Source organism: Heptranchias perlo, chromosome 19 (assembly GCF_035084215.1).
Source record: "Heptranchias perlo isolate sHepPer1 chromosome 19, sHepPer1.hap1, whole genome shotgun sequence".
Classification (NCBI taxonomy): domain Eukaryota; kingdom Metazoa; phylum Chordata; class Chondrichthyes; order Hexanchiformes; family Hexanchidae; genus Heptranchias; species Heptranchias perlo.
The window spans coordinates 32611957-32878019 of NC_090343.1; the positions used below are offsets into that span (position 1 = coordinate 32611957).

At 41.6% G+C, this 266063-nt stretch overlaps 1 protein-coding gene and 1 long non-coding RNA gene across 4 annotated transcripts; both read right to left on the reverse strand.

Annotated features, from left to right (window-relative positions):
* Positions 1–58379: 58379 nt before the first annotated feature.
* nfatc2a (nuclear factor of activated T cells 2a) lies at positions 58380–230516 on the reverse strand. Of its 3 annotated transcripts, none has more exons than XM_068000600.1 (11): positions 230352–230516; positions 194688–195717; positions 188965–189127; positions 175307–175509; positions 156977–157149; positions 148669–148809; positions 115861–115916; positions 113300–113429; positions 110795–111643; positions 90080–90123; positions 58380–63427 (listed from the first exon to the last, which is right to left on the reverse strand). In XM_068000600.1, the coding sequence occupies exons 1-11, from the start codon at positions 230410–230412 to the stop codon at positions 63413–63415; spliced, it is 2865 nt and encodes a 954-aa protein (XP_067856701.1). In that variant the 5' UTR covers positions 230413–230516; the 3' UTR covers positions 58380–63412. The 3 variants fall into 3 exon arrangements, with proteins under 3 accessions (XP_067856701.1, XP_067856698.1, XP_067856700.1); XM_068000597.1 differs by lacking the exon at positions 230352–230516 and adding an exon at positions 208617–208972; XM_068000599.1 differs by lacking the exons at positions 90080–90123; positions 230352–230516 and adding an exon at positions 208617–208972.
* Positions 230517–241038: 10522 nt separating this feature from the next.
* LOC137335476 (uncharacterized) lies at positions 241039–245822 on the reverse strand. The gene is made up of 3 exons (XR_010966429.1): positions 245692–245822; positions 243602–243764; positions 241039–241549 (listed from the first exon to the last, which is right to left on the reverse strand). It is a non-coding gene; the product is annotated as an uncharacterized lncRNA (long non-coding RNA).
* Positions 245823–266063: the final 20241 nt, after the last annotated feature.

The following is a 266063-nucleotide window of genomic DNA, read 5'->3' on the forward strand; positions in this document are numbered from 1 at the left end:
TGGTTGTTTGTATATTCGGTGGTACTGTAGGTAACACCTCTCTGTCTGAACACTTTGATTGCCTTGGCAACGGGCAGTTGGAAAGATTATCTGTAATCACCAGGTATTATTCTGTGATTTATAAATGCGAAAGGATCGAGGATTTCTTGACATTCACCTGAGGAAGGAGGAAGCCTCCGAAAGCTTGTGATTTTCAAATAAAATTGTTGGACTATTCCTTTTTATAAGCTGTTCATCTACGATATCGTCATGTGCTGATGAAGGGCTCTGCCTGAAACACTGATATTTTCCTTTCTGTACAGATGCTGCCAGACTTGTTGAGTGTTTACAATGCTTTCTGCTTTTGTTTGAGATTTCCAGCATTTGCAGTATTTTGTTTTTTTAAATTTCTTTATAATTTCAGTTGACTGAAGGAAACATGGAATAAAAATCAGGCACATTTAAAGTAAAAATATCAATAGGATTTAGTTAAGGTTCACTCTCACCCACAGCTCGGAACGAATGCAACTCCCTTTTAAACTAAAAGCTTTGGAAAACACATCACGCAACAAAAAATACAGCAGAATCCGCTGGCAGTGTTCACCACTTGTAGCAAAGAAGTGAGTGTGTTGCTCAATTTTGAAATGTAAAAGCTGTGTTTGATTCAGTGCTGTATTTATACATCTATTGCACTACTCACTACACGTCAATTGTACAAAACTCAGCAGGGAAAACATTTCCAGCGTTATTATTGGGCGGATTCTGAGAAGAAGTTTCTTTTTTTAAATCCTGGCAATCATATTGTCGGGAAAGTTACATTTTTAATGGGGACCTGGTTTGATTGAAGTGCACTCTGCTCCCACAGCCATCAGCTCTGAAAGCAGACAGAGCAAGCAGTGAAAAAAAAAATGAGAAGCTTTGGATCACGAGCTTTTCAGAGGATGCGAGCTGCCTTTGCCTCCACTGTGAAGGTCAAGTTGTGCTCACATGGTGGATTGTTGGAGATAGCAATTTTCAGGAGCCACTTTATGCCGTTAATGCTTTTATGCACAGCAGAATATTAACAATTGGCCAAGTGATGAGTGTGGAGTGGCTTAACTTTATGTCACATTAACAGTCTAGATGTTAAACTTCACCACCTGTCTCTTTTATTTTTAGTAATCAGATGCAGAAATCCATTCCGGAGCACTTTTTTTCACTTCATGGTTTATTTTAAAATGGCAGTTATTTTACTGCTTCTAAACTACCTGTGTACAAAGGTCACAAGTTTGAGGAGCCGCTGTTCACTCGGGCACTCATTTAGTGAACCAATCACCATAGTCACAGACTTCAGCCCAGTGGCTGGTATCAATATTAAAATTAATCAGTTTTAATGTATTCCAGGAAGAAAATGAACAACGGTACCTCAAGTAATATAAATAGATATATGTATACTTTCACATTTAAACTTCAATCATAATGTACAAAAACTGAAATTGATGATTCAACATAAATTGGTCACACTGTTTCAATTACATTTTTGCTCAGTTTTAAACTTGCGCATTAATAACTAAACCAGCTCAAATTCTTTTACTTTACAGGAATGTGTAGTTTGTGCAATGCTTGCTAATTGTCATGATAGCAACATGATATCAAGATAACCGTAACTCAGTCAATTTGATCGTACAAACTCATCTCTTATAGTGCCGTTGTAAATATATTGTGTAAATCAGAGTTGAACATTTTCCAACTTTTCGGGAGGGAGAGGGTAAAAGAGTAAAGATGAATCTGCTCGGTACCCTAAACTATTCACTTAAAAATGAACATGAACGGCAGACCCTACATAATGTAAAGGATAATCCTGAACCCACACAGAATTTTCCCAGCACAATCATTTCGCTCACCAGTTGCAGGCTGCACTTTTGAACACAATTGAAAGTCCTCCAAGTATAGATGTGGAATCTCCTCGTAGCTGGTCCTGCTCAGTCCACCACAGTAACTTCGCCTGACGTGATCCAGAGCTGCATCCTGACAAAGTCATGGTGGACAGGGTGGGACAGGCTACAAGGAAATTCCAGGCTGCTTCATGAAAGAGGGAGGGAGGGAATGGCTGGGAGCCTGTCAACAGAAGACAGACAGCTGTGTGTGCGGAGCCTTGAGCTCCAGGGAGGTAAGTATGATGGTGGAAGTGCCAACTGCTGTCCAGAGAGGAGTAAATAGGCACGCAGAATCGAACCATGAATGCAAAGTAATTTTGTCCCTGGATGCTCGCAGCAATGTGTGGGAGACCAATCTTCCACCCAGGAGACTCACAGCTAATCCAAGAGGGTTGGCAACCCCATCTATTCATGCTCTACTGGCCCCATCACAGCTCGCTGACTTATGTTGGAAGAAACATGTCTTTTGCTGTCTCATCTTCACAGGACAGGCAGCCTCAGGTGCGCCACCTACTGCACGATCTGGATAAGGCTGGCTCTCTTTGTACACAGGTCTTTGAGAGAACAGGACTGCTCTTTGCATCCATGCCTGCTGACACCTAACAGCAGAGGAATGGCTCAGCCTGGACATCTTGCATCCTCCATAAACTTGAGCTCATCAAAATTCTGCTGCCTGTATCCTATTAAAATCGGGAATGTGCAAGAGGCCAAAATTGGAGGAGAGCAGAGATCTCGTAGGATTGTAGGGCTGAAGGAGGTTACAGAGATAGTGAGGGGCAAGGCCATGGAGGGATTTGAAAACATGCTTGAGAATTTTAAAATCGAGGCGTTGCCGGACCAGAAGCCAATGTAGGTCAGCGAGCACAGGGGTGATAGGTGAACGGGGCTTAGTGCGAGTTAGGATATGGGCAGCAGAGTTTTGAATGAACTCAAGTTTATGGAGAGTGGAATATCGGAGGCTGGCCACGAGAGCATTGAAGTAGTCAATGTCTAAAGACAACAAAGGCATGGATGAGGGTTTCAGCAGCAGATGAGCTGAGGCAGGGGAGGAGTCGGGAGATGTTACAGAGGTGGAAGTCGGCAGTCTTGGTGATGGAGCAGATATGGGGTCGGGAGCTGATGCCATGGATGCGAATGTTCTGGTTCAGCCTCAGACAATGGCCATGGAGAGGGATGGAGTCGGTGGCTAGGGAATGGAGTTTGTGGTAGGGACTGAAGGCAAAGGAGGAAATTTCTGCTCATCCAGTACTGGATGTTGGACAAGCAGCTTGACCAATCTGAGGCAGTGGAGGGGTCAAAAGAGGCGGTGGTGAGGTAGAGTTGGGTAGACTAACTTGCTGGCTCTAATGTGGTCCCTGCTGGGCTTAACTTTTAAACAGAATTCTATAGAAAACAGGAGAATAAAATCCCATGGTTTTAATTTTTCTTTCTTATGTGAAACCTGCAAAATTCTCTTGTGAAGTACACAAATCCCTCCATTGATGAGACATCAAAAGTGAGGCAGTTTACCTTTTATCTCTTGTTACATTTTTTTCTGTTGGGCTCTGCAAAATCCAAGATATAAAGGTGGAAGGCAACAGAATGAGAAATTGAATTGGTTAGTAAAACTGTACCTAGAATTAAATGGAGGAGGGGTTGATTCACAAATTGCTGAGGTCAAGGCTACTGGATTCATTTGATTAACCCACTGCCCAATACAATACTAAACAGAAGCAAAATACTGCGGATGCTGGAAATCTGAAATAAAAACAGAACATGCTGGAGATACTCAGCAAGTCAGGCAGCATCTGTGGAGAAAGAAATAGAGTTAACATTTCAGGTTGATGGCCTTTTCTCAGAACTGGAAGAAGTTAAAGATTTAACAGTTTTTAAGCAAGTGTGCAGCCAGGCAAAGGGGAGGGCAGGAAAGAACAAAAGGAAAGGTCTGTGATAGGATGGAGGGCAGGAGTGATTAAATGACAAAAGGGATGATGGTGCAAGGCAAGGAGGGTGGTAATGGGACAAGTAAAGAAACGAAAGATGGATCTAGAGGAACTGTAAATGGCAACATCAGAGCCATTACCAGCACCTGCTGTCTGAAAAAATGGGAGCAGTGGTTATGATCTGAAGTTATTGAAATCAATATTAAACAGGGTGTTAATAGGCACACTACAGGTTTGTAATGTGATACCTCTCTAGACAGATTCACCACTTAGTTTCACAATGTCACATGGGTTGCAGATGATCATTGTCCAGTTTAGAGGAACACTTGGAGGTCTGTTGCATATCACTGATGAGTTTAATTAATTACAGGATTCTAGAAGAAAGCTCACTTTTTGTTAGAGAGCATTTTTATTTAAACAACAAGAACTGTTGAGATCATCAGATGAACTAACTGGGAGGAACTGGTGAAGCCAACTGTGGAGGAAGCTGAACAGCAACTCGAGAACACCCAAAACTATTGTTGCATTTCGAGATTCAGCTCCCTCCCATTGTGCAGCTGAAAAGAATAAGGCACTTTTATACTGATCTTCCTTTAACATGGATTCCAGGATCCTGGCACCCATTTCGACTATCCAAGCCTGCTGTCAGTATATGAAAACTGGATTTAACAGCATTAACAGCAGGAGCTGAGTATGGATTCCAGAGTCCTAGAATCTAACTTAAAACACTAATATAAAAGGCCCTGTATTTTAATTCATCAATTTTCCAAAAGGGAAGAGTTTGGAATTTTAAAATGCTTTTATATTGTGCTCGTGTCACCGGGTTCCTGAAGGTTCTACAAATCTAGCTAAAAGGTAAATGAAACTGCCCGACCTGCGAAAACTGGCAACTTGGAAGACTTGCTCAAAATGGGTCTTCCACTCAGTGAGTCATAGGAATTATCAATGGTTTGATGTTTGATTCACAGCCGGCTGCACAAGACCCACACTTAGGTTGTCAACTCTGGTTGGACGTATTCCTGGAGGTGTCATCATATTACCTCCTGCCGCCAACTGCTCCGCCCCACACTCCCACCATTGGTCACCCAACATGTCCATCCTCACTAAACACCGCCTTCCTACACCAATGAACAGACTCTTCATTACCCGATTGGATGATTCTTGACTGTCAGACATACAGCCTTTTTCCCATGCCCAATATTTTTATATCTAGTAAACAAAAGTGTTCAAAGAAAATGTAAAAAAAAACACAATTTTTTTTAATGTCATGATTTTTCTCCTGGACTGCTTACAGTAGTGTCCTGGAGATTAATCTTTAATTCCTGGAGATTCCAGGGCAATCCTGGAGGGTTGGAAAACTTACCCACACTTCTGGAACTCAGAGACATTAGCATTGGCACAGAATATAAGAATGCCTTTAAATACATTTCCGAAGGTAGGCAGCTCAGCATGAATGAATACATCATGAATTCTGTTGTCGTCTGCAGGTCAGGGCTGACACTGAGTGTGGGAAATTCACCCCCTGGTGCAGGCTGAGTGCCAGCAAGCGTTCATAACGTCACACTGAATTGATTCTGCATTGTTGCCTGAGTGTAGTGAAGCAGACAAAGTCCAACATTTATAATTCTCATATGAGACAGAATTTATTTTATGGAGACTCTGATGAAGAAAGTGTAGATCGCAATATTTCTAAATTTTTCATCACTTGAGTGCTTCTATAATATTATGAATCTCTAGACTGCATGAAAATCAAACCGGGCCAAATGGTGAGTTGACACCATGTGCAGGGCCTTGGAGTGAGTGCAGAGGAGATTTACCAGAATACCATTCAAGGTATCATCCTCTGCCATCTCCAGCATGATGCAACCACCAACATATCTTCCCCTCCCCTCTCAGCATTCCAAAGGGACCGCTCCCTCTGCAACATCTTGGTCCACTCTTCCATCACCCGCTCTCCTCCCCATGACACCTTCCCGTGTGAGTACAGGAGATGCAACTCTCATCGCCTCCCTTCCCACCGTCCAGGGCCCCAAACACTCCTTCCGGGTGAAACAGCGATTCACTTGTACTGCTTTCAAGTTAGTATACTGTATTCGCTGCTCATAATGCTGTCTTCTCTACATTGGGGAGACCAAACGCAGACTGGGTGATCGCTTTGCTGAGCACCTCTGCTCTGTCTGCAAGCATGACCCTGACCTGTCGGTTGCTTGCCATTTTAATTCCCCGTCCCACTCCTACTCTGACCTCTCTGTCCTTGGCCTCTTACACTGTTCCAATGAAGCTCAACGGAAGCTCGAGGAACAGCACCTCACCTTTCAATTGGGCACTTGACAACCTTCTAGGCTCAACATTGATTTCAACGACTTCAGATCATAACCACTGCTCCCATTTTTTCGGACAGCAAGTGCTGGTAATGGTTCTGATGTCGCCATTTACAGCTCCTCTAGACCCATCTTTTGTTTCTTTACTTGTCCCATTACCACCCTCCTTCCCTTGCACCCTCATCTCTTTTGTCATTTAATCATTCCTTTCAGACTTTCCATAAAACCCACCTTTTAAGTCACCCTTTCTAATCATTCTCTCTTTGGCTCGGTCTGTTTTTCCTTACGCCACTGTGAAGTGCTTTGGGACATTTTCCTATGTTAATGTCACTATAGAAATGCAAGTTGTTGCTGCTGCTTGCATCCTAAGATGTAGCACTCATTTTATCCAACTCAGAAAGATGAATGGTTAAGTGAATCCTTTTTTTTATTAATTCATGGGATGTGGGCGGCACTGGCAAGGGCAGTATTTATTGCCCATCCCTAATTACCCTTGAGAAGGCAGTGGTGAGCCGCCTTCTTGAACTGCAGCAGTCCGTGTAGTGAAGGTTCTCCCACAGTGCTGTTAGGTAGGGAGTTCCAGGATTTTATCCCAGCGACGATGAAGGAACGGCGATTTATTTCCAAGTCAGGATGGTGTGTGACTTGGAGGGGAACGTGCAGGTGATGGTGTTCCCATGTGCCTGCTGCCCTGCAATTTGAACCCAGAGCCAACTTGACTAAAGTCTGACATCTAACTATGCTAGAATAATGTGATATTCTGAATTTAGTCAGTAAACTGCAATTTAAAAAAATAAGTGGCTCATCAATTGTTTCAGTGGGTAACTGTGGTATGTTTTGTGGCTCTGAGCCAGATAAACCACGAAAGTCCCAGGTTCAATCTCTGATCTGTGGAGTTAGAGGAAAAAAATAATTGACCACGGTTCCACTCCTGATCACTATTTAGTGATTCCTGTTGAAAGTGTGCATACTGGCTGAACACAAGTTCAGGGTCAACTGTGGTGTTTCCCAAGTTCAAACATCTTGACCATACTCATTGTTGAGGCTCATAAATGAAGATTGTTCACTTGGGTGAGAGATATGTGGAACCAGCATGAGTGACTGCTAATAGGAAAGGAGAGATACAGAAGGAACAAATTGTAGAGAGAAAATATGATTGCATGTCCATCAGATCAGACAACACAAGTAAATGGAATAGTTTAGTGAATCATTTTGAATTATTTGATTGCCAGGGTAGGTGACATTCACACCTTTATGCTAATCAAACTAATGAAAAGGAAGGAAAAAATGATAAGAAATAAACTCAATGGAGTAAAATTTATTTTATAGCTGTGGTATATTCCAAAAAAAAGGCCCACACAAAGAAGAAAAATGCAGTACTACAACTAAATAAAATAGTCTGTTGTGCAGTGCCACCACTAGAGGTTGCCATTTTGCTAAGATACAAATGACAACTGGCTCATAGTGGTGTAGTTTAGGTCCATTCTATGGGAGACTCTTTGGGAAAAAAAGTTTAGCTCCATGGACTTGAAACTGTACACTGTAAAAGCTCACACAATACACTGTGATTGTAATGCTTTGACTCTGGGAGTTATTTTCATTATTACCCTGAGTAAGAAGGGAATCAAAGTAAAATAAAATCGTATATAATGTACAATCATCAGAAAAAGAGTGGAACATTTAACTGTTTCCAGTAGTTGAGGGGCAAGAACAAGGGACCATAGATACAAGATTATATGTAAGAAATTTAGAACAGAAGGCAGGAGAAACATCTTTACACAGAGTTATGGCATTTACTTCCAGTGTTAGTGGTTGAGGCAGAAACTGTCAACATTCATAATTCGATTGGACCATGGATGAAGGAAATGGGAACAGGGTGGGTAAATGTGATTAGAACTATTTGCTTGTGTGGAGGGTAAACACCACTGGAACGGTTGGGTTGAATGGCCTGTTTCCATCTTGTAACTTCTATGTATTTCTATCTCTATGTGCTGCTCAAGTTTGACGAGAGTTAAACTGTACATCTATTACAGCCTGCAGCAGGAGGGAGAGAACATTTACTTACTCAAATGCAATGTAACTTGTTAGTTCAGGTGGTAGTCATGCTGAGAATTGCAGCATTATGTGAGGTGCCATGGAGTGGTGAGATAGGAACAGGAGTAGGCCATTCAGCCCCTCGAGCCTGTTTCACCTTCCAATTAGATCATGGCTGATCTGTACCTCAACCGCATTTGTCCACCTTTGCTTCATATCTTTGATGCCCTTTCCTAACAAAGTTTCAACTGACCCAGCATCAACAGCCTTTTGGGGGAGAGAGTTCCAGATTTCCACTACCCTTTGCGTGAAGAAGTGCTTCCTTGTTTCACTCCTGAATGGACCGGCACTAATTTTAAGTTCATGCCCCCTTGTTCTGGATTCCCCCACCAGAGGAAATAATTTATCTTTATCTACCCTATCGAATCCTTTTATCATGTTAAACACCTCAATTAGGTCACCCTCCAATCTTCTATACTCAAGGGAATACAAGCCAAGTTTATTCAACCTGTCTTCATAATTTAACCCTTTAAGCTTCAGTATCATTCTGGTGAATCTGTGCTGCAATCCTTCCAAAGCCAATATATGCTTCCTGAGATGGGATGCCCAGAACTGAATGCAGTACTCCAAGGCTCTATACAACTGAAGCATAACTTCCTCCCCTAAGTATTCTAGCTCCCTTGAGAGGAATTCTGGTTAGATTCCCTGAGACAGCTGAGTTCCCAGTGTCAGCCGTATGTTTTCGTGGGGAGGTGCTGAGTAGAGACCAAGCACTTTCCAACCGACAGAGAGGAAAAAAAACAAGAGAGTTTTCTTGCATACTAACCATCCTATAAAAAATGATGGCCCCAAATTTCCTTGTGCACAATGCTGGATTCTCAGTGAAACCCTGGCAGGAGGATTTGGTTATGCTGGGTCTCTGTCAACCGGGAGATCCAGTTTGGTCTTGTGGTTGGAAACTTTTCCTGCCCCTTACAAGGCCAATGACAGCAAGGGACTTCAGACACTGGGGGCATGAGTTTAGTTGGGAGCCGGGAACCCAGCCTTTATCTTTAGATATTTGCGTGGGGAACCCGGAAGCCAAATGAGTACGTCGCAATCTGCGATCGCAACTCAATTGAAGGGAAGTATTTGTGCTTCCGGGTTTTCCACGTACCAGGAAGCCAGATTGGCTGGCTGCCTGTCGGGACGGTAAGGAGCCGCAAATCGGAGTGTGGGGGAGGAAGAGAGAGAGAGATCGTGGAGCCTGGAAGAAATCAGAGGGTTGGGAGGAGGTAGGGGGACGTGGACGACATCGGGTGGGCCTTGGATAAGATCGGGGGGTGTCCAGCATCGGGGGTGGGGTGGGGCGGGGGAAATCCTCCGATTGCGGGGTCCTGTCGCACCAGGTGAGTTTGTTGGGCCTGGAAGAAACACTCCTGCTCCGCCTGGCCCACAAGCAGTGCAATAAAGGCACCTCATGGATTTGGCCCTTCCCTCCTGTCTTCAACTGACGTGAATCGGAAGCGATGGGAAACCAAAACAGGTAAGTTATTAAAGTTGTTTTGCTTTTGTAATACACAAAAAATTAACTACCTCAACTATCGCAATGAGGTACATTGCCCCTTTAAGTATCGGCCTGCTGGCTTTAAGTGGAGGCAGGACTTCCAGGTGTCTGTTCCGAACGCATATCCAAACGTGCCTGGGTCAAACCTGGAAGTGGGCGCATTGGAGCCGGGATGCTCCAAAAATCCACTATTTTTACTGCCCATCTGCCTCCAACCCACTAGTTCTTGGGAATTAAAATTATCCTCAGGAGTCCCTGCTTCCTCGACCCAGAAGACACCTGGCATGAGACTGGAGGCCGATAGGCAGAGAGAGATAACATGTACTGGCCTCCAGAAGGGCAAAAGTGGGCCGCACGCATAACAGGGGAAGGGGGAAAGTGGGTACCAGGCCAGGTGGCAGATTTTCTGGCAGCATGGGGCAGGTGAGCACTGGAGTCACACTGTTGGGTGCAGGTGCCCACTGGTTCCATGCTAATTAAGTGCCCTCCCACTGATCCTGCAAAATCTGCCAGTGGCAGTCGGGGGACACCAGAAATAGGGATGGGGAGGGAGGTGCGGGGGGAGAACCCTCAGTGCTTCCTGTTAAAGCTAGGTAGGTTTATGATTTTGGACAGCTATGTCTCCGGTCATTCAGGAGAATAGTATCAGGAGGTTGAAAACAGAGCTTCTGGATATCTGTCACAACTCCCCGCCTATAACAAAGGACAGATGGAAATATAAGCCCTCCAACATAAAGATTTGGTGGCATTAACTCAGATACCGACTAATTGTACAGTTGATTTTTGAAATTTTCTGCAGTGGCAAACGTTCTTCGAATAAAACAACAGAAAACTTTGTGAATGTAGCCTGTAAACTGTTACTTTGAAATACATTTCTTCCATCTTATTGATCTGGACTTGGGTATAGGGGACATAATTTCAAAGTTTGCAGATGATACAAAACTTGGAAATGTAGTATACAGTGAAGAGGATAGTAGCAGTTTTCAGGAGGACATAGACAGACTGGTGAAATAGGCAGACAAATGGCAGATGAAATTTAATGCAGAGAAGTGTGAAGTGATGCATTTTGGAAGGAAGAATAAGGAGCAGAAATATAAACTAAATGATACAATTTTAAAGGGGGTTCAGGAACAGAGAGACCTGGGGGTGTATGTACACAAATCTTTGAAGGTGGCAGGACAAGTCGATGAGGCTATTAAAAAAGCATATGGGATTCTTGGCTTTATAGATAGAGGCATAGAGTACAAAAGCAAGTTACGCTGAACCATTATAAATTACTGGTTAGGCCTCAGCTGGAGTATTGTGTCCAATTCTGGGCGCCACACTTCAGGAAGGATGTCAAGGCCTTGGAGAGGGTGCAGAGGAGATTTACTAGAATGGTACCAGGGATGATGGACTTTAGTTGTTTAGTTATATGAAGAGACTAAAGAAGCTGGCATTGTTCTCCTTAGAGCAGAGAAGGTTAAGGGGAGATTTAATAAAGGTGTTCAAAATCATATGGGGTTTTGATAGAGTAGATAGGGGGAAACTGTTTCTACTAACAGGAGAGTTGGTAACCAGAGGATACAGACTTAAGATAATTGGCAAAAGAACCAAGGTGTGGAGTGCTCGGGTGACATTCTGGACTGTCTTGTGAGTGCGGCTGATGAATCTGGCATTGACGCATTTCCTGACAGCTTGAGCATACATGTCAAGCTTAGGGCAGCGACCCTCCGGAGGAGGGTCTGCACAGGACATCTAACCAACGCTATACACCAGATACATCGACGACATTTTCTTTCTATGGACCCACGGCGAAGAATCACTAAAGAGACTACACGAATACATCAACAAGTTCCATCCCAACATCAAGCTCACCATGGACTACTCCTCAGAATCGGTTTCTTTCTTGGACACACGAATCTCCATCAAAGACGGGCACCTCAGCACCTCACTCTACCGCAAGCCCACGGACAACCTCACGATGCTCCACTTTTCCAGCTTCCACCCTAACCACGTCAAAGAGGCCATCCCCTATGGACAGGCCCTGCGAATACACAGGATCTGTTCAGACGAGGAGGAACGCGATGGACACCTACAGACGCTGAAAGACGCTCTAGTAAGAACGGGATATGACGCTCGACTCATCGATCGACAGTTCTGACGGGCCACAGCGAAAAATCGCATAGACCTCCTCAGAAGACTAACACGGGACGCAACCAACAGAGTACCCTTCGTCGTCCAGGACTTCCCCGGAGCGGAGAAACTATGCCATGTTCTCCGCAGCCTTCAACATGTCATCGATGACGGCGAACACCTCGCTAAGGCCATCCCCACACCTCCACTACTCGCCTTCAAACAGCCACCCAACCTCAAACTGACCATCGTTCGCAGCAAATTACCCAGCTTTCAGGAGAACAGCATCCACGACACCACACAACCCTGCCACGGCAACCTCTGCAAGACATGCCAGATCATCGACACAGATACCACCATCACACGAGAGGACACCACCCACCAGGTACATGGTTCATACTCCTGTGACTCGGCCAACGTTGTCTACCTCATACGTTGCAGGAAAGGATGCCCCAGAGCATGGCACATCGGCAAGACCATGCAGACACTGCGACAACGGATGAACGGACACCGCGCAACAATCGCCAGACAGGAGGGTTCCCTCCCAGTCGGGGAACACTTCAGCAGTCAAGGACATTCAGCCACCGATCTTCGGGTAAGCGTTCTCCAAGGCGGCCTTCGAGACACACGACAACGCAAAATCGTCGAGCAGAAATTGATAGTCAAGTTCCGCACCCATGAGGACGGCCTCAACCGGGATCTTGGGTTCATGTCACGCTACACGTAACCCCACCAGCGAATAAAAGTTATCTGTTTTTAATACAACGGGTCATTCTTTGTCTTTCTCTTCCTTTCGGATGTTTCTCCCTCTCTCTCCCTGTCTTGTGTTCTGGCCGTTTATATATTCGGTGGTCCTGTAGGTAACACCTCTCTGTCTGAACACTTTGATTGCCTTGACAACGGGCAGTTGGAAAGATTATCTGTAATCACCAGGTATTGTTCTCTGAATATAAATGCGAAACGTTCAAGAATTCCCACATTCACCTGAGGAAGGAGGAAGCCTCCGAAAGCTTGTGATTTTCAAATAAAATTGTTGGACTATAACCTGGTGTTGTAAGATTCTTTACAATTATGAACAAACCAGAGCAAGGGAGTGGGACTAATTGGACAGCTCTTTCAAAGAGCTGGCAGAGGCACGATGAGCCGAACGGCCGCCTTCTGTGCTGTATGATTCAATGATCAGGAATTTATTTCTACGAGGTTTGTACTTAAGTGGATTTGACTGTAATATTTAAAAATAAATTGCTTTAAAATGAACACTCACTTTCTCCTTTACTCATTCACTGCACAAATCATCTTTGTTTTAAATAATGTTTTTTGGGTGAATAAATGTGGTCTTAGTAAGAGGCTGAAAACTCACTATCCCATTGACAATTTTATGGTAAACCATGAGATTGTGTCATATATGTCTGAGAACGAGGGCACAGTACAAAAAGCATTCAGGAATGATGAAAGTGTGTGTGGGCTGTGGGGAAGGGTTTTATGGCATCAAAGACAATGACTAATTATTGCCATCTGACACTTATGCATATTCTAGATTCGCAAGCAAGCAAGAGCTGAAAAGACGATCAGAAGGATCCATGGCCAACATGTAATTCTCTAATACTGACTGAAGTTTTCAAACTTGTTATGAGTGTGTATGTGCGCTAGTGATCAATAACTATTTCATTGAACATTTCTGATATTTATCATAGTCGTTTGGTAGGGCCATCACAATTAAGAAGCTAATAAAAAAATAATTACTGACACACTTAACTAGTTAAGGGTGTAGACATGGGCATGACTGAACAGTCAACAGGGAATTAAGGAATGTGGAGGAATATACCACTGCCTAATTTCATAAGACTGAATTCAGTTAAACCATGTTGCTGATGTTTCTATTACTTATTAAACGTGAGAACAAAAGTATCAGCTAGTGGGGTATTTCCACAATTGAAACTGCAACTTTTTTTTAAAAGCTGAAATGTATCAAGGTGTTTGCTTAATTCTACAAGCACAGGGGTCTCACAATCAGATCAAGAAATCACTGCCCCCAACATGTTTCACTAAAAAGGTAATTTCTTATGACTAACCACTTTATAAAACTGTAAAAGGAATAAAGACAAATCTCATGTGTAATTGAGGGTGATAAACATTATATTGAAAGCATAGCAAAAATATTACGTTGTAGCAGAAAGTAGGTGTGACGATTTCATTCTTGCAATCTCCTGGAGAAATGAACCAGCTGAGACCCGTCAGTAGGTGGCTGCATAGAGTCGAGCGCATATTTTTTTTCCAGGATGCCAATCAGGGATCATCCAAACTGGAGAATAGGGTACCAAGTGGATACATTTTTCAGGCTTAGTCATGATATTCCAGCCATCATGGTGTGGGGCAGGCTTGATGGAACAGCTGGTCTTTTCCTGCCCATCAATTTCATATGTTCGTGTGTCAGTGTAAAGCACCCTTTGATATATTACTTCTTCATAAAAAGAGTGTCTCACAGATGCCCCCCCACCTTGAACCCCATGACGCTACTCACCAACACAGGGTCTGCAGTAAGTCACAAATCCATAATGGCATTTCTCCAAGAGAGGATGTAAGAATAAAGTTAACACAATGTCTCCTACAATGCAGTAGATTTGTATATCCTTTTTATTTTGTCTTTTTCTTCTTCCCTGTCAGTATCATCTCTTTCAGGTTTTTCCTCCCAAAATTGAGCCAGTATATTCCTCATTCCCTTGGTTCTTACTTCACCAGCTCCTTGCTGAAAGAATCTGTCAGAGTTTGAATCATGCAGAACTCAAGGAGTTGCCCTAAATATTCATTATCCAAATGTTTAACTGCAAAGGTTCATTAATTTATCAGATCATGTTTCAATTCTTTGTTAACACAACCATTACTCCTCATCACCTGCCTGGAGCGTGTACTGAAAGACAAGTCAAGCATAAAAAAAAGTAAGAAAAGATTGCCTTTTTAAAATAAACAATCCTTCCTGACTGCTAAAAACACACAAGCAAAATAAATGTCACTCTGTGCATTTCCACCTATTAGGTTCCATAAAGGGCACCAAATGACGATCTGTATTAACTTTATTTAAAATAAACATAAAAATCCACTCCAATTTAAGAATCTGTAATACTGGGAGCCTTTTGCCACCTGAGACAAATGTGACCAGTTCCTGGTGTAGCAGACTTTATGCTGGTCCTTTAAGTTGGATAGATCACATTCAGTCCTACATGTACGTTAACAGTATCCTAAGTGCATTTTGCTACTTATATCTCTGTCTGTGGCAGTCACTGGATTAAATTTTTGTGCTAGAATTTTAGCGTGTGGCTTTAGTGCATTAGTGTGCTGCATGTTATGTTGCTGAGTGCTAAAACTTGGGTTCTTTCCCCCCTCCCCCATTGAATGTCTAATTTTAAGTGGAGCCATCTGTGAGACACTCCTTATGAAGAAGTAATGTATCAAAGGGTGCTTCACATTTGGCATTTGTTTAATTCAGATCACTGAAGAACGGTGTCTGTGTGCTGGCTTCTTATGTTTACATTGCTAAAGCTGGTTCCCATATCTCAATGTCAGTCCTGATAGATCTATGCCATCTCACTGACCCACCCTTTCAGATTGGAAAAGGGATCTGGCAGCCTGAAGTACAGAAAAAATAGGTGAAATATAAAAATTAAAACAGAACATGACAACATGCACATCCACAGTTTGGTAGAATAGTTAATGTACAGGGTCCATGCTTATATCTAAATGTTTCAAAAGTATTAACATTTCTGCTTAATTTTAATCTGTGTCATATAGTACTTACACTAGTGAAACACATTCTCCCACAATGGTGGTTCTAAAGCTGTCTAAAGGAAAGATGTTATATGGACAAATGGAAATTTTTCCCCCTTTCATATTTTCGATATAACATTTGAATTGATGCTTTCTTCTAACTGCTAAAACTTTTTTCAACCAATTGTTGCAGCTCTGGAGCAGAGGTTTTCAACCTGCTGTCTCCGGATACTATGAGATGGAGATGCCAAAGGGGTCCCAAAAGGTGATCAGGTTTTTGACTGACTGCCACCAGCTTTTTGTGCCTTTCTGTATATGTTGACTTGTTAGCACTTTACCTCTGTTATATGTCAATAAGAAAGGTTTTCTGCAATGATAGCGCTGTTTCCCTTTTGGTAGCTACCACTGTTTTCAGCTGTTGGGAAAGGGGGTCACTGTGAGTGACAGTATTTATAGGGGGACCCACACAGAACATTTCAAAAGCAGTGCCTAGAGACAGTTCTGGCTGAAGAAAGGTTGATGTTAGCTATGGGGACCTAAGGACTGAGTCTCCCTCGAGTATTGGATGAATAGTAGCTCTCAGGAATGAATAAAGATATTGGGCCAGAATTTGCTATCAAAATAATGGCAAGGCTAATGCTGTTATTTATGGGTAAATGGTACAGCAACTTCAGGCAAGGAGCAGATGCGCAGTTAAATGTGAATATCCAAAAATTGATGTCTGAGTTGCGCCCCTTTGCTGTTAGCTTTGCGAAAACGGCATCTCGCCCTTAGATTCCCTGTTTTTTTTTTAAGAACTTGCTGTATTTGCCCATTAAACTCACCACAGAAAGTTAAGTCTTGTCATTACAAGTGCAAGTACCCTTTTAACGACGTGCTAAGCGTTAATGGCTGCCAATCAACCTCTCTGACCCAGAAACTGAAAACTTAAAATTGTCATTCCTTTAGGCTGTGAATTATTGTTGGAAATTTTAAAATGTCAAATTTTAAATTTTACATTTTTTTTTAGTTTTCCTTCCTGTCTCTTTTTTCTTTCTCTCTTACTCCAATCTTTTTTTCCCTCTCTTTATTTCTCTTTCTGTATCTGATTTAACATTGAATTCACCCACTCTAATTCACCCTCCCTCTCAATCCTTCCTCTATTTAGTTCTCAATCCTTTAATCTCATTGATTAAGGAGATATACTGTTTATCCTGTTGTTCACCAAGGTCCCAGATGCCCTGCTTTCCTCGCTGCACCGTTATCAGCTCACACATCCAGCAACTTTGTGGGCAAAAATTTTTAAAACCTAAACGTTCACAAACAAGTCTAACTAACAGGGCATGCCACGAGACGCCCCGCTCCAGCAAAATCTGGGCCAATATCTAAGCACCAGTTCCCCGCACTTACACTGCAAAAACTGGCTCCCTTATCCACACAGCAAGTTCGTAGACACACTGAAAACTAGGGTGCTTCAATTGCCGGGAAGACCTTGGAAGGGGCGGGATCTGGGGAGGGGCAGAACTTGCGCCCATACACTGCCAACATCCTTGACCCTGTTGGAACTCCCCAAAGTAATTTCACGGTGGCGCCTTGCGGCAGCATTAGCAACCTATGGGGCACTGGGGGCAAAGGGAACGTTTTTACAAATGGCTCATTTCTTCCTTCTGCCGGTTTCAGCAATTCAACCGATGTCTTTGAGATTGATTCCATTGCCAGAATTGGCTTTTGAATTTTTGAACTCTCCCCATGACCCTAACAATGCTGGACGCCAGAGACTCATAGGGGCTCACTGTCACTAGGCATAAAGGAGAAAAATATGTTGTGTGATGTGTTCCCTATATTGTACTATAACATGCTCAACCATTTAGGGCTGAAAATCAGGATTCTGGATCTAGCAGGGTTCTGCCCTCAATTCCAGCCCCCTGCTGTTGGTGCTCCATGAAATAGCCCTCCCTAAGCCTAGGAATTCCAGAGTCAAGGTTTACAATCCTACTACAAGTTTTAGCAATGGAAATGTGGGAATCCAACACATGTATAGCACTCTCCTGCAATCCAAACTAGATAAGCACATGAGGGAGAAAGGAATGCTGATAGGATTAGATGAAAAGGGGTAGGAGGTGGCTCATGTGGAGCAGAAATCTGGCATCGACCAGTTGGGCCGAATGGCCTGTTTCTGTGCTGTAGACTGTATGTAATTCCAGAGAGAGTGAAACTATAATTTGCCTCAGTGTTTTAGTATCTCCAGAATGGGGGAGGAAGAAGAAAATCATCCCCTTTCGACTCTTTATATAGAGCGCTCTGCTCTAAAACGCACTTGTATGGACATTAGGTAAGGGCAAGAATGGGCTGGGCTACGATGCCATCCATAGTTGAACAATCTGCTACTGCTCTCCATCCAAGCACATATATGTTAGGGCTGTCATCTCTGGTTAGACATATTTCTTGAGGTTTTATCACATGACTTCCTACCTCCAACTGGTCCACAAGGTCAAACAGCCATTTTTCCCCATCTCCAATAATTTTTTATAACTAATAAACAAAAGTATTCAAAGGATATGAAAAGAAAACACAATTCTTTAAACCCCCTTATGATTTTTTTCCCCACGTGTTGCTTGCATCAATGTCCAAGATTCCTTAATCTTTAACTCCTGGAGATTCCAGGACAATCCTGGAATTGGCAACCCAAATATATATGGGGGCAATTTTACGCGTCCACACTCCAGGTGGTGAGCCTTGCCCGCTAGAAGTGCACATCAAAAGTTGGGCGCGTACCATCCTGGTGAGAAAAAGGTGGGCAGTGTTGACCCAGTTTCCGATATGGGCTCTCCAACAGGAGAGCTGACACATAAAATTACCTCCATTAAATACGTATTATGGCCACTTTAATAAAGTACCAGAGAGCTGCTGGTGCCTGTGAATCCATAATGTAGCATGAGTCCGTGCTTTCTGAAGAGGAGGGAGAAAATCACACTGCGCTGGACTGTTTCTAATTTAATTTATAGGTTCCATAATGAGTTAAATGTCTGTCATTTTGCAGTTTTGAGGTAAAGAAGTTACCTATCCACAGACCACAGCTTCATAGAACTGAAAACTAACCAGCTCCCATATTACACAAAGCAAATGCAATTCAGTTTGGATATGGACTAAGCATGATAGATCATCTAGAATTCAATGGGGGTTAAATTCAATAATCCCCGAATCCGGGCACGGGGGTCGAGGTGCGCGATTCACCCTCGCTCGGTCGTTTCGATGAAGGACAACATCCAGGCTTCGGATGATAAGTGGCAAGTAACATTCGCGCCAGACAAGTGCCAGGCAATGGCCATCTCCAACAAGAGAGAGTCTAACCATCTCCCCTTGACATTCAACGGCATTACCATCGCCGAATCCCCCACCATCAACATCCTGGGAGTCACCATTGACCAGAAACTTAACTGGACCAGTCATATAAATACTGTGGCTACAAGAGCAGGTCACAGAGGCTGGGTATTCTGCGGCGAATGACTCACCTCCTGACTCCTCAAAGCCTTTCCACCATCTACAAGGCACAAGTCAGGAGTGTGATGGAATACTCTCCACTTGCCTGGATGAGTGCAGCTCCAACAACACTCAAGACACTCAACACCATCCAGGACAAAGCAGCCTGCTTGATTGGCACCCCATCCACCACCCTAAACAGTCACTCCCTTCACCACCGGCGCACAGTGGCTGCAGTGTGTACCATCCACAGGATGCACTGTAGCAACTCGCCAAGGCTTCTTCGACAGCACCTCCCAAACCCGCGACCTCTACCACCTAGAAGGACAGGGGCAGCAGGCACATGGGAACAACACCACCTGCACATTCCCCTCGAAATCACACCATCCCAACTTGGAAATATATCGCCGTTCCTTCATCGTCGCTGGGTCAAAATCCTGGAACTCCCTTCCTAACAGCACTGTGGGAGAACCTTCACCATACGGACTGCAGCAGTTCAAGAAGGCGGCTCACCACCACCTTCTCGAGGGCAATTAGGGATGGGCAATAAATGCTGACCTCGCCAGCGATGCCCACATCCCATGAACGAATAAAAAAAAAGGCAGCATGTGAGATTCGTGCTGCCTGGTCATTTACCTGATTCCAGCGCTAGCAGCCAGTCCTAGCTATGCTGTTGAATGACTTCTCACCAGCAGGGGTGCCCGATATCGCGTGAGTGCAGTCCTAGTATTCAAGTATAGGAGACCTCCATCAACAGGTACAAATGCATCAGCAGCCAAAAGCAATAATCCAGCAACTAACCTGTAAATCCGCATGATCCTCCAGGCCTTCTATGACATGTTCAGCTGTTCGTGGTTAAGACAGTGCATTGGCTGGAGTGTTGAGTGCCAAAATGGTAACTATCCCTTTAAATCAGCATTACACACTGATCTAATGCATATTCTCCTTATTTTACAAGGTACCGACGTCGTTATCTGCATGTGCGCAAATGCCTTTACCAAGATGGTGTCCGGCGCACGCCACGCTAGAAGCATGCGCGCACATTCCAGACACCATTTTGGAACCTTAGGAGGCCATATGGTGCCTAAAAAACGGGCTACACATCCCAATTTATAGCCCAATAACTCTTAAATATGACTGAAATCTTAATAGGGACTGGTGTAGACTCGCTAATATAAGTAATACCTGCTACAATAAGACTGTTAACCTGCATGTTGTAATGTTACTGAAAGCTTCTTACATATTGTGCTTTTTTTTCCCCACTTACTTTAATCCTACCTTTATAGTAATAACCACAACTACATCTTTTATAGCATTAAAGCTCGATGACTATATCATGACTATAAATTAACCTCGTATTAGGGGTAAACCTGAGTAAACCGAAACAAATTAATATTTTCAACATTGAATTCCATCATGTTCCATGAGCATGAGAAATGACAACTGAGATATTTTTAATGGTGTGCTTACATTGCACAACCACTATAGGAAGCTGTTCTCCAATACCAGCTCATATGCTGCTTTGAGGCAGACTCCACAGCAGCCTGGCCAACATAAAAATGTTGTCCCTGTTCGAACATTCTGTTTTATATGCTGTGAACTGAGGAGCATGCTTTAGAATTTATTACACCTAAACATATGCTTGGAGACAGTCACTAGAAGTAGTCATGACCCCAATGTCATAACCTTCCAGTTCCCTCCAAGCTCTACCATGGAAAATGTTCTGACACGCTCCTTAACAGGTATCACGCAACGCTTATAATTCAGAATTGTTTTTAAAGTAATTCTGCAATGTTACCTCAGGATCCCAGTGCTGTGTAAAGCTACTCTGTTTATATTGTGGGGCAGATTCCACAACAGCCAGAACACAAAAATAACTGTCACAATTAAATCCAGTGATCAGCTGAGTTTTATAGACCAGGAGGGTTACAGATTTGATTCCCTGTCTGTGCTGAGTTAGCTGATATTAGCTGATAAATGTAAGGAATCTTACAACACCAGGTTATAGTCCAACTGTTTTATTTGAAAATCACAAGCTTTCGGAGGCTTTCTAAAGCCTCCGAAAGCTTGTGATTTTCAAATAAAACAGTTGGACTATAACCTGGTGTTGTAAGATTCCTTACATTTGTCAACCCCAGTCCATCACCGGCATCTCCACATCTTCGATATTAGCTGGGACAGCAGTAAAGAAAGATAAAAACAAACTTGCATTGATATAGTGCCTTTCACAACCTAAGGACGTCCCAAAGCGCTTCACAGGCAATTAAGTACTTTTGAAGTGTAATCACTGTTGTCATGTAGGGAAACACAGCAATCAATTTGCACACAGGAAGGTCTCACAAACAGCAATGAGATAAATGGCCAATTGTGCTGTTTTAGTGATGTTGATTAAGGGGTAAATATTGTGGTAACCACAGTTGGTGCCAAATCAGCCATTATTACCACATGTAGGTGGACTCAGCCCAAAATTATTTAACATATATAGGTGTTAGTAGTCTTTTAAGTTTTCTAACAAGAATTATGCATGACTTTTAATTTAAATACAATTTAGATTTTATGACATCATAAAAAGATAAGAATATCAGACATAATTTCTTTAATCTAGTTAACACAGATTATGTACATTTAAAAGATGTGGGATTGTACGAATGCAGTATTCCCTATTCCTACCAACACATTCTAAAATGCTTCCATCATTTGTAATGAAATGTCTGTGGTTCTATGCATCAATCCATAAGTTCTCCACATGAAGGGTTGAAATAATCATTAGGTTGGGAATTATGATACCAAACCCACAGCCGTTACATCGCCAATCTAGGAGCCTGTTAACATTTCAGTGCTGCAAGAGATTTAATGATCTGCCAGGGATGGGCAAGGTAAGTCACAACATAATGCTTCCACCAGGACACATCTGGGCACCAAACGATATAATATAGCTGCTACATTAGCATAGAGCAACTGAAAACTGTAAATGAGCCTTTACTGTTCCCACACAAATTTGACAACTTCCCTTCGAACAGGGACAAGCGTATCATTAATATCACTGGACTCTCCGGGTATAGGTGCTATTGGTTACTGATTGAAACACCCAACTGATTCTTGTTAGCACATTATCAGCACTGTCAAAACCTGCTGCACTGTACAGTTGTTTCACCTCTAGGAATACTTGCATTAGCTCCATAGGAGCAGAGTGGTCATTGTGCATAGGAACAGAAGGCTATGGGGGGAGGGACAGGCTTTCATTAGACTCTTGATCCCCTCCCCACCCCCCATGAAGAGGAATCAACTAAGTTCCCGGGGAGAGCTGTCACAGAGGGCTGTGGTGACAGAGAAGTGGGAGGATCCATGACAGCAGAGTGTTAGTAGTCCTATTCCGAGTGAACAGACTTAGTCACCAGAAAGTAAAATAACTAAAGAACCTTCATTGGAACTCTGAAAACTAATCATCAACTGGGTGTTTATATTTCTTGTGGCCATGCAGGACAGAAATATCAATCTCTTATGGCAATCCCATAGATCCCTCTACCTCTCAAGAAAATGGAGATGATGAGGCAGAAGATGAGGATGAGGAAGAATAACAAGTTGATCCCTCAAATACAAAAACATCTACCAAGCCCTTGACACTTCTTCAGACACATTTATTGTGACAGGCACCAGCAACAGAGCTCAAGTTAAGGGATTTCAACTAGGTGATTCACAAAGCATTGAATGTCAAGATAAGGGAGTTCTGGATGAGGATGAGACAATGGCTGAGGATCAGTGCTCAGCAATGGTTGAGGATTCAGTGGGCTTTTATTTCATTGGTCCTGCTTTTAAAAAGAGGCTGTTAGCTGAGGATTAATAACATAAGGAAGCTGTGCAGGCAGTCATCCATAATGTACAAGAATTGTTAGGGCAGATGGAGCAGTCCTTTACTATGTGCTCAAGTCTCTGGAGTGGGACTGTGTAACCCACAACCTTCTAACTCAGATGCGAGAGTGCTGGCACTGAGCCACAGCTGACACTGATGTTTGCTTTACTATTAGGGAGGGTTTCCAGTCACTGCAGGCCACCTTATGAGGAGTGACAGTCTCAAGTCGGCCTGTGGGGGATGCCCCGATACAGAGGTTGCTGAGGCCGGCAGTTGCATGAATCTCATGCCTCCACGCTGACAACTGTAGCTGAGCAGTTGGAAATTGCAATCTCTAGGGATTTTGATCGATTTGAGATTGTACTAGGCTATGGTTTGACTAACATCTGCTGGACCATTATTACTGTCAATCAACAATCCATTGGTTCTTTGGATGCAGTGCCAAGAACCAGAGAGTAGGGTCGGAGGCCCCGGGCGATACAGGTGACCCTTGGGATAGTGGGACACCTGCAATCTTTTTCATATCCATGCAGAGTTTTCATGAAGAAAGTATCTCAGGACCCAGCAACAACTGCGGAACAGCAGCTGTGGGCTGGTTGTCAGCAGGACCCGATCTCAGTGAGAAGCTTACCACCAACGCTCTCTGAGAACTCACTTGGACAGCAGCATACCAGTTCTCTCACACTGACATTAGGGCGCAGCAAGAAGGAGCACAAGATTAGGAACTCTAAATAGATCCATGAGAGGCACGGGGGGGGGGGGGGGGGGGAAGTAGCACGGTAGTTATTAGTAGTGGGGCTGTAATGGTGCAATGATTGAATTGTCAGCACTAATAAATGGTGCAGTATTCTTGAACCTTTCTGAGTTTTTGGATAGTAATCTCTATGTGAAATGACATAGCCATGGGTCTCACAGGCTCAGGGATGTAATCAATTTTATATTTTGCAGAGGATCTTTTTGTGCAGTTATCGGTGGACTTTATTACATGTAATGCCTGAAGCTCAGCTGAAATGGCTCTTGATTTTGGATGTTTCTGTTGGCTGCAGGGGTTGTTCATCTACCATCTATAACAACTTTGTCTACTACCTGGGCTCTGTCATCTGGCCTTTCTTCTTGGGCTCCTGGATGTCTAGTCCTCTTGCCAGAACCAGGCTATGGAGCATACAGCGCACCACAATTATTCTAAAGACCTTTGAAATGGTGTACTATAATGCTCCTCCTGACTGGTCCAGGTACCTGAAGCATGATTTGAGAATCCCTATATGCTCAATTATGATTCTTGTAGAAGAGTTAGCCACATTACAGCTCTCTTCATTGTTGTGCCTTGGAAAGTGTACAGGGGTCATCAGCCATAGCTGAAGAGACGGTATCTCTGGTTCTCCAACATCCACCCAGAGGCAGGACTCTGAAATATGGCTGGCATACCGGACTGCCTTGGAATGAAAGCATTGAGGGAGCTGCCAGAGAAACACGCATTAACGTGCATGCTGTGGTGCAGATGGTGTCAGACAAGTTGAATGTTGATCAAATGGAACCCCTTTCTACTCATATATGATGTCGATTCAATGAAAAGAACACTTATAGCAAAGTGGGTTCTGTTGTTGATACCTTATACCCTGGAAAAGTCACCAGCCCTCTTATGCTGTGAATCCAAATTCATTGGCATCTTGAAATATTCTGATGGCTTTTCAATCAATGCATCTGTCATACTTCATGCACATCTTTGTGCAGCAGGTCTGATGTCAGCTTTCACAGCCTGAAAGGATCGTGCTACATTGAAGTTTCGAGCAATTGTATTCTTCATTTCAACAAGGTGTGAGGTCCACATTGAGCATTCTACATCTCTCCTTAATGGTTTCCTTCGGGAACCTCAGTCTTTTCCACATTGCTTGTCTGTGAAGCTTTTAAAACTACTTCTGTCGATGTACCTCCAGAGCGGAGGTTAAAGGCTAATGGTGCAAATACCTCCAGTGCAATCACACCCTTACCCTTACTCTCTCCCTCTCATCCTCCATGGCAACCAGGAATAAAAGGATTTCCAGAGGGAGAATCATAGTGGCAAAGTCATAGTTGACTGGCTTTCAGGTAGTTTCATTGGATTGGGTGGGAAAGAAAAAGGGTTGGGGAGGGTGAGAAGATCACTGATCCTTCACCGTCTCTATGCTAACACTGGATCCTGCATGTAACGGAGGTGGCCTCAGTAAAATTAAGATGAAGTAGCAACAACAGCTACTCACAACAGCACAGTTTCTAGCTCCAGTATAAATATTCACCATTCACAGCATAAATAAAGGCCTGATTTATGCAGGCAAACACATCGTTTGACACATAAATGATGAGGTTGGTGGGGGGACGGGACCGTGAATTGCATCATTAGGACGCAGGGACATCGTTTACATCCTTGAATCCTTGAGTAGGCAGACTCTGTCAAGGCGGTATGGAGAGTGGAAAACTCTGGCGGTGGATTCTGGGGTGCTTTTCCAGCACTGTGTGATCTCATGCTGATTTGCATACTTTGCTGCCCCACTTCCACTTTTTCTCCAGTCCGAGAAGAGTGGAAAGCCCAGACCAGTATGCCTCTTGTATTCCAGCGCACAAATTTAATAAGTACCACATTCCATGTCTATACAATGTTCTTCCACTTCTGTGAGTGCCACCAACTCTCAGATTAAATGTTATCAGAAATGTTAAGGAATATATTAAGGGAGTAATTTAAGATTCTCCATTTGTAACCCTGCACTTCAATCCAACAGATTTTCTTCAATTCTTGGCTGGGCATATGGATAGAACACAAAGCAATAGTAAAGCTTTTAGCTAATATATATTGTCCTAACCACAGAAAGAAAGAATACCCTTTGCTGACAGAGGATGCTGCTGTACTAATTGCTGCAACCTCTGTCTGAATACGTCTTTAGTTTATTCATATAAAGGAATGTCATGCTTTTATGCATAATTTTGTTTCTAAAAAAATTTCAAGGAATCTCTTGATGGATCAGCAAGTTAATCCAATGCGTGGCTGACCCATAAGAACCAGGAAAGCCCCAGTTTTATGCCCCTGTCTATGCTAAGTTCCAGGAAAGCCCCAGTTTTATGCCCCTGTCTATGCTAAGTTAACTGATCTCAGTTTGGCCAACAGTAGGCATGCTGAAACTGCCCTCAGCACTACCTGGGTTGGGAAGAGGAAAATCAATCAGGGCTCCTGCTCCTGACCGCTATCCATCGATCCTCATTGGAAGTGCTCGTGATTGACTGTGGGCAAGGTTAGAATTGTGCTCAGCTATGATGCCGCTGCCCCCCCACTCCCACTTCATGGGTTGAATCATCTATCCACACTCACTATCAAGGCTCATACATGAACCGTGGTCATTTGGACAAGGTACCAGAGGGCACCTGGTGCCAATGGAACTGCATCCCCACCAAGGACCCCATGGCTTTGGAGGAAGGGAGCAGAGAACATTAGCTGAAAGTTGCACAGATTGGTGGGTTATGTTCTGAAATAAAACTGGTTTGACAAATTCAGTTGAAAAGCCAAATAGAATACCACATCAGAAGAATTTGTTAACCCAAAGAGTTTGGTCATCTATAACTATTTGTCGATGTCAGCCCCACTTACAAGTTTCTAAACCCTTTTGCTTTTTGACAGTACTAGCAGTGATTTCAGAGATCTAGATCATTCACCATGGATTACATCTGAAACGCTGTCATTTTACTGCCATTGTGTCTCTCAAGTATCTTGTTCCCATTTATTCAAATAAAAAAGGGCCTCCTCTCATTTATTCCCCAGGTATGACATGCTACCAATCATCATACTTGTTTTATTGTTGCTTAGAATTTTGAATGTCTGCACAATAACAAAATAAACCTGCTCATTGTTAATAAAGGTGTGAAAAGCTCAGTTGTTATGAATGGAAGTCAATAGTACATTGATGTTATATCTAAAGGAATGCATTTGTTTGGTTTTGTGCATCGACGGGGCTAGTTACTTATCTGAGGACCATCCTTAATTAGTTAAGGAGACTAGAGAAATTCAGAACGGGACTGATTATAGTTTTGAGAAAGCAGCCTAGAGTAATTTATTTTGAAGCTGTAGATTGCAACATGCCACGATTAAAACTTCCAAAAAAAACTGTAACTTCTGATGATCCTAATTTACTATTTTTGTACCATGGCAACAGCAGATGTAAGAACTCAGAAAGTTGAAGTCATGTTGTGAAAGAAGTCTATGTTGGAAGGTCGCCATATACACAGCCCCTGAAGTGAATAAAACAAATCTTTGATATCTGCTAATCTAATTTTTTTACAACTGTAAGCTGTGTCTAGAGACAGACAAGCTGTGTTATTTCTAAGTGTGATGTAATACCCTCAAGATGTCTGGCAGGAGTGTGAGTTGGTTCAATTGGTGGTGGGCCCAGAATGCTCTTAGCAACAGTGTGACTCATCAATAAAACGTCTCCTAGCAATTATCATAGCAAAAGCTATGCAGAAAGCCCACATTTCATGAAAAAAAAATCATAGCCTATCTGTAGAAACTGGGGAGTTACTATGGTTGTATTTCTTTCTCTGGGTGGATATAATTTTCATTTAAATTACTTGAAGGATTACTTATAGCTGTAAAAAAATAATGCTGATAATACTGGTAACTTAGTGAAATTTAAATCAAACAGCAAATTGTCAGCAATTTCAGTGTGCCAGCCAAATATTTTTGAGCATAAAAACTGGACTGCACCAAGATGGTGACAGAAATAAGAATAGCCATCATTTTTATTTTATGTATGCATTAGACTGCTGGAAGTGTGCATTGGCTGATGGCAGGAATATACTTGGCTGTGATGTCCCTCACCAATGAATAGCCTACTGACACTCACTCTCTAGACTCACACATGACAAATTGCTACTTAGGTAAAATACAAGGAGGGCAATGATGCTCCTGAAACCATGTCATAGGAAGGATCAGCATCTTCAGGAGGGAAGAGGATTATAGAATGTGAGTCTTGACTTGCGGTGCCAAATGTTGATGTGTTCTGACATGAAGAAAATATGGGAACTGTCAGAATCATTATTTTGTCAAGGCCCAGCCTAACTTATTTATAACCATTGACTTTTGATTGACTAAGTGGAAATTTTGAAGTATCAGTACCTACATTTGCAAATATCAATTCAATCCAAGATCTAATAGCATTCAACCTGGCACAGAAATGCCCTGAGGCAAGATTACTGTATATATATATATCTTTGGGACAAGGTGGCTGCAGTTTTGAAGAATCTCTAGTGATGTAAAGATATGGAAGACTATTTAAAATTTGAGCTGAAGATTTCTCTACCAGTAGGAACACATATCCTCAGAGTGACTATAAACCAGGATTCTGAGTTCTAAATAGTTGGAGATCTGAAATTCGGAAAGACCAGGGCAGTTATTGGACATAAGCATTTGTTGTTCCTTCTCCTATGATTGAAGAGACATTTCCGTGATAAAAAGGAACTGGAGGAAAATCAGGAAATGCTATCATGAAAAACTCAAGATTGCTCCCATTATTGCTTGAGATCGTGGTTATGTGCTGGTAATAGATCTTAGAAGCTATAAAAAGACTGAAGAAGAAACAAAATAACAGGAAAGGCTGCTTGCACATCAAGCTGGTTGTTCCACAGAACTGATTGAGAATAAGGGCACTAACATTCCGAGCTAGCAGATGTATGTAGTAAAGCAAAAAAAAATGTTTACCAGAATTTGTTGTTCATTCTCTAATAGAGGGAGAAGATTTATAGTTCTGCAGGTTGATTTGGAATGGAAAGCTCGGATGTGATAGAACTGTTCCAGCACATTTAACCCCAGAGAAAAGCCAAAGGAAAGGAATCCTCACTTGAGCATGGTGTCTATCTGGAGACTGAATATGCTCAGTCACATTTTTGACCAGTGTAGCTAAAACTGACTCTGATTTGGGGCTTGCTTGTGATATGGAGCATTGGATTCCGATTGAAAAGATTTGCTATCACAGAGATCGGAGATAAAGTATGCTAAAGCTTAAATTGGAAATTTGAAGCAGCTCCAAATCCCCTTAGTCCACTGTGTCTGACCCACCTAGCTGTATAAAACACTGGTTAGGCCACAGCTGGAGTACTGTGTGCAGTTCTGGTCGCCACACTACAGGAAGGATGTGATCGCTTTGGAGAGGGTGCAGAGGAGATTCACCAGGATGTTACCAGGGCTGGAGCGCTTCAGCTATGAAGAGAGACTGGGAAGATTGGGTTTGTTTTCCTTGGAGCAGAGGAGGCTGAGGGGGGACATGATTGAGGTGTACAAAATTATGAGGGGCACAGATAGGATGGATACTAAGGAGCTTTTTCCCTTCGTTGAGGGTTCTATAACAAGGGGACATAGATTCAAGGTAAAAGGCGGGAGGTTTAGAGGGGATTTGAGAAAGAACTTTTTCACCCAGAGGGTGGTTGGAGTCTGGAACTCACTGCCTGAAAGGGTTGTGGAGGCAGGAACCCTCACAACATTCAAGAAGCATTTGGATGAGCACTTGAAATGCCATAGCATACAAGGCTACGGACCAAATGCTGGAATATGGGATTAGAGTAGACAGGGCTGATGGCCGGCGCGGACACGATGGGCCGAAGGGCCTCTATCCGTGCTGTATAACTCTATGACTCTATGACTAATACCCCATCCCACCACTACCAGAGAAATCATAGCGCACAGAAAGAGGCCGTTCTTCCCATCGTGCCTGTGCCAGCTTTTTGAAAGAGCTATCCAATTAGTCCCACTCCCCTGATCTTTCCCCATAGCTCTGCAATTTTTTTTCTTTTCAAGTATTTATCCAATTCCTTTTTGAAAGTTACTATTAAATCTGCTTCCACCACCATTTCAGGCAGTGCATTCCAGATCATTACAACTCGCTGCAGAAAAAAAATTCACTTCATCTCCCTTCTGATTCTTTTGCCAATTACCTTAAAATCTGTGTCCTCTGGTTACTGCTCTTCCTGCCAGTGGAAACAATTTCTCCCTATGTACTCTATCAAAACCGCTCATAGAAATATTGTACATCTGGCCATTTTTGCTGTCAAATAATTTTCACTATACTTAACACATTTAAATTTAGCACAAATTTACACTTAATTGCATTTACATCAAATGTCTCTCAGCAAAATTAATTTTATGTGAAAGTGCTGGCTGCTTCATGCTGCACAAAATATTGTTTGCACCAATATTTCTTGATATACAATATTGTTTTGCATGATGACACGCAAGACACCTTGCATACATTCCTCTTGCTCATGTGACTATATTAGAAAATGAGGACTTTCCATGACACTGGGGAAGCTGAATAAGCTTTATCTCTCATAGCATCATCCGACCTTGCACGGGAAAAGGGAATGGGAGCAAAGGGGTATGAACAGAATCTGTGGGCCGAATAAGTAGAGTAATCAGAGGTTATGGATACGAGCAGGGAGTGAACAAAAAGAGGTGGAAAATACGGAGAGGTAATCCAGCATCTGTGAAGAAATACTTCATTTTTAAAACAGATGGTGAGACTCGACTCCAAGGCATTCCAACATAATTTTAAACCACTTGACTTTTCTAATCCTCCAGTATCTTTAATCATAAAGGCACCCAACAATTTAAATATTATTATTCAAGGGTAGAATGTAAAGCAAAGATAAAGGGAGTACCAAGGACATAGCTGAAAATGCCCTGATGCCCGGGTAAAATATAGGGGTCGATTTTAGGATGTCTGAGTGGGTGCGTTCGTGGCAGGGGGGCTCCACGAACGCACCCACTCAGGATTCCCGGCGCGGGTCCAGAGCCCGGCTCCAACCCGCCCACTTCCGGGTTCCCCAATGACGCGCTTAGATGCGCGCGCAGCCCCCGCATGTGGGACTCCTACCGGCAATTAAAGCCGGCGGGATCCCAATTAAACCAATTATTTTGATACTTCAGGTTGTTAGCAGACCTGATTGGGAGGATATCTTAGGAGGGGTGGGATTTTCATCCAAACTGAGCGTGTTTCCTGTACTGGGGGAAACACTCCAAGTTGAAATAGACATGTTGCAGCCACCAGCCTGTGGGAGCTGCAAAGGTCCATTTGATAGGTGGGGTGGGGGGGGGAGGGGAGACCCTCACTCATTGCAGGAGGCCACTCTGTCACTTTGGACAAAGTTTGGCCTCCACCACCCTCCTCCTAAGACAAAAATTCACCAACTTGCACACTTACCCCGGTGTCCAGACACATTTACCTACCTTGCGGACCCCCTCAAATGTACATCTTCCGGATGGGGGCCGCCGTAGCTGCAGTCATGACCTCCTCGGAGGACGAACAGCATCACCAGCCTCGCCATCCACCTCTGACACGTGGAGCTCCACAACACAGTGCTGTGACACATCCACCTGCACAGCAGGAGGGAGGGCAACCGCAGAGAGAGATGCGTTGCAGAGGGCACTACCGTCGCCACAGGGTCTACAGACCGAGGCTCAGCTTCCTGGACCTCTCTGAGGAGCAGTGTACACGGAGGCTCAGAGTCACTCGACATATGGTTGTGGACATCTGCAGCCTCCTTGATGCCAAGCTGCTCCCAGCTGGCCCGAGCACCATCTTCTTACCTGTCGCTGTCAAATTCAACACTGCCCTCAACAACTTCTCCTCTGCATCCTTCAGGATGCCACCGGGGACATCGCTGGCGTCTCTCAGTCGTCTGCACAAAAGAGTCCTGCAAATACACCTACACCCACTCTGCAGTGGCACAATGAGTGGCATAAGGGCGTGGGTCTTCATGGTGATCCTCAGGAAAGGGCATTATTGCACAAGCCAGTCAAGAATGGCCAAGACGTGGCAGTAGTGGTGACAATATAATATGTAATATGAGTTGATCAGAAATCAAATATAAGTAAAAACCACGACAAACCCTCAAACACCCTTGTGCATCCCCTTCATGCTCACGACAAGTTTGCCTTACGCTTCCTACTGCACATATGTGATGCATGCCCTGTGGCTGCAGCACAGGTAGTGGCAGGTTGGGTGAGGCTGTCCATGAAAGAGATGCACGAGAGGGTGAGTATGAGACAGAGCCATGAGATTGTATGAGGATTGGATTGAGTAGTAGTGGTGGGATGAGTACTGGGGAGGTGAGTAAGTGCAGGTAAAATGAGGATGAGCTTTGAGTGGGTGTGATGTAATAGAGTAGTGTTGGCATTGCAGAAGGAGATGTGGGGTGGGGGCGGTGATGTGGCAGACGGAGTAGGGGAATGAGTAAGTGTACTCACTTTGGCTGACCTACTTAGGTCATTGAAGCTCCTCCTGCACTGTATGCAGGTCCGTGATATGTTGGTGGTGCTGGTGACCTCCTCTGCCACCTCGAGCCAGGCCACATCGTCCCGTCCGCTGGGTGGAAGATCTCCCTCCTCCCCCTCCTCCTCACCCCATCCAGTAGGACCTGAAATTAAACCTGGGAACAGCCTTTCCCCAGGGCTGCTCCATGCTGTAATTTTGGCTCCTTTCTGCAGCATTAAATCGGGCTCCTCCAGCTGACAGCCTATGATGCGGGTGCACAGTCTGCCCGCTGCGCAGCTCTCCAGCGCGAAAGCTGGAAGCCAAGGTAAGTGGCTTCAATTTACTTGCGATCCGCCGATTTTACTGGGCGGGTTACCCACGCGCCCAGTCGACCCCCCGCTGCCAACCCGCCTCCATCCTAATATCGGGCCTATAGATTCTGATATGTGGCTTGTGCAGGATCAATTTTGATGGGATTATTCTGCGTGGTTTTGTCACAGTTGAAGATATATGCATGTAATACTCAAATATGAACATGTTAAAGGTAATTTTTCACTACAATATAAATTAAGGTTAAATAGCAGCCATTATTGACATGGCAGCAGAAAGGCTCTCATACCTCTCTAGGATGTAACAGAAATATCTGTATGAGTGCTAATTATTCCCAAACAGCTGCATTGCACCACAAGGAATATTCTTATATCATATTTGCATATAGATATATTTGACTGCAACAATAGTCTTTGGAAGATAATTAGAGTACTTCATAAAGATTTTTCTAGAGTTTTCAAGAGCCGGAAAAGGGGTCTGTATCTTTAACTTAATCTCCGAAAAGAAATGACGGAATGCTTCAAATCGTTGGATATTTGCCAATAGGATCAATACATTATCCACACATTAACAAGCAATCTTTTAAATCTCTTGCTTAACCTCGACATAATTATAATATTGTGCAGATGACCTCTTTTAGGTCACACTTCATTTTGAATTCTATTTTACCACACAGCAACTTAGGTAAACAAATAGCTGCTAGGCAACAATGTAATATCACTGTCATTATTCCACACTCGTCCCAAGATGCCTGAAGAAAATCACAGCCTCCGCTTTTGGTGGAGATGAAAGTTCTTGTGGTTAATGCTACATTTTTCTTCTGTGAAAAACTTCAGTTGAAGAACTCCCCCAGACTTTGGCCAGTTGGGTGAGCTGTGACTCAGTCCTTCATGTCAGAATGAAGCCAGTTACTGAGCAAAATATAAACAGCATGCCAAACTGTGAGAGCCCTTTAACCCTTAGAACCAGCAGTCTCCCTTATGGCCTTTAAAACTGATGTAATACAGTCTTACTCAGAGCATATTTCTCACAATAGTAAAGAAACAGTGTCCCATTTGTCTTTTTCTGATGGCCAGAATTTAAACCTATGAATGCAAATATACACAAACTATTTTTAAACTTTTCATATATTGCCTTAGAATCCATAATTCAGGTCATCACTATACCTTCTAATGCCAGATGGATTGGTTGAATGAGTAAACTGCTCCATCAAGAACCAACTTTCAAACACCTACGTAAAGAAAAAGGAAGTGATTCAGCAGACTGCATTTTGTCAGGTTGAATTTGCCCTCAACAGTATTTCAACACAAGTAAAAATATTTTTGTTTCTCATTAATAGCCACAATGCATGTCTACCGGTAAATATCTTTCTGAATAGAAACACCAAGATCGAATCCAGGGTATCCCATGTAATTATACTACATCCCTGTTACAGAAATTGTCACATGGAACATTAATTCCATTAGAGAGTAACAGACTATTTAAGAATGCTAAGTCAACAACAAAATAAACAGAAAGATCCTCGGTCAGCTATTGGTCCATTAAAGGGCTGCTGTCTTCAGGAAAACTGCTTTGCAAGCCTTTTGTTATTTATAAATGTAATATTGAGATGCATCACATCACGTGACAAAATGACACTCCACTCTACCCCCTCCACAAATAATAAAGGCGTGCCAAAGGCATTTACATGAAGATAAGGCTTCTTTAACACTTGAAGCAAACAACTGGAAAGACTCGTAGATATGTTATCACTAGTAGGTGGGACTGGAGCTAACTACCAAAGTAACTAAAATGATGAACTAAAGCCCTAAAACATCTATGCATGAACCCCCCTCATCTACCCCATTTTACAGTGCAGTACCTGTTGAGTACATTCAGTTTTATCCCTTTATCTTTCAGTGTTATCAACTATAATCTGCCTGGTTACCATACTTCTTCATTGAAACTGGCTAGTTTTCTTTTTATTTATTTATCTCTCTCTCTCTCTCTCTCTCTCTCTCTCCCCCCCCTCAAGATTGTAGCTCTCTTTCTGTTCATTTCTCCACTTTTATACTTCATAAACAGAACATACATTGGGATGTGGTATTCCATGATAAATAAACCATTCATGATAAGTTTATGTAGTCAATTTATTTTTCATAAACCACCTTATCATGATATATAGCCCATATAAAGTAATGAAGTCTTACACTTTGTAAATGGCCTTTTTGTTATAGTTTCTACATCATTATCCATTCAGACATTTGGTAGAAATTCCATTCATTCAGCAAGTACCACAATAACATAAAGCATGAAGTGGCCTTTCACTTTTGAGAGAAAAATTTCAAGAAGCCAGATAGACGAGCATGGAGAGGAAGCATAACAACACAGGCAGCTGACAATAAATTTTGTGTGAGGTTCAAGAAGCTGCTCAAGATCAAACCAGGTGCAAATAATTCATGGCCATCTACAGCTGATTTTGATGCATCCTCCGTTGGCTGCTTTGTTAGGAATTTGCATCTATTGAAGGATTCAGGGATTAACTCAGATTAAGGAGTCAAGCCTCCAACATGTCAAATTCTTAATTCTCCATCAGTTTCCCCTGAAATGCTTGAACCAACTAACTGCTGATACTACTGTTTTATCATTGAGGGCAATTTGGTCAGGCTGCAGAGTTAAGCACATTGATTAGTTTGGGAACCAGAAACCAGAACCATATTATGGATTGTTTATGAGAGTTATTGCTGGCAGACTTTTCTTCATTGTAAGTTGCTGGTATATCCTGTTTTCTCTTTAACCCATCTCACTCAAAAATAATTCACAATATCTTAAACTGTCAGAAGGTTGGGATGGTCCTGCTACTGGACATCTATGTGGATGCAATAAATATGCTTCAGTGGTATTAAAAGGTATCCTCCCCTTGGCCAATTTCACTCTCTCCCACCCCCACAGATGACCCAGCCACTCACTGTGGAGGAGTCCTCTATTCAAATTTGTACCATTTCACAATTTGTGTTCTCTTGTTGAAAAATTGGTAGAAGATGCTGGATAAATGTTATGGATTTGTGTGAAATGCAACAGAATAAAATTAAAGCAGAATAATATTAAAACAAAGAAGTTTCAAATACTAAGGTGGAAATAAATTTATGATGTGGAGATGCCGGTGATGGACTGGGGTTGACAATTGTAAACAATTTTACAACACCAAGTTATAGTCCAGCAATTTTATTTTAAATTCACAAGCTTTCGGAGACTTCCTCCTTCCTCAGGTAAATGTTCAGGATCTCCTTGAAGCCTACGCATTTATACATATAGAACAATACATGGTGTTTACAGACTGCCCCTGCAACTGCCCGTTGCCAAGGCAATCACCGTGTTCAGACAGAGAGGTGTCACCTGCAGAACCCCCGAATACACATTCAACAAAAAAACAAACAGGGAAAAAAAACAGAGAAGAAAAACAGAGAGAGGCAGAAACATCCGGGTCATTTGCTGGCTCTCTCTGCCTTCCGGATGTTTCTGCCTCTCTCTGTTTTTCTTCTCTGTTTTTTTTCCCTGTTTGTTTTTTTGTTGAATGTGTATTCGGGGGTTCTGCAGGTGACACCTCTCTGTCTGAACACGGTGATTGCCTTGGCAACGGGCAGTTGCAGGGGCAGTCTGTAAACACCATGTATTGTTCTATATGTATAAATGCGTAGGCTTCAAGGAGATCCTGAACATTTACCTGAGGAAGGAGGAAGTCTCCGAAAGCTTGTGAATTTAAAATAAAATTGCTGGACTATAACTTGGTGTTGTAAAATTGTTTACAGAAATAAATTTAAGCAGGGCTTTAAGAATGTTTTACTGTATTCTCTGTATTACAGAAAAATTCCATTCATTCATTAATTTTACAAAAGGTGAACGATTGGGATCTTTATTTTAGAAATTGCCCAAAATGTTCCTCTGATTGCTGAATGGGTAAAGAACATAAGAACATAAGAAATAGGAGCAGGAGTAGGCCAATCGGCCCATCGAGCCTGCTCCGCCATTCAATAAGATCATGGCTGATCTGATCCTAACCTCAAATCTAAATTCATGTCCAATTTCCTGCCCGCTCCGCGTAACCCCTAATTCCCTTTACTTCTAGGAAACTGTCTATTTCTGTTTTAAATTTATTTAATGATGTAGCTTCCACAGCTTCCTGGGGCAGCAAATTCCACAGACCTACTACCCACTGAGTGAAGAAGTTTCTCCTCATCTCAGTTTTGAAAGAGCAGCCCCTTATTCTAAGATTATACCCCCTCATTTAAAGGCACCACCTAGTTAAATATAAAGCCATACAAAACATCCCTGATCTTGTGCTGAGTTACTGAACGCAATAGGGCAGCACTAACAATTGGCCTCAGCAATAGTTCTCGCTCATGATAATTTTTCAAGGACGTTTGTTGGGAGGGTACACGATCAGGCCGAACTATGATATCTCCCATAGTTGAATAGCTTGACATCACCCAATGTCTGAACTAAAAAATGGATACTTGGCAGAGACACTGGCGGGCTGCTGGCATCTGTGGAACCATCTGTTATCATGAGTCAGTGCCTTCATGGAATGACAGGGGGATATTTGGAGGGAAGCGAGCCGAAAGGAAAATCTGTCCAGAATAAAGTTAGAACAATCATTTGTATATTTAGACCTGGGAACTACAGTAACATTTTGAACACAAATAAAATAGTAATAGGCTAATGTCAGCTAGGGTGGCAATGGTAGCACTAAATTTGGCCTTAAAGTTTCTGAGCTGGGGGAATGGCCTGGGTTCCCATTCCTGATTCCTATCTAGTGATCTTTGCTGGAAAGTGTACACATGGATGTCGGGTGAGGATAAGGACAGGCTTGGCTATGAGGCTCCCTAGAGTCAAATAGCCAGACAACACTCATTGTCTGGGCTCACACATGAAGAATGGTCACCTGGACAAGGCTTCAGAAAGCAGGCAGTGTCTGTCAAACTGTATCCGACACAAGTCACCGTCTTCGGTAGAGGTGGGTCGAAATTGGGAAAAAGATTAAAATGCAATAGGATTGATATCTTATTTATTGACTCAAGTATGAATAAAACATGAAAATAGTTTTCTTATTGTACTTCACAATATGCTTTATTAGAAAGTTACTGAACGTCAGAACAATAAATGCAGATTTTGAAATAGAAATGGAAATACAGTATCAGAATGGTTAATGCTGGGCCTTCTTTATGCTGATACAGTGTAGATTTTATAATGGAGTAAAGAAAATAGAAGATACAATCTTTTCAGGGATTAACCTGTGTTAGGAATAGATTTGGACATTAGAAATGAATGATCCTAACACAAAATTTGAACCCATTTCCCTGTGTTATGTAAGAATGATTCAGAATCATGGCAGCTGCATACACAAGCACATCTGCAATTACAGCCCCTGATGAGGGTAATTGTGTCTCTTATTCATAAGCCATTCAGCAGGCTTGGTGTTTCTTTATTTCTGCTCAAAACTTCACAAAAGCAAAAAACACTGCAACTCAGGAATTGTTCAAACCAGTTTGGGTAGTTAATTATATACTGTGATTTACTTTACCTGATCCCAAGGCACCTGTTTGTGTTAATTATACCAATAACATTATGATGTGTATTACAGCATCCTTTATTAGTGACAGATTGAAATAGCAGGTCTTGGATAGATTTGCATGGGAAGACAGACAACAGCCATAAAGCACACCGTTCGTGGTTATTCTTCTATGTTCAAATATTGATGAATTGAAAAAGATCATTTGCAGATTGGCGAGATTTCTGTCCAAACAGGGACGGGAGTTTACTTCTGAAACTGGAGCCACAAAAGGCAGTGCATAGACCTGGTAGAAGCAGCTTTCCTGCGCATAAACGATCAAGTCCCTTTTGCATTCTCAGGAAGGGGGAAATGGCAAAACTGGATGGAGAATGTGAAACCTCCAGGCCAATCCGGATGCTGTCCTTCCTCCCTACACCCATGTTCAAGCTACCTGTGCCCATGCACATAAGAAAGAACTTGCATTTATATAGCGCCTTTCATGAACTCAGGACGTCCCAAAGCGTTTTACAACCAATGAAGTATTTTTGAAGTGTAGTCACTGTTGTGATGTTTTAATTGACTTTACAGCCAATGAAATACTTTTGAAGTGAATTCACTGTTGTTATGTAGGAAACGTGGCAAACAATTTGCACACAAGGTCCCAGAAAACAGCAATGTGATAATGACCAATTTGCATTGTAGACAAAGAGAAAAGTGGCTCCAGATCATAATTCCTCCATGTGCTAGGGAGAGCAGCTGTACATAATTTATGCAACATATTGCCTGGTGACAAACAAACAAGTTTTGTCAAACATTTTCCATAAAGTGTGTCACTTAACTGCTTCTCCACCCAGCCTCATAGCTCAGTGGATAAATACTTTATTTAAGGCAGCACTGACCCATATAAACAGCGGGGAGCAAATTTCCGTGCGTAAATTTCCCGATGAGCAGCTGTAACTTCGGTTGAAGATCCACAGAAACCCCAAAGCAACGGTGTAATCATCGTTTACTCCATTTCTCTGGGGTTTCCATGGATTTTCTGCTGAAGTCATGGCAGCTGATTGGAAGAACCTCTGCGGAAATTCACCCCCACAAGATCCTTGGATCTATACTTGGTTTGTGCTTAGTTGGTCACAGCCTAGGGCCAAATGAGGAAGAAGTTTCCAGGAGAAGAGCTAAACTGAGTGCACCCTCCTTTGCATACACGCTTGCTATTTGCCCATTTAAGAAGTGACCCCAACGGAAATGTTTCTCCCTTGCATCCTCAGGGAGATAACATGCAGAGAACATTTACCCCTTTTGGCTATCGGTAAAGCCAGCACAGTCCTTGAGGTTTTCATTAAGTTGGCCCACAGCAGATGACAAAACTCAGTTACTGCCTCTGCAGTGAAGAGGAGGTGGCGTAGAAAAGTTTGCTTTGGCCTACCCAGGTAGGAGTGGCACGGTCTGTAAAAACAAGTGCTTGGGTAGTGACAGGAGCAAGAATACTGTCTATGATGTCTTTGGACCTGTAAATGCTGTCCCCTCATGAACAGGTCCTCCTCATTTAATTAATGTAGCAACATGGGAACAGCTAAAGAGATTTCCATCTGCCCATCCTTGTTAGGTGCAACTCGTACTACAGCAGTAACTGGCAAGACTTCAAGAAATGTAGCTTTGGAAAAGGCAGAAAGACAGGAAAAAATTGAAGTGTGCAAGATGTTCAATGCAGAAGTAGAAAAATGATCCCAGCCATAAAACTGGACTTCAAACACAGCTGACCCAAGAGCAACCTTGCTTTAAGAAGTACTCCAGAGCAGGCCAGGCTCCTTTAGTAGTCGTGCAGCCATCTTATAGGAGCAAAGTTTACTCTGAGGCCATGCAAAGTCGTGAAATTTGATGTGGGACTTAATTTAAATTCATATATGACACAATGAGGTTTGCACATGTCTGCAGCGCAGTGTCATTGCGTCTCCCCAAAACTGCATGTCGTAAAATGCAGTTTGCTCCAAATTGGGATTTTACACCTGACACAAAATTGGCCCTTATGTATAGTATTTTATAAAAATTAATTCCAATCCTTTAAACATCCAGCAGATGGCAGTGATTAATGCTCTCGGAGGCTAACGCTGTCAAAGACTTGTCAGTGCTCCATGTGAACACGAGTGTTGTTCATGTAAACTATTAGAACTGTTACTATGCACTGAAACATCAAGTTTCCATATTTTGTGCCAATATCATGCAGCTGTCCAATATTGTTGGGGATAGCAGTTACATTTTGCTCATTTTGATGAGCAGAATGAAAACCATTCTTAAAGAGGTATTAAAAATAATGGGCTCCTTTGCCAATAGAGCAAAATTTACCTGTTGGCTTAATGGATAAATGCATCCCCCACACTGCAGTGTTGAGCTATACTGACCAGAAAGTCTCAAGTTTGATCTCAGGGGGTAAATTTTAATCCCACAAATGGGTGGGTTGCGGGTGGTTGGGAAGGTAAAAATTGTAAAAAAAATTAAAACCCAACCCTAACTCGTCTCCATCCCGCCCACTTCCAGTTCGAACAGAGGCGGGTCGAGGGGTGGGTGACCAATCAGCTCACAGGAGGCGGGTCGGTCAGAAAAAGCTTTTAAGGAGGCTGCGGGTCTCCATTTTGACAGTTTTTTTATTTTTAACTCCTGGGGGCTGGGATTCCCGGCCTTCTGCTTCACGCCACGTAAAAGGAGGCGAGAAGGCCCGAAACAGCAGGTAAGTGCATTTAATGCACTGTTTGTTGGCCAGGGGGAGCAGGAGTGCTTCCTCCAGGCCCAACAAGCCTACCTGCCATGAGCCCACAAATGCAATCGACCAACCACCCCCCCCACGACCTCCGACCCCCACCATGATCTCCGACCCCCCGATGACTGACCCCACCCCCACCCCGATAACCCCCAACCCGGATTACTCCATCCAATGACCACTACCCCTCCCGATGGCTCCCGACCCCAACTCCTCCTATGACCAACTCCCCCCCGATGACTCCCCCGATGATCTCCGACCCTCTTGATGACTCCCCCCAATGTCCGACCCCCACGATGATCCCTGACCTCCCTCCACCGATGACTGACCCCCACCCTCAATCTAAGACTTACCTGCACGTATCCACTCCCTGACTACTCTCCCGTCTGACTGACTGCCAGCCTTTCCTACAGAAACCTACAGAAAATGAAAGCCGTCCTTACATCAAAATCGTATGGACATCTGGGAAACCATTCTTCCTGGTTTCCCATCAGGAATTTCCCCCAGCTCCCTGTTAAAATTTACCCCCAGTCTCCCCTCAGTTAGCCAGGGCAATAATAATTCCTAAGGTAGGAAAGGGGGAACAAAATCAGCGGGTTTTTTTATTCATTCATGGGATGTGGGCGTCGCTGGCAAGGACCGCATTTATTGCCCATCCCGAATTGCCCTTGAGAAGGTGTTGGTGAGCCACCTTCTTGAACCGCTGCAGTCCGTGTGGTGACGGTACTCCCACAGTGCTGTTAGGAAGGGAGTGCCAGGATTTTGACCCAGCGACGATGAAGGAACAACGGTATATTTCCAAGTCGGGATGGTGTGTGACTTGGAGGGGAACGTGCAGATGGTGTTGTTCCCATGTGCCTGCTGCCTTTGTCCTTCTAGGTGGTAGAGGTCGCAGGTTTGGGAGGTGCTGTCGAAGAAGCCTTGGCGAGTTGCTGCAGTGCATCCTGTGGATGGTACACACTGCAGCCACAGTGCGCCGGTGGTGAAGGGAGTGAATGTTTAAGGTGGTGGATGGGGTGCCAATCAAGCGGACTGCTTTGTCCTGGATGGTGTCGAGCTTCATGAGTGTTGTTGGAGCTGCACTCTTCCAGGCAAGTGGAGAGTATTCCATCACACTCCTGACTTGTGCCTTGTAGATGGTGGAAAGGCTTTGGGGAGTCAGGAGGTGAGTCACTCACCGCAGAATACGCAGCCTCTGACCTGCTCTTGTAGCCACAGTATTTATGTGGCTGGTCCAGTTAAGTTTCTGGTCAAAGTATGTGTGTGTGTATATAAAGACACACACATACGCAGACTAATTTCTCCCCCATGCTCGATGGGCTTCACTATGATGCCCTTTGCTGTTGAATAGCTTCCTGACTCACTGCCTAGGCTCACATATGAATGTTGGCCACTTTGCTGAGGTATTGGAGAAGAATCATACCCCAGGGAGAGCTGACGGGGGCTAAATTGGGCTCCATAGTGCCTGTTCTATAGGCGCTACACAGATTCCTAAGCCCTGAAAATGGCGTCTGAGATGCGCAGCGTGACGTGCACAGGACACCATCTTGGTAAAGGGGTTTGCGCACACACACCTAACGAACACCGGCAGTATGTAGAGTAGGGAGATTATGACATGAATCAGTGTGCAACGCTGATTTGAAACAGCCGACGGCATTTTCGAACCCCCCGCTCCAGCCAACGCATTGTCCTAACCTTGCCCAGCAGTTAAAGGGCATGAAGGACGCCCCACCCGTGCAATTTAAAGGGAGCATGCAGGAGTTACAGGTTAGTTGTTGCATTAGTTGTTCTGGCTGCTGATACAATTGTGGGTGTTTGTGGAAGTTTCCTATATTTGGAGACAGTTGCTATATTATAGAGAGTGGTCTGGCTGGTTGTGTAGTACTGTTAGTGGCATTTAAAATAGTGTGCTGCACAAGGTTGTTGCCAGACATGGGTGGTCTGCTAGGGCTTCTTCTGGGAATTGAACATGACTGGGAGCACGCAGAGAGGCCACGCAGAGCAGGACAAGCTGCCAGAAAAGGGAGGAGGAGGAGGAGGCTCAGGGCAGTCAGCAGGAGGCCATATCCAATGAGGGCCTTCAGGGACCAATTCTCTTACTTCAACTTCAGCGACAACCAGTGCATCCGACTGCTGCGGTTCACAAAAGAGGGCGTGACTGAGATTTGCCAACTGCTGCAGCCACAACTGCAGTTTCAGAGCAGGGCAAGGACAACATTGTCTGTGGCTGTCAAGGTAACCATGGTGCTTAGTTTTTACGGCTCTTTTCAGGCTGCTGCTGGAGATATAAGCAACATCTCGCAGTTTGCAGTGCACTGCTGTATTAGGGTGGTCACGGAGGGTCTGTATGCACTTAGAAACAGATTTATCACGTTCACTCTTGACAGACAGGCAGCAGGAGCGAGCATGAGGTTTTGCTCACATTGCAGGCTTCCCCATGGTGCAGGATGCCATTGACTGCACGCATATTGCCATGAGTGCTCCACATCTGACCTCAGCCATATTCATGAACAGAAAGGGATTCCACTCCCTCAATGTGCAGCTGGTGTGCGACGACCACGTGCAGCGCATCATGCAGGCCAATGCCCGCTATCCTGGCAGCAGTCATGATTCCTTCATTCTGTGGCAGTCCAACGTAACACCTATATTTCAACCAGCATGGCAAGTCAAGGGCTGTCTGCTGGGCGACAAGGGTTATCCCCTCATAAAATGGCTCATGACTGCAGTCTGGAATGCACGCACACGTGCACAGCAGGTATACAATGAGAGCCATGCTGCCACATGGAACATCATCGAGTGCACCGTAGGTGTCCTCAAGCAACGCTTCCGCTGCCAGGACCGCTCTGGGGGAGCCCTGAGACACTCAGCTGAGTGGGTATCAAAATTTGTAGTTGCATGTTGCAAGCTGCACAACCTGGCCATTATGAGGGAACAGCCCTTGCCACCGCCTATCCGGCGAGAACTTGAGCAATAGGCAGAAGTAGAGGAGAAGGAGGAGGATGAGGTGGAGGAGGAGGAGATGGAGGAGGAAGTGGAGGAGGAGGAGGAGGAAGTGCAGCAGGAAGTGTAGGAAGAGGCAGGGAGGCAACAGGGCTCTGTGTGATCAGCTGATTAATGAGCGATACCAGTAACCTCAACGACACCTCCCCATTCTCCAATAGTCCCACACTCCTTACCTTTCCGCTCGCACACAACCATCAACTCGTCCTCCTTATGATTACACATTGCTTCCTCAGCTCATCACAGAAATGAAAACCAACACCAAATGCAAATTCAAATCCAAATTTATAAATTAACACATGTAATAATCCAAACAAAATGAGACTATTAACCCTTGTGCATTCCATCACTGCCTGTCGTTCATGTGCCTTTCCTAGTGCTCCTATGAGGTACATCCCCAGTGGTTGGAGCATGGGTGATGGAAGGCTGCAGGTCTTCAATTAAGGAGAGTGCAGATGGCCTAGGAGGACGACCTCAAGCAGCTCTGAGCCGGGAGGGCCCGGCTGCAGACTGCACCATCTCAGCCTGGGCTGCAGCAGTCTGGCCTGGCTGGTTAACAGGCAACGGCAAGGGCACTGGCAGAGTGGCAGGGGTGGGAGCAGGAATGCTGTCATCCTGAGAGAGGGCAGCAGGTTCCTGTTCCATGGCGCCACTGCCACTCTCTTGGGGCGGCGCCTCAGCAATCTTGGTTATCTACTGGAGAAGAGATTGCTGAACTGCTGTGATGCCATGGAAGGCCCTTTCAACAGTGGTACCCAGAGCCACGATAGCAGCAGTTTGAGCTTCCAAGGCAGCAGTCTGAGCTTCAAATGCAGCAGTCAGACCTCGGATGGCAGGTGTTTGTGCTGCAATGGAAGCTTTGACATCAGTAATCAGATGCTGCATCATGGTGGGCTCCTCAGTTAAGCTGATGGAGGTGGGAAAGGATGGGCTCCAAGCTCTGCGCCAAGTTGGCGCTGGACTCCTCCATGCCCCTTGACATTGTGCACAGGCTTTCTGGCAGGCTTTCCAGTGCACCCAGTATTTGGTGGTGTACGCCCATCAGCCTTCTTCTGTAGCCTGGCCCATCAAAGTCATCATCTGACTGATCTGCAGCAGAGCTATTGTGCGACCTTGCCCTCCGGTGAGCTGGCACCTGTGGTATCCGTTCCTGCCGCCCCGGCTCCTGCGCATTTGTGCCCAGTGTCTCACCACATGCAGATCCCTCGTCTATCCTAGCCTCTAAAGTACCCGCAGTGTCAGACTCTGAGCTGGTGGCTCTGGGTGTAAGATCGAATGACGGTGTGCCTGCATCATCACTGTCATCTTCCTCTGCCTCCTCTGACTGTGCCGGTTCCAGTTCTTGGGTATCTGAAATGACAAAGGCACATGGGTTGAGCTGTGGTGCGGGGAGAGGAGAAAGTAAGAGGTGCACGCTTGCGCTATCTGCAGCACGTAAGTCAGAAAAGATTGTGGGATGAGGGAGAAGTGGGGACCAAGAAGGAGGATTAGATATGCAGAGACCCTCATCATCGATACCTCCAGCACCACCAGTGGCCATGGCCACAGTGACGGCCCGCCCAATGATCGAGAGCACTGTCTCCTCCATGGGGGTGAGGACATGTAGGCATGCCTGTCTTCCCCCAGGTCTTTCTTGTTGCCTGATGTTATGAGCCACCTTCTCCTGCAAGGGAGTGAAGTGTGTCAGTGAGTGTCCTGCAAGATGTTTGAGTGATGTGGCTGTCATGGTTAAATAGCTGCCAGTGTGTGTGACCTGTGAGCTGTGGGTGTGTGGCTTGCGAGAGTAGTACTGTGTGAGGGTGAGATGCAGCATCTGATTTGAAGTGTTGCATTCTGATTGAAAGAGTTTGTTGGTAGGTGGCTGATGGGGGGTGTAGTGCATGGAGCAGTGGATGAGGCTCATAGTGCAGTTGGTAGGATATGCCACTTGACATTTGAAGTCACTCATCTTGACTATTCATGTCAAATCATTGAACTTCTTCCTGCACTACATCCATGTGCGTGGTGCAATGCTCCTGGCCATTCACCTCGTGCGTCACCTCCTTCCACTGCCTCCTCAGCATGTGTCTGGAGGGCCTCCTGCCTCCCTGCAGATAAAGGATGCCCCCTCCGTGCCTCCACCTTTTGCAACAAGGCTGTTAACGTATCGTTGGAGAACCTTGGTGCATGCTCTCTCGCAGGCCCAACCATTCTTCAGTATATTCCAGAACCGAGTTAGTTGCCACACCAATTCTAGGTCTCCCTGCAGCCACAGTGCACCTCCCCTTTAAGAGGTGCAGTCTGCCTTTAAATAGTGCTAACCACGCCCGATACAGGGCCCCCTGCTGGTGCATGCAGCCAATCAACAATGCAGGTAGCGCTGGCTGCACGCAGCAATCACTGCAATCTCAGGCAGCACGAATGGTACGTGCGTGGGTTAATTGCGCACCTTGATCCCAGTGCCCATTTTTGGGGGTTAACCAATTTAATCAGAACAACCAGAGTTCCGTCAATCATAAAAATAATTCTGGATGTTATAGGCACAGATGCAGCATTCTCTTCAGCTGATGTAGCCCCTTTAACTCAAGGCTCAGGCTTCTCACAGACTAGTCACAGGCCTCAAATGAAAAACAATTGTTAGAAGCACTTCCAACAAAGAAAATACTATTGAAGAGGTAAGTTTGATCATTTTCTTGTAAAGTTTGTAATTTTTTATGTCCTTATTATGTTACAAACATTATTTACAGTAAGTAATACTCAGCTCAGTGGAGAAAGTAACATGGCAGCAAAAAGGATTTTCAAAAAATATGTAGAGTGAATTCAATGTTTTCCTCTTAATTTTCAACTGGTAACTTTTACTGGCTGCTCATTATTGATTGGTTATTTTCATACATGCTTAGTGGTTTTTCATTAGAAGCTTATGTATTCATTTTGGCAGCTTTTGATTGGTACGCTACCCGCTGTTCCCCTGACTCCTGTCTTACATACTTCCTCCCTATCTTCGTCCCAAGTTTGATGATCACGTCCTCAGCTGCCTAGACTACATGATCTGGAATTTACTCTCTTACCTCCTCCACCGCTCATAGAATTACATAGAAATTACAGCACAGAAACAGGCTGTTAGGCCCAACCAGAACGTGTTGGTGTTTATACTCCACATGAGCAGTAGTTCTAATCCCATGCGCCCACCCTGTTCCCATATCCCTTTATCCCCCTTTGTTACAATAATTTATCTAATCTATTCTTAATGTTCACATGGTCTTCAAATACTAACTCCACAACCCTCTATGTGAAAAATTTCCTCCTACTCTCCTGTCCTAAATCTTTTACATTTAATCTTATATCTATGCCTCCATGTTTTAGAACCCTTAATTATGGGAAACAGCCTGTTTCTATCTACAGTGTCCAATCCCTTCATAATTTTAAACTATTTATAAAATCACCTCTGCTCTATCAAAAGCAAACCTATTCTTTCAAATCTTTCTACATATCTGAATTTCCTCATACCAAGCAGGAGCCTCTGTGCTGAACCTTTTCTATTGCCTCAGCAAATTTTTTGTATTTTTCCCTTGCAGTTGACAACAAATATCTCCAAAAATGATCCAAATTCAATACTTCCCAAACTTCTTTTGGGCCTTGTGCCCCTCTAACTAAGGCTACTGGTAAGTCTGCAAAAGGAAAACTCACTCTTTCTATTTATTCACTTGTTTCTGTTTCCCCCTGCTCCACTTTTGTTCATCGCACCTTGGTCTGTCCCCCTACTCCTCTGGCACCTTCTCCTCCTTTGAGCATCTCACCTTGTTCCGCCCCTATCACCTCTCCTTTAAAATCCTCGTTCTCTACCGCCCACTCAAGAACCATGCCAAGTTCCTCATCGAGATATCTTCACTGCTTTCCTCCCTCAGCCTCTGCACATCATCCTCCGGTGATTTTTTCAACTTCCATCTCAACTCATCATGCTCTCTCTCTTCTGAGTTCACTGCCCTCCTATCCTCCCTTAATCTCTCCTTCCATATAAATTCCCTTGCCCGTCTTCACAGCCATCCCCTCATCCTTGCCATCTCACGTGGCCTCTCTACTCTTACCGTGTCAATCATGGATAAGGCCATTTCTAACCATTTCCTTGTATCCCTCTCCACCCAAATCCCCTTCGCCCTCCCAACCCCACTTCCTTCTGTGTCCGCCCCTGGAAAAAACTCTCCCCCCCAAGTCACTTACGACTGAACTTTCGAATTCCCAACTGTCTAGCCTTTGGCCCTCCATTCACCACAACATTTCTGCAGCTACTGATCTGCCCTTGTCCCCATTAATACCATTACTCTCTCTCATCCTGGTCGTTTCCCCCGATACGGCCCTCATCTCCGCTCCCTTAAGTCCAAGTGACACAGACTTGAACGTTTATGGTGGACAACTGGTTTAGCCATTCATTGCCAGATCTGGCTGGACCACATTAAGCACTATTAGGTCCTGCTATCCTCTGCCAAAACTGTTCACTATTCCAGGATCATCCTGGACTGCAAAGATAACCCCCGGCCTCTCCACTACAAACCCCTCTCCCCTGCCTCCTCCACTATCGCCTCCAACAATGTGCGAGGAGCTCATGGATATCTTTGTCACTAAGAATGAGACCATCTGTTCAGCTGCCTCTGCTGCTTCCTTCCCTTCACCTAGCCCAACAAGCCAAACTTCCCCTAAGGCTCCCCCCTGCCCTAGCCCTGAACTCGCATCTTTCTCTAGTTTCTCTCCGAAATCCCTTCATGCCCTTTCTGTGCTAAATTGACCAAGAGACTCACCTTCTGCTCCCTCGATCCTAATCCCACCAAACTGCTGACCACCCAACTTCCCTTCCTGGCCCCCATGTTAGCTGATATTGTTAATGGTTCCTCCTCCTCAGGCACTGTTCGCCTCCCCTTCAAATCTGCCATCATCACTGCCCTCTTTCCTTGCAAACTACTGCTCCATCTCCAACCTCCCTTTCCTTTCCAAAGTCCTTGAATGCATTGTCACCTCCCAAATCGATGCCCATCTTTCCCGTATCTCCATGTTTGAATCCCTCCAATCAGGATTCCGCCCCTGTCATAGTACTGAAACGGTCCTTATCAAAGCCCCTTGGCGACATCATCCGAAAACACAATGTCAGTTTCCACATGTACACCAACGACACCCATCTCTACCTCATCACCACCTTTCTCGACCCCTCCACAGTCTCTCATTTGTCACACTGTTTGTCCGACTGGATGAGCAAACTTTCCTACAACTAAATATTGGGAAGACCGAAGCCATTGTCTTTGGTCCTCGCCACAAACTCCGTTCCTTAGCCATTGATTCCATCACTCTCCCTGGCCACTGTCTGAGCCTGAATCAGACCGTTCACAACCTTGGCGTCCTATTTGACCCTGAGATGAGCTTCCGACCACATAGCCACTCAATCACCAAAACCACTTACTTCCACCTCTGTAACATCACCAGTCTCCACCCCTGCCTCAGCTCATCTGCTGCTGAAACTCTCATCCATGCCTTTGTTACCTCTAAACTCGACTGCTCCAATGCTCTCCTGGCCGGCCTCACATCTTCCACCTTCCATAAACTTAAACTCATCCAAAACTCTGCTGCCCCTATCCTAACTATCCTACCTTGCACCAAATCACATTCACCCATCACCCCTATGCTCGCTGGCCTACATTGGCTCCCGGTCAAGTGACGCCTAAATTTTAAAATTCTCATCCTTGTTTTAAAATCCATCCATGGCCTCGCCCCTCCCTATCTCTGTAACCTCCTCCAGCCCTACAACCCTCAGAGATCTCTGCGCTCCTCCAATTCTTGCCTCTTGCACATCCCCGATTTTAATCGGCCCAACATTGGTGGTGGTGCCTTCAGTGGCCTAGGCCCTAAGCTCTGGAATTCCATCCCTAAACCTCTCCTCCTCTCTACCTCTCTCTCCTCCTTTAAGACGCTCGTTTGAACCGACGTCTTTGACCTGTCCTAATATCTCTTGGTGTCAAATTTTGTTTGATAATCGCTCCTGTGAAGCGCCTTGGGATGTTTTACTATGTTAAAGGCGCTATATAAATACAAGTTGTTGTTATCCTCATTCACATCTCAGAGAGAGAAAGCACTTGGAATGGATGGACAAGTATGTGACTTAGGATGCACTTACAGCAGGCAGGATACGAACATATGAAATTGACAGGCAGGAAAAGACCAGCTGGTCCATCAAGCCTGCCCCACACCATGATGTCCGGAGCATCATGACTAAACAACACCACCCCCCCCCCCCCACCCACAACCAAGAGCCATGTACTCATGTAATCTCCTGGGAAAAATAATCTGGAAAATTCCTCTCCAATCCCCTCAGGCAATCGAAACAAGTCCAGGAGATCACATGGACCAAGTCTTAGCTATAAAGACACTTACCTTCTATATGATGCGATCTCTGCCCCAGTCAAGAACCGGTCCAGCTCCCTCTTGAAGGCATAAAGAGAGTCAGCACCCACCACACCAGCTGGCAATGTATTCCAGAGGCTCACTAATCTCTGGAAAAAGAAGAACTGCCTAACATCTAGTCTATTCCTTATTTTTTAAATTCATTCATGGGATGTGGGCGTCGCTGGCAAGGCCAGCATTTATTGCCCATCCCTAATTGCCCTTGAGAAGGTGGTGGTGAGCCGCCTTCTTGAACCGCTGCAGTCTGTGTGGTGAAGGTTCTCCCACAGTGCTGTTCGGTGGGGAGTTCCAGGATTTTGACCCAGCTACGATGAAGGAACGGCGATATATTTCCAAGTCAGGATGGTGTGTGACTTGGAGGGGAACGTGCAGGTGGTGGTGTTCCCATGTGCCTGCTGCTTTTGTCCTTCTAGGTGGTAGAGCTCATGGGTTTGAGAGGTACTGTCAAAGAAGCCTTGGTGAGTTGCTGCAGTGCATCTTGTAGATGGAACATACTGCAGCCATGGTGCGTCGGTGGTGGAGGGAGTGAACGTTTAAGGTGGTGGATGGGATGCCAATCAAACGGGCTGCTTTGTCCTGGATGGTGTCGAGCTTCTTGAGTGTTGTTGGAGCTGCACTCGTCCAGGCTTACATCCTACTCTTACATAGTTTAATCTATGATTTGCATTTGGGCTGGTTGGCCAAGTTAAGAGATGGGCTGGGAAACACTCGAGGCAGGCAAGTAAACAAATGAGGTGAGAACCACTGAGGCCAAGTGAGTGGGAGTATAGGTGGGATGGGCACCGCTCAAGGCATGCAGGTAGGTGAGCTGAAAGGCACTTGGAGCGGGTCAGTGAGTGTAAAGCACTTGGGGTCGACCAGGAGGCACTCGGGACAAATGGGCCAGGAAGTATTTAAGATGGGTGAACAAGCAGCCAGGGTGGACCAGGAAACATTTGGGCTGTGTGAACGGATGAGCAGGTGGGACAGTAAGCACCCGGACAGTCTATTGAGCAGGCAAGCCTAGAAGTCTTCAGGTGGATGGGTGATCAAGCAAGAATGTGGGCTGGGAACCATTTGGTCTGAGCAGGCGGGTAGGAGATCAATGCAATCTGGGTTCCCTGAGTCCTTCTCAATCCAACCTACCTAATTCATGCAGAGTCATTTCGGAACACTCTGACTCACCCCTAAGCTCTTCTGACCTGACTCATCCGTCACCCCTGATTTTCTTATCAATTGTTGTTGTTTTTGGTCCTTCTATTGTGCCTGACAATTGTAGCAGTGATCACAGCTAACAAGTACATGATATATGAGTAGGCCTCTCCAAGAAAACATTTTCCAGGGATTTACAGACTTTACAGACAATTCTCATGTGTAAGAATAAGTATTTTATTTAAAATTGTTTCATTTTTTAATGTTACAAATGTTACTTTTCACTGTTTCCCCATTCAAGTTAATGGCTCAAACTATCTTCCAAAGTGTTTGAGAGTAATTTGTTTGGATGGTTCCTGTTACTTACCAGTTAAGGTTTGGTATTTCCTCTTACTTGCCAGTTAGGGATTGATAGCTTTAAAACAAGAAATTAATGATTTAATTGCTCAGTTTTCTGCTGTTACTTGTTTCTCATTTCTCATATTGATTGAATCAAACTGCTTCTGATTCATTCATGTTTAGTCAATTGAATATTTGATTGGGGGTTTACCAACTGAGTCCTCATATCAGCCAATCATTACATTTTTGTCCTAAGAGCATGTGATGCCCCGAAGTGTGATTTTTAAGCATGTGTGTGATCTTAGTAGCAAAGTTCATTCACATTTAAATTATGGTCCAACGGGAAAAAATTTATATGTTTTTTAAAATTCTCTCTCTCTCTCTCTCTGCCATTTTGAGTTTCTTTCTGCCTGCCTGTGTAATAGACACAATGTATATCGAGTGTACTGGGACGTGCTGTTCTCCGTGACTGGCCTGTTTGAATAACAACGACACCTTTTGATTGGTGTGATGCTGTCCCAACATAGTATAAGATATGCGATTTGAGAACCTTTTCATTCATTCATCTGACGAAGGAGATAATCTCCGAAAGCTTGTGATTTTAAAATAAATTTGTTGGACTATAACCTGGTTTTGTAAGATTCCTTACATTTGAACACATTTTAGAAATTGTTAGATTTGAATGTCTGCTCTGCTCAGTGGGTCTGATTCAGAAAGACGCGTGTCAAATAACTCCGGTACTCAGGCACATAATCTAGGTTTAAACTTCAGTGCAACACTGAGGGAATGCTGCATTGTCAGAAATGCCATCTTTCATGTGAAACATTAAACCAATGCCCACTTGCCCTCTCAAGTGGATATAAAAGATCCAAAGGCATTATTTGAAGAAGAGCAGGCTGTTTTCCCAGTGTCCTGGCCAACATTTATTCTTCATCTATTACCACCAACAAAACAGATTAACTGTTCATTTATCTCATTGCTGTTTAGGGGACCTTGCTATGTGCAAATTGGCTGCCATATATGCCAACATAACACCTATGAATACACTTCAAATGTAATTCATTGGCTCTGAAGTGCCTTGAGACATCCTGAAGATATGAAATACGCTGTATATAAGTGCAATTTTTTGGGGTACTTAAAAATGTTTAATGATTTATAGAGAAATAGCAGATGTAAGGAGTTGTATTGATTTATGCCTTCCAGATTTGAGACAAATGATGTCAACTTACTTTGTCCTAGAAATTTCTGAAACTTCACAACTGAAAATAAGCCACAAAGCTCAACAAGAGGCAATAATATCATCAGAAATTGCAAATGCACTTGCAATCTCAGCACCCTAGAAAATCAGGTCTCTGTCTGATTGGGGGAGGGGGCAGAATTCATGAGACTGTGAATGGTCACTGCATTTTCAGGTCACAAATCATAGATTTCTATGGCCTAACCATACTTGATTTAAGAAGCGCTGGTAAAATAATTGGCAACAAGCCGTGGAACTAGTGAGTCTGAGGGCAGCCCACAGGCTGTTGTGGGCCAAATAAGAAACACAAGCCTTCATAGGCCGCATATCGTGCCAGACTGCAGCATTTATTTGCTGTGCCAGATAACATACTAGTGCTAAATTCTGGAGAGGAACTATTTTCACTACAACTGATTCATACTTAATTCATGGCAGCTGTACTCCACTGTAGCAGGATTTCTTGGTTATCTAAAAGTCGTTTCTCCTGATCTTTCAGTGGATGTAGTTATGCTTTGCACAGTAACATAACAGTTGAGGAATAGATCTAATTACTATTTTTGTTGCATCATGGAAATGTGGTAATTTGTCTGTACAAAAATGTGCTTGGGTTTCACATGGTTCCTTCTGGCTCAACAAATGTGTAAGCACTGAAACAATACAAACAGGAAGAAAAACAACCAATCTCAATTTTTAGGAGAACAAATGACTCACCAACAAATCAAAAACAGACTTCATGTCTATATGTCACATCACTTTACCAGACTAATTGCTGTTCCTGATCTGGTTGAAGCCTCAGCAGTGTGGGATGGCTCAGACAGTCCACAAAAAAGTAAAACCATGTCACAGGCCTCATTAGAGGTGAGAAGCCATGGGCCGGGCTAATCCAGGCTTTGCAGAATACTGATTGACAACAACAACTTGCATTTATGTAGCACCTTTTAACATAGTAAAACGTCCCAAGGTGTTTCACAGGTGCGTTATCAAACAAAATTTGACCGAGCCACTGGAGGAGATATTAGCACAGGTGACCAAAAGCTTTGTCAAAGAGGTAAATTTTAAGAAGCATCTGAAAGTAGGAAAGGTAGAGAGGCAGAGAGGTTTAGGGAGGGAATTCCAGAGCTTAGGGCCTAGGCAGCTGAAGGCACAGCCGCCAATGTTGGGCCGATGAAAATCAGGGATGCGCAAGAGGCCAGACTTGGAGGAACGCAGAGTTCTCGGAAGGTTGTAGGGTTGGAGGAGGTTAGAGAGATAGGAAGGGGCGAGGCCTTAGAGGGATTTGAACGCAAGGATGATTGACACTAAGTAATGTTATGAGTTTATATCTCTACTAAAAACGTAAGGGTAGCACTAGATCATGCAATGAGACTTTGACTTATGATCATATAGTGCCATAAAGTCCGCTTGGCATAAGCATTAATGCTGATACTACGGTCAGTTACCATTGGGGCCTAGACAGGCTACAAAAATAGGTTCTCAGTGGAGACTTAGGGGCAATTTGCCCCATGTATTGAACAGATAGAACATGTTACAAGCACTGATGTTAGTGGCAGAACTGGTGATGTCCCACATTTTCAGTCTTCCCAGCGAATGGGCAACATTGAACTTTCTACTCTGATATAGAACTATAAGAAGTTAGATGGGTTTAATAACTACTAAGTACAGATCTAGGTCAGAAAAACAAGTCAAGTTGAACTTTATCAATTCAAAACTGGATCCAAAATTTGTTTTGACAGCTTGCTCTAGACCTTTAATATGAAATTTCATTAGATTTTTGTATTATAGTAATGAAACATCAACACAATAGTTAAGAGATAAGCAAAAGCTTGTATCCATAAATTACCCCAAAACATCCATAGCTGGGTCAGAGCCCTCCTGGTAGTTCCAAAGTATTTGGTTAATCTTGAAGCTACTACAGTAGATATGGGAGCATGTCGGATCAAACGCAGCTGTATAGCTGAAGAGGAAACCTCAATGGGAAGCTTTGATGTGCAGTGGCTATGGTAGTCAGTCTGAAAGTATCTGCCAGTACCCGAGCATTTATACAGAGTACAGAGGAACCGTTAGGACTGTTAGATTATGCAGGTGTGTGCTACAAGTGTAACAGATATCAAAGAATTGTTTTTACACAATGTATGTATCTTGAAATACATTCAGTATGTAACCACACATATTTTACAAATTATAAGTCTGTATCAGGGACTTTTACTGGGGATAGCCCCAGACACTCAGTATATTAAGGTGATTAGCTTGGGGGATGTGTATTGTAGACCCACAGCTCACTCTTTGTTTTGAGATGACTGGGAATGGGCTGGCTGCTTTCTCCCAGAGAGAAAAGAGTCCATCTATATTGATGAGGTTAAGTACCTTTGATGTGGAGATGCCGGTGATGGACTGGGGTTGACAATTGTAAACAATTTTACAACACCAAGTTATAGTCCAACAATTTTATTTTTAATCCCACAAGCTTTCGGAGGCTTCCTCCTTCCTCAGTACCTTGCCATTGTTCCATGTCGGTAGCATCACCAGCCCATCTCCTCTTGATGATGTCTTGCTATTGTCTCAGCAAATCGATGATGTCAGGTCAGGTGCCGGCCAGTCAGGATCTCTTTTGTCAAGCTGATGGACTACGTCTGGCATCATCAACTATTCTGAGGGTGTTTAGTCAGCTCACCACAGGACTTCCTGCTATCAGTGTATAAGACACAGCTCAAACAAGGGCTCAGCGTAGAGGATCCCTCAGGAATGGCAGACTAGGTTTGTTAAGGCGGACGTGCTAGATCTCGCTTGGCTGGTGGTGAGAAGGGCCCTTCCCGTCAGATCCTTCATGCACTCCCGGACTCTCAGCACCACCGCGCGCTGTCCCCGTGGAGGCTGCGGTGGAGACGAGACCGTCAGCCATCTCCTTCTGGAATGTGCCTTTGCAAAGAAGGTCTGGAGAGAGATGCAGTGGTATCTGTCCAGGTTCGTCCCGAGCAGTTCCGTAACACAGGATTCTGTGCTCTATGGGCTGTTCCCGGGGACGCACACTGAGACGGACATCAACTGCTGCTGGAAGACCATCAACTCGGTGAAAGACGCCCTTTGGTCTGCCCGAAACTGGAAGGAGCTCCTTGCTCCTTCCAGTGCAAGGAGCTGTCCTCGACCGAGTGTTGCAGACTGGCACATTCCAAGGTCCAGGACTACGTGCTCAGGGACGCACTGAGGATGGGTGCGGCCGCCGCAAAGGCTCTGTGGGGAAAGGCAACCGTTTAGAGCCTTCCCGCCTTTGTATACCGAGGGGCTGCAATCAGGGAAAAACCCCCTCGGGCAGAATGTAAAATTCAAATTGATGTAATGTACCCGTAATAAATCTGTAATGAATCACCTGTATTGATTATGATGCAATGAGGCACCCGAGAGTGTCATGAACTGTAATTATGTCCAATGTGTTTCATTGAACTGTACTTGATGTAACCTGCAAATTGTATAATCTGTATTGTGTACGTTTGGAATGTGATATGACAACTGTATTGTATGTACTGCTGCAAATTTTATGAATAAAGTATATTTTTTGGAAAAAAAAGGACGTGCTGGCAGGAGCCCACGCACGTGTCTGAAGAAGGAAAGAAGTCTGCAGAAGGCAGGATCCAAGAGGGTGGGGGCTGTGAGGACCACAAAAGGTGAAAGGCCAAGGCGCGAGCTCTATCAGAGTGGAAGCAGGTAATACATCTCCAGTTTCCATCCTGTAAACTGCTGCTTAAATACTGAGCGTATTGAACTGTTCTTCATAATAAAGTATGTGCCACCGTAACCAATTGGGGTTGACTCGAATCTTTTGCAACTGGGAAGTGAGTAGCGGAGCAAGGGCTCCCTAAGAACGTATATTTATTCCCAATAGGACACTGCTTACTCAGGATCTGGAAGAGCTGTGCTCTTGATGTAAGCTGATGACTTTTATGTAATGAGGGATGGTATCAGCCAAAAGAACTCTGAACATCAGCACAGATGATATATTAGATGATTCAACGCTGCTGCTTTTGTGAGTCTATCCATTCAATTTTTTCAGATCTTTTTTGGCTGGGATTGAGAAGTGAGAAACTGATTGTTGACACAATTTCAGGGACAAGCTCTTATTAAAGTTTGGGGGGATTTGTTTGTCAGATCACCAATGGCACCACTACATCATCTTAAAAACACACACATTCCTTCATTACTGCCTCACAACTATATAACAAAATAACAGACTGGATGTACGGCCATGGCTCAGTGGTAGCACACTTGTCTCAGAGTCAGAAGGTTGTGGGTTCATAGCCCACTCCAGAGTCTTGAGCACACAATCCAGGATGACATTTCAGTGCAGCATTGAGGGAATGCTGCACTATCAGAGGTGCCATCTATTGGATGAGATGTTAAGCCGAGGACCCATCTGCCCTCTCAGGTAGATGTAAAAGATCCCATGGCACTATTTCGAAGAAGTTCTCCCCGGTGCCCTGGCCAATATTTATCCCTCAACCAACATCACTAAAACAGATTACCTGGTCATTATCACATTGCTGTTTGTGGGAGCTTGCTGTGTGCAAATTAGCTGCTGCATTTCCTACATTACAACAGTGACTACACTTCAAAAGTACTTTATTGGCTGTAAAGCATTTTAGAAACGTCCTGAGGTTGTGAAAGGCGCCATATAAATGCAAGTCTTTCTTTACAAAGTAATAACCCAATTAGAAGCCAGGATAAGTTCTTGACTGCGTTAGTGCTATTGTAACAAAATTATTGTTCAATTTAATGTTTTTATTAAAATAAAGGATTGAAAGGCTTAATAAGTGTATGATTTCATGATACAGATTTCACTGAATTCACAAAGGTGATATAAATGTAAGGAAAGCAATAGATTATTGCCTTCACCAGATTACTTTTAAATAAACACAATATCATTAAAGAGGTTTGCACTCTCCCTTACTTGATAATCAGTCTGACTTCTAAGAATGCCAATACTGGAATATTTACTTCACACTCAATTCAATAACAAAACTCTTCTCTGCATTTTATGCTTTCCAATTTATTTTGCACTTATTTATACTAACCAACACTCTCCCCAATAAAATATTTCCCCTTTTCCAATATAACAAATGCCTGAATTTTGGTTCCACTTGATAAGATGAATGAATTTTACAAATGTTGTTGCTAGTTTTGATAGTAATCTCCCCCTTTTGTGGCTCTGTAAATGGGAACACTCTGAAGCAGCACAAATTTTATATATGCTAATTTTCAGACTAATACATTGTAATTTGTACCCGACATTAGGCCCAAACAATTCTTTTAAAGTTCTAATTGTTCTTAATAACAAGCCAATCTTTTAATATTTTACAGCATCAATTCAATTGACCAGGACCACAGTCAAACCAAAAAGTAGCTATAATGTAGTAATTTCTCGTGGCAATTAGTAATCCTTGTTAAAAATAAAAATAATACAGGAGGCAAAAACTCAAGCTATTTTTTCTTTTTTATTGATAAATTGCACAGATCTAAGCAAGACATGTAAAATTTTATTATAATTAGCATCAGAGTACAAAAGTTTATGATTTATTACTTTGCTTAAAGAATATATGACAATATAAGTCAGATGTATTTAACCCCTTCTATGCTAGTTCTTAGTTTCTTTGAAAATCTTAGTAAATACATTTTTTTTACATTGAATAAATGTTAAATACTTATATATATCACTAGTATTTGTAAGCAGTATTTGACTACAATGTGTTAGTACAAATCCCATAAGATCTGACACTGAAGGGGTTAAAGATGCAGGCAAATAAGCAAATAGTACCAACAATGGCACAAGATCTGGAGAAACACTGAATAAAAACATTCAAATTTTCTACATTTCTAAAATAAAGATAACAACAACATGCTTTTGCAAAACAAGAATAGTTACTGAGAACTTTTTTTTTTTAAGTACAAAAGGTAAGCAGCAGAAATCTTTACATTACAAAAAATATAGTGCTGTCTTTAGAGAAGTTCTACATTCAGAAGGAATATATTGCTCTTAAACAATGGCAGTTGTAACCTCATTACATTTAACAGTGCAAATGTTCACTTTATCACATTCTTTCTGCTATCACACATAGACCATGACCCTTTATGAGTCAGCTTTCTGTAGTTGACCATTGCTAAGAACTTTTTTGGCTCGCTACATGCTTTGCTTGGTAGCTGCTTAGCAAAAAAAAAACGAGATTTCTCTGTTCAGAAATTCAATATTTCATGTTACAGAGATCTGTGGAAAACACGCTTGCTTTTTTTTGGCAAGCAGTTCTTCTTTGAAATCTTTTCAGTACAATGACAGGAAGGCACTGCAGCAAAACATTCAGACAACTGAGGAAAGATGGTGTTTCCGCGGGTAAAAATGTGGCCATTATCCAAAATAAACCAATACAAAATGTCCCTGCTCATCAATATGTAGATACAACAAAACTGCCACACTGCTGATTTTAAGTGGTTAAAAGCTGTTGGTACAGGGATCTTGTGCGTCACTTAGAACCTATTTGAGAGAACTGAAACAGCTCGGCAAAAGATGACAGTCAAAATAATGTCGGAGCTGACAATGTTCCAAAGCAAAAAATAGTTCTGTAATAAACTGTACACAAATTATATTACACATTACAAGAAGCTGACTCTTGTATACATCTTCCATCTTAACCCCAATTACTAACTTTTTTTGTTATATATTTGCAATAAAATAAGTCTATAACAAGACTGGAGCTACATTGTGCACTTTGCGACAATCCAATAATATTCAATAGCATAAAATATTCAAATAAAAGCAATAATGTTACAATATGTGTCCAGGGCCAGCTTTATAAAGAACAATGTTCCTTATGGATATCACTAAGGTTTAGAATCATGAAATTAAATTAAGCATGAAAATATATTTGTACTTCATTTATCACTCCAAATGAATTCACATAACATTTTAAAAGATTTTCATTTTAAACATGTGGAATTGTAAACTCACATAAATGGATTGTCTAGCTTCATCCTGCTTTTCTGATTTATGACTTATTAAGTACTATTACTCATATGCTTTTAACTGTAGAAAAAGGGAATAGTTTACAAAAAGAAATTCTGAGGGTCGACTAAAAATTGAACGTATATTAAATTTACGAAGATTATATATTGCTGTAACACTTTTTTAACTAGTAAGAATTTCAATTTGTAATATAGGATATAATAGGTTATTTTATGGGATTTGTGAAAGGACTTACTGATAGAAGTACCCTTTCTTATATTGTTTTAATTATATCAGAGATGGGAGACCAAATGTAGATGACACAGGAAACAGCATGCTCAAAAGCAAAAGCTAGGAGATTTGTTCTCTCCATCATTGTAAACTAATAGGGAAGAAAAAATAATTTTAAAGAAGATTCCTTCACATAGACTTACAGTATGAGCCAAATATTCCTTGACAGTAGATAAACTTAAGTGTGACTTTTTAAATGAGAAAGAAAAGAAAGTGATGCGCTTACAATGTAAGATTAGAAGATGCCATCCCTAGTATCTATATTCCATCACGGTTAAAGGCTTCTCATTTCTGATCCCTACATTACAAGCTATTTACAGTAATTGGCAGTATTCGTACAGTGATTATAAAATATATGAAACACCATCTAACAAATCACTGAAGTTCTTTATAATCGGTTATTATGGAATGAAAATACTGTGAGAAGCATTCAGAATTTAAGCAAGCTAAATATAAACATAATACAAAACTAAAATAAAGTCATCTATATGAAAGCCACATTTGTGCTTTCTAAGGTCTACATTCAACACATCAATAAAACATTTTGAAATCATATATCACCTAAGTGTTTGAGACTAAAGGTTAATGTACCTATTTATAAAGCAGAATGGACTGTTGAAGAAAGAATGTTGATTGATCTCTAATATGGCACCAAATTACAAACCAGTCCTGTGTGCTGGGGGCTTTTCAAAACAATTGGTTTCTCATAGGAAAGCCAAAACGCTCAAGAAGAGCTTTTATAGAAAATAGTCTTTCATAGTTTGGCAAAATGGGGGAATTGAACAGCCCTTTCTTTCTAGATGAGTGAAATATGAAACATTACAGAGCCTAAGTGCTATTTTCATCTAACCGTATCACAAAGGATAATTTTATAGTGCCATTAGGTTGAAAATATTGTTTTTGTGTTTCACAATGTGGCAGTTATCAGTAGCACATTAATATTTATAACCACGTTTAAATCTAATTCTGCTGTGCATTTATCCTTACCAACCATTGGAATTACAGTGGAAAGGAATAACCTCCCATTGTGCAAGAAATTTAAGGGTCATTTCTCCTTAATAAGTGGGACAAGAATAGGGGAGGGTTCCACAATGGAAAAAAAAACAACTGAACCTTCTGCTTCATTAGAATTGAAAGGTCAGTAAGTGTTTTTTTAAATATACAGTGGGATTGTTGGCCTAGCACCAGTACTATGCAATATCAAAGTGGGGTTACTGGATTCACAGGGTCAGAGGCCAGCGTGCCACCAAAAATGTTCCAAACATTCAGTGGAAACACTTCAGGGACTTCACAAATAATTAACTCCAAGTTCCTATTCATTAGTTTACGCACATAATGCTCCATCTTTTCTAATAGGGGAAGAAATCAGGCCATCATTTAGTTTGCTGCTATAAACTGTTAGTGCCAATGATAATGGTGATAACCATCTCAATTGTAACAAGTATTTTGTTCCAGAGGCCAGGTGTCAGGAAGCATATCCTGTATTCTGACAAAATGAACCGTGTGCAGAGGATTTGAATACCTCAAAGTCTGCATCGTCCAATTAGTTGGGGCATCAGACTGACTAAAATTTTATTAATTCAAAACCATCCAGCTAGAGATGGCTACACTTGGGACAACCTAGGTGCTACGTTATCAGTAATTGGATATTATGATAACATTGTAATTACATTTTAAAGAAGAAATAGAGATAATAAAATAACAACAAACATTTAACCTGTGATATGTACAAGCATTGTGTTGTGGCTTTCAATAACGATGATTAAAGTCCCCAGAAAATGGACTGTAAAACTGGAAACTGTTGCCTGGGCATTAGAGAAGTTTGCACTTACAGATTTGCTGCTAAACATAGTAACTTTCAAAAATAAACACATATGTACACCAGATATGTTAACATATGGTTGATATTATCATGATTCTTTCTGAAAACATAGACAATAACTTCACTCTCAGATTTAAAAAAATAAGTAGATTCAAAGAACACAATGGCAGTATTTCTTCAAATAGCAATAAGCTCTTTTTTTAACATATATATGTTGTTGAACTAGTATCTTCTATAATGGAAAACCTATTTAATTATACACAAAGATTTATTTCTTAAAAGCTTTATGCGTTAACAACTAGACGTGCAATGACTGATGATATTGGTTAAATAAAATCGACAAATATTTGGTGCATCAGCATAAATAATAGTTGCTCTTAGATTCTACGATTTTCTCACTGTAATCTTGTGAGATTGGTAAATGTGACTTCATGTCAGAGTTATGTCATCAATATCCCAGAATGTGGCAGAAAAGAACTAGAGTTTCAATACAGTCCATCGATTCTAACTGTACTCTTTAAATGGCTGTTGTACTCCATTGGACATAGAATGACTTACTATGCTTGATGGAAAGCATGTGTTCCTGCTGGTCATTCACCAGTTCCTACTGCTCAACATAAGCCAAAAAATTGTTGTAGAAAGCTAGAGGCTCTTTTTAATTTTCTGTATCTAGCTGCTTCCTACAAACAACACGGTCAGTTTTAAAAAAAGCATTTTTTTCCCTTTTACTGGTGCTCAAAATGGCGCTGTACAGTGTGTGCCAGTGTAGTCCGCTGGCACCTATATAAATGAGCCTAGGCCATATTGATGCTGTGAACTTGGCATAGGTGCACATTCTTGGTAGTTAACCAGTTCATTCATACCAGCACTTTCATTTTCACTTCGAGCCCTATTTGGATCTATTCTATGAAAATGGTTGCAAAAATATTTGAGACCTTTCCCCTGCAACTAAAGGAGTTGCTAGGAAGAATGTTTTTAAAAAAGCTAAAATATCCAATGGATAGGGCTACAGTTCAGTTCTTTTTGCAAGTTTGGGTGGAACTCATCCTGGCTTCCCTGTGACAATGGGTGTGATCCAATTGGATGAAACTTAACTTATGCTTAAACTAAAAATATCGTTTTTGGACCCACTAAAGACTCTGAATGAATGGAAACAATGAGGAAAAGTTGCTAAGATGAAGTTTACATGGTGAAAGTTCCCATGATGATTAGTCAGAATAGCCAACTCCTTGCCAGCATATTGTTCTGTGCAGCTGAGTACGAACCTTTCAGCTGACCCGTTGATAAACACAGGGCACCACTGGAATTGTGGAGAGTCTCCGAGGTTGTGCTAGGAAGCGTTCATTGTGAATTTGTTGGGTCTAAGACTGGCTTCTCGCTGTGATTCCAGAAAGATCTTTTCTTATAATTTCATTAACTGCAAAAAAAAGGAAGAGAAACAAAAAGGAACCACATTAAAATCCTTGTGTCAGATGTAGAATGGAAAATACATAATCAAATTCATTTGTCACTAATCTTTAATAAGTACATTCCTCAATTACCAGATAAAAGAAAGTCTAACATTACAACGAGGCTGAGAACAGTTCTAAATCTCACGACAGATCATGGCGAGACCAATATCAGCACTGTGATTGACTAAAACTCTGGTACACTCATTGGAGGTAATTGTAACTTTCGGTGATGGCGTGAAAGAGGTCATATTGGATTGGGTGTCCACCATACGTCCTGTTCAATTTTCCTTTCTACTGATTTCAATGGTAAGGAAAAATCAGGAGCGGTGTATAACCGGCGGCCGATCCGATATCATCCATTTTACGTCATTGCCAAAAGTTAAAATTACCCCCATGGTCTCCACACCTGCGTACTGATTCATGAACGCTTCAAACTGATTCCATGCTGTTTATAAGTCAACTTCATCCCACCACAGGGCTTCAGACTTCAACATTGAACTGTTTCATATCGTTTCCTCCCTGTCCTCAGTTTATAAACACAGTGTATCTCATCTGATCTCTGCCATGCCTTTGTAACCCTACAACCCTTTGTGTCCACTCATGTATGCATTTCAGTTGCCACTCTGTACCTGAACCCATTGCTTTCACCACTTTTTTTCCCCCTCAGCCCCTCTTGGGCCCTTCTCTCCTTTCCCTTTCTGTTACCCAGTCATACCTCCTTTCATTAGTCCCTCTCTCAGGTACTATACCCCCCAAACCCTACCCCAACCTATTACTACTCCTCTGCCTTACTGCTCTCCTGCTGGCATCCAAGGCCTAAATACCCCTTGTACAAGTCCATGGATACCCTATGTGCATCGCTCAACATTCTCCAAACAGCCCATTGAGGCACCCCTCGCTCTCTCCTTACAAGCAGTAACACTAGCTGCCCCATCAACCTCTCGCTGACCCTCATGCCCAGCGTGACCCCTGGGGGCTAATCTGACCAACCTCCTTCCTGTCCCACTCATTCCACTCACCAGTGTACCATTAGAATCTGCCAGCAGATCACCACCCCTCTCTGCATTTCCCTTCAGAATGTCTATTAACTCGGAACATGGCCCTTGCCATGGCCTTTGGAAATAGAAACTAATGACAAATGTGCATTGGGGGCACAGTTATATAAAGGGTTTTAACCTCAACGAGAACATTTTAATATTCAGATTTGCTTTGTGTCAAAACAATCACTGATGTGATAAAATTCTAATCTCCTCACATCTAGGTTACTATTGTCTAAATAAAAGCATGATTCCAGGCAGCTTCAAAAGCTCTTGTGCTGAACTGGAAAGAAAATCAGGATGCAACAGAAAGCAAACTCTTAATTAAGAAATAAACACTGGCACATGCACAGTGATTGAATGGTAGCAGTGAAGGAGATGCATGCATTTATCTAGCTTTTTTAGCAGGCCATAGACTACTGTCCAGTTTTTGGACTTGGCTTTGTTTCGGGCTAAAACCCACAATAAACACAAACCTGCTCATGCATTATTGTCTAAATAAAGTTTCAGCATCACTCAGCTTCAAAGTTATTTTGCATCAGACCAGTTTGTCAGGAATCAAAAGAATCACTGACAACAATGAAAAATGGGTTAACGTTTTTCAAAATTACAAAATAAACAAAAACATATGTACTTGTAATCTTGCCAATAAAGGAAGTCAAGTGTGTGTATTTACCTAAGCTTTAGAGAACCTCCTTGACATTCATACATTAGTCAAAACTGTACTTGAATAGTAGAGAAATACAGAGTGGACAGTCTCCACATAACAGCTCTACATGACCACAGGAAGGTGGTGAAAGTTTTTTTTCCATTCTGTCGAGCACAGGCTTCAGCATGTTTTTCTACAACTTCCTGTTTCTTGTGATAAACAAGGAAATGATAACTGTGAGTAAATGGAAAGTTTAGTTGCCCCCTCATTCTATTAATAACTCGAAGGTGAAAGGTGTAGGCGGTAGTCCTCAGATGCCCCATTTCCTCACCTGCACTAGGTGAGCATACAACCACAGAGTGACTGTCAGTTCAACAGTATTTCGACATTGCAGGGTTTTTTTTTATTTTTGTGGGCCTGACCTTGGCTGTTTTTCAAAAGCATCAAAAGTTTCAGTGCATTCTATACACTGAAGAGATTAAAAAAGCCTTGTGGGAAGATGAGTGCACTTGTTTTGGAAGAAAAATGTATTACTATGTACCCAAGAAAAAAAGACAGTGAACTGAATTACTGTCAGATATAATGTTTAATGTATTAAAGGAAATGCCCTCCCATTGTTACATATTTAGGTTTCAAATCACTAGGACAGAATAATGCTATGGTTAAGAAATAAGCATCAAAGTCTTTCGACATAACAGTTATTGTTATTCAAAACTAATTTGTTGTGTGAAGCCCTTTGAGACACTTGGACATAGTAAGAGGCTACAAAATGCAAGTATTATTGTTCTTTAGTTATTGGACAAACCCTTCCCAGATTCTTTACTTTGAGAGGCCCTAATCTCAGCCAAGGTTTATGGCAGAAGTCAGGTGTTTCCCCCCATAAGGAAAATCAGAGGACGAGTCACTCGCAAGATCTACAGTTCTTGTTGTTCATATTTATTAATGATCTTGGCAAAGGCACTGGAATGTCACAACCAGGGATTCTAAAGTGCCCCAAAGATTGGAAAATTCCTACCTTTGGCTTGCAGCAGCCAAAATCACTTCCATTTGCTGTATAACTCTTGCAGAAACAGCACTAAGGAAAGAGGGGCCTGGTCTACACTGATTTTTTTCAGCAAACATGACAAGTGAACCAGGCCTCCAAAATGCTGTCATGGTTAGCATGCATGTTCCTACATTCCCAATGATTGGGAAAAGGATGAAGTGAGGGAATCAGAGAGAAAGGGAATGAAACAGCAGGAAAGAGTGAATTGTAGCATCAAGAGAAGAGGAAGAGTGAATGAAAAAGGAAGGAAGGAAAGAGGAAATGAGCAAGAGGGAATGAAAAAGTAGAAATGTGAAAGAGGCAGGAAGATTGGGAATGGAAGAGAATGGATAACAGGCATAATGAGAGTGAAAAAGAGAGAAGGAATATGAGGGACAGGGAGAATGTGAATAAGAGTGGGAATTTTTTTTTACAATTCATTCTCGGGACGTGGGCCTCACTGGCAAGGCTGACATTTATTGTCCATCTCTAGTTGCCCTGAGAAGGTGGTGGTGGGCCGCCTTCTTGAACTGCAATTCTTTGTAACCACTTGATACAACTGTGCAGCTTGCTAGGCCACTTCAGAGGGCAGATGATGTGGGGCTGGAGTCACACACAGGCCAGACTGGGTAAGGACAGCAAGTTTCCTTTGCTAAAACACATTAGTGAATCAATTGGATTTTTACGATCTCATTGCTTCATGGTCACTGTTTACCTGATACTAGATTTTTATTTCCAGATTTTAAAAACTGAATTCAAATTCTCAGACTGCCATGGTAGGATTTGAAGTCACTGGATTACTAGTTCAGTAACGTAACTACTACACTATTGTAATGAGAGAGGAGGAATGAAAGGGAATAAAAGGAGAGAGGGGGAATAAGAGAAAAGAGGATTGAGAGGGAGACTGAGCAAACAGGGAAATAAGAGAGAATGGGAATGAGAGAGAACGAAAGAGCACAATCCAGATTTCAATTAAATAATTGGAAACAAAGCATGTCAAAAGTCACATTGATGGATTAGGTTTGAAATGGTGTTACATGTATCCTTGTAGTTACAGTGGTAATTTACTGAGCATGCTATATGTACTATAATAAAAACTTATGGCTCTTTGCCAATATGCAGCTACTTTTCTAAGCTTTGAAAGACTGACCATCCCATCTAGTGCAAACCTCCATCAACTTGGTGATCAATCACATATATCATTTCTTTAATTTTTTAATAACAAAAGGTTATGTTGGCTCCTTCCTGCCAAATGAGTTAGTTTGTTGATTTGCTGACCTATGACACATGGCTGCTGATGTACACTTTTTGTTTGTACATTAGCCCTACAGTAGTAAAAGCTAACATGCAAATCATAAACAAAAGAGCTATGGCTTAAAATCTGAAGGCCATTTCACTGCACTAATACCAAAAGCAGTACACCAGATGATATTGCGCTGTATAATCACTACATTTTCCCTGACTATTAACAACTTTCAATCAGCTGGTCAAAGTACAACATTGCATTCAACAGCAAGATGGAAGAGAGATAAATTCAGTAATAACATTTGAAGGGGTCTTGTTGTCTCACTGGGGCATTCTGGAAAGGCTCAGTGTTGCAGTATAACTTTATGTTTCCCTCTGTGAGAATTTTCTTTTCCTTTTTCATTTTTATGAATAGTCTTAATTTTACAGCAACAGCACAAGTCAGTGACACCCCATGCCAGTGATCACATGACTACGCTCCACCCATTTCACAAGCCTGGTAAATTGCCTTACAGAAGAATTTACCTTTGAGCTATGAATTCAGGATTTTCAACTTTTAAATATATGACTTCAATAAGAAACTGTTCTCAGGATTGAAAACTTGCAACAGTAGAAATTCTGTTTGGCAAAATTCACATCTGAACACACACTGGACTGTAGTACGACAAATTAACCATGTATACATAAACTTTACCATTTGGAATTTTACCCTATGGTGTTAAGAATAGGAATTCAGTTTTTTTAAATTCAATGTACAAGCAAAAATCTTTCTCATTTCATTTTTAGGAAAAACATCTTGCAGTATCTGGAACGAAAGCTGGAAATACAAAACAGATCAGCCAGCATCTGTGGGGAGAACAGATAGTTGATCTTTCTGGCTTGTACCCTTCTTCACAACACTTTCTCTTCTCACTACACATGCGGACTGACCTCCTGTTGGTTTCCAGTGTTTCCTGTTTTTGTTTCCGATTTACAGCGTTTGCAGTACAGTATTTTGCTTTTTACAGAATGAATTAAAATAAAAGCATCTGCCCCCAAATCAGGGGTATTTCTCTAGGAGATTCCTAAGCTGGAATGTCTGATGACAAGTGCTTTATGGGGATGTGAAACACTGAAGCAATAGTGTACAGCTGTCCTCTTACATGGTTTATTAACACACAAACACAAAGGTTTACAGCGGTATTTTTGTCTTTGTGGGCCACATAGATATGTACCATGGAATCTCAGTGTCCACATAGGAGGTCAAATCCACAATCCCTTTAATTTGAATGTATCTCAAGTTACTGATACTCCAGGCCACTGTTCCCTCTAAGCTGCCGCATGCACGGCTGCGCACCAGATAGTTGTGTGCCGTGCATTTCATCGTTCTCTCTGCGCACCAAACCAGTGGAGACACGGCTGAGGTGATATATATATTTCCATCCTTCACGATATAACTGATTTGAGTTTCCAATCAGAAAACCTCAGCACACGAGGATTCAGTAAAGATTCGGTGAGGATATGCGTTCAATTAAATGAAAGCTTTTCACCTCTAGTGCGTATTGTGGAGAACTGTTACTTTAGACTAAAGACAAACATATTTAAGGCATTGGTAGCAAATAACATTGGAGGGAGTTGACGATTACTGCAATTACCAGTTTTTGTCACTATCCTATTCAACGTTAGCTTCTGAAGTAAACTGCAAATGAACCTAAATTGCGTGACATATTGTAATAATCATTTATCAATTTCCATATTTCATATTTACAAATTAAGTTATTCTGACACAGATCAGAATAATGTTATTAAATATCCTTCTACAGTTGTGCTAAAATATACTTTCCAATCACATTGGTACATTGTAATCAAAACAATGAAGTTGATTTAAATTGTTTTATACAACTGCTATCCAAAAGCCCTCAGTTGCCCCAAGGATTGTCTCTTTTTATCTTTGTCCATTGCCTCCCTCAGTTCAGGTTCTTCATGTACAAACTGCTCCCTACCTTATATAGGCTGCCAAAACTATTGAGACCTGCAAGGTGTACAACTGTAATGCAATATTTTTTTTTAACCCTGCTGAGGATTCAATGGGAGGGGGGGGGGGGGAGGGAGGGAGCTTTAATTAAACTATTCCCTATCCCTAAATTTACACTGACTGATTTGACAGCTGTTTTGTATTTCTGACTCAATTTAAAAATTCTGATTGCACATGATTTATTTCTGTTTGAATCAGAGTCATTAAGCTGATTCAACAAAAAGCTGATTGGAATCGTTCCCGTCAGGTAACTTTTAATAAAATATAATGAGGCTGGTCTGCTCAATCCTAGTGCAACTTAAGAAACCCATTTCATAAATTATATAAATTTATCAGCCAATATAACATTAAATTGTTATAATTATCAATTCTTTTGTATATTTGTTCTGTTTGTTATATACCCTGAATAATGTTTTCTAAAAAGATGTTCTATTCAAAGTTGTGATTTTTTTTTTAAAACAGTGGCACACACAGCCTTTATATCGGTGCACAAACCCAAATTCATTCCACACATGGCCGTAAAAAAGAGGGACTATTGCTCTAGGCCCATGTAATTCAAACAAGACAAACTAGAAAATAAGAAATATAAGAGCACATAAGACTAAGTTGCTTGAACTTCAAGGGCTGGAATGCCAAAGCCTGGGGGGCTGCAGGTAGCTCATGGACCTCAGTCTGGACACCCCTGGCTTAGAATAAACACCAATTGCAATGTTACACCCCTAACTTGTACTGTTTGAATACAGACCTACTGAGGCAATTGTGTTGTACAGCACCTTACTTTGTGTAGCATTGTATTAACTGTATACTCCTGACAACATTGTAATATATCACAGAATAATACAATCCACAGAATGTACTCTAGGAAGCTAAATTTTAAAACTTGAAGATTGTGCTGTATTTAGAAAACATTTGTCTCTTTTTCTGCATCTATGTTGTTGTGCACCACTAGTCTAGGAATTACCAAAATTAATATTATTTGCACAAAAAAATGCAAAATGGTAGAGAATTTGTGCAAAATGATGGAAACTGAATTAAAGTGAAGCGCTCCAATTTATTTGTTCATTTATACCTTCTAGAACATTCAGAGGCATTTAATGGCGCTACTATCATCTCCTCTGCTACAGAGTGTGAAGAGGCTTCAGATCAAGAGCAGGGAGTAGAATCATTATACTGCGTCGTTTACTTTAGGCTTCTGTAGTATTTTATCAAACTAATAATTTATCAGAATGTTTTACCAGTTACTTCAAATTGTACAATAATGTTGAAAGTTAAAACTTCAATGTGAGACTTCCTGTGCTGTTGGTTGTGGAAAGGGTTTTATCGCTTATCCGTCCCTTATCTGATGTGGATAGATTCTGCCTACACCAACAAGTTCAGTATAGATTTGTGTCAAATAGTAATGCAGGCAAGCACAATTCAAAACAAGACGTTAGATAAGGACTTCCCCTCAGTACAACGGCCGACTGCTCTAACTTTTATAAACACTGGTTTAATTTTAGGAACTTTCCACTTCTGTGGCTACAGATTGTCAGAACTACTCTATGATTGTACACCGCTCTGTTTGATTTACTGATCAATGGTTAGCTGAGAGATGGACACTGCTGTGCAACAATCACTACAGCAACGTCCTTCAGGTACACGGTAGAAAAGGATTGTCAAATTTAGAGCTTTTAGTCATTGGAGCTGCTGTTCATTATAATGAATAATACAGAGAGGATTCAAGACTAGGATTTTGTGATAAGCAGGTTGATCAGTTACAGTGTTCCAATCCTGTCCTGTTTAAAATCAGTAAACTCAAGTGAGTTGGAACAGATCTTTAAAATGCACTAAAGAATGTGCAACTCAAGCATATCTCATACTTGTGCTGCTAATTTGTTGTAAAAAACCTACTTGAGTCCTTAGTGCATTAGTACCAAAATTAAAATCATTACATCCCTGCAGAAATAACCTATTTATATATTTATAAATGATACAAAGGTATCAGGCCTGTGTTATCTGCATCACTGTAAAGGAACTTGAATCTTTTGCAGGTAGTTAGGAAGTCATGGAAATCCGTGAGTCAACCAGAATCAAACTAATGAGACCTCATCTTCTGGCTTCATTTTTTTTTGAAAAGAAGTAGATCTCACAACATTTACTTTAGATCTTTTGAAATTGACTTGTTTCAGAGATCCTGCCCCACATCATCAGCAATGAGTGGAAGCTACAGGCTTTTCCCCTATGGAGGGAAAAATCGGAGACCAATAATCACATCAACCCACGCTCTTGTGCCTCTGTGGCTCGAGTGGCAGAGACACAGGAGCAAGCCTTCTTGGCCAAGGGAACAGCGTGTGACACATGAAGATCTAAACATGGAAGAACATCAAATAACTTAAAATTGGGGGCATTAAATAAATAGAAATTGTTGCCATTTTAGGGTGCTGTAGTGGTGTAGATTGTCTTGAACACTAATTCAATGGGTCAGGGACGTGGGCTCAAAGTAGTGGTTCTTCACGTGTCAAGGTCACAATGTCAGCTATCAGTCAGTCGGCCACGTCTCCATTCTCTACTCTTCCTATAGGGCAGAGAATTGGAAGGCAGGATAGAAGTTGCAACCATTTTGATAGTAGAAATCAGTCGTAATTTTGATTTTTCTAGTTGTTTTCACTGTTAGTTAAAAGTTCTTTAAATCTTATAGTTTCAAGAATTCTTAATGCCAACAAAACTCCTCTGATGGCTCAGTGGGTAAGTGCCCCATCCTGAGTACTACTGCCTATACAGGCCAGGAAGGTCCTGGGTTTGTTCCCCTGTCTGTGCTGAGTTAGTTGATCTCAGCTGGGGTGATGCATGAGCACTACAATTAGTTCAGTGCCCCCAAGAAGGGCAAAAGGTTTTTCATTCATGATTGCTATCTAGCGGCCTGTGCTGCAAAGTACATGGATGAGGGCAGAACTGGCTTCGATTCTGATGCACCTCATAGTTAAATAACCTGCCAATACTCACTATCTGGATGACACATGAAGAACGGCCATTTGGGCGAGGTTCTAGAGGACAGCTGCGCCCACGGAATGGCACCTCAGCATCTCGAAGAGGGAAAAAATTAGGGGAAAACAATAGATCTCTTTTTTAAAAAAAAGTTTTACTTATTCCTGCTGTAAGGAATGATGTGGCGATGCCGGTGATGGACTGGGGTGGACAAATGTACGGAGTCGTACAACACCAGGTTATAGTCCAACAGCTTTATTTGAAATCACAAGCTCCGAAAGCTTGTGATTTCAAATAAAGCTGTTGGACTATAACCTGGTGTTGTACGACTCCATGCTGTAAGGAAAGCCTTCTCTGTGTCACTCATCAGTTATCAAGCATTATCTAATGTTCAAGATTACAACAAAAGGAAAATACTGCGGATGTTGGAAAAGATTCTGTCTTCCAGTTCTGATGAAAGGTCTTTGACCTGAAACGTTAACTCTGTTTCTTTCTCCACAGATGCTGCCTGACCTGCTGAGCTTCTCCAGCATTTTCTGTTTTTAGTTCAAGATTACAATGTCTACACACCTGTAGAATAATCAATATCTTCTTCACTCATGCTATTATAAAACAAAAACACTATTATCAACTTCTTTAAAGGTTAAAAATAATTTGAGCAAACAGACAATACTTTACTGTCAACAAAAAGACAATGGTTTATTTAATCTTGGAATGTCACTTAACAGAAGAATGATGAGTAGGCATGAATCAAAAAGAAATGTAAAACAATTAGGGGGCGATTTTCATGGGTGGGCCTCATTTCCATAATACCGGCAAGTAGTAAGCACTGATGCAGCACTCACAGGCAGCTCGTTGGTCGGGGGGCATGGGAGACAAGCCAGAAGTAATGATTGAAGCGGGGAGGCAATTGTGGGGACAGAGGGAGTGGATGGGCCAGCAGCAAACAGGAAGAATTTATGGAGGTCAAGAGGAACATTTCTGCTCCTCCTTGCCCCACAAAAATCTCACCTACCTATTTTTGAACAAGCTTCAGTGGTCCCTTTAAGGCCATGGGTTAGGCCGTTTAATGCCTAGTACTAATGGACAGAGCATGCCCAGTGCACGTTCTGCCCATTGCTACACAAAAAATTGGGATCCTACAACTGACATAGGACCCCAATTAAGTAAGGCACCTGCCTACTTTGGGCAAAAGTGCTTGCTGGCCATTTCAACGTCCTTGACAATTGAGTTGAGTGGGCCTCAGGCAATCAAGGGGCAGGAGATGTTTTCAAATTTTCATCTGCCGACCATTGTGATTTTCAACGTGAATGGGGCTGACAAAAATCACCCCCTCCATAATACAGCACAGAGTGAGATACTGTGGAAATGCTGCTAGAAGATTGTCCAGTTCTTTTCCATCTTTAATAAAAACATAAGAAGCATGGAAAGAGAAAAGGCCATTTGGCCCATCAAAGCTTCTGTCTTCACAGTTTATCTGATCATGGACATATCTATTTAATTCTGAGAGTTTTGCATTAATAGTCCCTGATCTGCAAAGGTAATGATGCAAAACTTATGTTTTATCTATCTAAATATGTTTTAACTATTACCCAAATTCAAAAATACTTATTAAAAAAGCCACGTAAAAATATTTTTATTAACCTACGGCTTGTTTTTGATGATCAAATCATCTAACTGTAGAAGCAAACCTATCATGTTAATCTCAGAAAATAAAGAGTTTCTAAATAAGGCTGCATTCAGAACAATCGTTACTGGCTGGATGAGTAATAAAGGTGATAAAATACTTTCAGATGCCTTTTTGAATCTTGCCAGATAATACCCTTCGTTCCAGCATATATATAGTGTGTGTGTGCATGTGCGAGAGTGAGTGCATGCGCACTCGTGTTTTTTGTTTTCGTATATTTAAATTGCCACCCACAACTTCACAAACTTTTTAACTACAAATAAAACAAGTTACAACAAGGTTTCCAGCATGTTTCAAAAACAGCAACACCAGCCAGCATGAGAAATTAAAACCACAAAATGTTAATGTGTCACATCGGAATATTTGAATTTTATGACTGTACGGTGGCAAACAGCCTGATCGGAGAGAAAGTCAGTCGTTCTTTCCTGAAATAACTTTCAGATGGACAGTAATGAGGGTCATATGACAAATACTTGCCATTAATGCAGCCTTTCAGTCTCTGCAGTACAGGGAGCCAAAGTGCGGTATTATATTGCTTAGCAACATGACTAGCAACCAGTACAATCTCTGTTGCAATGTTTTTGTTTACATTTTTTTTAAAAGCTAACATTATAGAGGGTTACACAGTTTACAGTAAGGTAGTGTAGAACTTCTCCAGTAAGCTGTGTTTCCTGATCAAGGTACAGTTTTGACACCTCTGGATAGTGAATATGGAGGAGGCACAGTCAGAGGTCTGTCCTCCCTCTTTCTGAGAGCCTGTCAATTTGCTTGTTGTCTATTACTCAACAGTTTGGGCCTTTCATCATATGATTCTCCCCATTTCAACTTTCTAAGCTGACCCTGCTACTAAAGGCTTCACTGCTGCATGTGACTGGTTTCCTGTTTATTTCAGGAAGTCATGGTGCAATGAAAGTGAAGGGTCTCACTTGTTCAGCTGCACTTTTTTTTATTAGCTTGTGTTGGAGATGAAATGATTTCACATTTTAAACACCACAAATTCTTTACAAGTAATGGCCACTGTGTGGTGGTATAGTGTATGGGAACACCAATGAATCACTCAGTGGAGAGCTGGAATATCAGGTTGTTCCCCCAACCCCATACACATTGAGTTGTCAATGACAGCTGTGTTGGCCTAGGAAGGCATTGTGTAAGTCTGGTACTTCCCAATGGGGCAAGGAAATCAGTGAGGGAATCATCACTGTGCCAGCTCTTACTCACCTCCTAGGTACTGGCTTCAGAGCATCATTGGTGCTTACTATCTGCCCCATTGGCAGCGGTTTGTGCATGTCTTAACAAAACCAGAAATGGGAGGGAGAACAGATAACCTTTAAAAAAAAATGGAGCAGTATGTACCATCACTCAAAAATTTAAAATAGCGCAGCATATTGAAGTACCAACATGCAGCATCACAAAGCATGGTATCTAAATTCATATTTGAAACAACCACACCACTGAGATCCCAATCTGAGCCATGTTGCTTAAAGGGAATGCCAAATGTGTTCCGGGCACTTTGCCACAAAAGAAGATTAGATTGGATGATGCTCTTACACGCTACCTGCTACTAGATTCACAGCACTGTGAGCAGAAGCCTTGGAATATGTCCTACATCCTTTTGCTCACAGTTTATGAGTGGGTTGGGAAAACCAGTGCAGAAAGTAACTTGTAAAGAAGGCTTTGTATCCTCAAGAGAAAAAAAAACTCTCATTTTTAAACAAACCTATAGTGTGGTTAATGAGGCCTTGTCTTCCTGAATAAATTTTTTGTTTGGGAAGTGAGTAGAGCCAGGAGTCAGCCACACTTCTTGTCATGACAGCACCATACCGAGTAACACAAAGATGTGTTGTAAGGTCTACAAATGGTAATAAGTTTGCCAAACATTTTTTCATTAGATTTTTCTACAGTCAAGCAGTTAATGTCTCATTTTCAAAGCTATGAAAGATCAGATTTTACTGAAGTAAACAGGCCAGAAGCAAATTTAAGGCAATCACTAGCAGGAACTGTACTTAGGAAAAAAGGATTGCAATAAAAAGAGTATCTCAATCAGGCCAGCAATAGAATTTCAAACAGCAATGATATCAGCAATACACTCTGTCGATTAGGTTTTCAATACTTGAAAAGGAGAAATTTGCACGGCTATGGGGAAAAGAGAGGGGAGTGGGACTAATTGGACAGCTCTTTCAAAGAGCCGGTGAGTCGAATGGCCTCTCTCTGTGCTGTATGACTATGGGGGAAAAATTGGATCGGGCCTATTATTGGGCGGCAGTAGTGTGATCTGCTATTACCCCGCGCAGACTTTCGTGAGGCCTGAGGACTTACCTGCAACCTGTGTTGGAAATCAGCGCTGGCACGAGGATTCTGTGCAATTCGCACTTTCCACCAGCAGGGGAATCTCCAATCTCTTAAAGGCAGGCTGTCTGTTAAAAATCTCTTAAACGTAGCTGGTACCTGTTATTGGCTGAAAATAACAGTCTGCTGTCTGCACAGAGTCTGAACGGAGATCAGACATCACACATGCAAAACACAGAAGCAGCTCCCGTCCCTATGTTTACAAACTGACGAGTTATGTTAAAACATTGAATGATGGTTGCACACTACTAAATCCCACATCCTCCAATCTGCATGCCAGACCTGCCAATCTGAGTTGGTACCAGGCCTGTGAGGTTCTCTGCTGATGCACTAGAGGCCTTGGTGCAAGAGGTGGACAGAAGGAGGGACATCCTATATCTGCAGGGGAACAAGAGGCCCTCCAGACATATACCCAAAAGATAATGGGAGGCAGCAGGGGACGAAATCAATGGCAGGCTCATGGCATCATGAACATGGATGCAGTGCAGGAAGAAGTTCAATGCTTTGACATGAGTAGTCAAGGTGAGTGAGGTCAACTGTCAAGTGGCATTTCCTACCAACTACACCATTAGCCGCATCCACTGCTCCACGCACTACACCCCCCATCGCCCACATACCAACAAACTCTTTCCATCAGCACACAACTCTTCCAATCAGATGCTTCCTCTCACCCTTACACATTACCACTGTTGCAAGCCATCGACCCACAACTCACAGGCCACACACACCGCCAGCTATTCAACCATGACAGGCACAACACCCAGACTTTCTTGCAGGAGAAGCTGGCGCATATCAGGAGGCAGCAAGTGGCAGCGGCATTTAGCCCCTCGAGCCTATTCCGCCATTCAATGAGATCATGGTGGACCTGTGACCTAACTCCATATACCCGCCTTAGCCCATATCCCTTAATTCACAGAAATCTATCAATCTCAGATTTAGAATTCACAAGTGAACTATCAGTAACTGCCATTTGCAGAAGAGCGTTGCAAACTTCTCCCACCCTTTGCGTGTAGAAGCATTTCCTAACTTCACTCCTACATGTCCTGGCTCTAAATGTTAGGCTATGTCCCTACGTCCTAGTATTCAAGTATAGGAGACCTCCAAAAACAGTTACAAATATCTTGGCAGCCAGAAGCAATAATCCAGCCACTAACCTGTAAATCCTGCATGTCACTTTAAATAGCGCTGGTGGGGGTCCTCCAGGCACTCTAAGACACGTTCAGATGGTTGGGGTTAAGACTGTGCGTTGAGTTGAGTGCTAAGTCCCAAAATGGTGTCAATCACTTTAAATCAGCGTTGCTCTTTGATTGTATCTATTTTCTCCTTATTTTACATGCTTCCGGCATTTGTTATCTGCGCCTGCGCTAACTCCTATACCAAGATGGCATCTGGCGCATGTCACGCTGGAAACGTGCGTGCGCAGCCAAGGCACCATCTTGGCACTTCGGGAGGCCGTGTAGCGCTGAAACAACGGGCACTACACTGCCCAATTTAGCGCCCACAGATTCTATTCAAAGTTGTGTTGCCACCAGTAGAAGAGCAGGATCGTCCTGGCCAATAATTATCCCTCAACCAACATCACTAAAAACAGATTATCTGGTCGTTGTTACATTGCTGTTTACGTGAGCTTGTGGTGCGCAATTTGGCTGCCGCATTTCGTCCATTACAACAGTGACTACACTTCAAAAGTACCTAATTGGCTGTAAAGCACTTTGGGTCATCCTGAGGTCGTGATGGGTGCTATATAAATGCAAGTCTTTCTTTCTTTTACTGCCTTACAGTGCAATGCCACCACTGGGATTTCTGGGCTCTTGTATTCAACCCTTTCTGCTGTGAGTTCATCCCCACACTAGTGGATAAGTTATTAACTCCTTACAGTTCATTACACATGGATGATTTGTGAGCTTTAGCTTTACCAATGGACCTTGGGGGCAAACTAGTCTAAAAAAGACTGGATTGGTTACCACTGGAGCCAGGCCAGTTAGAATCACATTATGTATCTGAGCAGTTACTGGAATAGCCTCCCTGACTGCTTATAGTCCTTCACAACAGATATAAGTCCAGCCAAATACTTGTAGTATTATCCTCATTAAAGAGGTCCTACACGTTCAAATGTATGAACAGAAAAGATTTAGAACAATAAAACTATAATCATTTGAGTTAAAATTAAATAAAATAGGCACATAGGGGCAGGTGTAGGCCATTCAGCTCCTTGAGCCTGTTCCATCATTTAATTAGATCATGGCTGATCTATACGTCAGCTCCATTTACCCGCCTTTGATCCATATTCCTTGATACCCTTACCTAATAAAAATCTGTCAATCTCAGTCTTAATGTTTTCAATTGACGCAGCATCCACAGCCTTTTGTGGAAGAGTTTTCCAGATTTTCACTACCCTTTGTGTGAAAAAGTGCTTCCTGATTTCACTCCTGAATGGTCTAGCTCTAATTTTAAGACTGTGCCCTCTTATTCTGGATTCCCCCACCAGAGGAAATAGCTTCACTGTATCTACCCTATCAAATCCTTTATCATTTTAAGCATCTCAATTAGATCACCCCCTCAAATATATTTTTAAACAGAACAAATATAGAATTAATAACTTAACTGATTGCCATTCAGCTTTATGGATCCCCACCCCCTCACTGGAATATCCATTCCCACTCCAGCTGCTTCCCATCCTAGTTTCAACCCTGGACACACCCCTGTGGCACCAGCAATATCCCCAGCTCCATTTCAAGCCATTTGGTCTTGTTCAGACTGTTTTGCTTATTGTGCAAACTGTAACATTCCTGCTAAACCACAGTCTCATAATACTTGAGTTGAGCATTACCTGATTATTTACTGTTGTGGATTAATTGCTGACACATTATTCCTGAGAGCTTATGAACTTAATTAGGTAGCAGTTAAGTCTGGTGCTGATTCGCTGCGGGTTTGCTGGCACACTCCCACCTGCACCATAAGCAAAACTTTGAGCAAAACCACATGTCAGGAATTAATGTGGGGCAAAAGAATGTCTCCAGTCCTGAAGTCAGGATCGGTTTAGCTTGAAGTCTCTCAGCTACATAAGAAATGAATAAAATTGAAAGAGGGATGGGATGATGGGTAAAAGCTGCTTCGCACCACTTACAAAGGGAGTAATTTGTAAACCACAAAGAGGTGAAAAGGAAAATAACCGCTGGAGCTTCGCAACCGACTTCTTATTCTCCACCATTTTCCCCAGTTTCTTCTGCTTCTTTCTATACTTTCTTCTTTTTCTACAAGTTTCTATTTACCTTACTTACTAATACAGTTGGGGCTATTTTTAACTCCCTTCACCCGGTGGAAATGGGACAGTAGCAGAGTTAAAATCAAGGTGGTCAGCTTACCGCCTCATTCCCGCTGTACCACCATTTTGACTCAGACCATCCGCTGGGCGGCCTAGGCTCACAGCTGAATCAGGCAGGAGCCTCATTAATCTATGCAAACCGGAGCCCTATGATGTACATTGGATCCTGATGCAGTTTTGAGGGCCCACTTGGCGGAGTGTGTGCTGCGCTCAGTAAAATTTGACTTTCAAGAGGCCCCAAAAAGTTAAGTCTCATATCATTTTTGTGGAGCCAGGATTGGCAGATGTGCTCTCCCAAACTTCACAAGAATAATGTGGAGCGCTGCTGTCCCGGGCTCTACCCCACTGCGATCACCAACCCCTCCCCTTACCCTCGACCCAACCATGCCCGTTTGGGCCATGCAGCTTGCTCACAGCATGTTAATGAGGCCCTGTCCTAAAAATGGACCGGGTCTCCCGCTGGAGGGATCGGGCAGCCAGCTGGCTGCCCGTTGCTTAAAATCTCCCCTAATCTTTCTTTCAATTCATAAAGTTGATGCAAATTTGCTTAACTCTGATTTTCCACTGTTTGTCAATTCACAAACTGTTTTTTATGGAATTTCTCAGCTTCGGAAATTTACTAGAATGTGTTATTGATTTTGACCCCAAATTAGAAAATAAAAGCATATACAAACCAAGGAACCTCAAACCATTACAAACAATATGTAAAGCAGCCAGCATTGACACCCACTGGGTTTCTTACCTGATGCTGAAAAAAGCAACAAGTTGGGAGATCTGCAGAAATCTCCTGAGAGAAGGTCTTCTGTCCACAATGTATTACTTGGACCAAACAGATATTCAAGTGGTCAGAGGCTTTGACTTGGTCAATGAGCAATGGTGGACCTTTGTAATCAGCTCAAACTCTGCATGAAGTCATCTTTTGCCACAATATGTAAATATCAAAGCAGCATTTGTTTACTTATTAATTTGACTTCTGTTTCATTTCAGATGCGTGCTGCTGACGTATCTGGAATTAACAACAGTATTTATATCATGATTCCAAAATAGCAAAGGTCTGAAGGCAGGAGAAAAAGCGGATGCTGAGAGGTAGCAAGGTAGATGGATTTAGGGAGAACGTTCCATAGTGTAGAAGCCAAGCTGGCTGAAGACTCTACCACTGAATGTGAAGCAGAAGGACAGTGGGATGCACAGGAGGCCAAAGTCTTAAGAATGGGGGACATGTGTTGGCATGTAGGGCTAAAGGCAGTTGCAACCATGGGAGGGGCAAGGCCATATAGGGATTTGTAAAGGAGAAAAAATGTTTTAATTCAATGTGTTGGAGACAGAGGGCCGATGGAGTTTTTCGAGCAGAGGGGTGATAGACAAATAGAACTTAGTTTGGATATAATGTGGTTGGTGGAGTTAGCAGTGAATTATCCAAGTTACATTTTTTGTCTCAGGTGACTGGTACTCTTGTCAGGAATGCAGAAGAAAAAAACATCACTCTCTTATATCAGTTCCCTATGGATAATCTGGCATTAACAGTTCTGCTAAACAGTTAAGTTTCCAAATGTTCTACAGTCATTTCATTATACACATGTGGCTCTCAATAGACCCACCCAAAAGGAGAATATCTTTCACAAAGACCGTCCATTTCATGAATATGCAGGAGGTTTATGATAGCAAATCACTCCTCCAACCCCAATCGTTATCTGAAAGTGCAAAGCTTCTTACTCTGCCTGCTTCTTCTCATTAGGTGGCCCTCCTTCTATTTGTGGCTCAGGCTGATTTATGTGTCTGATGCTACTAATTTGTTTTTTTCTTCTTAAATACTGTTGTGGGCATGGTGAGATAATTACTGTATGATATTTTGACAGAATTTCTGCCATTTTAAAGTTGAATACCAGAATAAGGAAATAACTATCTGAACAAAATGTCATTTATAAATTTTGAGCAGTGAGTAGGTACTTTTCATATACTAATTTCAGAATGGTATGTGTGATCTACTAGGGTTTGCAATTTTGATGCAATAATACATTCATTCTCATACCTTCTTGCTATTGTTAATGGGGCACAAGATATGGCATGGGTGAGAATAGAATCTATTATGCATGCTGCTTTTTGCAACCAAAACTGAAATATGCTAATACAACAATATGAGGGAAGCAATTTATTCTCAACACAAGCAAGACTTTATCCCATTCACTCGACTAGAACTGTTCTATTACATTTGCCACACAATTACATTCATTCCACTACACTATTAGTTTAGCACACTCACTTCGCTAACACACTTGCTACACTATATTATCATTACTTTATCATGCCTACTTCACTATAACATTCACTCCACTACACTACCTTAACACATTTACTCCATACCTTTACACAACTAACTTGACTTTTTAAACAAAATGCCAAAGTTTGAAATAAATGTAATTCCATTAAAAAAAATTTTGTCCAGGTTGTAAAAGTTTCTTTATGTTTGAATTCAATCTAGTGATGCACCACCTGAGGGTAACATTTATAAATACAGGAACAAAAATAACATTTTCAAAGCATTATTGGGATTTTTTTTAAGCAGCAAGGGCATTAAGTACCATTTAGAAGATTGGCCCCATCTCAATTCTGCTCCAGTGAGTGGGAAAGCAGGCAGTTTGCACTGTTTAAGGCATTGCAATGATTTCCTGAGCAAGGTGTGAAACTGGTAGTGTACATATTGAGGTTGACAGAAAAAATACCCTTGAAAATTTTCAGTATGAATAATAGATATTACACATAAAAACCCCCCTAAAATCAATGACGCACAATAAACACATATGTTGAATCTGGTATCCATTTTAAGCTCTGTCTTGTTTCTATATGTAAAGCTAATGCACATAGGTCAATGGTTTAAAAATATTCCCTTTATAAAAACACCTGCAACTTGTTACTTGGTCGATTAAAAAGTGAACATATAGATTGCTGGCCCTTCCAGGGAATTCTGTGCTTCCTGGACAAACAATTTAACATTTCATGTCATGCACCATGATGCCGAAAAATCACAGAATATTACAGTAATACATTAATGGAGGAGAAAACAAGTATACACTTAATGGAAAGATATTGAAAGGTGTGAATGAACAGAGAAAACAAAAGGCTCAAATACATAATTCCCTGAAAGTGCAAGTGCAGGTAGATAAAGCCATAAAAAGGCCCATAACATTTTGGGTTTTATAAATAGGAGCATAGAGTACAAGTGTAAAGAAGTAAATTTGTACAAAACATTGGTTAGGCCATAGTTGGAATGCTGTCTACAGTTTTGGATGCCCCGTTATAGAAGGGACACTAGGACCATAGAGAGCATTCACCATGGATTGGAAACTGCAGTTATGAGGAGAGACTTGAGATCCAAGGATTATTCCCACTGGAGCAGAGAAGGCGAAGAGGAGATTTAATAGAGGTCTTGATTGGAAAGACAATTTCCTCTGGTTAGGGAGTCAGTAATAAGGGATAATCAGAAAGAGGAAAGAGGTTAGGAGAAATTTCTTTACTCAGTGTGTTGTTGGAGCATGCAATGATTAGCCATGGGAGTGGCTGAGACAGAGAACATTGCATCTTTTAAAAGAAAATTGGATATTTGAAGCAGAGGAAGATAAAGGACTATGGGAATATCTTTGGATTGATTGGGCAAAGAACTGGGACAGACACAATGGGACAAATGGACTCTTTCTGTGCTGTAAACTTCTATGGCTCTATGTACTAAAATTATTATATTCACTACATCATTACTAACGCTATTGCATTCATTCACTATTATTAGCACTATCACACTGACTACACTACTGCTAGCGACATAACTGTGCGCATTATTACTAACACAAACACAATTCACCACACCGTTAACACTATAACATTTGCTACACTATGAAGGAGAACATTCGGCTCATCGTGCCTGTGCCAGCTCTTTGAAAGAACTATCCAATTACTCCCATTCCCCCATTCTTTCCCCTAATCCTGTAAATCTTTCCTTTTCAAGTATATATCCAAATCTCTTTTGAAAGTTACTACTGAATCTGGTTCCTCCGCCTTTCTGGCAGTGCATTCCAGATCATAACAACTCGTTGCATGAACTTTTTATCCTCATCTCCCTCTGGTTCTTTTGCCAATTATCATAAATCTGTGTCCTTTGGTTACCGACCCTCCTGCCAGTGGAAACAATTTCTCCTTAACTTGTATCAAAAACCTTCATTATTTTGAACACCTCTATTATAACTCCCCTTAACCTTCTTTGCTCCAAGGAGAACAATCCCATCTTCTTTAGTCTCTCCAAATAACTGAAGTCTGTCATCCCTGGTACCATTCCAGTAAATCTCCTCTGCAGCCTCTCCAAGGCTTGACATCCTTCCTAAAGTGTGGTGCCCAGAATTGGACACAATACTCCAGCTAAAGCCTAACCAGTGATTTATGAAGGTTTAGCATAACTTATTTCCTCTACTATTACTCATGCTATCATCAAAACGGTAACATTCATTAGGCTGCTATTAACACCTATTGCATTTACTGCACAATTACTAACACTATTACACTCACTGTATTATTACTAACTATAAAATTCACTATGCAGTATTATTACAGTCATGTTCACTGCACTAACAGTACCATATAAATGTAGAACCAGAAATCTCCTGAAATTCAAATCTGCAACAGCAAACAAGAAAACTGATCACATTTATACCATATTTGTGAACTGTTATATTCGCATGATATGTATAAACCTAACAAGCTAGAGATGTACATTTAGTGCAAAGGCAAATATTTTTATATTAAAAATGAGTTGCATTTTTAGATCATGTAATATTGAAATTTTCTTTATACATTAAAATCATTAATTCCAGAGAATATTTCTGTGGCACCAATCTGTTTAAATTTATTGGGATGGCTAGAATGAATATGACATTGGTCAATTGAATAAGGGGAGGAAGTGGAGCTGAATTTGCACTCCCGTTTACATTTAAAGTTTGTTAAAACTGAATTTGTTTTAGATTGGGATGACCTGAACAGAATGTGATCCACCACTGATTGTAATCACATCTCCTGGGAACTACAGGCCAGTTAGCCTGACATCAGTCGTCGGCAAAATGCTGAAATCCATTATTAAGGAAGTGGTAACAGGGGACTTAGAAAGTCATAATATGATTAGGCAGAGTCAACATGGTTTTATGAAAGGGAAATCATGTTTAACAAATTTATTAGAGTTCTCTGAGGATGTAACTAGCAGGGTAGAAAAAGGGGAATCAGTGCATGTAGTATATTTGAATTTTCAAAAGGCTTTCGATAAGGTGCCACATAAAAGGTTGTTACACAAGATAAGTGCTCACGGGGTTGCAGGTAATATACTAGCATGGATAGAGGATTGGTTTACGGACAGAAAACAGAGGGTTGGGATAAACAGGTCATTCTCAGGTTGGCAGTCTGTAACTAGTGGGGTGCCGCAAGGATCAGTGCTTGGGCCTCAGCTATTTACAATCTATATTAATGACTTAGATGAAGGGACCGAGTGTAATGTATCCAAGTTTGCTGACGATACAAAGGTAGGTGGGAAAGTAAGCTGTGAGGAGGACAAAGAGTCTGCAAAGGGATATAGACAGGTTAAGTGAATGGGCAAGGTGGTGGCAGATGGAGTATAATGTGGGGAAATGTGAGATTACTCACTTTGGTAGGAAGAATAGAAATGCAGAATATTTTTTAAATGGTGAGAAACTATTAAATGTTGGTGTTCAGAAAGATCTGGGTGTCCTCGTATAAGAAACACAAAAAGTTAGCATGCAGGTACAGCAAGCAATTAGGAAGGCAAATGGCATGTTGGCCTTTATTGCAAGGGGGTTGGAGGACAAGAGTAAGGAAGTCTTGCTACAATTGTACACCTGACGAAGGGGATAATCTCCGAAAGCTTGTGATTTTAAAATAAAATTGTTGGACTATAACCTGGTGTTGTAAGATTCCTTACATTTACAATTGTACAGGGCTTTGGTGAGACCACACCTGGAATACTGTGCACAGTTTTGGTTTCCTTATCTAAGGAAGGGTGTACTTGCCTTAGAGGTGGTCCAACAAAGGTTCACTAGATTGATTCCTGAGATGAGAGGGTTGTCCTGTGATGAGAGATTGAGTAAAAATTCTCTTGAATTTAAAAGAATGAGAGGTGATCTCATGGAAACATATAAGATTCTGAGGGTGCTTGACAGGGTAGATGCTGAGAGGTTGTTTCCCCTGGCTGGAGAGTCTAGAACTGGGGAACATAGTCTAAGGATAAGGTGCTGGCCATTTAAGATTGAGATGAGAAGGAATTTCTTCACTCAGAGGGTTGTGAATCTTTGGAATTCTCTACCCCAAAAGGGATGTGGATGCTGAGTCATTGAGTATATTCAAGGCTAAGATCGGTAGATTTTTGGACTCCAGGGGAATCAAGGGATATGGGGATTGGGCGGGAAAGTGGAGTTGAGGTCGAAGATCAGCCATGATCTTACTGAATGGCGCTGCAGGCTCGAGGGACCGTGTGGCCTACTCCTGCTCCTATTTCTTATGTTCTTATGTTCTTATGATTCAGGATTTGTAATAAACTGTTGGCCTATTTCCCCATGTAAGTATTGATTATTTAGTTTCATAAATGATGGAAATCAGCAGGACAGTCTCTTCAGACTTCCCTATCAGGTTGATACAAATTTCCTGTTTATCAGGCCCTGTCGGCTTTAAAATCTTGGGAGGCCAAGTTTTTATTCTGAACTAAAATCATATTTGCTGCAACCCAGCTGTATATTTGCAACACAATCGAATCTTCAGCTCTCGTGTTGGTGGTGTTTGTATCTCTGGACCCTTTCCTGTAATTTTTTTTCATGCTCCGATAGATGTGCCCTCTCACCCACAAAAAGTGCTGTTTATCACATGAGCCCATATAATATTGTTCAAACCGCACAATGTGGTTTTGTGTTGCAACTTGATACTCATGCTACTGAGTCCCGTGTGTTGAAAATCCATTTTCCTTCTGTCGGCGTTGCATTAAGTGGAATTTTGCATGGCAAATTGCTATGCAGCAACATTCATTGCCATCCCTGTCATAGTGGATTTGTTGCATGAGCTAATCAAATGATATTCCATATGATGACTGAATGTTGAGATTTTAACAGCAGCTATCTATTTTAGCTTTGATATTCCCTACTCCTGAAGAAATAAAAATTCAGGTTTTCTTTGTTGCTATTTAACTACGAAACCACACAGTGATGCTGGACTCGTGGGTGGTGTTTGCATGTTTTCAGGTACTCTGCGACATTTGTTACTGTGCGTCAGTCGCTGTGGTTTGAGAATTTTCCAGTACAGTGGCAAAATGCTGACAGTGCATTCACAACTTTTACTGAACATCTGCCTTGCTGTCACTGGCCCTGCTGAAAAGACCCCTTCCCTTTGAGTGGACTTTGTTGGTTGACATGTAGCCCGATGAAAGTGTACCGAAGGCATATTTCACCTATATTCTAAGTCATTAATGATCAATGAAACCAGAGCAGGCGGGACCTCGGTTTAACATCTCACCCAAAAGATGCCACCTCCAACAGTGTTACATTCAACTGTCAGCCTAAATTATGAGCTCAAGTCTCTGGAGTGGGATTTGAACCCACAACCTTCCGACTCAGAGGCGAGTGTGCTACCACTGAGGCAAGGCTGAAACCAGTTTCTCTGTCTCTCACTATGCCATTTACTAATTGCTTCATCCAGCTCTCAGAAAGTTATATTACATTTGAAAATTCCTGCAAACTTTAATGTTCGCCTAGAAGATTTTTCATTTGTTACTTGGAATCATAATGAGGAAGATTTCTCGTGTGTGTGTGTGTGTGTGTGTGTGTGTGTGTGTGTGTTATAAAGGCAGGTTTACCATTTTGCTACACTAATGCAGAGGAAATCTTCCCCCACTGTTTTCTCCCCTCAAGTATTGTGCAATTCTAAAATGGTTTCTAACTGAAAATGTGGTCACATGTTTTAAAAGCTAAATATTTTATCATTACTGTTCCTTGCATATCAAATGATCTGAAAGACCCCAGAAATTACATTGTTACTTTAATCTAAAAGTGCAATCGTCGTGTAGCTACCGACCTCAGATCTGCTTGCCTGTGGTTTGGACTGTCAGATCCAGCAGAGAATTCTGCACGGGTGCTTACACACATGTGCAGAACCTTCGCATCCACCAATTAAATACACCAATACATTTAAATAAACTCTGGGTGACATTATACAGATGAATCTTCATATGAAGCATTCCTGGCACAAATATTTGTATGCAAGGACTGCATATTTGGAATTCACATATGCATTCGCCACCATTTTCTACCTATTCATTTTAACAGAAAATCGTGGGAGTTCACATATTTGAAATCTCGATATGCGGTCCTGGCAAAGTCTGTGCCAGGAACCCTACGGATTAAAATGAACCCCACAGCATCCAGAAGAGTTCAGTGGGCTCCTTGAACACTTTTCAAACACAGTTTGATATCACACTGGTGTTATCTTCCACGTCATGTCAAACTCAGGCAATCAGACTCTGCCTTCTCTAGGTGGCCTCACACTATTCTCGTCCAGAGATCTGGTCAGGCATGACTCCAGAGATATACTGCGACTTTTTGGCATTGCATCTCGATCAACACAAAAATTACCCTCTTGGTTTTTTGCTTTGGTTCATTTAATAATTTGAAAACAATGTCAGTCTGGTTAATTTAGTTAAAAGGTGCGTTATATCGAAAGCCAAAAGTGGACCTTTTTTTTTAAGCGCCACTGTAACCCCATTCCCAGAAGAACATCCCTGCTGCACTGGTGTGAATTTTCCATTTTCCATGAGCCACTCTGACAGCCCATCAAGGAAATGACAATTTTTTACATTAAAAAAATGGAAAATATTTGCAATACAGAAAAGGTCAGGTTCCCCCTCTTACAGCACCTGTAATACAATCAGTAGTTTAGGTTTGTTTTGCATCTCTCCGGGCTGTGAATGTCACCCATCATACAAAAACATTTCTGTCAATGTCAAATGTTGACATCTTTGTAAGAATTCAGAAAACGCACTTCCAGAACCAAAGAACATTACCTCATACAGATTTTTCACTGAATAAACAAAAAGCTAGATAAGCTCATTACCTTTTGACACAAAAATTCCTCAGTAGCCGTCAATGACTCATAGTGAAATGAGGAGCAAGTATGTGAGACTTGTGGAATGTGGGTGGTATCAGGGAAAACATTCTATCACATGGCAACTACAGTACGACAACATTAACTTATCATTCACGGAGCACAATGCTAACAACAGACTGAACTGGATGGAGATGTTATCCCTGTAGTTGCTATTTAGTGTTTTCCCAATAATCTCGACAGAACCCTTTCCTAAACTGGCAAGTATATTACAAGTATCAGCACTCACTAAACAGAAATCCCAATGCGGTTTTCATTAAAGAATAAAACACAAAATTGCTGAGTGTCAAAATCTGAGGGCTACCTGCAAACCAAACCCTCATTATTTTTTCTTTAGTTGTTCCAGAGTTGAAGAAAATGATCAAAAGGTTTAAAGCTTGGCACTCTAGTGAGTGAATAAGAAGTACAGTAGATAGCTGTGCACAGCGGTTTACAAGAGCTGTTTATAGAGGGGAAGCCTTGTTAAGCAATACAACAAATTTCTGCAACGTGCCATGCGTGTTTAATTTTTTCCATTAACTTTTGCCACTGTAAACGCTCTGTGTTTAGGAGATCAGACATTTTGGAGGCAAACAGCTGAAAATAGGAGGGGAGGGGGGAGGGGTGGTGGGGGGTGGATTCTGCCAGATTGGCCGAGTTTCTCGTGTGGAAAAGAATGCTCTCAAAGGTCCCCCTACAGAATAAGAGCAAGTCAAGCCAACAAGCCCTGCCAGAAATAACAAACAAAACGGCTTTCCCCATCCTTCCCGGGCAGTCAGCACCAGTGTATTACAACGGTTGCTATAGAGCTTACTTTGCTATCATAACAAATTTGATATGTCCAGTTATAAAAGAGTGCACTGTATTTTGCAGACTTGAAAATTAATTTTTTGTTGTTTTGTCACAGCTCCAGCTTATTTCTGTCTGGGTGCTACAGACAGGGACTCCCTGAATTAAAGCTGCAGTTTCCCTTCTTTCGGCTCACATAGGCTATTTTTACATCCATTTAAAATTCTCTCACACATAACTTTCCTGCATGTAATCTGGTCTCCATTCAATGCTCAAAATCAGTCTTCAATACATTAAAAAGGTATCCCACTTGCTTTGCCTTTGTAGGCTGTAATTCAAAACTGTCAGGAATCAAATCTTCTCTACATACCTTATTAAAGTGCTCCAGCCTTTGGAAGAAGTCCCATGTAGTTTCTGTAAAAAAAACTCAGTTTCACTGGTGCAACTTAGTTTGGTAGGCCCTCAAATAAAAATGTGGTTGATTTCTACAATACTACATTAACCTTCTTTACCAACTATGTCAACAATTTATCCATCTTGACAAGGCTGGAATACCTAAAAGGAGAAAATGTTCCCATCTAGCCCACCTAGGCCAATAAAAGAGGAACTGTTTCTTTAGATTCTATGCAGAATGGCAGAAATGTACATACTGCAGTCTGTGTAAAATACACTGTAGGAGCAATACTTAGAGCTGTAAATTGCCCTTGATTGATTTACTATGCATGGACTGGACTGGACAAAAAGATTCAATTAGATAAATTTAGCTGGATTAAGTTCATTATGAATACTGTATTTTAACATTTGGAAAGATAAATCTTTAAGTTAAAGGGTAAAACCATTTCTAAATTGAAGTTGAGGGAAGACAATACATAAGATTCAATACAACATACAATTACAGGGATTACAAAAGCCAACAAATACCATGGGATTAAATCCATCTTGTGTCCACTTTGACAGCATTATGTCTTGATCATAGGAACAGGAGTAGGCTATTCAGCCCCTGTTCCACCCTTCAGTTAGATCATGACTGTTCTGTACATCAACCATATTTACCCATCTTTGCTCCATATTCCTTGATACCCTTACCTAACAAAAATCTGTCAATCTCAGTCTTGAAAATTTTAATTAACCCAGCATCCTCAGCTTTTTGGACAAGTGAGTTACAAATGACCACAATCATTTGTGTGAAGAAGTGCTTCCTGATTTCATACCTATATGGCCTAGCTCTAATCAGATTGTGCCCCCTCATTCTGGATTCCTCCACCAGAGGAAATAGTTTCTCTATATCTACCTTCAAATTCCTTTTTCATTTTAAAGATTGCGATTAGATCAATCCCCACCCTTCTAATCTCAAGGGATTACAAGCCAAATTTAGGCAACCTATCCTCATAATTTAACCCTTTAAACTCTGGTATCATTCTGGTGAATCTACGCTGCACCCCCTCCAAGGTCAACATACCTTTCCTGAGGTGCAGTGCCTAAACAGAACGCAGTATTCCAGATGGGTTCTGACCAAGGCTCTGTACAACTGAAGAATAACTAACTCCCTGTTGTAGTCCAACCTTCGAGATAAAGGCCAATATTCCATTAGCCTTTTTGATTACTTTTTGTACCTGTGCACTAGCTTTTAGTGATTTGTGTACGTGGACACCCGAATCCCTTTGCTCCTCCACAGCTTCTAGTCTCTCACCATTAAGAAATTATTCCAATTCGTATTTCTCAAATCCAAAGTGGATGATCCCACACTTCCCGACATTGAACTCCATCTGCTACAATTTTGCCCACACACCTAATCTGTCGATGTCCCTTTGCTACTTCCTGCTCTCATCAACTTAGTGTCATCAAAAAACTTGGATTATACAACTACTAGTTCATTAGTCAATCATAACAATGTATGTTCCAGTTATTCAACAAGTTTCCAGTACCCAACCAGATGATATTATGGATGGGTCCCAAACAATGAACCGGAAATGTTGGAGATCTGGTGAGAGTACATTTAGGCAAGTACGAGTCATCAAATATTATTTGGATTAAATATTTTTGTAAGAGTAAAAACAAAAATCAAGTAAATAAATGTATGTAGAATTCCTAACTTCAGGAGGGTAACTTATTCAAACAAGCAAGAGAAACTAAAGAGGATCAATTGTAGAGTTAAATAAAATGTTAGGCTGCTAATGAAAATGGTAGGTTTGAGTTTGAAGCCTTGAAGGCAAAGTGCATACTCTTAAGGGCTAAAAACGATATTAAAGTATTTTAATCAGAATGTAAATCAATGCTCAGTATCACATTTTAACACTAATGTGGAGATAAGGATGTGTAGAAGAAAACTAAACAAACCAAAACATAAAACGAAAACTAGAAAAGGATATTCAGAAGTCAAAATTAAAATATCTGTGGTATATTCATAACACGTAAACTGTTTAATTAGCTGGGCTGTTAAATGCTCAAAAGAAAAGTTAAGTGTGAGGACCACAGAATGACAGAAATTCAAAATGTTACTTTTCTTCAGTTTTTGTGAAGGTAACAAGTAAGAAGTCTCGAAACCTACCCACTCCCCAATGAGTTACTGAGTTTATCCATTCAGTATCTGAGCCATAGGAAGGCATTAGGTTTGATCCCTGGTCCGCGCTGATTTATTATAAGAATTAGATTTGTATCATGTCAGAACATCTCAGAGCACACCATACAATAAACAATTTTGAAGTGCAGGGTCTGTTATTTTGTAAGCAAACAAGTTCGCTTTTCTAAGCCTCGCTATAACTGGCCTCAGGAACACTTGGTTAGGGAAGGGAAATCAGTCAGGATCTCACTCCCGATTGTTATCCAATGACCGCTGCTGAAAGAGTGCATTTGTGGATTATTAGGATTATCCTTAGAGGATCAGACTTAGATGTGAAACACTGCATAAATGAATAGCCTAAGAGCACTCACTGCCTATGCTCACACATTAATAATGGCCACATGAACAAGGTACAGATAGTGCCCATTGATCCATACCCCAACAAAGTGTCAATGTCTTCATGAGAAGAGCGGAGGAAAGGGGCAAAAATTGATAGATGAAATTGGTTTAAAAAAAAGAATACTCTTGAACTTTTAGACAAATAAAAGGAAGCTATTTAGATTCAATAATCAGAGCGGAAGTGAGATTATCATTAATAAATTACAAGTGAGGAAAGTGGCTGATGTGGATCTGGTGCTATCCATCCAATGATATTAAAGGAACTTCAGGAGAAGACAGGGGGAGTGCTGGTAGAACCATTTTATAGCAGCGTAGAGACAGGGGAAATATCAGTGGGTCAGAAAACAGCTGCCACAATAACATGGTTCAAAAAAAAATTGAAGCATCACCTATAAAGTTACAGACTAGTTAGCTTAGCTTTGGTTTTGGGGAATGTGCTAGAGATTCTGAGCAATGGTGCAATTAAGGGGCATTTGGGTAAATGGAACACACTAAGTGAGTGTCAGAGTTTGGGGATGGTAAATCAAGCTCAAAAAATTGACGGTTGAGGCTTTCACACTATCATCTAAAATGCAATGGATGGTGTCTGTTCGGATTTCCGCAGAGAGAGATGCGTCGCAGAGGGCACTACCCTTGCCACAGGGTCCACAGACCGAGGCTCAGCTTCCTGGACCTCTCTGAGCAGCAGTGCACACGGAGGCTCAGAGTCACTTGACATGTAGTCGTGGACATCTGCAGCCTCTTTCATGCCGAGCTGCTCCTGGCTGGCCCGAGCACCATCTTCTTACCTGTCGCTGTCAAAGTCACCACTGCCCTCAACAACTTCTCCTCCTCATCCTTCCAGGGTGCAACCGGGGACATCGCCGATGTCTCTCAGTCGTCTGCGCAAAAGAGCCCTGCAAATACACCTACACCCACTCTGCAGTGACACAATGGGTGGCATCAGTTGTGGGTCCTCATAGTGATCCTCAGGATAGGGCATTATTGCACAAACCAGACAGGATTCGCGAAGACATGGCAGTAGTGGTACCAATATAATATGTAATGTGAGTTGGTCACAAATTCAATATAAGTAACACCCATGACAAACCCTCAGACACCCTTGTGCATCCCCTTCATGCTCACGACACATTTGCCTTACGCTTCCTACTACACATATGTGATGCATGCCCTGTGGCTGCAGCACAGGTAGTGGCAGGTTGAGTGAGGCTGGCCGTGAAAGAGATGCACGAGAGGGTGAGTATGAGAGAGAGCCATGAGATTGTATGAGGATTGGGTTGAGTGGTAGTGGCGGGATGAGTACTGGCGAGGTGAGTAGGTGCAGGTAAGATGAGGATGAGGTTTGAGTGGGTATGAGGGGTGATGTGACAGAGTAGTGTTGACAGTGCTGAAGGAGATGTGGGGTGGGGGCAGTGATGTGGCAGATGGAGTGTAGGGGAAAGACTACGTGTACTCACTTTGGCTGACCGACTGAGGTCGTTGGAGCGCCTCCTGCACTGCATGCAGGTGGGCGATATGTTGGTTGCACTGGTGACCTCCTCTGCCACCTCGAGCCAGGCCTTCCTGGTGACGGAGGCAGGCCACTTCCTCCCGCACGCCGGGAGGAAGATCTCTGTCCTCCCCCTCACCCCATGTATTGATACCAGGAGTGAGGCATCATTAAACTGGGAGCAGCCTTCCCCCTGAGCTGCTCCATGCTGTAATTTTTGCTATTTGTTGCAGCATCTGTCAGTGGAGGACTGCCCCTTTAAATAGAGCGCCTCCAGCTGACAGATCTTACGGCACATACACAGCCCGTCCGACACGCAGATCAGCAGTGGGGAACCCGGAGGAGCAGGTAAGTGGATCCAATTAGTGGATTGGATCCTACAATCGCGCGGGAAACTGACTAATCTCACCGTGCGCTTTACCCACGCGCCAGATAGCCCCCCCGCCGAGAACCCGCAGCCCTGCTAACATCGGGCCCATTAAATCATCGTTGTGTGGGAAAGCTCTAAAAAGATCAGGAAAGGCAGAAGTTGGCAGATGGCTTATGGTGTTGAAATATGTATGGTCCTGTATATTGGATGAGGCAATATTGTCTCTGAGCTCAAAATCTGCAATGGGAACCCTAGCAAAAAGTGGGACATGAAAAGAAATTGGAAATGACAAGTAACACGACATCAAACCTTATTGATAGTGTAATGTTGCAACCAAAGTGGTGAATAGAATTTTAGGGTATGTAGTAAGTACCTGAGAATAGACATCCAAGGGAACAATGGCCCAGAATTTGCTCATAAAATAACGGTAAGGCTAACAGGGCTCATTGTTATTTCTATGTATCTGGTACAGCAACTTCCAGTGAGCACACATACGCAGTCAAAGGCAGAAATCCAGAAGTTGCTCTACCAAATGCAACCCTCTCCGAAAGCTGTGTGGGAAGAACAGCTCACTGGCTGAATGAAGGGCAAAGGGGCTCTCCTGCCCAGCTGGAATCTACACAGAAAAAGAAACGCTTGGTTTTTTAGATCAAAGCTAACTTTTAATGGCATGGTAAGTCTTAATGACTGCAAAACAACCTCTCTGGCACTGAAAATTAGCTTTTAAAAATGAAGAGTCTCATTCCTTCACATTTTAATTGTTGTTGGACATTTGAAAAAAAAATATTTTTTTTTACTTTTTCTTTGTCCCTTTTATATCTGTCTTATGATTAAATATTTCTTACCCTCTCTTTATTTCGCTTTCTCTAACTGAATTTACATTGAATTCACTGTTGTAGCTTGCACTTCCTGGTTCCCACTCTGCACGGCTTGTTAACAATGATTCAATCTGATTGGTTGAGGGGACAGAGAGATCCTTTCCCTGCTCACACAGCTCACAGATGCCCGGGAGAGGACGCTGCACTTTTTTCGGCTCCCCATTGCAGCAAGTTGGTGCCCAGAAGCCCGTGGATAGTTTGAGGGTAAGTTTAAATCTAACGAGTGGCTCGCCACTTAGCTCAATTTCCAGGCCAATGCATACAATATCTTAGTTGAAAATAGTTGACACAAGAATAATTCAAACAAGAAGTAACAAATAACAATATGCTTAAGATTTTGCTCAAAAATTTTAAAATATTGCCTCCAGTTTTGCTCTTCTAACTTAAAAAAAGGATGCAATTGCTCTGGAAAGAGTGTGATGATGGGCAAGTGAAGGGATGTCTAGTCATAGAGTTTTGGATTACACAAAAAGTTGAAAGCACTTAGATTATATTATTAGACCAAAGAGAGATAAGGGGGGTAAAATGATTTCAACTGATGACAGCAACTTGCAAGATAGAAATGAATGTGTCCTTTGTACTAGAGATACTGCATAAAACACTAAGATCACAAGGTTTGGGAAAAAAGGTCAAATGAAGACATCTTCTTCAATGGATGGTAAGTATATGAAATAAGCTACCCCTAATGCAATCAGACTCATTTAAAAGACAGTTAGATATATTTCTGTAGCAAGATAAATTTGCCAGTTACCAGCAATAGATCAGAGAGGGAACGGGGAACTTAAAGATAAAGGTTTCATGGGAATTCATATTAAAATAGGAGCTGGAACAGGATAGAATCACTTGTGTATGACAACTAATTCAGTGGCCTGAATTATGTGCAAATGAATTGCATGTGCAGAATGGATTTTTACATTCCCTTTATTTTTACTGTACCTATTACTGTTATCCAATTAAATGTAGCGGAAAACACTCAATGGAGAAGTCATTAATGGGAATCATTTTTGATTGGGACATATCCACGACACTGTATATTGCCAACAGGCCAGAAAACAGCAATCTTTTATCAGGACATTTTTGATTGGATTTGCCATTTAGAGATGATATTTAGTAAATGATCAATATAACAGACTAGTATGTTTTGAGTTTTCTGTACCAGAGATAATTCAATTACATGGGCACAAACATCTAAAGAGCTTTAAAAACTGTTGTCAACATGTTGCCTCCCTATATGAATAGTTATTTTGTTTGTTGCATTTTTCCTTGTGATTCAAATGAATGCCAAAGGAACAATGCAATCATTCATCTCAATAGACTTTGGTTAGAAGGGATGATTGGCCATTTTCACTTTCCATAAATGCAACCCAATCAAATGGCTTCTACTGTGCCATAATACAGCGGCTAGGGACAAGCTGGGGACATAGGCACAACATCTTCCAACCCCTATAAGGGACCACACCATTACAGCAAATTAAAATTAAGTCACATTACCTGGAATTCATAAATGGCTTCATTTTCCTGTAATCTTTTCTGAGTTTGGCTTGAACCAAACTAATTTGAGAGTTTAGTAGAATGAACCTCATCAAGACAACTGTAGAATTGTGAAAGCTATAAACTTTAGCCCCTAAAAAGCTGATGCCCTAGATACTTCACTACTGTTACTGCTGTTTTTCTAGTGGAGCACAAGACAAAGGTGACAACTACAAATAGTTAATTATCTGTAATAATTCTTAATTTATAAAGTATAACAAATTCTTATGGTTATGCTACTGATGACCATTCAAAAAAGGAGGGCCTAATGACAACTTGTATGAAGACTTTCCCTAGAATTTGTTTTTATTAGGTTTGTACATAAAGTGGAATGCTGCAACGAGTCGGGATGAGCTGGACTTGTCTATGAGCTTTTCCCCGCAAACTTACACAATAGAAGTGATTTCAGTTCACTTTTTATGTTGTGGCACATGAAGGGAGGTGGCATTGGCACTGAGTACCAGGTTTCTCACTCCCAGGACCCCAGACCAGTGCAGGAAGAAGTTCAACAACTTTTCAGAGCTGGCAAGGTAAGATACTTACCATGCTCTCCCTCTCTTCCTTGTCCACCCCACACTCTAAACTCTGAAGCAGCAGTCACACAACAGACACTTCACACTGCACTCAGCTTAAGGGTACCTTTATCACCCTATCCTGCTATAGTCTACCCAGCTCCCTAAACACACAGCAACTGACTAGCATAACTCTCAAACATGCTTCTCTGACTTAATACCATCACACCTGTGTTTCCTGGACAACACCGTGGTCAACTGCAAGCCTCACCTACATTCTCTTTGCAGGACAAGTTGGCGCACAATGCCCACCAGAGGCAGACGACTGGAGAGGAGGATACCCATTCTGAAAATCCCTGACCCCTTTTGGAGACAAGGCTATCTAGTCACTGGGCTGTGACAATGCAGTGTCTGTGGCACAGGTCGGCAGCATCTTGCCACCATTGGGTAAGTACCAAAGCCCCTGTTATCTCTCCATGGCAGCCCTCTGTACCATTACACATGCCCAGCCTTCCACCCCCTTTTAATATATACTGCATCCCAAGGTGGATGTACTCAACCATTCTGACCTTAGGCTCTTTTGTCCTGCAGATCCAGCACAGCAGCAGGAGGTAGTTGAACAGGAGGAGGAGGAAGAGTAGCTCGAGCAGAAAGAAGATGAAAAGGGACTACGCATACATCTTTCTGAAGGCCCAGATGAAGAGGATAAAGAGGAGGAAGCAGAAGACCAAGGCTCTATTCTTCTGTTCTCCCGAGAGGGCCCCGTCCTCTAGAATCTCAAGCCTCTCCATCTTAACACCTCCGTCACTCAGCTCACCGGTTGCAGGCACTGATGCAGGGGAGGGGGGGTGAGCTAGTTAGCCAGACAGGAAAGCTCACCAGGTGAGACACAAGCAAGTGGGGACCTGGAAGAGTGGCAAGTGGGGGAGGGTATGGCTACTTTTCCACAGAAGCTGAGTAGAAGGTGGCAAAGGACTTCAGAGTTCATGGGTACTCGCCTCAAAAGATGCAGCAACAGCAACATGAAAGGTAATAAGTGCACTGGGGAAGATCTCCCATAATTTGTGGCAGTTCACAGATGTGGCTGCAGAGTCCACAGCTTTGATTTGCGGCAACATCATGGAGGCATTATCTGCTTTGCCGGAACTGATACAGTAAGTGGCAGTTGCATTCAGGTCTGTAGCAGAACCCTAGGTAAAAGGGAGTCAGGGACCACTTGGGGCCTCCACTCCACGGAGACAGGAACTGAAGCGGCACTGCGGAACATATTGGAGGGCACCTTTAATGATGCCTTCCAGTCCTTAACTAATTCAGTGACTCGGGGTTTTCTGGTGGCTGCCATCACACCAGCCATTCAGCAGATCCAGGGCAGCGGTTACAGTCCAAGTGCCTGATGACGTTCTCTCTCAGGACAGCAGCACATGCCAGAACTCTGGCCTTCCCCCCTCAAAGCAGCATGCAAATGGAACCTGGCAAGCAAAGCCTGGCTCTCCAGGAGCTCCCTTCAGAGACACAGCCAGCAGCAGTTCCATGCCAGGAGCCAGCTGCTGTGAGTTGAGAGCCACCTTAGTCCCATGATCTTTTACTCCAACATTCTTCAAACATGAGCCTAGAGAATGAGTATCACCAGGCAAGTTAATCATGGGGTGCATCACAGCTGAGCCTCAGCCGACATCCACACTGGTGCACTTTTCATTAGCAGTCACTACATAGTGATTAGGAGTGGGAATCTTCGATAGTTTTTCTTTTGTTTCGTCCACGGACACTGTGGTTAATCATAGTGCCCCCACCCCACAACACTGCCTGGTATCAGGTAACTAACTCAGTAGAGGTCAGAAATCTATCCACAATCTTCCTGGTCTTTATGGCTGGTAGCACACCACTTGGTGCATTTACAACTGAGCCATGGAGGAGCCGAGCACACTGTTTAACTGGATTTACTGAAAATATTTAAATAGATGTTCACAGGTTGGATTTCTATTTTGAAGGATAGCCAACATAAACCCACAAAATGGGATACTGCAGATTTAAATGCACATGCTATTACAATAAAACAGTGAGATTTAGCTTCTTCTGTACACTACCATTACCACCAAGTTCTATCAGATCGTAAAACTCCAGGATCTACATAGTCAGCTTTACCACAAAAGCTTTAGTGCAATAATAATGAGCTGTATAAAGTTCTTTGAACAGTGCCCAGATACAATATCACTTTGATCATTAATCCAAGGAGAGAGAGAAAATGGCGCTTTTAGTATCAATCTGTGAGCAATAATTGTCCACAGAATATGCAAAGATATTTCAATTACTTTTTGAAAAACGCCAGGCACAATTATAACCTTATCCGATTAGGTCTCATAAGGATCCAGTGTTTAGTTAAAAGAACTATACTATTTCAAAAGGACTCCATGGGGTGAAGTTAGAGGGATCTGGGTATGGAGTCCGTTATATATTCTTTTTTTTAACATTTGTGAAGATGTAACCTCATATCTTTAAAACTGTCTGTCAGAAATGATGCTGGATTTACAATCAAAGGTGACCCGAAGAGTTTCTGTTTCATTTAACTCTTCATGGGGCTTGATTTCCCCCATGACAGTCAGCATTACTGATTTTTATACCAATACTAGGGGAGTTTCCTTAGCTGTGGATGCAAACGGAGGATTTAAGCTGACAACAGGATCCAAGGATTTTATATTGGATACGTGGATCAGACAGTTTCAAGTTGGTATTAATGTTATTTTTGAATTAAGATTTGGAAATCAAGTACATGTAGCAATTATCATCCACCCACACCTGAATTATGAAAAACAGCCACAAAAGCAGTAAGCCTGTGGACAATCTTATGGGGACTGCCATAGCGATTACCATTTCGGACTAAATATAAGCTTGCTGCCTGATCAAAGATACTCACATAATGTGTAAAAGCACCTGAGGTACACACCCCAATTTACTGTTGCTGAGAGTAAGACATGCCTCCAGAAAAGCCTCGAGATCTATACTCTAACACCTTTCTGATCCATGTACCTAATACGAAATTAGGCTTTCTCTTATACAATCATAAGTGGTACAAATGCTGTAATTTTTCTCCCAGTCTTCTTCCCTCATCTCCTGAAGACATTGGGATTGAAATTTCTGGGGTGGAGAAGGGCACATATAGGGCAGATTGCCTGTGAGAGGCCAGGAATTTAGAGTGGAACCTGGATCTGTCAGGTTTCCGTTCCATCCTGAATTCCAATCCAAGGTGGGAGTGGGGTGTGCAGTCTGGTGAGGTTTATGCCCGCTCGCCTTACATCTGGTAGAAACTTTGAGGGAGAGCCCCAGGCCACCCGAGGAAATTCCACCAGTAGGCCACCCCATGGGTGCAGCAAGACGTATGCTTCATGACCCTAACCCTAGCCTTGTGTTGGGCCTTAGGAAGGCTTCAAGACTGCCTGAAAGAAAGGCAAACAATCCCAGATGGGCTCTGTTGTGCTTTTACATATGTGGGCCACCCAGTCCTATTATGGAAATGTCCTGATCCCTCCCCTTCCCTCCTGCAAGACCCTCCCACAACCCTCTCCCCACCACTTACCTGCAAGCAGGCAGGTGACCAAGAGCTGCTGGATTTTCATCTGCTGGCAGCTGCTCTGATCCCTCTTCACGCTTGTGGACTGACTGCATTTAAATGAGGCCCTGGAGTTAAACTGGCCCAGGCCTGAAATTTAGGCCAGCAAGTGCATTTCACACTCGCCCTATCCTTCTCACCCACTTGCCCGGGAAACGCTCCAGGTTAAAATTATCCCCCTATTCTCGATGTAAGTTTTCTTGGTTTCCCTTCCCCACTGTGTTGTAGATTTGTTTTTGTATAATACAGTAACCCCAGTATAATATGGTGTTTGGGAGCCCTCCAAAATCTGTACCATAACAAGGGGAGCGTTGTAAGCAAGGGCAAGTCATTTCAATGGACGAACTTCTTGGAGCAGAAATACTGAAACTACATTAAAAGTTGCTGCAGTCATTTTGCTGAAGTCATGTAAAAATATTGAGTAACATTTGGTTTTGTTAAATGATGATTTAAGTTATGGCCATTTATCAAGATTTACTTTCCCAGAAGGTAATGTCTGACTTTGTCATGGTGGAGGCCAGAAAAGAAGAAAATCCAGCCAAGGTTAAAAGGCTACAGGGGAGACAGCGTAGACCCAGCTCTCTAGGGACCAACGTATAAGACTGAGCTATTGTTGCTGATAGTGAGTTTAAACTCAGCTTTCACATACAGTAACAATAGCTCAGTCTTAAAAACCTAGACTAAGAACCTTAATTATTAACAGAGAGGAACTTATTTTTATATCTTTCAGAAAAACTAATTTTGTAAAGACATGGGAGGTGAAATTCAACTTTGGCAACAAAATAAACCAAGAGTGCAGTGTTATAAGGTTAACTGAATGTAACAATAAATGAATTACATTTATTTAAAAACATGTTAACACTACAGAATGAGACTGATACATTGATTCTTTTAATGTAAGTGCAACTTGCAACTTTTTAACTCTCAATTTGTAGTCATGTCTCATGTATACAACTCAGATGTGTTCTCTGATGTAGGCAGGATCTGAGAGAGGCACTACTGTACATGATCAGAAGTAAAACTTTTAGTTGTGCCTTTAGTTATTTTATAAATCATTTCATCATGTACAAATTATTTTTAAAGAAAGAATTACCTAGGGGTTTTTTGTTAGCAAAATATTTGACAAAAGAATTATTGGAAAAAAGGAAGTTTCCCCTGATGCTCATTAACGACTTGGACTTTCTCAGAATAGTGTGGGATTTGTTGCAGCTGTTTTAATGTGACGTGTGTATCAGCACATACTACATGTTGTAAACTCAAGGCTCTTATAAATGAAAAGATTGCTGCAGACTGGTTGTGAGTGTATAATATTGTATCTTAAAGCTGCTGTACCTGGTTGATCAGTACATGTGATTTTCCAATAATTTCCCATCAATTTCACATCAGTTTCAGAATCTATCAGTGACCCCTGTACACTGTGATAATTAAGGAAAGCTCCAGCAAATAAAGTGCAATCAACATAAAAGTAGGCCTATCAAGATGCAATGCAGAAATTCAAACAACGGAAAATGGTTTGTGGTTTGCAGATTCCAAGGACTGATTAAGGAGCTGCAAAAGGGGCAAATTGTATAGGGTTCATCTGAGAACGCTTTGAAAAATCACCCTTGGTGGAAAAAATGGGGGGATTTATGAAACCTTAACATACAGTTTATAAACTAACACAACTTCTTCCCCCTCAATTCCCTTCCTTTACTTTATTCTTCTCTCAAGTCAAGTTATTAGTTAATTTGTAAATGTTAACAATTGAGTGACTACAAGCAGCTCTATGTAATAGGGATGTGTTGTAGATAAAGGAACTGCAGCCAATGTGTTTTATATATACTGGCAATATTAATGATTTAAACAATATTTTTCTAAAAACTGATTAAAAAAATGTTGGTAAAGTGCGTTTTATTTCTATGTGAAGATAGAACGGCTTAAACATTTGAAAGCTACTCCAAGAAGCAGCAAACTCACAGGCCAACAGCACATTGAATAGTCCACCACTGTTCTATGTGACAACCATTGTCACTCAATTCCAATCAACCTCAATGTGATGATAATTAGAATGAGTATTCAGAAAAATCAGCACTATTTAATTCAGATGGTCCAAATTCAAATGCAAAGTTCAAGAAAAAGCAGGATGCACTACTGGCAAGTAGTGTTTTTCTGGACTGCAAGAAACCTGTGCGCATCCTCTGAGTTAGTATCCGATTAGGGGCAGTTTTATGCTGTAGAATAGAATCAGCACGGAAGGAGGCTATTCGGCCCATCAAGTCCGGGCCAGCACACTGTGGGTTACACCTACTAGGAACGAGATTGAGACCACCTATATGGAACACTTACTGCAATAAAAAATGAAGACTTTCATCCCATCAGTCTGGGCTGGAGCCTAAGCCCCAGAAATAAAAGATAGTCACTGATGAATCCAATAAGGAATTCAGGAGAAATTTCTTTACTCAGAGAGTGGTGAGAATGTGGAACTCGCTATCACATGGCATGGTTGAGGCAAATTGCTTAGATGCATTTAAGGGGAAGCTAGATAAGTACATGAGGGAGAAAGGAATAGAAGGATATGTTGATAGCATGAGATAAAGTAAGGTGGGAGGAGGCTCGTGTGGAACATAAACATCAGCCAAGATCAATGGCCTGTTTCAGTGTTGTACAATTTGATATAATTCTATGACCTACTATAGGAACATAGGAACAGGAGTAGGCCATTCAGCAACTCGTGCCTGCTCTGCCATTTGATAAGATCATGGCTGATCTGTCATCTAACGCCATTTACCCGCCTTTGGCCCATATCCCTTAATATCTTTGATTGCCAAAAAGCTACCTATCTCAGATTTAAATTTAGAAATTGAGCTAGTATCAATTGCCGTTTGCGGAAGAGAGTTCCAAACTTCTACCACCCTTTGTGTGTAGAAATGTTTTCTAATCTCGCTCCTGAAAGGTCTGGCTCTAATTTTTAGACTGTGCCCCCTACTCCTAGAATCCCCAACCAGCGGAAATAGTTTCTCTCTATCCACCCTATCCGTTCCCCTTAATATCTTATAAACTTCGATCAGATCACCCCTTAACCTTCAAAACTCCAGAGAATACAACCCCAATTTGTGTAATCTCTCCTCGTAACTTAACCCTTGAAGTCCGGGTATCATTCTAGTAAACCTACGCTGCACTCCCTCCAAGGCCAATATGTCCTTCCGATGGTTCGGTGCCCAGAACTGCTCACAGTACTCCAGGTGCGGTCTAACCAGGGTTATGTGTAGCTGCAGCATAACTTCTGCCCCTTGTACTCTAGTCCTCTAGATATAAAGGCCAGCATTCCATTAGCCTTATTATGCTACCCAATCTCACAGAACTTCCAACACTAGGCTGCCAGGGAATAGACATGTCCTACATCCCTGAGTAAACAAGGATCAGAGCTATACTGACCACTTAGCCATCAGAAATAGAAACCTGCTGGCAGGGAACTTGGATATTGATATCCTGTCCCATTATCACTGGGGATATGGCTGCAATTTCTGCTCCCTTTCCCCAGCTAGACTGTCAGAGATTTGAACAGATGGATACACAGCTACTAGACAACTAGGAAAATTTAGGGTAAGAAAAACCGTATTATGTAGCTCTAAAACAAAAAATAATGGAACACTTCCACTGTTGCCACTTACCTGCTGTCAATTCCTCTATCCCAGTCAATCCAGCTGATTTCACTTTTCTACAGTCCATCAAACACAATGATTTACAACATTGTATTGTGTACTTTCAGAAAGGTCATTACTAAAAAGTAAACTGTTCTTCCAAGGATGTGTATGAATTCATCAATTTAGATCAAAGTTTAGATTTTTTTCTAGACTCGGAATTTTATCCAAATATCACTTTGGATTTGATGCTCATTCCTACCATTAGCTTTTAATTGTACAAATTCCAAAAAAAGTGTTGATTTCACTTATCTGTCTCTATATTTATATGGAAATCTAGAGCAAGTTCCAAAACATTGCATCCAGAATGAATTTTCATATTTAACTCATCAAGATTTCAAATGTGCTTTTTTTCCATTATTATGGCAGCAGTGACCTCCCCGAATTAACCTCTTGTATACTGAAATGTCACTGGAAGATGAGGGATTGAGAGAAGGAAAATAAAAGTAAATCAAAGTTTATCATCAGGAATATGGGAAAGTACAGGACTAGAAAAGATTGCAGTCCCATCAGGCCAGATACCAAAACAAAATGAGTTTCAAAGCTCATAATGTATCTATTCTGCAATAAGACAAGAGCCTTCTAAATGGACATCCTCCACTGAACATCTAACTCCATCCATTCTTTTTCTGATGATCACAGCCACTAGTTTTAGGTTTTAATACAATGTGGACAAAATAATTAAATGCAATTTTAAAAACACCAGTAAAAATCTTGGAATCCCATGCAATAAAATTTGAATTTGGCTTATTCAGTCACCCGAGTGATTATTTCTCTCTACATTTCTCAACTTCCTTCAGTGTTTGCGCACACTCATTGTCTTGTATTATAAGCTTTGGCCCATCACATAGGTTTCTCGATTAAAAAATAAAATTAAAAAGAGCAGAGGTAAATCTGATTATTTGTGAGAGGAGGGGGAAGAGTGACTTACCTTCCTAACTTGATTATTTGTGAAGACAATTAGAAACATGGCTTTCTATACTTATGATGCTTTCTCCCTTCACTTCAGATTCCTGTCCGTCACAAGCAGGAATTAAGAGTGAAGAGCAGAAATCAGGACCATGAGCACACAACACTCAATTCTGATTCTTAGCCTTTACTACTACAATGCAAATATCTTCAAGGCAAGTCCCATTAGAAATATAGTTAAGCTGCCTTACCTCTTCCCCATCCACTGAAATCATAATATTATGGGCACTGCAGCTATAAATGTCCCATTAACAGCAGTAGAATTTACATTAAGTAAGAGAATTGTACCAATAATACTCCTGAATAATAGCTTGGCTACTATTAGTGATCACTAGTGTTGCGAAGTTATTATCCATGGGTATAAACAATTGATTATCACATAAACGTACAGTCAAATTTCAACTTTACAAACTCATGTGGAGTGACAAGTTATCCTTCTCATGGGGATGATTTTACTGAGGTTGGAGCTTTTCTGCTCACTATAAATGGAGTTTCAGCCAGTACTAGGGAGTGGTTTATTATAATGGTTGCTTTGTAGCAACAGAATGTGCTATAATGAGATTTGACTGTGACATTATGATCTGCCACATAAATAACAGGCTTAGTGTTCACATGAGGTTTATATTACGATCGATTGCATACATATGATCACCATGCTTGTTTGAATCCTTTTTATTCCTGTTCCAAAATCTAATACAAATAGGAATAAACAAAAGGGAATGATTCTAGATATCTGCTGTAAACATAGAATTCAGGTAATAGGTATTTGTTAGTTAACTTGAGTTATTTTTATCCATTTGACTGTTTTCACTTGCTCTAAATGCTCGATGGGATCACTGTTGTGCGTTTTAGATTGTTTAATGTTTATTAAAATTAACAAACTTAAAGGGGATGCTTACCACAAAATAAGTACTTTGTGCTCCCTTTATAAGTTAACAGTTTTAGCCATAAGCTTATATAATAAACAAACCAACCACATTTCCTAAATCCCATGGTTTGTGCTCATTTCACTTGTGCCTTTGACACTGTTGACCACACTATCCTCTTCCAATGCCTCTCCTCCATTGTTCAGATCATCGGGACGGCCCTCACTTTGTTCCATTTCAACATATCTAATTGTAGCCAAAGTAACTCTAGCAATGGCGTCTCTTCCACACCTGCACTGTTGCCTCCGGAGTCCCCCAAAGATCTATCCTTACCCCCTCTTCTGTATCTACATGCTGCCCCTTGGTAGCACCATCTGCAGACATGGGGTCAGATTCCACATGTACACTGACGACAACCAGCTCTAATGTTCCACCACCTCTCTTGACCCTTCCGCTGCTTCTGTTGTCAGACTGCTTATCTGACATCCAGTCTTCAATGAGCCACAATTTCCTCCAGCTAAACATTGGTAAGACCGAAACCATTGTCTTCGATCCCCGTCACAAACTCCATACCCTCAACACCGATTCCATTCCCCTCCACAGTCACTGTCTCAGGCTGAACCATGCTGTTTGCAACCTCTATGTCATTTGACCCTGAGCTGGGTTTCAGAGCCATATTGTCTCCATCACTATGACAACCTACTTCTACGCTGTATAATCACCCGTCTGTACCTCAGCTCATCTGCTGCTGAAACCCTCATCCTTGCTTTTGTCACCGCTAGACTTAACTATTCCAATGCTGTACTAGCTGGTCTCTCATATTCCACCCTCTAAACTTCAGTTCATCCAAATCCTATCCTGCACCAAGTCCCTCTCACCAATCACCTATGTCGTCACTGGCTTACATTGGCTCCCGGTCCCACAGTGCCTCAGATTTAAATTTCTCATCCTTGTGTTAAATCTCTCTATGGCTCTCTTTATCTCTTAACCTTTTCCAGTCCTTTTATGCGTCCCCCACTCCATTCGTCCCACCATTAGCAGCCATGCATTCAGCCATTTAGGTCCCATGCTCTGGAATTCCATCCCTAAGTCTCTCTGCCTCTTCACCTCCCTCTCCTTCTTTAAAATCCTCCTTAAAATGCATCTTTTTGACGAAGCTTTAAGTCACCCCTCCTAGTATATCCTTTTTTGTATTGGTGTTCATTTTTCCCTTACGCATCTGTGCATTGCTTTGGGATGTTTTTTCTGTGTTAAAGGTGCTATGTAAATGCAAGTTGTTGTCGTTGTGCCAAACGTGACTTACTTATAGTGCAGAGGCAGTGAAGTCCACCTGGAATGGGGTTTGAGTCCCTATCTCTGATGGTAACAGCTACTGGTGGCAAACAAAAATAGTGCTTTGGCAATATATAGATTGGGTGTGCCATTCTGGGATCTGATTGTGGAGGTTTGCACAAGTGCAGAAGAATTAAAGTTGCATTTGAGGGGTCTTCTGTTATGCAGGGATTAGGTGAGTCATATAGGGCGCAAAGGTGCTCGGCTCAATCTCTGCTTTAATGGCAGCTCTAATGGTACAATTGGGAAAGGAGGGGAAAAAACAATCAGTGAGTGTTCCTTCTCCTGATTGCTATCCATTTATCCCTGCTGAAAGTACACGTATGTGGGCGTTAGGTGAGAACACAATTAGGGTTGATATAATGCTTCCATTGATCAAATCAGTTCCTGATACCAAGGTTCAAGCATAAATAATGGCCATTTGGGGATAATACTAGAGGGCTCCTAGAGCTGATGGAAGCATAGACATCAAAGATTCAATGCCTTCAGTAAACTGGGGGTGAGTGAGAATTGATCCAAAAAAAATTAATGAGAAAAAAATTGCCCTTGTGACTTTGCACTGACTGCAAGTGTGTGACTTTTGCACATGCAGAGTTTTCCGTTGCGAGAAAATCCAATCCACAGTATTAACGGGTCCAATTTGGCACAAGAGAAATCAGAACAATTACTGAGCTATTTCTATTAGAAGTAGCGCAGTAATATAAAAGAAGAATGAATGTAAAGTGTTTAGGCCCTTATGCATCACGCCAGTTAGGCTTATTAACATTTCTACCTGCAAACAAGAATCTTCTAACGGGAGGCTAACATGGGTCTGAAGAGAATGACAATTCAAGAGAGTGGGTGAGTTCAGCTTTGAGTAACTAATGTGAATCCGTTCAGCAGCAAAATTAAATCAGTATAGTTTTCATTACCAGATACCGAACTGGATTCTCGATTGATTCCTTAGATGAGTGATCCCATTTGTCAGCAAAGCATGGCATTTAGTAAACGTGGCTGCTGACTACTTTCCAGGAATCTAAGAATTAAGATGATCTCCATTTTTCCTGGTCGACAGGTTTGCTGAGGATAAAGCTGTCTGACTGCTGCTGAGCACATTCACTCCCATGAACGACCCATCTGCCCATAATTGCAGGTCAGCTTCCCACTAAAGATTCACAGATAGAACTTAATGAGACTTGACACAGAGACAATTTTAACACATCTCGCCTGGCGGGAAACTGACAATGTTGATTTTGCACTCCTTCCAATTTTAGTCTCTATTGAAGTCAATGAAGAGTAATATCAGGAGTGGTTTAAGTTCAGCATTCCACCCAACCCCGTCGGTTTCCTGCCAGGCAAGTTAGGTTAAAATTGCCCCCAGGGCTATTCAATCACTTGAGGTTTCGTAGCCAAGCCAAATCCTATCCTCACCTGACATCCGCACGTATGCAAATGGCACTTAGTATTTTACACTGAAAGAAATACCCCCAAAATAAATAGGACTTTAACTGATAATCAGGGAATATCTGGTACAAAGTTAACAAATTGTGATTCATTCATTTTGCAAATATGTACTAATTTAATTGACCTTTTTAAATTACTTATTCTTGAGAGATCACAAACATACCACATGGAATCTTTTAGGATTTCTAAAACATTCCAAGTGAAGTTTTTGACGTGAATGAGATCTTTTTCCTGCTACCTTTGAACTGTGTTATAAGCAGACCTTCCAGCTCTCATACTTCACGTTTTCAGATCCTTCCCCATGAGCTTCATGTACCTAATAAAACTGCATGTGTTTATATGTTTTAAAGGCTATCAAAAACTAAACACAAACATCAGCTAGAAATGTAACACTCAGAGTGCTAGGTAACACACTGGGTTAGAACACAGGCCTCAGTCTGCTCCCTGGGCACAAATGCCAATTGTGGGAACACAAGTAAGAATGTCCAGAGATAGTACAACTGATTCTTTGCCTCCAGTGCCACGTATAGGGAGCTACCAATGGGTTCTGAGAGCAAGGGCATGGCTGAGATCATAATAACCTACCATTGAATTTTCCCCACATGCTGGCAGTCTACACTATGGCAAGGTCCAAAATAATTCTCCAGTTAATTCCATTCAAATTAGAAAACTCGGGATAAAATAACAAACAAATCATCTGTTTACTTACCTTCCAGCTTCATGTTACTCTTGTGCAAAGTCCCAAATTGGTTGTGGACAAAGTAAATATAAGTAAGACATGAATCATTAAATTGGCAAGCACAGCCTTGTGGCAGAACTGACACATTTTATACTAAGAAAATTTCACTAGCATGACAGAGAGGGGAATATTTTGCCCTATGTACTTTCACCTCCACAATCATGGGTCTCAATCTAACTGAGACAGATATAATCAAAGTCTTTTTCTGCTGCGTATTAGTTCCAAAGTGAAATGAATTTAGGCAGTCTCATTCATTTCTCAGTGAATACAAGCCCACAGTAAAAAAAAAACTGCTGTCATTTATTGCTATTAGGATCATTTCAATTATAAGGAAAGTTTGCGTGGGAAATGAAATGTGACCGAACAGTGTGGAGGAGGCACTTTTCTGTGGTTAAGGCTTGAGGTACATTTTTAGAGTTGCGTAGGGAGAGCTCTACATTGCATCTAATCCTTTCATATCTTTACTGGAAGAGGTTGATGCTGTCAATGAGCAAAAATCAGCAGATGGGGAGTCAATTTCCTAGCCCAGTCATACTGTCATCCCTCATCTTTACGATTACAAGCGATACCTGAACAGGATTCCGATTTAATCATGATACTAAAAGGACATGACTTGCGATATTCAAAAAAAATGTTTTTAATCTGACTTGAATTTATAAAAAGTTCTTGTACTTTAGTTGCACCAATGTCTTTAACACAAGAATTGGTTCTTACCATCATCCAGATATGCCTGGTCCAGGTTCTGTGGTTCCTGCTTCACTGTGACTCCAGTATTTGTAGTTTCCTTCTCCTGTTGATCCAGTATCAATGATGCAAGCTGACTTGGTGAGGGGCCATTTTTGGAAACCTTCTGGATTGCATTGGATGTTTGCTGCTGTTGCTGAATCACAGCTGGATACTGATTGGGGCTGTTATTTTGCACATAATGTACTGCTTGTGGTGTAGTGGACCGCACGTTAGGCACATGGGTATCATTCTCATCATATACCTGGTGCTGGTAATCCTGGTGGCTGCTGTACCTCAACTGCTGGCTAGTTGATGAATGGTGAATCATAGAAGATAACTGCTGATGAGTTGGGGAGTGTTGTAACATAGATGGCTGATGATTGGTTGGAGAATTGTGGATCAAGGAAGATGACTCATGGTTGTTTGGGGAATGATGAATTATGGTAGAAGATTGATTGGTTGGAGAGTGGTGTATCATAGAAGGCTGGGCAGGTGACCCAGCATGCACCAACACTGATCTGTGAGCATCTTGAATTATGGGAATTGATGACACCATCACTGCAGATGGTTGATAGCCAAGATGATTAGGACTGCCATCTTTGGACCTCTGATAGACAGCTCCTGTTGGATTCTGCTGCTGGTATTTAGAATCATGTGGAGAGAATCCAGAACGACAGGAAGCCATGCTTCCCCCAAGGCAGGAAGTGGGGTTAGTGACCATTACAGGGGTCATGACCTGCTGTGCATAATAAAACTGAGGCATGGTTCCATGATGTACAGCACTGCGGTATATGGTGTCTTCACACTCATCAGTAGGCTCTGTTTTAATGATAGGCACTGAAATAAATTACATTACAAGCACATTTAGTTTCAGTTCTCATTAGCACATTTACAGCTCCTAAGCAATATGCAGTCACAATACAAATGATTTAAGCTACTTAATATTTGGATCTTTAAGAGCCCAAGGCCTAGAAATTTGTTCGTCCCGGACTGTGCAGCTAAGTGCTTAAAGGGGAAGGGAAGGAGGGGAGCGGCTGGGAGATGGTGGGGGGAGGGGAGCAGCCAGAAGATGGGGCAGGGGCTGGGAGATGGGTTGTGCAGTGGTAGACAGCGGTCCATGGTTTTAACATGGAGCGAGGAAGAGCACTACTGCACCTCCCTACGGCAGGCAGCACACCTCCGGCTCATCATGAGCATGTGATTCCTGCCCGCCATATTGGAGGCGCCTGTTTAGCATCTGAAAAACAGACGTGGCACCATCTATTTTCTAGGCCTAAATGTCTCACCTAGAGCATTGCTCGAGGGATTGCTCATCTGACGGCACTACTTCACATGACTATAACGCAATTAAAGTGCTTCAAAGTTTAGAATATTCCTTTCCAAGATCAATATTTTATTTTTAATGTAAATATTTCTTCAAATTCATGACATGAATAGAATATTCAATGATTTTCCACTGTTATTCTCAGACTGCCCTATTGCATTCCATTCAATGAGACACACATCAAGAAAGCTATTGCTCATTGAGCTAACCTTTTGAAAACGTTTTAGGGTCTTCTCTGCCTTCCCTACTTAGGTACTTCAGTTTCTGTATTTCAGATTACTCTCATAAGTGAATTTTAGCTGCTTACGGTTTCTAATGTATTAATCCTGGTCCTGATAACTAGATACGTTTCTGATCGCAAGCAGAAAACCACTAAATTGCTTTAGCTACTGGATCCACAAGATCCTTCTCATATCTTCAAAAAGCAGTGGAACATCACAACATCAGTCCTTGTTTCAGACCTTAAGTAACAAGTTACTTTATTGAACAACAGATGAACAAGCAAATGTGTAACTGTAACATAATACATCTATCTAATTACAGTATTAATCAGCTCCTCAAAAGAAACAAACCACCGCAGTGTACATGTTAAATTATTAGTTTGTAGTTCGCCTTTATATATACAGTATTCCTTTCGTCTTGTAGTCCTTCTAAACTGGCCTAACCTATTTCTCTAAAGATTTCAACTGACCCAAATCAATTCGACTTAACTCAATTCAAATTACTGAACAGCCCCAGCTCATTAAATACCCCTGAAGAGAGTTGCTGGGGCTTCCTGGATTTTAACTCTCAGCTACATGCAAAACTAACCACCAGTCATGCACGTAACTAAGAAAATTTGCACAATATGTGTTTGTTTGAATGTGGCTTGGCTTCTTCCTCAAGCTTTAGAGACAGCTAAAAAAAAATCTTGGCAACATTTGTATCGAGTTAGCCTGGAGACATGGTTCAGACTGCAGCTGTTTGTTTTTCAACTCTTCGGGGCAGATTTTCCTCTCCCCCTTGCCCCAGTGTAAGTCAGGCAGGCAGCGTGTTTCATGCAAATGCCAACTTGACTTTAGCTGAACCCGAACGTCTTTGCGGGTTCAGCTGTATTAAACATTTTGGGCGTGAGGTGCATTGATATATTTTGCAGCAAGAATGCATTGACATCTCTCCAATTCATTTACCTGCAGGGAGATATGTAAATCTCTGTGGCTGGCTCCTTTTCCTTTTCCCATTAACAACACAGAAGGTCACTTTGGTTGGTGAGCGGATACGCTGGTTCCGATAGCGTGGAATTTCAACAAAGAGTATGCTCTAAATAGAAAAGCAGGAGAAGGTGAAAATGCAGCAATGATATGGTGGTCTGCTCATATGTTTTATCATATTTTGAAACTCTAAATTATGAACAGGGTTCATTTTTTATTAGAACTACAAGCAGCCACATTGATGGAACACTCCTTCCATAAGAGACTAAAATTGTGGTTATAGTACTCAGAATATAAACATGAGCAGTAATTCATCTGAAATACTTGTACTGTGGTTATTGCTACCTTTTGTTGTCTAATTTTTTGCAAACAATCATGGATGTCTGCATCCAACTTTTGTTGAGACCGCTGTGGGATGGTTGCTTGTGTAACCTCATTGCACTCTCTGCACAACTATCCTGTCTGGGTCCGTTTGCCAGCAACAGACAATTCTACCAACTCGAGATCCTCATAGAGGGATCACAGCTACAGACCTTTTCTCATCATTAATTCAGTGCAGCTCTTACAGGGTTGGATGGCGGACTCAATTTTTATATCAGCTATCATACAATATCTGTCTTGTGTGTGTGGCAGGTAAAACATCACAAAGTCATAAATGGGTAATCAAATTACTGGTGCACCATTCTAATTGTTTTAAAAAGGAATGCTGAAAGGGTTTAGAAGCTGAGTGTCATGGAGTGGTTGGTGCCATTATGTCCTCAGGATCACCCATATGGTGAATTTCAAACCTCGGCCAGACAGTCAGTCAATCTGGGATCTGAGTGGAAACAATATATTTGTTCACAGTTAGGGATTGAGAAATCAGAGCACTAGATTCATGTACTTCAGGTATGGCAGGTTATTGACAGAGACCTAGGAGCAGGTTGCATATCTGTCCTTTGAATTAAGAAATGATAAATAGTGCATGCTACATAGTGCAAGGGTCCAAAAAGATAGAGACAAGTAACTTGTTTCTTTTTTACAAAGGGGGCAAAAATCCATGAAATTGAAAATACTGCTCAACTTTGGTCATGGAGTGTTGGAGAAATTTAGGTAAGTGAACACATGGATAAATTAAACTACATTCACATTTTCGCTCATGCAGCTGAAAAAGAAAGCTCCATTAATACAGTAATAAGCTGCAATAAAACTAATTGCACCCTGGAATACATTTGTGCTCTATTATTACTGATACCTTTCTCCAGTACATATAACTTTATGTACTCAATACCAGTACTACTGTAACACTATTTGGGCAGTTCATGCTTTAATTGCTAAAAACAATTGCAATATAACCAATCCTCATTAGCACAGAGTTGTTGATCAATGCGATTTCATAAAAAATCTAAAATATTGGCCTTGAAAGATACATGTGAATGGAATTTGCATATAACTATATTAAAAAAGTTAACTTCATCAGGCTAGGTTTTTGTTGCATATCCAATCTTGAGAGAGCAAGAAAATGAAACTTGCTGATATAAAATCATTTAATATTGGGTCTCCCCAACCTCCTGCATTTTCAGACGAGGCTGAGGATTTTAAGCTTAATGTATTGCCAGACAGAGAACCAGTGTAGGTCAGTGAGGACGTGAGTAATGTGTGTGGGCGACTTAATGTGGGACAAGATATGGACACTAAGTTTTGAACAAGTTCAAATTTATGGAGGGGCAGAGGCTGGCAAGAAGGACATTGGAGAAATCGAGCTGAGAGGTATCAAAGGCATGGATAAGGATTTGAACAGGGGCAGAGGTGGGGTGATATTGCATAGGTGGAATAGCATCCTTGGTGATGGGTAGGATGTGAGGCTTTAAACTAAGCTCTAGGGCGAACAGGTTTTGCACAGCCTGGTTCAGTCTGAGCAGATGCTTGTGAATGGAGAGTGGACTCAACAGCAAGAGAATGAAGTTTATGGCTTTGATCTGTCCAATGTTCAGTAAGAGGAAATTTTGACTCATCCACCAACTAGATGTCAGACAACACAGAGATGGTCATGGGGGTTGTGGAAAGTGGTGGAGAAGTAGAACTGGGTGTCATCAGCTTAAAAATGAAAGCTGACACTGTGCCTGTAGATGATCTATGAAGACAACGCTATACCATATTTTTTAAACAAAACTGCAACATTTATACACAAGTCCTCAAAATATTAATATTCTACATCAATGCCTTGCCCATTTAACTGGAAAAGAACATTTGTTTTAGGCTGCCTAAATTCTAATACTTTATGACATATAATTATGCATCGTTTTGGTCAGTTCTGAATCCTCTCTAATTCTGACTAATAATGTTTTAATTAATGGCAGTTTAAACCTATAAACTTATCAGAAACTTTTCATTAGTTTCTGACACATTTGTAGAACTTAGAGGCTTAATGATATTTATTTCAATATAATAAGCCATCTTTCTATTATAAAATGTTCATGGAAAATCCTCTCTTTGTCAGATTCTCATCACTTGTACACTGCAGGTCTGAAGATAAAATGCCCCTTCAGCTTCATACTTACATGCTGGCTTTTATCTTTATCCACTGTTGCCTCTACCTCCCATATCTGTTGTCCATCTGAAAGAAATGTTTGAGCACAATTAAAAGTGGATAATAACAAAGAATTTTTTTTTAAAAAGTATCGTTTAAATATCACTCTTCATTTTCAAAAATGAGAATTGATGCCTATAGGTGAATTTTGAAGAGACACTGCACATGACTATTGACAATAGCTACCAGTGCAAAATCAGGTGAATTCTTCTACCACTCATGCAATGGTATCAATTCACAATTGCAGCACTGGCCCCAGTGCAGGGTGGTTCCAAATTCTGCATGCAAGATGTATGCTAAAGTGTACTGTATAATTCTGCGCCATTTTATTTGAATATTTCATGCCATTTTATGGAGCAAATAGCTCCAGAGAGTACCTGGTGCGTAAAGAAACCATTTCTCATGAAATTAGAAGGCTTCAAAAAACTTGAAAAAAAAATTTAAATTGACTGTTACCTTTTGTCCCTATATCCATTCATCCAATCGTTTAATTTGCATTGTAAACTTTATAATTGGTCTTCCGCTGCCAGCTTCCATTGTGTGGTTCTTACACATCTGGTGGCCACATCAAAATAAACGTAACATTTTTTTTTAACTAACTACTGCTGGAACCAGTAAACATGCTGCTCCAGCAGTAAGACACTTTGATGATGACACCATGATGCAATTTCATGATGTCATTATGCATGCTGCTATTCTCTTTGTAGCAACATTGTGATGCAACATCATGACATCACTATACCACGCTTGCACATTGGCCAACAGGTCTGCACATGCTCAGAATGTTGGTCTTCAACAATGCAGCCAGTTTATGGGAGGACTGACTGCCTATTGCAGAGGTAAGTGCAGGAGAGTGGCACAGTTAGCTCACTTTGCCAAGGTTGGACTGCAATATAAAAGCATCAAGAAGATCCTTTCTTTTTCCATTGGGAATTCCTGACAGTTGGATTCAGTGGATCTGGAAAATTTACATTGGGATTGCTACTGGGTGCACAAGATCTATGCGTTGGGAACCAGTGGTGAAAATATCCTAAGACCAATGTAAGAGCATCAACAGTGTTGAAATTATAATGGCTGCCTGGACCAGCAGGAACTTATTATATTATAAAAGCGGTTAGCATAGAGGCATTTTTTTTAAAATGAGGAGTGGTTATGAATGCATAACTTCATCTAGGATTAATAATGAATGCAAATTGTGCTTTGCAGAACAGAGAGCTGTAGATGTCTGCTTCCAATACATACTAAGAAACATCAAAAAATCATTTGCAATGGGATAATCAGTGCAAAACCACTTCAAGTGGAAGTGATTCTGCAATAAGAATGGGGCATGAGTTGCACATAAAACCAACGGCATCATTTTGCAATCTATATCTGAAGTACAGATTTGGAATAAGAATGAACAGGGTTTGGAATCCCCCCTACGAAATTCGATCACGCCCAAAAACGAGCACACAGGGACGGGGAACACATTGCTCTGCCCTTTTCACATGGTCCCAGGGAAATTTGTGTTAGGACCTCATTACAATGATTCAGGCATGCAGCCAGCACTACTCAAGCTATTCATTGGCTGAATGCCTGTTTAGGGGGTGGGGGGTGGGGGGTGGGGGGGGAGGAATCAAATGCCTCTGATGCCATTTGAATGCAGCTAGCACCTCTTAAAAGGGAAGGACTGGCTACAGACAACAGGTAAACTTAAGAAATTGAAAAAAATGGGTGGAAGAGGTCCAGACGGGCAACCCAAGTTCTCTGATGCCATGTTGGAGGCCCTAGTTGAGGCGATGAACAGGAGAAGGGAGATCCTGTTCACCACTGGGGGTAGAAAGCCGTCCAGGTCACACCTCCTCTGCCAATGGGAAGAGGTCACAGAGGAATTAATGCCAGAAGCTTAGCTCCTAGGACATGGCTGCAATACTGAAAGAAGTTCAATTACCTTACCAGAGTAATCAAGGTAACAATACTGCTCTCTTATTCTCTGCTCACATCTCCAGCCTCACTACTCACAATAATCCCCTCCCCAGTTTCCCTTCATTCTCCTACAATCACTGTACCACATTTCTCATGTGACAAGTGAGGTGCTGGGGCAGCCCAATTTCACAACAAGCATAGAACCCTTATTTTAAAAGTTTAATTACTGTTTAACATACTTCTGTGCGCACCCTGGACACCTATGGAGGAGCCTGATACAATATGGCAGGCACCGCACCTCACGCCTGTAAAACAGACGTGGCGCCAATGAATTTCTAGGCCACTATTTCTAGAACCAAAATTATAATTTTCTTATTCACATTGTTACTGAACACTGTAGTGGAATAAGATTAAAGTTGACATTCCAAAGTCACCCATTGTGTCAAAGGAAGCACTTCATAGAGTTCAAGAGACACACTTAAGATACAAGCCTGGAAATTGGGCTCTTCAAATATTAGCTCCAAACACTTAAATTGCTTGTGTAAAATTCCAGTGTCAGCTATATTAAAGGAGGCATTAATTTGGACAAAGGAATTTCATATGAACATGTTCAGCATTTGCACACTAATGGTCAAAGAGCCCAATTTCAAAGCAAAGTTGTTTTGAAAAAGTTATGTCAGACAGATTTGATATGCCATGGTTTTGAATTACTGTAGACTCACAAAAGTGACGCTGCAACTTTAATAGATGTTTTCTGCTGCCTGAATAGAAGTTGAAAGCAATGTTCAAACCAATATTCTTTTGCTGATATGGTTTTAATTTAGAAAATCATTTATGTTGGATGTTGTTGTTCCTTCCAGTTATTTTTTACTATGTGGAGCAGGTTTTGGAATTTAGGACAATTTGACTGACTCACATTTAATTAGAATTTTGTACTTTCAATTCCTGTAAACTATTACCTTATTTCACAAAATATTCCTTTGATTGGCTGAAATAGAAAATTCAAGAGTTTCTGAACTATAACGTTAACCTATTGAAATATGTAGTGCATTGAAGCTGGTTCTAATTCTTTGTACAAAAAGTCCCGTACAATGACTCATTTCTAATTATTCACCGCATGCAGTATATTTTAAGAAACTGTAATTATAGCTGCAGTTTGGTAAATTTGGAAACATGTAACATTTGATTTTCTTTTTGGCTACAGAGGATTTCACTTAATCAGTACCAAACTGAAAGTGTAACTGTTCAGAGAGGAGCAGCACTTCACAACTTTATTTTCAAAGGAAATCTCTATTTTTATATTCATATTTGGGAAACCTTAAAGCAGAAGGCTGATCTTGTGAGGCTCCGCTGGCAACACAGAGCCTTGTGGGAGGTTGCATGCCCAATTCACTGAGCACCACATTTTGAGACATAATTTTGTGGGGCAGAATGAGGCTGCACTACAGGCAAGTACAAGCCTTATTAACATTGTTCAACTATTAAAACAAGGTCCCGAGCCAAATCTTGTGATTTCAGGCAACGCTCCATTCACAGCATGCACCTCACCCATATAAAATGTGTGCATCACGGATCTGGTGCTTTTTAAAATTCATTCATGGGATGTGGGCTTTGCTGGCAAGGCCAGCATTTATTGCCCATTCCTCATTGCCGTTGAGAAGGTGGTGGTGAGCCGCCTTCTTGAACCGCTGCAGTCTGTGTGGTGAAGGTACTCCCACAGTGCGGTTAGGTAGGGAGTTCCAGGATTTTGACCCAGCGATGATGAAGAAACGGCGATATATTTCCAAGTCAGGATGGTGTGTGACTTGAAGGGGAACGTGCAGGTGATGGTGTTCCCACGCGCTTGCTGCCCTTGTCCTTGTCCTTCTAGGTAGTAGAGGTCGCGGGTTTGGGAGGTGCTGTCGAAGAGGCCTTGGCGAGTTGCTGCAGTGCATTTTGTAGACGGTACACACTGCAGCCACGCTGCGGCAGTGGTGGAGGGAGTGAATGTTTAAAGTGGTGGATGGGGTACCAATCAAGCGGGCTACTTTGTCCTGGATGGTGTCAAGCTTCTTGAATGTTGTTGGAGCTGCACTCATCCAAGCAAGTGAAGAGTACTCCATCACACTCCTGACTTGTGCCTTGTAGATGGTGGAAAGGCTTTAGGGAGTCAGGAGGTGAGTCACTCACCGCAGAATACCCAGCCTCTGACCTGCTCTTGTAGCCACAGTATTTACGTGGCTGGTCCAGTTGAGTTTCTGGTCAATGGTGGATTCGGCGATGGTAATGCAATTGAATGACATGGGGAGGTGGTTAGAATCTCTTCTGTTGGAGATGGTCAATGCCTAGCACTTATGTGGCACAAATGTTACTTGCCACTTATCAGCCCAAGCCTGAATGTTGTCCAGGTCTTGCTGCATGCGTGTATTGACTGCTTCATTATCTGAGGGGTTGCGAATGGAGCCGAGCGCTGTGCAATCATCAGCGAACATCCCCACTTCTGATTTTATGATGGAGGGAAGGTCATTGATGAAGCAGCTGAAGATGGTTGGGCCTAATACACTGCCCTGAAGAACTCCTGCAGCGATGTCCTGGGCTGAGATGATTGACCTCCAATAACCACTACCATCTTCCTTCGTGCTAGGTATGACTCCAGCCAATGGAGAGTTTTCCCCCTGATTCCCATTGACTTCAATTTTACTAGGGCTCCTTGGTGTCACACTCGGTCAAATGCTGCCTTGATGTCAAGGGCAGTCACTGTCACTCTCACCTCACCTCTGGAATTCAGCTCTTTTGTCCATGTTTGGACCAAGGCTGTAATGAGGTTTGGAGCCAACTGGTCCTGACAGAACCCAAAATGAGCATCAGTGAGCAGGCTATTGGTGAGTAAGTGCCGCTTGATAGCACTGTCGACGACACCTTCCATCACTTTGCTGATGATTGAGAGTAGACTGATGGGGCGGTAATTGGCCGGATTGGATTTGTCCTGTGTTTTGTGGACAGGACATACCTGGGCAATTTTCCACCTTGTTGGGTAGATGTCAGCATTGTAGCTGTACTGGAACAGCTTGGCTAGAGGCGCGGCTAGTTCTGGAGCACAAGTCTTCAGCACTACGACCGGGATGTTGTCGGGACCCATAGCCTTTGCTGTATCCAGTGCACTCAGCTGTTTCTTGATATCACGTGGAGTGAATCGAATTGGCTGAAGACTGGCTCTGTGATGGTGGGGATCTCGGGAGGAGGCCGAGATGGATCATCCACTTGCCACTTTCGGCTGAAGACGGTTGCAAATGCTTCAGCCTTGTCTTTTGCACTCGCATGCTGGGCTCTGCCATCATTGAGGATGGGGATGTTCACGCAGCCTCCTCCTCCCGTTAGTTGTTTAATTGTCCACCACCATTCACGACTGGATGTGGCAGGACTGCAGAGCTTTGATCTGATCCATTGGTTGTGGAAACGCTTAGCTCTGTCTATAGCATGTTGCTTCCACTGTTTAGCATGCATGTAGTCCTGAGTTGTAGCTTCACCAGGTTGGCACCTCATTTTTAGGTATGCCTGGTGCTGCTCCTGGCATGCTCTTCTACACTTCTCATTGAACCAGGATTGATCCCCTGGCTTGATGGTAATGGTAGAGTGAGGAATATGCCGGGCCATGAGGTTACAGATAGTGGTGGAATACAATTCCGCTGCTGATGGCCCACAGTGGCTCATGGATGCCCTGTTTTGAGCTGCTAGATCTGTTCTGAATCTGTCCCATTTAGCACAGTGGTAGTGCCACACAACATGATGGACGGTGTCCTCAGTGTGAAGACGGGACTTCGCCTCCACAAGGACTGTGCGATGGTCACTCCTACCAACACTGCCCTGGAGAGATGCATCTCTAACAGGTAGATTGGTGAGGATGAGGTCTGCTCAAGTAGGCTTCTTAAAGGCAGTCCACCGTTTGAGTCACTGGCAAAAGTGCTTGCAATTGCATATTGCTCCATACATTAGTTGGATTTGTTATGCAGTCTGCCATTTTTAGTTTTTTTCTCCCCACTACTTTTTTTTCATTATTCTCCATTGCTGCTGCCATTGGAATCAAACAAACTGGTGAGGATGATAATTACAAGAGGCATTACTAAAAGATAAGTCACAGAATTAGTGAAGTTCGCAGCACAGAAGGAGGCCATTCAGCCCACCATCTCTATGCTGGCTCTTTGCTGGAACAATTGAGAACGAATCCCTCTGCTGCACTCTCTTGTATCACTCCTTGTATCTTTCTCAGCTTCAAATATGTTTCCAATTTTCACTTAAAAAGGCAATGGTCTCTGTCTCAACCAATGCCTGTGGCAAAGCAGTCAATGCTTCAACAACTCTCTATATAAAAAAAAAAGCCTCCTAATCTCTCTTCTCACTCCCTCAATAGTATTTCTAAATTGATGACACCTCATCGCCGACTACCCAACCGGAGAAAATATGTTATCCCTATTTACTCTATCAAAAGTCATCATCATTTTAAAAAACCTCTGTTAAAACCCTCTTAATCTTCTCTGCTCCCGTGGAAACAGTTTCAGTCTCTCAAATTTCTCCTCATAACTATGATTCCTATTTGATGCCTCAGGTCTCTCTGTTTATCTACACCCTTCGGTGTCTTTCCATTCAGCGTACACTCCAATTTCTCATTTCTCCTCCCAAACTATACTACCTTACACTCATCCACAGTAAATTGCATCTGCTGCCTGTCAACACATTCCGCTAATCCATACATTTTCAAACTGGGTAGCATGACAAGGTTATTGGGGGGGGGGGGGGGCGGGGGGCACACGGACACATGGGTTTTGTCCCTCAAATCCAGAGATTACAGTTGCATAGTATCGAAGCATCATTGACCAATGTGCTCATGCCATGTCAGTACCCTCTAGCTCCCGCACATAGAAAAAAATACTCTGTTAAAAAGAGGGGGCCATGCATGGAACATGAATCTCTCAAAGGGATACAGCTAATAAAGTTTGGGAACCTCTGCGCTAACCTACGTATGTCTTCCTGAAGTCTTTTACAGTCCTCCTTACTGTATGCCAAACCTTCTATTTTGTGCCATTAGCAAATTTTGAGATTGTGTTCCCTATATCCAAATGCACTTCATCTATATATACACTGAGAATAAAAGTGCATTCAGCACTGACCCCTGGGGTACAATCATTTTAAACCCTTCTCCAGTCTGAACAACTCCCATTTATTCCAACACTTTGTTTTTTGTCCATCAGTCAACTGTCTCTCCGTGCTGCTACATTACCTCTTATACTATACATGTGAATTGTTCCAACAAGCCTCAGGACTTCTTATCAAACGCCTTCCGAAAATCCAATCACAATTTGGAATACATACCCACCATTTGGAAATAAAAATCGGGAAAGATGAAAAACAGGCTGCCGACTCGCTACCATCCGTTTTATACTATCACAAAGTCAAAATCCACCCCTTGAGGTTTAGTTTTACAATTTAGTGTCTGACTTCTTAATCTCCCTCTACGAGACCTCAAGCATACTTCTATTATCTCATTGGTTCCAAATGGACCGTGACTTTTGGCTCTTCCACCCTCTCTGCAAATGTTCCAACCATATCATGACATCCTTCACCATGGTGCCAGGGAGGCAACATGCCATTTGGGACTCCTGGTCATTGTTCCCAAAAAGGTTGTCTAACCCCAACTATAAGAATCTCCCGCTACCATCATTCTGCTATTCTTGTAGTCTCCCTGCCCCCTCAGATAATGCCTTACTCCACACTGTTGCTTAGAACCAAACTCCTCTGAGTCACTGTAACTGTCCACCTCATACTTGCCAACACTTAGGTAAGAAAGAAACAGTACCTGGAATCCCTAGCACCTCTCTGCCCCTATGGTTGGACATCCACTTCTCTCAGTCACTTTTTGAAGTGATGCTGCACAATAATCTTGTGAAGATCTGAATCACATCATACTGATTTGATACTGGAACCATTTTCGGAGTGGTGTGAGTACGGTACCTGTTGATAATGCCGACTCATTCTTCTCTCTAATCAGTGCAGGGAGTGTTCTGTGCATGTGTACTTAAACATATCTACAGGGCTCTGCTCACTGGTTTCCAACAATTATTCTTTTGTTATTTTATAATTAAAAACTTAGTTTAATGTTCAGGAGACGTCCTGAAAAGTTTACAATTTCAGTTACCCACTAGTTGCAGTTATGCTGCAACCAGCGCAAAGCCAAAGCTGAGCAAGACCACTGTCTGCAGGTAGCTTCACTCTGTTAGAAAAATACTGCATTGAAGTAACTTTGGCACAGATGAACTGCTTATTTTAAATCAGTGCAACATGAATCTTGCTTCACACCGGTGGAAAATGTGCAGTACAATTGCCTCATTAGATTGAGTTATAAATACTTCCATTTGAATGCTGTGACAAGAGAATGGTAGAGAGTGAATGAAAGTTTGATTCAAAAGAATGAAACAATAAGAGTTGAATATAAAGTGGAAGCTATTAAATAAAGATGAATTGGATCAACTGGATGGTGTAATGTGTTAGTTGACAGTCCTTTCACTTCTGTGACCTGGATTTGAATCCAGTCCAGGCTGATGGAATAGAAGTCTTCCCTTGCCTCCTGCAAAGGTTCCGATTGAAATAAAAATAATCCATTTCAATCCAGTTTTTAATAGGTGAGGGTCTGTAACTCTAATCGGCAGAAAATTGACAGTCCGACTTAGAAATACAACAAGGTGTCGGAAGTGCAAAAATTCATACTGGTGCAGTAAAGGTGTTCTCAGGTTGGCTTATAGAACATTGAAGTAGAGCAGAGGAGCCTTTACTCTTCATCTAACCTCCGCAATACATAACTAACCTGGGATTGTTCGATGCTGATAATGGGTAATGAAAATTACAAAAATTCCCCAGCAATGATGTCCCTGAAACTGATGAATGCAACAATAACAATCTAAAGATGAATGGGAATCTATTAGAAATATGTGAGGCTTCAGAAAAAAAATACATTCAGCATTAAGTAAGAATAAAAATGGCAATAAGTGGAATCTACTATCAGTGATCATTGATTAGTGATCAATTCAAGATTTTGTTAAATAATCATGGCTGAGAATTTATAGCAAGTGAGAGCAGTAGGTTTGATCATATAGCCAAATTAAACGTAGCTCTTCATCCTGTTTTGCTGCAAACCCAGGAACAGCTCTTTTACTCTATTAATGAATCGGGTCGAACAAATGCTAATCTTAGCAGGAGTCATTGGCCCTAACAGGTTAACACTATATATGTAAACATATCTACTGTTCATGGTTAACTATGCTGCCTGCATTTTTAGAAGAGATTGGCTGTTATCCAACCACAACAAAGGCTCTACTAAATTGAAAACCAGCACTAATCCAGGGATTCCCTTCAGATTGAGTCACTGAGCAGTGGTGTGATGGCTTTCAATTCCCTGGACTGCAAGATGAGCCACCCTATAAGGTTTATTTTCATTCCTCGCCACATAAAAAAGATGTCGGTCTTTCCAGAGATGTGTTTCGGTACAATAGATTCCATTCAAATGAATAATCTACTGGCCCAAATGATCTCAGAATAATGTTTACTCACCAGAGATCTATACTGGAATATTAGTATACTGTATAGCACAGTTTTTGGCTTACTTTTAACTGCAATTCACCTTAAACTGCCTGTATTTTTGTTGGAAGTCAGTAGAGTGCTCCCATTGCAGCAGCTATAAGTGATGCAGTGCAAATGATGGCCTGTTCTATCGTGTCTAAGAACAACTTCTAGGTGAAAACATTCAGCCCACAGAAAGGTATTGTTTAGGCCATAGGATTTCAAACCATGGAACCCTGAAACACATGAATGGATCTCATGGAGTTCCTAAGGTCATCAGATTTCTGTCCACTTATCATCTCCAAGACACAAAGTATGTTCACGAATGAGAAAATAATTCAGTTCATCAGCAACAAATTTATAAGATCTCAATTATCTTTTGCGTTACTGAAAGGCTTCCTTTCATCTTTTAAAACCTGTACCTCTTTCATTTATGATAACATTTGCACAAAAGCAGTTTAAAAGAACATAAAGTCCAAAACAAGAAAAAGCCATTCAAACCATAAAGCCCAATGCATCCAGCATCCGTGTATGATTATCCTATCTTGGACTTACCACCATTTGTCCATTCCCTACTTCAAGAACCATTAAAGGGTCATTTTCCATGTATGTGCTTGCAGTGAGGAGCCCCACTCGCCATCAATATGTATCAGAAAACCATGGGTGCACTGACTGCAATTTTTGTCCATTGAATTCAATGGTTGAAAAATCGTGGACAGCACACTCGCAATTTTACAATATGCTCTAGCAGTGGGTGAGGTTTCCCTCCGCCAGCACATACTTGGAAAATTATCCACTGCGTTCTTTCCCCCGAAAGAAATAGTAGTGCTATTAATATCTCTATAACCTTCACTTCCCCTACCTCCCACCAAGTGGCTCCAAATCCAGCCCATCCAATCTGCAACAAGCTCATCCACAACTAGATCCAATGCTTCAATCTCACTGACCATGCCCAGCCATCAAATTTATTGATACGGACAATCTATGTAAGCTGGTGTTGCAATTTTTCTTTGGGGGGGGGGGAATGGGGGAGGTCCTCTGCAAAAAGTCCTCACAAACTGAGCTCAGTCTCTTTTTTAAGGGGGATTTCTACGGAGATGTAAAGATTTTTTTCCTACCTAAAACTTATTTTTAAAAAACAATAGATATCGATCCAGAAAAAAAGGTAATTTTTTTTTAAAGTAGAAAAGAACCTGAACATTTTTTTTTAAAGATATTGATTGCCCCTGGGGGAAAATGTTTTTCTAATGACTAATCTTGCTTGAGGTTTGTTAATTTTGTGCTTTATACTTTATGCCGTTAAATACAGGGAAATACAGAACCAAAGAACATTTCTTTATTGATAGCAGTCAAGAGATAAATATTGCAATTCTCTTATAGTTTTGACAATGAAACATAAACTGCAGTAAGATAATAAGATGGAAAGCCATGTTCTAATTACATAATGTGCTGTTTGGTGCTCAGTGTGAAGGACAGTATGAACTATTAGAGCATGGGTGCAGGATTTTCAAAATATTGCAGTGTTAATAAGACCTGAATTTCTCATTCAAATATTGATTTGAAAGTGACTTAATGAAAAAGGAGTACACTTGTACCACATCGTTTTGACACTATGGTATCAACAATGAGATGTTAACCTACTCGATAAAAAATAATTAACATGAAATCACTGAAGATCTCTAATCACTTCCAGCACATACTGCAATTTCTAAAACCATCCCCTGCAATGACATAGGCTAGATTTTGCCTTAACCTTTAAGACAGGACAATTACAAGACGAATAGTAAAATGAAGCAATTAATTCGACAACGAATCCAAATGCTTGGAAACAAATGTTTCTGGACTGCATCAATTTCCTACATCATCTTTAAAAGACTATCAATTTGTCTCCGGGCTTTCCAGTTCTGAGGGAAATTAGAGGGTAAAAGAACCTGGCTCTATGTCCACAGTCAAAGTAGAAGAACTTGGAGAACAGTTACACAATAGTATAGAATTAGATAACATACGTGATAAAAAAAAATGCATAATCAAAGCATCCAGGTGACCTCTGTCTCTCTTTAGCAGTTTCTAACCTCAGGAGTAGTATAACCTCAGTACAAATCAGGAGTATCCAACCTTTTGGAGCAGTGAGCTGGATCCACTATCAGAATTAGTGATTGAGCCACTTATGGTTAAATTGCATTTGTGTCAGGCAGAATTATGGTTCAATATGTTCAACTCCCACTCCAATTTGTACTTCTTGGCATCATTGGACCACACCATTTTCACCTCCTTCACTCCTGTCTTTCTTTCTCTCTCTCTCTCTCTCTCTCTCTCTCTAACACCACCCCCCCCCCCTCCACTTCTCATTTCCTCTGTTTCACTTCTGTCTCTTGCCTCATTTACTTTGTCTCTCTCCTCCTTTTATTCTGCTCTTTTCCATTCTTTCCCTGCTCATTTATTATTTCCCTCTTCCTGCCTTTATAATTGTGGATGGGGAGAGAGCCACATTAGGACTCAAGCAAGCAGGTGGCTTAGAGGCTGAAACATCAATAGTCACTGCATCCATAGCTTGGTGGTCTGTGAGGTTACTGGTAGGGAGGACATGGGTGCTGGCACATTCAGTGACAGCAGCCCTGAGTGAACCTTTTTAAAGACTGTTTTGGGTTGCTCGAAAATAACCTGCCCAAGCCCTAACTGCAAAACTTTCTCTTATTTCCTGCACTTTGAGTAATGTGGGCACTCACCTCCAGAAACATCCACTAGCAGAAACAACTGATCTGCCAGTGGAAATGAAATGGGCAGAAACCATTTCTGGCTTTCTCAGCAGGAACACAGTGGGCTGATATGCACCTCCCAATTGCGGATCAAACCCTTCCCACTCGAGGATCAAACCCCTCCCACTCGAGGATCAAACTCAGGAATCCACAATACCGCAGATCCTCACTGGAGAAAGGCAGCAGTACTGCTAGGAGTGGACGGTGGATGTCAACCTGCTGCACTTGGACTGAGAATGCCAACAGCACTGCCTAGCTCTCTTATTTCCTGTTAGCAAATCAACTGTTTCTGCCAGCACATTCTTCAGAGCAATCTTGTTATTCAAGAATTGCTTTCAGGCCATTTGATGTTGGGATGAGGGCTAAATTCAATCGGGGATCCAGGGATTGGACCCTTCTATTCTAATAGATCTATTAAAGGATATAATTTTATTAAGGCCCTTTCACTTGCTGCATGGAAGCTGGCATAACTCTGCCTCCTAATAGCATTCGGTTGCCTTCCTTTGTTGCAGAGCTAGGAAAGGAGAAAGCAGCACTGAGTCCAAGCTCAGCCAACGTCCCACATTGGCAAAGTTGTTAATGGAGCCCATGAGCAAATAGTGTGGCGAGTCTTCTCAGCATCGCACTAATGAGGAGGTTGGTTGCAAGCAATGCTGGGCTGTGTATTAATTACCACTGTTTTAAGGAATATGGATAAGGATGCATTAGCTCACCAAGGTATCAGGAATAATCCCGATATACTTGGAGGCAGATACAGATTCTTTTCTTGTTTATGGTCATAGAGCCCTTTACTGAACAATTTCAGAACCCAGTATTTTTCTGGATATGAGTCAAAAATAACAATTTGTATTTGTAAAGTGATTTCAATATAAAAATGTCTCAAGACATTTCACAGATTGACACAACAAAAATGGGCACTGAGTCAGGAAGGGAGTGGTTAGGAAAGGTGACCAAAGGTTTGGCTGAAGAGATGGGTTTTGAAAAGATTTTTTAAAATGAGGGAAGTGGAGAGGCAGAGAGATTTAGGGAGAGAATTCCAAACAGCAGGATCCAGAAGGCTCTCCTGCCAATGGTGGCACTAAGGGAGGAGGGATGTTCAAAGGGCCAGAATCGGAGGAATGGAGTGTTTGGTGGGGGGGCTAATATAGAGCTAGAGGAGATTGCAGTGATAGGGTGGAGTTACACCAAGGAGGGATTTAAAGATGAGGCCAGGGATTTTAAATTTAACACGTTAGGCAACATGGAGCTTATGTAGGTCGGCGAGGACAGAAGTTATGGGTGAGAGCGATTTAGTGTGGAACAGGATACATGCAGCAGAGTTTTACACAGATTAAAGTTTGCACAGATTGAAGGGAGGAAGGGAGGGCAGCATGGAGGACAGTGAAGTAGTCAATATGGAGGTGATGGAGGCATGTATGCGGGTTTCAGTGGTGAAGGAGCAGAGGTACAGGCGGATGTGGCCAATGTTGCAGAGGTGGAAGTAAGCAATCTTTGTGTTGGAGAGGATATGGGGACATATATATGCAGTAAGTGTAGGAGTATTAAAAATACATAGCAGTTACAAAACAGAAGCAGGCCATTCAGCCCAACCAGTTCGTGTCGGCGCTTACCCTTCACGTGAGCAAATAGTCCTAATTAGATTTACCCAAACTGTTCCCATCTCTCTTTATACCCTTTTCCTTCATCCACCCATCCAATCTGACCTTCAATGTTGACATAGGCCAGGAATTTCCTCTGAGCTACACCCACTCTGCTGTAGTAACTTTGTCAGAAGTGCAGTGGAAACCTCGTTAGTGCATGTAAACAGGTTTTCTGGTGCACCTCCAGGGAAGTTAAAGTGGTGGAGCAGGAGCAGCTGCAAGGAAATTCCCAGCCATAGTTTTCAACTACCCTAATATTAACTGGGATACAAACAGTGTGAAGGGCATAGAGGGCACAAAATTCTTAAATTGCATTAGGGAGAACTTTTTAGCCAGTACGTAGCAAGCCCAACAAGAGAAGGGGCAGTTCTGGATTTAGTTTTAGGAAATGAAGCTGGCAGGTGGAAGGAGTATCAGTTGGAGAGCATTTTGGTGGTGGTAGGAACATAGGAACAGGAGTAGGCCATTCAGCCCCTCGTGCCTGCTCCGCCATTTGATAAGATCATGGCTGATCTGTGATCTAACTCCATATACCTGCCTTTGGCCCATATCCCTTAATACCTTTGATTGCCAAAAAGCTATCTATATCAGATTTAAATTTAGCAATTGAGCTAGTATCAATTGCCGTTTGCAGAAGAGAGTTCCAAACGTCTACCACTCTTTGTGCGTAGAAATGTTTTCCAATCTAGCTCCTGAAAGGTCTGGCTCTAATTTTTAGACTGTGCCCCCTCCTCCTAGAATCCCCAACCAGAGGAAATAGTTTCTCTCTATCCACCCTATCCGTTCCCCTTAATATCTTATAAACTTCGATCAGATCACCCCTTAACCTTCGAAACTCCAGAGAATACAACCCCAATTTGTGTAATCTCTCCTCATAACTTAACCCTTGAAGTCCGGGTATCATTCAAGTAAACCTACACTGCACTCCCTCCAAGGCCAATATGTCCTTCCGAAGGTGCGGTCTAACCAGGGTTTTGTATAGCTACAGCATAACTTCTGCCCCCTTGTACTCTAGTCCTCCAGATATAAAGGCCAGCATTCAATTAGCCTTATTGATTATTTTCTGCACCTGTTCATGACACTTCAATGATCTATGTACCTGAACCCCTAGGTCCCTTTGGACATCCACTGTTTTTAACTTTTTACCATTTAGAAAGTACCCTGTTCTATCCTTTTTTGATCCAAAGTGGATGACCTCACATTTGTCTACACCGAATTCCATTTGCCACAGTTTTGCCCATTCACCTAATCTATCAATATCGCTTTGTAATTTTATGTTTTGAACGACACTGCTTACAATACCACTAATCTTTGTGTCTTCGGCAAACTTAGATATGAGACTTTCTATGCCTTCATCTAAGTCGTTAATAAATATTGTGAATAATTGAGGACCCAAGACAGATCCCTGCGGGACTCCACTAATCATATCCTGCCAATGTGAGTACCTACCCATTATCCCTACTCTCTGTCGCCTTTCGTTCAGCCAACTTCCTAACCAAGTCCGTACTTTTCCCTCGATTCCATGGGTTTCTATCTTAGCTAACAGTCTCTTATGTGGGACCTTATCAAATGCCTTCTGGAAGTCCATATAAATAACATCCATTGACATTCTCCTGTCCGCTACTTTAGTCACCTCTTCAAAAAACTCAATCAGGTTTGTCAGGCACGACCTACCTTTCACAAATCCATGCTGGCTCTCTCTGATTAACTGAAAATTCTCGAGGTGTTCAGTCACCCTATCCTTAATTATAGACTCCAGCATTTTCCCCACAACAGATGTTAGGCTAACTGGTCTATAATTCCCTTGTTTCCCTCTCTCTCCTTTCTTAAAAAGCGGAGTGACATGTGCAATTTTCCAATCTAGAGGGACAGTTCCTGAATCTAGAGAACTTTGAAAGATTATAGTTAGGGCATCTGCAATGTGCTCATCTACTTCCTTTACACCCTGGGATGGAAACCATCTGGTCCTGGGCATTTGTCACTCTTTAGTGCTATTATTTTCTTCATTACTGTTGCTTTACTTATATTAATTTTAATCGAGTCCCTGTCCCCGATTCAATATTAGTTTTCTTGGGATTTCCGGCATGCTATCCTCTTTTACTACTGTACATACTGACGCAAAGTAATCGTTCAACATGTCCGCCGTTTCCCCATTGGTAGTGATCATAATTCAGCTAGTTTTAGCATAGTTATGGAAAATGACAAAGATGGAACAGGAGTTAAAGTTTTCAACTGGGGAAAGGCCAATTTTACTAAGCTGAGAAGTGATTTAGCAAAAATGGACTGGAAACAGTTACTTGAAGGTAAATCAATGTCAGAGCAGTGGGAGGCATTCAAGGGGTTAAGAGTAAACATGTTCCCACAAAAAAAGGGTGGGAATATCAATTCTAGAGCCCCCTGGATGTCAAGGAGCATACTGGGTAAGATAAGGCAGAAAAGGAAACCTTATGTCAGACACCGAGAACACAATGCTGCAGAAAGCTTAGAGGAGTATAGAAAGTGCAGGGTTGAAATTAAAAAGGAAATTAGGAAAGCAAAGAGAGGGCATTAATAAATATTGGCAAGTAAAATCAAGGAAAACCCAAAGATGTTTTATAAATACATCAAGAGCAACAGGATAACTAAGGAAAGACTAGGGCCTATTAGAGACAAAAAAGTTAATGTGTGTGTGGAGGCGGAAGATGTTGGTATGACACTTAATGAATACTTTGGCCCCGATATTACCAGGGAGGCGGGCTGGCAGCGGGGGGTCGAATGGGCACATGGGTAACCCGCCCAGTCAAATTGGTGGGTTCCCCACGCGATCGCAAGTAAATTGAAGCCACTTTCCTTGGCTTCTGGGTCTCCTGTTGGGGGACTGCGCACCCGCATCACAGGCTGTCAGCTGGAGGAGCGCTATTTAAAGGGGCAGTCCTCCATTGCTGCTCCTGCAGCAAACAGCCAAAATTACAGCATGGAGCAGTCGAGGGGAAAGGCTGCTCCCAGGTTTAATGATGGCTCACTCCAGGTCTTACTGGATGGGGTGAGGAGGAGGAGGAGAAGGGAGATCTTCTACCCAGCGAATGAGAGGAAGTGGCCTGCCTCTGCCACCAAGAAGGCCTGGCTCGAGGTGACAGAGGAGGTCAGCAGCACCAGCAACATATCCCACACCTGGATACAGTGCAGGAAGCACTTCAATGACCTAACTAGGTCAGCCAAGTGAGCATTCTCATTCTCCTACACTCGGTCTTCCACATCACCGCCCCCACCCCACAACTCCTTCTGCACTGCCAACACTACTCTATCACATCACTCCTCACACCCACTCAAAGCTCATCCTCAAATTACCTGCACTTACTCACCTCCCCAGTACTCATCGCACCACTACCACTCAACCCAATTCTCATACAATCTCATGGCTCTGTCTCATACTCACCCTCTGATGCATCTCTTTCATGGTCACCCTCACCCAACCTGCTACTACCTCTGCTGCAGCCTCAGGGGATGCATCACGTATGAGTAGTAGGAAGCGTAAGGCAAAGGTTTTGTGAGCACAAAGGGGATGCACAAGGAAGTTTGAGGGATTGTCATGTTTTTTTTTATTTATATTTGATTTTGGTTCAACTCACATTAAATATTATATTGTCACCACTACTGCCATGTCTTGGCCATTCTTGACTGGCTTGTGCAATAAGTCCCTTTCATGAGGTTCACCATGAACACCCACACTTGATGCCACCCATTGGGTCACCCTACAGTGGGTTTATGTGTAGTTGCATGACTATTTTGTGCAGGTGCCTGTGGCGCAGCACCGTGTTGTGGAGCTCCACGTGGCGGAGGTGGACGGCATGCCTGGCGAGACTGGTGATGTTGCTCGTCCTCGGATGAAGTGATGAATGCAGCCATGGCGCCCTCCATCCTGACTGTGAGAGTTTGAGGGGGTCCGCAAAGTAGGCCAATGTGTTTCCACAGCAGAGTTTAGCGTATAAATTAATAATTTTGATTGGAAAGACAAAGATGTTGCAGCTAAAACCTTGTCTGAAGTGACAGAGTGCCCTGCTGCAATAAATGAGGCAATCTCCCCAACTGTCAAAAAATCCTTTGCATCTCCCACTGGCTGCAGACTGAAACACGTCTGCTCCAACAGGGAGTGTTTCCCACAGCACGGGAAACACACTGAGGATCCATGAAAATTGCACCCCTGCCAAGATCTCCTGTCAAGCAGGTCTGTCAAATTCCTCAACTGGGTAAGTAAGTATTTAAATTGTCATCCCGCCGGCTTTAATTGCCAGTGGGAGTACCACATGCGGGAGCTGCGCGCGCACTCGAACGCGTCACTGGGGAACCCGGAAGTGGGTGATTTGGAGCCGGGCTCTCGACCCGCTACTGGATTCTCCAATTTTACGAGCACCCCCCGCCCCCAACACACCCACTCGGCCATCCTAAAATCGATCCCTTTGTGTCTGTCTTCACAAAAGAGAGGGACGATGCAGACATTGTAGTTAAGGAGGAGGAGTGTGAAATATTGGATGGGATAAACATAGTGAGAGAGGAAGTATTAAGGGAATTAGCATCTTTGAAAGCAGATAAAACTCCAGGGCCAGATGAAATGTATCCCAGGCTGTTAAAAGAAGCAAGGGTGGAAATAGCAGAGGCTCTGAGCATCATTGTCCAATCCTCACTGGATACAGGCATGGTACCGGAGGATTGGAGGACTGCTAATGTTGTACCGTTGTTTAAAAAGAGAGTGAGGGATAGACCGAATAATTACAGGCCGGTCAGTCTAACATCGGTGATGGGCAAATTATTGGAATCAATTCTGAGGGACAGGATAAACAGTCACTTAGAAAGGCACGGAGTAATCAAGGACAGTCAGCATGGATTTGTTAAGGGAAGGCCGTGTCTGACTAACTTGATTGAATTTTTTGAGGAGGTAACATGGAGGGTCGATGAGGGTAGCGCATTTGATGTAGTGTACATGGATTTTAGCAAGGTTTTTGATAAAGCCCCACATGGCAGATTGTATAAGCCCATGGGATCCAAGGGAAAGTGACAAGTTGGATCCAAAATTGGCTCAGCGGCAGGAAGCAACAGATAATGGTCGACGGGTGTTTTTGTGACTGAAAAGATGTTTCCAGTGGGGTTCCACAGGGCTCAGTACTAGGTCCCTTGCTTTTTGTGAAATATATTAATGATTTAGACTTAAATGTAGGGGGCATGATTAAGAAGTTTGCAGATGATACAAAAATTGGCCATGTGGTTGATAGTGAGGAGGAAAGCTGGAGACTGCAGGAAGATATCAATGGATTGGTTAGGTGGGCAGAAAAGTAACAAATGGAATTCAATCCAAAGAAATGTAAGGTAATGCATTTGGGGAGGGCAAACAAGGTAGGGGAATACACAATAAATGGGAGGATACTGAGAGGTGTAGAAGAAGTGAGGGACCTTGGAGTGCATGTCCACAGATCCCTGAAGGTAGCAGGACAGGTGGATAAGGTGGTTAAGAAGGCATATGGGATATTTTCCTTTATTAGCCGAAGTACAGAATATGAGAGCAAGAAGGTTATGCTGAGACTGTATAAAACACTAGTTAGACCACAGCTTGAGAACTGTGTACAGTTCTGGTCACCACATTACAGGAAAGATGTGATTGCACTAGAGAGGGTACAGAGGAGATTTATGAGGATGTTGCCAGGACTGGAGAATTTTAGCTATAAGATTGAATAGGCTGGGGTTGTTTTCCTTGGAACAGAGGAGGCTGAGGGGTCATTTAATTGAGATGTACAAAGTTATGAGGGGCCTAGATAGAATGGATAGGAAGTACCTATTTCCCTTAGCAGAGAGGTCAATAACCAGGGGGCATAGATTTAAAGTGATTGGTAGAAGGATTAGAGGAGAGCTGAGGAAAAATGTTTTCACCCAGAGCATGGTAGGGGTCTGGAACTCACTGCCTGAAAGGGTGGTAGAGACAGAAACCCTCATCACATTTAAAAAGTACCTGGATGGGCACCTGAAGTCCTGTAACCTACATGACTAAGGTCTAAGTGCTGGAAAGTGGGATTAGGCTGGGTGGCTCATTTTTGGCCGGCACAATGGGCCGAATGGCCTCCTTCTGTGCCGTAAATTTTCTATGATTCTGCCTCAACCAATAACCCTGGAAGTGAATTCCACAGCCTCAGAGCTCTGTAAAGAAGTGACTCTGTTCTAAATCTCTTACATTTAGTCTTGTATCTACAACTCCTTACATTTAGTCTTGTACCTACAACTCCTCGCTCTCGACCCCTCAACTACTGGAAACAGTTTGCTTCTATCGACCCTGTCCCATCCTTTCATAATTTTAAACATTTGTATCGTATTACTCCATAATCTGTGTCATTTTAACAAACAATTTTAATTCTAACAATCCAATTTTCAAGTCTTTATTCATATTGGTACTTCCTCATGCCAGGCAACATCCTAGGGAATCTTTGTTTTATCCTCTCTAAAACTGCGATATTCTTCCTATAGTCTCGCTCTCTACCACTTCAGGATTCACCTCTTCTCCGATATCCTCCTCGATAGTAAAGATGATTAAAAAGTACTTACTAAATAACCTCTACCATTTTTTTTGGAGCAACAATAAATTGACAATCCTTTCCTCTCAGGGGTTCCACCTCACTTTTAATAATTCTCATTTTACTGATATATTTGTAAAATGCTTTATTCTTCCTTTTGATGTTTTTTTTAATAAAAATCCTCATACTCCCTCTTAGCTTTCCATATCCTGCTCTTAACTTCTTTTCTTATTTTCTCATATTTTCCTTCAGTTTTTTCATCATTATTCTTCTTATCGTTAAGTCTTAAAGTTCCTTTTCTTCAATTTAATTGGTTTCTAACCTCTTTATTTATCCACTGCATCCTAAAATTACTCGTAGTTTGCTTCTTTTTTTAAATGGAATACACTTATTCTGTATCATTGCAATCTCTTTTAAAAACACCCCTCTATTGCTTTACAATCCTGAGTCACAATTTCTCCTTCCACCTCACCTCAGCTAGCTTGCCTCATATCTTTCATAAATCTGCTGTAATCCAGTCTGGTGTTCCAGCTTTTGTACTGACATTTTCCCTTTCTAGTTGAATCTTAAACCTCATCATATTGTGGTCACTGCTCCCAAGTTACTCACCAACATTTAGCTCATCGAGCCTGATCTATTTTATTAATCATAACCAGATCCAGCAACGTTTCCGCATCAGTCTAAGCGTTTGAAAACACAGTAGGGTGAACAGTAACTAACACTACACGCATGGGACGGATAGACAGGATTCTAAGAGGACTTACATGTAGCAAACATCTTGAACACACATTTCCTTACACTGGTGAAAATAATAGCACTTTCCAAAAAAACCTCACCAACTGATCGACCCTTTCCCAGCAACAAAATCCCCGAACAGCCAGAGTTCAAATTCTAAAATGAAGTCACATCTTTAGAAAACAAATTTAAAAATTTTCTAAAAGGAAAAAAAATCAGGGTGGTCAATTCAAAACTGGCAAGCAACATCTGTGAAGGAATCTCATCTTAGTGAAGCTTTTCTCCCTATCCATTATTATGAGTATCATTTACTATCATTTGCAGTTAAAAGAGTACCAATGAAGATCTATACAGCAGGGATTGTACACAGCTTCACCTCAGATTTATTTGACGTTTGTAATCTGCAGTTTGTGAAGCTGAAACTAAAATTTTGCTCATGATGTGCTTTGTTGCACTGCAAATTGCAAACTTCAAATAGGTTTTAATGGTTCAGATCTTTTCCAAAGCCAACGCGTCACGAGCAGGCTGGTGTGTAACACACTCGCTGGGAATTTTATTGGGGACTCTTCTGATCGGCCAATGTAACTTCAGTGGAAGGTTGGTAAAGACCCACTTACACCTGTATCTGGGGTTTCCACCGATCTTCTGCCGAAGTTACGGTGGCGGAGAGGAAAACCTAAGGAGAGCTTTAATCTTGGTAAGTAATAATTTATTAAAGCGGATTATCCATGAAAGGACTTGACAGGAATAACTAGAAAACTGGCAATCTAAAAAAAAATGACTTCATACCGTAATTTGAAGAAAATAGCCCATGGGATGTTGCTTCTCTGCCCCCTGCTTAAATATTCTCTCGTCACTCCTCTCCTGAAGATGTTTTGCTTAGGTACAGTTCAATGAGGATTGAAAGCCCTCTGGTAGCTTGACGTTTATCATGGCCTTCTTTTCATATGATTGTTAGGGTTCTCAGTAGGCTCTTTTACCATAAAAGAACATGCATATGCACATTCCAGTTAAGGCCACTGGAACAAAATCAGGAGCAGGGCCCAAATCTAATGGGCCAGAAATTGCTGGAAAAACAGTTCATGGTGCCTGCCATTATTAGTGTGTAAAAAAACCCAGCAATTTGTGGCAAAGAAAAGATATGCCATGAGATCCAATTCGCCACAAATTGCTGGGCGATTTGCCATTAGTTTCACCAAGAACGAAAAAACTACCATCTCTCCATGAGCCTCTCATTGTGTGTCATGAAATTGCTGGATTTACGCCGTTAATATGAATTATTCTCACCGCAGCCATTTAGAGCTGGTAATTCATGTCGTAAGGACCCTGTTAATGACATGATTTATGGTCCTGACATGCCACTCATCCTTGAAGGCCCAGGAAGGGAACAATGAAACTGTGGAGTCTCACTCCTGCAGGTAGTAAATTGTTCCTAGATGTTTTTCAAACTTAAAATTTTTAATTTTTTTTTCTTACTTTTCCTTTGTCTTTTTTTTCCCTCTCAATGCACTCTTTATTTCCCTCTCTTTATTTCTCTTTCTGTATCTAAATTGTCTGTAATTCATCCTATTTCCTTCTCTGTCATTTGTTTCTTTCTCTATCCTTTTGTTTCATTGGTTAAGGAAATAGGCCATTGGGCACAACGTTCACAAGGTCCCCGATGCCCCGTTGATGTCGCCGCGCCAATATAAAGTCGCACTTCCAGCAATTTGCGGTGCAAAAATAATACTATCTGAAGGGTGAGGTAAACAAATCAATTCATGGTGCTCGCCGCGAGATGCCCCGCTCCTGGAATTTCTGGGCCATTGTATTTCCTTGCTCTAACCCAAAAGAAGCTAAAGTGAATTATAGCATCTCACTGCTGTCGTGGCTCAATCAACTAACTCAGCACATGCCAGGAATTGATTATGGGACTTCGTGGTATGTATGGTTTATGAGCTCACCAGTAAGCCACCGAGCATAATCCTGAACATAGCATTTTCATTTTATTTTTACAAACATATATGATAAGGATTATATTGCCAACTATACATGTAACTATTTTGCAAATGTCCCATTTTCTTCTAAATATATCAAGAGAAAGAGATGAGTCCCGGTGAGAATGGAAGTGACTCCGATTATATGCTGATAGGCAAGTCTGGATAAAATGTACAATTGGTGTATTTTTTAAGTTATAAAAGGGGAAGTGAACAACAAATTTGAACTCGCATCACCTTTGTGAAATTGTGGGACTTAAAAAATTCTGGTAATTAAAAAAATATTAATTATTCCATCCAAACTGAAAGTAACAGGCATAAAAACATTCTAAAAGTTGGCTTTAATTATTGAGAAATTAAACCTGGTTATGATAGTAGCAAAATATGTGTATTTCTTTAAAGCTGAAACCAAAGGAGCTACAGAAAGATCAGTCGTAATCTATGCATCACAAAATTGATTACATCAAGATTTCATTACTCACTGCCGAATAGGGAATTCCAGAACTTTACACCAGTTTTTGGCTGATTTGCACCTTTCCATTTATGAAGATGATCAGACTTCAACATCACTTTGCTTTATTTATTTAAAAAAAACTCCATAAAAATGTAAGAAGCCAGAACAGTCTTCAAAGGTAAACTATAAACCAGTGTCCCACTGCCATCGCAGCATCATATGAAGACAACAGCCAGTGAAAACCTGCCAGAAGTGGTTGCCCGTATTAATTAAAGAGTTTAAAGGCTATAAAGTTCCAGATTGTTTCTGTTAGTAAGGAAACCGTCCAAAATTCCTTACAACTCTTTCTTTCATAGAATTATTTGCCTTTGGTTACTCATTTAACTCTTTGATGGACACAAGAGTTATACTGCAATATAGTTAGGTTTAAACAAAATGTCCCTAGCTCACTCATTTACAATGGGAATGCAGTCAAAAATAACTCTTGCACATACACCAAAAAACAAATTCAAGATGAGATATATTTTTGGAGCAGAAGTGTAAAACCTAGCCAGTAAGGTACTCAGTTAAAAGAATATGCCACTGCATATTGGTAAATTAGATAATCAAACAGGAGTTTAGTTCAGCAGGAGTGAGTTGAAGTTAAGTGAATTCCAAGAGAATGTAAAGAAATTAAGAGAAGTATCAGTCCCAGGCCATAACATCATTTGCTACAAGTTGTTCACACTGCAGAGATACCAAGTGACCGAGAAATGACAAATTTCAAGTTAGGTCAACGCTCTACATAGCAAATGTATAGACTACAAATATGGTGAAAAAAAAAGTTCGATAACTTCAGAATGTAAGTGCTGTTTACTTGCATACACAATGCTGCAGTGTTTTGAGATGCAATCAAGTTGGCCATGAGTTGGGATCTGCTTGGCCCAGCAACAATGTTTTTATATTCCAGGTGCAACCAGTCCCAACATTTCAAAAGCATCTATCACTTCAAAGGTTTTGGGCTATGAGAAGGTGGCAATTCTAGAACAATGTAATAAACTGATGTACCACAGAGTCATACATGAAGACACAATAAGCTGCTAGAAAAGAAGAAATTAATGCAACTAGTATCAATTTTAAAGAAAATCTGGATTTAGGTTGTCCTGATGACAGGAAGAAAGTCACCCAGAGGGATGCTGAGTATAATTCTTAAGCAGAAATTTGGAATCTGAGTGGAACTGCAGTAAATACTGGAACGTGTTGGAGTCACCAGTTTGTATATTCACTTGGAGTAAAGGAATTAGTTGAGAAAAGTGAACCAACAGTGCCATAGGAAGATGGACTGAATGAAATACATGGGAAAATATGTCAACCTTGAAGCCAAATACAGGCTCTATGAATAGAAAATATATATGCATACAGTTCATGTTGGAAGCCAAGGGTACATTGTATGAATACCTTGAGAATATTGGAAGTGAAGGCAAGGAAGGAGCAGGAAGCTGTAGAGGCTTTGAAGGAAGTAATAGAGCATGCTTCATCATGGATTTGGTAAGAGTGGATAGCTGGATAGTAAACTACAGGGGTGATTTTAAACCCCAAGAATGTGTGGGTTGGGGGCGGGTGGGAGTTGAAAATAGTTGTTTTTTTGGGTCACAACCGCAAAATGTTTGGACTTGGCATTCCCAGTGGGAAGCCTGTACTTTTGTGCGCCTGATATTAAACCGGAAATAAAGCCGGGTTGCGGTCGCGGCCCAAAAAACAACTATTTTCAACTCCAACCCACCCGTTTTTGGGGTTTAAAAATCACCCTCCATATGTTAGCTACTAGTGCAGCAATAACTGTAAGAAGCCCATTGCCTGGAGGAATTCTGAACTTTGTAAGCCAAACTTCATTGTTTGTTGGCAACGAAGGTTCACTAGATTGATTCCTGGGATGAAAGGGTTGTTCTATGAGGAAAGATTGAGTAGAATGGACCTATATTCTTCGGAGTTTAGAAGAATGAGAGGTGATCTCATTGGAACATATAAGATTCTGAGAGGGCTCGACAGGGTAGTTGCTGAGACGCTGTTTCCCCTTGCTGAAGAATCTAGAACCAGGGGGCATAATCTCAGGATAAGGGGTCGGCCATTTAGTTCTGAGATGAGGAGAAATTTCTTCACTCAGAGAGCTGTGAATCTTTGGAATGCTCTACCTCACAGGGCTGTGGATGTTCAGTCATTGAGTATATTCAAGACAGAGATCAATAGATTTTTGGATTCTAAGGGAATCAAGGGATATGGGGATCGGATGGGAAAGTGGAGTTGAGGTCGAAGATCAGCCATGATCTTAGTGAATGGCGGGGCAGGCTCGAGGAGCCGTATGGCCTACTCCTGCTCCTATTCCTTATGTTCTTATGTTCATCTAACAACATCAGCTGACACCTGTGTTAAGTCTATAGGTTTGGGATATATTATTAGACTTGCACTACAATCTGCTCTTTCTTTCCTGCATGTAGTTGATGCATTTTACACTAGTGCAAATTCTATGAATGAAATATGCATAAATATGCTGTTCAAGTTAGTTCAGTCTGGTTGAAGCCAATTAATGTAAATATGATTCTTAATGTCAATAGTCAATTAAATGGTACACTTCATTAGACATCAATTTATCTAAAAAGGAATTGAAAATTACACTGATGGGTTATTTAATGGAGGGAATCTGACATCTGGGATGAGTTCATTTCGATCAGGGTTTTCCAAAGAATAGATTTCAATTTGAATAATTAAAAATGAACTATAAAAAAGAATTTCACTGCAGCCAACACACTGAATTATTATGTTCAATAATAGGATTTCGCTTGGACTGGGAAGAGGAAAAAAAACAGCCAACGTTCCTGATCCTAATCCAGTGACCCCTGCTGAAAATTGTGGATTTTGAATGAGGAGAGGATTGGTCTCAGTGATAGTGCCTCTAATGTCACTTGAGAGGGGATTTTAACTGGTTGTGGGTTTCGGGCAGGCAGGGGCGGAGCGAGTGTCAAATCCCCCCTGACGTCACCAATTTGAGGTTTGGGCTAATTTAACTCCCGGGCCTCAATAACATCCCGCTGGCCATCTGCCCACCTGAAATGGGCGTAAAGAGGTAGCTAGCCAGCTGCCAGGAGGCGATGATCGGGTGGCCCGGCACTCAGGTAAGTCGCAGGGAAGGGGGAGTTTCGGAAGGGTCCTGTGCATGGGAAGCGGGTGACGCCCAGGGCAGCGAAGGCCCAAACTTTCCTTGTGGAGTCCGGAGGAGCACTCCTGTTTTTCCTGGCCACACTAAGAAAAGTTTAACACTGACCCTACAGGTCATCTTCCAGCAATCCAGGTTTCACTGAGCAGGTCGGCCACAGCAGGATCCCCACTCATTCGACAGTTAAAATGCCATCATAGTGACATCATAGGACCTAGATTTGCATGCATTAATGAGGTTCCTGTCTGCTCCCTGTGAGCACCTTAACCACCTCAAAAAAGGACCCATTTAAGATGGCAGGTGGCGGGAATGGGCCCTAATTTTTTCGGAGGCAATTTTAACTTCATGGCTACCCTGTTCCTGCATGACGATATGAGTTACAATCACTCCCTCAGTCTCCACGGCCACTTCAGCAAAGTACTGAAGGACTGCTGGTGTTTCTGGAACAGCATCTAGATTGAGTCTCCACTCTCGGGACAGAGGAGACACATGGTCGACCTGCAATTTGACAACAGCAGAATGCTTCGCCTTCACTGCATTGAATGAGATCCATTGCAAAGTAGTGAAAAAGTCATCTGTCTCTACGATCTTTAGTTTTGCTCCTGAGTATCCAACTATGATGACTTCATCCATTCTCTATGAGTGTGCTGAGAGGGTGAACCTACCAGAAAAGAACATTTACTGGAATCTGGGGAAGTTGCATGGTTGTGGTTTGTAAGTGGAGTTTCAGACTGTAGACTTGAATTTTCTAATGACTATGGTGTCTGAGTAAGCCCATGGAGGGCTGGTGTTGGCTAGACTAAGGAGTCTTGTGTGCATGGAGTGTTGTACCTCAGCCCCATAGGACACTTTTGGAAGATTCCCAACAGATGAGAAATGATGGGAATAACCTCTAATCTCATCAGGAGCAATGAAATGTTTCCCTTTTGTTTCAAACTAAGCTGTTCTTGTACAATTTAAGACAACAAATGGCTTCTGTTTTTTCAAATACGATCCCATATCTTTATTGGACGATCAATATGTAATACTATATTGCTGTGTGTAGCATGTGAATAAGTCACACCTTTAAACAGGCACTGGCACCTTATGGAGTTCCAAAAAAAATGGTGATATTTTCTAATATTCTATATCTTGGATAATAATAATGCAGTGTTCTGGTCTCCATATTAGATAAAGGATATAGAGGCACTGGAGAAGGTGCAAAAAACATTTACAAGAATGATACCAGAACTGAGAGGTTATAACTATCAGGAAAGACTGAACAGGCTGAGGCTTTTTTCTCTAGAAAAGAGAAGGCTGAGGGGTGACCTAATAGAGGGCTTCAAAATTATGAAGGGGTTTGAAATCATGAAATCATGAAGGGTCTAGACAGAGTAGATAGAGAGAAACTGTTCCCATTGGCAGAAGGGTCAAGAACCAGAGGACATAGATTTAAGGTGATTGGCAAAAGAACCAAAAGGTGACATGAGGAAAAACTTTTTTTTTTAAACACAGCACGTGGTTAGGATCTGGAATGCACTGCAAAAGGGGGTGGTGGAGGCAGATTCAATCATGGTTTTCAAAGGGAACTGGATAACTACTTGAAAGAAAAAAAATTGCAGAGCTATGGGGATAGGGCAGGGGCGTGGGATTAGCTGGATTGCTCGATGGGCCTTCCGTGCTGAAACCTTTGTATGAGTCTATGATAGCGTAGACGTAGAGAAGATGTTTCCACCTGTGGGGAGTCCAAACTGTGCGTCATAAATATAAGATAGTCACTACTAAATCCAATAAGGATTTCAAGAGAAACTTCTTTATCCCGCTACAGGTGAGGTGCCTGAAGATTGGAGGGTAGCAAATGTTGTGCCTTTGTTTAAGAAGGGCGGCAGGGAAAAGCCTGGGAACTACAGACCGGCGAGCCTGACATCTGTAGTAGGTAAGTTGTTAGAGGGTATTCTGAGGGACAGGATCTACAGGCATTTGGAGAGGCAGGGACTGATTAGGAACAGTCAGCATGGTTTTGTGAGAGGAAAATCATGTCTCACGAATTTGATTGAGTTTTTTGAAGGGGTAACCAAGAAGATAGATGAGGGCTGTGCAGTAGATGTGGTCTACATGGACTTCAGCAAAGCCTTTGACAAGGTACCGCATGGTAGGTTGTTACATAAGGTTAAATCTCATGGGATCCAAGGTGAGGTAGCCAATTGGATACAAAATTGGTTGTAGAGGGTTGTTTTTCAAACTGGATGCCTGTGTCCAGCGTTGTGCCTCAGGGATCGGTGCTGGGTCCGCTGTTATTTGTTATTTATATTAATGATTTGGATGAGAATTTAGGAGGCATGGTTAGTAAGTTTGCAGATGACACCAAGATTGGTGGCATTGTGGACAGTGAAGAAGGTTATCTAGGATTGCAACGGGATCTTGATAAATTGGGCCAGTGGTCCGATGAATGGCAGATGGAGTTTAATTTAGATAAATGTGAGGTGATGCATTTTGGTAGATCGAATCGGGCCAGGACCTACTCCGTTAATGGTAGGGCGTTGGGGAGAGTTATAGAACAAAGAGATCTAGGAGTACAGGTTCATAGCTCCTTGAAAGTGGAGTCACAGGTGGATAGGGTGGTGAAGAAGGCATTCGGCATGCTTGGTTTCATTGGTCAGAACATTGAATGCAGGAGTTGGGATGTCTTGTTGAAGTTGTACAGGGCATCGGTGAGGCCACACTTGGAATACTGTGTACAGTTCTGGTCACCCTATTATAGAAAGGTTATTATTAAACTAGAAAGAGTGCAGAAAAGATTTACTAGGATGCTACCGGGACTTGATGGTTTGACTTATAGGGAGAGGTTAGACAGACTGGGACTTTTTTCCCTGGAGAGTAGGAGGTTAAGGGGTGATCTTATAGAAGTCTATAAAATAATGAGGGGCATAGATAAGGTCGATAGTCAAAATCTTTTCCCAAAGGTAGGGGAGTCTATAACGAGGGGACATAGATTTAAGGTGAGAGGGGAGAGATACAAAAGGGTCCAGAGGGGCAATTTTTTCACTCAAAGGGTGGTGAGTGTCTGGAACGAGCTGCCAGAGGCAGTAGTAGAGGCGGGTACAATTTTGTCTTTTAAAAAGCATTTGGACAGTTACATGGGTAAGATGGGTATAGAGGGATATGGGCCAAGTGCAGGCAATTGGGACTAGCTTAGTGGTATAAACTGGGCGACATGGACATGTTGGGCCGAAGGGCCTGTTTCCATGTTGTAACTTCTATGTTTCTATGATTCTATGATTCTATGATTAGAATGTGGAATGCGCTACCACATGGAGTAGTTGCAGCGAATAGCACAGATGCATTTAAGGGGAAGCTAGATAAGTACACGAGGGAAAAATAAATAGATAGGGTTAGCTGAAGTAGGGTGGGAGGAGGCTCGTGTAGAGCATAAACACTGGCGCAGACCAGTTGGGCCGAATGGCCTGTTTCTGTGCTGTAAATTCTATGTACTTCTATCTATTAAAAGGTTTGGAAAATGAGTGACAACTGGAACTTGTCTGCAGTAACTGTCTGCCCTTCTTCGTTTCTTCTCTGTGCAGCTGCATTTGTCTCAGGTCTTGTATGTCTCACTGCAATCAATTGAAGTGACAGGCGGCACACAGCACACAATTTCAACAGCAATTAAGAAACATACCTTGCATTTAACTACCCATTACCTAACTATTCATTTTTAACTTCCTGCCTCTCTATCATGACCACATCAAAAGCAGCAAAACTAAGAACTCAAGCATTGTTTGTGCAACAATAGCAAACTGCATTATCGAGTTTAAGAAAAAATAAAATTCAATTAATGTTGCTTCAGAATGATATAATACCATGGACAACTTTCAAAATATCACTAACTGGAACAGTGAGGAAGAACTAACATTGTACAATCTCAATAATCAAGCATAATCAGGAAATGTTTTCATGACAAAACATGTTAATCCGATCGCAGTGTTAGGGTGAAAACCTACACCCTGTCATTCCCACTTTCATGCTGAAGGACTATTGGCCAAGGTTCATCCCTCATCTATGACTGACATATTGGTATATCTGTGTAAGCAAAGTACAATGGAAAAATTCAAAAGTACAATGATGATAATAATCTGCCTCAGTAAAGCTGAACAATGATCTTGTCAGTGCTGCAGGAAGCTTGATATTTGTAGAGGGGGATATCAAAAGATCATCCTTAATGGGATAGTTTTTGAAACAGCTCATATTTACTTTTTCCAGTTTCCAACTTATTACTGTTCATTTGCAAAATTAAGATCATAAATAGCACAATCTGTTAAGAAAGAATAGCAATATTTAATTGACTTATAAAATTGCATTTAAAAACTGGCATACATACAAGGGCAGATTTTACGTGCTGGAGGCACATTTCAGAAATCAGGGTGCAGAGGTCAGTGGGCCTCTCAGTAGTTGAGTTCTAGTAAAACAACAACATAGGGAAAGCTGCAATAGATCCTGTGGGCTGGCAAAGCTTCATGCTGGGAGCACATATTCCTAAACTATACCCTACAGCCACTTCTGAATTCAATCTCTTTTTAAAGATTATGCAACGTAACATTTTTAAATTTATACTCTTTGTACCCATCGAGGTTATTGCTGGGGGATGGAATTCTTATCTGCTTTTGCCATGCAATGTCACATCAAAAACCTCCGATGAGATATAGTACAGGTCAAATGCAAAGTAAAGCTTCCTCCACTCTGCTCCAACAATTTACTTTTAGTGCAACCTCAGAAGAATATTGGTTAGTGTTTCAGTGTGAACCTTTCCACTTCTCACGCCACTCATCCATAAGATTTCATCAGTGCACTATGTGTAACAAAATTGGAAACCCCTTTATATAAAAAAATTGCCACAGTGCACTGTGGAAATCTCCCTCCTTATACTCCTCTCCAAGTGAGAGTGCCAGATAGGTAGTGATGCAAAGGGCTAGAAACTGGCTTTTGACCTCTGAGATATTGGTGGCAATCCATCACAGACTGATGGGATAAAAGTCTCCTCTGCCTAAAATGAGATTGACAGTCTCAAGCCAGTTCCTAGTGTCCATGTTTTTTTTAAAAATTTGTTCATGGGATGTGGGAGTCACTGGCAAGGCCAGCATTTATTGCCCATCCCTAACTGCCCTTGAGAAGGTGGTGGTGAGCCACCTTCTTGAACCGCTGCAGTCCGTGTGGTGACTGTTCTCCCACAGTGCTGTTAGGAAGGGAGTTCCAGGATTTTGTTGATGTGGTGTTGAAACTGCCCCTAATGTGGTACTGAATGACACAAAATTGACAATCTCATTTCTGTACCATGAACTTACATTTATTACAAAGTAGTTTGAGGCTATTCGTAAGACTCAGAGGCCAAGGAATGGTTGATGTGGAAAATGTCATACTAGTTCAATAGAACTTGCTCTTCTGAGCTTGGAGCTGAGGCATGTTGTTCGGGCAGAGTAAAGACAGCTTTACTTTGCATCCAACAATGTTTCCTTTCCCCGAACTGGGAGTGCTTCATGCAGACGAGACCCCTGAAATGGAAAGTCTTCCATTCTGGAATAATCATCTTGATATGCACACAAAAAATATTAAAAACAAAATGATTGTGAGCAGCCTCAAACTGCTTTGTAACAAATGTAAGTTCATAGTACAGAATTACCCTCAAAATGTGTTGTCACTTCATTCAGAGAGTCCACAGGGAAGAGTGTGATACAAAACATCAACACTGGTGCAGTGCAGGTGTGCTCCTAAGGCACAAGAACAGAGCAACATAAGGAAAGCTTTGTACTTCATACAACCTATACCACACCTGAAAAGGGTGTTCGTGCTATTATTGGCTCTGACATGGAACAAAGGTCACATTCAGGTCAATGGAATGCCATCCTTAACTCAATAACCATAGAGATGCAAAAAGTGGAAAGACTGAGGATGTATTTTACTTTCTCAGTGTTGATCAACAATACAATACACTTCCGGTTTCAATTGGATTCACAAAAGAACAACGTAACTCACCAGCAGTCTTCTCTGTGAAAAGGACCTTTGACTCGGTAGTAAAATTTTGACCAGTGAGGATCATTTGTTGTCCGCCAGTAACCAAACAACTGTCGATGCTCTGCTTTTCCACCATTGGTAGTTCATGTGCAGATCTCTGAGCTGGAGCAATAAAGCAAAATACATTAATTACAGAAAGACACTGATCATTTAAAAAGAACATTAGAATGTTACAGCAGCTCTTTTGGTTTATCCCTGTGCATAAAGCATTAAAGACTCTCATTCACTGTACCTGTCCGATTTGGTGCAATATCAATAAACCTCCAAACATATGTCAATGTTGTACCTGATAAATCAGCCTGATTGGTTGTGGCAAATATATTCAGTCTGCGAGTTTCATAATGAAACATTGTTTTTAGCCTCAAGAGCAGGGGCTTCAAAGAAACATGGTATTAATAACATGATGATCCTCAAAGTGTTTAAAAGGCTTCCCCCCAAAAAAGTGGGCATGATGTGTTTGCTACCTCTACTTAAGAAACAAAGACTTGCATTTATATAACGCCTTTCACAACTTCAGTATGTCCCAAAGCTCTTTAAAGCTTATGAAGTACTTTTGATGTATAGTCAATAATGTAATGTAGGAACCTTAGGCTGCTTACTCAGGCATTTTACATAAATTAAGTTTGCGAACAAGATTCTTTTTCGCTTGCAAGCAAGATGCTTCAGATGATTTAAACTCCAAATCATACTGTAGTCATTAGTTATGCTATTTCAAGAAAAAAAACTGCAATTTGTAAAACAGTGGCTCAGTTTTCCAAAACCTTTCTTTATACAACAATAATTCACGTAACTACTTTTGCACAAAACTTTAAATGCACTATTTTTAATTTACTGGTGCTGGTCACAGTGGGTGCATAAAACTATATTTCACAAGTATTTAAATTCTAATTTAATTAACCAAATGATACAATTATTCATCTTTGCATCTCTCCAGTGACCTGCCCAAACAAACAGCCCAGGTTGTGACTGCATTTGTCTTTCCATTTCAGCCAAGCTGAGGGACCATTACAAACGATAGAAGTAGCAGGTTTGCCTCAACAAAGAAAGTGGAGTTTAGCAAATACTCAATTGTTTTCATTACCCATGTTGCCTTTCATCCTTTCTCTGCCACCTGAATAAAATCAATGAGTTTCCAGAAGTCATGGCATTTGATGAAGGATTCCATTAACAAATACTGATCTTCCTCAGCTATTTTCATCATAATACCTCACTTGCCAGCGCCAATGCACTTTATGAATTCCACTTTATAAACTTAAAATAGAACATCATAGCAAACATATCTGCTTAACAAACCAAAAATAACCTGATCAGATGAGTGAAGGGTGTATTTTGCAGCAGAACTACAAACAGTGAATTTAAATAGAACAGAATTGACAGATCTCTCTGAGGTGATTTCAGCACGTGAAATTTTCTATAGAAGACAGAGGTAGGAAAATTAAAATGTACAGTTTGCCTCTCGTATTACAGCTGGAGTTAGGTAGTGCCTGCTCAATGCCTTCTCACAGCCTGCATATTTTGTCTTTTCAATATTCTATTCGGGAGTTGGGTTCAATTATATATCGTTCTGTGTGAGATCAGGAACCCATCACATGCACTTCTGCAACACCATTGTTATAAAAGTTCCTTTTATCATGACAGCATCTTCAATTAAACAATGCAAAATTAGGAACATATAGAATTTCCACATAGGCATCACAAGGAGAACTGAGAGGCTGCTGCCCCCTCAAGACACCCTTACTAGCCCAACTGAGAGTTTATCCTTGCTGAAAATTGTAAAAGGTTTGCAAATAGTGTGTACAATAACATATTTGTTGGGTCAAATTATGTCAACAAGTGCAACTGTTCATGATTTTTTTCATGAAATCGATGTTACAAAAGGAGAAAGCAAATTAATTTTATAAGTTTGTGCTGCAGAAGAGGGGTAATTGTGGGAGATGAGGCTCCTGGCACAGACCCTCACTTGCTGGGGGTGCAGATTGGAGAATCAGAAACAGAGGTCAGCAGCCCAATTCACAGTGCTGACCTCTACACCCGATCCATGAGACTCGATATTCGGAGGGAGGCGGGTTGGCAGCGGGAGGGTTGACTGGGCGTGTGGGTAACGCGCCCAGTGAATTCGGGGTGCTCTGCACGCGATCGCAGCCTAATTGAAGGCACTTACCTTGGGTTTCCCGTTCTAGACCTGCGCACCCGCATCACAGGCTGTCAGCAGGAGGAGCCCTATTTAAAGGGGCAGTCCTCCAAAGCTCCTCCTGCAGCAAACAACCAATTTAAGAGCATGGAGCAGGCCAGAGGCAAGGCTGCTCCAAGGTTCTCTGATTCCTCACTCCAGGTACTGCTCGATGGGGTGAGGAGTAGGAGGGAAATTTTTTTCCCCATTGGATGGGAGGAAGTGTCCTCCCTCCACAACCAAGGCGGCCTGGCTGGAGGTGGCCGAGGAGGTCACCAGCAGTGGCAATGTGTCAAGAACCTGGGTGCAGTGCAGGAAGAGATTTAATGACCTAATCAGGTCAGCCAAAGTGAGTATACTTACGCATTCTCGCACACTCAGTCTTCTACATCACCTCCACCACCACACAACTCCTTCTGCACTGCCACCACAACGCTCTTGCATCACTCCTCACATCCACTAAACTATCATCCTCACCTTGCCTGCACATACTCACCGCCCCAGTTCCCATTCAAACACTACCACGCAACCCAATCCTCATACAATCTCATGGCTATGTCTCACACGCACCCTCCCATGCATCTCCCTCACGCTCAACCCCACCCACACCAATGCATGCAACGGGTCACCATGCAATCATCACTCAATCACACCTCTGTGTTTTGCCTTGATAGGAGAAGAGATGCCAGAATACCCGGGAGAGGGCAAGGACCAGAGGGGGCCCGCCACACTAGGTGGCCTTAACAGATGCGGAGCAGCAGGCACTCGAAATAAGCCGGACGCTGGAGTGCCTGTCCGAGGCGGACGCCGAGACTGGGAGCGCACAAGCGGCTGGTGACAGAAATCTAATACTCAGCACTCCTGATAGCGAATGATCTTAGCATCACTTGGCATCTGCAGCACCTCAACATCTGTCCACATGCTTAATATTGCTTTTTGTTCTCTTGCAGGGCCATCGGCGACTGCAGTGACCGCGGAGGGCGATTCCTCAGAGACCTGCCGGCCTCTGAGGGTGCATCATCACATCTGAGCCAGCCATCCACCAGCGCAGATACACACACCTCGGTGGGTCCCCGTCCTCACTTAGTTGGGCTTGCACATGGTGAGTCACCACGCACACGAACACGAGCAGACCCTGGTGGCAGGGGCAGCCGTGGAGAGTCCGCGTCGGTGGGAACACTCTTCTCCAGGCTCTGCTCAGCTGGACCCAGATGCTGAACCCTGGGGGCCAGCAGTGAAAAGGAGAGTCAGCGAGGGGTAGCAGCACATTGCCGAGGTACTGGAACAGTTGCCATGCGCACTCTCCACAATCGCGCAGAGGATGGAGGAGTCCAACTCCTGCATGAGTGGAATACTGTTACAGGGATGTGAAGGCATCTCAGATAGTTTCGCGGGTAGGCGCAGGAATGTCTGCGATGGAGGAAAGGCTAGCCTCCATCGAGCGTCAAGCACGGCTCAACAATGAGTCCATTCAGGCCCTGACAAGGCGGTTCGGATTCAGGGTGAGCAACATTCTGCCGCCTTAAACAGGCTGACAGATACCTTACAACTGGCCTGCCAAGGCTTCACACAAGTCCTCCAAACTGTCGTCCAGTAGGGTGGAAGGAGTGATGTGGGCCTGGGCCAGGAGAGGGATGATGGTGAAAGGGGATATAGAAGTGGGGACGCCACTCAAAGTGCTCACACGTCTCACTCGTTGTCCCCCTCTCAACCAGTACCCTCAATGCTGCCCCCTCTCCAGGTGGCCGAGTCTGCCCCTGCACAGGTGCATGTGCAGCAGTCTTTGGAGGGGGCCTCACGGGCACCAAAACCCAGAGGGTATCCGCGCAAAGCATCTCATCGGTCAGGGCGTGAACAAGAGCAACCTGCCATTACCTCTGCTGAAGCCACAGGTATAGCACCATGTAGGGGTTCCCGTAAACGTAAGGTGAAGGATTTGTGAGCACAAAGGGGATGCACAAGGGTGTAAGATGAAATGTCATGTTTTTGATTTATTTTCCTTTGTTTTGCAAAAAAATCATTAAAAATTGTTATCACCACTACTGCCATGTCTTTGAAAATCTTTTTGGTTTGTGCAATAATGCCCTTTCCTGAGGATCACCAAGACCACCCACACCTGATGCCACCCATTGTGTCACTGCAGAGTGGGTGTAGGTGTATTTGTAGGGCTCTTTTGTATAGACGACTGAGAGACGCCGGCCATGTCCCTGGTGGCACACTGAGAGGATGCGGAGTAGAAGTTGTTGAGGGCGGTGGTGACTTTGACAGCGACAGATAAGAAGATGGTGCTTGGGCCAGCAGCTTGGCATGAAGGAGGCTGCAGATGTCCACGACTACATGTCGAGTGACTCTGAGTCTCCGTATGCACTGCTGCTCAGAGAGGTCCAGGAAGCTGAGCCTCGGTCTGTAGACCCTGTGGCGAGAGTAGTGCCCTCTGCGACGCATCTCTCTCTGCGGTTGCCCTCCCTCCTGCTGTGCAGGTGGATGTGTCACAGCACTGTGTTGTGGAGCTCCACATGTCAGAGGTGGACGGCGTGGCCGGCGAGGTTCGTGATGCTGTTCGTCCTCCGAGGAGGTCATGACTGCAGCTATGGCGGCCCCCATCCGAAAGATGTACCTTTGAGGGGGTCCATAAAGTAGGTAAATGTGTCTGCACACCGGGGTTGAGGTTGCAAGTTTGTGAATTTTATTGTTAGGAGGAGGGTGGTGGAGGCCAAACTTTGTCCAAAGTGACAGAGTGGCCTCCTGCAATGAGTGAGGGTCTCCCCCCCCCCCCCACCTGTCAAATGGACCTTTGCAGCTGCCACAGGCTGGTGGCTGCTACACATCCATTTCAACTGGGAGTGTTTCCCCCAGAAACAGTCTCTGTTGAGTTGAAAATCCCACCCCTCCTAAAGTATCCTACAAATCAGGTCTGCTAGTGACCTGAACTATCAAATTAATTGCCGTAAGTGGGATCCCGCCGGCTTTAATTGCCGGCGGGAGTCCCGCATGCGGGGGCTGCACACGCATCTAAGCGCATCACTGGGGAACCCGGAAGTGGGCGGGTTGGAGCCGGGCTCTGGACCCGCCCTGGGAATCCCCGATTTTCGGAGCCCCCCCGCCACGAACCCGCCGGCTCGGACGGCCAAAAATTGAGCCCATGATCTCAGGGAGTGAAGGTCTGTGCTGGGAGCCTTGTCTTGTAAACCTTACCCTAAAGTATCTGGTAATGTATAACACTGTGGAGTTTGCACAGCAAACTATCCCAAGAACTTAATTTGCTTGAAAATAATCTAATGTAGCAATCACAATCCTTTAAATAATAGCACAGGGCATTCCATTTAGTTGTCTAACTGATTTTGCTTAATTTTTATACAGTTAGATAGGGTGGTTGTTTAGACAGAGTATCATATTTATTTTATTTGTTCTCAGGATTGTACAACAACAATTATTTATTTGGAAAAATATGATTAGTCTGCAATAGCTTGAAAAGATCAAAGGCATATTATTTATATTGACTACAATCCAATAAACACTGGTATAGATATTAATAAGTAACAGATTCCCAGTTTTAAAGCGGAGAAAGAAAGCAGGGACTGCAACCCATACACTTGAGTGATAATCACCTTTATTATTATACATGTCATGGTATAATAATATGGGAATGAGCGGGGCTTTTGAGACCTGTATTCTTGGTAGATATACATTTGTTATTTACATATTAAAAGTCAGGCTTCAACATCCATGTGTGAAACACAGTTTTAGTCCCCATTGTTCACTATATCGAAGCAAAGAGTAGATCCATCTTTTGTTCATGAGATGTCAGCCTATTCCATGAAGCATTTCTACTGAGAGAGCATTTCTAATGAGAGCTGCACTCCCTCTATGCAGGCTGGAACTTCTGAAGAGTAGAACTATACTTTGGTTCTGGTGATGAGTCTTCTATCACTTTAAATTTTTCTGAGCTTGCCCTGCAAAACTGAATTACTTGTGCCATGGACTAATGCTGAGAAACATGACTGAGAATTCCAATAACCTGTAGCATTAGACTGCTTGGACCTGCACAAGCCCAGTGTTACTACCATACAGGATAGATTATTAAACTATTACAAAAATTAAATCTAATTTAGAAACTCACTTAATAGGCCTGTTACAAAAATGTTGGCCAAGCCAAATGCCATCCTCTTTAGATCCCGCAACATCTACTTCTCTCTGGCCTCCATTTCATCAATGTTATCAGCTGCCACCTTAGGTCAAGCTCTGAATTGCAGCATGTCCGTGTTCCACTCAGCCCAGAGCTCAGCATCCTCCCCCACATCCCATTCATGACGAAGACTGTTTTCTTTCACCCCTGATACGTTGCCCGCCTCTGTCCCTGCCACTTTTCCTATGCTGCTGAAACCCAAACTCCACCTTTATTACCTCAAAGCTAGCTTTTATCAACAATGTCCTTGCTGGCCTGCCCACTTCCACCTTCCACGAATGACAAGCTGTCCAGAATGCCACAGTTTGCATTCTCGCCTGTACTAAAGGTCAGCACTTCCATCACCCTCCTCCTTGCCAAAGTTCATTAGCTCCAGCATGCCCCACAGAATCAACTTCAGGATTCTCATCCTTCCAACCTCTGCAGTGTCTGTTTCTCCAATCTAATGATCATTCCACACTCTCTTCCTTCCACCATTGGTGACCATACCTTCAGTCACTATGTATCCACTGTCTAAACCATTTCCCCCTTGTCACTTCTCTTCCTGTCTTCATAAGCCTCATACAGAATCTATTCTACATCTGTGCCTTTGCCCCTCCCTACCTCTCTGTTTCCTTTCTGCCACCTTCTTGATATCCACTCATTGTCTACCGTCCTACAAAGCACTCAGACTTTGCAGAGGAGTGCTATAGGAATGTAAGTGTTGTCATAAAATGGTTTGTTCCACACAAATGTAAAAATACTCTCAACTTTATTTTTCTTACAAGATAGCCACATCTTAATTTCCTGCATCTATAGAAAGCAATGAATTAGCTAAGCAGACACTATAAGATAGAATAAGATTGATTGGATAGGCAACAATAGCTTCCTGCATACTGTTAGTGTCATTTTGTCACTCGCTGGTCAAACTGATGTACTGTAATTTCTTGAAATGTGGTTTTGACTAATGGTAACAGATAGTTTTTACTACAGTGATTCTGAAAAGTTTAAATGACTATTTTTGATGTTATGCAACTGCACTTAAATATGCACCACCTCCCCCATCTGACCTTCCCATTCAGGACGTAGGATCTTTGCACTATACGACAAAAAACAAAGCCAGAATTTTGCACTTCAGACAGAATACATGACAGAACCCATAATTACGCTTTGTGTTGTAATCAGATTCGTACTATAAAATTTCAAAACAGTAAACAAGGTTTTATTCCATGTTATGCAATACAGCCTATCTAATATGATCAGCATATCACAGTTTGAGAACCTTAGCTAGCCACAATCAACTGCATTTATTATGAGACCACCTCAATTTTTTTGTAGCTAACCTGGATGTGTCTTTTAGAACTCAGGTTTGATGTCACCTAACTCTCACTTCTTTATCTAGTCTTTTCAATATTGGTGCTATCCTGCACTATGGCCCCTGTCCTTGGGGCATTTTTCTACATTAAAGGCGATATATGAGTTGTTGTTGGCGGTGGCTACCTTCACCTGTGTTTTTCAAAGAATACTTCAGTCCCATCACCATATGCCCTATGCTGACCCACATTTGATGATAAGATTGGGTGGGATAAATGGACTCCATTGCACACAGTACTAAAAATGCAATCTCATTCCACGTACTTCATACCTGGTTTGTACATTGTGATACTCAGCATTGGGAGTGGATTATACCTTGAGAACAGCTGTGTGTGTGTGTGTGTGTGTGTGTGTGTGATGACCTCAATAATGCACCACCAGTCAAGTATATTTTGGGGGAACATACTAGGCAACAGGAATGATTAATTATAAAAACAGGATTTGCTCTTGCTTTCAAATTAAGAATCAAAGAAACACAGGTTATGATGGTCACAACTGTATTCTAATACACTTTTGTGAATTGAATGGACTTTCAGATTTAAATGTAAAAGAAAACTTACAGCATTCGATGGGGTTGGAAGCAACCTGTAGTGAGAGAGTCCTGCCGTTGGCCTGAGGAATGTGCACCCGAAAAACCAGCCGCACTCTGGTGTTCTTCCTGCCGATGTCCGTCTCCCCTTTTCTCAGCTCTATATCAGCATTTCTTAGCTTCAATATCCCAGCACAGTCAATCCTATTTTTAAAAAAAAGTATCTTATTACAAAACAAGAACATAATACTAGTCTACATGATGTGACAATACAAATCATTCATTCTTCAGAGTTACTTTATAAACCTGTGCAAGATATCTGCACCAAATAACCTGCAAATTCACAGCAAAAAATAAACCGTTTAGAGATTGCTCATTCATTATTAAGTGCAAGGATGTAAATTAAATACATTATTCAACATTCAGTGCTCACTTTGACCATAATATGATTAAGGATTAATGGGTGGGTATAAATCTATACAGTGACAAAAATATCACCATAGGTTCCCATTCTTTCCTGCGTTGTCCCTTCTTATGCAATTAAGGCACAGCATGCAAAATGCATCCAATGGTTTTATGGTCTCATTTTGAATCAATTTCATTATGAATCCACATCTAATCTGTGTAAAGGCTTGATTCAAATTCATCAAGAGTTGGAACCTCACAGTGCCTCAAGCACATCACCAAAATCAAGATTGGTGCCTAGTATACAAATATTGAAGTGACAGTGCAGCATGAGTAATCTGTGCATGTGTCAGTTTTCTTCACCCAAAGGAACCAGAAAGATGTAAATGATAAGACAGTGCATGTAAAAGATCCCATGGCATTATTAAAAAAATTCAGGAGTTTTCCCATTGTCCTGGCCAGCATTCCTCCTTCAAACAACACCACCACAAATTATCAGTTATTCATTCATTTGCTGTTTGTGCAACCTTGTTGTGCACATATTGGCTGCTGCTTTGGCCTACATAACAACAGTAACTGCATGAAATAAAAAAGATAATCCATTGGTTGTAAAACACTTTGATACATCCTGAAGACATGAACAGTGTTATCTAAATGCAATTTTTTTCTTTCTTAATAGATAAATCTGAAGTAGAGTACCATAAAAGCCAGTTAACCATAAATAATGGAGAGGTTCAAAATACACTTTGTTGCTAAGATGATTAATTAGAGTACCAGAAGGGTAAGTTTCAATGGATTAAATGGCCTCTTCTTATCCAAGACTTTTCTTGGATAAGAAGAGGCTGACTCGTAAGAACGAGCTGACTCCTTCACAAATTCTGGTACCAATCCTATGCTGCAGTTTTTAAAAACAGGAAATGAGATTATCACAATTACATTAAAGCAGAGTGCTGTCTTTTTTCTCCAGGGCAAGGTGTCCAACTTAATGGCCCAGATGAAACTTACTGGAGTAGATTTTCAACTACCTGTCTGGGCGTAAGACTGGCGTTGCAGATCGGCTGCCCGTTATAGAAAGGGCCTGATTTTCATTTTCACTCTTTTCAATGGAAATGAAAATTTTGCAGTTTCTATAAACACCCGCTGATCCACAATGCCAGTTCTATGCCCGAGTGGGAAGTTGAAAAAGAGGCATAGATCTTCATTGCAAGGCAGGAGTTATCTAAAGACATTAGGTAATGTGCAGGCAGTCTGAGCTAGTGACATGACCCCAGTTGGCTAAATACTTTGAAGCCATCCCTATGTTCATATTTTAAAGGGAAAGGATATTTTACTGAATTTGTCTCATAGTCCTAAGTCTTGTGGGTTGGAACTGCTGTTTATAACTAAACTGGAAACAAACATGGATTCAAACCATTAAGGCATCAGGAAACAAATTTTGAAATTTATCTGTGATCATTCTACATCAAACCTGCACTTTTCAGGTATTAACTATGACTAGTCTGCCAATGAACTTATGCTGAAAACGTCTTTATTTGTTTAGTTCTAATACATGAATGTGTAACATGTAATTAAGTAATCATTTATCAACAGGGTTACGGTAGTGTAGTGGTTACATTACTAGACTAGTAATCCAGAGGCCTGTGCTAACAAACCAGAGAATGTGAGTTCAAATCCCACGATGACAGTTTGAAAATTTGAATTTAGTTTTAAAAAAATCTGGAAATAAAAAATTGGTATCAATGAAAAGTGACCATGAAGCTGATCGATTGTCGTAACAATCCAACTGGTTCACTAATGTCCTTTAGGGAAGGAAATATGCCATTCTTACCCAGACTGGCCTATATGTGACTCCAATCCATATTCTTCCTCAGATGTGGCCGATTATGCCACACAGTAGGGTGATTAGGCATTGGGCAATAAATGCCAGCCTTGGCAACGATGCCCACATCCCGTGAATAAAGAAAAATGTAACAACGATGTCATAAAAAACGTTCATGAGCTAAAAGATTCATATTTGTGTAGTTGAAAACTTTGTGGAAAAGGATACAAAATTAATCATAAGAAAATGTTAACAGCTGTTCTGAATCTCTAAAAGGCTCTTGCACATAGTTTGTTAGCGCCGCTAAACACTTGTTCCAGCCGTATTTTGGACTGGCACCAGGCAGTAAAGAGATTTGGTTCCTCCATAGAATGATGAGCTCTTCTTATGAGAAGAAATGAAAAACTGTACAGCAGCAATTGAATATGGTGAGAGTAGTAAACCACATCTGAAGATGGGATTCAGAATTCTTGTAGCACAGGCAATTTTAGAGATTACTTCAAAAGTCATCTGTAACAACGTACAGTACTGTCTCTGCATCTACTTGGAAAGCCCGAGATGCTGCTCTTAATTCAAATTGACCACAAGTGAGCAAATTTTTTTTACTTATAAGTAAGAATTGGGTAAATATATATTTAAAACTTCCAGCTAACTCGGCACAAACCTGAAAATGTTCTGGTCCATAGCTCAGTAGCACATGGGACAGTGCATTTCTCAATTCTTTCTATTGAAAGAAATCTTAACTGGCACAGTGTAAATGTCACCAGCTCCACAAATATCAAATTCAAAACACTTTGCCCACCTCTGCCGCTTGTCATAAAAGAAGTTTTCAGCATTAGTTCACCGAATTTCTTCTAATGAGGGGAACTCATCATTACATAAAGGAAAGAATATTATTTACTTATTAAGATGATTGATTAAATTAAGGGAAGACTAATATCAAGCGGGTATTCAAACAAATTAAATAACAAAGTATGCAGATTAACAATTTCCGCTGTAATCTTAATTTTTCATTTGGTTAATTTTGGTGGAAAATCATTATTTTTTATTATACACCTGCAGGTTGATAGTACTGGAATTAATTCCTTATTTCCATGGTTCCCGCTTCACAAGTACTCAGCAATAGCATCCAATTGTTCACAATTGTTTTCACTCTTTTTCTGGCTTTAAGAAAGCAAATTTAAGCCATTCAAAAATGTTTTTATGAAAAATGAGCAAGCATGACAAACAGACTACTTTACTTGTGAGGCTAACTGAACAACTCATGAGCAAGGCCGTTCTGAATGATTTACAGCCAGCCTCATCCGTGGAAATAAAAAGCAGATTTCACGGGAAAGCCTGAAGTATTCTCGGTAAGATTCCTGCAACTGGAAAGTAAGCCAGGTTTCAAAATGTGACTCTCTAAGCCTCATAAAGGTATGCCACAAGAGAAAAACCTCACAAGAATCAACACCAAACCCCATAATCAGTTGGGAGGAATTATTAAAATGATTTTTCATAATCCGAAAATAGGGTATTTTTTTTTCTCCAAGCTTCCTTTTGGGTAAACGTTGCAAGGCTTCCTCCTGAGGCATGGCGTCATCAATGGGAGTGTGGATTGAAGAGTTGGGCACAGAGTTGATTTGGTCTGATATGGTGACCTCTGTGCCCATTTCTATGATCTGTGCTCCCATCGACCATAACTTTGCACCACGAGTAGAGCTTCACAACATTTAGTGTTATATTCAATGCACAGCAAACAATGGCCTAGTGGGTAAATGTATCACCTTATACAGCACTGAACCACACAGATCAGAAGGTCCCAGCTTTGATTCACAGTCTATGCTGAGTTCGCTGATATCAACAGGAGCAGCAGTTATTGTGCTATATTTAATCTCAGCATCCTGGGCCAGAGAAGGGAATTAAATTGTCAGAGTTCCTGTTCCTTATCACTATCCAGTGACTCCTGCTGGAAAGTACATGTGTGCAGATGTCAGGTAAAGACAGGATTCAGCTCAAATGTGATTTCACCAATGGCTCACATTCACCATCTAAGCTCACACTTCAAGAGAGACCATTTAGCTGAATTCCCAGGGGCCTGAAAGTCAACAAATTCAGAAAAAAGAGGGACTTTAAGAAACTGTGCTAGCATCAAACTAGCACAAAAGACTTTGTGTTGGGAAGCACCAATCGACAAATATCATTTTGCTTATCTGTCTTTTCTTTTGTGACATTTTGCCAGAGCTTCTAGGCAGGGTGGGGGTGTCTGGGGGGGGGGGGGGTGTCATGACTCTCATAATAGTAACCATCACTGATGCAAACTTAGTCACTTGGGAACAGTGATTTGGTGTAACAGATATTCTTTCACACGATTACGTAACTTATGTCTGCAAAAATAGTAACAAATAAAAGGAGAAGTAGTAGCTGTTGGTGAGTGGAGTGTACTGATTATAGCAACTGCAATCCATGATAACATGAGCAAAGGCAACCTTACACACCGAACTGATCTCGTCACATGAGGTAAGTGCTCTAGTAGAAATCAGTTTGTGTGGGCCAATTTTGCTCATGTCACTTCACAAATCCAGCCCCTTATACATTACTCATAATACACAGAAACACTGAAGCCCACATCAGTACTTTCTCTTTTACTGACAGGACCTCTGCACTGCCAAAAAAAACTTTTGTGCAAAAGAAACCTTCCTTTTGTCAAGGTTGATTTTCTCGTTCAAAATAAACCAAAAAAAACATTCCAAAAAATCAGTGGCATAATATCGATCTCATTTATTTTCTTATTCCAGTTTTTCTTGAAACTGGAGTCAGGTTTAATGCCACCAATTTATACTTTTTGAGGACTTTTTTCACAAAACCAGGAAAATCTGAATCCTAGAAAGATATTTAGGAATATTTTGACCAGACAGCAGTATAGATGAAATTAAAACTTGACAAGATGACATTGCTGGAACATGACTTATGATGTCAAGCCACCTGGGATCTTATCAACTCCTATTTAATCCCCTTTGGTGCTTTTAAATTTCTGCTATTAACTGATGCAGGCTTTGACAATATATGAATGATTATAATATTTATAAATACTGTTAGTATCTTGTAATTAGGGGTAAAAGAAAGCAATTGAGCGCTTGACAAACGTAGCTCTAGCTCTGCCATGCTCTGAAAGCTGGCTGGAGTTATAAGACTGGCTACACTGGTGCCACGTTGCTGTGTTGTGGTTGTGTTGGGTTGAAACTTGTTGGCCTGTATTACTGCTGACAAAACCTAAAGCCCACTTCAGTGCCACATAGGTGCTTTTATTAATAAAGAGATAGCAATCCTTTTGACTATTCATAATAGGTCATGTTTTGAGATTTATAATAAATCCAATCTAAACATCTCTTCCTATACAATCCAAATCTCAAAGTTTCTCACATAAAAGAAAACAAAGAACTTGCATTTTCATGGCATTACTCGCCCTACATTACAACAGTGGCTCCACTTCAAAAGTACTTTGTTGAATGTAAAGCCCTTTAGGACGTCCTGAGGTTGTGAAAGGAGTTATATAAATGCGAGTTCTTTCTCTCTTTCAGTACTTGATTCTTGACAGCCAGCTACAGCAAATGTCAGGGGGAGTAATTCAGATACTTCCAATTCAGGAATCAGAAGTACAATTTCAAAATTTGCAGATGGCACTAAATTGGGGGTGTAGTTAATACAAAGGAAGAATGCGTCAAAATGTAAGAGGACATTAAGAAACATGCAGAATGGGCTTGTAATTGGCAAATGAATTTCAATTTAAATAATTGTGAGGTGGTGCATTTCAGTAGGAAGAATAAGGAGGCCGCATACTGCTTGGATAATAAGAGTCTAAACGGGAAAGAGGAGCAAAGGCATCTAGGGGTACAGATACACAAATCAGTAAAAGTAGCGACGCAGATTAATATGGCCATAAAAAAGGCAAATCAAGCACTAGGGTTCATTTCTAGAGGGATAGAATTGAAAAGCAAAGAAGTTATGTTAAAATTGTATAGAACCTTGGTTAGACCAAACTTGGAGTATTGTGCACAGTTCTGGTTATGGAAGGTTATATTATAGAAGGATGTCGAGGCATTGGCGAGGGTGCAAAAAAGATTCACAAGGATGATACCGGAACTGAGAGGATATCTTTAGAAGAACATAAGAAATAGGAGCAGGAGTAGGCCATACGACCCTCAAGCCTGCTCTGCCATTCAATCAGATCATGGTTGATCTGCAACCTCAACTCCACTTTCCTGCCCGATCCCCAGATCCCTTGATTTCCCCTAGAGTCCAAAAATCTATCTATCTCAGCCTTGAATATACTCAACGACTCAGCATCCACAGCCCTCTGGGGCAAAGAATTCCAAAGATTCACAGCCCTCTGAGTGAAGAAATTCTTCCTCATCTCAGTCTTAAATGGCTGACCCTTTATGCTGCAACTATGCCCTCTAGCTCTAGACTCTCTAGCCAGGGGAAACAACCTCTCAGCCTCTACCCGGTCAAGCCCCCTCAGAATCTATTATGTTTCAATGAGATCACCTCTCATTCTTCTAAACTCCAGAAAGTATAGGCCCAGTCCACTCAACCTCTCTCATAGGACAACTCTCTCATTCCAGGAAACAATCCAATGAACCTTCATTGCAAGTATATTTCCATCCTTAGATAAGGAGACCAAAACTGTACGCAATACTCCAGGTGAGGTCTCATCAAAGCCTGTACAATTGTAGTAAGACTTCCGTACTCCAACCCCCTTGCAATAAAGGCCAACATGCCATTTGCCTTCCTAATTGCTTGCTGTACCTGCATGCTAACTTTTTGCGTTTCTTGTACCAGGACATCCAAGTCTCTTGTCAGGAAAGGCTGAACAAGCTGGGGCAATTTTCTCTAGAAAAGAAAAGGCTGAGGGGTGACCTAATAGAGGTCTTTAAGATAGTGATAGGGTAGGTGTAGAGAAAATGTTTCCACTTGTGGGGGTGTCCAAAACTCGAGGTCATAAATATAAAATAGTTGCTAATAAATCCAATAATGAAGTCAAGAGGAACTTCTTCCCCCAAAGAGTGGTGAGAATGTTGAACATGCTACCACCAGGAGTAGTTGAGGCAAATAGCATCGATGCATTTAAGGGTAAAGCTAGATAAGCACATGAGGGAGAAAGGAATAGATGGGTATCATAAGAACATAAAGAATAGGAGCAGGAGTAGGCCATTTGGCCCTTCGAGCCTGCTCCGCCATTCAATCAGATCATGGCTGTTCTGATTCTGGCCTCAACTCCACTTTCCCGCCTGTTCCCCATATCCTTTGACTTCATTGCTGATCAAAAATTTGTCTAACTCAGCCTTGAATATATTCAATGACTCAGCCTCCACTGCTCTTAGGGGCAAAGAATTCCAAACGTTTCCCACCCTCAGAAGAAATTTCTCCTCATCTCTGCCTTAAATGGGCAACCCCTTCTTCTGAGACTATGTCCCCTAGTTCTCGATTCCCCTATGAGGTACCCCACCACCTTTTCCTTTCTTCCTATCCTTCCGAAATGTCAGATACCCCTGAATATTCAGTTCCCAAACTTGGTCGCCTTGCAAACACATCTCTGTAATAGCAACGAAATCATACCCATTTGTTTCTATTTGTGCCATCAATTCATCTATCTTATTGCGAATGCTGCGCACAGTCACGTAAAGAACCTTTAATTTTATCTTTTTACCATTTTTTCCTACTCTGACCCCATTTGCAATCTTGTGTTTGTTCACTCTGTCCCTTCCTGTCACACTTTGGTTATCATTACCCCTATCTCTTCCCTGTCCTTTCTCTTCAACATTCTAAATTCCCCCCCGCCTGAACCCTACCCCCCCCCCCATTTAATTTAAAGCCCTATCTACAGCCCTGGTTATTTGATTCACCAGAACACTGGTCCCAGCATGGTTCAGGTGAAGCCTGTCGTGACAGAACAGCTCTCTCTTTCCCCAGTACTGGTGCCACTGCCCCATGAATCAAAACCCACTTCTCCCACACCAATCTTTGAGCCATGCATTCATTTCTCTGAACTTACCCGATGCCAATTTGCTCATGGCTCAGTTAATAATCCAGAGATTATTATCTTTGTGATTCTGCTTTTTAATTTAGTCCCTAGCCACTCGTACTCTCTCAGCAGAACCTCTGTCATAGTCTTACCTATGTCATTGGTACCTACGTGGACCACGACAACTGGATCCTCCCCCTCCCACTCCAAGTTCCTCTCCAGCTCGGAGGAGATGTCCTTAGCGCTGGCACCGGGTAGGCAACGCAGCCTTCGGGACTCAGGCTCTTGGCTGCAGAGAACAGTATCTATCCCCCTAACTATACTGTTGCCTACTATTACCGTCTTCCTTTTTATTCCCCCCACTTGAATGGCCTCCTGTACCACGGTGCCGTGATCAGTTTGCTCATCCTCCCTGCAGTCCTTGCTTTCGTCCTCGTAACTGTTGGAAAAGTGCAAGGGCTGAGGCTCCTGCAATGCTACCTCCTGGATCCCCGTACCTGCCTCACTCGCAGTCACACTCACCTGTCCCTGACTATGGGCCAAATTCAAAGTATTTAGTCTAAGGGGTGTGACTGCCTCCTGGAACAAAGTGTCCAGGTAACTTTCTCCCTTCCTGAAGTATTACAAAGTCTGCAGCTCAGATTCCAGCTCCTCAACTCTGATCCTGATAGGGTTAAATGAAGTAGAGAGGGAGGAGGCTCGTGTGAAGAATAAACGCCAGCATAGACCAGTTGGGTTGAATGGCCTGTTTCTGTGCTGTAGTTTTGATGTAACTCGATGTAATTTGCCAGTTTTTAAAAAAGCAGTTGTAGTAATCCAACCTAGAATTTTACTGTGTGCCAGCCATATCCATTCAGGGGGAAAATTAACTCCAGGCATTTTAAACAGGAAATTCCCAACAACTGTCAATCATATTCCTATTGGTGGGCAGCAATAGCTGGCCATATAACAAATAGACAAGCCATGGCCTCCTTCATATAACGAGGAGATTCTAAGTGATACAGGAGAGCTTTCCACATCAAGATGATAATTTTATTTTCAATTATTTATATATTACAGCTGCCTCAAGCTGAAAGCTCTTTTTCTTCCTAAACATTTAGTTTTTCTCCTTTATACTAACCCTTATGATACGGAAAATGCAGAAACTCCACCTGGTTAACAACATAAAGTGGGAGTGACAGGTTTAAGAGGAAACCTCACCATCAGTACTTTTACTCTCCCCCTAAACGGTTAAAAAAAAAAATTAAGATGGACTATTAACATCCTGTAAGCAGTTATTGTTTTCTTATTACTGTTTTTTTGGGGAGAGTGTAGGAATATTTCTGTTTAAACTATGGGTTTAGATGAGGCAAGCAAGGAGAACTAGCTTGGATATCAGAGCCCCACAGTCTGACGCAACTGACTTAACGTCAGTAGATATTGTCATTAACCCACGGATTTCCATTACAACTGTGTATGTTAATTCAGCCCCCTCACACTGCTGCACACAGCAGGACCTCTAAGCCAGTTTTCTCAATGAGATCATAAAGCCACACTGTTAAAGCAAAATGATAAATGAATCATAATTAATTCATTCGATTTTTAATGGCACTGTCCGATCTAGCACTAAAACATACAGACAGAAAGGTCTCAGGGTCAATTCCTAGTCTGCTGATTTAACTTATCTCACCTTCTGCACCTTTGGGCATGGGAAGAGGAAAGAAAATCAGGCAGATGTATGATTGTGTGGACATTGGTGCGAATAGAATTGGGAGTCATCAGTGATGGTCTCCACATTCAAACTGTTTGCTGTCACTTGGTGGGGGAGGGGGGGGGCAATTTTAACCTAACCCGCCCATCTGGAAACTGATGAGATTGGGTGCAGCACTGGTTTTACACTCCACTCAATTTTACTCTCCAATGAGGTCAACGGAGAGTAATACTGGGGCGAGGTGTAAAACCAGCATTCCACCTGATCCCATGGATTTCCCGCCAGGCAAAATTAACCCCTTGCTGTCGAGGCTAACACATGAAAAATGGCCACTGGGGTGAGGTAACAGAGGATTGCTGGGACCTATGGAATTAAACCATAGCAACAGGCAGCACCTTCAGGAGAGAAGGGGAGAAATTGAAAAAACAGTATTTATAATTAATAGTGTATAGAAGCAGTTTATAGCCTCTGTTTTATATTGGCAAGTATGGCACTGAAAAGCTTTAGAAAATTCCACATCTTATTGTACCAACACAAAATTTCATACGTCAGCTAACTAGAGATAAGAACTAGAGCTGAAGATTTAATCAGGCGAGTCTCAGGGTGTGTTTACACAGCAACTTTAGCATCCTGCTAAGTGGTTTCCACTTGGTAGCAATACTAAAGTTGCAGCTCGACTCTGGGGAGATGTGGTGTGATACTCCCCAGAGAAGGCGGTCTCACACCACTTGGGGTTAACATCACACGGAGTATAACTCTACTTGCAGTGTGAAACTATGTTTACAAAGTGTCGAGGGGATCTCCTAGATCTCCTTGGCACTTTTTTTTAAACCTACCTGGAGTTAATTTAAATGAGTAGACATTGCCACCCAATCTCTTTTAAGCATTTCAATTTTAACAACCTCAAAGCTCTTTCCTGGGTATCAGAACTGGAGTTACAGCCAGTCATTGTAAAGGTGGTACTGCTTGGCTGGAACTGATAGCTTCTGGTTTCAGACCAGTGCTGATCCAGCATCAGATTCTAAATTCAGCCAGTTCCACCATCCTCACCTCCAATATGTAGTCCTATGAGCCAGGATTTCCTGTCTAAGGGTGACTGGAAAGTGTTCCAATTTGCTTATTAAGGCTAAATGCACAGCAGCTCTGCCAGTAAATGCACAGCAGCTCTGCCAGTAATGCTCTACACCGTTGTATCTACTCTGCTTCGACCAGTCCTACAAAAAAAATCCCAGTCGCTATTTCCTATCATCTGTACTGAAATCGTCTTTCTAAATTTGTGAAAAATGTCTTTTTTTTGAAAGTTACAAAATACAGCCAAATGCCGACAGAAGAGATATTGTCTTTTCCAGCTGTTGCTTGTTACACTGATTGAAAACATTCTTTGTACAGAACTAGTGTCGAATACAACCAGGTTCTATTTACCAGCCAGAGATTTGCAGATGGGAGAATGGAAAGCAAATCAGATCTTAAAGAACCTACGCTAATTCATTTCTTAAAAATGTTAATAATTCCCTTCACTCGTGCTAAAGAGTATCTTTCTCATAAATATGACCTAAATTTGGTTCAATTTAATTTTGAAACATTAATATGCCTGATCTGGCCAGCTTTCACGGTCACTCAAGGTCAGGTACTGTGACAGATGCAGTAGCATGTCTGTTGTGTACCATATGCTGTCATAGGAACAGGGTCAAGTTGCTGGGTGGGAAGGGCATGAAAAGACAGCTGAAGCTTCCTGAACTGCCTCTGATTCAAAGTGCCATTCCTTTTTGTGTTTATTGCATTCACTTCAGGCAACCAAAAAAGAATTTCTTTCTACATACAAGAAAAAAAGTATTTTTTGTTGGTCAGCTAGGGATCGGATATGTGCAGAAACCCATCACTCTGCTTAACAAACTCTGAACCAAACTAATGAGAAATCCACAGAAGTAGAGCTTCCATTTTTTTTATTTGTTCATGGGATGTGGGCGTCACTGGCAAGGCCAGCATTTATTGGCCATCCCTAATTGCCCTTGAGAAGGTGGCGGTGAGCCGCCTTCTTGAACCGCTGCAGTCCGTGTGGTGAAGGTTCTCCCACAGTGCTGTTAGGAAGGGAGTTCCAGGATTTTGACCCAGCGACGATGAAGGAACGGCGATATATTTCCAAATTGGGATGGTGTGTGACTTGGAGGGGAACTTGCAGGTGGTGGTGTTCCCATGTGTCTGCTGCTCTTGTCCTTCTAGGTGGTAGAGGTCGCGGGTTTGGGAGAAGGTGGTAGAGGTCGCGGGTTGAAGAAGCCTTGGCGAGTTGCTGCAGTGCATCCTGTGGATGGTACACACTGCAGCCACAGTGCGCCAGTGGTGAAGGGAGTGAATGTTTAGGGTGTTGGATGGGGTGCCAATCAAGCGGGCTGCTTTGTCCTGGATGGTGTCGAGCTTCTTGAGTGTTGTTGGAGCTGCACTCATCCAGGCAAGTGGAGAGTATTCCATCACACTCCTGACTTGTGCCTTGTAGATGGTGGAAAGGCTTTGGGGAGTCAGGAAGTGAGTCACTCACCGCAGAATACCCAGCCTCTGACCTGCTCTTGTAGCCACAGTATTTATATGGCTGGTCCAGTTAAGTTTCTGGTCAATGGTGACCCCCAGGATGTTGATGGTGGGGGATTTGGCGATGGTAATGCCATTGAATGTCAAGGGGAGGTGGTTAGACTCTCTCTTGTTGGAGATGGTCATTGCCTGGCGCGAATATTTGACTGATAGGGACTGTGCATTCTCTCTATATAGGAAAACAGCACATAGCTGAACCAAGAAATCTAAGTGAAATTGGCAAGAACTAAGGCTTAGGGACCCTAATAAGTGAAAGGAGACCACTGACGTTTAATCAATTAAAACCATGGAGTTTACAAGGAAGCTGTTCAGCTTCTCACTTTCTGTCCAGCACTACCTTCTACTCTGCCCAGTTCCCCTAGAATGAATGATCCAGCTTATGAACATCTCCACAAGTCATTCCAGAGTTGACCAGCCAAAGGGCATAATTGAGTAGTGCAGGAAAGAATGTACCAGTCTACTCCACAAAGCATCTTCTGTGCTTTGCAGAGCAGTTCAGTGCACAAGCTTTGACCCCACAAGCTGAAGTTACTCCAAGTTCAGCACCCACAACTGGAAGCAAGCAGGCAGGAAGTGACAGATCACAAGTTACTGCTTCATAGCACTAGATAAACACTCGATCTGTATTACATTCAATGTGGATACATGATGGTCTGTAATTTTATTAAAACAATAATTCAAAATGATTTCCAGCAAATATTAATATATATTAATGACCTGGATATATTAATGAATTGTACAGGGCACAATTTCAAAATTTGCAGATGGCACAAAACTTGGAAAGGTAGTGAACAGTGAGGAGGATAGTGAGAGACTTCAATAGGACATAGACAGGCTGGTAGAATGGGCGGACAAGTGGCAGATGAAATTTAATGCAGAAAAATGCGAGGGGATGCATTTTGGTAGGAAAAATGAGGAGAGGCAATATAAACTAAAGGGCACAATTCCAAAAGGTGTCAAGGAACAGAGAGATCTGGGGGTATATGTGCACAAATCGTTGAAGGTGGCAGGGCAGGTTGAGAAAGCAGTTAAAAAAGCATATGGGTTCCTGGGCTTTATAAATAGAGGCACTGAGTACAAAAGTAAGGAAGTCATGATGAACCTTTATAAAACATTGATTCAGCCACAATCGGAAGTATTATGTCCAGTTCTGGGCACCGCACTTTAGGAAAGATGTGAAGGCCTTAAAGAGGGTGCAGAAGAGATTTACTAGAACGATTCCAGGGATGAGGGACTTTAGTTACGTGGATAGACTGGAGAAGCTGGGGTTGTTCTCCTTGGAACAGAGAAGGTTGTGAGGAGATTTGATAGAGGTATTCAAAATCATGAAGGGTCTAGACAGAGTAGATAGAGAGAAACTGTTCCCATTTGCGGAAAAGTCAAGAACCAGAGGGCAAGGTGATTGGCAAAAGAACCAAAGGTGAAATGTGGAAAAACTTTTTTACAAAGTGAGTGGCTAGGATCTGGAATGCACTGCTGAGGGGGTGGTGGAGGCAGATTCAATCGTAGCTTTCAAAAGGGAACTGGATAAGTACTTGAAAGGAAAACATTTGCAGGGCTACGGGGATAGGGCGGGAGAATGGGACTAGCTGGATTGTTCTTGCATAGAGCCGGAGCGGACTCGATGGGCTGAATGGCTTCCTTCCATGCTGTAACCTTTCTATGATTCCATGTTCTCTTCACCCTTTACAAGCTGCATTTAAACTTGGATTACTCCATATAGGCGAGGCAGTAGAAAATGTTTCAGAGTTTTCAAGTTGCCCCATTATAAGCCACACCTAATGTTATTTTGCTATTCGAATCACCATAGAAAATTTACAGCACAGGAGGAGGCCATTCGGCCCAACGTGTCTGCGCCAGCCAAAAATGAGCCACCCAGCCTAATCCCACTTTCCAGCACTTGGTCCATAGCTATGTAGGTTATGGCACTTCAGGTGCACATCCAGGTACTTTTTAAATGAGTTGAGGGATCTGCCTCTACCACCCTTTCAGGCAATGAGTTCCAGTCCCCCACCGCCCTCTGGGTGAAAAAAGTTTTCCTCAGCTCCCCTCTAATCCTTCTGCCAATCACTTTAAATCTATGCCCCCGGTTATCAACTTCTCTGCTAAGGGAAATAGGTACTTCCTATCCACTTTATCTGGGCCCCTCATAATTTTGTGCACCTCAATTAAATCACCCCTCAGCTTCCTCTGTTCCAAAGAGAACGACCCCAGCCTATCCAATCTTTCGTCATAGCTAAAATTCTCCAGTCCTGGCAACATCTTCATAAATCTCCTCTGTACCCTCCCTAGTGCAATCACATCTTTCCTGTAATGTGGTGACCAGAACTGTACGCAGTACTCAAGCTATGGCCTAACTAGTGTTTTATACAGTCCCAGCATAACCTCCCTGCTCTTATATTCTATACCTCGACTAACAAAGGAAAATATTCCATATGCCTTCTTAACCACGTTATCTACCTGTCCTGCTACCTTCAGGGGTCTGTGGACATGCACTCCAATGTCCCTCACTTCCTCTACACCTCTCAGTATTCACTCATTTATTGTGTATTCCCTAGTACTGAGCCCTGCGGAACCTCACTGGAAACAACCAAAAAATGAGTTAATTTTTACTTATCATTTAAAATCAAGTAAAGTAGCAGGTAAGTGCTTACATGTTAGTCCATGTAATACAAATAGCCAAAAAGAATGTAACAGTAGGAAGTCTGGATGGAAATCTTGCAAGACGTTTATTTGTGACTACTAGTTAAGGACAGTGGTACTAACAGGTAAAGGTTCACCTTCAGTTATGACAGGCAGTGTTCGGGAGGAGCTTTAATGTAACAAGTACATAGAATCATAGAAAGTTGCGGCACAGAAGGCAGCCATTCGGCCCATCATGTCCGTGCCAGCCGAAAAAGAGCTATCCAGCTTAATCCCACTTTCCAGCACTTGATCCACAGCCCTGTAGATTACAGCACTTCAAGTGCACATCCATGTACTTTTTAAATTAGTTGAGGGTTTCTGTCTCTACCACTCTTTCAGGCAGTGAGTTCCAGCCCCCATCGCCCTCTGGTTGAAAACATTTTTCCTCAGCTCCCTTCTAATCCTTCTACCAATTACTTTAAATCTATGCCCCCTGGTCACTGCTGAGGGAAAATAGGTCCTTACTATACATTCTATCTAGTCCCCTCATAATTTTATACATTTCAATTAAATCACCCCTCAGCCTCCTCTGTTCCAATGAAAACAACCCCAGCCTATCCAATCTTTCCTCGTGGCTAAAATTCTCCAGTCCTGACAATGTCCTTATAAATCTCCTCTGTACCCTCTCTTGTGCAACCAGATCTTTCCTGTAATGTGGTGACCAGAACTGTACACAGTACTCAAGCTGTGGCTTAACTAGTGTTTTATATAATTCAAGCACTACCTCCTTGCTCTTATATTCTATGCCTTGGCTAATAAAGGAAAGTAACCCGTATGCCTTTTTAACCACATTATCTACCTGTCCTGCTATCTTCAGGGATCTGTGGACATGCACTCCAAGGTCCCTCTCTTCCTCTACACCTCTCAGTATTCTCCCATTTATTGTGTATCCCGTTGCCTTGATTGCCCTCCCCAAATGCATTACCTCACACTTCTCCGGATTGAATTCCATTTGCCACTTTTCTGCCCACCTGACCAGTCCATTAGTATCTTCCTGCAATCTACAGCTTTCCTCCTCACTATCAACCACATGGCCAATTTTTGTATCATCTGCAAACTTCTTAATCCTTACATTTAAGTCTAAATCATTGCTCTACACCACCAAAAGCAAGGGACCTTGTAATGAACCCAGTGGAACCCCACTGGAAACAGCCTTTGAAACAGTCACAAAAACACCCGTCGACCATTACTCTTTGCTTCCTGTCACTAAGCCAATTTTGGATCCAATTTGCCACTTTCCCTTGGGATCCCATGGGCTTTTACTTTTCTGGCCAGACTGCCATGTGGGACCTTGTCAAAAGCCTTGCTAAAATCCATATAGACTACATCATACCCTCATCGACCATCCTTGTTACCTCCTCAAAAAATGCAATCAAGTTAGTCAGACACAACCTTCCCTTAACAAATCCGTGCTGACCAAAAGCTTGATTACTCCGTCCCTGTCTAAATGACGATTTATACCATCCCTCAGAATTGTTTCCAATAATTTGCTCATCACCGAGGTATGACTGATTGGCCTGTAATTACTCGATCTATCCTTTTCTCCCTTTTTAAACAACGGTACAACATTAGCAGTCCTCCAATCCTCCAGCACCACACCTCTAGCCAGAGAAGATTGTGAAGTACATAAGCGGGTGCATAACATATTTCTGAAGCATAAAATTCAGGCCTTTACGTCTACACTCTGGCACAGTGTCAGTGGATCGTAATGGCGAAGGCAAGGTTCCATCCATTTTCTACATGTATTGGAAGGTAACAATTCAAGTGGCATCACAGTACTTTCCCTCAGTATTCACTTAATGAGAAAAAAGTATGGAGTAGCCAACAACAATTGCATTTATATAGCACCTTTCACATAGAAAAAATGTCCCAAAGTGCTTCACAGAGGTGTAATTAAATAATGAAAGCCAACCCAAAGAAGGATAAATTAGGAAGAGTGACCAAAAGCTTGTTGAACGAAAAGGGTTTTAAGGAGGGTCTTAAAGGATGAGAGGGAGTTGGAAAGTTTGCATGAGATAAGACTTCAATGCTGCAAGGAAGAGGAACTTGGCTCCTCTTCTAATGAATTGGTACAAGATCGGAAACCCTGTCTTACTTAGATTAAGCAGAAATTTAACTTGGAGCCCAAATTGGCCACAAAGCTCCAATCTACCAATCTCAACAATGCCACTATGGCTGAGAGTTTCAATCTGAGTAATTTACACTTTACCCATGGCTGTTATGAGTTTAATTATTTCCCTTTTGAGTTTTTAATCAAGTGTGTAGATGCATGCCTCTCAAGTCCTGTGCTTGCACTGTTAATTTTTGAGAGAGAGAGCAAATCCAAACAAAATGCAGTAAAACCTTGGATTGGACCAGTTTCATCAAACTCCTCCAATGCCTCCAAAATAAAATTAGAGGAAGCTCAGTTTTAATATTTGTGCTGCATACTTATAAAAATATGTTGTAAGTATGGCAGAGCGAAAATTTGAAGATCAAAGGAAGGCGCATATTAATACTTGATTAGATATGCTGATCAAAAAAGTTCTTTGGCAAAAAAATCCTCTTTAAATTTATATTTTTGGTGAATTCATGTTCTTAATAAGGAGAGCGAAGTCAGTACAGGTGAATGGAACATTTTCCCATTTTTAGCACTCAAAGTCTGCATTGAGCACTCCCAGGTCAGGCATAGCATGGTCTAGATATAAAGTAAAGACCCTGTACTGTGCCCCAACAATTCACAATCCTAATCTCAGAAAAATATCCCTTACCTCATCAGCGTGAAATTTAGTCTTTCAGATCAAATGTCAGATTAGCAGTGCAGTGGCAGAAATACATTATTTTTAACAAATTGATTAATATGTTTGGGTTAAACAAAGCCATTAACAGATTAAACGAGTTAACAACTTTATTAAAATAGTGAACAGAAAAGATCACCCAAATGTGTTAACCAATTCATTCAAAATAGTAGAGAATGAAACAGGGTTGAGACTGACAGAGATACAGTTCACGTAGGACCCTTACAGTCAGCATACAGGAGGTTTTCAGGTGGATTCAAGCCACAAGTACCAAATGTAAAAGGCCAGTGTTCTAACTCACAATAACAGTAGCAAGCCGTATCTAACTGTTCCTGTTTATGAATAGATACTTTCTTTTTAATATAATAGCGGAGCTTTGACTAAAATAATATTCTTACACTGCTTTCATGTTGTTCTCTGGCAGAAGCGGGATTTCTAAAACTTTGGTATTTCCACAGATCTTCTCGTAGCTGGTGGTTGAGACCGTCTTGCCGGTGATACGATGGACTTGATAGAAGGCATGTGGTCTCAGTAACCGCTCATCTGCTGTTCCAATAAATATGTGCAGGCTTAAAGGCTTGTTTTCCATGTAGCCGTGGAGCTGGCAAGAGACAAGACAATTTATGTGGAAGTTCTCAAGACAAGGCTTACATTAAATCCTTTTAGGATGCTGCACATGTAGGTAAAGATAGGCTACAACAGTTTTGAATCATGGTTTAATGAGCACTCCTAAGCTTGTTATTGCTTTTAAAACAACAGAGACTTTCTCAATTAGCTTATGCAGTCTGTACTTAAACACCGAAACAAACAGAATGTGCACAACATCTTCTTGCGTGTTGTAGCCTCCTTAAAGTACTGATGTGGTGCATTTAATAAAATGCACTTAAATGCTTCAATGCACTTTTTCTTAATAGGGTCACTGCCAAGCCCTGCAGCACTTTCAAAAGCTGCAATCGCCTTCAGCCTAAAGGCATTCAATGTTGTCTTACGTATTGCACTCTTAATCCTGCTGGTGTCATATGGAAATTGCTTTCACGTGTACCCCACCACAAGCAGAATATAGGTAAATAGAGTGACATCAGTCAACAAAATAAACACTTTCAATATCCTTTTAGGTTTCAGCAAATAAGGGCAAATATTCTGATTTATTTTCATATGTCAACTGAGTTTATTTAGGTAGCTCTAGGGCTTGGTCTTAAATTCTAAATTTGAACACTCATGAGTTTAACTGCAATCCAGATGGTTGAATCTTAATAGATTATATTTCTGGTGATCCACACTTTAATTTAAGAGACTTGAAGACATTGAGGAAACTCAAAATCTAATTTAGGGTTCAGCTTTGGAGCACCTGCATAAATCTGAAGCAAAAGTCAAATTTTATCTGCTCATGTCCTCTATCAACACCATAGAATCATGGAATGTTACAACACAGAAACAGTCCACTCAGCCCATCAAGACTGCACTGATGAGTTTCTCTCATGAGCCACAAAATTTAATCCCACTCTGTGCTCGTTCTCCATATCCTATGAGCAACTATCAAATTCCCTTTTAAAAGAATTTAGGGACTTAGCTTCAACAACAATTTGTAGCAAATTCTAACCAGCTTCTATTTTATTTTCCAACTCCCATGTGAGTAACTGTTCTTTTTTTAACGTATTAGTAGTGCAATATCCAATATACTCAGAATCTGCCATTTATTCAGTATTTCTCCTTTTAATTCATTCTCAGGATGTTGGCAAGGCTGGCGTTTATTGCCCATCCCAAGTTGCCCTAAGGTTGTTGGGGATGGTGGGCTTTCTTTGTAGCAGTTTGATAAAAAAAAATAAGTGCCATGCTAGGCCACTTCGGAGGGCAGTTAAGAGTCAACCACATTGGTGTAGGACTGGGGACGCATATAGGCCAGACCGAGAAAGGACGGCAGGTTTCCTTCCCTAAAGGACATCAGTGAACCAGTTACGTTTTTACAAAAATCTGATAGTTTCATGGTCACTTTTGTTGATACCAGCTTTTTATTTCCAGATTTAAAAAGAACTGAATTCAAATTCTCCAACTGCCATATTGGGATTTAAACAATGTTTATTTTGTTGACTGTTGTCACTATATTTTGATCACTATACGAGAGGCAAATCACAACTTTGTTCAGCTGTACAATCAAATGATCAAGGTAAATATAAGGGGTAATTTTTCAACTCTCCTGTTGGTGGGGAGCCTTGCCCACTGACAGCACATATCACACCATTAATGGTCGGAAAATCATGAGGGGTGTATGCCCAGATTTTCCAATATGTGCTGTTAATCATACAAACATAAGGAAAGCAAAGAGCGAGTTCGATACTTCTAAACTTGGCTGAAATTGATCTTGTGTGTTGGCCTACACTGGCTAGGTCATAAAAATAGAACCTAGGAGCTATCCAAATCACTTTAGACATGCAACATTTTTCATATACTCTTCCAGGGGCCTCTCAATTAATTTCTGATGATAGTGAATAGCAATTATTATTGTTGTTGTGATAATGGCTGGTTGCTAATTCCATTCACCATCTAACTCTGAAATACTGCAAGTATTAAACATGGACAGCTCAAATAAACTGTAAAAGCCTGCGGCGTTTTCAGTGAATGCTGCTCAGATTGTGCTGAGATAGTCATATAGATCTGCAAAGCAAATAGTCCCTCTTTTAACAATAATGAAGATTCATCTGCCTTTACAATATTGGTATCACTATTGCCCAAAGCTCCACTCATATAATACACATTTTTTGATATCTTAGGGTGTAACAGCTGATTTTCCTCAGGACTTGACAAAATGAATTGGGCCATTACTATAGAGAACAAAAAATAATTGGTAAAATTTTACTAAAGCTCAGACTTGTTAGAATGCCTTGGTAAAATGGTTAATAAATAAATACTTTGTGAATGGGAATACTGGAGGAAAGCAAAGGTTACATTCTTCTATAGATCACTGGTGAGGCTATCTTGGGATTGCACTATCTCTTCAAATGCCCATTGATTCACTGGAGAAGTTTCAGGGAAGATGGACTAGATTAATTCTGGAACATAAGACACCAAGTTATGAAGAGATACATGAAGTGCTGAACTGATTTTCATTGGAGAAAACAAGATTTAGAGGAACATGATCCAGGTCTTTAGAAGGCTGGGAAGCGTAGGTGATGTAAATATAAACAATTTATTTAACTGAGACAGTGAGAACAGAACCAGAAAACACAGGATTGATATTAACATGCCTAAATTGAGGCTAAAGTACACAGCCTATAAATTCAAACAGTGCCCTCGCATCCCAAATCCTGGGGAGCGGTCATGTAAATAACAGGGGCAGGCTCCCATACCTGTAGTGCCCACCCCATGAAGTCAGGGTAATCCGAGATGAGGAACTAGAGGCTGATTGAGCTGAAGATGAAAAGAAGCACAATATTTTTTTTAAAGTTCTCTCCCACGATATTAGCCCCCATTACAATGGCAATCGATCCCTCTGGGATCAACTCTCCCTTTATTTTTTTGAACTTTGGGGCCCAGAACGGAACCAGTGCATGCTCTCAGCTGCAGATATAGAATTGGCTTTGCCAAACAAGGCGTATCTGGTGGGATTCCTGGTTGAATCCACAGACACCCCCAGCCATGCTCATAAACTGCTGCCAGGACATAAGCGGCACAGGCAGAAGTGGATGCCCCCCACCCTCCCCCCACCGGATTGGAATTGCATGTGCAGTTGAAAAGTGACAGAAACCATGCAGATTTGTGTTCTGCCCCATTTTCTGCCTCCCCCCCCCACCACCATTGTCTGTCATTGCACCAATAACATTGTGCAATTTCCCCCCTAAGAAGTTGGGGCTGCTGGGGTTGGGTTATTATGTCTGTGGAGGACATCAGACCAAGCCTGAATAGTGGAGATGTGAGCATGAATACATGAGTTGTGCTCAATTATCTTTGGACATCAGGGAGTAATTACATGAGGAGGAGAGGTAGAGGCCATGATAAGGTACGTTGTACATGGTCTGTGGTAGGAGCTGACTTGAAGAGCTGTTTATACTTTTCGCATTCCATGTTTCTGTATGTTCTTATTACAATAATGTTACATCATTAAAGGCAGAGCAGTAAACATCAATAAAATCTTTGGGCAATATTGTAAACGGGCGATATCGGATCATTCGATTTTCATTTCCATTGAAGTCAATTCAATGAACTCTGGTTGTTCTCTTCTTCATCCTTTCAATGAACTTTTAACCTTTAAAAAAAGTTGTGCAGGTCCAGTTATGCACATTGAGGAAGACCTAGTGATCCAGTGCAATGGGGATAGATACCTGGTCAAATGGGTCCCTGTCCCTTTTTTCCCCCTCTTCCCTGCACCTGGAGAGCGCCAATTTTCCAGGAGCAGAGAAGAGGAAAATCTCCCTCATCTGTCTACTTTAAACCCAGGACGCCTTCACTGCACTATAAATCTGTGTACAATGGTTCGCAGAAAGATGCTATGAAACTACTTGACAGAAAACAAGCTGTAGGTGCCTGTGACATAAATGATACATTTTTTGTCTAAATTTTTAATTTAATGACTATCTCTTTAAAACCAAATCATTGTGGAGGGAGTTTAACAGCCAGCGAAGGCAGAATCTTATACCAGGACTACCCTGATACAATTTTCCGAGGTTTGTTGTTGTGATTACCCTGGTAACAGATTTGAGAGGCAGTCTAATACACAATTTTGAAATATATACACTTTGTGATTGGTTCATTTTATATTTGACTGATAGTTCATTTAAATTTGAGAGGCCAGATATTCAAAATCCAGGATGCCCTGGTAATTTTTTTTTCTGGGATATAAAAGCATGTTTCTGGTCAACAAGGGGCAGTTGGAAAATCCTTTGAAAAAAGTAGCCCTTGAAATCTCAAAGGTGGCAAGGGGTTGTTTGAAAAGCTAAGAGAAAAGGTTGCTATTCCTGAAGGATAAATAGTATGTGTAATTAAAGTGATTAAAAAAGATTACATTAGTTCTTAACTTTGCAATCTTTTACTATTTTGTCGAGATGAGAAGATAGATAACAGACTTTCTATTGTAAATATATAACTGCATTATGTCACTGTTGTTCAATTGTTCATTTAATGAATTTGTTTCATTTTTAAAAATTTAAACAATGTCTCATGTGATGCTTTACCACTTTCAAAGACTGAAGTGGGATCTTATAATCCAGTGCCTAAAGCAATTTTCAAACAGGGTTTGCTGTTCGTTTCCTTGGGCATATTACCAAAAGTTTAACGACATCTCCAGGCTCTCAAAAGTTTAGGGAGTAGGGACTCACCCATGAGAGCAACCTAAGATATGAGAACCAAAATAATCTAGGGTAAGAAGGTTAGTAAAAGCCCATTAATGTAACAGTGCCTTATTTTACAAATCTGCAAAGGAAATGTGCCATGTGATGTGCACATCATATGATTGGTATTGTAAGTTGGGCACTCATTTAAAGCTTACTACAGTACTTGTGTGTTTTAATTGCAAAGCTGCACATTAGTTAATTTTTACATTTACAATTATTATCTCCCTCTGAATGTGCCTTCATTTTCAAACCATTCTTAAGTATTCCATCAAGTAACTACCTCATAAATGATTGGCTTCTATTACCCAACCTTCCAATTAAAGAATTGGTCATTACTGTATATGGTTAAATAGAATCCAGAGAGAATAATTCCTATATAATTTAAATTATATATAAACATATACACACATATTTATAGCTGAGCATGAAGCATCTAGTTCACATGATAATTGCGTCTTAACTTAATTCTTGACTTCCAGCTTCCACACGACTTCAATTTCAAGAGTTACATGGGGAGAGGGTTTCTCTCCAAATTAAGTGTAGGGGGGGTGGGGGGTTAAGCTGCAATAAGGGAGAACTTTGCTTCGTTGAGGTTTATTTTTAATGAAAAAATTTTGTTTGCTCGTCTGATTCCAGCCACTGTTGAAGATGGGAACCAAATATAAACTTGTTTTGAGACCTTTTCTACCGAGAACAATTGCAAACTGTAGTACTGAGGATAGCATGCTTCATTCTGTTGTTATAAAAAGGTGTGGTGCTTCTAAACTTTGGTAGCAAAGTATGAATGCTGCCTGAGTAATGTAACAACATAATGCAAATGATTTGCAAAAGAGCCGCATTTATTTTTATCTACTACTGTTGTGTTCTGTTCCTCCCGAGGGAACTTCAAGACGTGGTAAACAACAAATGTATGATGTTTTTAGAACTGAGTTTAAATATCACATGTTGCATGGCTCTTGACTAATTACATTGCTGAATAACTCTGCATGATACAATGGGAAATTGGGATGAAAGCAGCAATGTCCTTTGAGTTCTCAAGTTCAATATCTGAACAATGTCAGTACTGTCGTTTCCAATTTTTTAAATAATGTACAATAAGTTCTTGATTTAAAGGTTTAACGATCATATAAGCCTCATATAGCATTACAACCAGATTGAAATTTTTTGGTTTTAATGCCACATTAGACCATATAGATCTTTTAATAACTCCTGCTTTTTTAATACTTAAATCTTCCTACAAGTTTAATAAAGTTAATGGCCTATTATTATGGACTATGTTGGAGGTATTTCCACATCACTGAAATAACTAAATTAGTTAAACCTCTTCCAATTATTTAATCAGTCTACCACAAAGGCTTCTGGGTTTTTTTTGGGGGGGGGCATACTGGAGTGACAAAACAACCAACTTGGAAAGAAGTACTAACCACTAGAATATAATGAAGTAGGCATGGGAGGGGGTTCAGACTACCCCTCTCCCCACATCTTACTCAACTGCAACAGTGTCTCTACAGGTTGCAGGTCTGTCATTTGAAGCTGGTACTAGTACAGTAACTCCTCAATCTAACACTTTCTGATATACGTGATCTCCAATGCACTGAGTATTCTTCACTAAGTCATTATTTATCTAATAAAGAAAAGCATTTCTAACCAAGGATCTATATAAAACTCCCCTTTTATAAGACCCCCTTCACCATGCGTGGTTTTTATGCAGAAAGGCAGTGTTGTAGAGCATTCTTGCTCTTAGCCTTTACAAGTCTCAGCCTGTAGAAACCCAACACTAGCATTTGTCAAACAGTATCAGAAAGGGAATTCTTCTTATAATATGCAACTCCAAATAATTGCATTTTTTTTGTCAGTACATTGATGTTGGAATCATCAAATTAAATTACACTAAAATGAAATGTTCTCTCTGAAGCAAAAGATGGATTTGAGGGAAGTGGGTAACAGACCTGAGCTGTGGTTCATCACCAGTGCCAATGTTTTTAGATGTGGAGATGCCGGTGATGGACTGGGGTTGACAATTGTAAACAATTTTACAACACCAAGTTATAGTCCAGCAATTTTATTTTAAATTCACAAGCTTTCGGAGGCTTCCTGTGAAAATGACATCGTTCACCTGACGAAGGAGGAAGCCTCCGAAAGCTTGTGAATTTAAAATAAAATTGCTGGACTATAACTTGGTGTTGTAAAATTGTTTACAAATGTTTTTAGACACAGTTTATACTTGCCATGCCTTGAAGGTATGCTCTGCAGGACAAGTAGTTCCTGTGAGCTTTACTAGGGCACATCTGACACCATCCAAGTGGCTATAAATAGTTGGAGTTTATTAGATTCAATTTACATTTGGGTTTCAATCAACTTCCATTCAAAATAGCTGGGGCTTTCCTGAAACTTCTCTGCATTTTCTTTTCGTAAAATGCTGAATATTTTACAGATATCTAAATAATCTAACCTGGGGGTGGGGAAGGGGGAAAGGGTTCATCGGTGATGTCATGTTCTTCCGTTCCACTTGGCCTGTTTTTTTTGTGCAAACCTAGTGTAGGTGGTTTCTGGAATACAAACCCGGCATTGGAGACTATGTGCGCTCAGCTTTAAAGGAGCCATTTTCCAATGTCATATGTCAATGAATATCCTTTGAACAAATTAATTCTATGGGGCAAACATCTGAACTCAATAAAAGGTATGTCGGACCCACCTTTAAAAGTGGGCCAAAAACAACTTCCTAGCTTACTTCATGAAATCCAAGGATAATAGTCTCTAGTTTCTTGTCTGACTCCAACTTTTCATGAAATGAGTTAAAAAAAAAGATTGTATTTTCTTTTATTAAATTCTGTTAAAGAAAGGCTGACATGAGACAAGGGAATAATGAGGTTTTATGCTGCTGTTTAATATGTTTCTTAAATTGCTCTGAGTTTAACTAAAACAATCTTAAAATTAAAAAAATCCCCCTTAAGATGGCTTAGTGACAGAATGTGAGGGAGTCTGATTATGCTTACGTCACCAGCAATGAGACACAGATTCACCCCCAAGATGACTTCCTAATCTTAGCCATGACACTGCAGGAAACCACCGAGTGAACGCCAGACAATCCAAACAGGAAAGAAAGAAAAACTGGAGAGGGATTTACCTTGCCTGGATCAGTCTTGCATATCCCCAACCAGGTGATTTCAGAGCAATATTGGGGGAGCTTTAGGAGCAGGTGATGAGCCTGCTTTTTCAGGTAGGAATGGATAGCGTTAAAGGAAGGCCCAAACAAAGAAAAGGGGAGAAATGCCTTACAATAAAACTAACGTCATAGAAAAAGAAAGGATTGCTTCGGTAAAATAGTTGGTTTTGCTGATGTAGTCACTTGTTCCAATTAATAACAAACATTATCTTCAACAATTCATGGTGAAGTAACCTGATTGTTAGGAAAAGTGCGATGATTTTATTCTCATTTCCACGTACTGTAAAATATTTAACATTTCATTTCAGCTGGGCGCTACATTTCTCTGACCGTGGCTCAGTAAACTGGCCTAAATTTGGCTAAGCTTGTTCATCAGTAAAGCAGCTAAAAATGTTTGAAGTATGAAAAAGAAAGCAATTGCACCAATACAGGCACTCATCCATATCTGACAGCCAACAAGGCTTTATGCGCTCTTGACATTTAGTTTCATAAACATTATTAAAAATGCTGTGCTTTATGATATAAATATTGCATCAGAGTCAGTACTTTTTGCCATTCTGCTCATGGCCTTTTGATAAAGATGGACACCACATTATGGTAGACCGTAGGATCCTTGTGGTTATGAATCAAGCCACGGTTTACTGAATGATCGACTTCCTTTGTTTTTATTTTCTATAACATCACCTCATCCCACAGGGTGCTAGGCTCCTGTTCCTCATTTGTTATAACCGTGACTCCAGCAGGAAAATAAGCATGTATCAACATTGAGTAAGGACACGGTTGGGCTTGTCTTTGACGCACCCCATGGAGAAACAGCCTGCTAACACTCACCGTCTAGGCTCACACAGGAAAAATGGCAATTCAGGCAAGGTACTGGAGGACTGCCAAGGGAAATTATATCCCAGCATGAGCTACTGATTTCAAGAGAGGAAGGGAGTAAATTGAGTAAAAACATATTCAGCATTGTAATTTTACTGATGATGTTTGCAGATGTCCAGCAAAGGAAATATATGTGCTTGCCAGACAGTTAGCAGGAATTTCAGAGCCTATGGGGTTAAAAACACCATATAGGAATTTCAGAGTTCCAAGGCCAAGGGACAAGAATCTCCAGTTTCTAGGTAACTCTCGTTTCCTACAAATGACATCAGCATAACTCGTACTAAAATGATTTCAAACCCAATGACACACCCATTTCTCCATCTCGTTTCTATGAGCTGCAACATTGAACAACTTCACAGAACTAATGGAATGAAAAGGGTAGAAATGGAAAGTAAAGATAAATACAGCAAAGAGCTAAGATTTTTTTTAAATTCACAAGACAGCTGTCATTCATAGTGACAGACAAGAAGCAGCTGTGGTGGGATGAGGTGATGTTATAGAAAATAAAAACAAAGGAAGTCGATCATTCAGTAAACCGTGGCTTGATTCATAACCACAAGGATCCTACGGTCTACCATAATGTGGTGTCCATCTTTATCAAAAGGCCATGAGCAGAATGGCAAAAAGTACTGACTCTGATGCAATATTTATATCATAAAGCACAGCATTTTTAATAATGCTTATGAAACTAAATGTGAAGAGTGCATAAAGCCTTGTTGGCTGTCAGATATGGATGGGTGCCTGTATTGATGCAATTGCTTTCTTTTTCATACTTCAAACATTTTTAGCTGCTTTACTGATGATCAAGCTTAGCCAAATTTAGGCCAGCTTACTGAGCCGAGGTCAGAGAATTGATATCCTCCGGGCAGCTGTTCCCATTTCATGATGTCACTGAAGAGGGTGGCACTATAAAAGACATTGATTTCCAACCCTGCTGACTTTAGGCTGAAGGGTATTCCAGGGGAATAACGGCCTTGGGGTAGAAAATTAACAGAAAAATGGGCACAAAAATAAAATAAAACAAACAAGGCTACTGTTTGCATAAAAAATAATGCAAATAGACCTGCCTCAAAACTGTATGCAAAGAAAACATTTTCCCACTAGTCTGCAGATAATTTATGCATTGAAGGATGTGATGTTTGCCATTGGTGAGGATTTTTTTTTGGTTGGGGGAAATCGAACAAAACCTATAGTGACTGCTTCCAAATTTGTTTTTGAGTGGCAGCTTAGATGAGTTGGTAGCACTCATAGCTTTGAGTCAGAATGTTATAGATTCCAATTCCTCTCAGGACTTAAGCACATATTCTAAGCCGTGCCTTCTAGGCCCTAAGCTTTGGAATTCCCTCCCTCAACCTCTCCGCCTCGCTCTTCTCCTTTAAGGCACTCCTTAAAACCTACCTCTTTGACCAAGCTTTAGGGCCAAATATTCCTGGAAAAACAATGGTGCAAATCAGCCAGCAAGTTCAGGGAAAGAAGAGATATAGCTCTTTGTTGAGTTGCGACTCTCCATGACTTGCTGGTCGATTTACACTGCTCCACACAATCAGCATCTCGCCATCAACCTCCCCGTTATTTTTAAGAACTTGCTAGATTTGCACATTAATTGCCCATTAAAATCGCTGCAGAAAGTTAGAGCTCCAACTTAACAGCGTAAGTACCCTTTTAATGAAGTGATAATTGTTAATGCAATGCCAATCAACCTCTCCGGCCCAAAAAGGGAACAATTTAAACTGCTGAGTTGCGTTCCTGTATGTAGTAAATTCTTCTTAGAGATTTTAGAAATTTCAAATTTTTAAACTTTTGTCTTACTTTTCCTTTCTATCTCTTTTTTCTTTCTCTCTTGGTCCAATCTTTCCCTCTCTTTATTTCTCTTTCTGTACCCGATTTGATGCCAATTCACCCTCCTTCTCTGTTTCTTTCTCAATCCTTAAATCTCACTGGTTAAGGAGATATACTGTTGGTCCCACCGTTCACTAAGGTCCCAGATTTACCAGCTCGCACTTCCAGCAAGTTACGGTGCAATTTATACTTTGAGCTGAAGGGTGCTGGATAAAGTCTAACTAATGGTGCATAGCTATTTATTATAGAGATAGGATATTTTTTGCTGTTTTATCAACAAAAACTGCACTTTGTAAGATTTTTATGATAAGAGTCCTATGCTGATTTTGTCACTGATAGTAATTAAATAACAACCAACTAGGCAAAAATTTAAAAGGAAGTTATTTTATATTAAAATCCAAATGACTGTACTCTATTTCCAAACTGCTTTGTATATCATTCTCTGTGGGCACATTTGAATGTTTACATACGCCTTTTTATCCTGAACACACTTAAAATTTTGTTTCATCACCGTCTCACAAACAACTTCCTCTTTCATCACGTGGTTTTATCCCCCCTCCCCCTCACGCTGCATAAATACAAGTGTCTGCGCCACACTATCATCATGCCACCAGGAAATGTGATATCCTTTGTTTCCACCCATCTCAAAATGCAATGGATACTTTCGTCAAAACTAAATCAATGCTTCTCTTTTTAAAATTAAAAAATATATATTTTCTAAGAACTAATTTTATTGTCAAATAAGTGCATGGTGGATGATAACATTGTTTTCAGTCCCTTAAAACAAATACCACTAGGCTGTTCAAGATTGCGCATGCTTTATGTTTGCCAAATGCTGTCTTCTGGCCAGATATAAAAAATAGAGGAAGAAGCATCAAGATGAAAAAAACCACAGATCACAGTCAAAGGATACGAACCCAGCTCATGTGCAGCCCACACACAAAAAATAAATAAAATGAGGGCAGCCAAATACTATGCAAAAATAGATGAAGGGCAGGCTATGGAAATATCAGAACTTTCTGCTATTGGGAGAATTTTTTTTAGAAAATTAAAACATTTAGGGGTTGGGTGAAGTAATGCAAGAGTCAGGATGTGTTCTTCACAATAATTGAGACATTCTCAAAACAAATTGTTCCAGATTATTGACTAAATGTTTCTTAGAAAGGCAGTAAGAGGAATTTTAGCTTCAGGGTAGCTGACTGACAGAACGCACGGGCCTAATGCCTGATACCTGCGGCGGGAGACCAGATTCATTTTGAGGGCTGGACCTCATTAATATACACTTGCTGATTTGCATGCCCTAAAAGGGCGTCTCGCTGCATCTCACTGACTTCGGCCTAGCATGAGTCTGTGGTACAACCTAATTTAGCAGTAAATCTCATAAGTGATGATACAAGTATCTAGTGAAATGGAAATATCATACTGTTATCCAAGGAGATACTCTTTTGAAGTTTAGGGTCAAGGAAAGTGTTAAGAGGCTTTATCTTGCATTAAACCCATGCTATACCTAAGGGGAAGTACCTGATGTTGACAGAGTGTAAAAAGTGGGAAAATGTTCCATTCTGTATTTTCAAGGTCTACTTTCTCTAAGCAGGTGACTTTCCCCTACCTACTTTGACCAGGACTCTGAATTACATACCAAAATGTAAGATATGTCTGAGCCAATCCAGAGTTCAGAAGTGTTAGTATTTCAAACAGACATCAGTGGCTAAATCAGTATATAATTCTGACATCCATCTGAAACACTAAACAAAGTATTACAGGAAAAACCCATGATGGAACTGCAGCCTTTGGAAAAACATTAGCATTTGGTAAGACTTTTCCCAATGGTCCAATGGTGTTTTTTAAAAAAATTGTGCCGTGCTTTCAACACAGTTAAAGACCTGCACCAAAAGATTCCGAAAGACACAGAAGTGTGGGTAGGAGCTTGAATGCACACAAAACAGACCGCAAGAGAAATGGGAAGTTCGAAATTGTGATTTTTGGATTCAAAAGGAGGAATTTTCAAATCAAAATAGTGGTGAAGTCAGCGGAGTTGCCACACTGCTCACCTGAAGCTAATGTCGGGAGGCCTGAGCCTGTAAATGATCTGGGCGTCATCAGCATAATTCGGGTGAACTGCTAAGTGCTCAATGAGCACTAGCGGGCAGTTCACCATACCAGCAGGCAGGAAATCCAGTGGCTCCATGGGTGATCTTGGCCCACAAAAAATCCCCATCAAAAACATTCCTAGGCCCTTTCTTGAATGGTCTCCAGTGGCCCCTTTAAGGACCGGTGGGTATGCTGCTCACCACCTGGTACAAATGGATGGAGTGTGTGTGGTGCACGTTCTGCCTATTTGTACCATGGAATTTGTAAATGGGTCCTACAACCAGGTGGGCATGATGCTATGTGCCTATTTACAGGCCCGCCTGTGTCAAGTGGGCCTTGGGCATCCTTGGGGCAGAGAAAGGTTCTGCCCTGCCCCCAATAATCAACTGCTGAATACCCGTTTCTCAGCGAAAAACAGATGGCCAGCAGTTGAAAAATCACCCCAACATTTTTAAAAGAAATGAATTTTGTTTGTGGCTAAGAAGTCAAGACGCCTCTTAGATAAATGCATTACAGGTATACTTAGAACAGAATAATTAAAGAGCGCATTTCTGAATTGCTCTGTGTTACAGCCAGAAAATAGGCAATTAATTGATTACAATTAATTGCCTATTAAATTAATCTTGAGAAATGAAAACAAAAAATCACTGGGGGAAAGTGTTTGCTTAGACCAGAATTCTGCAAGTGTTATGTCTGGGCAAGAAATTCTATGTTTTTTGTACTAAATAAAACTATCTTTCATAATTAAGTGGATTACCTGGACCACAGGATGACCACCGCTTGGTGCTTTAACTGCTCCCCGGCTGCCTTCTGTTTCATAGTGTGCCCGATGGTGTGGTTTAGGCTGTACCTCAATCTGTAATTCATATGATCCTGATAGACTCGACAGCTGCCACTCCAGAGGAGGGAGAGAAGGGACGCTGTAAGAAAACAAAAAAAAATGGGAACCATTATTAGAATTACTTGCATCATGTCAAACAAATACATGTTCCAATATTTAGAAAATACATAAGTTTTTTTTGACTATTCACTGACTAATCTTGTCCTTTTCCTCTGTCAATATACTCATTAGTCTTCTGCTATGAGGTGCATTCACATTCTAATTTTCCCAATGCCCCCTATGGGAAGAGTCTTGCCCTTGCTTTGTGCTTCCTCCTAACAACTGACAGGAACGACCTACATCCCAGCACTTCATGGCACAGGGAACTGGTGCATCCTTAAACTGGGGCCTCTAGCAACACAGGAGGGATATTGTCTTGTTTTTACCGATTGAAACAAACAGTACAATAGATTTTATTTGTGAACGATGTAAGCAGCCACGGCAGCTAATTTGCCTAGAATGTGATTGATCGACATTTAAGCATTTGGCATCCAGGAAAATGGCTTAATGGACACACCAGACACAAAAAAAAGGTTATGAAATAAATAGGGATGGTGATAACATCCTACTAGTAATGAAGCCCAAGCTTTGAATCATTAGAATTATTTCTATAGGGATTGTGTGAACTGTAATGTCATTTCACTGTTCAGTTTCACACTCACAATATAAAGTAGCGCCAAAAAGTCATTAGAATTAACATAGCAATATGCTAAAATTCTATCAGGAACCATGTGCCTGTAATATAAACAGAATATCTCATGGCGAAAGTGAGGGTCAAGAATTCCTTCAGTCCTGGAGCAGGCCACCCTAACTCACATGCAGCATAATCATATGAGAAAACATTGCCACAACTGCATAACCAGTGTGATTAATAATATAAGACAGCAAGGAAGAAAGGCTGTTTAATCCATTCATCTCATCTTATCATTCAAATCCTGTTCCCAGATCTACCCCAAACCTATATCCCTGCTCCCCTCCTGTATCTGGAAACAGCACCACTGGGATTTATCAAGCTCTTTAGAATTTATCCACTTTCAGAATTATCTGTCTGGTCATTTTTACAAAACATCAATGCATAAATAACAAAAATCAATATTTTTTTTTAAACTGATCGGAACTATTTTACAAGATTCTCCTGGGTGTGTTGGCTGTGCAATACATTGGGGTTCTCAGATGCTGTACTGCAGAATAGCACAATGCAGACCCGAACCAGGGCCCCACGCAGGAAGTCTTTGGTATATGACGGGCTGGAAAGGGCCGATGTCTATAAACATGAAATGTCTTCATAAGGAGTGCAGAAAAATCATTAGCTGCTATCACGTGCTTCCACTCAGCCAATTACAGAGCAGCACTGCCACACTAGAAGCAAGTCTCCCACCTGCCCCAGCCCTGATCCCCACCCCCACCGTAAAAGGGGAATGAAGCTGGAACTAGAGGAGGGATACCTGAAGAGGCAAATGACTAACAGAAACTACTTTCATCTGGCAAAGGGGCCTACACAGTCTCAAATCCCAATGCAGTATTATCTATCAGTAAAATAAAAATGGCTTCTGCTTGAATTTCATTTACACTGAATTGCTGTCAACAGATTATTCCAAAAGCATTGTAAAGTTCTAACATGTTAGTTTGTATCCTAAAACATACCATACTGTTCATCAAAAGATTAGGTCTCATTATCCTGATGTCCGTGAACTGTGATGTCTATAGTTTGTGTTAATAATATTGTGGTGGACAGTGATTTGATGTTAAAATACCTCCCGTTTTGTGTGTGTTGTATTATCACACATTACACTAAAACAATCTTTTTTGTTGGAATGTTTCCTGTTTCACATTCCGTCATTTCTCTTCTCAAATTTACTTCCCCATCTACTTCACAATTTGACTCAATGGCAAACAATTCTTGTGGTGTCCTCAACCAATGCCAAGTCATGATTTGAACAAACAAAATGATCACCTTATTCGACTGTGCTTCATTTTTAACGAATTACGAGCACTAGGATATTAAACTAAGATACAGTATAACATTGTCTCTAACTTTAGATTGTTCCCAACTCCACTTTTTTATTCTCAATATTATTGATATTTTTATTACTAATAAAGTTATACCATGCTTTAGAAATATTTTAATTTTGGCCCTGTACAGAAACAGAAACGCTTAGAACAAATTATGTCCCTAACATACGGAGTTTTGAAATGTACTCTGAGTTTATTAAAGATTATCTGCAGTAACAAAGCTATTAATCTAAAAGTAGGAGGAGAGTTTCAGTGCAATAGTATGACCATTGATACCCAAGGAGAAAATCCACCCATTCTCATCCATAATCTTAATGGATGGAATATGCTGACTACTCATGTGCCAAGATCTGCTCACTAAGACAACAACGTGATTTTAGGGCCAATAGTTCAGAAGAGGATTCAGGGATATGTGTGAACAGGCTCGAGAGGCTCGAGGGGCTGAATGGCCTACTCCTGCTCTTAATTCGTATGTTCGTATTTATTTAAGAAAGGACATAATTGCTTTGGAGGCGGTTCAGAGAAGGTTCACTTGACTGATTCCTGGGATGAAGGGGTTATCTTATGAGGAAAGGTTGGACAAGTTGGGCCTGTATACATTGGAGTTTAGAAGAATGACAGGTGATCTTATTGAAACATATAAGATCCTGAGGGGACTAGAAGGGATAGATGCTGAGGGGATGTTTCCCCTTGTGGGAAAGACTAGAACTAGGGACCACAGTTTAAAAATAAAGGGTCTCCCATTTAAGACGGAGATGAGGAGAATTTTTTTCTCTCAGAGGGTCGTGAGTCTGTGGAACTCCCTTCCCCAGAGAGCGGTGGAGACAGGGTCATTGAATATTTTTAAGGCTGAGTTAGATAGATTCCTGATTAACAAGGGTGTCAAAGGTTATAGTAGGTAGATGGGAAAGTAGGGTTGAGGTCGCAATCAGATCAGCCGTGATCTTATCAAATGGCAGAGCAGGCTTGAGGGGCTGAAGGACCTACTCCTGCTCTTAATTTGTATGTTTGTGTGCTCGTAACAGTGAACGCAATCAGTGTTGAGGTCAAGGTTGCGGTTTAAGGTGATTACGGTGATTCCTTGCAAGGAGGTAGGTTTGGGATACCTCTTAATATTTCTGCACCTGTAGATGAATTTCAATCTTAATGCTAAGTGGAACCAATGAATTTCTGGTGTCTAATTACAAGCGATATATTTGTAATTACAAGTTTGCAATTATGGAATGTGACAACAATTTTCATTTTTATGTATTTTTTTTTTAAAAACTTGCATTTATATAACGCCTTCCATGACCACAGGACGTCCTAAAGTGTTTTACAGCCAATGAAGTACTTTTGAAGTGTAGTCACTGTTATAATGTAGGACAGCCAATTGACACACAGCAAAGGCCCACAAATAGCAATGAAGTAAATGACAGATAATTGGTTCTAGGTGCAGGTTGAGGGATAAATGTGGGCCAGGACATCAGGAGAACTCCCCAGCTCTTCAAATAGTGCCGAGGAATCTTTTACATCCACCTGAGAGGGCAGACAAGGTCTCAGTTTAACATCACATCTGAAAGACGACACCTCCAACAGTGCAGCACTCCCTCAGTTCTGCTCTGAAATGTCAGCCGAGATTTTGTGATCAAGTCTCTGGAGTGGGACTTGAACCCACGACCTTCAGACTCAGAGGCAAGAATGATATCACTGAGCCATGGCTGACAAATGTTATGGTCGCCAAAATGCCAAGCTTTGCAGCCCTCTAACACAGCTGCAATGATATTTTGGATAAGTCATCACTGCAAGAAATTGGGGCCACAGTTTTCAAACAAAATGCAACACATACAAGCAGTGTGGGTTGTGTATTTCTCACTGGAAATCTACATCTATGTCACTTTCAACGCTATCATGAACTTTATGCATTTCTATATCCTTGTGGAATTATGTGGAGATGCCGGTGATGGACTGGGGTGGACAAATGTAAAGAGTCGCACAACACCAGGTTATAGTCCAACAGCTTTATTTGAAATCACAAGCTTTCGGAGCTTTGCTCCTTCGTCAGGTGAAGTCACTTACACTTGTGGAATTAGACAGCTTAAATTAATGAATACTAATGCAAATACTAATAGTACAAGCTACTTGCTTCCTTCATCCTCTTCAACATGACTGGGGAGGGGTGAGGCAGGAGATGAAAGTGGTTAGCAATTTGCAGAAGTCTTGCTGAATTGGAAAATTCAGCAGTTTTCAAAGTTTTAAATGTTGAGGTAGGACCGGCCACTGAAGGTGAAGAGCAACAAGCTCAGTAACTGAATTAATATATTTGTCATATTCACTATGGCAGCAGATGCAACAGAACAAAAAATACTACACAACAAAGTGTTGCATGGTGGAAATATTTTAAAAATAACTTCAGTGTTTCTGTGACCTATCCTATCCTCCCACCAAAAAAAATCCCTAAATTTTAAATCCAGCATTTGAAAAAACTCACAAATACTGAATCCCAAAAGGTCCATTTTTTTTTACATCTATAAACTATCTTTTGAAGTTACAAGTCTTTACAAACAATTGATGACCTGTAAAATTCAGTTAAATGTGCTATCTAAATACCTTTGGGAAAATAAAACTTTTAGTTAGCTGTTTTATTTCTTGTCTAATTTCTTGCCAACCTTTTGAATAACTCTAACAATGGACTACTTTAAATTCATTCCTGTTCATCTTTTTGTTCAGTACCTGATTGTTATACAAGTCTTGTCCTCGTCATAATGGAGTACTGGAGTCATATGTCTCGTCTGGAGTTGCAGTGAGTGACCCTTACTGTGAGCTAGTGCTCCAAGTACATGGGATACCTGTAATTATTGGTCAGCTAAAGTATTTGTTCTTAACGATCTTCAGCCAAACTCTGATCTACCAATTTTTGTGTGGAGAGTTGAAATGTAAAATGTCATCAAAAGGTTATTTTACAATCTAGTTACAAACTCATAGCGTTAATTATAAGGTTCAGTTAAGCATTCTGACATTTCTAGCGGTATTCTACATGATTAACATAGTTTTGGGCAGAATTACCACTATTTTAACATTTTACCACCAACACTCAGCCTAATAAAAATATATAATCTGCACCAATAACTGCGGACTAGCACACCTACTAGCGCACCTCTCAGGTTGGGATTTTCAAAATTAGCAGGCTGAACTGACTGGAGCTTTGCATTATTGCCCATTGACCTGTTGTCATGACCTGATTCTGCAGGATGTGGTATGGTAGAAAACCAATATCAGGTTTAGTAAGTCCTTCCTTTCATTCGTATATCTGGATTTGTCAGCGTGGTATCAATCCCCCTGTCCCCCGCCCCCCCCCAACCTCCATTTTTAAACTATTGGTATTATTCTTCAATTTGTTGAGATTCAAGAAATGCTATCAATAATGCTTTTAGTTTTTTTCACATTCATCAGAAATTAGTGTATGAACTTAAGGGATTTTATGATAGGATTCCAATAGAAGATGAATACGAATCTTACACAGTTGTTGGAGCATTAGTTGGAACCTAAGTGAAATGACCCTTTCTGTTTGATTTTTTAAGACAGTTGGAATATAAAATAAAACTCACCTGCAGGGAGGTTTGGGTTTTGACCAATGAAAAGGAAGAGGGGGCATCAGAAAAACTGGGTCAACGCTATAAACATCTTTCTTCACATCCTGACAGGGCCCTGAAAACTCCGAGAAATTCAGTGTGGAAAAGCTAGCAAATTTTTCACCTTTACACATGTCAGTTTTAAGGGAGGATGGTGGAGTAAGATCCATGATCCGAGCCTTTATTGGAAGCATTTCACCTAAGTCATTGTTGGTATCTGTGGTGAGACTGCTCATTGCATCAGCAAGACTTGCAGAATGTGAAAAAGGATGCATATTGGGTTCATCTCTTGCAATAACTCTTGGTGAAGCCTGTGGAGAAGGCGTTCTTGAGTGGTCACAGGAATATCTCCTCTTTCCACAAGGTGACGAAGATCTTGAAGCAGTTCGGGGAGATGGGGATGGTGACCTTGCACCTGGCCAATTTTCAATGTGAGTTGATGGGGAGTTGACAGGAGATGTTCTTGGAGAATGGTGAGCACCCTGACCTTGATATTCTTCTGAGCCATTCTTTGGTGAGATGCATGGAGATGTTAATGGAGATGTCTGAGGGGAGATGCCATAATGGGAACAGTTTGACTCATGAGACACAAGGGAATGCCAACTTGTGGACGAGGCACTGCTGGCTGGACTGAGTGGGTCTCTATATACAATGCTTTCAGAACCTGGCACAGGCAAAGTAACTCTAGGAGCTGTAGTGGGAGAATGATATGTTTGCTCTCCACAGCTGATTCCATGTGGAGTTACGTGAAACAGTCCAGGTGATGGTGTGATCTCAATTCTTGGACTTTCTACTCCAGATGACACAGGGGGCTTTGCAGTTTCCAGGTAGCATTTGAACTCTCTGTTGTCCACTTGGCCATATTCACTCATGTGTTCTCCAGTTAATACTGCAGATGCCATGGAGCTACATGACTGAGATCCATAGTGGGAGACATCCATAGTTGGATAACCAATCCCAGAAGGAGGAAGAATGCCTTTGTGAGAAGCAGCAACATTTTCTGCCTCTGAAAGAAAGGAACACTGTGTTATTATTTTGCAAGCTTATAAATTTGTAAACTGTTACCTGACAGTGGTATCCATATTTTTCTAACCTTCAGATAGCACCCTGGTATTCTAAGGCCTGTCGTAGTTACTTGAAGATGTGAACAAATAATAAACTGAAAAAAATACCTCAGAGCAAAGTTGCGCTAATTCAGACTCTGAAAAATGGAAGGGGAGCTGGAAGAAAAGTTCATAAGGAAGGGGGCTAACCAACTTTATGTTTAAATTATATGTTTTAGCCCTCAAGCTGATGAGGTAACTTGTGCCTATCATTAGTCCAAATTAGTTTAAAAACGCAATGCCATATTGGCTAATCTGATGGTACTTTTGATGACCAACACGGAAACCTTCCACATTTGACAGGATTTCTCTAGTATATAAAAAAATATTTTTTTAAAAACTAAAATAAATTAAAAATAAGCAATAAAATGAAATAAGAATGATGAAATGTCTCCTGCTGTCTTATTCTACAGTCTTTGCCCTCTTGTTTATAATATTATGTGTGATTACCCTGCATTCTATATATGCATCTTATTCCCTGATGTGGGATTTAAAATACAGTTGTTACTGTATCTCTCTTTTGGCAATGTAATCATATATTTTTCATTATTTTTTTAAAGCATGCACAACAAAATCCCAAATAAAGGGCGCTTAAAAAATTAAGTTTATTCAGTGTGCTACAGTACCACAGAAACCAAAGAAGTCACAGGTCACCTGGCCTGTGCTGTTAGCTGATCTCAGCTAGGATAGCGATAAAGGCACAAAAATTGGTGCTAGCACTTGGGGAGGGGAAAATCCTGCACCTGATCTCTATACAGTGACTCCTGCTGGAAGTGGACGAGCGTCCAGACGTCTGGTGAGGACAGGATTGAGCCCGGCTGTGATGCCCTCATAGTTGAACTGACTGATGTAAATGCACACACATGAATAATGGATACTTGGGTGAGGTACTGAAATTCAACAAGTGCTCTCTGAACTGTATCCCATAAACTGTGAGGAGGGTAGACAATTGTCAGATAAAGAAATGGTGAGAATAAATAAATCTAAACTAAAACATGAACTTCAGTTGATTTGATAAAAAGCAATGACCTCTGTAACCTTGAGAGCATTCAAATTTTAGTTTATAAATAACATTGGTCTATATTTATACACTCTGCCATTGAATCAGTGTTTGAAAACGTAGGGGGTTAAATTCAATAACCCCCGAATCCAGGCGCGGGGGTTGCGTGAGATTTGTGCTGCTGGCTCATCTCTATGATTTGTGTGTGCAGCCAGCGCTACCTACGCTCTTCAGTGCTCCAGCAGGGGGCCCGATATGGGGCGTGGCCAGCACTTCTTAAAGGCAGCCTGCACCTCTTAAAGGGGAGGTATAGCGTCAATGCAATTGGTGGAGGAGGACAAGTGGAATGGCTGGATCTGCAAGAGAGTGTGCACCAAGGTTCTCTGATGATGCACTGGAGGCCTTGGTGGAGGAGGTGGACGCACAGAGGGCCATCCTGCACCCATAGGATGGCAGGAGACCCTCCAGACACCAGCTGCGGAGGCAGTGGGAGGAAGTGGCCCTGGGGTATGCATTTAGATGCAATGCATGAAAAAGTTCAATGATTTGACACGTGTGGTCAAGGTGAGTGAATGCAAATGTCAAGTGGCATATCCTACCAACTGCACCACTGCTCCATGCACGACAACCCCATCACCCACCCACCAACAAGCACTTCCCACCCTTACGCATTGCTGCACTTTGGATGCTGCATCTCACCCTCACAGAGTACCACTCTTGCAATCCACACACCCACAACTCGCAGGTCACACACACTGGCAGCTATTTGACCATGACAGGCACGTCTTGTAGGACACTCACTGACACACTTCCCTCTGTCTTGCAGGAGAAGGTGGTGCATAACAGCCGGCAGCAGGAAGGAATGGACTGAGGATAGGCACGTCTACATGTCCTCATCCCCATGGAGGAGACCGTGCTGGGGATCATTAGGCGGGCTGTCGCTGCGGCCGTGGCCGCTGGAGGTATCGAAGGCGAGGTGTCTCTGCATTCCTAATCCTCCTTCTCGTTTCCCACATCTCCCTCACCCACAATCTTTTCTGACTCACGTGCTCAGATGATGTCAGCACGCACACCTTACTTTCTCCACTCCCCGCTCCACATCTCAACCCATCTCCCTTTGACATTGCAGAGACCCAAGAACTGGAGCCAGCACCGTCCAAGGAGGAGGAGGAGGACACTGACAATGAAACTGCGCCATCACTTGATCTGACACTCGCATCTACCAGCTCAGAGACTGACACTGCGCGTCCTTTAGAGGCTAGGTTAGAGGAGGGATCTGGACGTGGTGAGACACCGGGCACAAACGCGCAAGAGCCGGGGCGTGGGGAACGGATATCACAGGTGCCAGCTTGCTGGAGGGTGTGTTTGCACACTAGATCTGCTGCCGAGGAGTCAGATGATGACTTCGACGGGCCAGACTACAGAAGGCGGCTGATGGGCGTACACAACCAAATGTTTGGTGCACTGGAAAGCCTGCCAGAAAGCCTGCGCACAATGACAAGAGGCATGGAGGAGTCCACCTCGAACTTGGCACAGGGCTTTGCGCAGAGCTTCGAGCCCATCCTTGCCCACATGGAATGGGTGTCATCTCCATCAGCACACCTGTGGAACCCACCATGATGCAGCGTCCGATGACTGATGTCTCAGTTCCATTGCAGCACAAACAGATGTTATCAAGGGTCTGCATGCTTCATTTGAAGTTCAAAGTGCTGCGTTACAGGCTCAGATTGCTGCAATCGTGGCTCTGGGTACCACTCTGGAACGGGGCTTTCAGGGCATCACAGCAGTCCAGCAATCTGTTCTCCAGCAGATCACCAGGATTGCTGAGGCGCCGCCCCAGGAGAGTGGCAGTGACACCATGGCAGTCGAGCCTGCAGTCCTTTCTCAGGATGACATCTGCTCCCACCCCTGCCACTCCACCAGTGCCCTTACTAATGCCTGTCAGCCAGCCAGGCCAGACTGCTGCAGCCTAGGCCAAGATGGTGCAGCGTGAGGCCGGGCCCTCCCAGCCCAGAGCTGCTCGAGGTCCTCCTCCACGGCCATCAGAACGCTCTTCAATTGAAGGTCAGCAGCCTTCCATCATCCATGCTCCAGCCACTGGGGATGCACCTCGTAGGAGCACTAGGAAAAGTAAAGGCACACGAATGACAGGCACTAAGGGACTGCACAAAGGTGAATTGTATACATGATTTTGTGTGTAAGTTTATAAATTTGTATCTGAAGTCGCAGTTGGTAGTGGTATTTTTTTTTATGCAATGAGCTGCGGGAGGAAGCAACATGTAATCATAAGGAGGATGATTTGATGGTCATGTGGGAGAAGATGGGTGGGGAGTGTAGGACTGTTGGTGACTTGGGAGGTGTCGTTGAGGTTACTGATATCACTGATTAATGAGGTGAGCATGCAGAGTCCTGGCAGACAGGGCCTGTACACCTTGTTGCCTCCTTGCCTCTTTCTCCACTTCCTCCTCTATCTCCTCCTCCACCTCCTCCGCCTCTTTCTCTGGCTCAGGGTCTTGCCAGACAGGCAGTGACAAGGGCTGTCCTCTCATAAGGGCAAGGTTTGTGCAACATGCAGCATGCAACAACAAATCTTGACACCCGCTCAGCTGAGTACTGCAGGGCTCCTCCAGAGCGGTTCAGGCAGCAGAAGCATTGCTTTAGGGTGCCTACGGTGTGCTGGATGATGTTTCGTGTATCCGCATGCCTCTCATTGTATGCCTGCTCTGCACGTGTGCATGCGTTCCTGACCAGAGTCATGAGCCACCTCAAGAGGGATATTCCTTGTTGGCCAGTAGCCAGCCTTTGACTTGCCGTGCCAGTTGAAAGATAGGTGGGAGGTTGGACTGCCGCGTAATGAAGGAGTCATGATTGCTGCCAGGGTAGCAGGCATTGACCTGCATGATTGGCTGTGTGTACCAGCTGCACATGGAGAGGGTGGAACCCATTTCTGTTCATGAAGATGGCCGAGTTGAGATGTGGAGCACGCATGGCAATATGCATGCAGTCAATGGCACCCTGCACCATGGGGAAGCCTGCAATGCGAGCAAACCCTCGTGCTTGCTCATTCTGCTTCTCTCAGTCAAGCGGGAACATTATGAATCTGTTGCGCAGCTCTTACATTGTCTCAGTGACCTCCCTTATGCAGCAGTGCACTGCAAACTGTGAGATGGTGCACATATTGCCAGCAGCAGCCTGAAAGGATCCACAGCCATAAAAGTTCAGCACCACGGTTACCTTGACAGCCACAGGCAATGCTGTCCTTGCCCTGCTCTGAGACTGCACTTGTGGCTGCAGCAGTTGACATATCTCCATCACGATCTCTTTTATGAACTGCAGCCATCGGACGTACTGATCTTCACTCAGGTTGAGGTAAGAAAATTGGTCCTTAAAGGCCCTCATTGGATATGGCCTCCTGCTCAGTGCCCTGCGCCTCCTCCCTCACCTTGCAGCTTGAACTGCTCTGCGTGGCCTCTGTGCTTGCTCCCAGTCATGTTCAATGCCTAGCGGGAGCCCAGCAGGCTACCCATGGTTGCCAGAAATCTTGTTCAGCACACTGTTGTAAATGCCACCACCAGTAATGCAGGACCTGCCAGACCACTCTCTATATACTATTGCAACTCTCTGAGTATAGGAAGCTTCAACAAACACATGCAATTGTACCAGCAGCGAACCTGCAACACCTACATGATCCCTTTAAATAGCACTGGTGGGGGGGGGGGGGGGGGGGGAGGGGCCCTCCAGGCCGTCTACGACCTGTTCAGCTGTGTGTGGTTAAGACAGTGTGTTGGCTGGAGTGTTGAGTTCCAAAGTCGTATCTGTCCCTTTAAATAAGCGTTGCACACTAATCTGACACATATTCTCCCTACTTTACATGCTGTTGGTGTTCATTATCTGCGCGTGCGCAAACGCCTTTGCCAAGATGGTGTCTGGAGCACGTCACGCTCGAAGCGTGCCCACACATTCCGGATGCTATTTCGGGTCCTTAGGAGGCTGCGTAGAGCCAACAAAATGGGTGCTACACGGCCCAATTTATAGCCCGTAGTGTTCTGAATGGCTGAACACTTTTTTCTTTCTCTGCACCCCCACCCCAAAAAAGGTGCTTTCTTCATCCTTAGATAGTGAGTGCTAGCAGGCTATTCAACCATGGAGGATTTCACAGCCATGCTTAATCGTGTTCTCATCTGATATCCAAACAGCAGGAATTGGAATCCTGGCTGATTATTCCTCCTCCGTAGCCAAGAGACACTTAGCCAATTATAGGGGGTGATTTTAAATCCCAAGAATGGGTGGGTTGGGGGCAGATGGGAGTTGAAAACAGTTGTTCTATAGGTCGCAACCACAACCCAGCTTTATTTCCGGGTTTAACGTCGGCACGGAAAAGTACAGGCTTCCCACTGGAAATGCAAAGTACAAAAAATTTGCGGTCGCGAACCAAAAAAAACAGTTTTCAACTCCCACCCGCCCCCAACCCACCCGTTCTTGGGGTTTAAAATCACCCCTATAGTGTCTCTGGTGTGGTCACAGTCGAAATCAACTAACTCAGCATAAACCTTTAGCTCCCCTCATCTATACAGCTCAGTAACACATGTGGTTACTTAATTGCTGAGTCACTGAGGGCACACAAACTCTGAGCGCAATTTTAATTGACGTCAGTCATGCCAGATTGAAGCCAGCCTCATGAAATGTTCTAACGTATAAGATAATATAAACCAATCAACTGCTTCACTTTGTCAGGCCAGTCAAAAATTTTCCAGAACACTAATATTTCAAAGACATAAAGGTTCAGAAAAGCAAGGTAGTGCAAAAAGTGCGACTGAATAGTGAGCATGGACTCTGCCTGCACTGCACCAAGGATTTGAGGATACTAGGCTAGTTGAAGGATTTGGCCTACAGGCTTGTCTTTCCCTCAACTTTTCCAGTACATTACAGGTATTTGTCTATTATTAATTTTAAAATTCATTATTAAAGTTTCTAGTTAAAGCATGTTTTTCTGTGGTCCTGAGGCCTTGGTGGGCCCAGGATCCCCTGATGGGGGTAAAGGCCCTGTTCAGTGAAGCTAAGTTGTAGAAACTAGGAAGGTTCCAGTTTCAATCCTTTGTCTGTGTTGAGTTAGTTAACCTCAGCCAACATGACAGTTGGATGCCTCAGCTGGACATCACATGTGTGTGGCATTGGCTGTAGACAGGATTGGGTCACAATGCTCAAATGGTCAAATATCCAGCCAGGGTTCATTGTCCAGGCTCACACGTTAAAAATGGTCACCTCGAGGAGATACGGCTGGAATCGTACCTCAGCAAGAGTCAGTGTTGAGGACAGGAGAAGAGAATATTGGAGGGCAGAAGAAACAGTTTCCTAATTATATTACAGTGAAATTCATTTCTTTCTGTTAAGATGATACCACACAACGAAACAAGGATATGTTTTGTCTCCCTTAGATTACAATCATTTCCATTCATTTTATAGCTAGCGATAATACATTTTTGCCATGATGACTAGTGTTAGTTCTTATTTGATATTTTTGTCAAATACAGTTACAAATAAGCAAACTATGCTGCATAGAATTCATGTAGTAATATTTGAACATGAAATCTTGGTTCTTATAGATGATATATTCGGAAGTCAATTTTGAATGGAAATCCACTCTACTCTTTAAAGTGAAGTACAAAGGTTCACACACAGGATTTCAGATTTAAATTACTCTATAACAAACAGCAAGAGCCGACATTTTTTTAAAGTTCATTTTCCCACATTTCCAAGAATTTTTTTAGCACATCTCAGTAATATTTCCCATGGTTTGTGCTTTATACTGGAAGTTGGTCCGTCGCAGAAAACCTATATGCTAGTGAAAGTGTGAAGACAGCAGGTACAGAAGTGCACACTCTATTACTTATCTTTATACCTGATTAATGCAAATTTAAGAATATAAAGTATGGAGCACAAAATGGACACTACTTCCAATGGATCACATATTTACTGTCACCACCTTAATTAATCTCCAGAGCGAAGCAAATAACCTTCATGAAGAAAAACTTCTTCCTGGCCTGATGGCAACGGAGTAAGAAAAACTCTACAACATGGATCTAATCCGAAGAGGTTAGGAAGGAAGTCAAAAAAAACAATTAGGAAAACAAAAAGGAACTATGAAATTAAATTATCAAGGAATATAAAAAGAATTAGTAAAGTATTCTACACACATATAAATAACAAAAGAAAAATCACGATAGGGATAGGGCCACTAGGGGATGCACAAGATAAACTCATAGGTAATAATAGTGAAATGACAGAAAATTGAATAGTTACTTTGCTTCAGTATTTACCAGGGAGACTAACAAGGTGGGTATGACATTAGAAGAAGAGATCAAAAAAGATATAAAGACATGCAAGATAGAAAGGGGGGAGATAATTGATAAACTAATCAAACTTAGAGAAGATAAGACCCCGATCCAGATGGATTGCATTCACGCATATTAAAAGAAGCAAGGGAAGAGATAGCAGAGGCACTATTACATATATTAAAAACTTCATTAGAAAAGGGAGTAGTGCCAGAGGACTACTAGACAGCTACTGTTATTCCTATATTTAAAAAGAGAGATAGAACAAGAATGTATGGTTTCTAAATTTGCTGATGACACAAAAATTTGGCAGATGAGTATAATGTGGGAAAATGTGAACTTGTCCACTTTGGCAGGAGGAATAGAAAAGCAGTATATTATTTAAATGGAGAGAGATTGCAGAACTCTGAGGTACAGGGGGATCTGGGTCTCCTAGTACATGAATCACAAAAAGTTAGCATGCAGGTACAGCAAGTGATTAGGAAGGCAAATGGAATGTTGTCACTTATTGCAAGGTAAATGGAATATAAAAGTAGAGATATTTTGCTACAGTTGTACAGGGCATTGGTCTCACCAATGCCCTGTGCAGTTTTGGTCTCCTCATTTAAGAAAGGACATAATTGCTTTAGAGGTGGTTCAGAGAAGGTTCACTCGACTGTTTCCTGGGATGAGGGGGTTATCTTATGAGGAAAGGTTGGACAAGTTGGGCTGTATACATTGGAGTTTAGAAGAATGACAGGTGATCTTATTGAAACAAATAAGATCCTGAGGGGACTTGAAGGGATAGATGCTGAGGGGATATTTCCCTTTGTGGGAGAGACTAGAACTAGGGGCCACAGTTTAAAAATAAGGGGTTTCCCATTTCAGACGGAGATGAGGAGAAATTCTTTCTCGCAGAGTGTTGTGAGTCTGTGGAACTCCCTTCCCCAGAGAGCGGTGGAGACAGGGTCATTGAATATTTTTAAGGCTGAGTTAGATAGATTCCTGATTAACAAGGGAGTCAAAGGTTATAGTAGGTAGACAGGAAAGTAGGGTTGAGGTCACAATCAGATCAGTCATGATCTTATCAAATGACAGAGCAGGCTCGAGGGGCCGAATGGCCCACTCCTGCTCTTAATTCGTATGTTCGTATGTAAGTTAAGGGAACTATAGACCAGTTAGCTTAATGTCGGTCATAGGAAAGATAATGGAATCTTTACTCAAAGATGTAATAGAAAAACAACTAGAAAACGAAAATATAACAAAGAGTAGTCAGCACAGATTTCTGAAGGGAAAGTCATGCTTGACCAACCTTATTGAATTCTTTGAAGAAGTAACAGAAAGAGTAGTCAAGCGTAATGTGGTAGATGTAATATATTTTGATTTTCAAAAGGTCTTTGATAAGGTACTGCATTGTAGACTCATGATTAAGGTCAGAGCATGTGAAGTCAGGGGACAGCTGGCTACAAAACAGAAAAGGGAGTTACTCACTGGCAAAAGGTGGGAAGTAGTGTTCCACAGGGGTCGGTGCTGGGAGCACTGTTGTTCACAATTTACATTAACGACTTGGACTAGGGAATGGAAAGTACAATTTCAAAATTTGCAGATGACACCAAATTGGGGGGTGTAGTTAATACAAAGGAAGAATGTGTCAAAATGCAAGAAGACATTAATAAACTGCAAAATGGGTGTGTAATTGGCAAATGAATTTCAATATAGATAAGTGTGAGGTGATGCATTTTGGTAGGAAGAATAAGGAGGCCACATAATACTTGGATAATAAGAGTCTTAATGGGGTAGAGGAACAACGGATCTCGGGGTATGGATACACAAATCACTAAAAGTAGCAACATAGGTTAATAAGGCTATAAAAAAAGGCAAACTAAACACTGGGGTTCATTTCTTGAGGCATAGAATTGAAAAACAGAGAAGTTATTTTAAATTTGTATAGAACATTGGTTAGACTGCATGTGGAGTACTGTGCGTATTTCTGGTCGTCATATTATAAAAAGGATACAAAGGCATTGGAGAAGGTGCAAAAAAGAATCACAAAAATGATACCAGATCAGAGAGGTTATACTTATCAGGAAAGGCTGAACAGGCTAGGGCTCTTTTCTCTAGAAAAGAGAAGGCTGAGTGGTAACCTGATAGAGGTCTTTAAGATAATGAAAGGATTTGATTGAGTAGATGTAGAGAGTCCTTGTGGAGACAAAGTCCTGTCTTCACACTGAGGACGCCATCCAACATGTTGTGTGGCACTACCACCATGCTAAATGGGATAGATTCAGAACAGATTTAGCAACTCAAAACTGGGCATCCAGGAGGCGCTGTGGGCCATCAGCAGCAGCAGATTTGGATTCCACCACAATCTGTAACCACAAGGCCCGGCATATTCCTCACTCTACCATTACCAACAAGCTAGGGGATCAACCCTGGTTCAATGAGGAGTGTAGAAGAGCATGCCAGGAGCAGCACCACGCATACCTAAAATGAGGTGGAACCTGGTAAAGCTATAACTCAGGACTACATGCATGCTAAACAGCGGAAGCAACATGCTATAGACAGAGCTAAGCAATTCCACAAACAACGGATCAAATCAAAGCTCTGCAGTCCTGCCACATCCAGTTGTGAGTGGTGGTGGACAGTTAAACAACTAACGGGAGCAGGAAGCTCTGTGAACATCCCCATCCTCAATGATGGCGGAGTCCAGCACGTGAGTGCAAAAGACAAGGCTGAAGCGTTTACAACCACCTTCAGCCAGAAGTGCCGAGTGGATAATCCATCTCGGTCTCCTCCTGATATCCCCACCATCACAGAAGCCAGTCAAGAAATGGCTGAGTGCACTGGATACAGCAAAGGCTATGGGCCCTGACAACATCCCAGCTGTAGTGCTGAAGACTTGTGCTCCAGAATTAGCTGCGCCTCTAGCGAAGCTGTTCCAGTACAGCTACAACACTGGCATCTACCCGACAACGTGGGAAATTGCCCATGTATATCCTGTCCACAAAACGCAGGACAAATCCAATCTAGCCAATTACCGCCCCATCAGTCCATTCTCGATCAAGCGATGGAAGGTGTCGTCGGCAGTACTATCAAGCAGCACTTCCTCACCAATAACCTGCTCACCGATGCTCAATTTGGGTTGCGCCAGGACCACTTGGCTCCAGAACTCATAACAGCCTTGGTCCAATCATGGACAAAAGAGCTGAATTCCACAGGTGAGGTGAGAGTGACTGCTCTTACATCAAGGCAGCATTTAACCAAGTGTGGCACCGAGGAGCCCGAGTAAAATTGAAGTCAATGGGAATCAGGGGGAAAACTCGAGCACAAAGGAAAATGGTGGTGGTTGTTGGAGGCCAATCATCTCAGCCCCAGGACATTGCTGCAGGAGTTCCTCAGGGCAGTGTTCTTGGCCCAACCATCTTCAGCTGCTTCATCAATGACCCTCCCTCCATCATAAGGTCAGAAATGGGAATGTTCGCTGATGATTGCACATTCTTCAGTTCCATTTGCAACCCCTCAGATAATGAAGCAGTACGTGGCCACATGCAGCAGGATCGGGACAACATCCGGGCTTGGGCTGATAAGTGGCAAGTAACATTTGTGCCAGACAAGTGCCAGGCAATGACCATCTCCAACAATAGAGAATCTAACCATCTCCTCTTGATATTCAACGGCATTACCATCGTCGAATCCCCCACCATCAACATCCTGGGAGTCACCACTGACCAGAAACTTAACTGGACCAGTCACATAAATACTGTGGCTACAAGAGTAGGTCAGAGACTGAGTATTCTGCGGCGAGTGACTCACCTCCTGACTCCCAAAAGCCTTTCCACCATCTACAAGGCACAAGTCAGGAGTGTGATGGAATACTCTCCATTTTCCTGGATGTGTGCAGCTCCAACAACACTCAAGAAGCTCGTCACCATCCAGAACAAAGCAGTCCGCTTGTTTGGCACCCCATCCACCACCATAAACATTCACTCCCTTCACCACCGGCTCACAGTGGCTGCAGTGTGTACCATCTACAGGATGCACTGCAGCAACTCGCCAAGACTTCTTCAACAGCACCTCCCAAACCCGCGACCGCTACCACCTAGAAGGACAAGGGCAGCAGGCACATGGGAACAACACCACCTGCACGTTCCCCTCCAAGTCACACGGCATCCTGACTTGGAAATACATTGTCGTTCCTTCATCGTCGCTGGGTCAATATCCTGGAACTCCCTACTTAACAACACTGTGGGAGAACCTTCACCACACAGACTGCAGCGGTTCAAGAAGGAGGCTCACCACCACCTTCTCAAGGGCAATTAAGGATGGGCAATAAATGCTGGCCTTGCCAGCGATGCTCACATCCCATGAATAAATAAAAAAAATGTTTCCACTTGTGGGGGAGTCTAAAACTAGAGGTCATAAATATAAGATAGTCACTACTAAATCCAATAGGGAATTCAGGATAAACTTCTTTACCCAAAGAGTGGTAAGAATGTGGAATTTGCTACCACAAGGAGTAGTGAGGCAAATACGATAGATGCATTTGAAGGGAAGCTGGATAGGCACACGAGGGCGAAAGGGATAGATAGCGTTAGACGAAGTAGGGAGGGAGTAGGCTTATTAGAGCATAAACGTCGGCGTAGACCAATTGGGCCGATTGGCCTGTTTCTGTGTTGTAGACTCGATGTAACTCAATGTAATATTATTCAACCCTGAACCATTCCATTCTACAAATGGCATTTTAAAACTAAAACTGTTAAATTTAGCAAATTTATTTTTCAAATTTACTTCTACTTGGACCAGACTTCAAAAGGCAGCCAGTGAAGTTAGCAAACCTAACAGAAAATAACCACGTGCAACCACCAATCTCAAACTTGGGATTTTAACTGAAATGAAAACCAAAGTGGCTGACCACTACGAAACCTGGCTACCATCACTGTACAGCCTGTACCCGTCAGTGAGGAACTGTCCTAAACAAGACAGCACATTTCGAAAGGAGCGTTGAACCAAATATGACAATACATGTCTGCCATTGTGCATTGTGAGGCACAGTCGCACATCCACATACAGCCTCCATTTGTACTCAATGTGGTACTCAGCTAGAATTGGTTTACTTTATCTGGTCGCCACAGCTTGACAGAAATATGTTGCGATTGCCTGCACTCTGTTTTTGGGTCAGTAGGATTTCTTAGACTGCACGGCGTTTAATTATACTAATACTAAATAGTCTAATTACTTCTAATCAATGTCTGATACTTACTAAGTTCTTATCTGTAAAAAATATTATGGGTTGAACAAAATGTCTTTTTATGAGTCTCTAACCGATTTTGAAAAAGCCCCTTCTTAAACAAATAGGTCAGATACACACGTGTCTCATCTTACTTTTACAGTTACTGTCTTCTCATATCAGACATTGGAACTGCGACTCTTAATTCTTCAAAACGATGCTGTCTTTTTTTGTATAACAAAAAAATAAATATTGCTTACAAACCTCTTGTGGCAAAGTCTTCATCGTGGCTATTATTAAAAAGTATCGAAAAGTCAAATTCCTCTGACTCGACCTGCTGGTCTGGGACGTTATAAATGAAGCTCATCTGTCACCACTTGTTAGACTTTTACCAACTTGATTTATAACACGAAGGTATCACAGAGCAAAAGTACTTCAACTTGCACTGTACTTTTCCCCACTCCAGAAAAAATTAATCCAGCGCCTTTTTAAAACATCAGATTTTGTTGTCAAAGTATGGGCCCAACAGCCAATGAAGAACTAGCTGGTTATAACCCCAAAACAATAAAAGCCAAGACAAGTGCTTGGCAAATTTCAGCTGCAAGTCTTTCCCTGGGTTGTTCAATGACACCACTCTCGAACTGACAAGTTCAACAATAGCTGCTTCCTGTTACAGCTGAACGTGCAGAAAACAGGCGTGTCCTTTGAACTCAAGCACCCAACTCACTCAGTCAGCGTCGGTGGAACACGCCTCCTAATGACAGACAGCAGCAGGGGCTCAACTTAAAAATAAACAATGGAAACGCTAGATTTAATACTTTGTAATAATGAATTTTCACACTTGAACTTGCATGTTGTATTGTGTGGACATTTTTATGTTGGAAAAGGAACACAATAAATAGGCATGATAATGCAGTAATTACTCAAAATACATATAGGCACAGGTTTAATAAAGTAACAAGCTTGGTTTTCAGCAACCACTGTAAGCCATTAACTCCATCTAAATATAACATAGTCAGTTCCTGTTAAGAGCTTTTCCTGTTTCCTATGTATTGAAGACAATTTGTTTAAAGTTAACATATACAATTATAACACTGGTGTATAATACACAGCTACATTGTTCTTAAGCATTGAACTACAATCTAATGCTCTGTACTGTAATGTACCCTCTGGTTGACATTGTCGAATGTGTTTTTTGTGGGAAAGTAGAATAATTTCCTACCTGAACGATATAGAAACCGATATAATTGTGATGATCTGTTATTTGGGATGTAGATATAGTAAAATACATCATCTCAAAAAGAAAGAATTCACCTAACAGGCTTTTGATGTTAAAAGGATTCAGTTAACAGAAATAAATATAATGGATTTAGATAAAAACTGAATTTTCAGTTTGTATTCATTGAACCACAATACAAAAGTCAAATTATATCTAATGATTGTCTGACTTTATCTACATGTTATTTATAAAGACAATTAGCCTTTCAACTCAACAGGTATATTCAATATTGTAAATGGTATAAAATCCTATCTATACTGAATGCTTCTATGTTTACTTGCTCTCGTGCCACAGACTAATGTGATGTAGGCTTAGTCTTCTGATTCTCCAAATGGTGAGTTCTGGTTTCAACTGTCCTGTCAGGCAGAGGCCAGGTATTTTCCCATGGAGATAGACATAAAATTGGAGGATAAATCACTGTCATAACTCTCCTATCAGCTGATTGCTGGGAGCTATTAGCAGAGGCCTTTGGAGAAGGTTGCCTGCCTGTACTTTCAACTGGGAAATAGTGTGCATTGTGGGGACACCTGACAAAAGAGAAAATTACAACACACCTTTCAGAACAATGAGAGAACTAGTTCTGTCGCCCTCACAAGGTGACTCTATTAACCAATACATCTTATCAATTAGCTATCTACGGCAGTTACATACCAACCAAAGCAGCCTACATTCTCAAAACATTCCTTAAGGACAGTTCTGAAAGTGACCACTGTAATCTGGCCTTCCTGCACCGAAGAATTCGCTAAATGGTACTATGGCTAATATCATTTTTGTCAGCTGCACGATTCAAAACGGCAAAATCAGATTGCTTTCTTGGGACAGGTGCAATCAATGATCTTATCAGTTTGATGGCCTCGATTATCCAGATGATTGGGATAAAATGGAGCTTTAAATGTAAAATTACTCGATTCTATCAGATTTTTATTGCACTGTATTTTTCTGTAACAGTTGTTTTATGAATGCTGTAAGTTTATAGAACTTTAATCACTCCTGATACCTTGATAGAGGTGTAACCAAGCTTCTGTGGGTAGTAGTGGACAATCATTTTATAAAAATATACACTAAATGCAATGTTGTGAATGAATATTCATCTGAATTTTAAAAAATTATTGCACATCTGGCTTTTTTATACAAAGTGTTTTCCAGTAACCAAAGTTTTGCTGTCACTCTATTCCCATACACACAGCCCACCTCAGAGAGTAGAAGCCTCTCAATGAGAGTGTCCCTCTGCTGAAGAATATCTTCTTTTAATTTAATGTTTTCCACTAACGTTTGGTTGAGGGCCGCAATCCCAAGCAGTGTTCTGGTCAAGGATCATCCTCACAAATGTTACAACACACCACACCATGGAGTGATGGGATGTGGGTCCAGGCCTAAGGTTTCCTACATGGTGAACTCCTGATTTCAACTGTACCACTCTGGCAGTAAGGTTATAGTCATGTTTGCTTAGTTTCCTGAAGTGTTATTTTCATCCAAAGCTAAACCAGTTTGTGGAATGTTGTTGTTCACAGATCACTTCAACTAAGATGATAAGCATCATTTGACTCTTCCTACACTCATTGCGGGAGAACTTGGTATGCCTTTTGCCCGTTTTTTGGTGTAAAATGGTGCAACATAAACCAATTTCTGGGCGCAACCTGTGACTGATATGCTATTGGACTACAAGGCACAAGTCAGGAGTGTGATTGAATACTCTCCTCTTGCCTGGATGAGTGCAGCTCCAACAACACTGGAAGCTCGACACCATCCAAGACAAAGCAGCCCCCTTGATTGGCACCCCATCCACCACCCTAAACATTCACTCCCTTCACCACCGGCGCACCGTGCCTGCAGCGTGTACCATCCACAGGATGCACTGCAGCAACTCGCCAAGGCTTCTTCGACAGCACCTCCCAAACCCGCGACCTCTACCACCTAGAAGGACAAGGGCAGCAGGCACATGGGAACAACACTACCTGCACGTTCCCCTCCAAGTCACACACCATTCCGACTTTGAAATATATCACCGTTCCTTCATCATCGCTGGGTCAACATCCTGGAACTCCCTACCTAACAGCACTGTGGGAGAACCTTCACCACACGGACTGCTCACCACCACCTTCTCAAGGGCAATTAGGGATGGGCAATAAATGCTAGCCTCACCAGCGACGCCCACATCCCATAAACGAATTTTTAAAAAATTTCTGGGCGCAACCTGTAACTGATATGCTATTGCACTGCGCTGCTTTTGGGTGTCCCTGGCGGCTGCCTGTACGTAGCACTGACCCAGTTTAAATATCCAAAGAAAGGCCCTGCACTTGATGCAAGAACCGTCTGCCATATTGAGCAAAAATCAGTCAGACCTTGCGCAGTGCGAGCTCCAACAGGTTTTTTTGTTCTTACAGTGACCTAACGAGTGATCCTTAAAGGGACCACTGGAGGCCATGGAAGAAACACAAAGGTTAGTTTTTAAAGCCTATCTGAATGTCGGATCAGGAGCTCCACGTTAAAACCACGTCACTGTTGGCCTGCGTCCACTCCCCTCCCAATCACCTCGTCTTCCCCCCGGACTTACCATAGACCCTCGGCTGTTGTCCAAACCAGGCGATTTTGCTCCTCCCGTAACCAGTGAACTGCCTCATGGAGCGCGACTCATATCTGCAGTACCACTGGTCCAATCGCCCATCAGTTTAAGTGAGGGTAGCAAGGGCACAGAATATACTCTGGGCGGGGGACCTCGATTTCAATCACCAAGAATGGCTCGGTAGCACAATTAGTGACCAAGCTGGCCGAGTCCTGAAAGACATAGCAGCCAGACTGGGCCTGCAGCAGGTGGTGAGAGAACGAACTCAAGGGAAAAACCTACTTGACCTCATCCTCACCAATCTACCTGTCACAGATACATCTGTCCATGACAGCTTTGGTGGGAGTGACCATCGCACAGTCCTTGTGGAGACGAAGTTCCGTCTTCATACTGAGGACACCGTCCCTTGTGTTGTGTGGCACTACCATCATGCTAAATGGGACAGATTCAGAACAGATCTAGCAGCTCAAAACTGGGCATCCATGAGGCACTGTGGGCCATCAGCAGCAGCTGAATTGTATTCCAGCACAATCTGTAACCTCATGGCCCAGCATATCCCTCATTACCAACAAGCCAGAGGGCCGACCCTGGTTCAATGAGGAGTGTCGAAGGGCGTGCCAGGAGCAGCACCCAAGCATGAGGTGCCAATGTGTGAAGCTACAACACAGGATTACATGTATGCTAAACAGCAGAAGCAGCATGCTATAGACAGAGCTAAGCAATCTCACATACAACGGATCAGATCAAAGCTCTGCAGTCCTGCCACATCCAGTCGCGAATGGTGGTGGACAATTAAAAAAACTAATAGGAGGAGGAGGCGCCGTAAACATCCCCATCCTCAATGATGGCAAAGTCCAGCACGTGAGCGCAAAGGACAAGGCTGAAGCATTTGCAACCATCTTCAGCCAGAAGTGCCGAGTGGATGATCCATCTCGGCCTCCTCCCTAGATCCCCACAATAACAGAAGCCAGTCTTCAGCCAATTCGATTCACGCTATGTGCTATCAAGAAGTGGCTGAGTGCACTGGATACAGCAAAGCTTATGGGCCCCGACAACATCCTGGCTGTAGTGCTGAAGAATTGTGCTCCAGAACTAGCTGCGCCTCTAGCCAAGCTGTTTCAGTACAGCTACAACACTGGCATCTACCCAACAATGTGGAAAATTGCCCAGAAATGTCCTGTCCACAAAAAGCATGACAAATTAAATCTGGCCAATTACTGCCCCATCAGTCTACTCTCAGTCATCAGCAAAGTGATGGAAGGTGTCGTCAACAGTGCTATCAAGCGGCACTTACTCACCAATAACCTGCTGACCGATGCTCAGTTTGGATTCCGCCAGGACCACTCGGCTCCAGACCTCATTACAGCCTTGGTCCAAACATGGACCAAAGAGCTGAATTCCAGAGGTGAGGTGAGGGTGACTGCCCTTGACATCAAGGCAGCATTTAACCAAATGTGGCATCAAGGAACCCTAGTAAAATTGAAGTCAATGGGAATCAGGGGGAAAACTCTCCAGTGGCTGGAGTCATACCTAGCACAAAGGAAGATGGTAGTGGTTGTGGAGGCCAATCATCTCAGCCCCAGGTCATTGCTGCAGGAGTTCCTCAGGGCAGTGTCCTAGGCCCAACCATCTTCAGCTGCTTCATCAATGACCTTCCCTCCATCATAAGGTCAGAAGTGGGGATGTTCGCTAATGATTGCACAGTGTTCAGTTCCATTCGCAACCCCTCAGATAATGAAGCAGTCCGTGCCCTCATGCAGCAAGATCTGGACAAAATCCAGGCTTGGGCTGATAAGTGGCAAGTAACATTTGCGCATGACAAGTGCCAGGCAATGACCATCTCTAATAAGGGAGAGTCTAACCACCTCCCCTTGACATTCAACAGCATTACCATCACCGAATCCCCCACCATCAACATCCTGGGGGTTACCGTTGACCAGAAACTTAACTGGACCAGCCATATAAATACTGTGGCTACATGAGCAGGTCAGAGGCTGGGTATTCTGCAGTGAGTGACTCACCTCCTGACTCTCTAAAGCCATTCCACCATCTACAAGGCACAAGTCAGGAGTGTGATGGAATAGTCTCCACCTGCCTGGATGAGTGCAGCTTCAACAACACTCAAGAAGCTCGACATCATCTAGGACAAAGCAGCCCGTTTGATTAGCACCCCATCCACCACCTTAAACATTCACTCCCTCCACTACTGCCGCAGCATGGCTGCAGTGCGTACCATCAACAGGATGCACTGCAGCAACTCACCAAGGCTTCTTCGACAGCACCTCCCAAACCCGCGGCCTCTACCACCTAGAAGGACAAAGGCAGCAGGTGCATGGGAACAACACCACCTGCACGTTCCCCTCCAAGTCACACACCATCCTGACTTGGAAATTTATCGCCATTCCTTCATGGTCGCTGAGTCAAAATCCTGGAACACCCTACCTAACAGCACTGTGGGAGAACCTTCACTATACGGACTGCAGCGGTTCAAGAAGGTGGCTCACCACCACCTTCTCAAGGGCAATTAGGAATGGACAATAAATGCTGGCCTCACCAGCGATGCCCACTTCCCATGACTGAATAATACAAAAAAGATTATGTCCAAATTGCAACAGCATAGTTCAAATGGTTTAAATTTTTTGTCCAAATCATAAGGTTAGATAACTGCTTTTAAAGTGTTCTAGGGTATCTGCTCTTTTACAACATATACACTGTTCATATGAGACTGTGGACAGTAATTAGTTTTGGGTCCATTTCTGTGTCAACAACAGCTGTCAGTTTAGCATACCTTGCCATCATGCACAATGACTTGACACTGAAGGAATAATGATTGTGATGTTATTACTGCAAATTTGTCAAACAATATGCAGTTTATTACTGGCCACTATCACTTGAATCAGTAAATTTATAGATTTGAACAAAGGGTACGCTGTACTCTATTTGCATAATGTACAATATTTAAAATTAAATGTAAAAACCATATATATTATGCATTATCATTTAACAAATTTAGTTTGTCTATGTACAGCGTTTTCAAAATAACTTATCAATTGAAATCTTTATCATAAATCACAGGTCATTCAATGTCTCATTTAAGGATAGTACAATATATTTGTTTAGGAGTTGGTAAAAACTACAGAATTCAAAAATATGACATTCAGGACAAAATGACATGTTGATTTCATTTTTCTAAGCTGTAAAATATGCAGCAGGTCAACAAAATGAGTATTTCATAATCTTACCACAAGCTTCCATACAAGAACGGATTATACAATTGTGAGTCTTATAGTAAATCTTAGCAGCTGTAATGCACTTTTAGAACTGTATCATGAGAACAAAGATGATAAATTTATTTTTCATAAAGGAAATTATATTTTACCTGAAGCCTAAAGCCAAAGTTTTTACATCATTCTGATATATCTAAAAATTGCCCTTATTGAAAAGATATTTGCACGTTGTTTATTACATGCATTTTAATACCTTTTCACCCAATATGTGATTTTACACAGCTAGAAGAATAGGAAACACAAAAGACATATTTAGGTTATTTTGCATGCCATATTCCATATCCAACTATAATCCAGTTGCCTGTTTTTGTGTTCAAACTCACTTAAGGAGATTATTTCCTTATGTGTAATGCTATCATATTTTGTAATAATGTTTAGCATTTATTTTTAAAGTGAGGCACAAAAGAGATCATAAATAAAAAAGCTAACAACCTAAAAATGCCTATGTTCCTCTATTCCTCCCCAGTGCGCTTTATGCTCAGAGTCTGATAAGCTTCCAGTGTGACACTTCCATTTGCTGAAACAAGATATCCATGTAGCCTTTATTGGCGTGATTGCAATTTTGTGCCAATCAACGCTGAATTACGGATACTTTTTTGTATCAGACTCACGGCCACATTAGATGGAACCATCAAATGTAATTATCACTTTTCTTCACTTTGGATCTGAATTGAGATGTTGCGGGATTTTTTGGTCAGCCACAGTTTGACATATACATAAATTTATCAACATGTTCAACAGTCTCCAAAAACGTTACTGAGAAATCCACACAATTAGATTTTCTGTTTGCCCAATATGTAAGGACATACACCCGACTTACCCAAGTCCAGAAACTTTCAGTATAGGCTAGCAAGAGCCAAGGCTTAGTGACCCCCGGATGTGTGCAGGGATAGTGCTCGGGTTTAACCAACTAAAGGCATACACCAATTAGTGTGTAGTAGTAGTAATCTTCTTGCCGCTTGTCCATCCAGAACCACCCTATCTATTAGGGCTTTGGTTATCTGTAGCCAACGTCTCATTGATGAGTGAAGCAGCCTGGTCATTCATGAAAAGTGTTCTGGAATACCTGCCTGGTCCAATTACTGAGTCAGCCATGGAGGGTTGACTCTATTTTGATGAATGCTGTCAAAACAGCTAAAGATGAAATTGATGCTCAACATGTAACCACTATGGAACAGCAAATAAAATGCTAAACTGTATTGCCAAAACAGTAGAGTATGAATCAGAGGAAGTCAGACTCAAACTGCATAATGCATTAGTCAGACCATACTTTGACTATTGTGTCCAGTTGTGGTCACTGAGACACAGGAGAAACATTCAAGTCCTGGAAACAGTTCAGAGACGAGCCATGAGACTGAGTCCTGGCATCAGTGAAAGCAAAAATGCTTGAATCAGTTAAGAAACAACTGGAGGCCGTAATGGGGGACTGCAGGGTCTTTCTGGATGGATGAGCTAAGATGGTCCAAATGGCCGTCCTTATTTGTATTCACCTTGTGGTCTTCTATTATCAGGTATATCATCTTGAAACCACCTCAACTACAAAGTGACCCTGGTTACCTCCCCCCAAGAAGGATAGTCACTCATCATCAGACAACTAGGTCTAAGAGGACAAAGGATAATGTTCTAACCAACTTTACCACCCAGTCCCTCACATTTTATTAATATTAAACAGATAGCATCATTTTTCATTATTTTCTTTGTATTCTGTATGAAATTTAGTAGTGACAGATATTTGTTCTCTGCTTTCATAAATGCATTGTACTATGTTTTCTTTCTACAAACATATTGGACCTCATTTAATAAACACTGAAATGCACAAATTAATTTGCCTTCTTTCTGAAAATGAATCAAAAGGAAAAGTTACATTGATCCATTTATAATGCACTATAATGTGGTACAGTTAGTTTTTAACCTATAGAGCAGTTCACAGCTTACAGATAATTTTTACTATTGTTAGTATATTAGTGTTTTGTCGGATAAAAAGTATCACACGAGCTCTTTACAGGATTAGGAATGTTGTAATCTCATGATATGCACCACCAAGAACAGTGATATAACACACTTTCTTATCATAGTAGTGTGGTAACTGTGGCAATTATGATAAAACAACAGCAAAACTACCTCTCTGCATTCTTAAAGCATTCCTACGACTTTTTGTGTTATTCGATCTACTATTACAAAAGGGTGATGGAGGTTAACTGAGGGAACAATACAAAAAGGCAGCAATTGAAACATTGCTTTTATTGGAATATAATACAGCAAAACAACAAATTAAAATCACAAATACAGGGAGACATAGGTCAAAGTCTATAATTGCAAACAACTAGAGTACAACATAGATTATAGATCAGTTTGCAACCTTTCCAAATTGGGCAATTTCCAAATTATGATAAGGAGATTGATCCAACCAGATTAATCTTAAGGCAATTATAGCCGAGAAATTATTTTCTGTAATATTAGCATGCAAACCCATAGGTTACTGGTACCTTTAAAATAGCAGACAGAGGAATGCCATAGAAACATTACATTTTCGCACGATAATGTCACAAAAAGTAATTTCTAAGTTTATATCATCAAAGTATCTTTCATCTCTTTGCAGTTGTTATAAGAATGGCTATATTAGAAACATAGAAACAGAGAAAATAGGAGCAGGAGTAGGCCATTCAGCCCTTTGAGCCTGCTCCACCATTCAATATGATCATGGCTGATCCTCTTTCTCAATACCATATTCCCACTCTCTCCCCATACCCCTTGATGCCTTTTGTGTCCAGAAATCTATCTAGCTCCATCTTAAATATATTCACTGACTTGGCCTCCACAGCCTTCTGTGGTAGAGAATTCCACAGGTTCACCACCCTCAGTGAAGAAATTTCTCCTCATCACAGTCCTAAATATCCTACCCCATATCCTGAGACTTTGACCCCTCGTTCTGGACCCCCCCAGCCAGGGGAAACATCCTCCCTGCATCCAGTCTGTCTAGCCCTGTCAGAATTTTATATGTTTCAATGAGATCCCCTCTCATGCTTCTAAACTCAAGTGAATACAGGTCGAGTTGACCCAATCTCTCCTCATACAACAGTCTTACCATCCCAGGAATCAGTCTGGTGAACCTTCGCTGTACTCCCTCTATGGCAAGTATATCCTTTCTTAGGTAAGGATATACTTGCCATAGAGGGACAGCAGCGAAGATTAGCGTGATCCCTGTCATCTGACATAGTCGTGTTACAGATGTGGTCATATGAAAGAAATAGTTCCAGTTATTTGTGATTTGCCCAATACGGAAGCCTCACAATGAGTGGACTTTGATGAGCTATAATCCTAGCTTTGCAATACACATTTGGAATCCATGTGCATTTTTTAAAATCCAATCACAGATAGAAACTGAATAGGCTGATTACCAGAGCAACTCTCTCTCCCATTTATCCTAGGACCTCTAGAGATCTAATCCCCATGTTGATTCAGGTGATTGAAAAAAATGTTGGAAAAACAAGAAAATTTGTTTTAAATACAATAATGTTTAGACAAGTTCTCTTGTCAATTCATTTGATATGAATTTATCAGAAAGCAACAAATTTGATAAGGATTTTAGTAAATCTAGCTTATTGAGTTGACGAATGATTCAATTGCCTCAATGAAACAACTGTGCAGATCACTGGTGATGCTGGATCCCAAACCATACTTTAGCAATAGGCAGGAAAATCCAGCACAAGGAGGAAAAAAGAGTCAAAATTACCTTACTTCATGTTAAAGTGTTTGGACACTTCCTTCCACTTATTATTGAAAATATGAAGCTCTAAGCCTATCTGTATGGTGCCTATCTAGAATGGGAATTGAAAAGTGGATGTAAGGTGTTAGATGTCATATTTATCTATCTGAGTAGGCAAAGTCCAAGTTATTACGGTTTTCAGTTATTGGCCCACTGACAATAGTGCATTTAAAACTGAGGAGATTTCATCCTCCCACCCACTTCAGGGCTTTTATCTGCAATTTTTAATATTTTAACAGAATAAAGGAATTGTGAGGTTCTTTTAGTCAGGTTCCAGAACAAACAGTTTGGGAAATTAATGGGATAATTTGAAAGAGGTACCAGATGCCATTTTCATAATTATGTTTATTTTTATTATTCTAATTCTACCTATTAAAAATATGAAGAGGTTGGTCAAGTTGCTTCTGTTGGTATCAATGGCCTGAAAGAGCTGAATTCCAGAGGTGAGGTGAGAGTGACTGCCCTTGACATCAAGGCAGCATTTGACCGAGTTTGGCATCAAGGAGCCCTAGTAAAATTGAAGACAATGGGAATCAGGGAGAAAACTCTCCAGTGGCTGGAATCATACCTAGCAAAAGGAAGATGGTAGTGGTTGTTGGTGGCCAAACATCTCAGCCCCAGGACATTGCTGCAGGAGTTCCTCAGGGTAGTTCTTCAGCTGCTTCATCAATGACCTTCCCTCAATCATAAGGTCAGAAATGGGGATGTTCGCTAATGATTGCACAGTGTTCAGTTCCATTCGCAACCCCTCAAATAATGAAGCAGTCCGAGCCCGCATGCAGCAAGACCGGGACAAAATCCAGGCTTGGGCCGATAAGTGGCAAGTAACATTCGCGCCAGACAAGTGCCAGGCAATGACCATCTCCAACAAGAGAAAGTCTAACCACCTCCCCTTGACATTCAACGGCAGTACCATCACCGAATCCCCCACCATCAACATCCTGGGGGTCACCTTTGACCAGAAACTTAACTGGACTAGCCATATAAATACTGTGGCCACAAGAGCAGGTCAGAGGCTGGGTATTCTGCGGCGAGTGACTCACCTCCTGACTCCCCAAAGCCTTTCCACCATCTACAAGGCACAGTCAGGAGTGTGATGGAATACTCTCCACTTGCTTGGATGAGTGCAGCTCCAACAACACTCAAGAAGCTCAACGCCATCCAGGACAAAGCAGCCCCCTTGATTGGCACCCCTTCCACCACCCTAAACATTCACTCCCTTCACCACCGACGAACAGTGGCTGCAGTGTGCACCATCCACAGGATGCACTGCAGCAACTCGCCAAGGCTTCTTCGACAGCACCTCCCAAACCCGCGACCTCTACCACCTAGAAGGACAAGATTAGCAGGCACATGGGAACAACACCACCTGCACGTTCCCCTCCAAGTCACACACCATCCTGACTTGGAAATATATCGCCGTTCTTTCATGGTCACTGGGTCAACATCCTGGAACTCCCTTCCTAACAGCACTGTGGGAGAACCGTCACCACACGGACTGCAGCGGTTCAAGAAGGCGGCTCACCACCACCTTCTCAAGGGCAATTAGGGATGGGCGATAAATGCCGGCCTCGCCAGCGACGCCCACATCCCATGAACGAATAAAAAAAAATGGCCTGGAAATTGGGCTGAGCAGCTATTCGCGGGCTTCTGCGTGCCAACTTACTTCAATGGTGAGCTGCAAAAAGTGCAGCGTTCTTTCCCGGGCTTCTATAAGCTGTGAGAGCAGGGAAAGGATCTTTCTCTCCCTTCAACCAATCAGCTTGAAGCATCCTTGACAAGCCGTGTAATCACAACTAGGAAGTGAAAGCTCCCACAGCGAATTGAATGAAATCAGTTATATAAAGTGAAATAAAGAGGGGATAGGATTAAAAGACAGAGATAAAAGGGAGAGAAAAAGTAAAATATAAAAAGTTTACATTTTAAATGTTTTTTTTGAATGTCCAACAATAATTAATATCGGGAGGAACGAGACTCCACATTTTTAATGGTTAATTTTCACTGGCAGAGAAGTTGTTTAGCAGTCATTAATAATTACCACACCGTTAGGCCTGATATAACTCAGCGAACCTTTTTTCTGGAGAGATTAGTTAGTTTCCAGCTGGGCAAGAGAGCAGGTTCACGCTGGTCCATTCACTCCCAATCTCTTTACCACAAAGCTTTCGAAGAAGCAGGGAATCTGGTAGAGCAATTTCCGGATTTCCGCACTTGACTGCGTATGTACGCTCTCCGGAATTTGCTCTTCTATTTTCCCTGAATTAACGGTGAGCGCTATATGGCTCTCCATTATTTTAAGAACAATTTCCAAATATTTAATCAGTCTTGCTAAGCTTGGATTCATTTAAATCTGAAATTTGCAATTAAAAATAAATGAGAGGAAGCTGCATTTTAATGTATTAAATTATATCATCAGAACAATAAGGAATAATGAGCTCTATGCCTAAAATTAGTTAAAGATATCTCAAGAATTTTAGCACATGTAATATTTTTTCAGTTTTTTTCTAATCACTTTCTGATAGATTGTGAGTGATATCTGAAAGCATTTGAGAGCATTCTCCATATTTACCCCAGTTTGGTGTTTTGTTTGCTAAATATTTTAACATCAGTACACAACTTACCTTTAGGCATGGCATGACCTATTTTGTTTTTTTCTCACTGCATTATGCTTTCTCTAAAGTTTGGCTAAGTACAATGAAGCAGCATTTACTGTTGGTTTCATCTTTATACTCACCACAACCATAGCCATAACCTTAACTCTCTCTCCTCCCCCCACCTCACCTCCCCTCCCCCCCCCCCCCCCTCCCGCCGCCAAAGTGTATCTGAAGTGCAGGACACATTTACAGTACAATCAAATCAGTTTAATTTAAACACATGGAACCCAGGTTATTCGCTTTGGTTTTCAGAACTGGCCACGTGTTGTACTGCCTTCACTTCACAGGTACAAAATGTTATGCTGATCACAGCTGTTTTTTCTCATTAAGACTTTTATTGAAATTTGGGTTTCAGCAAGATAGGCATATGCACACACTACACTTTACGCTCAATTTCCAGACTACTTAGAACCTGGAGTTCACAGGTTGAAAACTTCAATATTTGACTAAACCCTATGGATCTTGTTTTTTACATTTTTATTCTAATAGATAGTAAGACTACTATATAATCCAAGTTAGTTTAGGAATCAGATTTTTTATAGAAGCCAAGAAGAAAGGGAGGAAGTTGCTCTAGGATTGCTAATTAATAAATTAGTGTACTCACAAATGGGAGGACATATAGGATGGTGTAAAATTAACACCTCTGATCTGAATCACAACATTCACCTTCTGCTGGTAAATTGAAAGACTCCCATATTCAGCCAGCATTACTTGTGAAAATATTTGACATATGTTGAAGCTGCCCATGATATTCTTGTATTTACACTGCAACCAGTCCATGCTTTATCTGACCTGGAAACATGCAATACCAATGCTGAGCCCCAAAAGTGAGGAAATGTCCCATTCCTCATCACTGATATTTGGCTGATGGCCGTGCTTGTTGATGAGACTCACTGGTAATGTCAGATAACACCTCTGAACATAAGAACATAAGAAATAGGAGCAGGAGTAGGCCATCCGGCCCCCAGAGCCTGCTCTGCCATTCAACAAGATCATGGCCGATCTTCTACCTCAACACCATTTTCCTGCACTATCCCCACATTCCTTGATGCCTTTAATATCTAGAAATCTATCTATCTCTGTTTTGAATGTATTCATAGACTGAGCCTCCACAGCCCTCTGGGGTAGAGAATTCCAAAGATTCAGCACCCTCCGAGTGAAGAAATTTCTCCTCATCTCAGTCCTAAATGGCCTACCCTTTATTCTGAGACTGTGACCCCTGGTTCTAGATTCCCCAGCCAGGAGAAACATCCTTCTTGCATCTACCCTATTGAGTCCTGTAAGAATTTTATATGTTTCAATGAGATTACCTCTCATTCTTCTAAACTCTAGAGAATACAGGCCTAGTCTACTCAATCTCTCTTCATACGACATTCCCGCCATCCCAGGAATCAATCTGGTGAACCTTCGTTGCACTCCCTCTATGGCAAGTATATCCTTTCTTAGGTAAGGAGACCAAAATTGTACACAATACTCCAGGTGCGATCTCACCAAGGCCCTATATAATTGCAGTAAGACATCTTTACTCCTGTACTCAAATCCTCTTGTAATAAAGGCCAACATACCATTTGCCTTCCTAATTGCTTGCTGCACCAGCATGTTAGCTTTCAGTGACTCATGTACAAGGACACCTTGGTCCCTTTGAACATCAACATTTACCAATCCCTTACTATTTAAAAAATACTCTGCATTTCTGTTTTTCCTACCAAAGTGGATAACTTCACATTTTTCCACATTATATTCCATCTGCCATGTTCTTGCTCACTCACTTAACCTGTCTATATCCCCTTGACGCCTCTTTGCATCCTCCTCACAACTCACATTCCCACCTAGTTTTGTGTCATCAGCAAACTTGGAAATATTACATTTGGTCCCCTCATCCAAATCATTGATATAGTTTGTGAATAGCTGAGGCCCAAGCACCGATCCCTGCGGTACCCCACTAGTCACAGCCTGCCAACCTGAAAAAGACCCATTTATTCCTACTCTCTGTTTCCTGTCTGTTAACCAATTCTCAATCCATGCCAGTATGTTACCCCCAATTCCATGTGCTCTAACTTTGTTCACCAACCTCCTGTGTGGGGCCTCATTAAAAGCCTTCTGAAAATCCAAGTACACCACATCCACTGGTTCTCCCTTATCTATTCTACTAGTTACATCCTCAAAGAACTCCAATAGCTTTGTCAAACATGATTTCCCTTTCATAAATCCATGTTGACTCTGCCCAATCCTATTATTATTTTCTAAGTGTCCTGTTATCACATCCTTTATAATAGATTCTGGCATTTTCCCTATTACTGATGTCAGGTTAACAGGTCTGTAGTTCCCTGTTTTCTCTCTCCTGCTTTCTTAAATAGTAGGGTTACATTTGACACCCTCCAATCTGCAGGAACCATTCCAGAATCTGCTCTCTGAAAATGCCAATGAGTTGCTAAACTGAGGGGCAGTCTTTCACTGTAACAATGCCAGTTTCCTTCCACCTCCAGGCTCCGATTCTGCGCAAGTGATCAAGGCAGTTGTACTCACCACTCACACCAATTTCGAAGAGGCGACACAGGACCTCCACATTCAAACATGTGTGTGTGCCACCTGCATGCACAATGTCAAACATTGTGTCTCATTATCACACTATTTTCTCTTACTGCCCATGTCATGTTTTCATCAGCAGCAGCTTTTGTCTCATTTAAGATTGACAGAAGCCTGAACTAAACTCATAAATCAAAGCACAATACTTTCCTTATTCCTTCATTTGCGAGCTGGAGTGCTGGAACACAAGAGTGTGGTTTGGAGATGCCTGCTATCAGTACCCTGCCATTGGCAAATCATTACACCATTGTGAAGTTATCACTTGGTGGTGACCTTGTTTGCAATAGTAGATTTTGGGATGATGCCAGAGACTATACTGCACCACTCCCAGGACTTTAATATAATAGTGCATAAAACTGCTTCTCACAGGTACCAGTTAATGAATGAGTACAGCCTTAAAAGACACAAGGGGTTAGTACTTGATATAGAGAGTACCTCCCTATCAGATATCTTCTTTAAACAATTTGATGGGATTGGATTGTGTTAAAGAGAGCATGGCAGAAATTCAGCTCCCAAATAGTCTTTAATTGCACCTTATGCACAACCACAAAAAGAATACCATCTTTGGTACAATCAGACTTCCCCTGTCATGATTGAAATCATTTTTTGATTAATTTCCGTTCACTTCAACAGACATTTATTTTATTCTCAGTTTACCCAGAAAAATCCCACCCACAAACAGGATAGAGATTTTTTTTTCTTTTTTTCTTTCGAAGCAATGCACTAATAAACTTAAACATAATAGGTGGGAAATGCGGCTTTAACCAGCATGATTTGTGCTGCTTTGTTTAAGGAGGCAAGTACACCATAGACTTTATTTATACATGTATAATGGATGTTCTACATCCATTAGGGATCCTTGATATATGCAAACTCTGTAAACATCCTGAGCCTCAATTACAGATTTGGGCCACAAAGCTCAGCATGGTCTGCAGTGAATATTATACACGTCAACATTTTCAGTGGGAGGTGTCTAGCATCGTACCATGAGTTTATTGTATAACCAACATCTCAACAAGGACATTACAATATGTACAAAACATAATCTGACCAGAGGACATAGATTTAAGATAATTGGCAAAAGAACCAGGGGGGGGAGATGAGGAGGATTTTTTTTATGCAGTGAGTTGTTATGATCTGGAACGTACTGCCTGAAAGTGCGGGGCAAGCAGAATCAACAGCAAATTTGCAAAGGGAATTAGGTACGTACTTGTAAAAAAAAATTTGCAGGGCTATTGGGCAAGAGGAGACGCAGGCATGATGGGCCGAATGGCCGCCTTCTGTGCTGTATTGATTCTATGATCTTTCAACACGAAATGGTATTGGCGGAGGAAAATATTTAGCAGTAATATAATATGCATTATTTTATGTCTGCCTGGAATTTACTGTGGAGTCCATGAATTTCAATGGCAAAGGGGACATTTAAACTCATGCCTTGGAGACAGACAGCTGATAGAAACACCAAACCACAAAAGGAGGAGAATCAGGGTGGCCCTGGATGAAACAGAACCAAAATTGAGTGCTGGAGTATGCTATAAACTGTTGGTGAAGAGATTCTGTCTACATTCACAGCTGTGAGGAGCAGAGTATAGTTTTAAAAGATCCAGCCTTTTATTTCAGTCATGTTTGTAACCTACTTGTTTAATTTCTGTAAATAAATCCAGTTAGTTCGTTCATAATCTGAGCCCAGCTCAAGTGTAATGTGTTAATAATACCATCTTCTAGGGTGGCTTGAGAGAAATAAAGTGCAGAAGGCACTAACATTCAAGGCTCAGTTGAGTCCTAAAGAATACGAGGTCTTTGCTGGGGCAGAAAAGCACAGTGCTGCAGCTTCTGGTTCATCGGGGATGTGAGATCTGCTGATGGGAAGTGGAGTGAGACCATTAGAAGAAGGGACAGCTTATTATAACAACCTGAAATCACATCAGACTGGTGGCAGTGTGTTGTGAGAAGACACCTGTACCAACGTACCTGCAAATACAATGGGGTACACTTTGCAGCCAGACTTTGTCTGTTTGAGTAGAAACAGTGGGCTGCGTGAAGCCCTCTGCAAACTGTTCATGAAGGTGTCATTACTCCTCATGTTCGTAGTTTTTTAAAATGTGTTTTTTTTTACTAAACTACTTCAATGGGCTATTTTCCACTTTGTTTTTGTCATTTTATTCCCTCTTTTTTGCCCTCAGCCTGAAGCTACACACATCCTGCCATCGAGCCACAGCAAAAGCCCGTTGAGGTCAGTCACCAAGAGGCAACATGGAGTGTTCAAGGTTGACTTTACTCATATTTTCCCTCTGCTGGGAAATGCTACAGTTTTTAGTAGACCCTCTCAGTGGTTCAGATTGGGAACTGAGCATAGCAGGAATCCAACCTTTTCATTCCCACTCCGTGATACTGAGTACTTGCTGACTCTCAGTGCTACTGTAGTTTCTATTTAAACAGAAACCCTCATCAGTCTGATCTGTTCTGAGTTAACTAATCTCAATCAGGGTGGAGGAATGGCTACAATTGGCCTCAATACACCCCGGCCAGGAAGGGGTTAAATCTTGGCAGGCTACCCTTCCTAATCGCTATCCAGTGACTCCTACTGAGAAGTACCTGGATAGGATTTTCCTCATTTTTAGCAGTAATTTTCTGGCAGCACTGGGGCAAGCAGGGGCATAAAGTTGGGCAGGATTTTGTCCCGCTAAATCCCCATCCATTTTTGCAATCTTAGCCACCTTCCAGCATTAATTCCAATGGTTGACTCATGTGCCTGCCCAAATATGGGTGGGTGCATTGTAATAAGGCAGTAACAATGGACAGACATTATACATCGCATCCTCCATCACTATCCCTTTAGTAAAGCTGCACACCAGTCACACCTGTATACAATGGCATCCAACATTATTAGGTGATAGCAACTTTAAAATAACATAGGAGGTGCTTAAAAGACATCATTAGATGGAATGTCCCTTTTCAGCCATAGCAAATTTTCAAATTAAAGGAAGCTAGACAGGGAACTTTCAAGATGCTGCATGGCTCTTTAAACTGTTGCAGACTTTGTGCAACACCTGCCTAAAATATTTAAATGAGTCTGCCTCAGGAATATTCACCATGGTCAGTGGAGGGCCTCACGGGCAGGCAGGAGTCATGCCCTGTCATACTTCTGCTGGTACTGTCTCCTCAGATGAGAATCCTGGCCTGTGTATCTGGATGTTGCATAAATGCACGATCAGGCTCAAGTGTGATGGCCTCCACAGTTGAATACAATGCTAACATTCACTATCTGGATTTACATAAGAACAATAACCACTTGGACGAGGTATTGTAGATCTACTGGAAGCACTGACCTATGGCACCATAAGCCAGGAACTTCAGAAGAGGAGAGATAATGGGAGGAACAAAAAAACAATTCATCACTGCTACTTTGCTAGACTCCTGCCCTGACTTAAAGCCATTTAAAATATATATTTTTAAATGAATGTACATGCACACTCTCATATGCACACACATATCACACATAATTCACCTGCACTGAAAACCATCAGGTGCCATATAACACGTGGCAATACAAACAGGTTATAATAACACAAATGTTTCCATCAGAACTACAGTGGTGCAAAACTGCAGCAAAGATGTCTGTATATTGAAGAATCACACACCAACACACAAACACTTTCTCTCTTCCACCAGCTCTCCTATCCAAAATCCATTATGTAAAGTCATCTGGTGTGAGGCCAAGGCAGAAACAATCGATCAACCCTAAAATACAATGTTTTCTAGATTTTATGTATCGTAAAAATTTGATATTTTGTTTCAAAATGTGACTTCAGTTCTTTTCCTGAACACACACACACACACACCCCACAATAATTGAAAATGCACTTTGAAAGTGACAATGCTGCAGCATGCCAGAAAGGAAATGGTAACGGAATGCAAAGGGTTAAACTGTAGTGAGGGGCGCAGGTTATCGAAGCTGTAAAAAAGGACAGGGTAACAAGGGTGTCAGAGAGAGAAAGACAGAGAGACTGAGAATAAGTGAGAGACAGACAGAATATGTGGAAGAGTCAGAGTGAAAGGGAGAGTCAGAGTGTGTGAGAGATTGAGAGTCAGGGAATGAGAGAGAGAGATTGAGAGTCAGAGAATGAGGGAGAGGGATTGAGAGTCAGAGAATGAGAGAGAGAGATTGGGAGTCAGAGAATGTGAGAGATAGATTGAGAGTCAGAGAATGTGAGAGATAGATTGAGAGTCAGAGTATGAAAGAGATTGAGAGTCAGAGAATGAGAGAGAGATTGAGAGTCAGGATGAGAGAGAGAGATTGAGAGTCAGAGAATGAGGGAGAGGGATTGAGAGTCAGAGAATGAGAGAGAGAGATTGGGAGTCAGAGAATGTGAGAGATAGATTGAGAGTCAGAGAATGTGAGAGATAGATTGAGAGTCAGAGTATGAAAGAGATTGAGAGTCAGAGAATGAGAGAGAGATTGAGAGTCAGGATGAGAGAGAGAGATTGAGAGACAGAGTATGAGAGGGAGAGATTGAGAGTCAGAGTATGAGAGAGATTGAGAGTCAGGGAATGAGAGAGAGATTGAGAGTCAGAGTATGAGAGAGAGAGATTGAGAGTCAGAGTATGAGAGAGATTGAGCGACAGCGTATGAGAGAGAGATTGAGAGTCAGAGAATGAGAGAGAGATTGAGAGTCAGAGTATGAGAGAGAGAGATTGAGAGTCAGAGTATGAGAGAGATTGAGAGTCAGGGAATGAGAGAGAGGGATTGAGAGTCAGGGAATGAGAGAGAGAGATTGAGAGTCAGGGAATGAGAGAGAGAGATTGAGAGTCAGGGAATGAGAGAGAGAGATTGAGAGTCAGGGAATGAGAGAGAGAGATTGAGAGTCAGGGAATGAGAGAGAGAGATTGAGAGTCAGGGAATGAGAGAGAGAGAGATTGAGAGTCAGAGAATGAGAGAGTTTGAAAGAGTCACAGTGCGAGAGAGACAATCAGAGAAAGAAGACACAAAGGGCTCGGATTGGACGAGACACGAGTTATGACAACCACCACCCACCACGTTGTCGGCCTTAAAAAATTTTGAAAAGTGAATGTGAGCAGACAGTGGAGTGGGACCTGCAGTATCACGGGGGAGAGATGTGATACTGTGTTACTAACCAACCCACGTATTATTCCTAAAGAATTCTATTAGAAATAAAAATAATCCAAAAATACATTTAAATTAAAAAAATCTATTGAGACTGCGCGTGGAAACTTTGATCCTGACTCACCAGTGTATAAACCGCGGAGTCATGGAAACGACCAACACTATTTGTTTCGGACACCATGTGTTTTCTTTATGATGTTGTTACGCATTTTCTGTTTATTTACTTAATTTCACGAAAGCTGCTGTTTCTATTTTTTTTTTGCGCGCCGTCCCATCTCAGAGGAACTGAGCCGTCTGTAGGGAGCAGCCTCACGTCAGCACTGCCGGGGGAGGCTGCACATCTGGAACTTCTTACAGATGTTTCCAAAAATGTACAGATGCATCATTAAAGCGACAATTACTGAAATATCAGCGAGAATCCCCTCCCTGTTACATTTTATACAGTTCACCAGCAAAGGAGTTTTAAAAACCCAGCAAAAGGTTAGATTTAATTTTAATTCCCAAACCCAGCAACAGTATAGATTCACACGTATTTTAAACTCTTATATAACGTCCTGTAGAGAATAATCAGCGCCATTCAAACCAAGAGGATACACCACATCATTTAACTCCCCCCTCCCCCGAACCTTTCCCATCAATTCCAACACCACACTTCAATATTTTAAAAAAAAACACTTTCCAGATTGTACTTAACTTCAAAAGTTGTACTAAAAAAAGTTTATTCCAGAAATAAACCGCATACCTTGATCCATGGACCTCATGATGTGATAGGGCACCACTCTGCAGGCAGCTTCTCTGAACATTTGCGGGCAGATCGGTTAACATCAGTATCTCAGACTGGGGTTTCAGTGCACATCGCAAGGTTGTGAATAAGATTTTCTTTTTTGTAGAAGGACTGGAAGACAGGCAGGAGCAATCCGGTCTGTGCAGTCAAGATCCGAGCTTTCCATGCACTGCACTGACTTTCTTGTGTCCCAGATCTTACTCACTACAGAGGGAAAACGCCACTTCCTTCCCAAGGATCAGAGTGTTTATAGTTTCGCTCCAGTAAAATAACGGGATTCCCTCTATGTTTCCTCCTGTTTAGTCCGTTGCCTTGACCACCCTGGCATCCATCCCAAGCCTGAACTAAGGGGTTTCCTGCAAACTCGTAACTCCGGAATCCATTACGTCGCTACAGATAAATGCCAAAGAATTTTTGTGGGTTTCTTATTCAGAAATACAAGTGCTTCATTGTCAAACGTACTTCTCAAATCTGAAGGACAAAGAAATTAGGAGGCCTTTTAAAAAGGACAGTCAAATACATTTTTATAGGCCCTATCCTTCCTTAGGAATTTCGAACAAGTCGCTGTCATTTGTCTTTCATGCAAACTATTTTTTTATTCTTCATATAACCCCCCCCCCCCCCAACAAACTTTTACTTTAGTTTTTCATATCATTTTAACCTCATCTAGATCAATTCTGAGGCCATCTTCAGAATTTTGTATGCGGTTTTGGGCATCTTTAAAAAGGATATTGGTACCTTGGAGATAGTTGAGAGAAGAGTGACAGGAATAATTGGGTGACTCGGGGCTCTCGGTTATGAGGAGAGATTCAGAACTTGGATTTGTTTTTTTTTTTAAAAGAATCTTGAGAGGAGACATGATCCAACTTTTTAAAAACGCTGAAAGGAATGGATAATGCAGATGCAAGCAAGTTGTTTAACTTGGACTAAAATCACAGAACCAAAGGAAATGAATGTTAAATTAAAAGTCTAGTACAAAACTTTTGGGCTCTCTGAAGGCTCTGTAAGTGAATGCACCAGATGGTGTGGGTACTGAACTAGAAGACACCTATGGCTAGATTTTCCACCCATTTGCAGTGAATGGATGACAAACCCAGTCCAAAGTCCCATTCCTAGTCTATGCAGAGTTAGATGATATCAGTGAGGGCAATAGCTGCAAAACTGCCATTGGTCTCAGTGCTCCCCTGGGTTGGGAAGGGGGAGAGGAATCATCCAGAATCTCTGCTCCTTATCAATATTAAGTAACCCCTTTTGGAAAATATGCATAGGGAGAAGATCAGGAGCAGCTGTGATGCAGTCTTACACCCCCACCCAGTTGTGTAGCATGTTGATCTCACTTACTCAACTGACATATAAAATATCATCATCTGGGTGAGGTACTGGTAACTGTTGCCACTTTGGACTGCACCCCATAGCTGGACCAGGGAGGAGGGGGGAGACTGCAGTGGAAAAAAATATCTCCACAGAGTAGTGGATATATGGAACAAGCTCCCAGAAAAAGCAATTAATGCTGTGTTGATTAACACCTTTGGAAAATAACTAGATGAATATCTGGTTAGGGAAAGGATTGAAAGAAATAAAATGAAGTACAGATGCAGCTGTGGAAATTGACAGTTCCCAAGCTGCATGAACCCTGGAAATGTCATATCAAGGAAGGCAAGAGTTAAAGATGGATAATTTAATATATAAGACAAGATAGACATACTCAAGTTTTGCTGGATTCACCTTTGGTCGGGGATGGCACAGGAGAAACTTTGCAGACCTTTCCTCATGAGATTGCCAGGCAATGACCATCTCCAACAAGGGAGAGTCTAACGACCTCCCCTTGACATTCAACAGCATTACCATCGCCAAATCCCCCACCATCAACATCCTATGGGTCACCATTGACCAGAAACTTAACTGGACCAACCATATAAATACTGTAACTACAAGAATAGGTCAGAGGCTGGGTATTCTGCAGCGAGTGACTCACCTCCTGACTCCCCAAAGCCTTTCCACAAACTGCAAGGCACAAGTCAGGAGTGTGATGGAATACTCTCCACTTGCCTGGATGAGGGCAGCTTCAACAGCACTCAAGAAGCTCGACACCATCCAGGACAAAGCAACCCGCTTGATTGGCACCCCATCCACCACCCTAAACATTCACTCCCTTCACCACCAGCGCACTGTGGCTGCAGTGTGCACCATCCACATGACGCACTGCAACAACTCACCAAGGCTTCTTCGGCAGCACCTCCCAAACCAGCGACCTCTACCACCTAGAAGGACAAGGGCAGCAGGCACATGGGAACAACATCACCTGCACGTTCCCCTCCAAGTCACACACCATCCCAACTTGGAAATATATCACCATTCCTTGATCTTTGCTGGGTCAAAATCCTGGAACTCCCTCCCTAATAGCACTGTGGGAGAACCTTCACCACATGGACTGCAGTGGTTCAAAAAGGCGGCTCACCACCACCTTCTCAAGAGCAATTAGGGATGGGCAATAAATGCTGGCCTCGCCAGCGACGCCCACATCCCATGAATGAATTTAAAAAATGGTTGGATAGAGTCCAATTAGAATGGATTGTACATTGGTCAGTAGAAGCAACAGAACTGAAATGCTGAATAACCTTCGCTCATTCAATGCCTTATGTTCTTATATTATCTAGTAATTGCATTGAAGGAAATGCAAATGCATTGATCAATATTTTTTCATTTTTGAAAACAGCATTTTCTGTTGTTATTATTTTGTTTTTGGCTCTTATAAGTAGCTAGACCACTGTTAATAAAGCAAACCATCCTAAAAGAACAGGTTTGGGAGGAAAGAGGTTGGGTTTGTGTCTTTCCAACTTCAATTTAATTCTGCTTTCCACCTGTCTAAATGAATAAATATCACTTCATTACATAGTAATTGTGAGATGTCCACTCCATCCACAGAGAATTTGAAGCTCTATAAACAAGCCTCAAAACTCTGCAGATGCTTAAAATCCAAAACAAAAACAGAAAATGCTGAAAAAACTCAGCAGGTCAGTCAATATCTGTGGAGAGAACAGTCACGTTAACATCTCAGGTGTAGAACCTTCGCATGGAACTCTCCTGCTGAGGACAAACACACCCTCAAACCGAGATCCAGTCTACCCTCTTGGATGGATGTAAAAGATCTCATTGTACTATTTGAAGAAGAGTAGGGAAGTTTTCTTGTAGCCCTGGCCAACAATTAACCATCACCCAACATTATCAAAACAGATTAAGTGGTCATTTATCTCATTTCTGTGCTTTGGTACTTGCTATATGCAAATTAGCTGCTGCATTTGCCTAACAACAACAGTAACTACACTTCGATAATAATTCATTGGCTATGAAGCACTTTGGGGCATGAACGGTGCTATATAAATCCAAGTTCATTTGTTCAGCTTCTGACAGAACGCATCATGTGAAAATTGAAAACATCCTGTGATCTGGGTTTGTGTTTAATTCATCTAATATAAATTGTAATGGCAAGATTACATCTTAAATGCATCTTATTGCTACAACATTGCAGCTCAGGGCATTTTTATAATGTAATGTGTAGTTTAAGTTAAAAGCTTGTGAGATATGTACTGAAACTAAGTGGCATTTTTATTGTGTATTGGCTCGTCAATAGATGTGACAGTTCACCATTGGCGGCTGTGCCTTCAGCTGGCGAGGCCCCAGCTCTGGAATTCCCTCCTTAAACCTCTCCACCTCCCTCTCTCCACGTTTGTGATGCTTCTTAAAACCTAGCCCTGACCAAACCTTTAGTCACCCGTCCTATGTATGATTACGCTCCTGTGAAGTGCCTTAGGACCTCGAACTATGTTTAAGGCACTACATAAATGCAAGGTGTTGCTATTGTTTTACAACTGGCCAAAGGAGTTGGAGGAAGGGAACTGAGTTAGAGAAAGGGAAATAAAATCACATGTCACTGTTGGAAAGTGCATGTTTGAAGACAGTATTAGGCTCAGTTGTAATGCCATCCATGGTAACTAGCCTGCTGACAACCACAGTCTAGGCATGGTTTACAAACTTAAAGGTTCCCAGGGAGACTATAACATGAAATTTGGAATGCTTTCAGTGCACCTGTACTTCTGACAGATCATTCCAAGCATGACATTTCTATTGCCAATGTTAATATAAGAAGTTTTCCGCCACTGATAGCACTGTCTCCCTCTGAGTGGCTGAAAATGTCTTTTGGGAGTTTTGGGACAAGGTGTCTGAGGGACCATGTAAATATTTGCATGGGGATCCCCGACAGGAAAGTTTGAAAACCATTGGTCTAGCCTTACACATGAAGAATGGCCACATGGTGGAGAAGGACTGCCAGTGCTGGTGGAACAATACACCAGCATGAGTCACTGCCTTCAGGAGAGGAGAGAGAATGCTGGAATTGAAAAAAGTGTGGGGGATTTTTATTGCATATTTTATGGTCCAAGTTAACAGATTATGAGATGCTTCATGCTGAACTTTTCCCTTCCCCAATATGGATCAGGCTATCCTGTCACATTTACAATTCTTGTTACACTGTACAAGCAGCCAAATCTAATTTAATGAACATCTGGTTAATGATTAGTGGCAAAGCTCTGATCTAAATAAATCTTGATCAAGTTCAAATGTGTTCCTGACCCAGTGCTGGAATAACCATTAGTTTTAAAATAACTTTTCTTTATTCTGACATAGAGCAGGACAAGATTCCACTGTCCATATGGTACATAGGTTTTTACACTGGTGTCCCAGACCTTAGGGGTTGTAACGTAAGCAGATTTGTGTCTGTCATCAGATTTTTGATTTTTTTATGTATTTACCAACACATTATGTGTATACCAGTTAAACACTTTTATGCAATAATAGCACGGCTTTCCCTTTGGCTAGCTGTCAGTCATTTGGAAGGTGCGACAAGAGTGTGTTAATATTCGCAGTCGGTTCCCCCGCACAGGAAGGTTTGAAAACCACTGGTATAGTGTACAGGTAGGATATGTCTATACATAATTTGCGATTTTTAAAATAAGTTGTCTAGTATTTTTTAAAATCCTCTTAAGGTCAACATTTTCTTTGGAAAAATTGAGTAGATCTTAGCAGGTCTTTAGTTAACAACATAAAATTGGAATATGCTATTAATCCCACCCCATTTTGTTCTCTCCAAACACACTTTTCTCGTTACCAATGGAATCATTTGAAAAGTTGGAACGGGGGCAGCCTGGAGATCGCAGTGTGAGTTTTGAACAAAGAAAAACGCTGTGTGCGCCAAGTGGTGTAGATTGGAAATATGTTAAACTAATGTTTGTAACCACGTGGAGACTCCCAAAACAACAATAGTTGTTTTGCCTCCTCTCTATAGGAGCCGCCTTTGTTTTCAAGGAGATTGATTAAATGTGCCCTGAAGGGAACACATGCCATAAATAACATCCACCTACATAGCAGCAGCCCACTAATGTTGGAAACAGAATGTGCAGGCGTAGGAGAAATCCACAACAAACAAATGATTTTTTCCAAATTTTGACTTTATGTCCAATTATTTATTTATTTTTAATCGCATGAGCTGAATCACTTTACAACCTGCCCGATGTGATCAATGGACCGCCAAACTTCGTCTGCTCTTGGGAATCGCACAACTCCTCCCAGTTTCAGTGTGCTGATTTATCTTGCGAATAAACCGCTAGACTACTTTCTCCCTCCCTGGCTGCCAGAGAATTTCCCTCTGATTCCACTAAAGGACATTCAAAGTTGAGAAAGTTTGCTCAATTGGCGTTTTTCAAAAGGATATTTATCTTCGATGATGTTTACCAATACATTTAAAAACAACACCTTGTCTTTACTTAGCATTTCTAAGGTAGAAATAAACCCCTTAGAAATAAGCGTCTCACAAAGCCTTGAAGAAAACCAACACCCAGGCGAATTGTTTGGGGGGGGGGGGTGCGGGGCGTTGGCTAAAGGGTTTTAGGAAGGGTCTTAAAGAAAGAGAGGGAGATGGAGGGGCCAATATTTATCCCTCAACCTACATCGCATTGATGTTTGTGGGACTTTGCTGGCTGCTGCATTTCCTACATTGCAACAGTGACTACACTTCAAAAAGTACTTCATTGGCTGTAAAGTGCTTTTGGACTTCCTGGGGTCATGAAAGACGCTATAGAAATGCAAGTTCTTTTTCTTTAGGGAGGGAATTCCACAGTGGGGCCTAGGCAGCTGAAAGTACAGCCATCAGTGGTGGGGTGAAGGGGGGGTGGGGGTGGAGAGAACAAGATGCCAGAGTCAGAGGAACTGAGAGTTTCAGGGGGGGGTGGGGTAATTACAGGGCTCCAAAAGGTTACAGAGATGTGGAGGGGTGAGATCATAGAGGCACGTAAACACTAGGATGAGAATTTTAAAGTTGAGCCATTGGGGGCAGGTACCATCAGAATTGACAACATGGCGGACAAGAATGAGTGCAAACCCATTTCAATCTGTTTATTTTTATTTTTCCCCCTCTAATTTTCTTCTGAAGGCTGGAGTAGAATTTCATGAGTACAGACATCTCTGGTATCTTGCCCAGCTGCTACTCTTCATATGCCAGCTGAGACACTAAGGGAACAACATTCTTCCCGCCGTTAATTTGCTCCAGCAGAAGTCGGCTGGTACATGTTTGCAAAGCACCTGAATCTGGCTGAATTTCAGGGATCGCGATTGGTAGTGCACTAGATAGGAATGCAGCCTGTGAATGAGTGGTCACCCAGAGTGGAGAAGGGGACTTTACCATTGCTAAAGGCCTGCACCCATGTAAATCCCAGCGGGTCCTGGCTGCTGTCAGAAACAGCACCATGATGGCCTGCAGGCTCGCTGTTCTTTTTTTGCTAGCCTAAATAAATTTAAAATTTCCTTTACTACAGATCCTCTGACACTCACTTTCTCTGGGTGCTCCTCTTTTGTGGCAGACACTGGGTGAAACCCAGGAAAAGTACATTCAAGGTGTGATGACAGCACGCGCATGTCATTAACATAAAATATAAATACTGCCACCTGTTGCAGGTGAGGAAACAAAGAACTTGCATATAGGGTGCCTTTCATGACCTCAGGACGTCCCAAAGTGCTTTTCAGCCAGTGAAGTACTTTTAAAGTGCAGTGACTGTTGTAATGTAGGAAACGTGACAGCCACTTTGCACACAGCAAGGTCCCACAAACAGTGATGAGATAGGAACTTCCCATCCATGCCTGGGCGGCCCTACAAATGCCAGTCAAGTACAAAGGGGACCGGGCGACCCCGTGTTACAGGTCTCTGTTCCATTTTCCTCATCCTAAAGCCCCAGAAGCTGATGCACATGGGTGCAGGGATGAGGGATATCATCCTCCCAATGTCAGTACTTTATTTTATCGTTGGGGACATCACAGGCATGTTCAATCCTGTCTTCCACCGGCAGTAACACAAATGCACTTTTCAACACAAGTCACTTGCTTGGAATCGGGGACAGGAAGCTAGGCCGATTTTTTTCCCCCACTGCCTTACCCAGGAATGCTAAGGCCAATTGAAATGTACCTCCTGCCAACTAGCTAAGATCAAGTAAGTCAGCATAGACCAGGGGTTGGTTTATACGGGCCAGTTCCACACTGTGCAATGTATTTAGCATGTGTTTATTTTTAAAAGTGACAGGCGCAAAAATAGATTATTTTTTAAAGCAAAATGTTTGACTAGGTCTGGTTACAGTTAAATAATTAAAGAAATCATAAGTTATGAGTCAGTGTTTCTAACAATCATGGGAAGGGGAAGTGACTTGTAGTGGCAATGATTTGTTATCATTCAGACTTGTTCAGAAATTTTCACTGAACACAAGATTCTTTTTAACACAAAGTTGGGGAAATTAGGCAAGAAATTATGCTACATATGGTAAGTGTAGAAATTCATGGGATGTCACACTGCAGCAGGTCACTTGCTTTAGTCATGGGTGAACAGCAGACAGGGAACTAGCTAGGGGCTATGCACTGACGTGTGTACATGTCCAAAGACAACAAAGGATCCATACATCCTTACAATTCATCCTAATTGCTTTGCATAAATATATAAGTAGCTTGCTTGCCAACCTTCATATAAATTGGTTAGAAGTGCATATGGTGAAACGATTGCAAACATCAGCAGGCAGCTTATAGTAAAAATCACAGTAACTGTTTGATAGAAGACATGCAACATCACAGTGCATCTCTGACGTGCAAAATAATAAGTTAATCTGCGCGTTCTGACATTAGAAAATGACGGCGAAGATTTTCAACCTGCGTCCAAAATGGTTACAAAGTGAGCAGGTTATCCGCGACATCTGCCCAAAGTCTCGGTCGGGAGGCTTGAACCATTTTCAGGTTTGGGCCCCATTTGGATCCAACCAGTGAGCTGTAAACAGATTCTCCGCTGCAACTCACCAATTTTGGAAGGCCAAAAATCAGCCACCTTCTACAAGTAGTCGGCCAACAGGTCGAGCTTGTTGGGGAAGGGGGTGGGGTGGGCAGGGGACGGAGCCAATCCCAGAGGGGTGGGCACGAATGGGTCAGCAGTGGGCTGGAAGATTTTTGTCGGACCAGAAGGAGCATGGATGCTCAAAAACAAAACAACCATGTACCTTTTCCATAGGGGCCTGCAACGGTCCCTTTAAGGACTGCTGGTTAGGCCACTCACTACCTAGCACAAATGGACTAGCATGCACACCACATGCTCTGCCCATTTGTACATGGAAATTGCAATCGGGGTTCTTCAACTGGCATCGGACCCAGATTTGCATATTTAAAGAGCCTTCTGCTTGATTTGGGTGGGAATGCTGGGCACCCATTTGAAGACCTGCCTGAAAATTGGATCAGTAGTGTCAGAGATGCCCACCCAATCTTCAGTTGCATGTTTTTCAGATGAGAAATTGGTGGCCGGCAGTTAAAAATTGCCCCCGACATTGTACAGATTTCTCCTGGATGCACTTGTGTTATTCGCAAATTCACTAATAAAAATAAAACTATGTGCATGACAATAAAACCTTACACTCACTCAAAGTTAAGCGGCTTATATCACTTCCTCCTCACAACCATTACGTGTTTGACGGAGTTTAAATGAGGGCTCATACTGGTATCTAGTACGTATTCCCCACTGTTCCAAGCATGCCTTACCTTTGGAAGTTATTTTTAATACACTTTGCAAAAAGTACATGACCTATTCATTGTATTGGCTATTAGTTAGCATTGGTGCTAGGTGGTGGTAAGGAGTCCACAATCCATTGGTCCAACTGTTGAGCTCCAGAAAGCAAGGAATATAAGTTCAAAAATAGGACAAGGGTGTTAGGCAATTATAATAATATTAGTGGATCTCCCATGGTGTGCCTATGGGAAGTTAGAGCATATGCTGTTTATAATGCCAGGGAGCATTATACCATATAATGCACAATGTATTATTATATAATATTAGCAAATTTCCAAAGATGCTACTCATGGTAAGTCAGATGATGTGATATTTTATAAGGACATGAACACCAGTGCATGTAAAACACAACCTATTTTGTGTTCCTGTAGAACTCCTTTCTTGCTTTTATACTTTTTAATAAAACAGAGTGACCTGAATTTGAATGAAATACATAAAGTGAGAGAAAAAAAATGCAATGGTAAGATATCCTTTTGGTCTGCTAGATGTACCATTATTATAGTATGCTAGCAGATCTCCTGTGGCATTGCTCATGTGAGTCAGAGAATAGGATATAGTATGACATCTAAAGTATGATGTTTAAAGTAAGACAAGAAGTTACTGTGATGTTTGCAGGAAGTGCATCCCATATGCAAGACTTGTAATATGTTACTATTGGATCTCTATTGCACAAGGCAGGTCAGAGGACATGGTCTCTCCCACCTAGCTTTATCATCCTCCTGTTGCTGTTCATCTTACTCTTCTGCAACTCTCTATTTTGTTACTTTTCTCTTCTGCTTCTCTCTCACTAACTTCTTTTTTGCTTCAGTCTCTGTACCTGTTTTTCTCTGTCTTTTTCTTCTTTAGTTTCAGGTAGGAGATAGTGGGTGGTGTGAAAGGGAGCTGCCAAGGGCTGTAGTCTGCACCTCCCATTGGTGGGTACAGAGAAAAGACAGCTTGCTGCCCTAGGTGGCTCATGTGCCATACCCTCCACCCGTGCCCCTTGCTTCGCTACTCTCCTTCGACACTATTGCATTTATTGCCCCTTCTCTTTTGCACTATCCCATTTCCTTCCTGTTAGCCCCTCAATTTCATTGCTTCCAGAGGAAGGGAGAGCACACAAAAAATGAAGCAGGACTTTACAGTCGCAGGTGAGAGAGCGATGGCGTGAGGGCCGTGATAGGCCAGAAGCCTGAGTGGGAATGGGCCTGCGTCTCTAGCTGGGAAGCAGGCGGTAGCAGATAAATTTTAAATTAAATATAAAAATAAATAATAAAATGTACCTACCTGCAGTGTCACTTCGAACAACGGACCTGGGAGATGGACCTTGCAGGAACAGTAGCACCACCTAGCATTGGGAAGACTGAAAGGTCAGTTTAATGGTTAATTTAGTATGTAATACCCGGCATTAGCTCAGTTGTGACAAAGGCATGACAAATTTGTGACACAGGAATTAAACGAGATTGCAGGAAGTTCATATCAGATGAAAGACTTTTAATATAAAAAAATAATTTTTCTGTAGCGTTAGCAGGAAAAAATATCATTTTGGATTCTTTGGCCCGTGATCCAATTACAGCACCCAAATGAAAGAAAGACATGCATTTATATAGAACCTCATTATGTCTCACAGAAATATCTTAGTGCTTCTGATTACTTTGACGTGTAGCGGTGTTTTTATGCAGGCAAATGCAACAGTCATTTTGTGCACTGCAAGATCCCACGAACAGCCAGCGATGAATGATTGCTTAATCTGTTCTTGGTAGTATTGTTTGCGATAGGAATGTTAGCCAGGGCACCGGGTGATATTTTTGCTCTTCTTTGAGGAGTACCATGGGATCCTTAATGTCCACCTAAACGGGTGGACAAGGACTTGGTTCAACATCTTATCTGAAGGACAGGGTTACCGTTTTAGGTTTTTTTTCTTTGTCCTCTAGATAGCCTGGCTGTTACATTACTCGCATAAGTGAGTCTTAGTTCCTTATGGTCTTGAGATAATCTTCACTGGACCCGATATCTAGATTAGATTTGGATAGCAAACCTAGGATGACAAACAGAAAAGCTTTCTGTAAATTGCTCTAGCGACTGGATCTTTCCTGTGCCTCCATTGGCACTTTATCATGTCTTTGAAAAGTGTTACAGCATCATCAAATCAGACCTTGTTTCACCCATTAACTAATAAGTCAATTTATTAAATAAAAGAAGAGCAAGTGAATAACATAATACATAAATATTGAGTAGATATAGTAATCTGCTTCTTGAACAAATAGTTGCAATCTCTTTACTAAGCTACTAGTTTGAAAATAGCCTTAATACATGCAGTGTTCTTTTCTTGTAGTTTTTCTAAATGCAGGAGCTAAACCAGACTAACCTATGTCTAAAGATTCCAACTGACCTGACTCAACTTGGCATTAGCTTCCGAAAACAGTTGCTGGGGCTTTCTGGATTTGAATAACTATCAGCTATAGTCACAAGTAACTCTCAGTCTTACACATGACTAAGCAAATGACACATTTGTAAATGACACAGTGGGGGTAATTTTACCTTTTGGCGATGGGGTAAAACAGGAGATATCGGATCGGCCGCCCGTTATACACCTCTTCCGATTATCATTACGAAAACAAAAAACAGGAGAGATGCATAATGCGCAGGCAATCTAATATCGGCTGTTTTACGCTTTGCCAAAAGTTAAAATTACCTTCAGTATGTGTTTGTTTGAATGTAGCTTGGGCCTTCCCTCCAGCTTTGGAGACAGCCAAAAAATACAACTTTTACAATGATTTTTACAATCATTACAATAACACCATGATGTAGGAAAACGTCCCAAGGCACTTCACAGGAGTTATCAGACAAAAATTGACACCAAGCCAAAGAAAGAAATATTAGGGTATTAGGACAGGTCACTAAAAACTTAAAGGAGGAGAGAGCGGCGGAGAGGTTTAGGGAGGGAATTTCAGAGCTCAGGGCCTAGATCACTGAAGCCACGGGCACCAATAGTGGGGAGATGGAAATCGGGGATGCACAAGAGGCTAGAGTTGGAGGAACACAGAGTTCTTGGAGGATTGTAGGGCTGTGGGAGATTAGAGAGATAGAGAGGAGGCAAGGCCATGAAGGGATTTGAACACGCAGATGAGAGATACAAAATTGAGGCATTGGTGAACTGGTAGCCAATGTAGGTCAGTAAGCACAGGGATGATGGGTGAGTGGGATTTGGTGCGGGTTAGGATACGGGCAGCAGAGTTTCGGATGAGCTTAAGTTTATGGAAGGTGGAAGACCGGAGGCTTGCCAAGAGAGCATTGAAATAGTTGATTCTAGAAGTAACAATGAGGGTGTCAGCAGTAGATAGACTGAGGCAGGGTGGAGACGGACAATATTACAGAAGTGGAAGTAGGCGATCTCTGTGATGGAGAAGATAAGTGGTCGGAAGTTCAGCTCAGGAACAAATAGGGTACCAAGGATGCAAACAGTCTGGTTCAGACTGTGACAGTGGCCAGTGAGGGGGATAGAATTGGTGGCGAAGGAATGGAGATTGTGACAGGGATCAAAGACAATGGGCTCACAGGACTCTTTGGGAGCTCACCTGTTGAAATAGGCCTCTGAAAAGGAGAATGTAAGTTTTTGATTTTGTTTTGTTTCTTTTCATGTTTTTATGTATACTGGGTTGCAATTTGCATTAGGTCATTTTGCCTCCAGTTTCACATTTTTTTTCCTGCTAATACTTTTCTTCATTATTCTTGTGTTTTTGTTTGCTTAAATGCGCAGCTAACAATGAGATGGGGATGGATATTCCTTACGGAATTCTGAATGTGCTGTGTAATTGAAATAAGGAAGATGATTCATGAGAGTCCAATAAATGCAGGTGCAATGACACTGTGATGTTTGGCCACCAGCAGCACTTCCCCAGGATATGCATCTGGACATAATAAAAGTGTCATGTCTTCCTCATTTCCACTTCACAAGGCAGACTACTACAGAGTTGTGCCATCTGTTGCCCAGTAATGCTACCACATCCTTCTAAGACACCTCAGGAAATATCTACCACATCAGTGCATCATCTGCAGTGCACGCATGTATCAGGGAAGTGACACTCACTATGTTTGTAAGGGGCAACACCTCCATCAGTTTTCCTGTAGAAAGAGGCATCAGTTGGACAGGATGCACAGCTTTCAGCACTGTTAGGGTTCCCTCGAGTATAAAAAGTCACACCTGCTGTTCATGTGAGCAATGGGGCTTTTCATTTAAGCAGATGGCCTTCCTGAAGAGAAAAGATTTGCACTCAATTAATATTCGGGTGGTATCAGATCACTGGGCATCATCATGCATGTCAGTGGCCATTGTCTAAGCAGGAGCTACAGTGCCTTCATTGTAAAGCAGGTTCACCATGCCCGCATTATTTGACCAAGAAGAAACATTGGGTGGATGACTCTGAAACGAACAGAGCTGTCCTCTACATCCATAGCTGCCGACCCCATTGATAGCTGTCTAACAGCAGAGGAGTGCCTCCACCTGGATGCACGGCATGCATTTGCTGATCATTGGCTACCACCTCCACCTCTTCAAAATGTACTGTGTGGTTTAGACAATGAGAAAATGCATCTGCAAAGGGGCAATGGTTGTGCTCGGTGTTTCAAATGGCACCTCCCAGAGAGGGTGGGAGTTCACGACTTTGGCTTGTTTCATGGTTGATGGTCCCCACAATAAATATGAGCAAAATCTACTGGAAATAACTACTGAATTAAATACATTTTACCAACAATAATTCTGATTTTAGCATTTCATTAAACAAGCCTTCGAAGAAGAAAACATGTTGTATAGATTTCTTTAAAAAAAATTTCTATTGAAATCAAATGTAAGATATTCTCTTGATGAAGTGGGCTGAATCCAGCACAACACTGGGGAAAGGCATAAATTCAATGGGGGGAGGGGAAGGAGCTACACAACCTCAAGGAATGGGATGGGAGAGAGGTAGCACAACATTGGGAAATTGAGTGGGAGAGGACACTTTGAAGATCTGACACGTGAGCCACACTTTCACACCTTTCAAAGATATAAAGCAATGGACTTGCACTACATGCAAGACTTTTAATTACAGAGATAGTAGGCCCCTAATCCCCTTACACTTCTGCTGAAGACCACAAAATGAATGATCTTTTTGCCTGCAATGAATCATGCCACAGAAATACTTTAGTGAAACAACAGAATAGCCTTTTTCCATCTTCTCAATGTTATTTTGGTTTTTTTTTAAGTGATCATTAACATTCTTTTCAAGTATATGTGGAAGAGACAATCTTATAACAGGGGCTCTAAATAGGTCACTGGCTATTTTTTCTCTGTGTAATTTTTTAGTTCTTGATTAGGTTTCACACTTAGACTTGATTCTTTGTATATAACAGGAAGTTGAGGGTTAAGGTGCAAAAATAAAGATTGCACAAAAGCTTAAAGGATAGAGTCACAATGTGTATAGCTAAAATTAAGAGCCAAAATAGTACAAATAGCTGTCAAAGCAAAAGATAAAATTGAGCAATAGCTATAGGACAGGAACTTCAACTTGGCTATTACTTTTATGCATGAGATACAGAATATTAGCAGATTGGAAAGGTCATGAGGAGAGTTATGCCGGGCCAACCTAACTGGAAGATGCAGAGTTTTAACTGAGAAAGACTCTTGTGCAACATGTAAGGATTATCACGAACAGCTTCTATGACTTGTGAAGGGATACGAGTCCAGTGGGTAAAAGGGTTATTGGGCCAGGTACTCGCAGTGTACACCTGTGGCAAGTAGCTGCAGTCTGTAAAAAGGTTATGAAGGCAGATTTAATCTTAGTCTGTCGACAGGAAGAGTTTTCAATCCAGGTATGGCTGGATACCATATGCTGTCATTCTGCAGAAACTAATTCCTTTCCTAAGTAAAAGCTGATTTAATAGTTTTAATTTCTTTTTAATGAAATTGAATAGAACTTTAAGTAAGCCAATTGATTAAAAATGTACATTTTGTGTGGTTCAAACTTTTTCTTAAGTGATTTATTGAAGTACACAATTCAATTAAAGACTTTTGGTTTTTGTAGTCGACTGCCTGTTATACCCTTCCAATATTTGAGAATGCAACAAAAATAGATACATTAAAAAAATAGTAAATAAATAAGATCATTTTAGCAAATTGTCTATTGTAACTGTAATGATCACCTTCAGATAAAATGATTGATGAGATCCTTAAACATGCTCCTAATAAATATAGTCCATTCCTTTTAGCCAAATGTATTCACTTAAGAAGAATTCACATTGAAATGCTGTCAAGGATTTTCCATTGTATAATTTCATTTTACTGTAATGAAAAATATTTTTCAACATTAAATAATGTTATTTAGAGTTTGCTCTAAGGCTAAGTATTTAATAAAAGAAATCGAGCAACATATTCTACAGAAGGTGACTGTGGTAGTTGGGAGGCAGACGTAAAAATAAACAGAATTGGGACCAAAATTATTTAACTTAATCAAATTCAACAGCTAAAATAATTCAGTTAACAGAAGTGAATGCTTTGGATAGGGATAGGAAAGGTTTGGGATTAATAGTCTCTTCACTTATCACGTGGATTTACATTGAATTGACTGTTGTATATTTACTTACTTAAAATAACTCACCTTTCCATCACCTCTGTATTACTTAATTCGTGTCATGTATTCTTTTTTAAAATAGGAGTTGTTCTAATCATTGTGCCCTGGGCACACAGGGACCATCTATCTGTGTTTTCTAATTAAATCAGAAAAGTAAACATAATCTGCTTAGCAACATCAGCTCCATACTGTCCGTTCACTGACAAAACCTTCCGCAATTCTTTTTTCTTTTATTTGAAGCATCCCTTTCAAAATAAACAGTGTTGTGGAATAATCAGGTTATTTAATGTGCAGAGTTCTATGACTGGTTTCCTGTCGGGCTAAATATACTATTGATTTAGCAAATTTTGGTCCATCAGATTACGCATTCAACTAAAAATAAATTTACAAATCCAAGCAGATATTATTTGGATGGTGGGCAGGAGTTACCATTGAAATAGACTTGTGGTGCTTTCCAAGTTTTAAGGCACCAGGCTGTGGCAGTTGCATTGGATCCTGGCCAAGGGAGCAGGTACCAGTACAAACACACAAAACACTAGGAGGTTTACAACCATTTTGGGTCTTTTGATGCATTCTTACTGTGGCAGTAAATGTCATTGTGGCTTTTTTTTTGCTTGGTTTAATAAAAGTAATTTCAAGAATATTACACTTTTTGCACCTTGTCCATGGGCTATCAGCAGCTGCTTTTACAGGTTATGCAATTTCCCACAATTACAAACATTGACTTCTGTAAATTGCCCTTGAACTCCTCCATCTACAATGAGCATGGGGACGTTGTGAATGGACCACTTGCCCACTTGTCATTATTTCTTCATTCACACAGGTGCTACTTCTGCAAAATTGTGAAAATTAATCACACTAAAAACAAAAAAACTACTTACCTTTGTAGAATAAGATATTTAAATACATACAAATATATATATATATATATATATCATACTTCTGGTACCTTGCACTGTTGCATTCAGCCTTAGCTGGATACGGTCAAATGCTAAGCACCCACACACTAAACATGAAGAAATATTTCACTATTGCAAAAATGAGTCATACCCATCAAAGTACAAGCACACTTCTTTACCTAATGCCTGCTATAAAAATAAACTACACATTAAAACTCAGCACTCTAAACTTGTAAATCTACACAGTAGGCTACTACAAATTAAAAGGAATTAGCAGCTGAGGTCGTTTAGGATTCTAATTTTTTTCTTTAATCTTTGCACTTTGCCAAACTTAGAATATGTTACAATTTCATCTAAGTCATATTTTCTAAATTACTTTAACTACTTCTAGTGAGACAGGTTATAAAATCTTTAAAGTCACAACAAAAGCAGAAGTCCTTGTGTACAATTCTAGCGAGTGATTCCTCTGCAGCCCCATTGCACAAATGTCCCCATAAATTCAAACATCCTAATTTGACATTTCTTGTATATATGTAATATGTAAATATCAGAGTTTACCTAAACTGTTTTTATGCAGAGCTTTCCCTCAGGAAATTAAATGGATTGGTTAGATTCCATGAGGGAACAAAGTGTACGTGTTATAAAACTTTGATAAGATGCAAGTAACCTTGTTTGTTCTTCGCTCTCCAAAATCAAAGTCAATAAATAGTATTACAATTATATCTGAGAATGTATTTTTCAGTATCAGTAAGATGGGTGAAATTTTTTACATATGATGTTTTGTGTCAGTAAATTTGCTGGATTACAATGATAGTGAAGGAGAAATTTTGTTTTGATCCAAGTATGAAACAAGCTGTCACTCATGAAATGAGGACAAAAACCTGGAGATGGGGAAAAGTTTTACAAATTAAGAGATTTCTAAAAATTAATGAAACACTTTAATGTACGGAGCTCCTATCTCAGTAGCCTAACTTTGAATGCTAATTTCAATTAACATTTGCACTTGGCCTTCCTTGATGGTTTCATCACTTTAAGACCTCATTTGTAATCATAAGCAGGAGACAAAATCCTTCCCTTAAAACAAAATCAGCCAATGTTCCACATGTGCCTTTAATAATAACCACAATGATGATGACAACAACAACTTTACCTTTGATGCTGATGATTGGGAGGATAATATAGATGTAGGGTTAAATTGGGTGAGGAAATTGAATATTTTGAAAGCAATTCCTTTCACATAATGGCCTCATACTTCATTTAGGGTGCCATCAATTCATGAAAATATCTGCTAGTGTGAAAGTTGTTCATTAAATCTTATCTTTTTGCTAATTGAGGACTTTGTGGTATTTTCTTATTTTTTGCACTCCATATCATTACTACTTTTTTTTTCTTCAAATCAGAAGCTGGTCAGAGAAATGCGACTGCTATGAATTCGGGTTTGCTATAGGTACCTTCACAGCTTCAGTGGCATCAGTCATCTCCATTAGCAGTCTCAGCACCTTGCTCTTATGGCAGGTGACTCACACTGCACTGTGTCACTTTGTACAATAGCAGGACCCAGGGCATAACAACAAAACCCACTTGGGATCTGGATTGGAACACTGTATCTTTCGAACATGTACTTCTTCAATATCTCCAGCGGTGGACCAAGTTAGCATTAGATGAGATGATGAGAATCATATAGCATTTTTAATTCACAGTAAGGTGAATGTACAGAGTACCAGATATGATCAGATTTGCTATGTTCAATCATTAAAACTTACCTTTGAATTATCATATGAAAATAATGAAAATGCAATGCTACCTTACTTCAGTGGGTTGTCTTACTTTACATAATCAGAATAACTCCATTGAATTCTGTTCTACAGTCAAGGGCAGAACCTCCTCTCTCTGCAGTCTTGTGCTTCCTCACCCTTTATGTTGTTTAACTGCCTGTGCACAAACACAGTGGTGTAAAATGCACTACTCAAAGACTTTGATATTTGTTCACTATATATGAAAAGCTTCATTATAACATGCCAATACCAATCTTGTGTGTGTTGCTTTCTATAATTGTTACAACCACACCTCATCAATATGAATAAAATTAGGTGGTAAAGAATTGTTAAGCTTTCTGTGGTATTAAATTTCATCCTACTTTAACAGCAGCAGTGTAGAACAAATCATTGAGACGTTAACACTGACACATTAACCATTAACAACGGACATACAGACTGCATGTCTTTTGGTCAGTGGAAATCTATTATATTCTTATGCAGCAGACTAAGAGGTTAGACTCTGTCAATTGCACACAAGGCCAAGGTGTAGGCCTCACTGTACAGTTTGTTATTACCCATAACTCAGTCCTGAGGTGGTGAAAGGCGCTATATAAATGCATGTCTTTTTTTTAAACCCAGCTTGCTGTATGTTTTGTCAGGCAGGTCTGAGTTATGTATTTGTCTTGACCTATTGTCTAGTTTACTTGAAGAACCAACTTCTTGCTTCAAAATATGGTGCAATATTTTGTAATAATTCAAATTGTGAGTCAGCTTATTAAAAAACAAAATCTGGTAAACCTTTCAGTCTGTTAAACTGATTAGATGCAAACCTCGAGACCAGAGGACATGGTAGTATATCCAAAATACACATCTGGAACATACAGGAGCATGCACCACTTCCCTGAAAGAATGCTTAATGTCAACAGGACTTTGAGGTATGTTGTGATCAAACCCTTTGGAGAATCAGGAAAAGTAATAAAAAGTAGCCCACAAACTCTGTCTACAGCTGCTGGGTTACTGGGGAACTGGAATCAGGTGTTGTGTGTTTTACCACATGGCTGCTTGCAAAACAAGAAGAAACATACTGTGCTCAGACAGGCTGCCACATCCAAGAGCCATGAGCCAATCTCCCTTGCTGTCAAGACCCTAAAGGCCCAATGTGCATCGCATTTCTGTTGTTTCTGCCAACGGTTTCTTATATCGAGAAAGGCTTCCCTATCGAAAAGTTCCACTCACCCAGTGACCAGGTTATGACCATTAACTCTTTTCTCAGCTGAAGATGTCAGGGATTATCGTTATTTTCAATGTGAAATTACCTTTGCCTTTGGACGTAACAAGGGATGCAGTGCTGCTGATGGTAACTCAGAGAATGAGCGGTTTTATAAGGACAGGACATTATACCATGTAACGTACATGCATTATTCTGCTGTCGATGTAAAGTTGCATTTCGCCTGGCCTGCCCCCTTTAAAAACCACAAAATCCAATTGCTGTAAATAGGCACATCCTGAGCTTAATTGCCACCTAATCACTGGCTTTTTTGTTCTTGGGTACTTTTTATTAAGAATGTTTAGATGTGATTAGTTGGTCTTGTGTATCGGCACTAACAGGTATGATGTCTGATGTACTTGTGTACCTAAGTGTGATGGAGGCATCTCAAATCCTTTATACACATAGATGAAGACAGTTAAACAAGAACTAATTAAGGCCTATTAAATTCTCTCCTCCCATGTTAATAACACTTCACTTTTCTTTCCTGGTATAGCTCCTGACAACTGCACAACATCAATGTCACGTGTTACATTTTGTAATATCTCAGTGAGGGTGAGGGTTGACATATTCTGTCTTGCCAAATGGGAATTGTACCACCTACCAGCTGAACACTAGCCTGTACTGGTAGTGATGGTCATTAATCCAATAACCCCATCCCCACTGATATCCCTGACATTTGGCAGTCTGTGTGGCAGTGGGAAACCCAATGGGGGGAAATAAAGAGGATGTTTTAATTAAATAAAAATCACTTCTACAAGATCATAATTATACTGCTTGGGAGAATTCACATGTGATATGTAAAATATTGTATTGTGTTACAGAATTATATAATTGTTTCTGATTTATATTCCTCTTGCTCCATCTGGAATAGAGAAACATTATTAAACATCACAGAAGATTTTATTTGCACAACTTTTATCAGCACTAACAACCTATTCAAACATACTGTATTTTGTGGCAAAGCATGAAATTAATCACTTCTATCAATTTAAAATATATTGCTGCTGCTCTTTCACACCACCGATATTATGTCTGAACCCCAGGGAGGGTTGGGTACAGACTGCACCAGAGCTTACTGGGCCATTTCAGCACCGTCTTCCCCAACAACTGGAAGTAAAGAACCCCAAAAGTTATGGAGGACTGCATCTTGTTCATTTAAACACACAATTAAAATGCCAGCAAAATACCTCTGCTACCCAGCCAGGCTGCCATTAGTTAAAATATTTGACATAAAATATTGGTAGTGTACCAAAAGAGATTTAAGTCTCCACTCTCTGTAGTGACACAGCAGACAATTTGCCATCAATAACTGCAAATTGCTATTTTGTTAATACTATTCAGTGACACTGGTAAAGAAAATTCTGCCCTATGAAAGGGTATTTATTTGCTTTTCAATATTCTCATTGTTGTAATGCTTGCTGTGGTGCCTCTTAGAAGGGAGGGGCCATTGGTGGCCTATGGTATCCCCCTGGTGCCCCCTCCTCAAAAAAAATGAAAGCACCACCCCCATATCTTTCCAATTTTCCACATTTGACCTTTCCTCTTCAGGTAACTGGTTCTACTGGGAATAGAATTGTCGGCAGGACAAGGTTATGAAGTTCACAACCATTATACAGCTCCCCAGTGACAACAATCGGTAGGATAATTAAGTTACTGAAGCTTAATAGATATTGGAATACAAATTGGTTAAGCGGCTTTCCAACTTTATTTGACATATAAAACTGATAAGTATTGTGAAATTTCTGGATCTTTTCCCAACATTTAGATTCCACCTCCAACTAAGTATTCTACTTTGCTGGCTTCCCAGGGCTCTGTGCCAGCTGCAAGCAAGAGAATGAATGAGTCACCTGCAGATAAGCCTCCGCCCATATCTCTCGGAACCAGTCACTAGGTGGGGCACCAGAGTGGCCCAGGAATGACTCTCTCTCCATCTATTCTTTCCTCCCACTTGTACAGGAACATGGCTAAAATTAGGAATTCGGCAAAGTGGGAGAAACAAACTTCTGACCCATCATTAGTGCATCAAAACTTGCAAGTGCTATAACATGCTGCACCTAACAAGCCAGGGTAATACAATTGTCACAGCAGCGAAATTATCAATAATATCTAAATGTGTGAAATATCAGTTGTAACATTTACTGCTTCAGAATCCCTGCCTCCACTAACATTTCATTTCACCTACTTACATTAAATGACCTTCAGCAGTCCAGATCTGCTGCTAAATGCAACTCTTTGTGCTGTGGAGCAGTCCATTTCAGGGAGAAAGAGGGAAGAAGTGAAGAGGAAGGATAAACTGACTTGACCAGGCGTGCCTCACAGAAATACACCATATTAGGTTAACATAAACAATAGTCATGCCCAGATTGACTGAGGGAGGAAATGAGGTGAATATTATCAGAAAGGGAGGGCAGGGGAAACCATTTGCTGCTTGTTGTTAAATCTAGGATCATAAATGATCAGTGATGGGAGTTAATGCTTTTGGACAATCCAGCTCACAAGTGATTTAGAGACGGTATTTAATAAAAAGAATATGTAATGTTTGATCATCTAGGCTGTGTCCTACACAATGATGTGTACTGTTTGTTTTTGTAAATTGTTCAAATAATTTAATTTATGATGTAATTTTTTTTAAGCTGGTAACGTAGGAACAGAATGGTTAACATCACAAAGTAACAAGAATAATGCTCCAATCTGCAAAATGCTAAAAATTACCCTGATGCAAAATGAATTCCAATTTGTGACGAAATGCTGCAACCACTTTCACGTTCAGCACGGTTATGTTGCTGGCATTGTCCTTAAACAGTGAGTTGCCTCTAAAAACAGTTGAGCAGGTCAATAAATTAAATTGATATCAATGTTCATCTGGGATTAAAACAGTAAATTGGACATAGCTTTCTGACACAGGACAATATTAGGAGTCGCCCATCTTTTAGCACCATCTACTGGGCAATAGTGTAATAAATTTACAAAGTGCAGATGAGGGAAGCCATTTGGCCCATCTTGCTCATTCTTGTATATACAATTACAATCCCCCATCACAGCATACAACTGCCTCTAGTGACTTCAGAGTTTTTGCCTCCGCTATTCTACCTGGAAGATCATTCCATGCATTGATCACTGTTTGTGTGAAGAAGTGCTTTCTCTCCGTAGTTCTTAATTTGCCTTGTACCAGTTTGTACTTATGTCCCCTTGTCTTTGAATTGTGGATTAACTTCCACTTTGTTTCTTTCATACGTATAAAAGGTGCCTGCTCTTTTTTTTATATAAAGGCCAAGTTTTTCTAAGTTTCTCATAACTCAATTCTCGGACATGAAGGACCAACCTCATTGCCCCTCTCTGCATAACTTCAAGGGCTTTGATAGTTTCCTTGTGACTCGGTGACCACAATTAAATGCAGTGTACAAGGTGTGACCTGACCAGAACTAGAATGGAAGATATCTAGTGTTGTTGCTCAATCAGGTATGAAAGGAACCAGGAGAAAGCAGTGCCACAAAGGAGAATCATTGGAGAAGGATAGAATGATCAACTGTGTCAAGCCAAGAGGGATGAGAAGTGACAGTGAGCTGCAGTCACAGTCACAGAGCTTGGTAGCAAGATGAAAGGGGCTGTTATAATTTCTACACTAAATATTCTCGTGTTTGGTATTGTCTATCATTCTCGTAAGCAGACATCACGTCCCCTATGATCTGGAGTGTATATTTTCTGCCCCATATCTAATACAATGATAGCGTGATCTAGGGATCATGACAATCATAACAATAGACCCCTTGTTGTGTGGCCTGGAGATTAAGATCTCACACATGCTGCCGTGTGCACTCCCATCTTTTCGGAAGGTGGACCGAAAAGCAATCAAGTGCAATGAGGATGATTGTGAACCAACAAAATGGTTTATTTGATATGAAATTTATGAATTAACAGAATACAGTTTTCCAGTTAGGTGTATTTATTTCCTATCGTTCCACCTACCATGTGACATAAGATTGAGAGGCTGCCCATGCACGTGTGTGGGGAGGGTCATTGTGGAGGGCAAGGTTGTGGTAAGCAAGGAAGTCACTGGAAGTAAAGGAGGGTGATTTAACACAGAGGTCAAAATCACTGAGGGCAAGGATTCACTCAATGTAAAGACTGAAGACAGGCATGCATATTTGAGTGAGAAAAATACCCGGTGCTTGGAAGACAATAGTTGAGTAAGATGTTGAATGATGGTGGCAAAGGGTGAGGCATTCAAAAATAGAGAAAGCTCCAGAAGATTAGGGATTGGGCCAAAGTGGTATTTGGAAATGATAGCTATGCCACCACTGTGCGGTGGAAAGAAGAACTGGGGTGACCACAACGAGGGGACAAAAATCATCAGCACTGAGCTAAGTCCCAGTAATATCTAAAATATCAATGCATTCCTCTGCAATGACAATGTGGTTGATAAGAGGCTTAATACCAAGGAAATAAACATTTTGAAGGGCAGTGTACCAGAAGGTGACAGAAAGGGTGGAGTGGGCATCAGAGGGAAGGGGGTTGAAGAAGATTGCCTCAAATGAGTGGGGCAGACAGAGAAAACACTGGGAGAGGAGAATAAAATGGTTGCTGTGGTAAAAACCAGTGATGCCCAAGCTGAAACAAAGAGAAGATGTGAGCCTATCATCGAGAAGGGACAGCAGCCTGGGGTGGCAAAGGGAGAGAAGAAATGACAGATAGGGCCAAGGTGAGTGTTGGGGAGAAAGAGAGGTGGGGAAAAGATAGGATGTGGCAGAGAAAATCAGGGTGAGACATGGAGGAAAGTAAGGAGGTGGAGGAGCTTGGGTCGAGGACGTCAGTCATTTTACATGTTCAGGAGAAAACATACAAGTTATAACATAATAGAAAATAATGAAAAGGAAGCAAAAACAATGATTAACAATGAGGGGAACTGGGTATAAAGAGACAGAATGGATGGGATGGGATGGGATGTAGTGGTCAAGAGGAAGGAAAAATTCTAGCTTCAAACGTGCCAGGAAATGCAAGGCAATAAAGCCTTTTGAGAGTGATTAAGAGATGGATCTTGGATCAAAGTCCTGAGGGTATCATGTCAGCTGATCCTCCAAGCCACTGAAGTTTACCACGTACAAATACATTGTAAACAAATGTATTCGTTCAAATCTAACTCGTGCATTTAATTCATTTTTACCCCCAGAGTCTTCCTGTACATCACCAGGATATAATGCAAATGCAGGCAAAACAGTGAAGTGCATCCAATTTCTCCCCTTCTTTCTTGAAGGTACTGGCAGATCTCCTGTACCTCACCCAAGTAGCCATATTTCACCTGCGAGCTTAGACAATGTGTCAACAGACTATTCCACCACAGAAACATCACCGCCAAATCCGAACTTGTCCTCGGCTGAAATCCACACTATTCAGCAATTATCACTAGATAGAGATCAGTAGTGGGAGCTCAAGTTGATTTTTTTTCCACCTCTCTAATCCAGGTACACTGAGGCCAATAGTTCTGAGATCAGCTAACTCAGCATGGACCTGGGATTGACGTTGGAACCATCCTGGCCTATGGGTCAGTGCCATACAGTACTCACCAGTGAGCAGGCTTGTAATAAACGTGAAGTAAGTTAATGCAGATTCAAAGTTACTCCACTGCTTTCTAATTAGGATTTTAAGAAGGACTGTACCCTAACAAGAGTTGGCATCCTCAGGAAAGAAAGGGAAGAAAATCGGATCAGAAAGGATTTTAGAGAAGTTATGGTTCTCTCTTACTCTGGAAGCTCTCAGGTAACTTTTACCACTTTTAAGCATCTTCATTAGTTTACCATGGTTAACACCTTGGGAGATTCAGCAGTAATATAATAAAAACAGTATATGTGCACACATTTCCTGTCTGTCATGCCATATTTCCTGCATCATAATTCTCGTGTCACAATTGATTATAGACAAATTTATTCAATGGTTTCTTGTAGCCAATTGGATCATATGTATTTTTCCCAATAATATTTTAAGTCAAATAGAAGCCAATCATTTAATATTATACTAAAATTCCTCAACCAACATAAAATACCTGATTAACACAAGAGACAGAAGTTTATGACTTAGTAACCTTATTAATCACAATTAAAAGAAAGGCAGATATTTAATCCTGTTTTCCTTCTGGCAGTTTGAAGAACAATCAAGCACGAATTGAACTCATCCTGTGCAGTTTTATCACCAATTAAGCTGATGAGCCAAAGGCTCTATATACTTAACAATAAATAAACTGTAACTGACCAGAGGTTCACTTTACTTGACAATTAGATTTTGTAGTCTTAAAAGTACACAGATCCACCTTAGCAGAAGAATAATACATTGTGCATTAAGTGGTAAACACGCCTTTCCTTTTCAAGCAAGATATCATCTGACTTATCATTAGCAATACCACAGGGCATCCATGAATAATATAATAAAATGGTGCGTGTAATTTTCTTTGTGCGACTTCACATTTCTTGTGTCACATTTCTCTGTCACACTTAACGATAAGCAAATTCATTTCTACATAGGAACACAAGAATTGCTAGACGAGAAAAGACCAACGTCCATTTAGTTCGCCTTCTACCATTCTGGTAGTCACATGATACATTGACAATGGAGTTGTTGACTAATCATAACAATCGATTCTCCATCAATTAGTCTACAAGAGACCAAGAAAGTCTACATGGATTTTAGCAAGGCATATAGTCTACATGGATTTTAGCAAAGCTTTTGAGAAAGTCTCACATGGCAGACTGGTCAGAAAAGTAAAAGCCCATGGGATCCAAGGGAAAACAGCAAGTTGGATCCAAAATTGGCTCAGTGGCAGGAAGCAAAGGGTAATGTTGATGGGTGTTTTTGTGATTGGAAGGCTGATTCCAGTGGGGTTCCACAGGGTTCAGTACTAGGTCCCTTGCTTTTTGTGGTATATATTAATGATTTGGACCTAAATGTAAGGGGCATGATTAAGAAGTTTGCAGATAATACAAAAATTAGCCATGTGGATTGATAGTGAGGACGAAAGCTGTAGTCTGCAGGAAGATATCAATGGACTAGTTAGGTGGGCAGAAGAGTGGCAAATGGAATTCAATCTGGAGAAGTGTGAGATAATGCATTTGGGGAGGGCAAACAAGACAAGGGAATATACAATAAATGAGAGGATACTGAGAGAGGTGGAGAGGAACAGAGGGACCTTGGAGTGCATATCCACAGATCCCTGAAGGTGACAGAACAGGAAGATAAGTTGGTTAAAAAGGCATATGGAATACTTTCCATTATAGTCTATGCCTCGGCTAATAAGAGCAGGGAGGTTATGCTAGAACTGTATAAACACTAGTTAGACCACAGCTTGAGTACTGCATACAGTTCTGGTCACCACATTACAGAAGAGATGCGATTGCACTAGAGGGTACAGAGGAGATTTACGAGGATGTTGCCAGGAGAATTTTAGCTATGAGGAAAGATTGGATAGGCTGGGATTGTTTTCATTGGAACAGAGGAGTCTGAGGGTTGATTTAATTGAGGTGTATAAAATTATGAGGGGGCCTAGATAGAGTGGATAGAAAGGACCTAGTTCCCTTAGCAGAGGGGTCAGGGAGCATAGATTTAAAGTAATTGGTCGAAGGATTAGAGGGGAGCTGAGGAGAAATGTTTTCACCCAGAGGTTGATAGGGGTCTGGAACTCTGCCTGAAAGGGTGGTAGAGGCAGAAACCCTCAACTCATTTGTAAAGTACTTGGATGCACACTTGAAGTGCCGTAACCTACAGGGCCATGGACCAAGTGCTGGAAAGTGGGATTAAGCTGGAAAGCTCCTTTTTGGCTGGCACGGACACGATGGGCCAAATGGCCTCCTTCTGTGCCGTAGCTTTCTATGATTCTATGATGAAATGACACAAGGAAAACCTCAGTGGTGCAGAGCTTTGGAAACCATAGGTCCAAAGTCACCATTTTCCTCCCAAGCATGCTACACTTACCACGTCATGTCTCAAATTACTCATATATTGTATCCCAAAAATGTTACTTTCTGAAAGAATTCTATCCAATTTTCATTTGAATAAATCAATACTAACTGCTTCCACCATCTCCCTAAGGAGTCTGTTCCATAGATTTGTTTACTGAAATATTGTTTTTGCAGATTAGTTTTGAATTTACCCCCCTTCAATTGCAGGCTGTGTCCACTAGTTCTGCTGTTCTGGACAAAGTGAAACAGCTTGTCATGGTCTACATTATCTAATCCCTTTAAAATCCTAAAAATAGCAATCATATCACCTTTCAACCTTCTCTTTTCCAGTAAGAACATGCCCAATTTGCATAAACACTCCTCATAATCCAATCCCTCCATCCTCTCAATCATTCTGGTTGCTCTCTTCTGCAACCTTTCAATAGCTGCAATATCCTCTTTGTGCTGCGGCCACCAGAACTGTACACAGTATTCTAAGTGTGGTCGCACCAATGATTTACAAAGTGGCAGGATTGCCTCACTATTTCTGCTCAATATGGACCTTTTAATACATCCCAACATCTGATTAATTTTACTCACTGCCGCCGAGCAATGTTGCGATAGCTTCAATTTATTGTCAGTCAGGACCCCCAGATCTCTTTCATTTCCATGCACTTCATTTCCTTTCCATTTAAGTAATCGTCCCTTCCTGGATTTTTTGACCCGATGTGAAGCACTTTGCATTTCTCTACATTGAATTTCATCTGCCCCCTGTCTGATCAAGTATATTCAAATCCTTCTGTAGCTTATCCTGTTCAGCTTTGGAGTCTACCATCTTCATTAGCTTTGTATCATCTGCAAATGTAGCCATTGTGCTGTGACTCCTAGCTCCAGATCATTTAGAAATATATTAAACAAAAGAGGTCCCAAAACAGGCCCCTGTGCGACCCCACTGGTAACATTCTTCAAGGCTGATGACAATCCCTGTACCACTATCCTATGAATTTTAACGGCCAACCAATTACATACCCATTTTAAAATATTTCCACTGATTCCAGCTGAACTGTATCAAAGGCGTTAGTGAAATCCAAGTACAAGTGTAAATGTTGGAGTTCAGAGAGATCTGGGTGTCCTCGTACAAGAAACACAGAAAGTTAGCATGCAGGTACAGGAGGCAATTAGGAAGGCAAATGGAATGTTGGCCTTTATTGCAAGGGGGTTGTTGTACAAGAGTAAGGAAGTCTTGCTACAATTGCAAAGAACTTTGGTGAGACCACGCATGGAGTACTGTGCACAGTTTTGGTCTCCTTATCTAAGGAAGGATAAACATGTCTTAGAGGTGGTCCAACAAAGGTGCACTAGATTAATTCCTGGGATGAGAGGGTGGCCTGTAGTGAGAGATTGAGAAAAATGGGCCTATATTCTCTGGAGTTTGGAAGAATGAGAGGTGATCTCATTGAAACATGTAAGATTCTGAGGGGGCTTGACAGGGTGAATGCTGAGTGGTTGTTTCCCCTGGCTAGAGAGTCTAGAACTAGGGGGCATAGTCTCAGGATAAGGGGTCGGCCCTTAAGGCTGATAAGACAGAGAAGAGGAGGAATTTCTTCACTAAGAGGGTTGTGAATCTTTGGAATTCTCTACCCCAAAGGACTGTGAATGCTGAGTCGTTGAGTATATTCAAGGCTGAGATAGATAGATTTTTGGACTCTCGGGGAATTAAGGGATATGGAAATCAGGTGGGAAAGTAGAGTTGAAGTCGAAGATCAGCCATGATCTTATTGAATGGCGAAGCAGGCTCGAGGGGCCTTATGGCCTACTCCTGCTCCTAATTCTTATGTTCTTATGTACACCACATCCACTGCTGTACCCCTATCAAGCTCCTTTGTCACACCCTCCATGAAAACCAATAAGTTAGATTTTCATGATCTCCCCTTTATGAACCCATATTGGTTATCTTTTATGATTTTATTTCTGTCCCGATGCTCCATGATTTTATCTTTAATAAGGATTTCCATAATTTACTCACAATGAACACCAAACTCAATAGTCTGCAGTTTCCGGGGTCACTTTTGCTGCCTTTTTTAAATATAGGAGTAAGCAAATTTCATGCAGCAGATTGTACAAATTTCTGTCAACAGTCTTTTAGTCAGTTACAATGCAGTATGCTGGTGGTGTTATAATTAAAGTGGTATGACTGAATGTGTTTTCTATTGTCTGTCACACTTCCTGTGTCATATTTAATTATAAACAAAATCCTAGGCAAATTTCTGTGTCATACTTGCAGCTGATTGCTTCTTGTGCACATTTCTTAGTTTTCAAAAATCATTCTTGAAATTTTATGGAAAATCCTTTTGGCTGCCATCTTTGTTTTCCCTAAACGCAATTATATATTGCTAAAATGTTTCTAACATAAACTCAAAAAAAATTACATCAATATGATTAAAATGATTTATAGAATTGTGTTTTTATATCTTTGCGCCTTCATTAATGTCTTTACTCGCAGGCTTCATCTTCTGAGCAACTGAAGAGACAACAACTCCCAGGACGCACTTACCCCTACAATTCTCAGCATACTGCAAGCTGATTCTGTTGCGGGTAATTCCCAGCATATATCAATATGATGTTCTGCATGTAATACTCATTTCATGTAATACACAATAAGTGTCTCATTTCTCAGGCTACAACAGAAATTATGAGTTTCTATTTCCTAAGGATAGCACAAGTTAAAGCATGAACAATTGAATTTTTTGCTACATTTTGATAAAATAACCAATTGAAAATAGTTTTCCTAACAAAGAGAGGGAGAGGCAGGGGTGAGAGTCTGAAAAAGGGTGAGGGATAGGCTCAGAAAAAGATAAAGACAGAGAGTCAGAGAGAGAGACACACAGAGGCCAAGAAAGAAAGAGACTGAGAAGAGGCCATCATAGAAAGGAAAATAGACACACACAAAGAGAGATAGATTCTGACAAACAGTCAGAGAAAGACAGACAGATGTGGTGCGAGTGAAGGAGAGAGTGAGAGAATCCCAGCCTCCCAAAATGACAAGTCAACCCCACCAGGTTCCATTAGTGAACTTGGGTGGCTGCTCAATCAAAAAAAATTGCCCTGGTGTACTACGGACTTAGAGATATTTAGAGATAGGGGGCCAGAAAGGAGGAAGGTGGGGGGGGATGGAGAGGCAGAAAGGTCTGCTCTCGCTAGGCTCTATGCTCTGGAACTCTCTCCCTAAACCTAAAACTTGCAACAATAATTTTAATTTAAAATCATAATTAACATACGAACATACATATGAACATACGAATTAAGAGCAGGAGTCTATCGATCTAACTCCAGCCTTAAAAATAATCAATGACCCTGCCTCCACCGCTCTCTGGGGAAGGGAATTCCACAGACTCACGACCCTCAGAGGAAAAAAATTCTCCTCGTCTCTGCCTAAAATGGGAGACCCCTTATTTTTAAACTAATTAAATTAGATCTAGTCTCTCCCACAAGGGGAAATATCCTCTCAGCATCTACCCCTTCTGGTCCCCTCAGGATCTTATATGTTTCAATAAGTTCACCTCTCATTCTTCTAAACTCCAGTGTATACAGGCCCAACTTGTCCAACCTTTCCTCATAAGATAACCCCCTCATCCCAGGAATCAGTCAAGTGAACCTTCTCTGAACCGCCTCCAGAGCAATTATGTTCTTTCTTAAATAAGGAGACCAAAACTGCACACATATTTCGAGATGTGGTCTCACCAATGCCCTGTACAGCTGTAGCAAAACATCTCTACTTTTATATTCCATTCCCCTTGCAATAAATGACAACATTCCATTTACCTTCCTAGTCACTTGCTGTACCTTCATACAAACTTTTTGTGATTCATGTACTAGGACACCCAGATCCCTCTGTACCTCAGAGTTCTGCAATGTCTCTCCATTTAAATATACTGCTTTACTATTCCTCCTGCCAAAGTGGACAAGTTCACTTTTTCCCACATTATACTCCATCTGCCAAATTTTTGCCCTTGCATTTAACCTATCTATATCCCTTTGCAGAATCCTTATGACCTCTTCACAACTTTCCTACCTACCTTTGTGTCATCAGCAAATTTAGCAACCATACATTCGGTCCCTTCAACCAAGTCATTGATATAGATTGTAAATAGTAGCTAACCAATCCTTTATCCGTGCGAATATGTTACCTCCTACACCATGAGCTCTTATTTTGTGTAATAGCCTTTGTAGCGTTTTTGTGAAATCCTGCCCCCAAAATGTGATTCGAGTTTGCTAAAGGCAAATAAATTCTGTGTTTTCTGCAAAGAAGGGAGGTTTGTATAGTTGTGCTTTGTCAAGTAAAACGCAGACTGGAACAAAACATCTTTCCAGTCATGCTCAAAGTGGTTTACTAACTATGACGGTTGCTCAAACCAGGACAAGAGGAGCTTCTGATAAGATGGGATACACAACAGATACAATAAATTCACAATAATGAAATTTGACAGTGTGAACATTAACAATAGGAGTCTTAAAACAGATTGGCACTGATGGGAAAATGGTTTGACATGGTAGATGCTATGATCACTCGGTAAACCTTACTTAAAATAAAATATGGTCGTAAGCTTTCCACCCATAGAAAAATTCAGGCCAATCTGCATATTTGGTTCATTGTGACGTTTTCAAGAACTAGTCTATACTTAGGACTTGAGACCACAGAATAAATGTAGAGTATACAATTTACAGTTTGATGCAAATCCGGCCTCATCCTCTCCCCCTAAAACGTGCAAAATACCATCACTCTAGGTTAGAGGCAGTAGGTGACTCACTTCCTATCCTCCACCCGAGGAGTGGGCACACTTGTCCTTTGAATTTCTCCCTTAGGGGAAGTACCTTCTCAGAAAACCACAACTGAGATTCAATGCTGACAAAGAGAAAGAATACTCAAATCAAACTTGATTTCAATGTAGAGCATCCACTTGCTAGTGTAGGTGTTGATTTCTTACAAGAGGGATGTGGAAAATGAAAACTGTTCACTGGACAACTTGCAGGAAATAGAACTTTTCCTGGAAAACAGCTAAAAACAAGGAACAGACAGAGAAAGTGAACAAAATATAGAAAGAGACTGTAAGGAATGACCAGGAATATAACAGATAAAAAATAACACTTTCTAATCTTGCTTGCCCTTCAACATAATGGAATCAAGAAAAAGATAAATTACTGCAATATCCTTTAACTTAAACATGAAACACAGAATAAAAACAAAAGGCATCAACACAATGTTAGTGGAATATACATAGACGGTGATCAAGGAAACAGATTAGTATATCTCTCTCACACATACACTCAGCTTAAAAATATCCTCAAGATTTTCTTTTAATTAACTCAAATCAAAAGGTGGGTATGAATACGAGCCCACAATTTGAAAGAAGATTTGATGCCAGTGCTGACAGATATTTAAAAGGACAAAGCTACAAACCATCTGAAAAGGATGTAAATGTCAAAAAGTAAAGAAAAAGGATATGCAGCTGATGAGTTAACGGACATCACAGATACGCTCTGCAAGATAGGACAATCAGGTGCACACTCCTTCCAATTCACAACTAATTCACTGTGCACTTATTGCACTACTTCATTTTGGAATGAGGAAACTAACTGAACACCACAACACAGGCAATGATGGAAACAAATATCAACAGAAAGATACACTCACTAGTGACAGCAACAAACTTCAAATTAAATTGTAGAGGTATTCAGATACAAAAATTGGTCAGTGTGCAAAATTACCATCTCTTAAAATGTGTGATTTGGTATTTTCACCCACAATACAGTAAAAGAAAAACACATAGCACCTTGCTGATGCCAGATAATTCTGACGATGAGTATGAACATGATGCTGAACTCCAACTAATATAAAAACTCCAAAATAAAATGAAAAATTTAAATAAAAAAAACCATTCATCCATTGACAACATCCACGTGTTATTTATAATGATTCAACAATATTGATAAAAATATTCTAAGAAGAAAACTGAAGAAAGTACCATTGAAGCATCATAAGCCCTCAGAGTCCATCATACAAAGTAAGCATTCCTGGCCACCGACATTATTTTCACTGATATGACATAGATGTTAATATGTGCCAAATCATTTTGTCTGCTGTAATTCCATTTCATTAAAAAAAGATCAGCTTGTACTCATAGTATAAACAGAAGAACCCATGGACATAATATTTATCTCACTTTAGGACTTCATGTTGAAGCACGATAGATCAATTGGATTCACCTATTGGATAAATGTCATATCTACTAAAGACTTTCCGATATGTATCACCTACAATGCAATAACTTACAAAAGATTTGAAAAAGAGTTAAATTATAGAAAATTAAATATGGAACTATTTACCAGTTATAAATTTTAATATTGTTTTAAGAACCTAAGAATAGATATTGTACCACCGTCTGAAGTTCAGTGCTGATCAATTGCCGATCATTAATTAAGCGGGGGGTTTGCCAGTGTCCAGGCCAACATTCCTCCCTCAAGCAACACCACCAAAAAACAGAGTAGTCAAATACCTCATTGCTGTTTATGAGACATTGCGGGCACAGAATCACTACTGCATTTGTCTACACAGCAGCAGTTGCTATGCTTTAGAAAAGTGTGAAGCCCTTTAAGATGTTTCAACATAAGGTGCTACTTAAGTATATGCATTCCGACAATTAGAAATGTAACGCCAAAGACATTTGACTAATTTCACTGTACATAGCACGCAATAGTGAATGACCACTTTGACACACCAGATTAGTTCAAGTTGACCTATTTTTTAGGATAGAAAATGGATTGAGGATTGTGTTATCCTAAAATGCTATAGGAAATTGGGACTAGCTTAGTGGTATAAACTGGGCGACATGGACATGTTGGGCCGAAGGGCCTGTTTCCATGTTGTAACTTCTATGATTCTAAAAATAAAAGCAAACAACTATTTATTGACAAAGATGAACAGAGAAGAATATTTTTTAAGATGTTGCTACTAGGCCCAAATTATGCCTCTTCAACATGGTGAATCAGTTTTATATCTTAAGGGATGTGCAAGATTTCAAAAGCTTTGGTCTCTGCTTACAAAGTTAATTACTTTCCACGCTGACCTGTTATTCCAACCCTGCTCCGGCAGTAGCAGCACGCAGTTTGTGTTGAATTGTCCACGCCAGCTCTTTTCACACAGCAGTTTTCTAAAAATACACATCAAGTTAACTTAGTTTATCTGAACCAGTTCTTGGCAGAATGGTTAGGCCATATGTTTGTTTTAACAAAAACAGATATGGTAGCAGGAAAGCTGTGATATCATAGGTCACATACATGCCCCAGAAGCAATAGCGTCCTGTTACTGTCGGAGGAAGGTTGGGATAACAGGTCAGCATGGAAAGTAACTACATTTCTACAGTAGCGACCAGACTACAAGGAGTCAAAGCTATTCACCTAAAAAAAAACCTGCCCAACATACAGATCTGTGTATAAACATACTGCTGAAAACAAGTGATCATAAAACTGCTTTTTATTGTCCTTTTAATACAGCATCATTTGTTTTGCTCTTAAAAGTATTTTCTCCATAGCACAGAAACCAACAATAAAGTGGATTAACACCATGGTCACAGGATTTTCATTTTCCCTCTACAAAACACTCGTAAGACTGGTGCCAGCCCTTTGAGGACTGAACTGAAATTTTTTTTTAATTAATCAAGTTTGGCAAATTCTGGGTCTCCATTATGGGAAAACCAAACGCAAATGAACGAGCCAACTAGAATCCAGTTTCTCAAAGTAATGCCAAGCCATTTTTAGGCACCGGAAGCATTTATCCTTCTGGAGCAAGATTGCAGAATTCATTTTCATGGAGTGAGAGTCCACCACAAGGTCATAATGTGGAGTAGTTGTTGGCAATATTACACCAGCACCTATTAATGAGTTCCTTAAAGGTGAGGCAAAGTCCAGTCTAGCAACAGAATCCAATTTTAGGAGTCATTTAGGATATTTCATAAAGCTTGCAGGATATAAAATAACACAATTGTTAAGTAAAATAAAATTGTGGTATTAAGCCCATCAAAGCTTGATATTGATCAATT

What these genes read in the sequence shown, in the direction of transcription:
- nfatc2a (XM_068000597.1), bottom strand. Translation starts at nt 208,719, where the DNA reads ATGAGCTTCATTTATAACGTCCCAGACCAGCAGGTCGAGTCAGAGGAA. An exon ending in TTCCAACCCCATCGAATGCT is followed by an intron (nt 148,810 to 156,976) that starts GTAAGTTTTCTT and finishes TTATTGCTCCAG; the next exon opens with CTCAGAGATCTGCACATGAA. An exon ending in CCAGGCATATCTGGATGATG is followed by an intron (nt 90,124 to 110,794) that starts GTAAGAACCAAT and finishes TTTTTTTTACAG; the next exon opens with AAACTACATGGGACTTCTTC.